Genomic DNA, 233398 nt, shown 5'->3' with positions numbered 1-233398 from the left:
CAACAGCCAGTTAGTAGTATAGCTTTAACCAGACATGTGTAACAAATCGAAAGGCAGCTTCATGATTATTGGTGAAATAGCAAAGCATTCCCATGAAAATTTCAGGAAAAAGAAAATGATGTCCACCGATATTAGTAACATGTGAGATTGTTCTGAAAGTGCTAGAAAATGCTACAAATTACACAATGCAACGAAGAGGCAAAGTTATCATTGTTTGGAAGTGGAAGGACTTAATTCTGGAAGACCCAAGAAAATAAACTGAAAACTCTTAGAAATAATAGAAGAATTCAGTATCTATCTGGTTTAAGAACTAATGTGTGAGAATCAACAGCTTCCCTGAAAACTGTGTCTGCAGACCAAATCCAGCTCACTTCTTGTTTTTGCAAATGAAGTTTTTCTGGAAGACAGCCATGCTTATTTATTTGCATATTGTTTATAGCTGTTTTTATGCTACAATGACAAAGCTGAGTAACTGTGACAGAGATCATATGTGAGATTTGCCAACCTCTGCTTTAGATAAAAAATAGTTAAAAATAAAATGGAAAATGGGGCACCTGGGTGGCCCTGTTGATTAAGCCACTGACTCTTGATGTTGGCTCAGGTCATGATCTAAGGGTTATGAGATCAAGCCAGGCATCAGTTTCTGTGCTCAGCTCGGGGTCTGCTTGTCCCTCTCCCTCTGCTCCTCCCGTTGCTCTCTCTCTCTCATAAATAAATAAAATCTTTTTTTAAAAAGTCTCTTTCTCCCTCTCCCTCTGCCCCTCCCCACTCCTTCGTCTCTAAAAAAAAAAATAATAAAATGGAAAAAATCTAATTTATAACAGAAACAAATAAAAGCTATTTAGGAATAAACTTAAAAAATATGTAATAACTATTATATACCAAGAAAACTTCACAATTGCACAGACATAAAAGAAGATGTGAAGAAATGGTATTATGTATCTTTTTCTTGATAGAAACTAAATAAAGCAAGACTCTTTGATCTATTAATACCCTCCAGCCAAAGACTACCAGGAATACATCTATAGTTGGACAAATGGGTTTATTATTACTCTTACACTGTTGGGCATCTCAGTAAGAGGGTGTTTAGGAAGGGTTTATAGGATTTGGGCTTGTGCTAGGTGATTTGGGGGAGGGTTTAAGAAAGCCATAGTTCTGAGGCGCCTGGGTGGCTCAGTCGTTAAGCGTCTGCCTTCAGCTCAGCTCATGATCCCAGTCCTGGGATAGAGCCCCGCATTGGGCTCCTGCTTGGTGGGAAGCCTGCTTCTCCCTCTCCCATTCCCCCTGCTTATGTTCCCTCTCTCACTGTCTCTCTCTGCCAAATAAATAAATAAAAAGAAAAAGAAAAGAAAAGAAAGCCATAGTTTTTCTCTGGATTGGATACTGTCAGGAAGTGAGAGTATTTCTAGGATGGGATATGTTAACAAATTTTACCTAGACAAAAGCTAAAGCTGTAATTGGTAAATGTCACTTATATTACCCAAGAAGGAGAGATGTTTCATCATTTTTGTGGTTTGGACAATGTTCCTGTCTTTGTTGGTGTTCACATGATTATAGAGTGATCTTGTTTTTGTCTTGATCCTGCACGTCACAGAGTGACTTCCTCTGATGTTGATGTTCTGTGAAATTGTTCGTGTTTAACAGAACACCACGCACGGCATCTGGATGTCTGGAGGTGTGTTTCACTTTCTCAAATCTATAAATTAAGTGCAATTGTAATCTTAATTGCCAGTTTTGTATGTGTTTGTTTTATGAAAGAACTTGAGAAAACATATCTAACTTGGGTATCTGAACAAATAAACATTAGAGAGGACTTAAGAAACCAAAAAAGAAAACGTACTGCGAAAACAAAAAAGACATAAGAAGAAAAGATTGATAAATCTACCACAAAGAAATAAAAGTCACGGTTTGGAAAACAAGACACAAACTCAGATAAAATATCAACTCATTTGAGGAAGGGCTGATGATCCCGTAAAACAAACAAGCAACTCTCCCTACGAATAACATAAAAAGAGTACTTTTCGGGATAGTTTTAATTTTTTACAATAAGAACGTACCACCGAAAAACATTTTCAAGAAAAAAAAGACTGGGACTTGAACAGAGAGGCGGGGCTCACAGAGGCTCAGAGGAGCCTCAGGGAAGGACTACGCCTCCCAGGAGCCTCTGCGCTGATCGCCCCCGGCCTCCCGACAGGCTCCGCGCGTTTTCCGCGCCAGCTTTGGCCTTAGCCAGCAAGCGGCGAAGGATGGAAAGCAGCGACGAGGCGGCGGTCGAGAAGTGCCGCATCCACTTGCGCCCCGGCACGCTGCGCGACGCCGCCCACGCCACGCTGCACCTTCTGCCCTGCGAGGTCCTGGCTAACGGGCCCGCCCCGGTGGAGCGCTTCTTCACCCCTGCCATCCGCCGGGGCCCAGATGGTGAGTGCTCAGCGCCGGACTACGACTCCCGGCAGTCCCCGCGCCCACGCCGCGGTCTCCTCGGCGAGGAGCGGCGCGAGGGCTCCTGGGGATGGTGGTCCACCGGAGGTGGGGGGAGGGCTCCGAGGGGCTTGCCCCGCAAGGCCGGAATCAGGCCCTCACCGAGACACTGCGCCCGCCTCCTACAGGACTCGAAGTGTCGTTTCGGGGCCGCAGACTACGCGGCGAGGAGGTGGTGCTGCCGCCCGGCCTTGAGGGATACGTGATGGTGATGGAGGAGAAGGGAGAGGTGTTGCTGGGGCAGGACTTCTCGGAGGGTTCGTCGAAACTGCGAGAGCAGCAGGAGCTGGCGGTACCCCGCGAGGCGCTGGAGCGGGACTTCGTGAGCACAGGGGGTCGGGGCTGGAGGGGGGTGCGGGCGGCCGCGGTGTCCCGCTGTTGAGCCGGGCCCCTTCCTCAGGACCAATTTATCAGAGCCACCGCCAGTTTCGGCCGCTTCACGCTGTGGGGCCTGGAGGCCATCCCCGGTCCGGATGCCAAAGTGCGCGGGGCGCTCACCTGGCCCCGTCTGGCTGCAGCGGTGAGTAGGCGGATGGGCCTCACCTTTCCAGGCCCCATCCTTGACCCTGTGACTTCACGGTTGTTCCCTGGGTTGTCCAGAATCTTGCCCGAGTGGATTCGGGGCTTCGGGGCTGGGGAGTACACGGGGCAGATGGAGCTTGGGTCTGAATGGAGGACTAGACTGGTCAGGAGCAGTGTGGCTGCCCCACCTCTGACCTGTCTGGAAGGGGCTAACATTCTGAGTAGCTTGGTCCCTCCGAGAGAGTGTGGGCCACCGAGTCACTCTGTGTCAAAACTCCAGTAGTGACTCCTGTTGCAGATTCACGCACAGGTGCCTGAGGACTGAGAACTGGAACTTGACATTGAAAGCCACCGCTCCCTGCACCCCAGTAAACCAGCTCTTCATTTTGGAACCACTGACGGATTCCCTCACCCCCCAATAAACAAGCTCTTCACAGCACCTGCGAGTCTGTGGACACCTTGGGAGTCCCTAAGTTGGCACTGCCCCTTCTCCCACAAGAAACTTCCATGGCTCTGGCCCGTAGAAACAATTTATTGCCAAGGGGCAGTGAGGGCAAGAGAGGCCAGAACTTCGCAGCCAGTACCCACCCCGCCCCCCAACTCCTATTTTACAGAAGAAATTTTTACAGCCACTAGCCCTCTGTCCAGAGCGCACCCCCCCCCCTCGCCTCCCTCGCACTGTACACAGCTGCCTGGCTCCGCAGGGTCCCTGGTTCATAGCAGGGCCAGACGGGCAGCCAGCTGACCTTGGAGCTGACCTGAGCCCGGAGCTCACCTCGGTGCTAGGCACCAGCCAGGCCCTACCAGGCCTGTCCTCTCCTTACAGAGCTGTCCTCAGCCCCACCTCCCTTGGTGTGCCTCTCGGGGGCCCCGGTAGGGCTGGGATGTGCCGTCAGCCCCAGTTCTGCTTTGTTGCCACCGCCGTGGACAGTGTCTGGTCACCACTTCCCCCTCTTGCTCCAGTCCTTGGGAGTGAAGTGCAGACACTTGGAGTCGATCCGAAGGAGCCGCTTGAGCATAGCTCTTTCATGTCCGTCCACGATGTCCTCCGACAGTGTGAGGATATACTGGCCCTGGATGGGAGAGGGGGCCGGGGGGAGTCAGCCCACGCAGGGCCCGCACTCTGCAGCCCTCCACACACCTGTCTCCCCCTGCCTGCCTCCCTACCTTGTAGTAGTTGATGAGGTTGAGGTACTGTAGAGTGGAAATGACATCCTCCTTCTTGATGCTGGTGATCTCACTGATCTCGCTGTGGGAGGGCAAAGATCAGGCCCTCTGGAAGCCTTCATCTCTGCCCCAAGCCCCCAGGAACCCCAGGAGTGAGGAGGGGCCATGCCATGCACCCCCAGGACAGGAGGTAGGGCCAGGCTCACTTGATGGTGATCTGTGGCCTCTCCCCGCTCTCTGACTTCAGCCCCATCAGGATCTCCAGGATGGTCTGGGACCAGTAGCTCCGGTAGGATAGGAGGCCAAGGTCTGAGAGGGGCTTCTCAGGGGTCCCCGTTTTCCCTTCCACTTTGGAGAGTTCATAGCCTACAGCAAGGGAGCAGGAAGGGGTGGGTAAGCGATCACACCTTTGTGCAACCGTTTCAGAACATGAGTTAGAGAAGTAAACTGCCTGGTTCTCATCTCGGCCCCGCCATGTGGGAGTCTGTGACCCGGCACATGGGGCTTGTCTGCTGCGTCTGTTTCCCCAAAAAGAACTACAGAGCATTCATTCTTCATCTCTGTGCTGTGGAGGGTTCTGAGGGAGCAGCTATAATCCACCTGGAGGAGTACTCGGGAGCCAGGGGAGTGCAGAGAAGATGACATGAAAGGCAAGCGCCTCTGATTTTCATCCTTCCAGACTCTGCCTGGGTCTGTGAGAGGGAAGGCAGACCCCCACGTGCGGTCTAGGCCTGAGAATGTTCGGATTTGCTTTGCGGTCGAATCAGTCTCCCCAGCTGTGACCCGAGGAGCATCAGCTGCTCCAGGACCAGGCCGCCCCAACTAGGTGTTGACAGGAAGCAAGAGAGAGGCACCAAGGCACTTCCCAGGGCAGAAGGCGGCCATTCCTCACAGCTAACTGACCTCCAGAGGTTCTCTCACTCTGCTCTCCTCTACCCTGCTGACTTCCGGCCACTGGCAGGCAGTTCCCAGTGAGCCCCTCAGGCCCTGTGAAACCTTATATAGCTTTGTGTCTCTTGGCAGAGTCTTCATTCTCTCCCTCAGGGTCCTGGGGTGTCTCCCATTACCTCTAGAAGCCCTTCTTCACCCTCAGTCGTAACTATCTTGGGTCACGGACCTTTCTGCCCGCCCCTCCCCATCTTTACCAGCCAGCCTGGCCCAATCTCCTGCGACTTCCACCAAGCAGCCTGGCTGGGAGCAGGACAGAGAGGCTGCTGCTTTAGAGAAAAGCAGCACGGAAGGGGAAGGGGGCACGGCTGCGTTCTCACTCAGCTTTGCTGGGCCTGCCAGTGCATGTGGAGTCCAGACAGATCAGCTGGAGGCCACACTCGCCTCAGCAGGGAGCTCCCGGCCCCTCCCTGGCGAGGATCTACCTGCCCTCAAGGACTGCCCGCAATGGGCACTTCTGGGGCACCTGTCCACTCCTGCGGGGCAGGACTGAGCACATCACACTGGTGACCTTGCCCACGTCCTGTCTCCACTGAGGTCTGAGCTTCCAGACTTCAGATTCATTTTCTTTAAGTATCTGCCCGTTCTACCAAGCTGGGGGCTTCCTAAGGGTTCTATTAATAAAGTTCCTCAAATGGACCATGACCTGGATCAAGTCAAGCCTCTATGTCTTCACAGCTCAGGCTCCCTCCTGTCTCTCAGGTCAGAGCTTGATTATCCCAAGGGTTCCGTTAAGTGGGGAGTTGAATGGAGTGGGGTAAGCTGCTGGGAAGCAGAAGGGGGCCTTGCAGTTGGGGGACACAGAAGAGTTCATGTACGCAGGGGCAGAGTCGCTCGTGGGCTTTATGAGACGGACCTGCCCAAATCCAAGGAGCAGAGGCTAAAGTCACATGAGTCAGTGCTTCTTGCTTTTGCTAACAGCATTTTGAACATCCACTGTGTGCAAGGCTCAGGCCACAACTAGGGAAACAAAGCACTGGTCCTCACTCAGGAATTTGTATGATGGCCCAGAACCAGACAGATGAGCAACAGGGGCTCACCTGGCTTCTGCCCAGGGCTCTCGGGGGGAGCATAGGAGTCAGATTGGGGAAAGCTGGGTGGTACTTAGAACTTTAGCCAAGGAAGAGTGAGGGGCTGAAAACCTAGCCCAGACGAGCAGGGCGGTCACCCTGAGCAAGGAGAAAACCTTGGGGGAGTCTCAGCTTTCTTTCTGGCCAGCTCACCTGGTGGCAGGGCTGACAATCACAGCAACCCAGAGGCTATGGGGGAGGCGCGATGGCAGCACCAGCCCCGGGCCTGGGCCTGCAGGTGCCTGGCCCCAGCCCCCAGCCCCCGGCCTAGCGCGCAGATACTCACTGAACTCGATCAGCAGCTTGCCGTAGCCCCGGCGCTGGTAGGGAGGCAGCGTCAGGATGCAGGCCACGTTGTAGTCTTCTGTGGATTCCTTTTCCTGCAAAATGGGAGTGGGTGAGTGAGGAGGGGACACGGCTCGGGGCAGGGCTGAGAGAGGGTCCGGGTGAGTGCTCACCTTGGAGAAGTAGCCCACGATGTGGAAGCCCTTGCAGTCATACTCTGTCATGACATAGAAGAGGAAGGGGTCTGTATCATAGTACAACGTCTTGTGGTCGAGGAAGCACTTGGCCAAGAGACACAGGTTCTGGGAATAACTCTGCAAAGGAAAAGGCCTGTCACCACTCTGGGTACCCTGTTTTGAACGTGGCCGTTATTGTGGTTTCTTTACCCGAGGCTGATACGGGACGAGCCTTCCTCCCTAGGGCCTGCCTCATTCTCTCAGTCAGGCTGTCCCTGCCGCTCAGGCAGCTACTTCTCGGTGTCAAGGAGCCCGGGTACCAGCTCCGGGATAAGTGTCTGCCCAGCTGCCTTGCTGGGGAGCCAGGGCAGCTTTACCCCTGTTCCCCGCACCTGCAGCTAACTCCTGCTGGGGCGGGGGGGCTTCCACTGCCCTCTGCTGTAGCACCAACCATCAACACATTGTGGCGTGTCTCCAGGAAGACAGACTCTGCCAAGGTTTAGGAGAGCAGCTCTACCCTGGTAACAGTCTAACAATGTGCCTGTCAAAAACCACAACACTCTCCCGCCTACAGTCACACCTACTGGAGACTGATTTCCTGTCCTACAAAGGAGATAAGGTATTCTGAAATTGAAAGTAACAGCCTTAGGGGCGCCTGGGTGGCTCAGTTGGTTAAGCATCTGCCTTCGGCTCAGGTCATGATCCTGGGGTCCTGGGATTGGGCCCTGCGTCAGGCTCCTGGCTCAGCAAGGGGCCTGCTTCTCCCTCTCCCTCTGCGTGCTGCTCCCCGTTTGTGCATGCGCGCTCTCTGTCAAATAAATAAAATCTTAAAAAAAAAAAAAAGAAGAAGAAAGAGAAAGTAACAGCCACAGGGGTCGCCCCAGCAAATGATTAATCTTACTGCTCTGCTTTACCTCTATACATATGTTCTCCTGCACATCAGACATGGCTTTCTAACCAGCCTGCGGGGCACTGCATCTGGATGCCTAAGTCCACACTTAATAACAGGACAGCGGTGGGCGCCTGGGTGGCTCAGTTGGTTAAGCGACTGCCTTCGGCTCAGGTCATGATCCTGGAGTCCCAGGATCGAGTCCCACATCGGGCTCCCTGCTTGGCAGGGAGTCTGCTTCTCCCTCTGACCCTGCCCCCTCTCATGTGCTCTCTGTCTCTCATTGTCTCTCTCGCAAATAAATAAATAAAATCTTTAAAATAAATAAATAACAGGACAGCAGTGAAAGCAGTAGTATCTCCCTCAAGCTTCCTCAGCACCCAGCCAGAGCTCTCCCCTCGGTTCAGGATGCCTCCCTCTCCCTCACTGCCCTCCATGCCCCAGGGGTGGTCTCACAGTCTTAGCTGAATGCATCCACATTACTCCCTCCTTCCTCCCTGCAGCCACAGACTAAGGCAGGTTTGAAGCCCAAAACCTGCAGTGACCCCTGCTCTTCCCCTAACTGACCTTCTTCTCACCACCTGAGCTCTTGTCTCTTGGAACCGCCTCACCTCATCCTCTCTGCCTTTAAGCCAGAATAATCTTTACCTTTCACACCATCTGTACATCCATGCCTGCCCTTCAGAACCCCACTGCTTGGGATCCCCTTACCCACCTTATCCTTCATGTCAAGGATCAAAGATCACCTCCTCTGGGAAGCTTTGTGGGCCATCTCCGAGTCCTCATAACCCACCCTTTGTTTCATGACACTTACCCCTGGGATCTGAGTGGATGCTGGCAAATCTGTTTTTTCTGTGGACTGTGAACTCAGGGAGATTTTGTCTAATTATTGATCACCTTTATACCTCCCACTACCTGCCTTACGGCAGGAACTCAACAAAAATGAGATGAACTAATCTGCTGGCCAGACTGCTCAGTGTTTTCCTGAACAGGGAAGAGCTGTTCATTTAATTTCCCCCAGACCACCAGTGCCAATGACTCCCCACTGCCCCTCAGCCACAGACCTTGTTCTTACGGCCGTCAATCTCAAAGAAAGAGATGGTGCCCTTGCGGTAAATCTCGTTGCCCGGAGGATGTCGCAGGTCACACTTGGTCTGAGGAAGAGAGGAGGATCAGAGGCAGGAGCAGGGTAGGGCGGTGGTAGGAAAGCAGCCCCCTGGGGCCCCTCATACCAAGTGACGCTGCAGACACTTGAGGCTCCGGCCGTATTTGAGGCAGAATTCACAGAGGTAGAGGACGGGCAATGTGGTGAGCTCCTGTGGGTACGGAGAGAAGTACCACGGCTTCAGGCGGTGCCGGCCCAGCTCGATGCACTCAATGTTCTTCATCCGGGTGACAATGTCGTCGTGGCTCCGGTCAGACACCAAGCTGCCAGTCATGCGTGGCGCTGACGGTATTCCATCTGAACTGTCCTGGGAGTCCTGTCCGGGGCCAGTGGAAAACACCAGGTTACAGGGGACAGCTCAAGCAGGACACCTGACAGCTCGCATAACCCTTCCGTAGCTTTCCTTGTTCGACCCTAACAACCACCCTATGTTGGGGGTGGGCAGGGGGGGCGGCGCTGGTACTGTATTATATCCCGTTTTCCAAATAAAGAAAAGGAAACTAGGAAAGTTCTCAATTACAGTTTGAAAAAGATTACCCAATGACTGACCTGAACCAGCTCTACCTGACTCCTAATCCTTCCAACAACCATCACTGCCTACCACCACTTAATTTTTTTTTAAATTTATTTATTAAAGATTTAATTTACAAATAAATAAATAAAAATTTAAAAAATTTAAAAAAACAACTGTAACAAAGACTTAATTTACTTATTCATCAGAGAGAAAGAGCAAAGCAGGGAGAGCTGCAGGCAAAGCAGGCAGAGGGAGAAGCAAGCTCCCTGCTGAGCAAGGAGCCCGACACAAGACTTGATCCCAGGACCCTGGGATCATGCCCTGAGACGAAGGCAGATGCTTAACCGACTGAGCCACCCAGGCTTCCCTAGTTTAATTTTTAATCTCTACACCCAACGTGGGGCTTGAACTCATAACCCCAAGATCGAGAGTGGCACGCTCTTCCAATTGAGCCAGCCAGGTGCCCCTTCTTGTTTATTTTTAAACCAATCACTGAACTCTCCATCCTGCCTATGTTCCCCCCCTTTTCACCCAGCTTCCTTCTTCCCCAGACCTACCTCGTCAGTGCCCAAGCAATTTGATTTTCGCTTCCGTCCTGGCTGAGCTGCCACTGCCCTACGGGCTGATCCATTCTGCAAGTAAAGTGGTGAGAACGGAAGGGAGAGTGGTGAGAGGAGCCTGAAAGCGGCTGCCAGAGGGAAAACAAGAGGAAGAAGAAAAGGGTTTGGGGGACTCACCTGGGGAAAAACTGAGGCTGGGGCTGTCTCGCTGGGCACTGGAGTTGCTGGTGAAACCACCTCCACCTTCCGTTTCTGCAGAGAGAAACCAAGAAAGGTGGGTCAGAAGGTAGGGAAGGTGGGACCTCAGAGGAAAGCAAGGTCCCTGGAATTGCTGAGGGTACCGTTGAGCGGTGGTTGGGCTGCAGGCAGGAGCTGGAGGAGAGCGGCTGGTCAGGCTCGCCACCGGGAATGGCCTCCCGCTCCTTGGGCAGGTTGAAGCGGAGTGTGATCTGGACCGGGATTGGCAAGGTCTTCCCGCTGGCCTGGGCGGAGGCCGGCTGTAGAGATAGGTCCAGGGTCTTCCTCTGGGGTGGGGATGGTGGTGGTATGGGAAAGGGGAGTAGGGGCCCCTCAACATGGAGTAATCAAGCCCCACCCTCTGCCCTCTCAAGGACATAGGAATAGCTACTGGACTCTGGAAGCTACAATTTGGCCCCCATCCTTTGCAAGCTGAAGCCAGAGTGGAAGGGTGCAGCCTTCTACCCATCCAAAAACCCCTGAGGCCAAGAGATGAGAAAAGTAGGAGGCAGGAGAGAAAAGGTGAAACAGGGGACCTACTCACCACCTCTCTCTCTGGAGAGCCGGGGCGAGACCCAGGAAGTCCGTTCTTGGTGGGGGTCTTGGCCTCTTTCTTGGGGAACTGAATCTTCTTTAGGTCCAGCCGCTCGTGGGTCACCCATTCATCCAGGCGTTTGTTGACTGCAGCAGTGGGGATGGCTCAGGAAGGAATGCCAGAGGCTGTCTCCCAACCCCACCCTGCAGCCCCACCTCACCCCAGCCCAGGACTCACAGTCAATGTAATGGACGTAGAAAAGCTTGCGGCCACTGATGTCCTTCACGCTCAGGATCTCGGCCAGGGCTGTGGGAACAACACAGGCAGGAGCTTTAGTCGAGCCAGGCGATGAGAATCCACCCTCCTGAGACCTGATCTCCACCCCCAGGCCGGATCCCTAAGCCCCAGCACTTGGAAGCTTTCTCCCAAACCCCCTTTAGTCACCAAGTGCCGCCCCCTCTCCAAGCCCCGCCCTGTTCTTCGGTGCGGCAGAAAGCCACGCCCCTCGGGGGGTATCTGCGCCCCGCCCGCCCCAGGATTATGGAGGTCCCACCCCCTCCCGAGGGTTCGGTTGGCTCCCTCCCGCCCCTCGCCTTCAGGTTCCTTAGCCCCGCCCTCCGACGTCACTCACGCCACTCATCTTCGTTGTCCTGGTTCCGCCGAAGCACGGGCAGGCGGCAGCCCTCGATTATCTCCCCCTGGGGAGACAGCGCGGCGCCAGGGTCGGCTACTGGGGGGCCTCGGGTTCTACCCACCTCCCCTGGCTCCCTCCGCCCCGCCCCGGGCACCGGACTCACCACCTCCGCCATCTTCCCTCCCTCCACTGCCACTTCCGGCCCCTCTGGGAGACGTCACTTCCGGGACAGAACGCGCTGTAGGCCCGCGCCTCCTGAAACCTCTCTAGAAGAAGACTTTTGAGAGACACCGCTGCCCAGCTGGAAGCAGGCAGCCGTGCCTTTTGGCTGGCGGGAGAGTGGGGTGTTTTAAGTTTCGGTCCGAGTCCTGGGCGGAATCCCCGAAAGGCGCACAACGATTGGAGGAAAGCGGAGTCCGTCACGTGACGCCCACCGGGTGCGACGCCGGTCACGTGGCTACGGCGCGGGCCACGTGGGACCAGGTTTGTGCTTTGAGGACGGCCGGGCTCGGGCGTCTCCTAGTGGGAGCAGGAGGTGTCGCCAGGAGGAACTGCGCGTGCTTGGCGCCGGGGGCGCGGTGGTGGGGGGTACTGGCGGGGACTGGGAGGCTGGAGAAGTGGGCGGGACTGCGAACCGAAGTTGTGCCTGTCGGGTTTGTGGACTTCCTTCCTTGGGGTTGGGGATGCAGATGTTTCGGCTTGTTTTGTATATTAGATTTCTCAAAAAATAATATTCATGCATGCGTTCAGCAGACATTTAGTGATCTTCTAGCATGTGCCAGGCATTATTCTAGGAGCCTGTAATGCACTAGTGAATATGGTAAAGGAGCCTGACCTCATGGAGCTTACAGCCTTGTGGGTTGGGAGGAAAGAGAGATATAGATAACAAGTGTATTTAAAATTAAATTATGGGCGCCTGGGTGGCTCAGTTGGTTAAGCGACTGCCTTCGGCTCAGGTCATGATCCTGGAGTCCCTGGATCGAGTCCCGCATCGGGCTCCCTGCTCGGCAGGGAGCCTGCTTCTGCCTCTGACCCTCCCCGCTCTCATGTGCTGTCTCTCTCTCATTCTCTCTGTCTCAAATAAATAAAAAAATCTTTAAAAAAAATAAAATAAAAAATTAAATTAAATTATTTAGTATATAAAAAAGTGATATGTATTATGAGAACACCCCCCCCCCCCAAAAAGTGCAAGCCAAAGGAGATGGGTAGGGAGGTTGCAGTTTTAAATAGAGTACTCAGGGCAAGCCTGGCTGTAAGTCTATTACTTGAGCACAGCTTTAGAGGGGTGAAGGAATGAGCCAAGCACATATCTGGGAGGAAACTGTCCCCCCAAGACAGACCACGATAAAGGGGAGAAAAGTATGATCTCAGATCATCAGAAGAAAATGTCTAGAGTGAACATTTTGGTTGATTGTCTTGTAGAACGGGGGTGGGCAAACTGGCCTGTGGGCCAAATCCAACCCTCTGCTCATTTTCCTACAGCAAATGGGATGGTTTTTATATTTGTTAATGGCTGGGAAAACATCAAAAGAAGAATATTTTGTGATACATGAAAATTATGAGGTTCGACTACTCCTCATTTATGTTTTATCTATGAGGCCTTTACATTAAGACTGAATAATTGTGCTGGGGTATGGTCCACAAAACCTAAAATATTTACTATCTGGCCCCTTACAGAAAATGTTTGCCAACCTCTGCTTTATAGACTATTGTGTTGTCTGTTCAATTCAAAAGTAGGTTCTTGATTGTGTATATTGTGCTGTTCCCAGTTCATTTTCTTAGCAACATAAATTGAACCCTTGTCACTAAATACTCTATAGCACTACTTCAATGGCTACATTGTGATTTGTTGTTTAGATGCATCTTAGCTACCATAACCAATTGTTCTTGAATATTCCAAGTTATTTCTGATTTTCCCCTATTACAAACAGTGCTACAAGCATCCTTCTTTATATGTACAACTTTCTAGATATTCATCCCAGCATGATTTGCACAGAAGATATAAATGGGGTAATGATTTTATCTGCCTTTTGGAAAGATCACCCTGCTGGCACTGTCCTTGGATTGAAGGAGGTAAAACCAGAACAGGACAAATCGGAAGACTGTCAAAATTGGCCGTTCGCTGATAACCATCAATAAATCAATAAATGTTTATCCAGGGCCTGCTGTGTATCACAGTTAGCACTAGTTCAGTCCCTGCTGCCTTGTCAGAGTCACAAGCAACCCATGTTAATCCCATGGCTGCTTCTTAATGCTCTTGGCAGTGGCATTTGGCATGGTTGGTCATTGTCTCATCCTTGAAACACTCTTGTCCTTGTTTCCAGGATACCAGACCCTCCTGGTTCTCATCCAACTTCCGTGGCTGCTCCTTATCTCCTTTGCTGGTTCCTCTTCCTGTCCATGACCGCTAAATGTTCACGGGCGCCAGGTTCAGCCCTGGATTTCATGTCTGTTTCCACACTCTCCCTTCATGATCCCTTGCAGGCTCATGGCTTTAAATACCATTCATGTGCTGAGGTTTCTCAAATTCATATCTTCAGCTTAGATCTCTCCCCGCAACTCAGCCCTCACTGCCCGTTCAGCATCTCTACCTGGTTGTCTAGAGATCATGTCCAAAACCAAACTCCTGGTCTTCCTTCCCAACTGTCTCCTCCCACTATCTTTCTTGTCCCTGTCAGTGATGCTTTATCCATCCAGTTTCTCAGACCAAAAACCTTGAAGTCATCCAATTTTCCTCTCACACTCAGCCAGTCAGCAGACACTCTAGGCTCTATCATTTCTGTCTGCCTTCACCACTACCACTCTGATGCAAACTACCACCATCTTCTCCCAGAACTATTGCAATAGCCTCATCCACAGGAACAAGAGGGATCATTCAAAAATATTAATTCACACCCAGGTGCCTGGCTGGCTCAGTCAGTTAAGCATCTGACTCAGGTCATGATCTCAGGGTCCTGGGATCTAGCCCCTAGTCCGGGAATCTGCTTTTCCCTCTGCCCCTCTTCCCACTTGTGCACATGCACACATGCTCTCTCTCTCTAATAGATAAATAATTTATTTATTTATATAAGTAATATATATATATATAAATTCACACCATGTCACCCTGATGATCAAAATCCACCAGTGGTTTGTCACTCAGAATGAAACTCAAAATCCCTGTATAAATGCAATCCCATTACCACTCTGCTTCTTCTTCTGCTGTCCCCTCACTATGTTCTAGCCACAGTGGCCTCCCCATGTTTCCAGGACATAGCAGGAAGTTCCTTTCTCTGGTCCTTTGCTGTTTCCTACCTGCAACATTTTCTCCCCATTTATCCACCTGGCTCAGTCTCTCACCTCATGCAAGCCTTTGCTCAAAGGTCACCTTCTCAGTGAGGCCACCTCTGACCTCCCCAGTTAAGCCTGCCATCCCCTACCCACCTCATCACCCTCCTCCTTTGCTCATTGTCCTACATAGCCTTGATCACCAGCTGTCGATCGTTTTTCTTACTCACTTGTTAACTATCTTTCCTTCACTAGAATGTAAGATCCATGAACACAGTATTTATATTGTTTTGTCCGGTGCTGTTTTCCCACCTTCTAGAATAGTGCCTGACTCATAGTAGGCATTCAGTTAAAAACTGTCAAATGGATTAAGCACATGGTCTCCCCAGGAGCCAGAGATGTGAACTGATATTTACTGCAGAGAGTGATTAGTCTTTTGAGATGGGAAGGAAAGCTAGGGCCCAAAGGAGGCAGATCCATGGAGGGATCCCAGAGCATCTGATATATGGTCTACAGCTTAGAGGATGAGTAAGTGTTGGCCAGAGAAAGGACTTGGGGATATTCCAGGAACAAAGAGAGTAAAAAAGGAGAAAAGAAACAGCTCGTGAACGGGGCATCAGGCATTCAAAAACATTAATTGAGCACCAACTGTGTGCCTCACTGTCAGAGCAACTTGAGTGAAAACAGAGGCAATCCCTATTCGAGGGGGATGGACAAGAGCAGTTCACAAAACAAAACAAAAATAATCCCTGTGGAGATTGGTAAGTGTCGACGATAAAACAGTGTGATCTGGCCAAGAGTGAGGCCCAGTCAGTGTGGGCCTCTCTAAGGGCTTTCAGTCAGGATTTCTACCACCCACAGTGTCACCGTGCTCTGCTTCCAATTGGTTCAGGGAGGGAATGTCTTGGTCCATGTGGTCCAAAGGCATGCAGGGCTTGAGGATGGCTTCACTGTCAGCGTCCTCAACAACGAAGCTTCTGTCTTTCCACTCCAGCCTCCTCACGGTTGCCTTCCTCCAACATTAAGGTGGGCTCCTCTCATGATCGAAGGACAGCTGCCCCAGCTCTAGGGCCTACCTGTGTCCAAGGCCATGTCCAAGGAGAAAAATGTCTTACCCAGCTATGGAAGGAAAGTCCTAGGCTTCCCTTAACGTGAACCATCTTAGGGCATGTGTCTTTGCCTCAGCCAATGCCTCTGGCCAGGGGGATGGAATTCCACTGGTTGGGCAGCACCTGGGTGGCTCAGGCGTTAAGCGTCTGCCTTCGGCTCAGGTCATGATCCCAGGGTCCTGGGATCGAGCCCCACATTGGGCTCCCTGCTCCGCGGGAGGCCTGCTTCTCCCTCTCCCACTCCCCCTGCTTGTGTTCCTGCTCTCGCTGTGTCTCTCTTTGTCAAATAAATAAATAAAGTCTTTAAAAAAAAAAAAGACAAATATCATATGATCTCACTTATACGTGGAATCTTAAAGAAAAAAATGAGAGGCGTCTGGGTGGTTGTAGGTTAAGGGTCTGCCTTTGGCTCAGGTATGATCCCAGGGTCCTGGGATGGAGCCCTATGTTGGGCTCCCTGCTCAGCGGGAAGCCTGTTTCTCCCTCTCCCACCCCCCCCCCGTTTGTGTTCCTGCTCTCTCTGTCAAATAAATAAATAAAACCTTTAAAATATATATATATATATATATATATTTTTTTTTTTTAAAAAGATGACTGAGGGAACAAAGGTTGTTGGGGACACGACGCATAAGAGTACAACTGCTCGTACTGCCATGGGGCAGGGACTGAAGGTGCCTGCAGACTGAGATGTGGCCAAAAGCGTGGTAGAGAAGGCCGTGGCTGGCAGGGACCCAAAGACAGGGGCCTCAATCCTGTTGGGGGCTTGTGGTTCTCCACCCCGGCCCCAAATCTCTGGGGGTCTCAGATCCTGCAGGAGGAGGATCCTTATGCCAAGAACTCCTCTCTTCAGAGGCAACGAACATGGACTTGTGTTTTCCAAAAGCACGCACTGCAGTTACGCCTCATAAGATCCCAGTCCACTGAAATGCTCGCTGAACTCAAAGTGGCGATAAAGGCTGCTTGGCACGGGATCCTGGGCTGAAGGCTCAGGTCTGGGAATCACCAGTGTAGACAGGAGCAAGGCCAAGAAAATGCCCACTGGACTGAGTAGTTCAGGAGGGGCTCTTTGCTGAGGTGGTGGTAGGTGAAAGCTAGATTGTAAAGGGGTTGAGGAAGAGGAAGCAGCAGACACCCCTTTAGGGTAGGTTGAGTTTGAAATGTTAGAGAGGCTTAAATGAAAAATGGAAGAAAATTATATAAAACAAACAACTATGAGCTGTGGGGCTGAGCCTGGGTGGCTCAATTGGTTAAGCGACTGAGTCTTGATTTCAGCTCAGGTCATGATCTCAGGGTCATGAGATCAAGCCCTGCATAGGGCTCCACGCTGGGCATGGAGCCTGCTTAAGATTCTCTCCCCCACCCCGCCACTGTGTCGTGTGCATGCGCACACTTGCTCTCTCCAAAAAAACAAAAAACAAATACACTATGAGCTTTCATTTATTTTTTTGTAAGGAAGATAGTGGTTGGGGGGGAACCAGAGGGGGCTGTAAGGACAAGGAAGGAAGTTTCTTTAAGACATGCATCAGTTGGACACTCTCGGTTGTAAATAACAGAAAGCCAAGAATAAACTGGTTTAATAAACTGAGCTTCTTACCTCCTTGGAGGTAGAGCAGCCCCAAGACTGCTTAACCCAGTAGCTCAAAGATGGCATCATCACCCCTAGGGTCTCTCCAGACCACCAACTCAGTGGGTTGGCTTTGTTCTCTAGGGGATTCCCTTTAAGGTGGTAGGATGCCTACAGTGGCCAGCGGGCCACATACTTCTGTTTTCACACCAAGCATTTCCATCCAGGAATTCCTTCTCAGCATTTCTCAGGAAATGTGTTTTTCTGAATCTTGAGCAGGGCCAAGAGGGGGTTATATAGGGCCCAGAGTTTAGAAGGGTCCTGCACTTAGTTTAACATTCTGTTGTCATCTTTAAAATTCTTAATAACTTTTAAACAAGGGCACCACAAATTGTGTGCCTGGTCCTGATCCATCAAAAAATCAGGAAAAACGGGACGCCTGGGTGTTTTAGTCGGTTAAGCGTCTAACTCTTGATTTCGGCTCAGGTCATGATCTCAGGGTTGTGAGATCGAGCCCCACATCATGCTGGACATGGAGCCTGCTTGAAGATTCTCTCTTTCTCCCTCTCCCTCTGCCCCTCCCACCCCCCAAAATCAGGAAGAAGTCTTATAATTCTCCTACAGTGGTTAAAGTTTAGCAGTCAACATGGGCACATTAATGCTTAATGGGCAATCATTAACACACTGATGTCAAGTTGACAGCAAATGCAGAAATAGGAGTACATGAGGGAGAAGTCACCATGATGAAATTAGTTTCGCTTATAGTTGCTTCCATGTTGCAAGTATGGGTTCGTGGCCCGGTCTCTGCTAACAGTGAGGCATTCGTTTTTGTTTGTTTTAATTCTGGTAAAATATACATAACATAAAATTTAACATTTTAACCATTTTTAAGTGTACAGTTCAATGGTATTAAGTATATTTACATTTTTGTGCAACCATCACCACCATCCGTCTCCAGAATGTTTTCCTCATCCCCAACAATCCCCTATTACCCAATAACTCCCCATTCCCCCCTCTCCCCAGCCTCTCATAACCACTATTTTACTTTCTCTCTCTAAGAATTTAACTGCTCTCGGTAACTCATGTAAGTGGAATCGTATGATATCTGTCTTTTTGCATCTGGTTTACTTCACTTAGAATAATGTTTTAAAGATTTATCCATGTTGTAGCAGGTGTCAGATTTCATTCCTTTTTAAGGCTGAATAACTTTCCATTACATGGATAGACCACGTCAGTGAATCATTCCTACAACTTACATACTAATAAGTCTATATGCAAAGTATCCTTCATACAAATCCTATGAATGGTGTTCCAAGAGCTAACACCTTTTGGAAGTAAAATAAGTCCTTAAATTGGTCATTTTGACATGGGGTTCCGTATAGTACTGCACATCCTGCTAGGAGATCCAAATGTTACATTATTCAAATACCACACAATAATGTTCACTGGAATATTCCAGCATTTAAGTATCAGCTGTAGGTGGGGCACCCAGCTGGCTCAGTTGGTAGAGCATACAGCTCTTGATCCCTGGGTTGTATTTGAGCCCCATGTTGGGTACGGAACCTGCTCAAAATAAAATTAAAGATTAAAAGATATATATATATTAGCTGTAGGCTACAGTTCCTTGCAAAAACTTCAAGGGGAGAAATGCAAAGAGACGAAAAAGACATGAATGTTGTGAAATACTTCCAACAGGAAACCAGAAACTGATCTGAAATATAAATTAACAATATTGATTTCAACAGCAAAGCCAAAATCAGAACAAGCAGATAAAAGACTCTCCTCATTAAAAAAAGGAAATGGGCTTATATGAAGGATATATGCCCAAGTTGGAGTTGCTTGCGGACACCCTTTCAACAATTTGATCAAGGTCAATGTAAAATGAAAGAGAGGTTTTTACATCTAGAATATTTGTCACAAAATAATTGTCAAGACTATCAAGTAGGCCAATTAATGCTTTGTATGGTTTTTTAAAAAGATTTTATTTATTTATTAGAGAGAGAGAGAGCACAGAGGGAGAGGGAGAAGCAGGCTCCCTGCTGAGCAGAGAGCCCCACACGGGGCTCGATCCCAGGACCCTGAGATCAGGACCCAAGCCGAAGGCAGATGCTCAACTGACTGAGCCACCCAGGTGCCCCAATGCTTTGTATGTTTTACATTTTCACTTTAAGAAGGGGTAACTTCTAAATATTAAATACTTGTCATATTTAATTCTCAGTAATTGGCTTTTAATTGGCATTGAACTTGTTTATTTCCTTTTTCTAAGATTTTATTTATTAGAGAGAGAGCACGTGCGCGCATGCACACAAAGAGGGGAGGGGCAAGGGGAGAGAGAGAGACTCCCCACTGAGCAGGGAGTCTGACATGGGGCTTGATTTCAGGACCCTGAGATCACGATCTGAGGCAAAGGACGCCTAACCGACTGAGCCACCCAGGAGTCCCTAAATAAATATTTTTTTTTTTAAAGGAAGTGAAGAGTGCCTGGGTGGCTCAGTCAGTTAAGTGTCTGCTTTCAGCTCAGGTCATAATCCTGGGGTCCTGGGATCAAGTCCTGCATTGGACTCCTTGCTCATCAGGGAGCCTGTTTCTCCCTCTGCTGCTCCCCCTGCTTGTGTGCACTCTCTTGGACAAATAAATAAAATCTTTTAAAATTATTTATTTTAAAGAAAAAGATTGCATGAGAAAGAGGGGCAGAGGGAGAGGGAGAGAGAATCTCAAGCAGACTCTGTGCTGAGCGTGGAGCCCAACTTGGGGCTCCATCCTATGACCTTGAAATCACAACCTGTGCCAAAACCAAGAGTTGGATGCTTAACTGATGCGCCACCCAGGGGCCCTTCATTTCCCTTCTTTTAATCTTTTCTCTCTTCACGTGTCTGAATCAGATGGAGATTATTTTTAGTTGTCATTGACATATACAGTCTTGTGATATATTGGTTCATAATGATAAATCTTTCAATTATTATATCTTTTTTACAGAAAGCCCTGAATCCTTTAATACAAGTCTATTACAGGAAAATGATTCAGCGTTTATGTTCAATCATTTTTATTTAAAAATATAGAAAATATTGGGACATCTGGGTGGCTCAGTTGGTTAAGTGTCTGCCTTTGGCTTGGGTCATGATCCTGGGGTCCTGGGATCAAGCCCCACATCGGGCTTCCTGCTCAGCAGGGAGCCTGCTTCTCCCTCTCCCACTCCCCCAGCTTGTGGTCCCTCTCTCGCTGTCTCTCTCTCTCTGTCAAATAAATAAATAAAATCTTAAAAAAAATAAAATTATATAAAATATTGTGAAAGATACAGAATGACTTGTGGGTTTGGCAGGATCATACATGGGGAGGGAGGAGTACATAGGTGAGAGAAAGAAAAGAGAGGGGGGTGGGGAGAGAGAGAGGCCCCCTAGAGGCTAGAGAGAGACAAGGGCTGATGCCTCTCACAGGAGGTCCAGGACACTTCCCTTCCCACCTGGAGTCCTTCCTCTGACCTTTCTCTGCTTTTCCTCTTTGCCTTCTCGATAGTGTGATAATGCTTTCTCAGCTCAGATGACTCTTCCTCTGGACCTCACAGCCCAGGTTGCTTGTCATCTGGTGACATGTCTGTTTCCCTCCCCACCTTCCCAAATTCAGGCTCTTTGGGGCCAGGGACATTTCTGCATTGTCTGTCCCTATTTCCCCAGTGCCTGCAAAAAGGAGGCTCTCGGGGCGCCTGGGTGGCTCAGTCGTTAAGCGTCTGCCTTCGGCTCAGGTCATGATCCCAGGGTCCTGGGATCGAGCCCCCCATCAGGCTCCCTGCTCCGCGGGAAGCCTGTTTCTCCCTTTCCCATTCCCCCTGCTTGTATTCCCTCTCTCGCTGTATCTCTCTCTGTCAAATAAATAAATAAAAAATCTTTAAAAAAAAAAAAAAAGGAGGCTTTCAATGAACATTTGCTGGAGAAATGAATCTGACCCCACAATAACCCTCGAATGGGGTCAGGTGCTATACCCCTTTGACAGGTAAACCACGAAGGCTCAGAGTTTGGGGACTTAACCAAGCCATAGAACCAAGGATTAGCTGAGACATCATTTGAACACAGACCCTACCTTCCAATCCTCTGTCCAACCCACTGCCAGCCCTGCTAGGAAACCCAGAGCAAATGGGGCAGGGACCCCAGGAGCACAGACCCCACCTCAGCAGAGAGCCTTGGGCAGTTGTCTGTGTGGCTACAACAGTGACTGCTGGGCAGGAGATCCTTTAAGTACTGTCTGTCATCTTAAAGTTCATGTGAGATTTTCTTACCTGAACTAAACAAGTTGGACTTTCCTTGTTGTTATTAGGTAGCATTTATCTGGTGCTTACTCCATTTGTCCTAATAAACACACTTTTGCGTGTCAGGTGATCTTCTGAGCCAGAAGGTTGACTTGGGCTCTGCCTAGAACCATCCTGAAGATGGAGGGTTCAGGAAGGCTTTTCAAAGTTTTATTTCACCTCATGGGGTGCTTGGGTGGCTTAGTCAGGTAAGTGTCCAACTCTTGGTTTTGGCTCAGGTCATGATTCAGGATCCTGGGATCAAGCCTCGCATCGGGCTCCACACCCAGCATGGAGTCGGCTTGGGGTTCTTTCTCCCCTCTCCCTCTCCCCCTCCCCCCTGCACTCACTCACACGTGTGTCCTCTCTCTCTCTTCCAAATACATAAACTAATTTTTTATGAAGATTTTATTTATTTATTTGACACAGAGAGAGAAAGAGATCACAAGTGGGGGGGGGGGGGGGGGGGGGGAGGGAGAAGCAGGCTCCTGGCTGAGCAGGGAGCCTGATGTGGGGCCGATCCCAGGACCCTGGGATCATGACCTGAGCTGAAGGCAGACGCTTAACGACTGAGCCACCCAGGCGCCCCCATAAACTAATTTTTTAAAAAGTTTTATTTCACCGTAAATATACTTTTTGCTTAAAAATATTTCTATTCTTGGGGCGCCTGGGTGGCTCAGTCGTTAAGTGTCTGCCTTCGGCTCAGGTCGTGATCCCAGGGTTCTGGGATCGAGCCCCGCATCGGGCTCCCTGTTCCACAGGAGTCAGTGCTTCTCCCTCTCCCACTCCCCCTGCTTGTGTTTCCTCTCTCGCTGTGTCTTTTTCTGTCAAATAAATAAATAAAATCTTTTTAAAAAAACAAATCTATCAATTGTCTCTTTACTTTGTGGTTGACATCTTTGGCATGGGTACCTTTAAGGGTTTTTTATTAGATCAAAGACGGCAATCCTTCCCACGATAAGTTCTGGGTTTGCAGCCTTGGTTAAGACGGTCTTCTCATCTTTTCAAGTTTCTTATGAGGTTTTTATTATGTTATTTTTAACATTTAAGTGTTTGATCCTTCTGGAATTTATTTTGGTCCAGATTAGCAGTGAGCTGTGTGCTGGCACCTCTCATTACATAATTCAGCTCTTTCCTGCTGAATCAGAATACCCTATGTGTCATATATTAATCCTAAAAATGGATTGGGACCCAGGTCTATGTCCCTGATTTGGCTCCATAAATTTGTCTACTTCTTTGCAAATACTATATTGATTTGATCATAGTGTCCTTTTCTTCTTCTTCTTTTTTTTTTTTTTAAGATTCTATTTATTTATTTGACAGAGAGAGAAAGAGCACAAGCAGGGGGAGCAGCAGGCTCCCAGTGAGCAGGGAGCCTGATGCGGGGCTCGATCCCAGGACCCTGGGATCATGCCCTGAGCTGAAGGCAGACACTTAACTGACTGAGCCACCCAGGTGCTCCTGATCATAGTGTCCTTATAATGGCTTCTTTCCGGGAAGGCAAGGCCCCCTCACTATTCCTTTTTATATATTTTGACTATTCCCAGGCGTAGTATTCTTCAAAATAAGCATTAGGATCATTTAAACCATTTAAAAGAGAAAACTAGTTAGAATTCTAATTTAAATTATATGAAATGTATCTATTAATTTGGGGATACATGACCATTATATGTTATTTTGTCTAGCCATCCCAAAACCTGAGATAACTATTTGTTCCTTATTTATTTATTTATTTATTTATTTATTTATTTATTTATTTATTTATTCTGAGAGAGAGGGAGGGAGAGAGAGCATTTGAGTGCATGGGGGGCAGGGGCAGAGGGAGGAGGAGAGAGAGAATCTTAATCTTAAGCTGCTCCACGACCAGCACAGGGCCCGACGTGGGACTCTTGTCTCACACCCCTGAGATCATGACTTGAGCTGAAATCATGAGTCAGATGCTCAACCAACTGAGCCACCCAGATTCCCCTGTTCCATTTTTTTTTTAAGATTTTATTTATTTATTTGAGACAGAGAGAATGAGAGACAGAGAGCACATGAGAGGGGGGAGGGTCAGAGGGAGAAGCAGGCTCCCTGCCAAGCAGGGAGCCCGATGCGGGTCTCGATCCCGGGACTCCAGGATCATGACCTGAGCCGAAGGCAGTCGCTTAACCAACTGAGCCACCCAGGCGCCCACCCCTGTTCCATTTTTAAAGCATCTTTCAATGTGATATTATAATTCTGTTCATATTGGTATAGGCTTTCCTTAAAAATTTAGATTTATCTTTGATCCATTTTAATTTTTGTATATAATATAAGTTGAGGGTCTGACTTCATTCTTTTGCATGTGGATATTCAGTTTCCCCAACACCATCTGTTGAAAAGACTGTCCTTTCCCCATTGAACGGTCTTGACACTTGTTGAAAATCCATTGTCCATATGTGTGAGAGTTTTTTCTGGGTTCTCAATTCTTTTTTTTTTTTTTTGAGATTTATTTCTTTATTTGAGAGAGAGAGCACAGGGAGGGGCAGAGGGAGAGGAGACAGAGAATCCCCAGTAGACTCTACACTGAGCTGAGCATGGAGCCCTGCTTGGGGCTCCATCTCATGACCCATAAGATCACAACCTGAGCCGAAACCAAGAGTTGGACACTTAACCTACTAAGCCACTCAGGAGCCCCTCTGGGGTCTCAATTCTATTCCAATCAGTCCATATTTCTGTTTTTATGCCAGTATTACACTATTTTTGGCTGGTTTTTTTTTAACCTAATCTCATAATTTACCTTTTATTGCAAGCACTTCAGTCCCCCACGTTTAGTGTAATGAATGATATACTTGGATTATATCCTGTCAATATTACTTTATGGTTGAAATTTATTTTACACTGTTATTTATTCTTTTACTTTTATTTTTTTATTTAAAGTAAATTTATCTTTTTTTTTAAAGATTTTATTTATTTGAGAAAGAGAAAGAGAGCACGAGCAGGGTTAGGGGCAGAGGGAGAAGCAGACCCCCAGCTGGGCAGGGAGCCCGATGCGAGACTCGATCCCAGGACCCTGAGATCATGACCTGAGCCGAAGGCAGATGCTCAACCGACTGAGCCACCCAGGCCCCCCAAATCTTATCTATCTTAAAAATGTTTTAACGTACTATTGAGTAAAAGTGATGTTTCAGAGAGAATCCCTGCTCTGTCCCTTACTAGCTGTCTGATTGGATAAGTGATTTAACTTCCCTGAGCCTCAATTTCCTAATCTATAAAGTGTGAATAATCACACCTCTTTCAGTCGGTAGTTGTGACAGATAAATAACTATCGAATGTAAAGGTTTCAGTAGAGTAAGTACACAATGATAGTAGCTAAAATAAATTTGGTTGAATCAAGGACTGCATGGTTAGCTTGTGATGTCATGGGGCCTTAGCACTGCTGAGGTCTTGTGAGGTTTGAGAACCTCTTCCTTGGTCTCTTTTTTGGGGGGGAGTGGGAGACCAGGTGCTTTGTTGAAGGTGTGCATGGGTGTAGAGGCCAAAGGAGGTTTGGGTTTGGAGCAGTTGACAATGAGAACTGGAGAGGGAGCTGTCCAAGGGGTGGGCTGAGATCAGGATGCAAAATGACTTCATTGCGGCATTCAGGGAGCTTCTGGGGTCCTCAGAAGATTGATCAGAGGGAGTAGGGACTTTGCTGGGCAGAGCATGGAGGACCTGGCCGGAAGAGGATGTGTGAGAGAATCTGGGAGAGTTGCTGGTTGAGAATGGTTTAGAAGTCAAGAGAGAAGCTGCTGCTGGGGAGGAAGCTGACAAACGGGGAACACAGGAGGAATTGTCTATGACATTAAAGAGCATCCATCCATCTATCCATCAGTCCTTCCATCCATGCAGTAATCCCAACAGTGTTGAGAAAGCAGAACCTTTATTTTCTCCACAATTCAGCTGAATCTTTGTTTTGAGGTCCATCATGCCTGGAAGGTGGGGAAGCTAATCTCAGTAATTTTTGTGATGTGGACTTGAATCTAAGGTAGAGATGGAGGGAAGGGGGGCTTACCTGGAGCTGTGATGTTAGTCATTTGACCTGGCAGTTGAGTGCTATACCTCTCTTTGGAACAAGAAATACTACCAGGGATAAAGAGAGACATTTTATAGTTGTAAAGGGGTTATATCATCAAGAAAACATAGAAGTCCTAATTGTATGCATTCAGTAAGAGTTTCTAAACACATGAAGCAAAGACTGACAGAACCAAAAGGAGAAACAGAAAAATCCACAATTAGGGACTTCAGCACTCATCTCTCAGGAATTGATAAAAACAGGTACAGAAAATAACAGTAGGTATATAGAAGATCTGAATAATACTATTGACCACCTTGACCTAACTGATACTTATGGGCCAAAGATAGTGTTTTTTCCCACGTCAGAATGAAAGACTTCATAATACATGGGGACATTGGGTCCTAGATGGGTCTTGCCTCAGTAGTGAGGAATAATTAGCCCCAAACTAAATGCTGCTCTGGTCACATCTAATAGATCTGTGGTATAATCAAAAATATATATTTAGCCTTTGTCCTGGTTCCTGGCACAGAGCTCATAAAACCCTTGCGATTTACTGAATGATAGGAATGTCTTTTGTTATTCATAATGAGCCCTTAAAGTGATACTCAAATTTGGGCTAATGAGGTGACTATTGGTGGGCCCCTTAATAGCTTCAGGATGGGAGCTGGTAGCCAGAAGAGCCAACCATGTGATTAGAGGATTAAAACTGTTAGCCCCACCCCCAACCCTGAAAAAAAGGAGAAGGACTAGAGGTTGAGTTAATTACCAATGGCCAGTGATTTAATCAGTCGTGCCTACATAATGAGATTTCCGTAAAAACTCCTAAACAACAGGATGCAGAGTTCTTCCAGAGTGGTGAACACCCAGTGCTAGGAAGGTGGTGTGTCCAGAGAGTGCATGGAAGCTCTTTAACCCCCATACCTTCCCCTATGTATCTCCTCTATCTGGCTGTTCCTAAGTTATGTCCTTTATGATACACCAGTAATTCTAAGTAAAGTACTTTCCTGAGCTCTTCTGAGTTCTACTAAATTATTGAACCTGAAGGAGGGGGGCCATGGGAACCCCCCAAATTTGTAGAAGGCCAGGCAGAAATGTGGGTAGCTTGGGCATCCCATCTGCAACTGGCATCTGAAGGGGGAACAGTCTTGTCAGACTAAGCCCTTAACCTGTGAGGTCTGTGCTAACTGCAAATAGTGTCAGAACTGAAATGAATAGTTGGACATTCAGTTGGTGTCAGAGAATTGGTTGGTGTGAGAAAAAAACCTCTCAAAATCTTAAAAGCAAAACTCAAAAGGATCAAACCATTTCAGAGTAATTTAACTGTGTCCCAAAACACAAGTCAAGAATATTTATAGGGATACAAAAATATTCTAGTGCCCCAAAAAGTAAAATTCATATGCCTGGTATCCAACGAAAGATGACAAACATGCAAAAATGTGGGAAAATATGACCCATAGGGAAAAGAAAAATCAGTCAGTTAAAACTGAGCCAGAATGAACAGATGTTAGAATTGGCAGATAAGAACATTTAAAAATATAACTATTCCATATGTTTAAAAAGCTAAGAAGAGACATATAAGATACAAAAATTCCCATATCAAATTTCCTGGGATGAGAACTACAATGTCTGAGATGATAAATATGCTGAATGGAAGAAAAGATTAATGAATTTGAAGATATCAAGTTTTATATCTTTATATCTTTGATAAAAGAAACTATCCAAAATGAAACAGAGAAAAAGAATACAAAAACTGAAAAGTGCATCAATGAGCTGAGACAACCTCAAGTGGCCTGAGACATGTGTGATTGGAGTCCCTGAATGAGGAGAGTGGGACAGATGATATTTGGAGAAATAATAGCTAAAGATTTTCTAAATTAATGACAACTGTAAGCTCATAGATCCAAGAAGTTCAACTTCCCTCAAGCACAAGAAACATGGGGGGAAAAAACTCAAAATGAAGCCACATCATAATCAAATTGTTCAAAACCAGCGATTAAAGGAAAAGCTTGGAAGCAGTCAGGAAAAAAAAGTAGATTCATTATGTATAGAGAAATAAAGATAAGGATGGCAACAGATTTCTCGCTGGTAACAAAGCAAGCAAGAAAACGGTGAAGCAACATCTTTAAAGTGTTGAAACAGAAAAGCTGTCAGCATAGTAGAATTCTGTACCCAGCAAAAGATGTTCAAAGATGTTGACAAAGACTTTTTAAGACATAAAATTCACACCATAAGAAATGTTAGGCAAAAAAATGTTAAGAAGTCCTTCAGGTGGAAGGAAAATGACATCAGATGGAAGTGTGGGTCTACAAAAAGGAATGAAATACACCAGAAATGATAACTATGTGGATAAATATATGATTTTTTATTATTATTTAAATCTTTTTTAAAGATAAAAGAAAGGGGGACGCCTGGGTGGCTCAGTTGGTTGAGCGTCTGCCTTCAGCTCAAGTCATGATCCCAGGGTCCTGGGATCGAGTCCGGCATCAACTCCCTGCTCAGAGGAGAGCCTGCTTCTCCCTCTGCCTGCTGCTCTCCCTGCTTGTGCTCTCTCTCTCTTTCTGACAAATAAGTAAATAGAATCTTAAAAAAAAAAAAAGATTAAAAAGGATAGCAAGTAAATATTTTGAACACTTTATGTAATATATTCAGTGATCTATGTGAAATGGACAAATTAAAAGACACAAATTACCGGAACCGATTCAAGAAGAAATAAAAAATACAGAATAGTCCTATGTCTATTAAAGAAATTGAATCCATAAATTAAAACCTTCCCACAAAGGGAATGCCAGGTCCAGTTGGTGAATTCTATCAAAGCTGAGGAAGAGATAATACCAATTCTACACAAATTCTTTCAGAAGCAGAAGAGTAGACACTTTCCAGCTCATTTTATAAGGCCAGCATTTCCCTGACACCAAAACCATAGCTATCACAAGGAGAGAACACGTGGACCAGTATCCGACATGAACATAGATACAAAATTTCTTAACAAAATATTGTCAAATAATCCCTTTTCTTCATTACACTTATCTCTACTTGATACATTGCCTCTGAACTTGATCTATTACCTGTATCTTCCAAGTAGAATGTAAGCTCCCTGAGTGCAAGGACTTTGTTTTGTTCGTGGCTATTCTTCCCACACCACCATCCCAGCATTTATTTTTTATTTTTATTTTTTAAAGATTTTATTTATTTATTTGAGACAGAGAGAATGAGATACAGAGAGCATGAGAAGGAGGAAGGTCAGAGGGAGAAGCAGACTCCCTGCTGAGCAGGGAGCCCGATGCGGGACTCGATCCAGGGACTCCAGGATCATGACCTGAGCCGAAGGCAGTCGCTTAACCAACTGAGCCACCCAGGCGCCCCATCCCAGCATTTAGAACAGTGCTTGACCAATACTAGATGCTAAATAAATATCTGTTGACTGATTGAGAGATGGACTCACAGGTGATTTCAAGAGACACATTGTTGCCCTGGTGAGCCCCAGTACAAACTAAGATAATGGGGCACATTTTTTAAACTTTTTTTTTTAAGATTTTTATTTATTTATTAATTTATTTGACACACACACACAGCACAAGCAGGGAGAGCGGCAGGCAGAGGAAGAGGGAGAAGCAGGCTCTCCATGGAGTAGGGAGCCCGATGTGGGGCTCAGTCCCAGGACCCTGGGATCATGACCTGAGCCCAAGGCAGACGCTTAACGACTGAGCCACCCAAGTGCCCCGATGGGGCACATTTTAAAAAGATTAAAATCAGGAACCCAGTTCTGGCCCATGCTTACACTATTCCATTTTTAAACGTAACTGAATATATGCCATTAATTTATTAATAAGGGTTTACTTTTTTATTTTGGTAAAATATACATAGCATGATATTTAGCATTGTAACCATTTATAAATGTACAATTGAGTGGCCTTAAATGCATTCACAATGTTGTGTAACCATCACTACTATCCATCTTTTTCATCATCCCCAACATAATCTCTGTACCACAAACAATAATTCTCCATTTCCCTTTCCCACCCCTGGTAACCTCTGTTCTATTCTACTTTCTGTCTCTAAGAATTTCCCTATTCTAGGTACTTCATATAAGTGGAATAATACAATATTCATCCTTTTGTGTCCGGCTTACATCAGGTAGCATCATGTCTTCAAGGTTCATCCATGCCGTAGCATGTGTCAAAACTTCCTTCCTTTTTATGGCTGACTAAAATTCCATTATATGTATAGACCACATTTTGTTTACCCATGCATCTGTTGATGAATATTTGGGTTGTTTCTGCCTTTTGGCTACTGTGAATAATGCTGTTATAAACACTGGTGTACACCTATCTGTTTGGGTCCCTTCTTTCCATTTTTTTGGATATATACCTGGGAGTGGAATTGCTGGATCATATGCTAGTTCTGTATTTAACTTTCTGAGGAATTACCGAACTGTTTTCCATAGTTCCCATACCATTTTTTTTTAAAGATTTTATTTATTTATTTGAGAGAGAGAGAATGAGAGACAGAGAGCATGAGAGGGAGGAGGGTCAGAGGGAGAAGCAGACTCCCTGCCGAGCAGGGAGCCCGATGCGGGACTCGATCCCGGGACTCCAGGACCATGACCTGAGCCAAAGGCAGTCGCTTAACCAACTGAGCCACCCAGGCGCCCTCCCATACCATTTTACATCCCCACCAGCGAAGCAAAAAAGTTCCCATTTCTCCACATCCTCACCAACACTAATTTTTTAATAAGGATTTAAGTTTAATAATTGTTCAGATTACACTGTTTGGTTGCCCCATGGCTACAGTTCATAATTATATATTCCAGAAATTTGATTAAAACGTATATTGTTGGGATGCCTGGGTGGCTCAGTCGGTTAAGCGTCTGCCTTTGGCTCAGGTCATCATCACAGGGTCCTGTGATCGAGCCCTGCTTTGGGCTCAGCAGGGAGCCTGCTTCTCCCTCTCTGCTTCTCCCTCTCTCTCTGCCTGCCACTCCCCCTGCTTGGGCACTCTCTCTCTGTCAAACAAACAAACAAATACATATTTTTAAAAAACGTATGCTGTTTCTAAGCCTTTTCATTTGGAGAATGAGATTCAATTTTATAGATTCACAAAAGAATCTCAATCAATCAAAATCTCAGCAGGCTTTATGGGTAGAAATTGAGAGGCTGATTCTAAAATGAATACAGAAATTCAAAGGACCTAGACTAGCCAATGTAAATTTTGAAAAAGAAGAATGGGATCAGGGGCGCCTGAGCGGCTCAATCGTTAGGCGTCCGCCTTCGGCTCAGGACAAGATCCCAGGGTCCTGGGATCGAGCCCCGCATCGGGCTCCCTGCTCCATGGGAAGCTTGTTTCTCCCTCTCCCGCTCCCCCTGCTTGTGTTCCTGCTCTCGCTATCTCTCTCTGTCAAATAAATAAATAGATCTTAAAAAAAAAAAAGAATGGTATCAGAGGACTTATAACACAGTGTAATATTAGCATAAGAATAGAAACATTCCATATATCAAAACATTTATGGAACAGAAGAGAGTCCAGAAATAGATCCACACATATACAGTCAATTGATTTGAGACAAAGGAGTCCGGATAATTCAATGAGGAAAAGACAGGCTTTTTAACAAATGAAGCTGGACCAGCTGGACATCCGTTTGGCAGGGGGAAGGAGCTTTGATCCTTAATTCTTAACCTATACAAAAACTAATTCAAAATAGATCATATAGGGACGCCTGGGTGGCTCGGTCGGTTGGGTGTCTGCCTTCAGCTTGGGTCCTGATCCTGGGGTCCGGGCATCGAGTCCCGCATGGGACTCCCTGCTCAGTGGGGAGTCTGCTTCTCCCTGTCCCTCTGCCTGCCACTCCCCCTGCTTGTGCTCTCTCTCTGACAAATAAATAAAATCTAAAAAAAAAAAAAAAGATCATATACCTAAATGCAAAACTAAAAATATTAAAGTATAAACTATAACTATAAAACTTCTAGAAGATAATGCAGGAGAAAATTTTTGTGACCTTAGGGGTCTTTGATAGGACATAACAAGCACGAACCATAAAAGAAAAAAAATGATAAATAAATAAAAATCCACTCTTAGACATCATTAGCAAATGAAAAGGCAAACCGCAGCCTGGGAGAAAGTATTTGCAGTACTTGCATTGCAAATTCAAGGCTTGTATCCAAACATATAAAGAACTCTAAAAACTCAAAACAAATAAGGAACAAAAAATTGGATGAAAACTTTACAATAGAGGACACATGAAGCCAAATACAAAAGAGTACTCATCATGTTGTGTGACTCCGTTTTATGAAATTTTAAGAAAGACTAATTGAATTAATAGTATCAGAAAGCAGATCACTTAGGCCTGGGGCATGGGATGGGTGTAGAAATTGGGAAGAGGCATAAGGGAGCATTTTGGAAAAGTGGAAGTGTTCTGTATCTTGATTGTGGTGATGGATACATAGATGTGTATGTTTGTCAAAACTCATGGAACTGCACACTCAAAATACATGTATTTAGTGTATGCAAATATATCTTAATAAAATTGATTTTTCTAAGTGAAAATACCTGCCCTGCCACTTTTGTATTGTGTCGAGTGGGTGTCTTCACCTCTCTGTGCCTCAATTTGCTCATCTGTAAAATGGGAATAATAGTATCTCACAAGGTTGTTTTGAGATGTAAACGAGCTCCATTCACATGACGTGTCATGTTGTGAACACTCCACAGAGGCTAGGTAATATTATTATTGGGGGAGGGCATCCAGCCCCTGCTGGCACCTATGGGAAGCCCACTTGGTCCCTTCCGCATCTTTGCCCTCCCTGCCCTGAGGTCAGGGCCACTCCAAGTCTACCAACTCTTGACGCCAAAACCATACAACTCTTGGTGGCAGGAGTTCTATGCCCCATTCCTCTCAATGCCCAGGGACTCTGTGAGGTAGGTCCCTTGGATCATCTTCCAGGCTCCCACTGACCATCATCCTTGAGGACATCCTTGACCCTGGCTCCAGCCCAGAATCATGACACAGGCATGGGGCTGTCAGCAACCCAATCTCTCTGGGTCCTGTTTTTATTTCTGTACCTCAGCCAGGGTGGGGGCTGGTGGGGGGGGTGGGATACAGAGGGACACCCCAACTTCTTGGATCCTTTCTGAAACCTCTGCTGTTCCTGTCTTCTCTGCTCCTCATCCTCTCATGATTCTCCTCGGTGGGCATTCATTCTCCCACATCTATTGTTAGGACACTGAAACCAGAATCATGACTTCTTTTGTTCCACTGTGTCCTGAGTCAGTGACGAGGGAGAGTCACGGGATAAAAGGAAATGTGTGTGTGTATTTGACCTGGATTCTATCTCAGATGTCCTCCTATTCCAAATATCCGTTGGAGTAGCACGAGGGAGGTGAACAGGAAGGGTATAAGTCTGAAGGAACAGTGCCAACACTTGATGTTGGGCCACGGCTGAACTGGAGAGAGATTTGGGACATGGAAGAGGCCAGAAGACTGGGGGAGGGGAAAGGGGGCTGAGACAGGGAGTGGGAAGCAGTGAAGAACAGGCAAGGAAGCTTTGGGCTGCAGAAGCGCAGAATGTGAGATTAGTTGGGAGTTCCCATGCGCTCTGGCTAGGGGAGGAGCTGGGGACAGGTGCAAGAGCTAATTGGCAGGGGCAGGAGTGGGGACTCTGGAGTTTGGGAGAGGGTAGGGAGGCCAGTGAATTGGGCCTGTCCTGCTGCCTGCTTGTTTGGTGTATGGAGATGGGGAGACAGAATTTTCTTTCCTTTATTGCCAGGATTGGGACAGAATAAAACTTTGGGATTACCCTGGATCTAGGGCCCCTCCAAACCCCGGAAACAAGCCAGAACATCTTGCATGGGGTCATCACAGCCAGCCCCATGACCTTGTTCTTTGTACAGCTACCTCATCTGGGCCACATTTTCAAAGGACCTTGGATCTGGAAAGCTGGAATAATCCAGAGAGACTAGAAGGGGGTGTGTGTGTGTGTGTGTGCGCGCGCACGTGCACGCCACACAACTTTGTCTTGTTCACTGCTCTGTCCCAGGCACACTGTGGGTACACAGTAAATATCTGGTAAATGAATGAGTCAAGATCTGAGGGGATTCCCTAGGGTCAGGACTAGCCTGATGTCTTCTCTAAGGCCTCATAGGGCAAAAGGCTGACCATCTAATGGAAGCCAAAGGGAGGCAAATTCTGACCTTACATCAGAAAGGACCTTGAAAATCCAGAGTTGCTTCGAGCATCCTGTTGCTTGAGGTGACCGCGTTGGAGCCAAAGGTAGACATGGAAGGACACTAGGGAAGAGAACTTGCTTCAAAGCAGACCTGAAGGGCCCCAAGGGTCCTTCCAGCCACCACATCTGGGACTTGGCTCTCTGGTCACATTGTCGTAGGTAATTGCGACAAAATGTCAGCTCTCAGGTCAGACAGAACTGGGTTTAAATCTTGGCTTCTCCAGAAGCTGTCTGACCTTAAGCATGTTACCCAGTGTCTTTGAACCTGCTACTTCACCTGTAATGTGGAGGTGATGGTACAACACCTAGCTCAAAGACTGGCTGTGAGCCTTAGATTCAAATGATCACCCATGTACAGCATTTAGCTCAAAATCTGGCACACAATCAATGTTCAATGTTAGCTATTGTTACAATGCTGGAAATGGGCCAGGGGAGCTGGTTCCCAGGGCCCAGTGAACTAAGACAAGTCACATGTAAAGTAAATCAACTGGCTGGCGGCCAGAAAGATGCAAGGCAGTGATTTCTTTACATATCCAGGTGTACTTTTCTAGTTTGATACAATTTGGATTCATACATTCCCAAATTACCACTGGGAGGACAATACCAAGAGATAGGGAAGATGTCATTTTTAGGAGAGTTACAGAAACAGATATTAAATCCATAACCGGTGCAGATATTTCCATATGTGTCAGAAAAACTGACAGATAACTTGTTTCTAAGTTCCTTATTTAAACTGAGAGGTTTGGGGCCCCTGGCTGGCTCAGTCGGTAGAGCATGTGACTCGATCTTGGGGTTGTGAGTTCAAGTCCCACGTTGGGTGTAGAGATTACTTAAAAATAAAATATTTTTTAAGATGTTATTTATTTATTTGACACACAGAGAGAGAGAGAGCACAAGCAGGGGGAGCGGCAGGCAGAGAGAGAGGGAGAAGCAGGCTCCCCACCGAGGAGGGAGCCTGATGCGGGGCTCGATCCCGGGACCCTGGGATCATGACCTGAGCCGAAGGCAGATGCTTAACGACTGAGCCACTCAGGTGCCCCCAAAATAAAATCTTTTAAAAAGCAAATAAATAGGGGCACCTGGGTGGCTCAGTCGTTAAGCGTCTGCCTTCGGCTCAGGTCATGATCCCAGGGTCCCGGGATCGAGCCCCACATCGGGCTCCTTGCTCAGCGGGAAGTCTGCTTCTCCCTCTCCCACTCCCCCTGCTTGTGTTCCCTCTCTCGCTGTCTCTCTCTCTCTCTGTCAAAAAACAAATAAAATCTTTAAAAAAATAAAATAAAATAAAATAAAAAGCAAATAAATAGGGGCACCTGGGTGGTACAGTCGGTTGAGCATCTGACTCTTGGTTTCAGCTCAGATCATGATCTCAGGGTTGTGAGATGGAACTCCCACCCTCATCGAGCCCCACGTGGGGCTCCTTACTCAGCAAGGAGTCTGCTTAAGATTCTCTCTTCTTCTGCCCCTCCCCCTGCTCTCTCTCAAATAAATAAATAAAACTTAAAAAATAAATAAATAAACTGGGAGGTTTAAGGACTAGTTCTGCTCTTCTTTATTAGAACAACCAGCTCCATGGGTGCCTAGCTGGCTCAGCTGGTAGAGCATACGACTCCTGATCTCAGGGTCATGAGTTCAAGCTCCATGTTGGGTGTAGAGCCTACTTAAAAAACAATGGGGCACCTGGGGAGGCTCCTCGTTTAAGTGTCTGACCCTTAATTTCAGCTCAGGTCTTGACCTCAGGGTTCTGAGTTCAAGCCCTGTGTTGGGCTCCATGCTGGGCATGAAGCCTACTTAAAACACACACACACACACCAACAACAACAACACCAACCAGCTCCAACAAAAAAACTATTTATATGGTTTTATAGACAATATTTACATTGTTTTATTAAACTCTGTGTTCATATTTGTGTTCATCTTTGTATTAAACTTTGTATGTTAGTCATTTGTAGAAACAGTAATTTTATAAGACAATAAAATTGCAGTTTTTAAATACTTCAAATATTTAGCAAACACAATTACCATTAGGCCATAGGATAAAATGCTGCTTTTGACACTCCCCATTAGAGCTAAACCCACAAGAGAGGCTGAATTAGGCCTAAAATGGACTCAACGGTCCTATTGCTCCCCACCTCCACTGAAGCTAATAGCAGAAACAAAAGCAAAAGCAAACCCTCCATGGAGGGAAGCTTTCTCAATCTAAGCCTACAGGACTGTTGTTTGATTTCTCAAACAACCACCACCAAACACATGAAAGTATACTACCAGCAGTAAATATCAACAGAGACAAGAAACCACTTATTGTATATGATGTGAGGTAAGGATTAAGTCTCCTTCCCACCCCACCCCTGCCACATTATGCCAGCACCACTTCTTGAAAAATATAACCTTTCTCCATTGAATTACTTTGGTCTCCCTGTTGAAAATCAATTGATCTTCTATGTGTATGAGTAAGTCCCTTTCTGTTCTCTCTAATTTGTTCCATTTATCGGTAGGTCTGTCTTTACACTAATATCCCACTTTCTTGTTTACTACAGCTTTTTTTTACTTCAATAAACTCTCTTTAATCAAAGCCCAATATACAGTTTTTTTTTTAAAGATTTTATTTATTTATTTGAGACAGAGAGAATGAGATACAGAGAGCATGAGAGGGAGGAGGGTCAGAGGGAGAAGCAGACTCCCCGCCAAGCAGGGAGCCCGATGCGGGACTCGATCCCGGGACTCCAAGATCATGACCTGAGCCGAAGGCAGTCGCTTAACCAACTGAGCCACCCAGGCGCCTCTCCAATATACAGTTTTAAAATAAATTTGAAATCAAGTAATGTAATTCTTCCAACTTTGTTCTTTTTCAAAGATGTCTTAGCTATTATAAGTCCTTTGCATTTCCATATAAATTTTAAAATCAATTTGTCAATTTCTATACTGGATTTTGCCAGTGTTTTGATTGAGATTGCACTGATTCTATAAATAAATTTGGGGAGAATTGATATTGTAGCAATACTGAACCTTCCAACCCATGAAATGGTTGCTAGCTCAGTGGGTTAACCCAAACCTCATCCTTGTCACTCTGTGGTTGCTGCAATTACCCATACATACTTATCAGTAGGCATGGAAACACCAAGAGGCATGTCAGTGAATCTCTTGAGTTTCAGATATGTTTTCACTGCCCCCCCCCTTATAAAGAAGAACGCTACCTCCTCATAATAATCAGATTTAGTTACTTCTGCCAGTATAGGAAATCCTTTCTTTAGCTGCTGGCTTACTGGCACCAGGAGCCCAACATGACTAAGTGGTAGCCATAGCTTTGGGTTTGGTGGAACTTTGTGTCCTTGTTAAAAGCATATCCCCTTTGAAGCTAAGGCCATATGCTAGCCATATACTACATCTTGAAGGCAGTATCATTCCCAAGCTGGTATATTACCTACCTTTTAGAGGTCATTCTAGCAATCTCTCAGGTCAATATCTCCTGGGTGACGCAGTATATGGTAGCATGAGCAGATTCTGTAATATGGTAATGTGACCATTGTTACATCTCATTCTCTATAAAGTGGGTCATGGGTTGGTAGAGCAAATGCTCTTTAAGCCCTCAGTTGGTGGTACTGGCCAAGGCACTGTAGGTACAGAAGACAAATCTATACCCAGAATGCATGCCAATCCCAGTATGAACAAAATCACAGCCACTCCATAGCAGAAGGTCCCAATGTAATTCACTTGCCACCAGCTGTGGTGAAAGGGAGCCTACATCATTGGGCCATAGGTAACCTGCATCCCTGCCACTGTAGTACTTTACTCATGAACCCATTGTACAAACACTAGAGTAGCCTAAAATGAAAACTGGCTTACATCTATGAGACAAATCATCTTGACCACCATATTGTTTAGTTTCTCTCTGTGATGGATGCGTCTGGTGGGCAGACCAGACATGAAGATCCATACACTGTTTCCACCCTAATAGGTCCACTCACATGCCTCTTTCCCTACATCTCCTTTTCTCTGATCTCTCAACCTTGCTATTTCCCTGCCCCATACCAACCAATTAATCACTCTCTTGGAATCCATACATATCCCTATTCCGGGCCATTAATTTCTCACTCTACACCAAGTTGATGACCAAGTCTAATGCTTGAAGCTTTGCCCACTGGGAAGCTTACCCCTAACCACTATTTTTCGCCCTGGGTAGGTCTGTAGAACAGCAGCAGAGCATTTCTGGTTCACTCCAACTTGTCATACTGACCCATCAATGAACCAAGCCTGAGTTTTTACTCTCTGTTAGTTGGTAGTAGAGAATCTACTGAGAGAGAGACAGATTGATATAACAGATACAGATGGAGATCAGGTCTTATGGTCATGAAACTTACATCTGCCCTTTGGATCTGCACAGACTCAATCTTGAATATATCACTTTGAAATTTGGTGGGGCTGACAGTTCATAGATCATGATAGGCAGAGACCCTTGTACCTTAACCTACACAACCATAGAGTTCTCTTGTGCTCTGGGCTCTACTTAAACCTGGCAGCCTTCAAGCCACTCAATGAATGGATCAGAACAGAATTCCCAAGTGTAGTACATGCTGTTGTCTAAATCTAAAAACTGCCTAGCAGATACTGTGCTGCTTTTCCATGGCAGAAGGTGCAAGGTGCGATTGCTGTAGTCCATTGTGCAACTATTCCACAATTTGTTTATCCATTCACAAATGGATTATACTGATGGACATTTGACTAGTTTACAGTTTTTTCATATTATGAAAAAGCTATAAACACCCTTGTGCATTTTGTGAAAGCGCTTTTTAAAATTCTTTTTTGGAAAATACGTAAAAGTGAAATTACTGGTCACCGGGTGAATGTATATTTAACTTTACAAGTGCCAAACAGTTCCCCAAAGTGGTTGTACCACTTTATAGTCTCATCAGCAAGAGTTCAAGTTGCTTCACATCCTCTTCCTCATTTGATGTTTTAGTCTTTTTTATTCTAGTATATGTGAAGTATCTTATTCTAGTTTTAGCTTGCAATTCTTTGATGACTCTTGATGAATATTCTTTTGTGTGTTTGTTGACCATTTTTTGGTGTATCTTCTTTTGTGAAGTTTCTGTTCAACTCTTTTGGCAATTTTTATTGCTTCTCATTTTATCATTGATTTTCCAGAGTTCTTTATGTATTCTGGATATAAGGACCTTCTTGGATATATGTGTTGCAAATATTTTTTCCCTGAGGCCTATATAGTTATTTTACTAATAAGTCCCAGAAAGAACTTATGGAGAGCATAGAGGAAGGGCAATATATTTAGAGACAATGGATACAAAGTTTTCACAACTGATGAAAAACATCAACCCACAGATCTGTAAAACATAATTTATCCCAAGGAAGTTAAGTAGAAAGAAATCTATGCCTAGACAGATTGTACTGGAACTATAAAATATCAAAGACAAAGAGGAGATCTTAAAATCAGCCAAAAAAGAAAGGACAGGTTTCTAATAAAGAAATAAGAGTTAGAATAACAGCAACCTTCTCAACACAACAAAGGAAGTCACAAGACAATCTGTAAAGCATTGAGAGAAAATAACCAAGTTAGAATTGTGTGCTTATCAAAATTATCATTCAAGAATGAGGGTAGAGGGCGCCTGGGTGGCTCAGTTGGTTAAGCGACTGCCTTCGGCTCAGGTCATGATCCTGGAGTCCCTGGATCGAGTCCCACATCGGGCTCCCTGCTCGGCAGGGAGTCTGCTTCTCCCTCTGACCCTCCCCCCTCTCATGTGTTCTCTCTCATTCTCTCTCTCTCAAATAAATAAATAAAATCTTTAAAAAAAAAAAGAATGAGGGTAGAATGAACCCATTGCAGATAATAAAAAATTAAGAGTTTAATAGCAGAAAATATGTTCAAGGACCTTTTAAAGGATGCGTTTCAAGAGGAAAGAAAATTATCCTGGAAGGATGGTTTGAATTGTGAGAAGGAATGATCAACTAGAAAAGTGCCAACATGCAGCTAAATCCATATAAACACAGCTGCTTAGAGCAATAATAATAGTGTCTAACTGATGTAATTAAAACAAAAAGTGAAACTAAGATATTCAGCTACAATTCTATATAGATCATGAGGGGTAAGATAAAAACCAAAGAGGGGCGCCTGGGTGGCTCAGTCAGTTGGGTGTCTGCCTTCGGCTCAGGTCATGATCCCAGGTTCCTGGGATCTAGTCAAGCATCAGGCTCCCTGCTCAGCGGGGAGTCACTTCTCTCTCTGCCTCTGCCCCTCCCCCTGCTTGTGCTCTCTCTGTCTCCCTCTCAAATAAATAAATAAAATCTTAAAAAAAAAAAAAAGATAAAAACCAGAGAGTTTTTTAAGGTCTTTTTACTGTAGGGAAGTGAATGAGGCCGCTAAGATACTGTTTTACATTAACACTTTATGAAGTTAAATATGTATGTTCAATATGATCATCTCAATAGACGTAGAGAAAGTATTTTACAAAATCCAATAATCATGATAAAATCTCTCAGCAAAGTAGTAATAGAAAGGAATTTCCTCAACCTGATTAAAGGCATCTATAAAAAACCTGCAGCAAATATTTTACTTAATGATGAAAGAGAATGCTTTCCCCTTAAGATCTGGGAAAAGGCAAAGATGTCCACTGTCACCACTTTTATTCAGACTTGCACTGGAGGTTCTAGCTAGAACAAGAAAGCAAGCAAGGGAGGAAGGAAGGGAGGGAGGAAGGAAGGAAGGAAAGAAGGAAGGAAGGAAGGGATTTAAAGGCATCTGGATTAGAAAGGAAAAAGCAAAACTGACTTTATTTGCAGACAACATGATCATCTATGTAGAAAATCCTAAGGAATTTACAACAACAACAACAATAAAGCTACAAGAACAAAATGTGAGTTAAGGTTGTGGGACGCAATATTCAAAAATAAATTATATTTTGGGGCACCTGGGTGGTACAGTCAATTGAGCATCTGACTCTTGGTTTCAGGTCAGGTTGGTCTCAGGGTCATGAGATTGAGCCCCATGTCAGGTTCCCTGCTCAGCGTGGAGTCTGCTTAAGACTCTCTCTCTGTCTGCACCGCCCCCCACATACATGCATGTGTGCTCTCGCTCTCTCTCTCAAATAAATAAATAAATTTTAAAATAAATAAATAAATAATATTTCTATATACTGGCAACAATCAAAATTTAAATTTTAAAAACATTAAAATACCATAAAATATTGAATACTTAGAGATAAATTTGACAAAAGATGTGCAAGACTTGTACACTGAGAACTACAAGATATTACATAAAAATTTAAAGAAAACCTAGGGGTGCCTGGGTGGCTCAGTCGGTTAGGCATCTGCCTTCAGCTTAGGTCATGGTCCCAGGGTCTTGGGATCGAGCCCAGCGTTGAGCTCCCTGCTCAGTGAGGAGCCTGCTTCTCCCTCTCCCTCTGTCTGCCACAACCCCTGCTTGTGCTCTTTCTCTCTCTCTGTGTCAAATAAATAAAATCTTAAAAAGAAAAGAAAACCCAAACAAGTGTAGATCAAACCATGCTCATGGACTGAGAGACTTGATATTAAGATGTCAATGCTCCCCAGGGCGCCTGGGTGGCTCAGTTGGTTAAGCGACTGCCTTCGGCTCAGGTCATGATCCTGGAGTCCCGGGATCGAGTCCTGCATCGGGCTCCCTGCTCGGCAGGGAGTCTGCTTCTCCCTCTCACCCTCCCCCCTCTCTTGTGCTTGCTCTCTCTCATTCTCTCTCTCTCAAATAAATAAATAAATAAATCTAAAAAAAAAAAAGATGTCAATGCTCCCCAAATTGATCCATAGATTCAGCGCTGCTTTATGGAAATTAACAAGTTGATTCTAACATTTATAAGGAGATGGAAGTATAGTTGCAAAATCCCTCCCTCCGATATCGGTGAATCAAAGTCAATATTATAACACACCGTAACCAAGTTAGTTTTATCTCAAGAATACAGGATGGTTTACTATTAGGAAATCTACATCATACTCTACATTAACAGATAAAGGACAAAAGTCATATGATCTTCTCTGTAGATGTGGGAAAAGCAGTCAATGCCCATTTACCATACACTTTCTTAGTAAACTAGAACTAGAAATGAGCTACCTTAACCTGATAATGGATATGTACCCCCAGGTATATACACCTAAGCACAAGTACTGCAAAAACATTCTATTTTCAACAACCACATTATTGGTAGCAGTTGGTGTTGTTATTCTGAGAGTGTTTTGTGTATAGTGTGAAACACATCAAATGAGTATTTGGGTGGCGTCTTGAGAACAGAGATTTGTTGTTGTTGTTGTTGTGGTAAAATATGCAGCATATAGGGCGCCTGGGTGGCTCAGTCGTTAAGCATCTGCCTTCAGCTCAGGTCATGATCCGAGGGTCCTGGGATCGAGCCCCGCATCGGGCTCCCTGCTCCGCGGAGAGCCTGCTTCTCCCTTTCCCTCTGCCTGCCTCTCTGCCTGCTTGTACTCTCTCTCTCTGTCAAATAAATAAATAAAATCTTAAAAAAAAATATGCAGCATATAAAATTTACCATTTTAACCATTTTAAGTGTACTGTTCCGTGTACTTAAGTCCACTTACATTGTTGTGCAGCCGTCACTGCTATCCTGAATCTTCTCATCATCCCCAACATAAACTCTCTACCCACTAAACACTAACTCCTCATTCCCCCCGTCCTCCCCAGCCCCGGGTAACCACCATTCTACTTTCAGTCTCTATGAATTTGACAATTCTAGGTACCTCATATAAGTAGAACCATACAGTATTTTTCCTTTCGTGTCTGCCGTGTATCATGTAGTGTAATGTCTTCAAGGTTCATTCATATCGTAGCATGTATCAGAATGTCATTCCTTTGTAAGGCTGAAGAATAGGCCATTGTATGTCTATACGGCATTTTATTTATCCATTCACCTGTCCATGGACATTTAGGTTGTTTCTATGTTTTGGCTATTGTGAGTAATGCTGTTATGAACACTGGTATATAAATACCTGTTTGAGTTCCTGCTTTTAATTGTTTTGTATACATACCCAGCAATGGAATTGTTGGATCATATGGTATTCTGTTTAATTTTTTAATTTTTTTAGGAACCGCCATACTGGTTTCCACAGCAACTGCACCATTTTACATTCTCATCAGAAATGTACAAGAGTTCCAATTTCTCCACATCCTCGACAACGCTTGTTATTTTGTTTTTCTGACAACAGCCATTCTAATGGGTGTGAAATGGTATCTCATTGTGGTTTTTATTTGCATTTCTCTGATGGCTGTTATGCTGAGCATCTTTTCATGTGCTTATTGGCTATTTTATATCTTCTTTAGAGAAATATCTGTTCATTGCCTATTTGTGAATTGAGTTTTTTGGTGGTTGCTGTTGAGTTTTAGGAGTTATTTATATATCCTGGATATGAATGTTTATCTGATCATGCCTTGTAAACATTTCTTCCCCTGCTGTGGGCTGCTTTTTCACTTTGTTGATAGTGTCTTTTGATGCAAAAAAGTTTTCAGTTTTGACGAAGTCGAATTTATCTATTTTTAAAAATCTCTTTTCTTTTGTTGCTTGTGTTGTTGTGTCATATCCAAGAAATCACTGCCAAATCCAATGTCATGAAGATTTTCCCCTCTGCTTTCTTCTAAGAGTTTTATAGTTTGGGGCACCTGGGTGGCTCAATCGATTAAGTGTCCGACTCTTGATTTTGACTCAGGTCATGATCTCAGAGTTGTGAGACTGAGCCTGGCTTTGGGCTCCACGCTGGGCATGGACCCTGCTTAGGATTCTCTCTCTCCCTCTCCCTTTGCCCCTCCCCCCACACCGTGCACTCACTCGCTCACTCTCTCTCTCTCCCCCTCTAAAAAGAAAAAGAAAAAGAGTTTATGGTTTTAGCTCTTTAAGTCTTCAATTTATTTTGAGTTAATTTTTGTATATGATGTAAGGTAAGGGTCCAACTTTATTCTATTGAAGGTGGATATCCAGTTTTCCCAGCACCATTTGTGAAAAGACTGTTCTTTCCTTATTAAATGGTCTTAGCACTCTTATCAAAAATCATTCAAGGGGCACCTGGGTGGCTCAGTTGGTTAAGTGGCTGCCTTTGGCTCAGGTCGTGATCCCAGGGTCTGGGATCGAGCCCCGCATCGGGCTCCCTGCTCGGCGGAGAGCCTGCTTCTCCCTCTCCGTCTGTCTGCCGCTCTGCCTGCTTGTGCGCTCTCTCTCTCTCTGTTAAATAAATAAATAAAAATCTAAAAAAAAAAAAATCATTCAACCATATAGGGACGCCTGGTTGGCTCAGTCAGTTAAGCATCTGCCTTCGGCTCAGGTCATGATCCCAGGGTCCTGGGATGGAGTCCTGCATCGGGTTCCTTGCTCAGTGGGGAGCCTGCTTCTCCCTCTGCCTGCCACTCCCCCTGCTTGTGCACCCACGTGGCATTCTCAGGATGAATAAATAAACAAACCATGGTATATTCACACAACAAAATAGTATATAGTAGTAAAAAGTGGAACAGATCTTAATATGTTGAGTAATAAAAGCAAATAACCAAGGAAAAGTAATATGATACTCTCTTCATAGAAGTTCAGAACTCATCAAAACCAAACAACATATTGTGTAGGCCTGTATATGTGAGGTTCTTTTCTTTTCTTTCTCTTTCTTTCTTTCTTTCTTTCTTTCTTTCTTTCTTTCTTTCTTTCTTTCTTTCTTTCTTTCTTTTTAATATTGTATCTTTTTTTTTAAGATTTTTTTTTTTATTTATTTGAGAGAGAATGAGATAGAGAAAGAGAGCATGAGAGGGGGGAGGGTGAGAGGGAGAAGCAGACTCCCGGCTGAGCAGGGAGCCCGATGCGGGACTTGATCCCGGGACTCCAGGATCATGACCTGAGCCGAAGGCAGTCGCTTAACCAACTGAGCCACCCAGGCGCCCTTTTTTTTTCTTTTAAAACATGCCAAGGCAATAACACAGACTACTGGGTGATAGTGCATGGGACACCAGTGTAAGGAGGGGATGAACAGGTGAGGAGCAGGTGGGGGGACACAGTCCTGGTGGTATTCTACCTAGCCCCTTAGGTTTTGCAATGGGCACAATGCAATTCCACGTGTTAAGTTATAAATATAGGTGAATTTTTAAAAGAGGATCATGCAAGGATCAATAATTGTGTCATTAACCAAAGATTGTAATTAATCCATTCTGTCGACCTAAAGTCGGCCTCCTCAAAAAAAAAAAAAGTGAGCTGACTCTTCAAATCCGGGCCAGCCAAAGGAGAAACTGAAATGAGTGGGAGGGGTGGTTAACTGTTTTCACTTTTCTCTTCCTGTTTTTTCAGGGCCTGGGAAAGCAAGTCAGAATTTCCAATCTTTTCCAATTCCCACATGATTCCCTAATTTAGAACGAAGTCGGTCTTTCTCCATTTGGGGAAGAATCTGCTGCCTGCCGCGGGCCATCTTCCTTCGGGGATGAGCAAAAAGCCTGGAGTGGGGGGTACTCCAGCCTCCTCACTCACCCCGCATACGCATATGGGCTTGGCCTTGGGGACGACACCCCCGCCCCCCGCCGAGAGGTCACTTGATGGGTAATTAGTGGAAATGCTCTGGCCAACGGTTGGACCCTAACAGTAGGCCCTGGGGAGATGGGCGGGGGAGAGGGGGAAATGACCCTGCCGGTTCAAGCGGCCCCAAGGGTCCGGGACCTTCTAAGACACAGACATCTGGCGGCAGAGAGGAGGCTCTGGAGATTTACCCCTGTCCATCCATCGTCCCCCCAGGACCGCAGTACGGATGAACCGTAAACGCATATGCATCTTAAACCTACGAGCCCTCCGGCCCCCTAGCTAGCGGGAGCCGACTCGGCGGGGCGTCGGTCGCCCCTTGCGTGCAGCCCGCTCTGAGAAGCCCATGGTCCAAGCACTGCCAGGTGGAAAAGTCCGGTCGTTCCCTTTTGCCCCGGCTGCGTTAGATTGCGGTGGATGGCAAATTAAAAAGTGCTTCTGCCGCGACAACTACCATGAAGCACCTTCGGCGATTAGGAAACCGTGTTCGGCCACCTGGCCTTTGCGGGCGAAGCAGGCCCGGGCCTTTCCCTGCGCAGGGCAGGCGGCCGCAGCCAGCAGCCCTGGCTGGGCTCCAGACCGGGCCTGGTGACATCACCACACTCCTCCGATCAGCGGGAGGGGGCCCCCGAAATCCCCTAAAAACATTGTGAGTAATCTCCGGGCCCGCCCTCCAGGCGGGGCCCAGACCAAGGGAGGGAGCCCAGCAGCCCCGCCAGCCCCCAGAGCGGCGTCGGGACGAGCAGCTTCTTAGTCCCCCGAGCGGCGCGCACTTGTCCCCAGCCTCCGGCAGCGGCGGCGCGCGCAGCCTCCTGTCCTCGGCGGAGCGCGCACCTGGCCCCGCGCTGCTGACGGCGGCCGCGGCGGCGGCGGCGGTAGCAGCAGCGGCGGCGGCGCAGCGCGCAGGCGCGGCCGGATTCCCGGCAGTGACGCGGCGGCGGGCGCGCGCGGCGCATTTCCGCCTCTGGCGAATGGCTTGGCTGTAGCGCGCGCTGCGGGCCCAGCTGCGACCCCGGCCCCGCCCCCGGGACCCCGGCCATGGACGGTGAGGGCGCCCTCTGACCCCGCGGGGTGGCCGCGTCGGGGCCGCGGGGACGGCGACGGGAGCCCCCGCGCCGTCTTCCGCCCCTTCCTGCGCCGATGGGCGCTGCGCAGGGAGCGGCCGGCCGGATGGTGGCGCGGGGCGGGGCGGGCTTGGAAGGGTCTGACTCAGTTTCCCCTTTGGGTGGCGGGGTCTTGACTCAGTATCCTCCGGGGAGGGGGGCGGTGAGCTTTGACTCCGTTTCAGCCCGGGGCCATGGGGGCAGTTCTGACTTAGTTTCCTTGTTAGGGGAGAATGTATCTGACTGCGTTTTCTCTCAGGGTGAGGTGTGGGGAGTGCCCTCCCTTAGTTTTCCTTATGCAAGTAGAACGGGCCCTGACTGCGTTTCCCTCAGTAGGGAGAGGACGCTGTACCCAGTTTTCCTGCAGGAAACAGGTGTTTCTGCCTGCTTTGCCCCTTCTCCTTAGTTTCACCGCAGGCTTTCCAGGGAGCAGGCCCTGATTCAGTGCCCTTGGGAGGGAGGGAGCCTGGCTCCATCTCCTCTCCGCGGGGCAGCAGGTAAGGATGGGAAGTGGGCTTGTGCTGACCCTTGTCTCCCTCTCCTTTCAGACCTGTTTCCCCTCATCTTCCCGTCTGGTAAGTGGACCACCCTTTCTCAGTGAGCGAGGAGGAGCTCCCCGGGGGCTCGGGGCAAGGAGGGCAGCCGCCTGATTGGGGCTGGTCCGTGTCTCGCCTGCAGAGCCCGCCCAGGCCTCCGGTCCCTATGTGGAGATCATCGAGCAGCCCAAGCAGCGGGGCATGCGCTTCCGCTACAAGTGCGAGGGGCGCTCCGCAGGCAGTATCCCGGGCGAGAGGAGCACCGATACCACCAAGACCCACCCTACCATCAAGGTCAGCATGGCTGTTAGTGGTGGGGGGGGGGGGGGCACAGAGTGGGTTTGCGGGAAGGAACTGTGGAACCCCAGCAGGCTCACCTCCAGGCCCTGGGTGCAGCCAGCGTCTGGGAATTGGGACTGGAATTCCCGAGTCTCTAGATGTTCTCTGTACTTTGAACAGATCAATGGCTACACCGGGCCAGGGACAGTTCGCATCTCCCTGGTCACCAAGGACCCCCCTCACCGGCCTCACCCCCATGAGCTTGTGGGAAAAGACTGCCGGGATGGCTTCTATGAGGCTGAGCTCTGCCCGGACCGCTGCATCCACAGGTGAGCTCCTGACCAGCAGGGTATGGGGCGTGAGGCCGGGGGACAGGAGGCAGGGCAGTTATGTAGCTGGACACCGGGCAGAATTCCTCACTCCTAGCTCTGCAAGCAGATTCTCTTTGCCTTGAACTTATCTGTTTGTGCATCTCCACTGTCAAGCAGATCATGAGCTCCATGGGATAGGGATGGACCCCTGATCACCTCTGAACCCCCAAAGTAACTTCACTGATGAAAATAAAAACAGGGCGCCTGGGTGGCTCAGATGGTTGAGCGTCTGCCTTCGGCTCAGGTCATGATCCCAGGGTCCTGGGATCAAGTCCCGCATCGGGCTCTCTGCTCCTTGGGAGCCTGCTTCTCCCTCTGCCTCTCTCTCTCTCTGTCTCTCATGAATAAATAAATAAAAATCTTTAAAAAAAAAAAAAAAAGAAAAGAAAAACAGTTTTAGGTTGGAAGAATAGCTGACTGGTGGAGGGGAGGCCGGGGAGCCGGGAATGTCAGGAAAGGCCTCCCAGTTAAGGCTTGAAGAGTGAGAAAGAGCGGAGAAGCATGGAAAAAGCATTCTAAGGAGAGTGAACAAATGCAAAGGCCTGGAAGTGGGGGGTGAGTTGAGTGTGTTTGGAGAACAGAAAAGGAGCTCCTGCGGCTGGGGGTAGGGGGCCAGCAGGGACCGTGGCTCGGGCCAGGCCATAGGGCACAGGTGCTTGTCAGCTAAGGTAAGGAGTGGGTTTCTTTGCAGCATCGTAGGAAGCCATTCGAGGGGGTGAAGCACAGTGGTGATCTGGTGAATGCGTAGGGGAAGGAGGGGCAGACTGGGCAGAGACAAGGGGACTCATTCCTGGCGGGGGGTACTCAGCTTCCAGAACCTGGGGATCCAGTGTGTAAAGAAGCGGGACCTGGAGCAGGCCATCAGTCAACGCATCCAGACCAACAACAATCCCTTCCAAGGTGAGGGGTGAGGGAACAAAGGCTGGGACCTGCCTGAAGGACCCCCACCCTCTGTCACCCTTTCGAAGCCACCTTCCTTGCATCTCTCCCTCATTGGCCAAGACTCATAGTACAGATGGAATTTTGCTGCCCATTCAGTACACTCTCCCATTTTACCATTGGGGAAACTGGGAGTCAGTGAGGGGATGTGACATCCAGGGTCACAGGTGGGTCACCCAGGTCAGTGATGGGTTGAGAACCTTCTCTCCCTCCTCCTTTAGGACACACTCAAGCAATCCCCCTGGCCCAGAACGCCCCACCTCCCCCCACTCCCCCGCCACGCCTCCTGATCCCCTGATCATCTGTTTTTGTGACAGTTCCCGTAGAAGAACAGCGTGGGGACTATGACCTGAATGCGGTGCGGCTCTGCTTCCAGGTGACAGTGCGGGACCCAGCAGGCAGGCCCCTCCGCTTGTCACCTGTCCTCTCTCATCCCATCTTTGACAACCGTAAGTGGCCAAGGAGCCATGGGAAGGGGAGAGGGACGAGCCTGGGAGGAGGAAGGGGGTTGGCTGGGAATGGCCTGTGAGAGGAGCTCTGGCTTCATTCAGGTATCTAGTGTATTTGTCATCTCTTCTATGTCCAGCTCTGTGCTGGCTGGGGGGACAAGGCAGAGAAGACCCTGAGCTGCCCTTAAGGCATAGTTTCCAGGCTGGCAGGGAGTCCGATGGAAGACAGGCACTCTGAATATGTGATGAGAGGATGGTGTGCCCAGAACTGTACTAACAACTCCAGGAAATGAACTCCCAGGAACAAGATGATGGTACAGAGTAGTAATTCAATGATGAAAGCTCATGGGAAGTTCACAGATGAATTGGGCCAATGTTGATCAATTGCATTCTTTAATTATGTAACCAGCCAGGATGAATGAAAACAAAAGGGCTCTGGAGCCCTAAGGATAGGAAACCAGGATGAAGTTGAGGTCAGGAGGGAAGGGTTTATTGCCAAGCATACTGGGCCTTGAAGGTTGCTTGGGTGCAGTGGAAAGAGAGGAGGTGTGACCAGATTGGTTCCCCTGGACTGTAACCTCCGTGAGGTCAGAGATGTTTGGGTTTTGTCGTGTTCTCCGTGCCTAGAATGGTGCTGGGTACATAGTCAGTGCTAGTACGTACAGTTGCTAAATAAGTTGCGGGTGAGGAGCCACGGGGTTGGTCGAACCTTGGCTGCAGAGGTGTGGTCAGCAAGCTCTGGACAGTCTTGACTCTGGGATGGACAGGGATGTTGCATCTCCTGCAGGCCAGCACTGGAGACCTCTGATGGTTCTGGGCTTCCTTCCTTATTCCCACACCCTCAGGTGCCCCCAACACCGCCGAGCTCAAGATCTGCCGAGTGAACCGCAACTCTGGGAGCTGCCTCGGGGGAGATGAGATCTTCCTGCTGTGTGACAAGGTGCAGAAAGGTATACACCAGGAAGAGGGCTGGACTCTGGAACAGGAGGTGAGGGGCAAGGCTGAGCAGAGACGGTGAGTGTCAGGAGACTGGCTTTAAACATTCCCCCCAACACCTCGGGGGCAGCAGAGTGATGTATCTCAGGAAACAAGTCTCAGCAATTGTGGGGGGCGGTGAGCTGTGTGAGTTGAACACAGTGACCCACACATCTGCCCCATCTCCTGCAGAGGACATTGAAGTATATTTCACGGGACCAGGCTGGGAGGCCCGAGGCTCCTTTTCTCAAGCTGATGTCCACCGACAAGTGGCCATTGTGTTCCGGACACCTCCCTACGCAGACCCCAGCCTGCAGGCCCCCGTGCGTGTCTCCATGCAGCTGCGGCGGCCTTCAGATCGGGAGCTCAGCGAGCCCATGGAATTCCAGTACTTGCCAGACACAGGTACACAGCTGGGGAGGGAAGCGGCAGGGCTGGCGGACTCCCGCCAGTGAAAGTGAGGCCGGGGCTAGACGCAGCTGTGGGTGAGGGTCACACACTGGAGTCAGGGCAGGGATTTATGCCGTAGTCAGATTCTCTTGCTTGCCTCAGTTCATAGTAAGGGCACCCAAGGCACTGAGCCCTTACTACGTGTTTGGTCCTATTCTGAGCATATCCGTGAATTACCTGATTTTAGAAGATGGTGTCTAACTTGCCCGAGGTCACACTGATAGTCGCAGAGTTAGTATTTAAACCCAGGCCGTGTGGCTCTAGGGTCCTGTTGGCATGCTGTGTGTCTCTTGTCACAACCACATCGTCATGATTTGGTCCAGGCTTTTGGGCACCTGACCACATTAGGAACAGTCAGAATGATCTTCAATCCAAAGCCCATCATCTGGCCTGAGGGTATTTTCGGCCCTCGGAACAGTCTAATAGAGTTTGGAAAGCAACCCCTGAAACAGCCATCGGTTCTTTCCACAAATAATTACCGAGAGCCCACTTGGTGTCTGGGCCTGTGCCGGGGAGTGTGAATACAGAGATGACGGAGCTGTGTTCCCTGCGCTCCAGAAGCTCAGTCACGTGAGAAAGACAAACACGCAGAACAGATTCTTAAGTGACAGAATGACGTGTGAGATGGAGGCAGGCGTGTGCAAAGAGCTGGAGATGGCCACGTGGAGCGGGAGCATTTAAGGTGGAGAAAGACCCAGAAGTGCATTCTGTAGGCAGGCAGACAGGCACCTGAAGGTGCAGGGGTGTTGGAGGGCGCCCACTGTGTTTGGGGGCAACCTCGCGGGAGCTGCCAGCGAGCAGCGAGCCTTGAGTGTCAGACTCAGGCATTCATTCAGGATTTTGTCCTAAAGGCAGTGGGAGCCACCGAAGGTTCAAGCAAGGAAGGGGCACCAGTGGTTCTGGAACCTCACTCTGGCAGGAGTGTGTAGAGGATTGGAGAGGAGAGACTGAAGGCAGGGAGGCCATTGCAGGGAAGATGCTGCAGTGGTCCAGGAGATGTGCTGTGAACCTTGTGGAGCAAATGGCCAAGGTCCCCTCCACCGCTGGCCTCCCTGGGTCCTCCCCAGGACCTGCTCTCCAGCTGTTGCCTCGGCTTGGAATGCTTGGCCCCAGATCCTCACACGATGGGCTCACACCACTGCTTCCATGGCCACCTCAACTCTCCAACCTCACTTCCAGTTCTGTTACATCACCCTGTGTCTCTTCCTCAGAGCTCCTATCACTTGTATGTGGTTGTGTCTCTGCCCCCGGTCACTAGGGTGTCAGCTTTTGGGGGAGCAGGAGTCTTGTCTGCTTACTCACAGCCATATCCCTAGTGGCCAGAATGGAGCCTGCATGTGGTGGGTGCTTGGTAAATGTGTGTCAAGTTAGTGGATGGTGGGGAGTGAGACAAAGGAAGATGCTGAGGATGATTTCAAGCTTTCCTAGTTTTAGTGGCAGGGCAGATGGGTGGTGAGGGGACACTGGAGGAGGAGGAAGCAGATTTTGGAGGTGAGATGAGGTTGGCTTTGGACTGAGGACTTCGGAGTTGTCCACATGCCACAGTACTTAGGCAGTCCTGGAGGCTCCGGGCTGAACTAGCCAACCATCCGAGATAAGAGTCCGGGTCTCTGTTGGTCTTCAGCAAGCCTGTCGTGCCTCAGCTGCCCCAGAGCGCAAAGATCTTGGCCAGGCCTGATTCCGGGCTGGGGGTGAGCTAGGATGTGGGCGATGCAAATAAGCTGGAGACAGGGTCCCACAAGGGCTCCTGTCGCCCCAGAGCTTGGCCTCTTTACTTGGAGGCGTCCATGTGGACTTTGGAGGTTGCATTCAGCTAACAGAGGCCTTCTCAGAAAGCTGTGGGATTCTCAGAATTGTGTCTCACAGTGTTGTGCGGCTCTTCTCATTGGCAGGGAGGGTTTGGAGAAAGGATCTACGGAGAGCTTTTCTCATCATCTTCCTCCTGAGCGTCCTTTGAAAGCTCTGGGGATCCAGCTGAAAAGAGCAAGGCCCACTTCCCCCCATTTCTTTTCTAGATGATCGTCACCGGATTGAGGAGAAACGCAAAAGGACATATGAGACCTTCAAGAGCATCATGAAAAAGAGTCCTTTCAATGGTGAGAGGGGTAGTGGAGAGCATTAGAGAGAAGGTGGTGGATGGGGGAGGGAGCTAGGAACTGGGAGCTAGGGACTGACCCAGCCTTGCCCCACAGGACCCGCCGACCCCCGGCCTCCACCCCGGCGCATTGCCGTGCCTTGCCGAAGCGCAACTTCTGTCCCCAAGCCAGGTAAGGATTTCCTGTTGCCCCACTGGAACTACAGGCTCAAATCTGTTTGGCCTGTGGTTTAGACACCTGGGTTGGGGGGACAAGCAGTCAGCTGAAGCCTGCTCTCTGTTGGGCTCATGTTTCTCAGGGCTGCAGGCCTAGTTACCTACATCCGAGCCATTAGGGAGTGGTGAAGATGTGCACTCCTGGGTCCCGTTACTGACCTGTGCAATCGGAGGCTTCGGAAGTGTGGCCCAGCCAGCTAATGCACTAGCCAATGAGCACTGCGGGCTGAGAACCACTGTGTCAGCTAAATCCCATGTTGGATGCCTTGGGAAACAGTTTAAAAATGCAGTCTTTGCCTTCAGCTTTCAGTTGAATTAGGGAATCAAAATTTCCTCTAATGTAGCAGAACGTATGTGCTGGTCTGTAGCTCAAAAAAGAGTAACGAAGTGCCCTGGTTCAGGCCACGACACTGGATGCTCCTTGATCTCGTGGTCTCTCGGGACTTAGTTTTCAGCTGTAAAGTGAACAGCATCCCTTCCTCTAAGAAGCTGGGAGAGCTTTGGGGGCTGGAGGAGGTGAGGATAGAACTGCGTAGGTCAGGTGGAGTAAAAGGAGGGAGTGAGGGTGCTGGCAGGGACCTCCTAGGGAGGGGCTGATCCTAAGCCCTACCGACAGGGGCTGGGGCACAGACAGGGTGGGTCTCTGAAGCTCTCTCTGACCCCTGACTCTCTGTCTCTCTCTCCCCAGCTCCCCAGTCCTATCCCTTTACGCCATCCCTCAGCACCATCAACTTTGATGAGTTCTCCCCCATGGTCTTTTCTTCGGGGCAGATCCCAAACCAGACCTCTGCCTTGGCCCCAGCCCCTGCCCCAGCCCCTGCCCCAATCTTAGCCCCAGGCCTTGCTCAGGCTGTGGTCCCCCCAGCCCCCAAGACCACCCAGGCCGGGGAAGGGACACTCTCAGAGGCCCTGCTGCAGCTGCAGTTTGATGCCGACGAAGACCTGGGGGCCCTGCTGGGCAACAGCACTGACCCCGCCGTGTTCACAGACCTGGCATCCGTCGACAACTCTGAGTTTCAGCAGCTCCTGAACCAGGGTGTATCTGTGGCCCCCCACACAGCCGAGCCCATGCTCATGGAGTACCCTGAGGCAATAACGCGCCTGGTGACAGGGTCCCAGAGGCCCCCTGACCCAGCTCCTGCTCCCCTAGGGGCCTCTGGGCTCCCCAACGGCCTCCTCTCAGGGGATGAAGACTTCTCCTCCATTGCAGATATGGACTTCTCAGCGCTTCTGAGTCAGATCAGCTCCTAAGTGGGTGACGCTTACCCCGCCCGGAGCACTGGGTTGCAGGGGACTGAAGCCCTCCCGAAGCGGGCACTTCCGGATTCGGGGGGGGCGGGGTGTGCTCCACCTGCCCCCACCTTCTTTGGGTAATGTCTTCCGGGGGGGGGCATTTTATTCTTTTATTGGTAGTGTCTATCTCTCTCTCTTTTTGGAGGTGCTTAAGCAGAAGCATTAACTTCTCTGGAAAGTGGGGAGCAGGGAGGACTCAAACTCTTCCCCTATCCTGATGTTCAGCTCCCTTCTCTTTATAGGGAATTCTGGGGGCTCCCATCCGTACCCTCCAGCTCCTAATACTCTCCCAGAGAGAGGGACAGGCTGGAGCTATGGCCTTTGAGGCCACAAAGCCTTATCACCAAGTGTCTTCCTCAAATCCTGGATTATCCCCACCTTGTGCCAAAATAATACTCCTTACCAGCCCCTCTGTGGCGCTGGCATTGTCCTTGAACCAACACCAGCATTTGAGGGCCTGGCCTGGCCTTGCAGAGGTCTCTGCCGGCTCTTCCCTCGCTCAGCCCTGGCCCTTCCCAGGATCTAGGGCGGTTCGGTCTGAGACACCTCTGTTCCCCCTTTTCTCAAGTGCCTTAATAGTAGGGCTAGTTGTTTGGAGAGTAGGGGGGAGGGCAGGCTGGCAGCTCTCCAATCAAGAGGCGCAGTTTTTACTGAAGAATCGAAGCAGTTGGACTCTTGCTCTTTCTACTCTGAACTAATAAATTCATTGCCAAGCTGGCCGGAGATTTCCCTTCTTTCAGCAAACAGCACACTCTTTGCTGGTCACGTCAGGCTGGACATAAGTGATACAGAGCTGGATGAATATTTGCGTTGCCGTCTAGAAGCTTGCAGTTTGAGGATGCCCTGGGAATGAAATGCGGGGGCATGAAAGCAGGCAGCTAACGTGGGTGGTGTCCCAGCGTCGTGAGAGGCCAGCAGGGCCCATTGGCGGCGGGAATGGAGTAGTTTCAGGAAGGGCGTCACAGAGGCCCCATCAGCTTTAGGTCTTAGGTCAACAGAGCAGGGTGAGTCTTTACAGAGCGGCTACCAGCGTTTGAAAGTGAGGAGGGTAAAAGAGAATGTTGGAAAAGTTTGATGGGGCCAAGCTATAAAAGACCAAGGACACTGGACTAAGAGGTTTGAATTTCATCTCTTGGATTGGCAAGGGAAAGTCTGCATCTGTTGGGGAAGGGGAGATTCCAGGTAAAGGCCAACCTGGGCCATCCTGTTCTGCGGGGGCCGACGAAATAAACCTGCAGCCCAGGGAGGCCTAAACAAAAGCTAGGCCACAGCCCGAAGAGGGGGAGCTGGACGTACTTCCGGCTTGGCCTGACGCAGGCGCAGTAAAGCAGTGTTCGTGAAAGGCCTTGGCCCGCAGGACCCTGCCTTCCCAAGTGCGCATGCGCAGAGATAGCAATCTGTGAGGGGCGGGGCAGGTAATGCGCTGCGGGGAAACCCCCGTCCTGAGACCGACGGCGTCTAAGTTCTGGGCTTCGCACTGCTGCGGGGGGGTAAAGGCAGAGGCCTGTGTGGTTGTCAGTGGGGCTTGTTTGGAGCGCGTCCCCTGGGACCAGCAGGCCCTGGCTGCAGACTCCGATGGACTGTGCCTGCAAGGAGGACGCCAGCGGGCCGCGGAAGGTCGGGGTACCAGAAGGCGTCTGCGGAGCCGAGCTCGCGCTCCAGCCTCTTGCCCAGGGGGCGGAGTCAGGGGTGGGGCCCGAAGCAGGTGGGCCATTCAGGGACCAGGCCAAGCTGCGCTTCCGGCAAGAGGCTGCCCCGGCCCACCCCCGCAAGCGTAGTCGCCAGGTCAGGACCCCTCCGAACCTGCGGGATAGCACCCGGAGAAGCGGGGCTTGATGGAACCCCAGCACCGGGGGCGTGGCTAGGGGGCGCCCCAGGAGGGACCCGGAAGGGTGAGAAGGGGTGAGAGGGCTCCTAACCGGAGGAAGCGGTCGGCTTAGCTGAGCGCAGTGTGCCCAGCTTGAGGACCCAAGGGGAACGAGTGAGCCCTAGTTCTCCCGCCCAGGCCACGCCTCTCCCTTGGCTTTCCCAGTGTCGTACAGTCACCTCTTGGGGTCAAGGGAGCGCCGGCCTACAGAGAGGAGATGCGGCCTGCACTGGCGGGCAGCGCCTGGAAAGTGAGGGCCTTTATATCCGGGCATAGTCAGGCTCTCGTTGATGCCTAAACTCCATCCCTCCCCTGCCCTTCAGGTCCACCTCTGTCCCTCTGCCCCTCATCTCCGTTCCTCAGGTTTGGTTCCGGGGCAAAGCTGGCTCCCATAACAAAGCAGAGTAGGTGCGGGGCGTGACCATCTGCTTCCCAACAGACCAAAAAAATGTGAGAGAGAAACCAAGGGGTGACCCAGCTTCAAAGAACCCCTCAGTGAGCGCCAACCTAACCCTGAGCCAATGTTCCAAAGGCCTGTCCTAAGCGGTCCTGGGAACTTGGCTGGAGCCTCTGGGGGCAAGACCCCTCCCCTGTCGTATCACGAACACCCGCACAGACACAAACAGTAGTGGCTTCTTTACTCCCTGAAGTCCCCTTTTCTCCAGAATATTTACAAACAGGGACGGGGTGAGGGCGACTTCACCACCAAATAATGGGCGGGGGGGGGGGGGGGGGGGGGGGAAAACCCCCCCCCCGGGGGGGGGGGGGGGCGGGGGGGGGGGGCAGTGCTAAGACGCGCCTCGGAGCGCAGGGAGGGTTCCTGAGGTGGGCCCCGGGCCCTGCTGTGACCCAGGCGCCCCGAAGGGCCTGAGCAGGCGCGAGCAGGTCCGCAGCTGAGGCTGGACCAGACGGCTCAGGCCAGCTCGCTGGTGGGGGAGCCCAGCCGCTTGGAGGCCAGGAGCAGGCGGGTGGCTGCGCTCTCCGATTCGGCCTGCAGCCTCCGGTTGTTGTGCCGCAGGCTCCGCACCTCCTCCTCCAGGGCTGCCCTGTCGGCCTTCTCCTGGGGCGGGGGGCGGCAGGTGTCACGGGGCTGGCTCCTTTCCCGGGGCAGCCCTGTAACTCCCTGCCGACCCCCAGCCCACCCCGTCACCTTCTGCAGGTCCTCCTGCAGCTTCCTGAGCATGGACTCCAGGTGAGAGACCTTCTCGGACAGGCTCCTCGGTTCTGGCCTGAGGACAGAGGGGTCAGGTCACGGGACCAGGTAGGCCGCAGCACGGCCGGCTGGCTCCCAGACCCACTTAAATGAGACAGGCCAGCCCCTGTGTTCACAGACTTCCGGGTCGGGGAAAGCAGAGCCCTGCCCGGGACAACGCTCAGCTCTCGGGTACGGACACGGGCGGCGACCACACGCGCGCAGGGAGGAGCTAGATCGGCACAGGGAGGCTTACTCAGCGTCAGCCTTTGGAGTTCCCTTGGCGTCTCCATTCTCCGGGATGGGCTGTCCTGTGGGGACACAAAGATCATTTGGGCAGGGAGGTGAAAGGAGAAAGAGCCCCACCCTATCCTGGGTCCGACGCCCAGCGCCCCAGTGGCCTCACCCTCCCGGGACAGTGACTCCAGGATGGTGTTGCAAGTGGAGGCGATCTCCGAGATAGACTGCCACTCGTCTTCCAGGGTCTCACTGCCTGCCTCAGACATGACTAGGGGCACAAGGACGTGGGCTCAGCCAGGGAAGCCCAAGCCAACCCCTCCGAGCCCCCCACCCCCCCACCCCACACCTCGCTCTAGACTCACTTTTGCTGATGGAGTTCCGCAGAGACAAGGTTCGTGGCAGGAAGGAGGCCCTCAGCTCTGGGGCCGGGTCGTCCCTGTCCTCACAACCACGGGGGCTGCCTGGCCCGTCCTGGGGGGTATTAATGGGTATGGATACAGTGACGTCCACCATCACCACTGTGCCCACCCCTGTTCTTTGGGCTCCAGAGTCTTGTTTCTGCTCACCTGGGTGGGGGGTGTCTCTCTGCCAGTGCTGGGTGCTGCCGGCTTGGCCGTGGCAGCCAGGAGGAGGTCCGGGGTGGTGTTGGGCAGGACTGGAGCCTCGTCTGACAGGGAGCTGGGGAGATCAGGGACAGCTCAGCGAGAGAAGCTGCACCCCATGGCCCCTGCTTTCACGGACCTTGCCCGTCCGGCCTCCCTGTGCTACAGAGGAGGGAAGGCCGAGCGGGGGGCACCTGCGGGGCGACGGTGAGTTCTGGCTGTGCAGGAACTCAGTCCTCTCCTCAGCCAGATCCCCAGGCCCTGTGGGACTGCCACCGTCGTGCAGGCACACTTGCAGCAGCTGCCTCGTGATGGGCAGCAGGGTCAGGACCCCCGGGGCCTCATCCGGCACCGGCTCCGGGGCCCCCCGCCGGCTGGGCTCCTGCAGAGATAGCGTGTACAGCTCCGAAAAGCTCCTGCGGGGAGGAGGGGGCGGTGTCAGGCAGGAACCCCCCGGCCCCCGTGTCCGGCATCTCCGGCCCTCCTCCCAGCCGTGCGCCAGGCTGCCTTCCGGGAGGAGAGCTCTCCAAACTCCCTAACAGTGAGAAATGTTTGCCTGACTACTGGCCATTTTCCCAGCCCCAGCGCTGCCCCTGTGTATCCCGGGCAACTCCCTCGGACACCGATTTCTCCAGCTGTGAAATGGGGATAACGATACCGGTTCCTAGCTTGCTGCGAGGCTTCAAATACTAAGGCAAGTAGATCACTTAGCACCGAGATCTAAAACCTACTGCCCAGGGGGCGCCTGGGTGGCTCAGTCGTTAAGCGTCTGCCTTCGGCTCAGGTCATGGTCCCGGGGTCCCGGGATCGAGCCCCGCATCGGACTCCCTGCTCCACGGGAAGCCTGCTTCTCCCTCTCCCACTCCCCCTGCTTGTGTTCCCTCTCTCACTCTCTCTCTCTGTCAAATAAATAAATTAAAAAAAAAAATCTTTTAAAACCTACTGCCCAAGAACCAAATCCAGCCCGTGCCTTTCTGTTTTAGCAGCTGTGACCACTTATGTACTCCTCTGAGCCAAGAGTGGTTTTTACGTTGTTCAATAGTTGAAGGAAATCAAAAGAATATTTCATGACACGTGAAAATCAAGAAAATTCGAATTTCAGTGTTCACAAATAAAGTTTTAGTGGAATAAAGAAAACTCATGCATTTACCCATCGTCTACGGATGCTTTTGTGCTACAGCCGAGCTGTGTACCTGTGGCAGAGACCAGAGGGCCCAGAAAACCTAAATATTTACTATCTGACCCTTTACAGAAAAAGTTCGCATATCCTGGCTTAACGCGGCAAGTAACCTGTGGATGATCCTTAAAGAAAAAAAAAAAAAAGATGGGGCTATAGGGGCGCCTGGACGGCTGAGTCTGTGGAGCATCTGAATCTTGGTTTCGGCTCAGGCCTCGATCTGGGGCCTGTGAGACCCAGCTGGCGTGGGCTGTGCGCTCAGCGGGGAGTCAGCTTGAGATTCTCTCTCTCCTCTGCCCACCCCCACACCCCCCCAGCTCGTGCTCTCGCACTCTCTCTAAATAAATAATTTTTTTAAAGATTTTATTTATTTATTTGAGAGAGAGAATGAGATAGAAAGCATGAGAGGGGGGAGGGTCAGAGAGAGAGGCAGACTCTCTGCTGAGCAGGAAGCCCGATGCGGGACTCGATCCCGGGACTCCAGGATCATGACCTGAGCCGAAGGCAGTCGCTTAACCAACTGAGCCACCCAGGCGCCCCTAAATAAATAATTTTTAAAACTAAAAACGATGGGGCTGGCTGTTAGATCCTGAGCAGTGAAGCCAGCCTGCCTAATTGGCCTCACTCTGCATACGTGACTCAGAGATTACGAGACATGGCATTCTCTTGAGCAGGAGAGCCTTCCTCACGGTAGGTATTCCCGGGAGAACGCTAATGGTGACCCGGGAGGCACAGGCTCCGCGGTGGCCAGCGGCCAGGTCCTCCCACCTCCCCGCGTCCCGGCCCTGACCTGCGGGGCCGGCCGCTCTCGTCGGGGGGCAGGACGGTGACGCAGACCTTGGGCGCCGAGCGCAGCAGCTGGGCGGCGGCCTCGGAGCCCAGCGTGGGCAGCGTCTGGCCGCACACGCGCAGCAGGCGCGCCCCGGGCCGCAGCCCCGCCGTCTCGGCGAACGTGAAGCGCTCCACGTGCGTGACGAAGCCCTCGGCGTCCACCTCGAAGCCCAGGCGGCCTTGGCCGTCGCGGGGCAGCGCCAGCTCACGCGTCTCGCAGCCGCGGCTCACCAGCTGGGGCGGGGCGGGGAGTGAGCGGGGGCCGCGCCGCGCCACCCCCACCCCCGGCCCGGGTCCCAGGCCGCACGGACCGCCCCACACCCACGCGGCAGACGAGGGCCTGGGGCTCAGAGACCAGAGTCACCTGCCCGAGGACCTCCCCCCCCCCCCCCCCCCCAGTTCCAGCTTTGCCAAGCGCCCCGCTGTCCCCTTTCGCGGGAGAGGCGGCGGGAGCGAGGCGTTGCAGCGCCCGCTCGGCCCCCGAGGCGCCGAGGGACCCGGCGGCGAGTGGCCGCCCTGACTCCCGGGCCTCACCTGCAGGCGCGCCACGACCTCGCCTACGGCTTGGCCGGGGGGCCCGTCGAACCGCAGCGTGATCGCCTCCCCGCGGCCGTGGTACATGTCGAGCCGCTGCTCGGAGAAGGTCCAGGCCAGCACGTCGCGACAGGCGCAGTTGAAGACGACGCGGCCGTCGCGCGGCGCCACCAGCACCAGCGCCTCAGCAGAGACGCCCAGCAGGCAGGGCACCTCGGCGTCGTCGGGACCGCCGGCCTCGGCCCCGGCCCCTGCCGCGCCCCGCGCCCCCGGCGCCGCGCGCACGCCCCACACCAGCGCCCCCGCCGCCTGCAGCTCGGCGCCCGGGCCCCGAGGGGGCGCTCGCCGCCTCCCGCTCAGGGAGGGCAGGCCGAAGCGCGAAGCCGAGTCCAGCGACGTGGTGGTCACCTCGTTGGTGGCCAGGTCCTGCAGGTACTGCTGGCGCGTGCGCGTGGCCATGGCGTGGAACTGGCGTGCGTGGCCCGCTGCCTGCTCGCCGTTGAGCGCCTTGGCCAGCAGGAAGGCGCGGAAGTCGGCGTTGGCCGCGAACGGGCCCCCGCCCTGGGGCAGAGCTGGCCCAAAGGCCGGGGTGTCCTGGGTGCGGCTCACGGCCACCCTGAGGGGAGGGAGGCGGGAGTTAGGGGCAGCCGGGAGGGCCCCTGACAACGGCGGGACTGGAACCGCCCAGGCACCCACCGGTACGAGGTGTGCGGCGTGCAGGGCGCGTGAGCCCGCACCACTAGGAATATGTGCTGGAAGTGCGAGCGGATGGTGGTGGGGCAGAAGGGCTTGCTGCCGGGTTCCTGGAACACGATGCTCACGATGTCGTTGCCGATGTGGCGTTTCCGCAGGAGCTGGGAGTTAGATGGCGGGATGTAAGCTGGATCTGTCTGTCCCCCAAGCCCCTCCTCATTCAGTCAGGGCAGAGCCTGGGCGTCAGTGGCTCCCCCACCTGCCCCTGGTGAAGGTCGGGGTGTTTGTCTTTGGGGAGGGTTGTTAAGGCTCAAGAGAACTCAGGCCAAGGCTCAAATGCCCACCGCCCACACAACAGCCCCGCAGGGTTCCCCAGAAGCCCTTGGCCATCCCCCAGCCCCATCCGAGCCCCCGCCCACCTGCTGCTGGTTATTGGGGGTGTAAGGCAGCATCGTGGACACGTGGAACATGATCTCGTGGTCCTGGTACGTGGTGTAGAGGGAGTGCGTGCCTGTGGAATCCGCTGTGGCCAGGGAGTTGGGGACACAGAAGGAGAAGGGGAATCTGCTGGAATTTGCCGTCCCTACCTGCAGTCTGGAGCTCCCGTGCTCCCAACCAACAGGTGGACAACCCCTTCCCGCCACTGGGCCATGAAGTCTAAGGGCCTCAGCCTTGGCTGCTCCCTTCCCCTCCCCACCACAGGCTCCAGCCTCCAGCCTCAGGTCGGTGTGCGGGTGCCGAGATGGAATGAAGACCAAAATGAGGAATGGCCTGCTATGAGGGAGGCGGGGGTGGAGGTCCCGGGAGAGGACAGATGTTGGCCCCGGCACCAGCATGTGGGGAGCAGCTGAGTGTGGGAGGCAAGATTGGTGCTCCATAAGGGGCCCTGGGGCGCTTCCAACCAGGGAGGCAGGGGTGCTCCCCACAAAGCTGGGCTGGTGGACTACGGGTGTGGTGTGGGGAGTGGTGCCCGCAAACCCCCTGGGCTCCAGCTCAGGCAGTAGGGCATTGGGGCCTTGGGGGACAATCCTAGTCCCTCCTTCCAGCCTACAGCTTGCTTGGCTTCTGCAGCCCCTGACCCGCGTCCTCAGCCTACCCAAAGGACTCTGCAACCCCGAGCCCAGGCCCAGGACAACACAGGGCGGAGAAGTGACACGGCAGCTGGTTCTCACCAAGGCTGTCTGCCCCCACACCCCAGCCCCCGGGCCTCACTTTTGGTGTCCAGCTGGGCCCGGTAGCTCTCAAAGCCTTTGAGCCGCACCACGTCGCCCAGCAGGTTGAGGAACTGCATGAAGGCCGGTCCCGCCTCCTGGTTATTGTACATCTCCTCCTCCGAGCCCTGGCCCGCGCGGCAGTACAGGATGCCCACCTTCCGCTGGAAGCTCAGCTGCAGGGGCAGGCACAGGCAGAGAAGGCCCAGGCCTCAGTCTCTCGGGCCTTGCGCCCACCGGGTCTTGGGGAATGACCTGGGGGCCGGGCTGTCTCTGCATGTGGCCCTTAGCACCACCCTCCCTAAGCCTCCTCCGCGTCTCCACATATAAGAGGGTTCGGTAGGTCCTGCTGCCAGTGCTCGGGAGGGTAGAGAAGTCACAGGTGGGAAGGGACCAGGAGGCGAGTTGGTTCTCATGTGACCAGAGAGGAGGTAATTCGTGGAAAGGACCCCAGGCAGGGTGTGCTTGATCCCAGTAAGTGTTCACACTGTCATCCTCCTTATCTCAAGGCTAGCCTGTCCTCCCCTCCCTCGAATCCTAGCACCCCCAGCCCAGCCCAGCCCAGCCTCTGGAGGCCTTGAGCCCTGCACCACCTTCGCTCACCCTGCTCCTGGCTCCTTTGGCTCCTTTCCGTCGGGGGTTAATCGTGAAGAGCTCAAGGTGCTCTGGCCCTTCCAGCTCGGGCCTCCTTCCTTCTTAGGAAACTTGTCTACACCCACAGGCCCCACTTTAAGTTCGTCCCTCCAAACCCCTGCAGCACCCCCTCCACCCCAGCTCCCCCTTGACAGCCCACGGACATGGCTTCCTCCTGGCACACTCCCACCGTAGTGGGCACTTGGAACAACTGGAACTGACCTTTGCCTGAGACCCTAGCGACCCCACTGTCTCCGGCCTGGACCTCTTCTCCACCATGGTCTTCGCCCTCAGTGACTGCAACAGCCGTCTTCATGGGAACACGCTCCAGTCTCTACCTCCAGCCCAGACCTTTCTTCTGAGTTCCAGACACATTTCTCCAACTGCCCAGATGTCCATCCCTCACCTCATCTCCTCCCTCCATGCTTCCATCCCACCCTCTACCCCTGGACTGTCCCCTCCCCTTCACCTCTGCCATCACTGCCAGTCTGGCCTGGATGACTGCAACAGCCGTTGGCCTGGCCTCCCTGCTCCCATACAGCAACCAGAGGGCTGCTCTACCTCTCATATCTTCCATGGCTCCCCAGTGCCTCCACCACCAAATGCAAGCCTTCCCCACCCCTTCCCCCCCCAAGCACGACTCCAGTCACACAGAACTGCCTACAGGACCCCAATGTGACCTGCTCTCAGTCTCTAAGCTTTCACACAAGTCATTCCTTCTGCCCAGAAAATGCCTGCTCTTTCTGACTCAAATTCTTACATTTCTACCATGATGCTAAGCCCCTAGCCAAGGCAGGACGAACCTTGGTGCCCCATGGAGTCTTTAACATTCCCCTTTTACTGCTCCACGATCACCCACGATTCTCTGTGGGGCTCCCCCCACCCACCCCACCGCCGCGGGCTGTGAGCTCCTCAAGGACAGCACCTGGTCTGGACATGTCCCCAGCATCCAGTCTGTGAGGAAAAGTTTGTTGAATGGCTGACAGACTGAATGACACAGAGGAGGAGAATCAGAGCCAGTAGGCAGCTTTCAGCACAGGCTAGGGAAGGACTTCCACTGTCCCACAGTGGAATAGGCAGCCCCAAGGCGTAAGCACCCCACACTGAGAGGAGACTAAGCAGCACCTTGCAGGGCAAGTGGACAGGGGATGAGAGGGGTGGACAGGGGCAGGGGATGAGAGGGGCGTGCAGGAAGGGGAGCGGGTGGTCAGACCAGTGCTTCTCAGCTGAGATGTACATAGGAATTAACTAGAGATCTTCTTAAAGTACAGCCTCTGATTCAATAGATGGGGGTCAGGGCCCCAAAATCTGCATTTCTAACAAGCTCCCAGATAATGTGGCTGCTGCTGGTCTACAAATTTTACTTGGAGAGGCAAGGTTCTGGATGACCTCTGCTGCCCTCTCTGAAAAGCCAGCTCTCCTGGGTCACCGTCTAGCTCCGGCTCAGGGTCAGGGCTATGCGGCTGCGAGCTGGACAGACTGGGTTCCGATCAGGTGTAGCTATTGGGCTGGGGGCAGGGGGGTGCGGGGGTGGGGCGGGGGCCGCCGGCCACTCACCACTTGTTCGTCCAGCGTGAGCAGCGTGCGTGGCACCTTCGGTGAAGCCGAGCCCAGGCGCAGGCAGGTCGGGCTCAGCCGCGGAGCCACGTATTCCAGAAGCTTCCTAGGGGACAGGCCCCGCGGGGGCCCCGGCGGCAGCGCATCCTCCGAGATGGTGCCGCGGAGGGTCCGAAGCTGAGGAGGGGATGTAGGGACGCTCAGAATCCATACAGGTTTTCGAGGAGGCAATCCGCGGTCTGATCGCATGACCCCGGCCCACCTGTGTGGTCCGCACGATGATGCGGTAGGTGTGCAGAGTGCCCCCTCCGCTGCCTTCCTTCTCTTCCCGCCGCAGGCTCACTGCCACCGGACCCAGCACCTCGTCCAGTCCGAAGAAGTTCTGATGTTCTGGAGGGGAGGGCCCCCCCGCCCCGCCCCCCGGGCCGTGAATGACCGGGTTCCCGCCCCCCTGGGAGTCCCACCCGGGCTCGACCATGCCCATCGCTAAGCCCCGCCCACGCTCCCATCTATCACCTAGTGCATACCCTAGACTAAGGCCCACTCCCTCCGCTGCCCCGCCCACATCCTACCGGGCCAAATCCCTTTCGGTGCGGGCTCCCTGATGCTTGGCCCTGTGCCCCGCCCCCTCGGCGGCCCCGCACACAGCACATCTTGCCCCCGGCGCCGGGGGCCGAGGCCTGCCTGCTTCCAGGCCTAGTTCCTTCAAGGCCCCCCCGCACTCCACGCCCATGTTCTGCGGCAGATCGTATGCGGCCCTCCCTCCCGGCCACTGACGAGAACAAGGTTCCCACAAGGGTGCAGAGGTTTTCAGACCTCAGTTTTCACCTCGCAGAAATGTTGGTAGGAAATCTCTCCCCAGCCCGGAGGGGTAGGAGGATGAATCAGACGGAGGCCGAAGGCCTTGGGAAGGTGGTTAAAGCTAGGCTCCGCAGGGCAGTCTTGGCCCCAGAGGCAGAGCATGATCCTTCATATGGCCAGGAACTTAACAGGGAAAGGACAACTCATGAGCCCTCCTGTGTGCCCCTCAGGTGACAGGGGCTGCCGCCCAGCCAGGCAGCGCCCCCCCCCTTACCTTTGCCATAGAAGTACTTGCGGTAGTAACCAGCGCCCAGGTCTGCATGCTCCAGGCTGTAGGCTGAAGTCCGGTTCTGCGGCTCCTCCAGGACGGACACGGCGGCGTTGGGCAGTGCAGGGGGCACGGGTGGGGACACGGGTCCACCCAGGCCCAGCTCGCCCTCACCCCCGAGCTCACTCACAAAGCCAGGCGCCTCAAGCAGCAGGTCCGAGCTGGCAGATGGGTCCTCAGCAGAGGCCGGAGGCCCAGAGCCGGCCTCTGCGTGGCCCCCTGTCCCCCGAGGCTTGGCAGCCCAGTCAAAGAGCAGACTCTGCACGTCATAGTGGGCAAACCAGTGGGGCTCAGGCACTGGCGGGAAGGCGGGCTCTGGCTCCTCGGCCGGCAGCCCCAGCAGGGCCAGCGGGTCCGTGAAGAGCCGGGTGGGGCCCGCGGCAGGGCGGCTGGCCTCCTCGTGGCTGTGGGCACGGGCACGAGGGCTGGCTGGCGTGGGGGGCCGGGCCTCGCCCGCGTCGCTGCCGCTGCGCAGGAGCGGGCCCCGGGCCGGCCTCGGCTCGAAGGTGTGCGGCGTCAGCGGCGGCCGGGCAGGCTGGCGCAGCTTGCGGGCGAAGAGGTCATCGGTGGGCGCAGGGCCCGCGCCCCGCCGAGGGCTCCCCACGCCGCCGGCCCACATGGGCGTGCTGTGGGCCTGGCTCTCCGGGGGCCGGGTCGCATTGGCGGGCACGGGTGGTTGGTGCCCAGGCGGCAGGCCAGTTCCTGCCCTGAGGGAGGAGGGGGCTGCTCAGAGGGGCCTGGGGAGAAAACAGGAACCCAGGCCCCCAGCCTGGTCCTCCACCACGCCGTTGGCTTCCGGCCCCCTCCGCGACCATCAAAGCCGCTTCCGCTTTCCTGGCCACTTCCTTGTCTGCCTCAGGCTGAGGTTTCCAGCCCCCTCCTCCAGCTAAGCGCTGGGCAGGGCCAGGGCCTGGGCTGTCCCGGCCTTGGCCCCGGGGGTCTTGGAACCTGGGCAGCACCCGGGCTGCCAGGGTCCCTCAGTTCCCACTCACACACCTTGGCTTTGGCCTGGGCCCAGAATGAGGGTCCCCGCCAAGTCCTGGCCCAGTCAGATAGATGATTTGTCCCCGCACGGACGGGAAACCCATGGGGCCACTGGTGTCTGGGTCCGGCCCACTTGACAAAGGGAGGACGTCCTGTCCCCAGAGACCTTCCTCCCTGCCCCTCCCACTTCCTCCAGGGTCCCTGAGGAGCTGAGCACCCAGAAGCCGAGTCTCAATGCCCTGGCCCTCATGGCCTCAATACCTCAAGGACACAGGGGTTCCCAGGGGGCACTGGCAGGGCAATAGAAACGACAAGAGGACTTCCTTTGGTACAGGAAGTGGCCCCAACTCTGAGCCCAGCCCCCTGCTCAGCCCCATATCCTGAGGAAGGTTCTGGGATCACACCAGTGCAGTCATGGGACCCATCACCCTGGCCTGAAGGACAGGCCCAGCCAGGCCCACTCTCTGCAGGTGACTGCGGCCATGCCTGGGGGCAGGGGAAGGAGTCACATGGATGAAGCTCCTTTACAGGAACTGGGACCATGGGACCTCTGCCTACCTGGGCTCACTGATACTGACGGGGAAGTCTGAGGCCCATGTGACAAATGGTTAAATTGAGGTCCAGATAAGAGGAGGCTCTTGCCTGAAGTAATTCCACATTACAGCTAGGATTTGAACCTGGGTCTGTCAATCTCCCAGGCCTAAACAGTGCAGTACCTGCCCACAACTGTCCCTGTGTGGGTAGGTGTGAGGTGAGTGGGGGTTGGGCTGAGGCTCAAAGTCTCACAGGATGTCAGACTGAGACACCCAAGGCGCCCGTGACCTGCTAAATGAGGAAATGCGTCAAGACCAAGGGCAGATGCAAAGGGTGATGTGAGAAAGTGGGGAGGGGAAGCCACCGCAGGTGAACCCAGGTTGGTGTGGGCAGGCAGGGCAGGGATGTGGGACCCTCCACTGGGAACACAGACAATTGCTGGCAGGTCTTCGCGCATCCTCCAGTGACACTGTGTGTGGCTGGGCTAGGACAGGGTGGGGGCAGGGGCTCCGTGCAGCCCTCATCTAAAGCTCCAGGACCACGCAAGGGTAGGCCTCCAAGCTTGGGGTGCCTCCTCCCATAGTTTCTCCTAGGACAATGTCTAGCCTCTGTTCTCTCATCTCTAAAATGGGGTTAAACCTTCTGCCCTTTGCCAACACCACTGGGAGACTGAAAGGAGGTTCAAGAGTGTGAAGCTGGCCATGTGTTAAGTATGTGGTGGTGAGGCAGGCAGGCCCTTGCTCTATGTGCCAAGCTCTTGGGTCTGGGCTGTGATGTGTGTGTTGGGGTGGGAGGGGACATGAGAGAGGGGAGCTGTGGAGGCCCCTGTTCCGTGTGGGCTGAGCTCTGTGTACGTGTGTGTGCACAGCCCGTGGGCTGCCTCTTGTTCTGGCCCAGTGCTGGGCTCTGGCCCTGCCTTGGGGGGTGTTCTTGGGCTCTGCCCCCCACCCGGTGGCTTCACACAGGGTCCATTGAGGCCGGGACATTCCTCGCAGCCTGTGTCACTGGGGGGAGAGGGCCGGCCCCGCCCCCACAGATCCGGAAGGCCTGGCTGCCCCAGGAGGAGCCGCTGGACGCTTCCCAGCACATCTGGAGGTCATGACCCCATTTCTGCTGCCAGGGGGCGCGACAGATGTTTCCTCCCAGGCCAGACCCAAGACTGGGGGGGGGTGAGGGGTGGCGGTGTGCAAAGGCTGGGGAGGAGGCCGCCCTGAGATCAGGGGAGCCCCAGGACAGGGGGAGCCCCGCACACAGCCGGCAGCAGGGGCAGTCGCCAGCGCCGCCCAGAGGAGTCGGGGGCTGCCGCATCCAGTCGCCCTCACACTGGCCGGGCAGGGCCGGGCCGTCACGCAGAGGAGAGTGGGGGCCGCCGGCCGGATGCAGGGGACTGGACGTGCTGACTCGGGACTGGAGCCCGGACGGAGGTTCGGGGGGGTGCAGGCGGCGAACGCGGCAAGGACCCTCCTTCCACATACACACCACCCGGGCCCACGCCAAGCCACCTTTACCCCTGTCGGGCCCGACCGCGGTGCTTCCACTCCCCCGCTCCCGCCGGTACCTCTGGGGCTCCCGCCTGGTGGCCGCCTCCCGCGCTGGGGTCCCGCTGCCTCTCCCGCTACCGCTCGGGCGCTGGCTCCGCCTAGGGGCGGGGCCGGGCCGGGGGGCGGGGCCGTCGCGGAGGGGGCGGGGCCGGCCTGGGAGCAGTCCGCGGCGGGAAGCCCCGAGGGCGGGGACTGGAGGCCAGGCGTTGGTAAGGCTGGCGCGCAGTCCGAGCACCCAAACAGAGCCAGGCCCAGTCCCGCGCGCTGTTGCGCCTCCAGCCTCAGCTGAGAAACGCAGAAAAGTGTACCTGCCTTCCAGACCAACTGGGAGGGTTACAGCAGGACTCCTAGTGTTTAGCAGCCCCTTCCCCTCGGCTCGCACCAGAACACAGCAGGTGCCCAGAAACAGTGACTATGAGCACTTACTAAGCACTAGACCCTGCTCTCCACACGCTCTCATTCTTAAAACACCTTAGGTGTCCTCTCTTCTTTATAAGCTGGAGAACTTGAGGCTCAGAGAAAGGCTTTCGCCAAGGTCAAGGCTGATAATTTTAGGCACTAGCCTCATGAGCTGGAAGTCTTTGAAAATATAGAGGTGAGAAACTGGACAAAATGAACTTCAGATCAAGGTTTAAAAAGGACTTTAAAAAGACCTGTGGGCGCCTGGGTGGCTCAGTTGGTTAAGCGACTGCCTTCGGCTCAGGTCATGATCCTGGAGTCCCGGGATGGAGTCCCGCATGGGGCTCCCTGCTGGGCAGGGAGTCTGCTTCTCCCTCTGACCCTCCCCCCTCTCATGCTCTCTGTATCTCATTCTCTCTCTCTCTCAAATAAATAAAATCTTTAAAAAAAAAAAAAAAGGAATAGACTTGTGAGGGAGGGGACCTAGGCCTACCTGAACCCCACTTGGGTCTTACCGCTATCTCCATCATAACCCAGCCCCACATTCTTTATCCCCCTCTCTGTGCTCATCTACCCTAACCTGGCCACCCTCCTCTACCCTCCACCCAAACATTCCCAGTCAGAAAAAGAAAACACCAACCAAAATCAAAAATAGTGTTATTAATTCTGGTGTCTCCGAAGCACGAAAAAAAAAAAAAAAGAAAGAAAGAAAAAAAGAAACCACCCTTCCCACATTTCAGCCCCAGGTCCAGGCCAGGGGGCTGCCCCTGCAGGCAGTGCAGGCCCAGGGGCCAAGTCAAGTCAGTCCTGGCCTCGGGCTCGAAGCGGGACCAGCCCATGGGTTTGGCTTTTAGGGCCTGGCTGGGAAGCTGCCTGCCTCAGTTTGGGGAGCCCAGGCCCTGGACTAGGGATGAGAGATCAGGGATCAAGGTCAGAGATCTGGCCCACTTAGTTCTGATACTCTAGCTAAGGCAGCCAGAGGTGAGGATTCAGATGTGGAAGCCAAAGCCACTCAGTTCTGTGGTCCAGCAAAGGGGCCAGAGGCCAGGGATCCAAGTTGCTGAATCCTGGGGCTGGGGCTGGGATCCAGAGGGTACCAGGCCGCTCAGTACTGATGCTCCAGCAGGGGCTGGGCGGCCGGGCTCTCGCGCTCCTCAGCAGGGGCAGGCCAGTCACCCAGGGTCCCAGTGGGTGTGCCACTCTCAGGAGCACTGCTGTCCAAGCAAGGAATGTCCTGGGCCGCCGCTCTGAGGGGCGAGGAGGCGTTGGTGCTGATATCCGGGCTGAGGCTGAGGTCTAGGGGCGCCTAGGAGAGGGGAGAGAGGTTGGTGGAAAAGCAGACCTGAGTAGCTCAGGACGCAAGCCTTCCACAGGACCCTTACCTGAGATTTGGGAGTGCCTCCTTTGGGGCTCCCTGAGGCTGGCTCTGCCTCAGAGCCCCCTAGCCCCTTCCGACCCCCCAGGCTCCACTTCCCACTGGGACCCTCAGAACTGAGGAGACCAGGGCCAGGGGGCCTTGAGGGCCGGGGACCCTCAGTGGGGGCGGGGGAAGCAGGGGCTGCTCCAGGGAGCCGAGGGGGCGGCCACTGCAGCAGAGGAGGGGGGCGCCCATCACCAGAGCCGCTCAGGGAAGGCCGAGGGCCCCAGCCTGGGCCAGGAGGGAGGGGTTGGTCGCCACTGCCTGTGGGAGACAGATAAGAGAGTCAAGATCTCCGCGAGGCTGCTCTCGCCCACTGGCTCAGGCCGGCCTTGCCAGCTCACCTGCTGTGTTCTCAGGTGTGGGGTGTGCCAGGGGGGGGTTATTGCTGAGGGAGGTCAAGCCGCCGCCTCCGCCACAGTCCGAGTCGTCCACGTTCCCACCGCTGTTGCAGCCGGCACCACAGCCCTTATGGAGCCTGGGATGGGGGTGGCGGGGGGGGGACAGGTTGGCAGGGGGAGGGCCCGAGACTGCAGAGGCGCAAGTCCCCAGCTCTAGGACAAGCCAGCTAACATCGCTGAGCCCCAGGATCCCATCTCTAAGAGATTTTGCCATCTACTTTGCAGGGTCTTCTAAGAGAGGCATTATCGACGGCTCTGAAGGCGAAAGGCCACCTTCAACTGTGGGAGCGCAGCGTGAAGGCGGGTCAGCTCTGGGATGGTGTCGGCTCTGAGGGCCCAGGCCTGGCTCCAGCACTTCCTCACTCTGAGCCCTAGGAGGAAGTTGCTTCACCTCGCTGAGCCTCTGCTTCCCACTCCAGGACCTCAGCCCCGCGGGCTCAGGGCGGCGTGCAGGGCTCACCTCTCCCAGCTGTGCAGAAGCCAGCGGGCAATGGCACTCAGGCTGACGGGGCCGCCCCACAGTGCCCGCAGCTGGGGGTGGCTGCCGGCCAGCGAGGTGGTAAGGGGCGACACATAGATGGGGTAGCCCAGTGGCTGGTCACAGGAAGAATTGATCATGTTGCGGAGCGCCTGCTTGGCATTCTGGATACTGCCGCGTTCAGGGTTGCGGTTGCGCAGAAACACCAGCTCCTGCTGCTGCCCGGCCCACAGGCCGCGGACGCACTCGCGGTTCACCTGCGGGCGGCCACGCACAAGGGTCAGGGGGCCGGGCCGGGGGGCCGGCGGGGCGGGGAGGCCGGGGGCAGGCGTGGGGGGGGGCCGGGGGGCCGGCGGGGCGGGGAAGGGCCCTCCCTCCGCACCTTGATGACTCGGAAGCTGAGATGGCGCCGGTTGAGCATGATGATCTTGTACTCGTCGGAGGCGTCATCCAGGACGTGGCGCAGAGCCAGCAGTGAGGGTGTGTTGCTGAGGATGGCGCTGCGCCAGGCCGGGTCACCCTCATGCGAGATGACCAGGCGCTCCTCGTTGGCGGCGATGGCATCGTACAGGGCGGCCGGCTCCTCGTACTCATCTGGGGATGTGAAGTGGTCCTGCGGGGCCAACGGGATGGAGGCTGGGTCAGTGGCCCCTGCCCTGTGGAGGGGCTTCATCCCCCACAGGCCCACCCTACCTGGGCACACCTCTCCCCACCTGGTGAAGCTTGAGGGCCATGCGAACCCCGGGCGCCACCACACGATGAAGCAGGTCCATGTCAGCGAAGACCCACTCATCACGCGGGGAGGTGATGCGGAAGTCCCCCTTGAACAGGGCGTGCAGGCCGTAGAGGAAGGGCTCCAGGCTGGGGGAGAGAAGGAACAGGGGAGCGTGAAGGTTTCGGAGCTCTGGCGTTCCACACAGGGGTCTGAGCTGAGACCATTCTTCATGCTGGGCCTCTGCTTCCCCATCCTGACAAGGTTGGTCTCTGTCTAGGTCCCTCACGGGGTGGTGAGGAACGCACAAGGTCTAGAACTGGGAGGCGCCTTGCCCACAGGGAGGAGCCGCCCTTAAGGAAGGGCTGATGCGGTTCCTGGGGGCTGCTGGCCCAGAGCTCTTTGCGGAGAGGATAGAGGAAAACACAGGAGACCCGGCTGGACCTGTGGCGCTCACCTGGCAGACATGCTATGCGAGGCTGTCCCCAGGGCCCGTCGGCCCAGCACACACAGGCCAAAACACAGCGTGACCAGCGGCGAGTTCCAATCTTGGTCCACAGGCTGCAGCACAAGGACCCCGTCCCCAGAGCCCCACTCAGATCCAGGACAGGGAACTTGCGGTGGGGGCAAGGGCCCAGACCAAGGGAGGCTGAGAGCAAGAGGACCCGTACAGGGAAGGGAGAACTTGGGAGTGGGGCAGGGGGGGCAGCCCCAGGGTAGTGGGGACCGGACCTGGCTGCGCCGGGAGGCACAGTACTGGATCCACTCAAGGTGCACCGCACAGAAGGAAGGCAGTGAGAGGCCGGAGAGGCGAAGGTCATAGTCCTCATCCACACTCAGTGAGAAGGTGGGGTCCGAGTCAGCGTAGCCCGGCACCCTCACGGGCCGCAGGGCTGCTGCGATGCCCTCATGATTGAGCCACGCCTCCAGCTTCGGTGAGCGGCTCACGTAGTAGATGATGCTCTGGGAGGAGAGGGCAGGCATCAGAGCTGGGGCCAGTGACTGGGGTCATGCCCTAGCCACGGAAGAGAAAGCACCAGGATGCGACCTAGGACACCCACCTCGTGTCTCCTCTGAGTTCCCTGAAGCTACACAGGCTAGTCTGCTCCCCTCTCTGAGGCCAGGGAGGAGAAGAGAGAAAGCTGCCAGGAAGCAGCCCCCCCTTAGTAAGCATCCCCTGGAAGGTTCTGCACTGTGGCAAGTGCTCGCCTGCTTGCTTCAGAAGATCCCCCATTTGTAAGACACTGAGGTTCAGAAAGACAGCAGACTTGCCTGAGGTTACACAGCAGGGCAGACTGAGCTAGGATTGGAGCCCCCAGGACCTTCCACACCATTCCGCTGTGGGATCCAGATCTCAGAGGCCTTGGAAGGTCAGGCTGAAGTAGTGGGGCTGCCTACAGGCCAGTGGGGCCTAAGTGCCTGTGGGTCCTGGGTCCCTTCAGGCAGCTGAGGTCTGACAGCCACGGGGCATTCCTCTCAGAAAAAAGGCAATGGCACGTAACCTGTGTCCAAAGTCAGAGGCTCCTGTACCCTTTCAGGGGATGCTTGTTGCTGAACAGGGGTTTGAGCCAACGGAAAAGAGCTTCTGGAAGGCAGACGGGCAGGACGAATGGGCAGTGTGAGGCTGGCAGTTGGCAACCAGGAAGGTTACTGGGATTCCATGTGCCACCCTGGGATGGAGCCGATGGGGCTGGCCCCGTACCCGGGGACAGGGTGGGAAGTCCAGGGCTGGGGTGGGTACTGCAGCTGGCCACGAACAGAGGGCCCCCAGGCAGCAGGAGTAGGAACGTCCAGCAGGGTAGCTCTGGTGGGATACGCAGGCCCGAGAGGCTGTCCTCAACAGCTGCCACCCCCCACCAGGCACTGCCCCGGCAGCCCCAACTCACATGGCAGAGCATTCCCCAGGTCCTCCGGACACCCCTACCCTGCTCTGACCGTGCCCAGCCTGTGAGGCAGCTGTGGCCGTGGCCGGTGAGCTCCCCCACGGGGTGGCAAACTGGGCAGGGGCGGGGCTCATCTCGGCCTGCCAGCCCGGACCTGGCTGGGTGCCTGGTGCACAGCCACGAGGCCGCGTTGGCCTTGAGCTGGGCTTGCGGGAAGCAGCAGGGTGACCTGCGTAAGGGCACTTCTCTGACAGTGGGGGAAGAAGGTGGACAGAACTGTGACCCCGGATGACCTGAGACTAGGAATGTCCCTGTCTGGACCACAGCGTCTTTCTTGGTGAAGGTGAGGGGCGTGAGGCTCGCACACCCTTCGCTAGGGGTGGCTGCGTGGACGGGAAAAACAACAGAGGAATTACAGCTTCTCTGGTGTGTGCCACAGATGGGATGTCCACGGAGACAAGAGGACAGCTAGGAGGTGCAGAGGCCTGCCCTAGAGAGAACCTCAGGTGAGCAGGCTTCCCTGGGCCCCAGCACGCCTCCCCCAACCCCGGCCCCGCACAGGGAGCCCCGGGGCAGCTGCTGAGGGCAGAGGGGACGTGGGCAGGAGCCGCCCTCACCTCACTGCCATGGTGCCCTTCCTCTGGGGGCCATCACTCCTGTCCGCTCGCAGAACTACAGTGACCCCTCCTCCTCAAGGGGATAAACTGAGGCACAGCAAAGGAGGTGACATCCCAAAGGAGGCTCCCCAGAACCCAGGCCAGGGCTCCCACTGGACCCCACACTGGGCCTCACAGCCCTCAGCACCGCCCGCGGGGGCTTGCAGCACCAGGCCCGGGCCTGGGTCTGAGCTCGGCTCCGCCACTTTCTCCTGATCCTGGGGCCTCAGGCTAATCACTTCGTTTCGTCAGCCAACTTCCACAGCTGAGACGTCGGGATCTCTCTCGAAGGGTGTGATGGGCTTCACCCAGCTCAGGAGTGGTGCCTGGCACAGAGCCTGCCCCCGGTAGTCACCACTGCTGGGCAGCCACGCCTATGGTTATCACTTACCACTGTTGGCAGCATCGTCCCTCTGTGCTGATGCGAGGGGGCGGGCTCCCGGGGGTCTAGAAGGCTGGCCTCAGCAGCTGCCCTTCCCAGGACCAGCAGCCCAGCGAGGGGATCCCTGCCCGCGCTGTCCACCTGCCCCCCGTACTCACTGTCCAAGGTGCATCTTCCAGAGGAGGGTGACAGCGAGCCCCGCCCCCCCACGCCCCAATGTTGTAGCCACACACAAGCTGCCAGGGCCCCTGAGGCCTGCTGTCCCGTGGTGGGTGGCATCTTGGAGGATGCGTAAACTCTCGAAGGCCTCTGCTTCCCTTGGGCAAACCGGTTCCCAACCAACCAGAAGATGACGCTCAGGATGCTCCCGGTCAGTGAGCGATCGTTAGCAGGGACCCCTGCTGCCCAGCCACCCGCCGGCCGTACCTTGACGTAGTAAGTGATGAGGATCTTGCGGAGATCAAAGACCTGCAGCATGGAGGCCGCGTTATTGTCGCTGATGCTGTAACCCTCCAGCACATACTTGCTGGCCGTCACCTCCCAGGCCAGCCAGCGCTGCCCGAAGGCGGCATTGAAGGACAGGACCCGCGGCAGGTGGCCGGGCTCACAGCAGCAGCAGCCCTCATCCTCCTCCACGCCCTCCGTGATGGCCTCGACCTCGCGCTGCTGGCAGTATGTACCTGCAGGTGCGCGGCGCCCAGTCAGGGGGCCACCGGGACCTCCCTTCCCGCCTTCCCCCTAGCAAGCGCCCAGGTCTTCACCGTTCCCTGCCTGGGGATGCCGGGAGCAACCGTTACTAAATGCACGACCCTTCCTCCTCCAGACTCCCAAAGGCCACGGCAAAGACTGAAACTCAGAAGTGACCTGCTCAGGTTCACAGTACTCGTGAGCTGTGCCTCGAGCCCCTCTGTACCCTCAGAGGCCTCTTCCGAGGCTGACATCCAGCATGTGCGTCTTCCTGAGGGCAAAGAGCTACTAGCTCACCCACCAGGGACTTTACGTGGCACCCAACCTGAGCCAAGCCCAAGACCGAGAGCAGGTCAGGGGCAGCTGATGGGAGAACCCAGAGCTCCAGGCCCACGCTTCTGCCAGAACAGCCTGTTCGGTCCCTGTGGACCCAGAGTCAGGACAGGGACACGGCTTGGCCGAAGGAGACCCTGCCACCTCACCACTCATACCAGGAAACCCAGGCCTAGGGAGGAAGAGTGCCTTGTTCAAGGTCACCGCGCAAACCAGGGCAGGGCTGGACTAGAACCCAGCCCTCACACGCTAGGAAACGTCAGGCCCAGGCCCCGAGGCTCACCCCGGAACTCAAGGCCACGCAGCTGGAAGGTGACGAGGCCATTGCCGACTTCGATGAGGTGCACCAGGGCGTTGAGGTAGTCGGAGGCCAGGACAAAGCAGTCGCCGGGGCCATAGTTGCCCCAGCGGCCCAGCACCAGGTCCCCACACAGCGTGTGCTGCAGCGAGCGTGTCAAGTGCTCGTAGAAAATGGAGTTGAGGTTGTTGTCGTCAGCGCCTGAGACCCAGGACAGACAGACAAAGGGACAAAATGACGAGCAAGGCCCCCTCCCCAGGGAGGCGCTGCCCTAGAGGCCCCCGGGGGGCCGAGTACACACCGGGGTTCCGATCCAGCTGTGTGACCAGGCGGGTGTTGGAATGATCCACACGTTTAGTGCTGTTCAGACAGAATGACAAACACAGTCGGCCAACAGGTTCCAAAGAGGATCCCCGCCAGCCCACCACTGCGGCCTCGGAGCCCACACCCCTGTTCTCTGGGCAGATGCCATGAGAGTCCCATTTCACAGGGGGCCGAGGCTCCGGGACGTGAGGGGACTCCCCCAGGACCACACAGCCAGGAAGAGCAGGGATGAGCCCGAGGCTTGGAGGACGGACTCAGGTTTTGCGCTCATCAGATCAGCCACCTGAAGCCCGCCATGCCCAAGCACTTGCATCCCTGCTGCGGCCTCTCTCTGCGCCCCGCCGGGGCTCCAAGCTCCCCTACCTTCCGAGGACCCTCTGGGTGACCCGCCTGCTCCCTCGAGACTCACTTGTAGTCGCGCTCCCAGAACTTGAGGGGCCGCGCGTAGGACATGATGAAGACGGCGCTGCCCAGCAGGGGGTTGAGTGGCGTGGAGAAAAGTGCCGAGAGCAGAGCTTGAACGAACAGCATGGCCGAGTCTGGGCACGAGTCAAGGAGGTGGCGGGCACACAGGACCCTCCCTAGCCTCCCTCACCACCCTTTAACTCTCATCAACCTGCCCCGCGCGCCCCCATCCAGGCCACTGTCCCCCCCGCCCGCCCCCCCCCCCCCCCCCCGCCCAGGCCGCGGGCAGCAGGCTGGATATGAGGCACAGCAAAGGGCTGGGCAAAAGCGTGGAAAGCAGAGCCCCAGGTGATCTGCCAGGGCGCGATGTAGGTCAGCACAAAACGCAGCTTGTACAGCAGGTCCCACAGCTGGCAGGGTCGGAGAGGGAAAAGGAAAAGATACGCAGGTCACTCAGAGGTGGGGTCAGCCAAGGACCCATGCAGAGCCTCAGGGCTACCCCAGTGGCTGCCCGTGTGGGAGTCAAGCTCAACATCACTCCCAGCCCTTTCTCTCTGGACCTGGCTCAAAGCACCTGTTATTGTTAGCAGACCCTCTAAGGGAGCGTTAGCCGACTATTGGCGGGACCACCCTGGGAGCTTCCTATTCTTGCCCCATTTTGCAGATGGGAAAGTTCGGAAAAAGCAGGGTAGGATGACAACTTGCTCAAGCCATAAGTCAGTGATGAGGCTGGGCCTCGACCATGATATTGAAAGTTGAGACGGGCCCCGCCCTCCGAGGGGGGCACAACTTGGATCCCTACCATCCTGGACCAGACCAGAAGCCAGACTAGAATGCCCATGTAAAAGAGAAAATGGCTCAGGGCCATGCTGGGGTCTCATGGCAGGCACCACCATAGGCCTCCGGTACAGTGTCAGGGAATGGCTCTTTGTTCAGTGATTCCCCCACTGAACCCCACACCAGGGGGTCCCACAGTGTGGCAGGGCAGTCTAGATCTATCCAGGCCCCAGAGGCTTTTGAAACTCAGCTCTTAACTGCTCCCCAGGGCTGTGGCCGGCCAAGGGGCAGAGCTCAGAGGCTGGTTTCCAGAGGACAAGGCCAAGTCTTGACTACCTAGTAACTGCTCACGAGGAAGGTGAAGGGCCATGACTCCGAGAACAGGCAGCGAAGTCAGACAGACCTGGATTCAAGTCCTGGCTGGTCACCAATTCTCTGGGGGACCCGAGGCATGTCACTTTGGTGCTTTGAACCACAGCTTCCTCTGTGCCCCTGGGGCATGCACTGCAAAGGCCCACGGCGGGGCCGATGTGGGGCAGCAACTACAGGGCTGCAGGCCCCTGGGGAAGTTCTCCCCGCTGCCAACGCAGACAGGTTCTGCTCCCGCCGCACAGCCTAGAGTCGGCAACGTGGCCGCCAACTCACCTTGCTGCAGAACAGGGACATGAGGAAGTAGTCGAGCAAAAAGCCCTGGGAGAGGCGTGGGTAGTCGAAGTGGAAGAGCAGGACAGTGAAGGCCAAGGTCAGGTACTGCTGGGGTGGGCAGCAGAAGGCTGAGCGCAACAGCTTCAGCCCAGCCACCGTCATCAGCAGCGCCCGGCAGCTGTGGATGAGGAACAGGCATTAGGTGGCAGGTGGGACTCGCGGGGGTGCGGAGGGGGTCGGGGCCCATCCCTCCCCAGCCCTGGCCTGGGCTCCGCCGAGCTGGGCCCTGCTCTTGTGGGCGAGGGATGCTCAGTCTCTGCTCTCTAAAGGGGTCCCCCTTTAGAGACACATCTGGGAGACACATCTGTTTTCAAAGAGGCAACTGTCTCAACAGAGAGCGTCAGGAGCTCGAGAACTGCTTTTGCTTGCTTGCTGGGGCAACTGAGGCAGGCATCATTCCCTCTGTGGGCTTCGGTGTCCCACGTGTCCCATGGGAATGCAGACGGGGATGGTGGGGGGCGGGGGGGCGGTCCTCACTAGAGGCAGAACTTGTCCGGGTGGCTGACGACAGCATGGGCGTCCACCGTGAGGGCATTGAGCACCACGGCAGGGTAGATGAGGTACTTCTCGATGCACTGAAGGCTGGCATACAGCTTCTCAAACCACATCACCTGCGCAGCGCCTGCAACGGGAGGCAGGACTGCTGACCCTCCGTGCTCCCCTCCCACTGCTGGGCCAGGTCAGGTGCACGCCTGGAGGGGGCCTGGAGGGAAGGCAAACCACGGCTCTGCGGGTCCCCAGAGACTTTGTGGCAGCTCAAATGAGTGCGAGGAGGCCCGAGCAGGACATTCAGGGTCTCAGGGCACACGCCTTGCCCATTCTGCTGTGTGGAAAAACAAACCTAATGAGGACATCCCCAATGCCCGCTGGAGCCAAGGCAGGCTGGGTGAGGCCCACACACACGGTGACCTCGAGCTACAGCCCCTTCATCACGGGTCACTGGCCCCCCGGCTTGAGCTGACTGTAGCCACGTGGGAACGCCGGCCCAGTGGGCAAAATCTTTCATCGCTTACGCAGAACAGGGCATGTGGAACTTCGTGTAACAGATCCAGGTGACAAACCCGAGGCTTAGAGGCGCTTTATCACACAGCCCAAATGAAAATCGGCCTGGCAGACCTAGTCTATGGGCAACCAGTCAATCCTTCCAGACGACAGAACCCTTTAGGGCCTTGGAATTCTATATCCTCCATCTCCCCAGAGAAAGCAAGAGGAGCAGAGAAAGAGCAGGGCGGGTAGCATGAGAGGCAAGCAGGGTCCTGGCCGGGGTGCAGCAGGCAGGACGGGAGGGCAGGCGGGGCTGCTGCGGGGCTGCGCGGGGACCGGGGGCATGGGCAGAGGCTGCCCCCTGCTGGCACTCTGAGCTCTCACCAGGCTGCACGAACCCCGCCCCCCAACAGGGGCAGGAGGGGTGGAGGGACCCCAGCGCCCCGGGGCAGGCACTCACCGCGCACTTCATACTGGCTGTACTCAGACGGCTTCAGCACAGGCTGCGACAGGCAGAACCAGGGCAGCTGTTTGCGGAGCTGCGGCAGCAGGTAGTGCGTGAAGAAGCCCACGGCCCCGGCCAGCGCGTACAGCACGAAGCCCAGCACCGACTGCAAGAGGGGGAGGCCGGAGGCTCAGCCCAGGCGAGTGGGCCACGGAGCCCACGGGGCTGGGGCACGGGCCTGGGCGGAGAAGGACATGAGGCCATGGCGGCCAGGGGCCCTCAAGCTAAGCAGGCTCCTGCAAAGAGCGAGGGGGCAGGGGTGGCCCAGGCCACACGAACCTTCAGGGCGATGAAGACGGTGCTGGCGCTGACGGCGAAGGTGAGCACGGCAATCACCACACACATCACCAGGTCAGAGTGCAGGACCTCACGCTGCAAGGCCGGGACACACGAGTGTGGGTGCCCGCCAGCCCGGGGCCGACTGCACCCTGGCAGCCCTCCGCCCCGAGACTAGAACCCCACGCTCCAGCCTCTCACCACCGACTGGCGCATCTTGTCTGGCAGTGGGTCTGGGGGCTCAGCCCGAGCTGTCTCCAAGCTCCGCTCCTCCAGCTCGGGGAAGAGCTTGCTCCTGATCAGGGACCTGGGGTGGGTGAGAAAAGGCAGGGGCCCGGGTCTGCAGAAGCTGCCCCTCCTCCCGCGGGCTCCAGGGTCAGCTGGTGACAGGCACGTGCACAGATCCCCACCGCCAACTCTTGCCATGCACACTCACACAAACACACACATGCGCACGGACAGGCACATGCGGGCACCCACCAGAGCACAGTGGGGTCACTGCTCTGACGGCTCAGGTGGTAGGACAGTGCCACCAGGAGGCCACAGAAGACCGAGAAGAGGACAGGGACGTGCTGCTCCGGCCAAGGAGTCTGGGGAGAGAACCCATGCTGGTCAAGGGAGGCAAGGGTAAGCGTGGGGGGCGCTGGGGGGGTCCCCCCATGGGAGAAGCCACTGCTGGTCCCAATTCACAGTCCTGTCCCAATGACCCCCCTGGGCCTCAGCATGCCCCCCACCCCACAGGTCATCCCTACCTTGATGGCCCCAAGGCAGAAACCATAGAGCAGGGCAGCAGCGAGCAGGCTGCGGGACAGGCTGAAGACTGCCGTGAGCGGGCTGGTGGCAGCTGTGAGGGGGGAGAAAGAGCAGGTAAAGACCAACTCCTACCTGCTGGCATCCCACCTCACCCCCACCCTGCTGCCCCTCAATTCCCACAGGCTAACCTCCCTGGGACCCATCCCCAGCCCACTGCTGTCTGCTCCCTGAGCCCTGAGAGGTCCTCAGAGCTTCTGGCATTCTTGGGTTTAAACCCCTTGCTTGGGGGGAAGAGGGGGGAAGAGCTGGGCTCTTGAGATCCACAGTATAAACAGAAGAGAAAGATCAGCAAAAGGCTGGAGCCACATAACTAAGCCACAGCCCCTTCTGGGCCCCACGCTGCCTCCCGACCCCCAAGCCACCTATGGGCCCCATACCTGTGCCCCCGAAGCCATGCATATCTATCTGCTCCAGCAGGTACATGAGGCAAGTGTTGACCTGGGGCAGGAGGCCCAGGAGGAAGACGAACGGGAAGCACAAGGTAAACACTGTCAGGGAGGGAAAGCAAAGGTCCGGTCGGTCAGCCTGCAGGCCACCCCTTGGCCCGTCACCCTTGGGCCCTCACTCCCCCGGGCCACCTCAACGCTGCCCGATCTCACCGGTGGCCACGTCACGGGCACAGAAGAAGAAGGAGGCGGAGAAGAGCGTGAGGCCGTACAGGGAGACGGGGGGGAAGGGCTGAGCTGAGCCCAGGGCGTCCAGCAGCCAGATGAGCAGACAGCAAATACAGAAGTAGACAGGCCGGCTATATGCGATCACCCAGTTGTGGCCCTGGGGAGCAGGACGGTGAGGGGCCAGGTCTCCCCAGCTGACCACCCCGCACGCACGTCCACACACACACACACAGGCTCATGCATGCTCCCGTGCCCTGCCCATGGCCCTGGATCCAAGATAGAAAGCCTGGCAGGGTGAGGGCAGCAGGACTGAGGATCTGAGGCCACAGGGGTGGTCAGGGAGCCCTGCCTCTCCCAGACCCCTCCACACCTGTCTCAGCCCCTACCCACGGCCCACGCCCGAGCCTCGTGAGGAAAGGCACTGGTACTCACGTGCATGGGAGATGCCGCATCAGGCTGGACGCTCTGGAAGAGATAGCAGCTACGTTGGCAATGAGAGCCAGAGCCCAAGGGAGGGTCAGAGACCCCAGGACCTGCTCAGTTCCACCACCGGACTGTCAGGGGTGGCCAGGGCAGGACCCTACACCGTTCTGAGCCTCGGTTCTCTCATGGGTAAGATGGGAGGCTGACTACAGGGGATCTTAAGCACCTTCTCTGCTTTCGAGCTCACACCCCTCAAAACAGGTTGCGGGCATGGAGATATCTGGAAAGAGGTGGGCGAGGGAAGGAAACGCAAGGAGCAAGGCCTGACCTTCAGCAGGGAATACTGGCAGGAGGCGATGACCAAGCAGAACTGGAAGACCCAAATATCCGTGAAGAAGCCCTTGAGCAGCAACAGGTAGCCCAGGAAGGCGACGAGGCTGCTCAGGCCGATGCCGAGTATGTTCTCCACCAGCCCCCGAGTCCTGGAGAGACAGCAGGGTCAGGGCACACCCATCTCCTTCCCGGCTAGTGGGGCGAAGGCAGGTGGAGTGCGGAGGAGAGCAAGACCCAGCCACAAAGGCCCACTTCTGAGCCTGTGCCCAGAGCACCCCTCCTCCTCTAGATATGCGAACCTATCCCTTTCAAGGACGGGGCCGGGTGGCCCCTGCTCCCGGAAGCTGCCCCACTGCTGCCCTGCATCCCGATCTTCGCCCCTTCCAGACCCTGAGGCTCCAAGGGCCACCACTGAGGGGCTTGCCTGTCTGCGGCTCGCGCATGCCCAATCAAACAGGCCGTGCTATGCACACAGGCGGGGCCCGACACACGCCCACTGCAGTGCCAGGAGGAAATCCAGAGTGTGGGAAGCCGGGCCACAGGTTCTAGGCCCAAGCCATCCACGTAGATAACAAAAGTCATCTGACTTCCCTCTCTGGCTTCCTGGTCCTCAATTACCCCTAAGAAATGGGAAGACTCAGATAAAGCGTTTATGAGCTTTTTTAGGCGACAGCACTCAATTTCATCAACTCTTAACACTGAAGCAAACAAAAGCAACAGACTGGATGGGAACAGCTGGGAGCAGGGCTTTTGGACAGGGAGTAACTAGAGCACCATCCACTCGGCCACCTCTTTATACCCCAGAAGGACCTAGTCAAACCCCACCACAGACCTCAGCCCCTGAAGCACCTTCAGTGGCCCCCGCCATTAGGTTCTCTGATGCCGTGATGGGCTCCACAGGTTTAGAGGGTCCGGAAGGCCCGGGGCCAGGCACTCACCGGTCCAGCAGGGCCAGGAGGGCCAGCCGCTCATAGCGCACGGATGTCCAGCGGCCAGGAAGCAGCCAGTACTTGTAGCTGTGCTGGGCCCGCGGCGGCGCCTCCTCCATCAGCGTCTGCTCCTGGGATTCGTGCAGGGAGTCCTGGTCCAGCAGGTCAAACTGCGGTCCCCACAGCCGCAGCCATCAGCCCCTCGCCCCCCAACACGGGCCACTGCCACCACTCCCCTTCCCGGTGCACACTGGCTTGTCAGCCATCTCCTCAGCACAGCACAGAAAGAAAGTCCCCGCCACCTAGTGGCCCTGTGGCCGGTCCTGCTGCTCCATCACAAAAGCGCGCTCCTCTCTCCAGGTCCCCGGGACATGGCTCAATGGCTGCTGGGGACTGCTGGGGCTGCCGAGGGCCAGAGTCGCCAGCGCCCACATCTGTCCTCCCCACTCAGGCAGCCTCTCCTGCCTCTTCCTGGGCTCAGTGAAGTCCACCTGTCCTTTGGGACCCAGTACAAATGGTACCGTCCTCCTGGACAGAGCCATCATGGGTCACTCTGACCACCCCACGCTGAACACATAGAGCACCAGCCCTGACGACAGGCCTGGGTGCCAACGGCCGTGTTGTGAGGCCCTAGGCAAGCTACTCAATCTCTTAGACTTTCATGTGCCCTTCATTCAGCAAATACTTAGGGGGCAAGCTATGGGCCTGGCCCTGTGCCAGGTCTTGGGGATACCATGCAGAGCCAAAGATGCACGGCCCCTGCCTCTGGATGTGGCCATCGGCTGTGTCAGGACCATGGTGCCCCTCCTGTGTGACAACTAAGGAGAATAAGTGCATCAGAAAGGGGCACGTGGGGCTTCTGGGCCCTGCATGTGTTCTGTGACCCTGAGCGTTAGGTGTGTGGGTGCCCCTTTTACCATAATTCTTTAAATTCTAGAGTCTGCGTCTTGCACGTCTTTAACGCTTCTGTTGTTCCTAGACTGACCGCGTAAATTATTATCCAAAGCGGGACGCTTTCAGAGTGAAACAGGAGGTTATGGTAACGAGCAGGGACAGAGTGCCCGGAGCCATGCCACGCGCCCAGGCCCAGCACGCGGAGCGCCAGGCCACGGCCGGGTAAGTTGACCTCTTCCGTGGGTTTCACCGCAAAGACCCGCCCTCCCCGCTCCCTGTGGGCCTCTCCAGAATAAAAAAGATACTCCATACACACTTGTTGAATAAATGAACGAACGACTCCCTGAGCCACAGAGACCCAGAGCCTGCACACCCAGGGCCAGCCATCAAAGGTCAGGACACAAACGCGGGCCCCCAGAGCCCTCACTTGAGCGGCCTGTCCCTCTCGGCACCTGGGCTCCGCAACCTGCCCTGCGCCCCCTGCCGCTGCGGCCCCTCCTACAGGTCCTTCCCTGACCACTGGCTCCTCACCTCCGGGATCTCCAGGGGCACACGGCGCACCTGCATGCCCTGCAGAACCACGGGCCTCGGCTGCAGCAGGTTCAGGCCACCCGCTGCCTCAGGGACATCGGCCGAGTGGAAGCTGGAGGAATGCGAGTGGCGGTCCCTGTAGGAACAGCAGCCATGAAGATCGGAGCCACTGGAGAGCCCCAGGACAGTGGTGGGACTAAGGCCAAAGTTAGGCCATAACTGGGGTTCTCAGGGGGCTGCTCAGATACCCAAGAGGATCACAGAGGATCCAGAGGAAGCCAGTGGCAGAAGCGCCTGCCTCCCAGGCCCTGGGCTTCCTGGAAGCCTCCTGCCCAGAAATGTCACGTTCCTACAGTGTCAAAGGATCCCCATACGCCTGCCCTTTGCTGCTTCCCCCTCTCTTCTCCTGAAGGTTCTGAGCCGTCCCTGCCCCAGCACAGCAAAGAAAATGAGAAAATCCCCAGAAACGGCAACCTGCCAGGCTGCTGGCCAGGAGAGCCCCAGCTTGGAGACTCACCAAGCTCCATTGGCTGCCTGCTCCCCCTGCTGCCCCACAGGGTTCTCGTAGCCGCCTCCAGCTAGGCCGAAGGTGTAGGAACGCCGCACACCTGGGCCAGGGGTATGGGACACAAGGCAGCACGTCAGGGACAGGGGCACCGAGGCCTCACCCACATGGACCACCCAGTGAGGAGTTCCCCTGGATGGCAGCCCAGCCCCTAGGAACCCCGAGCTGGGGAGGAGAGGGCCTGCAGGTCAGCCCGCCCTGGGTTCGGGTCCCTGTTCTGCCACTTGCTCAGCTGTGACTTCAGGCCGTGCCTCAGCTTCCTCACAGGCAGAGCAGAGATAATGAGGCCACCCACGTCCCAGAGAGACTGCAGGTTTGATGGCGGGCAGCACAGGGAAAGCAGTCACCACGGGCTGAGCGGGTGGTCCGTGGCCAACAGCGCGAGCACTGCCACTGGGACGACGAAGACCCTCGGCAGGAGGGAGAGGGGGTGTCGGGCCCCCGGAACTCGGGGAGGGGCTCACCGCTCTCGTCGTAGAAGTAGTGCACGGCACCCTCGGACGTGTCATCAAAGGTGCAGGCCTCGTGCACGGTGGCGCCGGCCCGCGTGAGCAGCAGGGAGGAAGCGAAGTGCAGGGCGGAGGGCAGCGTCAGCGCCCGGGAGTGAGAGGCGGCCCGGCTGCGCTGAGCCTCCTGCAGGCTGCTGAGGAGGGGCCAGCCCGCGGGTCAGCGCCACTCAGAGCCGCCGGCCCCCGCCACCCCTCCGACCGACCGGCAGGGGCTCACCTGGGGGGCGAGCCCATGACAGAGGCTGGAGGGGTGGGGTTGCTGCCCGCATTGTGGCGCCTGCGGATGGCCTGAGTCCGCCGCACACTGCTCGTGCGGTCCCGCTTGCCAGTCTCGTCAGCTGCTGCCCAGGGAGAGGCCCCGTGCATAAGCCACAGAGGCTCGGACACAGCCTCAGACACGGGGGTGGGGGGGTGGGGGGGGCGCTGGCAGCTGCTCCTGATCAGGTCGGGCCTAATCCAACCGTGTCCTGCCTCCGGGGCCTAGCCAGGTCACCTAACCGCTTGTGCCTCAGTTTCCACATCTGGAAATAAGGACACGCTCTTGCCCTGCCCCGCTGGTGGCCCAGGAGAATGAATGTGGACGCTCGGAGTCCCCGATGCACGGGGCTCTGTGCTAACTGCAGGAGCTAGAGCCAGGTGTCTGAGATCTCCCAGCCCTGCTCATCTGAGGGGTTCAGCAGACATCACTCAACCACTCAGTCCACATCCACCTGCTGCCTGAGACAGAGGCCGAGCCAACTCTGACCAGCTCCACTCCAGCCTGGCCTTTGTCCAAACCCAAGCCTCTACCTAGCTCACCGCCCCCACGCCCCCAGCAGAGCGGGCACTCACCTCCCCCCACAGCACCTTCCTCTTGCAGCTCCCCCCGCCAGCCGGGCTGGTTGGCAGCGGGTCCCCTGTGGGCCTCAGCGGGCAGCAGAGCAGGCTCACCAGAAGCCAGCTCCACCCCCGCCTGGGCCTCCAGCTCAGCCTTGGAGCCGGCCAGGGGGGCCCTCAGGACATCGCCCCCGGCCCCATCCATGCTCAGCACGCGGGCATGCGTTTTGGCGCTGGCAGTACTAGGCGTCCGCTGGGTCCCGTAGGGCCGCTTGGGGGGCACGGCAGCCCCCTCCTCAGCCCCATGGGGGGCCCGTCGCTTCCGGGGTCCCCCTGCTGCACCGCGGGGGCTCTCGGGGGAATAGCAGGAAGTGGAAGAAGAGCTGTCAGTACTGTAGCGGCGCTGAGAGCGGAGGCTGGAGGCTGGGCTCAGCTCGCTGCCCTCGCTGGTGTCTTCGTCCTCAAAGAAGCCCCCACCTTCAAGCAGGGGCCGCCGAGGGGCACGGCCAGGCGGGGAGTGTCTTCGCATGGGGGGCCGCCGCTTGGTGGGCCGTAGCAAGGCCAAGTCCTTGGGCCGCACAACCAGGAGTGGCTCAGCTGGGCCCGGTGGCGTCCCTGCTCCTATGACTGTGTCAAAGGAACGCAGCGTGTCATCAGAGGGGACTCCGGCATCTGGTGATGCGGGCAGCTCAGCCTCAGACGGGGGGTCTGTGTCGCTGCCCTCGGGGGCTTGCCCACCGGGGGGGCTGTCCAGATGGGTTGAGTTGGTCTTCTCGCTCTTGAAGCTGCTCAACGTCTCCCTGTCAGTGCCACTGAAGCAGGAATCCGAGGAGCCCGCTTTCTGGGGCGTGGGCTCACCGGAGCCCCGCCGGTCCAGGGGCTGGTAGCCGCCTGCTCCCCGGCGTTGTTCCCGTCGACTGCTGGTCCTCACAAGGGCCCGCTCAGGCCGGGTCAGGGTCAGGAAGCTCTTGCTCAGCTCCTGGCTGAGGCTCCCCTTCAGAAGAGGGCTCATGGGAGTGTCGGCCACACTGCTCCCACTCCAGGGGGCTCCATCCCCAGCCAAGGGAGAACGTTCTGAAGAGTCTGTGCTGGGGAGAGAGGGGTCTGGGGCAGCCCCCGGGGGTGTCTGGGGAAGGTCTCCAACTATCAGAAAAAAGGAAGACAAGATGAGGAAAAGGCATGCTGCAAAAGGAACCAGCCACTAAGGGGATCCTGTGGCCACCACTTCCCCAGAGCCCAGCTGGGGCAGGACAACGAGAAGGCCCCATCCTGAAGGACAAAGAGAGCTCTGGGGAAGCAAAAGTTGGGGTGACTCGAAGACAAGATAGCCAGTCCTCCCCACAAGCCCCTGCCAGATCATGCCCACTCACTCAGTTTCTCCTGTGAGCTTAGCTTCAGCATCTCTCGATCCGCTGAGGTCACAATCACATTGTTGCTGCCCTGCTCACGCACCAGTTCCTTGATGTCTGCAACCATGGCCCCACAGGTGTCAGCAGGATTTCAAGACATCGGGGTGCCCTCTCATTCCACACAGCCAGCAGCCACCTACCTCTGAGGGGCCCAGAGTCCTCCATCCGGGGCAGCAGCTCCTGAGCAGACAAAGAGAGAAATGAAGGAACAGAGTAAGAAGTAGGCTCGGGACATACCCCAGTGGGGACAGGCTCCCAGGAGAGGAGTGGGACAGGCCGAGGGTAGGGACCACTCACCGAGACCTGGTTGAAGCCAAACACAGAATGCTGGGAGCTACAGCGTACCGGAGGTGTGGAACTCACTTTCCGAAACACTGTCATCTCCACACCAGGGTCCCTAGCAGTGAAGAAAAGCATCAACTTTCAGCTAACCTCCCCCTCCCTTGAGATTATATTTCCTTCGCTATCCCCAGCACTCCTCTCTTCTCAAGGGTCCTCTCACAAGTCTGGGGCTGACCACAGAACAGGTGCTCACCTGCTCCTGAAGTCAGTGTCCCTAAGGCTCCGAGGCTTAAGCCCAGGCACTAAGACCCCTTAATTCCCAACACAGCCCCTCCCCCACTCACCTGGGCAGACTGCTGTCCCCCTGCGCAGGCTCCTCCTCTGGCTCCCCCATGGTCGAGTTGCGCTTCTCCACAATCTCGCCCTGATCGAACATAGCATGTAGCCGATAGTTCACGGTCTTGATGGTAGTGAAGATGACAGCCACCACGAAGCAGTACACACCGGCCACCATCACGCTGGGGGGCAGGACCTGGAGGCAGCAGCAAGTCAGGTTCCTCCTCACGCAGCCCTGTCCCCTCTCCCCACGGGGTAGACCTACCACCACAGTCACAGCCAGCTTTCACAAATTCACAAGACCTCCTCACCCATCCCTTACAACTGGTACAAGGACCCTGTCAAGGGGTTCTATCCTCTCACTGGAGAGAAATCAATTGAGAGCCTCAAGGTCACCCAACCCAATTAAGGAATAATTTGGCCACTCCTCCATATACCCCACACTCTGCAGTGAGTCCTCTCTCCACCCCCACAGCGCCGAATCCCTGCCAGGTTGGCACCCCTCCGTGACATCTGCCCTCCCTTTCCCCGGCGGGAGTTACAGGTGGCGGCAGCATCTCACCATGTACAGCAAAAAAGGAAAGGTGAGCAGGAAGATCCAGACGTAAAGGTGGAAGCAGTTGGAGAAGGTGCTCTGGTGCGGGTCGAAGAACCAACCGCCAGTGAGCGAAGCCCACACCCCTTGGCGCAGGATCTGCAACACCTGCGACCCCATGGCCCCGCCGCTGCTGCGCGCGCCCCCCTCCCGGGACCCTCATGGGGGCGGCCGCTGGTCCATGCCCCGCCTGGTGCCCGAGGGCCCCGGGGCCCGGCCTCGCGCTCACGCCATGGCCTCCCCCAGCCGGGGAAAGGGGTCTGCCGGGCGAGGGGGCGGGCAGGGGGCGGGGCCGACCCGGGCAGTCAGCGGTGCGAGGCCTGGACGCGGGGGTGGAGCCTCATCAGGGGCGGGGTCCAGGCCCCCACCCCCGGCCCAGAACTGCTCCGAGGGGCCGAGCCGGTAGGCAAGCGCGGGGCACGGGCCGGACACCCGTCGGCGGCATCCAGAGATGGGCGTGGGGTGGGTGTTCCGAGGGTGCAGGCGACGGCTCCCTCGGCTCCGGCCCGGGGAGAGCCCCGGGACCCTGAGGTCCACTTCCGGGGTTACAGGTCACTCGCTTCGGTCTCAGCGCTCGCCCGACTACTGCGGGACCCGGCCCAAGGGGGAGGCCGGAAGGAGCAGCGAGCCGCCAGCCAGCAGTGGCGCATGCGCCCGACAGGCCTAGTTGGGACCCGGAAAAGGAAAAGTTGAAGGCAGAAAACCCGACGCACGCGCAGGAAGGTGGTAGAGCGCTAAGACGCGGGGGAGCCCTTAGGGCGTGCGCAGAGTCCCGGTCTAAAAGAAGAGAGGTCCAAAAGCGGTAGCGCTGGAACGCATGCGCACACTTAGGCGTTGTCAACCCAGTTGACACCACTGGGCGGAACCGAAAGGATAGTTGAGTGGCCACTGGGTAATGGCGGAATTAATTGGCACAAAACTCTCCCAGTGAGTTACAGGAGGCGGGGAAAAGGGTGGAGGCGTGGACTTCCCAGGGCTACAGCGACAGTTTGCCACCAAAGCACGCCCCTTTCGGTCCGCCCCTTTTTAGTCCCGGACCTCAAACCCGCACTCTCGCCCCAAGCTGCCTCTACTTCCGGGTCACAGCTCAGACTTAGCGTGTAGAGAGCAACCCTCCAGAACAGGCATGAGTAACAGAAATAGGATAACGTCGTTTTTCTTAAAGTGACAGATTCAAGGCAATTGGGGGGGTCAATCCAGCGGTTGTGAGGGCGATTTGGCTATTCTGAATCCAACCGCTGGACGAAGTTCAGGACGACAGACCCACTTGGTAAGGGGCATGAAGTGGGTTGTTTCCCAGGTGAGGGGAAGAGGACAGGCTTAGACAACCCATTCCAATAGCTTGAGATGCAGCCAGTTCCGTCTTCCAATCTTGACCACTCCCAACCCAAACTCAGCAAAGTCGAGCTTCTGGGCCCTTTGTCAGGTATGAAGGGAAGGAAGCGAAGAGGAGTCACACTGTCCTGCAACTTCGGAGCCAAGACTAGACTCAGGTTTGCCCCACTCCCAAGCCGGGTTCTTTACCCTGTTTGGCTGATGCAGATGCGGAGGGGATGGCCTGTCCTTAGCAAAGACCAACCTCGACCCTGAACCTTCTGTGATGGGCGTTCGGGGCTACCCATCCCCTCCTGCCCTTCATTGCCCGCCTACCCGGGAACTCCCGGGACCAGGGCCGGCAGCCTCTGGGAGGGGAGCAGCACTACCCGACCGCGTCATCTGATGCTGTTTCCTGCAGGAGGGAGAAGAGCGGAAAAAAGTGAAACTCCACCCTCCACCTCTGCCTCCCGCCCCCGGGGCCAAAGTACAAAGGGAGGAGGAAGAAGGGAACGGGGCTGGAGCCGTCGGGCAGAGGGAGCCGGGCTGGGAAGCGGCAGCTCGGCCCAACTAGGGACACTCCAGCCACCCCCTGCGCAAAAAGACCCAACGGAGTCCAGGCGCTGCCCATTTTGGCCCCACCTTGCACTTGGCGAGTGCCGGAGCCAACCTCCCAGGACTGCTCCGGGACTGAGGGACGTTCGGGCCCCTCCAAGCTGGCCATGGTGAGACGCCGGAGGCCCCGGGGTCCCACCCCCAGAGCCTGACCACACTGCCCTGGGTGGCCCTCTAGAAGCCCGAGATGCGGGGGGCCGGGAGTCAATACTCCTGGCTCCCCAGAGAGGTTTGGGTCTGGGGCTGAGGGCCAGGGCCCGGATGCCCAGGTTCCGGGACTAGGGCCTCGGCAGCCAGCAGGGGTGGGGACCAGGGGCACCCAGGGAAGGTACCCCGCTTGCCCCAATATCGGCTCCCAGCCATGGAGCCCTTGAAGAACCTCTTTCTCAAGAGCCCGCTGGGGTCATGGAATGGCAGTGGCGGTGGGGGCGGTGGGGCCGGCGGCGGAGGCTGGCCAGAGGGGTCCCCGAAGACAGCGGCTTATGCCAACCCGGTGTGGACAGCCCTGTTTGACTACGAGCCCAATGGGCAGGACGAACTGGCCCTGAGGAAGGGCGACCGTGTGGAGGTGCTGTCCCGGGATGCAGCTATCTCAGGCGATGAGGGCTGGTGGGCGGGCCAGGTGGGCGGCCAGGTGGGCATCTTTCCATCCAACTATGTGTCTCGGGGCGGTGGCCCGCCCCCCTGCGAGGTGGCTAGCTTCCAAGAGCTGCGGCTGGAGGAGGTGATCGGCATCGGTGGCTTCGGCAAGGTCTATCGCGGCAGCTGGCGAGGTGAGCTGGTGGCTGTGAAGGCAGCTCGCCAGGACCCTGATGAGGACATCAGTGTGACAGCTGAGAGCGTGCGCCAGGAGGCCCGGCTTTTCGCCATGCTGGCACACCCCAACATCATTGCCCTCAAAGCCGTGTGCCTGGAGGAGCCCAACCTGTGCTTGGTGATGGAGTACGCGGCCGGTGGGCCCCTCAGCCGTGCCCTGGCTGGGCGGCGTGTGCCCCCCCACGTGCTGGTCAACTGGGCTGTGCAAATTGCCCGCGGGATGCATTACCTGCACTGTGAGGCCCTGGTGCCCGTCATCCACCGAGACCTCAAGTCCAACAACAGTGAGTTTTGGGGAGCATGGTTGGAGGGCGGCATGGCCCAAGCACACACCTGCCAACTCTCAGCTGAGCCACCTGGGGATCTACTAGAGGCAGGAGCTCCTGCCCTAGGGGAGTCCCAGTTGACTTGGGGTGCTATGGGCCCATACTGGCCCCAGAGCAGGAGACCCAGGCACCAAACAGTCCTTCACGCCCCAGCCTCGGAGGGAGTCCTTGACCCCAGCTCCCAGCCACCAGGTTAGAAAATTGGGATCTCCCAGTTGAGCCATAAGCATCCTGCCTAACCGTGGGCACTACTTCAAGGAAGTAGAGCTCTGGATGCTGGCACTCATCTTCCTCTCCCCTAAAGTTCACCCTCGTGCTGTTGATGCTCTGCTCTTGGGGTAGGAAGCTCCTCCAGAACAGAGATCTGAGAGAGAAAAGCCCCCCCACCCTCTCCCCTACCCCTGGTGGTCCAGGCTGGGGACAGGGCTGGAATTCTGGCCCCGCCCATACCCCTGACTGCAGGACCTTTAGCTGGTTATTTCAACTCAGAGCCTCAATTCTGGACTCTGTAAAAAGGGAGTGACCAGGAAGGTGAAATGGCGTAAGGGGCTGGGCGAGCCTGGCGTCTGCTGCCTGGCACACAGTGGGTCTGCAGCTGTGCGGGTGAACATTTGAGGGCTGGATCACCGATAGGGCCTTGCCTGGAATTAGCGCGTGGGGTGGGCGTGGTGGGGCTAAGGGAGACTTAAGCAGTAAGGTAATCCATCTCCAGCCATTTTAGGCCCAACACACTGCCCAGCAGGGACCCAAGACAAGCAAGTGATAGGTTCAGAGGGCTTCCTGGAGCAGACAAGCTTCACACCAGGCCAAAAGCAGACGGGTTCAGAGAGGCACCCAGTTGGATGTTCGGTCAGGGCCTGGCCAGAGCAAAGGCAAAGATGCAGGACCCAGCACCACATACCCTGCCCCCCAGTAGTGGGGACACAGGGTCGGGGCTGATGGGTTATTGGAGAGACATGGGCAGCTCTTGTGGGGGAGTGAGCATGGATATTTTGGGTCTCCTGGCCTGGGCTGACCATATACAAGTGGCTTGTGGGGAGCAGAACGCCAGGACCCAGTAATATCCGAGTCCTTGCCAGGCCTGGAGGGGTCAGGGGAAGCCTGCCACCACCCCACCTACTCCTCTCATCTAGTGGGGCACTTCCCACTGCTCAGCCTCCCTCCTTGGCCCTAGCCCTCCAGGGACCCCCACTCCCTGCTCCAACCCAAGGGAGATTCCCCGAAGGCCTTGGGGGAGGGGACTCCCTTCTGTTTTTCCTCCAGTTTTCTTTCCAGAGTAAATGGAACAATAGCCCAGGCCCCTGCTCCCCACCCTCCCCACTGCTTCCTGCGTTTCCTGCTGCCCCTGAGCCGGCTTCCTGCCCCTGCTCCAGCCTCGGCTCCCTCCCCAGCCCAGCTGCCTGCAGGGGAGGAAAGAGCAGGGGGGGGGGTCTGTGGGAGAGGAAGGAGCCAGGGATTGCACCCCCCCCCCCTCCGCTTCCCCTGTTTCTCTCCCAGAGTCTGGGTGGTGGTGAAGGGCAGGCAAGGTGCCCTCAGCCTCTCTGAGCCTGGCCTCCCACCTCGAAGACCCCAGTCCTAGGCCTGGGGTGCTGTCTGCGGGATGGTGGGGGGAGTCCCTGGGTTGGGGGGGCACAGGCAGGAAACAATGGCGTGATTTTCCTGGACAATGGGGGCCTTGTGAGGAAGCCTGGCGGGGAGCGGAGGGGGAATTCTCTGGGCCCACGAGTCACAGGACTGACCAGCCAGCCCAGCCTGGGTCTGACCTCCCCCAATTCTCCCCCAAAGGACTGCCTTTTGGAGACCTGGCCCAGGCCTCCCAGAAAGGAGAAGTAGGGACCATGGGAGGGAAGCGGAAGAGGTGTGAGCTGCCTAGGCCACTCCCTAGCCCCACAGAGGCCAGCCTGGGGAGGGGGCTGGGGGCCAGGGCCCTTTCAGAGGCCAGGAAGCCCGCAGTGGGGACTGAGAGCATGGGATCTCCAGTCCCCTCTCCTCCAGGTGGCTCCTGACCACCTCTTCCCCAAGGTCTATATCAGATGCCAGAGGAGCAACTTGGGTTGGGACAAATGTAAGGCACTTGGAAAAAAGCAGGGGATGTGGAGGTGAGGGTGAGGCTTCAAAGGTGTCAAGCCAAGTTGGGGGTGGGAGGTGACAGGCCACCAGGACAAAGAAGTCCCAAGACTTTGGATGAGAGGCTGCCTGTCTCTGAGCCTCAGATTACCTGCCGGAAAAGGGAAGGCTGGCCTCCCAGCCAGAGACGCTGGTGCAGAAAGTGCTTCACTGGTCTGTGAGGTACAAGTGGCCAGTTGGTCTTTAAGAGAATGGGTGGCTCCTGTCACCAGAGGAGACTGGAGTCCCTCTCCAGCCTCAACACACAGACCCCTTTGCCTGGTCCCACCCCAGCCACCTGCCCCCACCCTGTTGTGGTTCTGCTTTGAAATGAGCCTGTGTAGCGTTTACTGAATGGTCCAGTTCTGAGCCTCCAGCAGCCAGGCCAGAGGCTATTGCAAAGCAGGGAATATCTTGTGACAGGACAGCTTGGAGTGTCAACACGAGATGGTAGAGGACTAATCTTTAGGACAGCTGACACAGTGTCCTAAAGATGTCCCACCCTGTGTGAAGGATTTAAAAAGTGTGATCTTGTTGGGGGCGTCTGGGTGGCTCAGTCAGTTGAGCATCTGACTCTTGATCTCAGCGCAGGTCTTGATCTCAGGGTTGTGAGTTCAAGGCCCAGGTTGGGCTCCACACTGGGCATGGAGCCTACTTAAAAAAAAAAAAAAAAGGTTTAAAAAAAAGTGTGATCTTGTTAAATACTTATGACAATCATCTGAGGTGGGTTTTGTTGTCATCCTTAGTTTTATTAACTGTTCAGGATTCAGCCCCAATCTGGCTCCAGAAGACAAGAAGGTGGATGGCAGGACCATTCTCTGAATTAGGAGAAGTGGCAGGCAGATTTGCCGGGCACGGTGGGATGATGAAGGTGGTTGTTGAGGGCATTTGGACGTCAGATAGGGCACTGATGGGCAGCTGAACTGGCTTCTGGCCTAAAGCTCCAAATGTGGGAGAGGCCAATGGGGAGGGGGCAGCGGGCACTTAGGAGAGGCCAAGACAGCCTGGGGGCAGTGGGCAGAGGTTGAGGAGAGGCCAGGCTCTGAGGACCACTGACACTGAAAAGGCTGAGGATGGGGAGGCCCTAAGGAAACAGCACACACAGGCAGAGGCCCCAGAATCAAAATAAGAAGGGAGAGGGTGGACAGCAGTGCCAGATGCCCCCACAAGGCCGAGAGAGCTTGGCCAGCAGTGGGATCAGGGGGGTTATGGCTTTATGCCTGGAAAAGTGAATACCCTGGTTCTGCCACCTCCTCTGAGAACTCCTCCCTTTCGCCAGGCGGGGTTAGGCGCCCATCCCCTCTGCCCCACCCGCAGGACCCTAAGCTGCCCCAGAATGGTGCCGTCACCCTGGACAGGAGAGCTGACAGGTGTGTGTGCCCTGAAATGACATATGTTCAGAAAGGTAGTTGGCTTGGATGTCGCTTCTCTACAATTACTAGGAAAGGGAGAGGCCCTTTCAAACCCTTGATGATTCTATGACATTATCATCTTTCTGTTGCTCAAAACCTTCTTTCATTTGAGCCATGTTTGTCCTGATGAGATTTGTTAAGTTGCTGCTTCTCCTCTCTGTACAGAGTATGGTGGCCCCACCGGGGTCAACACCACAAGCCCCTGCCAGATCTGACCATCCACTCCCACATTTGTCCCAAGCTCCTCCTTTCTGGCCAAGAACCTTCACTTCTTGGACCCCTTTGTTCTTCACATCCAGCTGCAGCAGTAGACATCTTTGGTCGGAGTCTCTCCCCTGGGAGTGGCCGTATAGCCAAGAGGGGGTATGGGCACCAGGGCCTGCTGGGTTTCCTTTCTCACCAAGGGGTTCCCTCCTGCTCCGCATCCCAAGGGAGGTCCTAATTCTCACACTCCTGCCTCAGCAACAGGACAAGACATGGGGTTTCTATTCAATGTGGCATTAGGGGAAAGTTAGAACACTGGCTTTAGAACCACACAGACCAGGTTGAAACTGTTCTTTATTTGCATATGATCTCGGCAAGTCATTTCTCTGCCCAGTTTCCTTTTCTGTAAAATTGGGATGATGATGTGTACCTCAGAGATTGTTTTGGGAGTGCTAGACCTGAGCATAAATGCCCGGCCTCAAGGAGCCCCTCCATAAACATTTCCCAGCATTGCTATTTTTGTCTGAATCTACCCCAACTCTCCAGAGCAAGGCCACCTCTGTGCTCCCAGGACCTAGCCAGCATGTCTGTCAGATGACGGTTTGCTCCTAGAGCCTCCTTTGTCCCCACGACCTGAGCGTGGAGCACCCACAATCCTGCCCCCCCTCCTTCCCAGTTCTGCTGCTGCAGCCCATTGAAGGCGATGACATGGACCACAAGACCTTGAAGATCACTGACTTCGGCCTGGCCCGCGAGTGGCACAAAACCACACAAATGAGTGCTGCAGGCACCTACGCCTGGATGGCTCCTGAGGTTATCAAGGCCTCCACCTTCTCTAAGGGCAGCGATGTCTGGAGGTGAGGCCTGGGTGGAGACTGGACAAGGCCATCTGTGGGCTGAAGAGGGCAGCGGTGGCTACCCAAATCTAGGGCTGGGCAGAGAGGCAGAGCCCAGAGGGAAGGACCCAAATCATTTGGTTCCTAGTTGCTCTGGGGTAAAATGATGACAACGAGTAAGTAGAGGAGGGGACACAGACCCTTTGTCTTGCCTACAGTTTTGGGGTGCTGCTGTGGGAGTTGCTGACTGGGGAGGTGCCCTACCGTGGTATCGACTGCCTTGCTGTAGCCTATGGAGTAGCTGTCAACAAGCTCACGCTGCCCATCCCATCCACCTGCCCTGAGCCCTTCGCACAGCTCATGGCAGGTAAGGGAAAGGGGCTGGAGGGTGAGGGACAGGGCTCCTTGGCACAAGACACATCCACCCACAGACCCCTTCTCATTCTGTTCCCCCTCCACTCCGTGTCCCCAGACTGCTGGGCGCAGGACCCCCACCGCAGGCCCGACTTTGCCTCCATCCTGCAGCAGCTGGAGGCGCTAGAGGCGCAAGTCCTGCGGGAAATGCCGCGGGACTCCTTCCATTCCATGCAGGAAGGCTGGAAGCGCGAGATCCAAGGCCTCTTCGACGAGCTGCGGGCCAAGGAAAAGGTGGGGGTCACGGGATTGGAAAGAGCCACCGGGAAGTGCCTCCCCATCTCCTTGGGGCAGAGAGCGGGGGCCGACGCTAGGGTCCGTACCGGCCTGATCCCACTGCCTTCACTGTCCCGGGCACAGGAACTTCTGAGCCGCGAGGAGGAGCTGACCCGCGCGGCGCGTGAGCAGCGGTCACAGGCGGAGCAGCTGCGGCGGCGCGAGCACCTGCTGGCTCAGTGGGAGCTGGAGGTGTTCGAGCGCGAGCTAACGCTGCTACTGCAGCAGGTGGACCGCGAGCGGCCGCACGTCCGCCGCCGCCGCGGCACGTTCAAGCGCAGCAAGCTCCGCGCGCGGGACGGCGGCGAGCGCATCAGCATGCCCCTCGGTAAGGGGCGGGGCCCGGCGCGCCGCCCAGCCGTTGGCTGCGTGAGCGGAGGGGTGGGGTCAGGCCTGTGCCGGCCACACTGGGATTGGTCGCGGATGTTGGTGGGTGGGCCTGTGAGCTGAAGGCTGGAAGGGGTGGGGCCCGGAGCGCTGTTTTCGTGTGTGGGCGGGTTCTGGCGGAAATATTTGCATGGCGCCCGGGGAGGGGCGGGGCTCATGAAAGTTCTGGTAAGACCTTGGGGACCCGGCGGGTCTCCTCGCGGGAATCCCCGTCTCCGCACAGCTTCTTCAGAAGGTGGCGTCCAGGCCCTCCTCTTTCCTTACCGAGAGCCTGATGGGGCCCAGGAAGGCAGTGATGCCAGGCCCGGTCCCTGCACTGCCTTCGTGGCCTGGGAGCCGGCTCACGGCCCTGAGGGTTAGACGTGGCTCTTCTTCACCACAAACCTACACCCTGCTTTCCCCCCACCCCAGACTTCAAACACCGCATCACTGTGCAGGCCTCACCTGGCCTGGACCGGAGGAGAAACGTCTTCGAGGTCGGAGCTGGGGATTCGCCCACCTTCCCCCGGTTCCGGGCGATCCAGTGTAAGAAACCTCCTCATGCAACCCCCCCCCCCACACACACACACCCGTTATCCAACTTCGGTCAAACTTTACCTTAGGGGGTGGATGCCACCCACTGTCTCCTGCTTTAACTCCCAGCACCCGGGCTCCCTCCCATGTCTGTGGTACCTCTGAGTTCTCTTGGCAGCATTCATTTTATCTAAGTTTTATAGATGAGAAAAGTGAAAAAAGTAACTTGCCAAATGTCACACAGCTGACGAGGGGCGGGGCCAGAATTCAGACACAGGCAAGCTTGCCACTGGGTGCTACTGAGCACAATGGCAGCTGAAAGACTGGGTGAGATGCCCCGCCCCACTGCTAGCCCCAGGACCCAAACCCACCTTCCCCATCTCCATTCTGTTAAGATTCTCTGTGCCCCAAAGCCCACCCTCGGAACAGTATGGGTTCCAGCCTGATCCCCCATCCCCTAAGAAGTTGTCCCTGGTGCCTGACTCTCATGATGGGGCTCTTGACCTCAGCTCAGAGTCCCCGGTTTTCCTCCTACAGTGGAGCCTGCAGAACCAGGCCAGACATGGGGCCGCCAGTCACCCCGACGTCTGGAGGACTCAAGCAATGGAGAGCGGCGAGCATGCTGGGCCTGGGGTCCCAGTTCCCCCAAGCCTGGGGAAGCCCAGAATGGGAGGTGAGTGCCTGAGTGCCCCCACCCCGCCATCATCTGCCTCCCAGTGGTCCCGAGATTCATGAAGCCCAACTCCCCTCCCCTCCCCAGGAGAAGGTCCCGCTTGGACGAAGCCACGTGGTACCTGGATTCAGATGACTCATCCTCCTTGGGATCTCCTTCCACACCCCCAATGCTCAATGGTGAGTGGCCTTGTCTACCCCCTGCAGACTCTTGCTGCACTCCTGTGGGTACTATGGGGAGAGCTACAAGAAGTTAACTGTGGGGTAGGCCGTTCCTAGGACCCACATCTGACCTGTAGGTCCACAGCTGAGCCCAGGCTTCGGGAGGCCCAGAGTGCGGTCCTCTTGTCCAGGCGTGGCCTGCAAGAGGGCTCTGTCCTGGCCCTGTGGCAGCTGTTTTGCCTCGGCAGGCTGTAGGGAGGGAAGGAAGACAGGGAATGGTACTCCCCATCTGGGACCCAAGGGAAGCTGAGTCCAGAGAGGGGAGGGAAACTGCCCACACGTAGTGGAGCCAGGCAGGTGGCTGCCACACTGTGCTTCTCAGAGTCCCTTCTGGGGATCCTCTAGGTGGAGAAGAGGATAAGAAAGCTGAGCAGAAGGGGATCCAGGGCCTGCTTTCACTGCATCCAGAGCAGTTCTGAGCTTTTCTGTCCTCCAGGAGGATAGCTGTAGTTACTAGGCTCCAGGCATGCCATCTGAACGACAACCCAGTGAGGGACATGCTATTATTATTGCCATTTCAGAGATGAGAAAATTGAGGCTCTGAGAGGGAAAGTAACCTACCTAGAGCCTTCACCTGAGGATTTGAACTCAGAGAGGCTTAGAAGCTTTCACTTGAAGCAAGGGTTGGGCACATAGACACTGCTTGGGAAGCTAAGGGGTTGAGCAGAGAGCAGGGCTCCTGTGTCAGAGGGATAAGAGCTCAGCTCAGGATTGGCAAGGGGTAGAAAGCTGCATCCTTCCTTGCCTCTGGGTCCCATCAGCGCCCCTGTCACCCCACCCAGCATATCACCTCCATCATTATCGAATTACATTTTCATAGCAGTAACAATGGGTAACATTTACTAGGTCTCTCCTATGTGCCAAGCAATGCTGTGAAGTGGGTATTAGCACCATCTTGTAGAGGCGCAGAGGGGTTATGTGGTTTGATGTAGGGCACACAGCAGAACAAGAGATTTGAACCCAGGTCTGACTCCAGAGGCGGGACCGCTGACCCTCATCTGCCACACCATTCGCCACTCCAGAAATCACACTGCCCCAAGCTGGCTGGGCCGCAGGGACTGAATTGAGAATTGGAAGGCCAAGGGGGAATCTTGGATTCACCTGCTCTAGAATGTACCAAGCTAGAAGGGCCAATAGAGAACTTAAAGTCCTGTCAACCCAGGTGTGTAGTTGAGGCAGCCCCTACCATGTTCCGCAGAGCCCTCTGGCCCTGACCTTCCCCAGCAAGCAGGAGTGGGACACAGGGGCCTGTACGCAATCCTTCTCAAGCTTGCCCCTTATCTGGAAGGATCTCACCTACCCCAGCCCAGTTGCTGGCCGAGCACCTGGTTCGCGGAGCAGAAGCCCACACTCCAGTGGCCATTTTGGGCCCAGGAGAGTACATGACCTTGACCTCTCAGCCACCCACAGAGTCAAAAGGCTGGCTGAGAATCAAAGAAGACCCTATGAGATTGCCCTAGGCATACGCCATACTACTGGGGAATGGGTTGCAGTGAGTTGCCTGCTGGTGGACGCAGTCAGCCTACTCTGAAGGAATAGCCCTTCTGATCCTCATGCCCCAGAGGTTCTGGTTCAGGTTCAACATGAAGCATGTTGCCCTGTAGCTACTAACGACCACATGGCACGTCCTTGCTGTGAGGCCCCACGGAAGCAATTTCACCTTCGTCTGTGGGTCCAGGATGGCTGTACTGCTTTATCCTAAAGCACAGGCGTGGGGCTTCAGTGTCCTCTGGGGCACCACTCTCCTAGCACCTCCACATGCTGACCCTCCTGGATGCTCTCTGAACCCTTTGGCTAAGGTTTTGATAGAACCTTCATTATGTGGATGGGATCAGTTGATTAAACCATTGGCTGTTGGTGATAGACCTCAATCTCCAGCTTTCTAGTCACATGGTTCATGCCCCCAGCAACCGGACCCCGATCCTTATGGGCTTTCCAAAAGTGACCTCGTTAATCTGAACTTAAAAGTGATTAAAAGGGGCTGGTTAGGAAGAGCAGAAGAGGCCCCTTTTACTTATGTCAATCAATCACTTAGGAAGATCTTAGAGTTTGAAGAGTTCTGTGTCAAGAATGAGATGAAGACTTGATGGATATTTTTTATTGTAATTAACAGTATCACAGCTTCACAGAAGAGGTGCCCCTTCACATAGGTTTTTTTTTTTTAAGATTTTAATTTATTTATTTGACAGAGAGAGACACAGCGAGAGAGGGAACACAAGCAGGGGGAGTGGGAGAGGGAGAAGCAGGCTTCCCGCTGAGCAGGGAGCCCGATACAGGGCTCGATCCCAGGACCCTGAAATCATGACCTGAGCTGAAGGCAGACGCTTAATGTCTGAGCCACCCAGACGCCCCCTTCACATAGGTCTTAAATGGTGAATAAGGGATCACAGAAAGCCAAGGTGGGAAAGGTGTGCTGGGCGGAGGGAATAGTGTGTGTGCAGGCACTGGGCTTCCCACACCCAAGGGAGAGGAAGCCTGGCTGGAACTCGGAGGGGAGTTGAGAGCCAGGGAGTTGTAGGCCCCAGGCAGCAGGTGGGGGCCAGGCCTTCGTCCCCTGGGTCTGTGAGGCCCAGCCCAGTTCCAGCAGATGTCGGTTGAGTGAATGAGTGGGTGAAGCTGGAAAAGCAGGCAGGAGCCAGTTCAGGAAGGGCCTGGAAATGAGGGGGAATTTAGCCTATTTGCATTTTAGAAGGCAGGGGCCTGGGTAGGGGGGGATAGGTCAGAGAGACTGGGTAAGGGTTGTAGCTGAGAAAAGGGACCCTGAACTGAGTCCTGGTAGTAAAAGCTCAATTTCCCCAGCATCGAATTTCTTCCTCTGGACACCCAGCCCCATGTCCCACTCCAGGCCTGGCCTAAGGTGGGTGGAGTGAGGGAAGGCTTTGAAAGCCCAGCCAGGAGCTTGGACTTTATGTTAGTGGTAATGGAGAGCCATGGCAAGTTCTAGAGCCAAAGAGGACTTGACAAAATTGGGCTTTGAGGAGGCCATCACGGGACCATAGGACCCTACCACCACCACCTTCTCAATGTCCGGTTCCCCAGACTCACCACTGGTGGTCTAGAATGGAGTCAGGCCAAGCTTAGGCCCATAGGCAGGACACTGATGTCCTGAAGTCCAGAGCAGGATCTGGTTGGGAAGTGGCAGAGAGCAAAGGCTTCACTGCCTCCACCTGGAGTGAGGCCATCTCCAGCCCTCACTGGCTGTGCAGCCTTAGACACACGTTAACCTCTCTGAGCCTGGAACCCCTGGGGCATGAGGATCGGATAACATAATGCCCCTAAATCACCGAGCTCAGGCCTGGCACAAACAGCTGACCGCTCTGAGTTTCTGTTCCCTCATTTCTAGAATAGGGACAGTGACCCGTGCCTCTCGGGGCTGTCGTATACCTTGGAATTGACCTGTGTGCCCTGTACAAGCTACTGATGGAGTTGGGGCAGAAGGCCCCGGGCTGGCCCGCCAGGAAGGAGGTGGGCACAGGGCACAAGTCCCAGCCCTGTCCTTGGAGCTCTGCAGATGCCCCTGGCTGGCCATTAAGGCCGCTGAAGTCAGCTGGGATCTGGCCTCAGCTTGCCTCCTGGCGGGCTCACCCCCGCCCCCATCTCCCGGCTCCCAGGCTTTGCTCCTGCTGACTCCTCAGCCTCTGCTGACCCCCCGCATACCCGCGCCTTCTGAAAGGCCAGAGAGAGAGAGAGAGAGAGTGTGTGTGTGTGTGAGAGAGAGATGGGGGGAGGCCCGGTGCCTAGGGAGGGACTGGGTGGGGGAGTAATGGAGTCAGGGAAGACGTTGGTGGGGAGCAGACCTCCGTCCTTGTTCCAGGGCCACTGAGGGGTCCCCGTGGCCCCCGCCCGAAGACGGCCTAACGTGTGCCCGCCCCCCGCTGCCAGGTAACCCCCCGCGGCCGAGCCCGGAGCCCGAGGAGCCTCGGCGCCCAGGCCCGGCGGAGCGCGGCAGCGGCTCCGGGACGCCCAAGCTGATCCAGCGCGCGCTGCTGCGCGGCACCGCCCTGCTCGCCTCCCTGGGCCTGGGCCGCGACCTGCAGCCGCCGCCGGGGGGCCCGGGCCGCGAGCGCGGGGAGACCCCGCCGCCAACGCCCCGCGCGCTGCCCGCCACGTCCCCCGCCGAGCCGCCCCCCTCCCAGCTCATCCGCTTCTCCCCCAAGACGCCCGACGGTCGCGCCTCCCCGCTGAGCCCGGACGCCCCCGGCCCGCCCACCCCTGCGCCCCTGCTGCTGGAGCTGGGGGTCCCCGTGGGCCAGCTGTCCGCCAAGAGCCCCCGGCGCAAGGAGGAGAGGCGTGGTGAGTGGCCCGAAGCCGGCCTGCTGCGGGGGGGTGGGGTGGCGGGGGGACAGAGGGGAGGAGGGGCTGCTGGGGGCCTGCAGGGCAGTAGGCGGGGGAACGCCTGTAAGGACCTGAGTTCTAAGTTCAGCCACCCAGTGGTGGGGGATGGGGTGGGGCTCGGCCAGGCGGGTTGTGAAATAATAAGAATAATCATCGGGAGGTGAGGTGACGATAGCTAGCTAACGCCTACTGGTTGCTAACTTGCGCCAGATACTGTTTCTCTGCCATAGAGAGAGATTTGTCTCATTTAACCACCCTGGCGACCCTGTGAGCAAGGTACTCCTGTTACACCCAGGTTCTAGATGAGGAAGCTTAAGGCACAGAGAGATCAAGGGGCTCAAGGCTCCCACCAGTAAATGGCAGAGCTGGGATCCAGGCCCAGGCTTGCTCTTAGCACTGCGTAAACAGATGCTCCACAGAGCAGAAAGGGCCATGGACGTTCTGAGTCGAGCAGCTCCCTGTGCAGGTGGGAAAACCAAGGCACAGAGCCGGGCAATGCCTCCTGCGGACACCCAGGACTTGGTGGCTGCCTGACCCCCGTGCCCCCTCCCCCCACTTCCTAGGAAGCACTGTCTCACCCCCACCCGGGATATCACGCTCCGCTCCTGGCACCCCAGGCACCCCACGCTCACCGCCCCTAGGCCTCATCAGCCGACCCCGGCCCTCACCCCTTCGCAGCCGCATCGACCCGTGGAGCTTCGTATCAGCTGGGCCACGGCCTTCGCCTTTGTCCTCGCCACAGCCTGCGCCCCGCCGGGCACCCTGGACCTTGTTCCCAGACTCGGACCCCTTCTGGGACTCTCCACCCACCAACCCCTTCCGGGGGGGCCCTCAGGACTGCAGGGCACAGACCAAAGACATAGGTGCCCAGGCCCCGTGGGCGCCAGAGGCAGGGCCCTGAGTGGGCCGGGCCGCTCCCCCGCGCTCCAGCTGCCCCAGAGGACCCACAGTATACACTGGAACAGGAGCCGGGCAAGCCTGGAGCTGCCTGGTTTCCCCCAGGGACCCCACCCCCTTTGGGGGTCAGGAACACTACACTGCACAGGAAGCCTTCACACTGGATGGGGGGCCTACAGCCCCCACACACCTGCAACCTGTGGGTCCCCCGACTTACCTGCCCCATTGGGGCCCAACACTGTACCCAGCTGGTTGGGAGGACCAGAGCCTGTCTCAGGGAATTGCCCCCAGGGGTGGTGCAGGAAGGAGGGGAAGTGCAGGGGAGAGGGGCCAGCCTCAGCTGTCACCAGCACTTTGGACCAAGCCCTGCTACTGTGGCCCCTGCCCCAGGGCTTAGTGCCTGGACCCCCCCACCCCCACCCTGGGGGTCATCTGGGGCCAGGACTCTCTGGTGCCTTCCTGCTGCCCCGGCCAGGGTTGGGGCCTCGGCCTCGGGATCCAATGAAGCCAAATAAACTCCCCAAGCTGTCTCCCCAAGCATAGCTTGTCACCTTTTTGGAGGTAACCGGGGGATCCAACCCGTCTCGCAAACCTGGTGACTTCAAGCCCCCAGTACAATGGGCAGGCGGCCTGGGCCTCGGCTGGGGTCCAGTCCATTGGCATCAGTCAGGCGGTCCAGGCCCTCGACGTCCTCGGCACCCACCCTTTCCCCACCCTTGCCAGGCCTTTCCTGCCATTTCAAGGGACTTTTTGCCCTGATTCTTCCTGCTGCTGGGCAGTCCCCACTTATCCTCAGGGCCCAGCTGCAACATCACCTCCTCTGGGACACCTTCCCTGGCCATGCGACCCCCACCACAGGCAGCTCGCTGAGCTCGGGAGGCTAGAGTCCTCTGGGCAGCATCTTGGGGGTTTGTCCTGGGTTTGTCTCTAGTCCGTGGTCTGGCGCCAGGAGGAGTGACCCGCCCTGACACAGGGCCCTGCCCACCTCTTAACTGCCACGGGGTTCTGTGGGCAGCCACCCCCACACCATGCCCCAGGGCAGGGCCCCTCCGCAGGTGCGGGGAGCAGTAGCCTAGGCTCTCCCACCCCTGTGCACTCCCCAGCAGCCAGGCCCACCTGGTCCCCAGTGTTAGGAGGGCCCAGCACAGAGAGTTCTCGGGGAGGACTCAGAACGGAGGTGTGAGAAGACCATCTGCCCAGGGTCCGCTGGGCATCCTTGGCTCCTCTCCACTCCACCCTCCCTGCCCCTAACTGACCCATCCCAAATCCTGTCACTCCTCTCCCCTCCTCCTTCTAGGAGGCCTGCAGTAGCCCCCCACAAGTCCTTGGACGACTCTTGTCCTCAGGGCCCTGTGTCTTTACCCCCATTGTCCCCCCACGGCCAGCCCCCCATTCCTCTCACACCCCGAGCTCTCTCGCCCCTCGCCTGGCCTCTCCTGTTCCCCAGCTGTAATGTCACCCTTCACTCCTCCAGGAGCCTCCCGGAGAAACTCCCCCCCCCCCAAAACTTCAGGACACATGTTACCATGTGAACTTGGCATGTTTCCTTGCTAACGGGTATCTTTTTTTTTTTTTAAGATTTTATTTATTTATTTGAGAGAGAGAGAATGAGAGAGAACACATGAGGGGGGGAGGGTCAGAGGGAGAAGCAGACTCCCTGCCGAGCAGGGAGCCCGATGCGGGACTCGATCCCGGGACTCCAGGATCATGACCTGAGCCGAAGGCAGTCGCCTAACCAACTGAGCCACCCAGGCGCCCGCTAACGGGTATCTTATGGTGACACCAGGAGGGAAGGGACCTGTGTCCTCTTCTCTAGTGTTCTCAGGATCAAAGCACTTGCTGAGCGGGTGAATGGAGTGTGCGTGACCGAGCGCCTCCTTGAATAAGCCACCGCAGCGTGATTTTGAGCCAGTCGCTACCTCCTCGGGCCTCACCCTGCGGCACCCCACCCGCATCCCCCCAGCTGCAGGGAATTGGCCCCAGAAGCTGGGAGGAGGGACCCCAGGCCCCTCCAAGCTCATTCACACTCTGCCTCGATGTGTCCCAGCTGCCCACGCAGCACCTCCTCCCAGCCGCACCCTGCCCAGCCCCTCCCCAGAGCAGTCGGCACTCGGCTCCCACAGCACCTCCAACCCCAGGCGGCTCGCCATGGGGGCTCTGAGGCCCTGCGCCCCGCTCCCACTACTGGTTGTGGCCCACCTGCTGGCCCTGGGCATGGGGGCTATTGTGCTTCAGGCCCTGGAGGGGCCTCCAGCACTCGAGCTCCAGGCCAAGCTCAGGGCCAAGCTGGCCACTTTCCAGGCGGAGTAGGGGCTTGCCTGCCCCCCGGGGCCCTGGAGGAGCAGCTGGGCAGCGCCCTGGCAGCCCAGGTACACGGGGTCTCCAGCCTGGGCAATGGCTCAGAGGCCAGGAACTGGGATCTGCCCTCGGCCCTGCTCTTCACTGCCAGCATCCTCACCACCACGGGTAAGGCCGCCAGGTGGCCAGGCAGGAGGGGACTCCTAGGGGCCCTGGGGGTGTAGCCCTTCTCCCAGCCCCCACATGCCAGACAGAGCCCAGGCCTGATGAGGCCTGACGTCACAGCTGGGGCTTCCCACACCAACACCCCAACTGGTGCCTCAACTTCAGCTGCCAGGTGGGGTGTGTCCTCAGCCACACCCCCTGACACCCCCTAAGACCCAGGAGAGATGCCTAGACCCCAGGGCCTGAGGCAAGGTCAGGGGACAGGTGTTGTGGGGTGAATTCTTGGATGGAGGAAAATGGAGTGAATGGGGTGAATTCTTGGATGGAGGAAAATGGAGTGAACCCAGGAGTACAGATTAAGACCACCAACTCAGGAGACAGTGTCCAGGGGGAGGAAGTCCTGATGAGATGCTAACCATGGCGAGAGGGCACGGAGATGAGGGATGAAGGAATTCCTGGCAGGGGGAAGAACATGTGTAAAGGCCCAGAGAGATAAAGGAATGGGACCCACAGCTCTGGAGGCTTTGCATCCTGCAAAGTGTCTAAATGTTTTTTGAATTAAAGTCTATATTGCCCACTTCTGTTGAACAATCAGGAAACCTATTTGCTTTGGGCTAGAAGCTGGCAAGGGATTCTGTATTGTCTGGAATAGGCCTGTTCTTCGGGGCAGAGCACGTCCTCTCCAGGCCAGCCCAGTCCCCACCACTCCCTCTTGTCTCCCATCTGGCTTCTCTAGGCATTTGAGTATACAACCTCCGGACTAGCCAGTCCTGTTCTCCCAGCACACCCTGCTCTCCCACCTCTCCCTAAATTTTCCTGCCTGTCTCCGCCACCCCATGGCAGGGGCTGGGCAGACCCAGATGCCAGTGAGGGCTTAGCACACGGGATGTCTCAGTACACCTTCGGGAAGTGAAAGAGCGGGTATCTGTCTTCCTAGAGGATTCGGAAGTATTGTATTGGTCAAGGGCAGAGCTGAAGAATCTGAGAAAACCAACCTTCCCCTGGGGCAGGACAGTAGTTCTCAGAACTATCCCAGCTACAAGAGGCCTAAGGTGACTACCTCTTCTAATCCTTACATTTTCCAGAAAAGAGTGGCCAGAGAGGTTTGTTTGTTTGTTTATTTGCGACTGGGGGAAGTGGGGGGGGAGGCGGTGCCCAGAGGGAGAGGGAGAGAGAATTTTAAGCAGGCTCCAGGCTCCGCACAGAGCCCCACGTGGGGCTCGATCTCATGACCCTGAGATCATGACCTGAGCTGAAATCAAGAGTCGGGACACTGTAACCAACTGAGAGGAGTGACCAGAGAGGTTCGCCCGCCCAGCGAATGAGGAGCAAAGCCAGCCAGCCGGAGCCTGGGCCTGAACAGTTCCCACCATCTCGGCCACCAGAGGGCAGCCTTCTGCCAGAGGCCTTGTTCGGGGAAGGGGGCCCCACCTGGCATCCCACTCAAGGGTTCACTGCCCAGCGCCTCTCTCCTTTCCAGGTTACGGCTACATGGCCCCACTATCGGCATCCGGAAAGGCTTTCTGCGTGCTCTACGCAGCCCTGCGGCTGCCGGCCCCCCTTGCGCTCCTGGCCGCACGGCGCCGCCGCCTGCTGCCCCTGCTCAGCCGCCCAGGTGCCTGGGTCCCCAGCCAGTGGCGGCTGGATGGGGCCTGCTAGCGGCTGCGACCCTCGTGCAGCTGCCCGCACTGGTGCTGCGGGGTCTGCGGGGTGACTGCAGCCTGCTGGAGACCGTCTACTTCTGCTTCAACTCGCTCAGCACCCTGGGCCTGGGGCACCTGCTGCCGGGCGGCGGCCGTGGCCTGCACCCCGTGCTCTACCAGCTTGGCTAGCTGGCGCTTCTCGGTGAGTCCAGCTGCCACGGAGTGGGAGGGAGAGGAGACCGGGGAAGGGGGGCGGGGACCAGGACTCCCATCGACGGCTGGGGAGGCTGAGCACACAGGTGCAGGGCCACGGCCCTAGGGTGTGGTGTGCGGGTTGTGGTTGGAAGAACCCTGATGGCAGTGTTAAGAGGATTGAGTGGCACCCGGTGCCGGGGATGGCGGGTCACCTGCCTGGGAGGGGGGCAGGGAGCATCCCTGGCCCCCCAAGAGCTGCCCTAGCAATCTCTCCTCACCAGGTTACTTGCTCCTCGGGCTCCTGGCCACGCTGCTGGCTGTGGAGACCTTCTCAGAGCTGCCACAGGTCCGTGCCCTGGTGACATTCTTTGGGTCCAGTGGCCCGTTGACCGCTGAAGGCCAAGGTGGCATCCTGGGCCAGGATGAACTGGCTCTGAGCACCCTGCCACCCTCGGCTGCAGCCCCAGAACAGGCCCCGACTTGCTGACAGGGGCCAGGTGAGGGAGTTGAGCTCCTTTCAGGTGGACAAGACTGACGACGACGAGGAAGCCTCCAGAGAGGGGAGGGGAGGGGGTGACTGTAAGGACCTCAGGCTATAGTGTATTTTAAAAGAGGGGGAGCAATAACCCCGACTGTTTTCGTCTCTTCTTTCAACATGGGACCTCTAAAGCGATCAACGACCTAAACCCCATCATCCTTAAACCCCACCATCCTTTGAAGGTGAAGGCCGAGCAGGGCCCCCGCTGCCTCTGGGAACCTCAAAGCCCGCCCGGGCCCCACTTGGGCTCGCAGACAACCTTATCGGCCTCAGCCCCACCCCCTTCCGTCTATTGAAAACCCCAGTCCTGAGAACGGCCGGCGCTGCTGTAGCCTTGTCCAACTTTATTGCTCGCGAAGATCAGGAAAGGGGGGAGGGCGGGGGCGCAGCGGTTCAGCGGCCATCCCTGCTCTCCCAGGCGGCCGGCCCGGGCCCTGCCGTCGGGGAGGGGTTGTTCTGCGGGGCGCTCCTGGGACCCCCCCCCTCCCCCGGCCCCGCGAACACACGCCCACGCACTCACAAGGACAAATAAATACGGTCCGGACGGCACGGCCGTCCAGCCGCTCCCGTCGGTCGGGCCCCAGGGGCCGCCCTCCTCCGCCCGCTGCGGGGACGGCGGCGGCCCCCACAAGCGGCGCGCTGCGGCCGTGCGGCCCGGGTCCTCCGGAGCGCCAGCCCCGGGCGGCGACCCCGCGCGGCGGCGACAAAGCCTGCGCGGCGAGCGGGCGGGGCCTCAGCTCAGCGAACAGCGCTCGCGCCGGCTCAGCTGCCGGCTCAGCTTGCGGCGCCGCTGTTCCAGGCCGCGTTCCAGGCGCTCGTCCTCCTCCAGGGCGCTGCGAGGACACGGCTTCAAGTCAGAGTCGGGGCCCCTGGCCTGGCCTGCCTCCCCCCCGCGCCCCGCCCCAGCATGGACCCTACTCCACTCACATCCGCTCCTTGTGGTCCAGATCCCGGACCAGCTCGTCGCGCTGGTTCACCAGCGACACCAGCTCCTCGAGCAGAAGCTGCTCTCGGTGCTGCTGCGCGGCCGTTTTCAGCCAGTCTGAGGGCGGAGGAGGCTGAGGGTCAGGAGGCGCCGGCCCCTGCTCTGTCCTGGCTCTCAGCCCCTCCCGCCCCATCTCCCAGGTCCCATCTCCCACCTTCGATAGCTAGCATGGCCCGTAGCTCCCGGCTCAGCAGCTCGAACCGCCGCTCCAGGTCCTGCTCCTCGATGCTGGGGTGGGGGAGGGGGTGGAGGTGGGTCAGGGACAGGGGAACGGGAGGGGGAGGGGTCCCAGGGCTCTGACCGCTCTCTGCACCCCCCCATCCCACCTCATTACCCGTTGGCAGGGAGGGCTGGGCTGAGGGCAGCGCTATACCCCTGTCCCTGCGCCAAATCATCTTCCTTCCAACTGTTCTCCAAATGCTGGATGTTTATATTGTCTCCTCCCATCCCCACTGCTTTTTTTTTTTTCCAGTTAAGAAACAACCTTGCAGGATTATTTGGATGAACATTATTCATAAACAGCAAGTATTAGACTAGAATTATTCTGAAAAATGATCCAAAATGCAAAAGGGAAGCAAAACTGCCTTCACCGTGCAGGACTAGAAAAACAATCACGGCCCAGAGTCGCGTTTGACCCCACTTGGGAAACCAGCTCAGATCTCCCTGGGCCTCGGTTTTCCTTATTGTAAATAAACAGGTCAAACTGGGGCACTCAGCCCTGACCTGCCTGTACCACGTTTTTCTCTGGGACTTGGTTTTCTGATTCATAAAAATAGTACCAATTTAAAAGGTGTACAACTTATACAGGACTTTTGAGGGGAAAAAATAAGATGACTGAACAATTTTTCAAAAAGATCTTTGCAGAAAGAAGAAAGCGGTGTAACGGTAAATCGGTAATCGAAGCAGCCAAGATTCCCTGTCCTGCGGGCCCTGGATTGGCTGGGGTTGGCGCCGGCACTGGGCGGGGCCTGCCGGCACTGGGCGGGGCCTGCCGACACTGGGCGGGGGCGGCCGGCACTGGGCGTGGGCGGCCTGCACTCACAGGAGCTGCAGTTGGTCCTGCCTTCGGATGAGAGCATTCTTCTTGTTGACCAATGTGAACCATTCCTGGATCAGCACCTCCTCCTGCAGCCTGTCGGCACCTTGAACCAGGCCAGGACAGTCACCAGGCCTGCCCCCAAACCAGGTGGCAGGAGTAGGGTGGCTGGGGAGTGGGGAAGGGGCTTGCTTCCTTGTGGCATCCCAGAAGCCAGAGCCGTGTGCCTGCAGCAAGCTGCTTCCCTTGCCCAGCTGCAAATGGGGACAGTGACCCCAGCCTTGCCTCCTCCCACCTCCTCCCCAGATCAGGAAGGGCTGCAGGGCTAGGCAGATCTGGTAGCATGTGTTGGGGAGTGGACTCCAGATGCCTGCCCCACCTGACTCCATAAGGCTCCTCAGCTGTGTCTCCACCTCGGCTGCCCGCCCATCTATCTGTCTCTGCTCCTGTTCCAGGGCCTGCAGCTCTGCACACACATACTGACTTGTGTCCTGGAATCTTTGCTGCAAAAAAGGGGGGCAAAGGACAGGGTGGGCTCAGCCCAGGCTCTGCCTAGGAAGTGCCACCCACCAGCTCCACCCACCGCAGACCTCCTTACCAGCCCAGCCTCTTCCCCTGGACTTGGGGGGGGCTCCTCTGATGGGGGACTCCCACCTGCAGACAGAGACCAAGCTAAACCACCTCCAACTGACACCAGCCCCCCAGGGGTTCCCCAGCTCAGGATCTGTGAACAGCCTGAGCTGAGCTGGGTCGCTAGTCCTGCAAAACTACTCACCAGGGGGCTGCTGTGGGGCTGTGGTTGTGGGTGGACCAGGGGCAGGGCCGGGGTCAGGGCTCAGGCCTTCCTGTGGAGAAAGAGGCCAGTGAGGTCTTGTAGGGGTTTCCCAACAGCCCCGCCCTGGGGCCAGCCAGAGCCTCTTGCACACACAGGGCAGGACGGGCCCTCAACCTCAGGCCGTGCCACCCAGCTGCTTCTCCAGTCCGGCTACACAGAATTCCACCCCCACCCCCTCTAGGGAAAGTGCCTCCTCAAGCAAAGGTCACGGCCTTCACCCTCCCTGGCCCTGTGGTCCTGGGCCAGTCCACTGCCACGCTTGGAGCTTCACAGTCCTCGTGCCCTGGGCTGGGCTGATGACCCTGGCTTCAGGGGCTTGTGTGAGAGTCAGGGCTGAAAGGCTGAGAAGGGCCTGGCTGGGGCCTCTCCTTCCCCCCCCCCCTCCTCCATGGAGCTCCCTCAGGCCACCTCTGACTCCCATCACCTAGTGCTTGCGTCTCCATCATGGCCAGGGGCCACACAGTGACACCGAGCTGACCTGATGCACCTCATCTCCAGACCTAGGCCATCATGAGCTGGCACCTCCATATCGTGGCCAAAAGGGGGCACCCTCCCACCTTATCAGTGCCCATGCCTGGAGCCTGCTGTGTTCTCCACAGAACACTCAGAAAAGGTCAGCTTGGCTGGACCTACCCATTTTAGCCTGGAAAGGCAGGGCTGCTCCTTCTCTCTCTCGCTGTCAAATAAATAAATAAAATCTGCTAATAAAAACCACCTGCTGGGAGAGGCAGCTCTGGGGGCTCAGGTCCGCAGACAGCCCAGCCCCTTTGATGGGGCTCCTGCTCTGGCCAACCCTTCTGGGTCACAGGGTGGGGAGAAGGGGTTGAACCACCCCACTGTCCACTCCACCCTGCATGTCTCTGAGAGGCATCGCTGGACATACCCCACTCAGGTGCCATCCTCTGTGGCCCGGGTCGATGGCAGCCTCCTCACCGGCCACTACCCACGCCCTGCCTGTTGACTCTACCCTCAAGTCACAACTGAGGGGTCTTCCTAAAACCTTCACCTGCTGGTGTCACTCTCCCCCGGCCCCTGTCAGCCCCCAGCCTTGTTGTCAAGGCCTGGTGGCACCTCCAACCTCAACTCCTGCTACCCCAAACTGCCCCGGACACCACCCCCCAGCCATAGGCACGGACTTTTCGCTTCCCCAAATAGCTTCCTCAGCCTGGGCTGGCCTCTATCTGGGGCTGCCTACCATCAGCAACCTTCAGGACCCAGCTCAGCTCCACCTCCTCGAGGCCCCTTCGGGCTCCCACACGGCTTTCTGTCCCCCTTCCTGACCGTCACACCTCCTGAAGCCTCACTGATCCCCAGGCTGGACAGCGCTCCCCCATGGCTTCCCAGGCCTTCCCCATCACAGCGCCCACCCCCTCATGGCTGCTGGTTACCCATGTCTCCCCTGCCCAGAGGTAGCCCCTGCAGACAGAGTGGGGCCCAGAGGAGGCACTCAGGGCCCACCTACGAAAGGTCACTGACTAAATATTTATGCGTTGGATGCTGCGCATGCATTGACTCCTTTAGTTCCCCCAACAACCTTGTGAGTCAAGGGTGATTACCACCCCATTTCACAGATGAGGAAACTGGAAGTCAGAGATGAGGCTCATACAGAGCCGGGCTTAGGACCCAGGGCTATCCAATCCGAAGATTGGTTCCCAAGCTTGGCCACCAATTTGCTCTTTGCCTCTGGGCCAGTCATACCCTCTGGGACTCTGGTTGTGTCTTTGTATGTGGGAGAAAGTCCAGCCCTGTGTAACCTGGGGGTTGCAGAGCTCCAGAAAGGCATCTGGGGGAGAAAACAGTTCCCCTTCTTTGACAGCACCCTGAAGTGGTGTCTCAAGGCCACTCTGTGAGGAACTTTCATGCATTTGTTTCTCATCCTCAGGGAAAGAGCACAGAGAGGTTAAATGGCTTCCCTGGGGTCACACAGCCAGTCAATACTGCAGGGCCTAGTAGAAAGTGCCATTTAAGAATTCTGGATTCACGGGGCGCCTGGGTGGCTCAGTCGTTAAGCGTCTGCCTTCAGCTCAGGTCATGATCCTGGGGTCCTGGGATCGAGCCCCGCATCAGGCTCCCTGCTCCGCAGGAAGCCTGCTTCTCCCTCTCCCATTCCCCCTGCTTGTATTCCCTCTCTCGCTGTCAAATAAATAAGTAAAATCTTTAAAAAAAAAAAAAAAAAGAATTCTGGATTCACAGGTGAACCTCAACTTCCTCTGCCTCTTTCTTCATCTCCCTGAGCCTCAATGTTCCCACCTGCAAAATGGGGTAATCGTTCCTCCCTGGAAGGGGCATTGTGCAGAGTCAGGAGCTGATGAGGGGTCATGGGGGCAGGCCAGGCACAGAGAAGTGGGCACACCACCCACAGAGCAGGCAGAGGTAGGAGAGTGAAGGAGAAACCCCAACCTCAGCAACAACTGAGCTTACTCATACCAGCCCTGATGGGAATTCCAATACTTCCTCAAGTCTGACCCCAATTCCCCTTTCTACACCCTCATGTATGGCCCCTCCGCCAGGAAGTCTTACTGGGCAGAGGCGCCCTGCTCTCCTCATTCTGCTGCTTCAGCCCCACCCCAGCTTCAAGGTGCCTTACTTCATCCCATCCAGGACTTTGGGAGCTCCCAAGGGCAGGGACCGGCCTGACCTCCTCCCACCTCATGCATGGGGCATGGAGGATGGGAATGGCCAATAAGGAGGAGTCCTGGGGCGCCTGGGTGGCTCAGTCGGTCGAGCGTCTGACTCTTGGTTTCCGCTCAGGTCATGATCTCAGGGTCGTGGGATCGAGCCCTGCATCGGGCTTGGCGCTCAGCACAGAATCTGCATGAGATTCTCTCTCTCTCTCCCTTTGCCCCCCCCCCCCCACTTCTCTCACTCTCTCTCTAATAAATAAATAAATCTTTAGGGGGGAGAAAAAGGAGGACTCCCTTCCAGGCCTATGGGTCAAATATCTCCTGTGGGACAAGGGCTGGAGAGGGGCCTGGCTTGGAAGGACCAGATGCTGGGACTCGGGCAGAGAAAGGTATAGGATGGAGCCTCCCCTTTAAGATTTAAAGAGCCACTGACACACATCAAGGAGGCTGTGGCCAGAGGCCAACAGACCGGCCATGGTGGCTGTGTCTGACCCCTGCCAAACGTCTGCTATGGGTGCCTCCGGTGCTCTCCCTGTCTCTCATACACAATGCCGTGCCTCTGACTCTGTATTCAAGGCTCCTGCTCTGCAAGCCAGCCTCATCACCACCTGTGGGCCTTCTGGGAGATGAGTGGCAGGCAGATCCCTAAATGAAACCTGAGCTTTCCTGCTAACACACTTTTTCTGCAGCAGGTCCCCCCACTTGAGAACCACCCCCTCTCAGTTTTCATCTGGGAGAGCCTGCCCACCTTAGCAGCCCCGCTCACATGGCTGCTTCTTCCAGAAAGACTGTCCCAGTTTGTGCCCTCCTTTCTTTAGAACTCAGGGGTCATCCCCGGACAGCTGAAGGCTTGGGTGGCCTGACAGAGCTGTCCCTGCTGTCGCAGGCAGGACCGGTGCAGTGGGCAGAAGGAACCCCAGCTAGGAAAGCCACTTCAACGGCTCTGAGTCCTTGAGCAGATCCCTGCCTTCTTCGGGACCATCTCTCCTTCAGTGCAGTGACCATGTGACACCCTGAGAGCCCCTAACCTGAGACCTGCAGGGGCTGGGGTGGGGGACATCGGCACCCGGCAGGGTCTACGGTCTCCATCCTCCCGTTATCAGAGAAAAATGGGTCTCCAGGACCTGGAGTTAAAGATTCAAGTCAGAGATACTTGGGGTTGGGAGGCCCTGGATGGTCCCATCGAGCACAGAAGCTCTGTCCCCGCTTACAGGGCAATGGTGGCTCCTGGGTCCACCCCTGAAGGGAAAGAAACGCTCCAACCCACTTTACAGTCCATAAAGAGCGGTGCGCTGAGTGCTGAAAACATGGAGCCTTCTAGGAACTTCCTACTCCAGCCCATGATTCTACTACTTGGGTGTCAAGCATTAAAAACCATTAGCATATATCCCAAGGCTGGCAACAGAGGTGGAGGAGACCCTGCCCCGGCCGCCGCTCCGAGCCTGGGGGGCCTCGGCTTCCACGAGTCCCCAGAGCAGGAGCTCACGACCTCGCCAGCGGGCTCTTCCGCGGCACTGCGGTCCCTCCGCTGAGAAAGCGCCTCGCCGGGTCCAGCTGAGTCCCGCTGCCCTGAAGCGGCCGCCCTGGGCCAGCTCTGCCCTTGCCCCCCCCGCCCCGCCACTCCCGGGCCCGTGCTTCTCTGCCCCGCTCCCCCGGATCCCCGCGCCAGAGGAGGGCACTCACTGCAGCCGCGGCTCCGGAAGCTCTGGCCGCTCCGGCCGCTCCGGCCGCTCCCGCCGCTCCCGAGTCCGCGTCGTCCACCGAGAAGGAGTTGCTGTTCCGCAGCCGCGAGCGCCTCTTCTTTAGCAGGTCGGCGTCGCGCACGTGGGAGAAGGAGCCGTGCGCGCGGGGCGGGGGCACCGGCCCGGCCTCCCCGTTGACCGACGGCCGCCGCAGCCTCACGCCGCCCCCCGCGCCCGGCGCCCCAGCCCCGTTCACCAGCCCTTCGGCCGGGGGCACGGACGCCCGGGCCCCGGGGCCGTCGGCAGGGGCCTCCGCCGCGCGCGCCTCCGGGGCGGCCTCGGCACCGTGGTCCTTGGAGGCCGCCTCGGGAGCCGCCCCGTCCGCGCGGCTCTCGGGCTCCTTGGGCCCCTTGGGCTCCTCCGGCGCCTCGGCCCGGTGCTCGCGCAGCCGCTGCGCCAGGCCCCCCGCGTCCAGGCCGTCGGGCGCGCTCGGCCGGGCGCTGGCCACACAGTACGTGCCAGCGCCGCCGCCGCCCTCCAGCTGCACCAGCTGCAACTCCTGCCCCGTGCAGAAGGCGCGGATCTGGCACAGGTACGTCATGACGATGAGCTTGTCGGGCACCGACAGCAGCACCATGTCCGCCGGCTCCAGCAGCCGCGACACGCCCAGGGCCGCGAAGCCATCGAAGGCCTAGGAACGGTGGCCTGGGGATCAGCGGCGGCGGCGGGCGTTACCCAGCGACGCGGCGGCCCCTCCCTGGGCCGCCGAGGAGTCCCGGCGAGCCGCACGCCGGGGTTGGCCTAGCAACGCCTTCCCCCTTCTATTGGGGGAGATCTAGCAGCAGGGCCCGCCCCCGCGTCACCCAGCAACTGCACACCCAAGAGTGGTTTCGGAAAAACCATCTGGTGGAAATATGCTTTAAAACAAAACTAAGCTAAACTACGGGAAACGAACAATTTAAAGCCCAAGAGAGTAAAAAATGGCAGAACTTCCAAAGTCCAGGGCTGGGGCCCTGCAGCCCATAGATTCCTCTCCTAAAGACGGACCGGCCCTAAATCTTGGTCCTACCGCCTGGCTCTAGAACCTTTCCCTCCAGGCATTGCTCCCTCCCCATCTCACCTGCTTGTTGTTCTGTTTGATGTTGAGTGGATCCAGGGAGGCATAGTCACTGCCGAGCGAGAGAGGGGATTGGTCAAGGCTGGCCTCACACTGCCCCCCCGGGAGGCTCCCTCATTCATCCCCCCCACCCCTGACAGCTCACATCTTGTCTGGGTAGAATCGGTGCAGGATGGCACAGAAGGCCAAGCCGTTGCGCCACGATGTAGTGAAGTTGGTGACTCGGACGCCACGGTAGCCAGCGGTGACTTCCTGGCACCACTCCAGCAGGGATTGACTGGAGCTGACGGGGGCAGGCGGTGCCTAGGGACACGAGGATGGGCTCAGGGAATGTGAACATAGGACAGTACCCTCTGCCCCTCGGGCAGAAAATAGCCCCAGCTCTGGGTTTGCAGGGGTCACCAGACACCATTGGCCAGAGCCTTGGGACCAGGCAAAAGGGTTTCCTGCCCTGTGGTTATCTACCAAGGTCACCTAAAAGGTCAGTGGCCCCCAGGCAAGATCAGAGGTCACCAGCAGCCACACCTCAAGGTCAGCCCAGAAAATCAGCTTAGGGGTGTCCGGCTCCATGCAGCCCAGGGAAGACAAGATGGGGGAGCCAGGGCATCCTGAGAGAGGAGAGGGTGAGGGGGGCTCCTTGAAGCTGAGCCCGTCCCACCACACCCCAGTTGACCAGGTGGGTCCATGCAGAGCCGCCGTTAGCTCAGCCCCAGGTTAGTGGGAAGCAGCAGACTGGGCCCTCGGCGGCCCCCATCCCTACCTGGCTGCCTGGCAGCCTCCCGTCCTCTTCAGGCTCCTCTGGGGAAGAGGCCCCCGAGGGCTTGAGCACCCCGGCCCCTGCCCCGCTGGCTACCTGCGCCTCAGTCAGGCTGGCCTCTGGGAGGTTTCCCTCAGCTTCTTTTCCCTTCTCAGTCCCTGAGACCCCAGCTTCTGCTTCCTGGGCCTCCAAAACACTGGATTTGTTCTCTGGAGGCCCTAAACCCTCCATCTCTGCTTCTGGGGCCCCCCAAGCCCCAGTCTTGGCCTCTGAAACCCCCAAAACCCCAGCTTCCTCCTCCTGGACCCTCAAAACTGTAGTCTCTGCCTCTGCCTCTACTCCCTGGGGCCCTAAAACTCCATGCTTAGTGACGGAGTCCTGTAAAACCTCGTATTTGAGGGTCCCCCCGAGCCCAGTCTCTGCCTCCTGGATGCCCAAAGTCTTAGCCTTCACCTTCTCAGCCTCTAACACTGTAGTTTCTGTCTGTTCAGTCCCCAGGCCTTCAGCCTCTGCCATTCCAACCTCTGGCCCTAAAACCGCCACCTCTGTCTCCTGGGCTCCTGCTATGTCATTCTCTATCCTTGGGACCCCTGAATCCCCAGCTGCTAGCTCCTGGGTCCCCAGTATCTCAGCTGCTGCTGTCTCAGTCTTGAATCCTGGGACCCCTGAACTGCCTACCTCTGTTTCCTGGGTCCCTGCTATCTCAGATTTTATCCCTGAACCCCCCACTTTTATCTCTTGGATCCCCAATATCTCAGCCTCTGCCCTCCCAGCCTCTATCTCTGGCATCCTGGAACCTCCCATCTCTGTCTCCTGGGCCCCCCATATTTCAGATTCTGCTGTCTCAGGCTCTATCCTCAGTATCCCTGAACCACCAGCTATCTCCTGGGTCCCTAATATCTCAGTCTCTGTCATCCTAGTCTTTGTCCCCAGAAATCCTGAATCCCCAGCCTCTGTTTTCTGGGTCCCCAGTTCCTCAGACTCTGCCATTCCAGCAGCCTCTGAGTCCAGGACCCCTGATCCCATGGTCTCTGTCTCCTGGGCCCCCAATACCTCAGCTTCTGTTGTCCCTGTCTTTATCTCTGGGAACCCTGATCCCCCCATTTCTGTCTCCTGAATCCCCAGTACCTCTGACTCTGTTCCCAGGACCCTCAGATCCCCAGCCTCTGCCTCCCAGAACCCCAGACCCCTAGACATTACCCCCTGGTCAGCTGCTGGTGGGGCCCCCTGGTGCCTGCTCACCTGGGGCCTGACGCTTGCTGTTCCAACAGAGGGACCCAGCTCCGGGCCTGTCCCCCCAACACCAGGGGCTCTGTCTCTCAGCGCTGCACCCTCTCTCTCCTGGCCTGCGGCAGCCCTGGCCCCCTTAAGGTCACCAAGATGCCTGGTGTGCCCTGCAGGCTCTGCTGGGGGTGTGCTCAGGATCGCGGGAGGCTCATCCCTGGTCCTGACCCCTGTCCTCCCCTGAGAGCCCCTTGGAGGAGCCTCGGGAGTCTCCTTGAATCTTGCCTCAGCCATCACCCCTATAGGCTCTGGTCCCTTAGTGTCCACATGTCCCACCTTTGACCTCTGCTCAGCATCCACTTGACTCACTTCTGAACTCTCTTCAGCCTTCCCCACTCTGATGTCTGACCTCCTAGTGTTCACCTCTCTGACTCCTGACTCATGCTCAGTGTCCACCCCTCTAGCCCCTGGCCTGTCCCCAGGGCTCCCCTCCTCCACCTTGGGTTTCTGCCCTACCAAAGAGTCTCTGGAGTCTCCATCCTCAGTGCCTCGGCCCAGCCTGGCTCCCTGAGCCTCTGTCCCTTCCTGAGGGCTTTCCTGGGCCTTGGTCTCCCCAGAAGAACCCACTCCTGCTAGGGGAGCCCCTGAGGCTTTGGGAGCCTCATCTTCCCCTTGGGTGCCTGGGGGCCAAGGGGCATCAGAGCCTTTCCGGAGCCGAGGCGCTGGGGTGGGGGCCACATCCTGGCCTGGCTGCCTTGAGGACCTGAGGAGAGAGCAAGAGAAAGCATTGGGGAACCCTGTGGCTCCCCACTGTCAGGCCCATCCCCACCCTTCAGATTGCTAGGGCACTGGAAAGGCAGGTTGGCAGGGGAATGCAGCTTTCTAACAGTGGGGCAGGGGATGGAGGTGGGGCTCATTCCAAAGCTCACCTCTTCTCTGGTGGGGTTCCCGGGGGCCTGGGGGACTTGAGCCCCACCTGGCCCCCTGCTACAGTAGCTGGTTCTGACCCCTGGCCCCGGGAGGCCCTGGCTGGGGGCGCAGGGGCACTCACAGGGGCTGGGCTGGTATCCTCCGCACTAGAAGGGCTGGCAGCTGGGGAGGAAGGAAGGGTGGGGCGCTGAGGCCTGGGCCCTGAAACTGGAGGTCCATTCCCTCCCCAGCCCCAAACCCAGCCTGGGCCTCACCTGCCTGCCGGGGTTGTACCCGGCCCTCCTCCTCCTCCTCACGAAGTGTCTTCAGCTCCCGAGATGGGTCTGGGGTGGGCATGGGGGGCAGGTCAGCCCAGGGGAGGGCCCTGCAGGTCTGACCCCTTCCCCCCAACCAGAGTCTTAGGCCTACCTGGGAAACGCCCCAGCCTCAGGGCACCGCCCCGGCCTGCGAGAAGAGACAGGCCCTCCGATACAGAGAAAGAGAGAGAGAGAACCACAAGGACAGACAGAAACAAAGCCTTAACAAGCCAAAGGGAGGGATGAGGAAGCTAGTGGCTGAGCACCAGGGCGGGTGGTGAGGACTGGTGAGACTGGACTGCATCTCCCCGCTGTGCTTTTGGCCCAGCCAGCTCAGGGCAGGTACCGACCTGGGCAGGCACCCACTTGAGGCTGAGGAGAGGGCCTGAGGGACTCAGCTAAGGACCCAGGCCACCATGGGACCAGGAGCCAAGTTTGGACAGTCAGAGCTGCTGGGCAGGTTGGAACTGCCTGGGCCGGAGCGAGCCCCCAAATTGGGCATGCGCACGCAGGCCTACCCACTCCCCCCTCCTCCCTGCAGGGCAAGCGGCTCCCGCCCAGCTTATCCCCCACCCTCCCTAGGTCTTGGTGATCTCATCCCTGGCAGGCTGTGAGCCCACCTGGCTGGGGGACATGAGCCCGTGCCTCCGGGGTCCCCGGGCCATTAGCCTCCTCCTCGTCACTCTCAGCAAAGTCGTCCAGGTTGCCCACATCACTCGGCTTCACGCTCATGAGGCTCGCGAGACTCTGCATGTCATCGTCCCTGGGGAGGTCAGAAGTCAGGGGTGAGGGCCTCCTCCCTGGGGAGGTCAGAGGTTGCAGACCAAGGCCAAGGAAGGAGGGTGGGCACTCACGTGGCGCGGCCCTCCCGCAGCAGAACCCCGGAGAGCGTTAGGCTCAGCTCGGCTTGCACCACCTTCACCGACTTGGGCTTCAGCCGCAGCCGCAGGGCAACTGGGGCTGGCACGGGCCCCGCGTGGTGGGCCAGGTCCACCTCGGCGGTGGCCAGCACCTTCCGCTGCCCCTTGGACTCCTGTGGGCCAGGGAGAGGGGCCGGGGGCAGGGGCATCAGTGCTGCCCCAGAGTCCCCAGGAGCCCAGCCCCAGCCTGCCAGGCCACTCACATTCTCAATAACAAATGTCCATTCTTTGGCCTCGTACTGGTCCACGTGAGGGTCCTGGGAAAAGGACACTGGTGAGTACTGGGGCTCTGGGGTGAGGGCCGTGCTGTCTCTCCTACTGCACGTGGAAGGTATGTATGCATGCTGCCCCCTCCAAGGAGACCTCCTGGCCTACCCCCACCCCCGTCTTGGTTCTTGGTCTCACCCCTCTGTTCTCTCCTATTTGGATGGGCAACCCACTGGGGATCCCCCATGGCTGCCTGGGCTGTCATTGCCCCCCCCCCCTTCCCACCTATGCAGAAGGGCTAGGGACTCACCCTGTAGAGGGTCACAGAGATGTCCACGTTCTCCGGCACCATCCACACCACGGTGCCCCGGTAAGGGTTCTGGATGCCTGGCTGCCAGCTGTGGGCCTGCAGTGAGCAGTCTGAGGCCTCCCCTGACTCACAACTCTCCCCCCGCCCCACCCTTGGCTCTACACTCAACCTCATCTTTCTCTCCTTCTGTGGATTCCGATCCAAACCTGAACCTGACTCCACTCCCCCATCAGTCCTCACTCACCCACTTTCCCTGCACCCTCTGCTGGCCTCACCCCCAACCTGGACCCCCCCAGTTGACAACCTCCCCCACCTTGGAGCAGATGCGTCGGTTCCGCCGGGTCCATACCACCACCAGCTTGTCCGGTTGCCTGGGGGTGGGGAGAGGGGGTCTACTCAGTCAGGCCCACCCACCCAGCCTCTCCATCTCCTCCAGGGTCTTCCTTCTGCCCACATCCCCCTCCCCCAGGAGAGGGCCTGGACAGCTCCTTATCTGGAGTCACCCAGAGCAGGGTGAGGCTGCTCAGGCAGGGTGGGGCCCCGGGCAGAAGGGCAAAGGCCCCATGTGGGGCAGGGATTATGAAGACAGACAGTGAGAGAGACAGAGGCATACAGACAGACAGGCACACACAGAGACGGAAAGATACACATAAACCCAGCAAGGACCCTGCAAGAGACACACAGACTCAGAGACACCGAGAGAGACAGACTCGAAGTAAAACAAAGTCGTTCACTCACAAATATTTGGGGAGTGCGTACTGTAAACCCAGACCAGTTTAGAAGGCAGAGCAGAGCAAAGGAGAAGCGAGACCCTTCAGGGGCTGAGGACAACAGAGGTTGGGGAAGAGTGCCAGTCAAGAAGGAAAATAAATTAACAAGCTGACTTCAGGGAGATGGGAGAGAGCCACTGGGGTCTCCTTGAGGTTGGGGTGTCTGAGTAGAGGCTGTGCGAGGGTCTGGAGAAGGAGGGCTCAAGGAAGAAGGAATGGCAAGTGCAAAGAGGTTGGGGGGAGGCTCGGGGTCAGAGTAAGGGGCAGAGGGCGGGAGGTGGTCAGAGAGGCAGAGGGTCAGCTTGTCATTAGACACCCACCCAGGGCCCAGGGGCCCTGAGAATCAGCCATGCTCCCCACCTCTCAAACCCCGAGCCCTGGACTCTAGCTTTGCAGGGCCCCTGACTCCCACAAGGGGCATCAAGGAAGACTTCCAGAGGGTGACCTCCAGGCTGAACTGCATATGCCAGGGCAGACTCAGAGGAGAGGCAGACTTGTGAAGAGACAGATAACACAAGAGCGAAGAGTTGCCTGGGCAGGGCCTAGCCCCACAGAACTGACACGTGGCTGGGCCTGGGAGGGAGAAGGCCCTCTTGGATTAGAGGGTCCAACTGCTGTCCAGGAGGGTAGGGATGGTTGAGGGGACCATGAGGCCGAGGACAGTACAAGAGGCTTTCTTGCCTGTACCTAGCCCCATGCCAGGACACTTAGGTCCACCCACCTCACTGCCCCCCTGCAGGCTGAGCCAGGATAAATGGCTCTCCAGGAAACCCCTGAGGAGGCTGAGGCCCAGTGAGGTTGGGAGCCAGGCAAGGTCACAAAGGTCAGCCCAGAGCCGTCTGGCCTGCAGCCAAGCTCCCCTTCCCAACCCCAGACTGCCTGCGATGGCTGAGCCAGGGTAGCCATGGGGCCTTCCCAGAAAGGGGAAGCAGACAAGGGGTGCCTAGAGAGGGCGGGGCCTGGCTAGGCAGCCTGACTCAGGCTGGGCACTCCCTCCTGGGGAGCCAAGACCTGGGCAGGGGCAGCTTCCTAGCCTGGGCTCCCGGCTAAGAAGCCCAGGAGGCCCTGCCCACCCCCGTGACTCAGAAGCACTGACACTGCCCGCACCCCAGGCCTGCTCTCTGGGACCGTGCCCAGTGTCCCCCTGGCCTCACCCAGGATGCTGGGGCAGAAGGCCGAAGCCAGAGGCCAGAGTTCAAGTCCTAGCCCTGTGCTGTGTTACCTTAGCCAGCCCCTGGTCTTCCCTGGGCCTCACCAGATGCAGTGAACGGCCCTCTGGCTGGCGCAGTCAAAACCGGGGATATGGCTGCTGCCCAGGGGACCCTAGCCTCCTGCTCACTCCCCTCCCTTTGGACCCCATGATCCCTTCCTGCCCCCACAGCTCTTCCTCTTGGGAGCCTAAATTTAGCCCCGCCTGGAGGGTGAGGCCCCCACAGCTGTGCCCTAATCCAGCCAAGGGAAGCTGACACCAGCGAACACGTATATTTAGGGTGTGACGCAGGGGTCCCGGCAGCTGCGGGTGGGAGCATGTGAACAAGATGCCCCCGGGGCCCTGAGGCAGTCGGGGCCAGGTCCTGCACTCTCTCTCACGTATCTCCCCTCCCCGACCGGGCCACCTCGCCCTCCCCAAGCCCTCTCCTCCCAGATTCACAGCCTTCTAGGCCCTCAGGCCCCTTTAAGCCCAATCCCTGCCTCCCTCCTCATCCCTCCCGGTGCTCAGTTTCCCCTTTTAAGGACATTGTAGAGACATCCAGCCTCCCAGCACCCACTGTGGCTGAAGTGTGTGTGTGGGTTCCTCTGGCCCAACAAGTGGGCAGGGGAGGAGGGGGCAACATCCTTGTTCTGAGCAGTCCATGGGGGTTTCTGCCACAACCAGGCCACCCGCAGACCTCAGAATTTGCTCCCTTTTCTGATGTTACCCTGAACCATCCCTCTGGTCACAAAAACAGGAGGCCTCCCTTCCCCCAGGGCTGAGCCCCATGAGGAAGGTGTGGGCACGGACAGATGCTCAGGCCTGCAAGTTCTGACCTCCACTCCCCAAAAGCGACCCACACCCCCAACTCCAGGGGTCCCACAAGCTGCAAAGGCATTTTTCAGTCTCTGTGTCTGGGACACCAGGGCCCAAAGTGGGGGCAAGGGGCCATCGGGCTGGGGGCAGGGCTCTCTCGGGCTCCAGCGGCCTCATGGGGTCCCGGCGAGTCTGCGGAGCCCCCCGGGCCTCCCTGCCACTCACCATTTCTTGGTGCACTCCACCACCAGCTCGTGGTAACAGGCCACAAACTGGAACTTGGCGGCCCGCTTGCCCACGCGCTGCAGGCGCTTCCACACCGAGGTCATGGCCCCCGCCGCCCCCGCCGCCGGCTTTTCAGACTTGGGATTCGCGCTGGCCCGCGACCGCTGGCCGGGCCTGGGTCCCCATGGCCTCCCGGGCTGCTCTCCGCGCTGCCCGCCCCGTCCGTCGGAGATGTCCGAGGCTCGGACCCGGGGCCGATCACCCCGCTGCCCCCGCTGGGGCCCGCCGGGTGGTCCCGCTGAGTCCGCCGGCTCGTCCGGGGCGCGTCGGGTCGCGGGAGCGCTGAGCCGCGAGCGCGCCGTTTCCTGGAGCCGCACCCCCGTCGGAAGGCGGGCGGGGCTCCGGCGGGGGGCGGAGGCCGGGGCCGGGGCGGGAGCGGGGGGCGGGGCGGCCCGGCTTCCGGGGCCTCGCACCGCCACCGCGGTCGGGGGGGTCGGGGGGGGGAGCGTACCAAGGGGAAGGCCTGGACCGCAGCGCCTGCTCGTAGCGCGCGGAGGCGGTGTGGACGCGCGGGCCGGGGAGAGAACTACCAGCAACTTGGTGCGGCCCCGGCGAGCACTGCCCGGGCCGCCACCCTTCCTGCCCGCAGCCGTGGGAAGTACGTACTGATGGCCCCATTTCACAGATGAGGGAAACAGAGCCCCAGAAAGAACAGACTTGCTCAGGGCCACACTGCGAATCTGGGCCAGAGCCAACTGCCAACACTGGGGTGGCAGACTCCTGCTGTCACCCAGGTCTCAACCTAAGTAGGAAGGAGCAGTTAGGGGTCAACCTGGGTGGCCCTACCTGTGGGCAGCACGGCACCTGACTCCTTAGCTGTCAAGTGGGAAGATAGTCCCAACATCCCACAAGCAGCTGATTTCCAACAAGTGTGTGACCTTGGGCAAAGTAGCCTCAGTTTCTACCTCTGTTAAATAGGGATAATTATAGTTCTCACTCTTACACAGTCACTAAGAGTATGAAATCTTGGGAAGCATTCAGTACGGAGACTGGCTGATTTCCTGAGGTCTCATTGAACGGAATCCGTTATCGCAGGCTGGAAAGTGTGCGTGTGTGTGCGCGCGTGCGCGCCCACGTTCATCACACACGTGTTTACTCTCCCTCCCCTAAGAAGCCTGCCCCAGGCGTTAGCCGCCTTGTTCACACCTAGATTAGAGCTCTTATCGCCTACCCGCGGGCCCGGCATGGTAATGAGCACCTGCAGGTATCAGGCCCAGAGTTAGAGAACTGCCCCGGGGCAGCATATCAGCTTCTTTCCCTCCCTGCCAGCACTCAGCAAGATTTGTGAATGGACTGCAACCTGGTGCTTAATAGATTCTCGGTTTGAACAGGGTATCTGATCTGCCAAGAGTGCCCGCTGTTGTTTCCAGAGGCAAGTGACTGTGCACAGGGCGTGGGGGTGAGCAGCCTGTACACCTAAGTGTGTAACTTCGAGGTCCTCTCCTCTTTGTCTCAGGGAGTTGTGGGGGTTTTATGTGTGTGCCTGGAGGTCTGAACACCCAGCATCCCCAAATGTGCAGGCTTCTTCCGGCGAGCCTGACACGCGGGTTTGGCTCCCAGGCCCAGGGGTGTGGTCCTCGGTTTCCCTGTAAGAGAAAGTCCCTTACATACAGGCCTAAAGGCTCCAAGTGCTGTGGGGGAGCCAGGCGGCCTGTATGAGAGTAAGTGCAAAATGGGAGTGCCTGGCACCCAATCATTCCTCACCGAAGCTGGATCTCATGCCCTGGAGCGCAGGGCCCTGCCCCTTCCCCCCCCCCTCTCTCGCCCAGGGCTTATGTGGCCTCTAGGGAGGTGTGGGCCAACGGAACTTCACCCCCTTCTGCCTCTGCAGCTGTTTCCTCCCACCCAAAGAGCACTCACTAGCTCCCGGGCCCTTCCTGGAGGCGCCTTCCCCTCTCCCGCCGAGGGGCCCCTAGGCCCGCTGGCTCAGGCCCACCCATTTCCTGTGCCGCCCCAACTCCGCCCCCACTTGGGGTGGAAAGTTTTTCTCAAGATAGGCGGCTCCTTCTCCTTCCTTCCCGGAGGACCAAAGCGAGTTGGGGATGGGGGGGCGGGGTGGGTTGGGCTCCCAGATCTCCGGCCAGAGGGGAAGTTACTCGCCCGCCGTCGCAGACCGCGGGACTAGCTCGGCCAGCTCCGCATGTTCCCCAGCCCGGTCGGTGGAGGGAGGATTCGCACTCCGTCGCCGGCAAGCCTTTCTTCCACTCCGGGGTCTTGGGCGCCACCTGCCGGCGGAGCGCGGGACCGCACTTTCCAGAATCACCACTATCTCCCCGCCCCAGAGCCAGGCATTCAAAACACAAGAACGCAGAGAGAGTATTTATTTACCTTTGTGCCCAAGAGTCTGGCCCCTAAACTTAAATATCCAGCACGGAGCCTTGGCCCTCCCGGCCGTGGGCGGGTGCAAGAATGGGGATGCCCTGGTCTAGAGCAGTGGAACCCAGAGAGCAGAGGTGGGATGCCCCTGAGCCAGCAGCTGCCAATAGCAGCACAAGGTGAAAAGGAGATGGGAACCAGGCACTCATCCCAATCCCAGAGACGTCGAGGGGAGTGCCAGATGCTTTGGGCCCCACCACCAGACTGAAGGTTGGCCAAGCTGGGGTGCACACATGTGGGAGTAGAGGAGGTCCAGTGCCAGGGGCAAAGGCTGTAGCCCAGATGTCTGCCCCAGTGCTAGCTAACCAGTCAGGAGAGAGGGGGTTGGCAACTTTGCCTCTGAGGGGCCCAAGGCTTGCCTTCTTGTGAAGTGAGGTGGGACAGGGGGAAGCAGGCACTATAAGTCTGAGTACCTAGTAAGGGGTGAGTTTCTGAGCCTTTTGCATGGGTGCATGTTCCCCCCACCCCCAGCTCTTCAGAGGCTGATGTGAAAGGCGTCCTGTAGCCACTGGTCCCGGGCATTGTGTGTCTGGGGCACAGTGAGGGGTGGCGGGTCCGGGGGCAGGCTGGCATCAGGAGGCTCATCGTCATCAGACAGGCCAGCATCAGGTGGATAAGAGCTGTCTGAGTGCAGGGAGGATGACAGGTCCTGGCACAGGCTCAAGTCTTGGCACAGGTGCTTATAGTCTTGGATTGACTCGTACAGGCCCCACAGCTGGCACAGCAGGGACATGTCCAGCTGCCGCAGCCCCACCTGCAAAAGACTGAGGGTGGGCTGGGGTTGGGGTCCAGGCCACCCTCAGCCCTAGCCAATCTTCCTGCACCTTTCTAAGCACAAAGTTTTGTGGACAGCAGATGCCACCTGCAAGCTGTGACTCTTTAGGCAAGTCACTGACCCTCACCTGTAAAATGGGGATAACATTTACCTAGGAGGATGGAATGAAATAACACGAAAAGAGCATTGAAAATACACGGTAACTATTGCCATAAACGGTAATTATAATCATTGTTACTCTATCCCCTCTGACCCAACCGGCTTCTGCAGTTCTTCTGAGACTCAAGCCATGAGTTCCCGATTCTGTGCCTCTGGCTGTGCTCCGCCCCGGGACCCTCACGCTCGGCGGCAGCCCCCCGCCCAGCTGGCCCCGGGCCCAGCCACTCACCATCTCCTTGCGCAGGGCTGCTAGTGCTGAGTCGAGATTGACAGGGCGACGCGGGCCGAGGGGACCGGCGGCGGGTCCCGCGTTGGTGGCGCCCGCAGCGTAGCGGGGCCCATCTGGGATGCGGGCCGCGCGGCTCAGCTCGTCGTGGATGCGGCTGCGCTGGCTGTAAACGCGCTCCAGCTCCCGCCACGAACCCCCGCTTGCGTTGAGGAGACCGCTGAGGCCGCGCGGTAACGGAGGGAGCCCGGCTAGGGCGCAGCCAGCGCCGCCCGGCGCCTCGGCCGAGGGCAGCCCATTCATGGCCCGGCCGGCGCGGACGGCGATGCTCCCTCCTTCCCTTCAACGCTCTGCCCGGGCCGCAGCCCGCAGGCCCCGCACCGCGCGGCCCCGCCGGCCGAGCCCAGCTGCCGCCCGCAGGCCGCGCTTTGTTCCTTCCCCGACTCCTCCGACTCCGCCCCTGCCCCACCCCCTTCGCATGGGTGGGGCCTCTCTTAAAAGGGCTACGGTGGTGGGGCCACATCGTGAAAAGCAGAGAAAAGGAATGGGGCATCCACAGGAAGGGAGCCAGGAAAGGGGGCGGGCGAAGAGACCAAAAGCGGCGAACGGGGTTCCTTTAAGGTTCTTTTTTGCTCCCCCCCACAACAATGTGTTTAATTAATCTGCTCAATTTTAACTCCCGAAGGAAAGGATCTAAACCTGGGGGTGGGGGGATCGGGAGACTTGGATAAGTCCATACTTGGTCCCTAACGGGCAACCTGACGCCCTGTCAGTGTCTCAGTGTCTGAGTACCTGGGCTGGGCATGAGGTGGGTCAGGATGATGGTTAACAGAATGCTCAGGGGAAGGAGAAAGTAACCAAAGGGGACTAGAACCCAAAATCACACTCAAGGGTGGGAACTGAGCACTGGATGGCTGAGGAGGCTGCAGGGATGCCGCAGAGGTCCACCCCTCTTGTTCCTGCTTTTGAGGGAGGCTATGACCTCCTCCTCAGAAAAAAAAGTGTCTCATAGTCCTCTCCCTCCTTCCTCATTCGGAGTGGGGGAAACCAAGCACAAACAAGCCCAACTAATCTCTCAGGGCATCAAGGAGAGCAGACTGGTAGGGTAAGAGGCAAAGGCAGGAAAAAGGCGAGTGGAGCTGGAGCTGGCATGCACACTCAAAACCAAGAAAAGAACAAACCACACAAGAGGATAGCTGTTTTTCTGGACAGGGTTTTTCTCAGGAGGGGCCTCTCAGTGTTGCAGCTGCCGAAGGCTGCGCAGAGCCTCGGCACAAGCCCGGATTAGGCTACACAGCTGGATGCTAGTCTCCAAGGAGGCGCTAGAGCCCAGCTCAGCTGAGGCCCAGGTCAGCTTCTGCAGGAGGGCCTCCTGTGTGCAGGCCAGGACATCTGCATTTGGAGGCACAGCAGGAGGGGGTGGCCCCTGGGCTGCCTTGAGCCCTGCTGCAGCTCCCTCACAGTGCTCTGGACGGGGTACTGGGGGCTGAGGGGCTGGCCGAGAGCCCAAGGGGAGCTCCGAGGCAGAGGCAAGCTGGTGTTCCCGAGCTTGGGAGAGGGCAGCCTGGGCATTCAGAGCTAAAAGAGGAGAAAGTGGGTGGAATGGTCAGGAAGCCTGTCCCCCATCAGCCCTGGGCCACCTCCTTATTCTTTACTGTTCTGCTCTTTCTATGCTTGAGATGTTTTTCCTGCCCCTCTATAAGGTAACTCATCCATTTTCTTCTTTGTGCCAGAGTTATTTATGCCCTTGCTTCATCTCTCCCATCAGGACTATGCCCAATTGAGCTCAGACTCTTTATAGTGCCTGGCACACAAGTATTTAGTGCTCCTACTGAGTGAATGGTCCTCTCTAGAGCCGAAAAGGGAAAGTATCTTACCTCCACCTCACCCAGAGACTCCACTGTCACCTCCCAAACCTACTGTTCCCGGGCCTCTCTCACCACGCAGCTTCTCCACCAAGCACACTCGGCCTCTCACCCGGATTATCTTTATCCACGTCTGAGTCGAGCTCCTGACAAGCCACGCAGTAGATTTTCCGCTGTTTGTCTTGGAGGAGGATCGTCTAGAAGCAGAGTGCACGGGGGCACGGATGAGACGCAGGGCGATGGGGTCCAGAGGGGAGAGTTGCGAAAGGGCCGTGCGGCCTGGTCCGCGGCCCCATTCCGGATCCCACGTCCCGAGTCTCTCCTCACCCCGCAGTCCGCGCACGTCTCGCCCAGCATGCGGTAACCACGCAGCAGGTAGTCACCCATGAGCCGGGAGATGCGATCCTGTCTCTCCCTTCGCGCTTGCAGAACCTTCGTTTCCGCTTCCGTTGGGGGCTCCCAGGAGAAATCGTCGGCTTCTGGGGAAAGAGAGGCACAAGAGACAGAGGGGTCTTGCCCGAGCGGGATACCTCTTGCACCCCGCAACCACAGGCCCCCAACAGCCCAAAGCCTCACCAGCACCGTTCAGAGCCATGTTGCCGTTGTCGCCACTAGGCTCACCGGACGTGACGTACAAGCAGAGCGCTTTCCGCTCGGCCCCGCCCCCTCTATTTAGGCCTCGGATGAGGGCGGAAATGGCGCCTCTCAGACGTCAAGTTGCCCATAGTGGGGCGTGTCTGCTGCAGGAGACCCTGGCCTGTGGGCGAGCCCCTCAGCCCGAACCCGGTAGACCATCTTTGGGCTGGCCGGCCGCAGGAGGGGAGTCTCCGGGGTAACGCCGCTCGGGTCGCAAGACCTGAAAGTGGCTACGCGGGGTCGCCCTTCCCGCCAGCCGCAGATGGAGAAGATCGCTTGGCATGAGAAATCCCAGCTGGCCTCCGTCTCCCCTTGGATTTCTCTTTCCGCACAGGTCGGACCCGGGGCAGGCGGGGCAGTGGCGTAATCAACAACACCCTTGATAACAAGTGGTCCCTTGAGCGCTCGTACAGCCTCTTCAGTCCTCAGTGCTTCTCACTTCCGCCGGCAAGGCAGGCCAGGCGGGGGTCGTTCTCCCTTTCTATACCTTTCAGCCTATTTCAAGACACCCTCACCCCCTTCTGCATGTTCGGAGGCCCAGTCTGCCGATCCCCTTAACCCCAAGGACTGGGACTGATGCGAAGTACGCCCCTCACTTTTTCTTTTTTTTTTTTTTTTTTTTGAAGGTCCAGCAGTTGCGGAGGGGTTCCTGCTGGATGGTGAGGCTGAAGGACCTCATAGATACGCTTATGACCGTTATGCTTTTTTTAGGTGGGTCTCTGTTAAAATTACTAGTGCTCCCTGAACACTGGCCTTGATTCTTCCCCCTCTTCTGTGTTCTTTTTCTTTCCCTTACTAGATTTGGAGAAGCCAGATGGGGCAGACAGTGGTACCCAGATGTGCAGCCTGAAGTGCCTTAAGGCGGTACACCAGGGCAGGGGAGAAGGAGCTAGGAGTTAGACCCTCGTAATCTCATTGGCAACCTCCTTCTTTAGACAGCACGTGCTTCTGTATTCTTACCTGAAGATTGAATGCCCTCCTCCTGGCCCCATCTTCCTTCTTCATAGACTCCCTGGAACAGCCGTTTTCTGACCCTTACTGATGCCGGCTTACTTGGAGAGTCCTGTGCCCCTCTTCACTCTCTCCATCTACCGGCAGGCTCTTGGGCAGCAGTGTTCCTGACTCAGGGCCTGACCCCACGTTAGTTCGGCCAAGCTAAGTAGAGGAACTCTTGGACTCTAGCCAGCATGTACACCTCTAGGTCCATACTGTCTTCAGCTCCCAGCCCCATCCTAAATTCCTCAGTGCACCCTTCTGTGTCATCATCATGGCCAGTATCCACTCAGCCAACAGCTTATTCTTCCTGGCACCAACTAAGACCCTGGCACTCGCCCTCCTGTTTAATCCCTGTCATTTACTCCTCATGACAGCCTTATCGGGAAGGTACTATTGTTATCCCCATTTCACAGAACAGGAAACAATAATTCTTTTAAAACATAAATCAGGAGACACCTGGGTGGCTGTTGGTTAAGTGTCTGCCTTCGGCTCATGTCATGATCCTAGGGTCCTGGGATCGAGTCCCACATCAGGCTCCTTGCTTGGTGGGTAGCCTGCTTCTCCCTCTGCCTGCTGCTCCCCCTGCTTGTGCTCTCTCTCTCTGACAAAATAAATAAAATATTTTTTTTAGATTTTATTTATTTATTTGAGAGAGAGAATGAGACAGAGAGCATGAGAGAGGGGAGGGTCAGAGGGAGAAGCAGACTCCCTGCCGAGCAGGGAGCCCGATGCAGGACTCGATCCCGGGACTCCAGGATCATGACCTGAGCCAAAGGCAGCCGCTTAACCGACTGAGCCACCCAGGCGCCCCAAATAAAATATTTTTTAAATCAATCAGTCAATCAATCAGAGGGTGCCTGGGTGGCGCAGTTGTTTGAGCATTGGACTCTTGGTTTTGGCTCAGGTCATGATCTTGGAGTGGTGGGATTGAGCCTCACGTGGGGCTCTGCGCTCAGCTCCCTCTCCCTCTGCCCCTCCCTGCTGTGCTCTCTCTCTCTCTCTCAAATAAATAATAAATAAATCTTTAAAACATAAATCAGGTCATATCTCTCTTTTGCTCGAAAGTCTCTGGCATCTCCCCATCACACTTAGACAAAAATCCAAAGTCCTTACTATGGTCTCCAAGGTCCTACAAATCTGGCTCCTGGCCCCCCTCCACCCTTCCCACCCTCCCTACAATCCCCTCCCACTACTCAAGGGAATTCCCATCACCTTTCTCCCCTCCGAGCCCCTCCCTTGGACAAGGCACAGGCCTGGAATCAGGTTGGCCTGGGTTTGATCCCGGATCTGCTGCTTACTGGCTATGTCACCAGGAGTAATTCACTTCACTTCTCTGGACTTCGATTCCTTATCTGCGAAACCAGGTCAGTTATACCTACTTGGCGGGGTTGCCGTGGGGATTTAGTGAGATGTGAGGAAAGGGGTGGTAGGAGGCCGTTGACTCCTAGTCTCTCACATGAATGCAGTTGCAGCAAGCAGGGAGACTGCCTTGGTTCTGGACTGTCTTGTTCCAGGATGTTTGTATAGTGAACAGCCTTGGACAGTCCAAGCTCAGAGTTCCTCTCACTATGACACAACTCAGCCTGTGTGTAGGCATCCATATGAGTCCACCTGCCTTGCTTTGGCGAGACTTGAGGGTAAGGGGAAGTGACAAATATGCTCATGTTCATAACACTTGGGTGCTGTGAATAATAAAGTCCTTAATCTCTGCCTCAGAAGTCTCACGTCTTCTGCCAGTATCCATGAAATTGTGTCACCATAACTTGTTTATTTGAAAATAGGCTGAAATGAGTGATTTGAAATAGGGTGTTTATTTGAAAATAGGGAGAAACTCTTTCACAGTTCTTGATTGTTTGGGCACTGAGGATGAGATACTGACAGAAACACGGTTTTTGTGTTGTTTTTTTTTTTAAGATTTTATTTTATTTATTTGAGAGAGAGAGAATGAGAGAGAGAGAGAGCATGAGCGGGGGGGAGGGTCAGAGGGAGAAGCAGACTCCTTGCTGAGCAAGGAGCCCGATGCGGGACTCGATCCCGGGACTCCAGGATCATGACCTGAGCCGAAGGCAGTCGCTTAACCAACTGAGCCACCCAGGCGCCCTGGAAACACGGTTTTTGGTATGAGGAAGTATAAGGCCCTCATGCGTTTACGAACAGGTTTGGAGGGAAGGCCAAGGGAATCAGCAGTACACACGTGGACCAGATTGTATAATCAACCAAGCAATAAATGGGCTTCAACTTTATTTCCTGTTCATGAGAACGAATTGGGGAGGGAGTTGCCGGCGGAGAACCCGGACGTAGATTCAAAGTCAGCTGCCAAACATCGTCCAGGTTGTTGCTAACTCTCCTCTGGGTGGGACAGGGGAGGGGAGGGGCCAGCCTCAGGTCTGCCCCATTGTAACAATCAGTACTAAGACTCATCCGGGGCGTACAGAAGTTTCTATCCCCTTTCAGATAGCGCACACACACACACACACACACACTAAACATGAATGGAGGGAAATTTACTACCACTACGGACAAAAACCAGATGAATCATTAGAATTTTGCTGGCTCACTTGGGAGGTGAGGGGAAAGACATGTGCTGCTTGTTAAGGGAGAATAACAACAGCTGAGCCATCTTACAGCTCAGTCCTTCCTACTGTCTGTCACACCAATCTTACACCCACTCCAAGATGACAGTAAAAGGTCTCAGTTTTGTTTTTTTGTTTTTTTCCTTCCAGTGAGTCCTGGCTGCTATAAGGGAGCTTTATCCCACTCAGGGAGACTCTCTTGAGACAGACCAACTCCCATAGAAAACCACGATGAGTCATCGATTACTCTTAGGGTCCTTATTGTCTTAGTTTGGGTTTACAACGCTGCTAAAGGTGACACAAAGAGATCTAGTTAAATTCTTGTGATCAGCTCCACTGTCATAGAAAACGCTCCTAGCCCTTACATTAAAACTAGGCAAAAACAAGATGTTATTATCACAGTGAGATAGAAATAGCCTCTACCAAGGTAGACTCCTTTATTGTGCTTTTTTTTTTTTTTAAGTAGGCTTCAGGCCCAGTTCAAGCCCCAATGCAGGGCTTGAACTCATGACCCTGAGATCCAGACCTGAGCTGAGATCTAGAGTTGTACGCTTAACTGACTGAGCCACCCAGGCGCCCGTCAAGGTAGTCTCCTTTAAAAGAAAAGTCACAGCTGCACAACTCCAGCCCAAGTCCTGACAGACATCTATAGAACACTCCACCCAACAATAGCAGAATGCATATTCTTCTCAAGTATACATGGAACATTCTCCAGAATAGACCATATGTTAAACCATAAAACAAGTCTCAGTAAACTTAAAAGGGTTGAAATCGTACAGAGTATGTTCTCAGGCGCCCCATAAATAAAATCTTTAAAAAAAAAAAATTCCTGGGGCACCTGGGTGGCTCAGTCATTAAGCATCTGCCTTCAGCTCAGGTCATGGTCCCAGAGTCCTGGGATCGAGCCCCGCATCGGGCTCCCTGCTCCGCGGGAAGCCTGCTTCTCCCTCTACCACTCCCCCCACTTGTGTTCCTGCTCTCACTGTGTCTCTCTCTGTCCAATAAATAAATAAAATCTTTTAATAAAAAAAAAAATTCCCGGGGCACCTGGGTGGCTCAGTCGTTAAGCGTCTGCCTTCGGCTCAGGTCATGATCCCAGGGTCCTGGGATCGAGCCCCGCATCGGGCTCCCTGCTGGGCGGGAAGCCTGCTTCTCCCTCTGACCCTCCCCCCTCTCATGCTCTCTCTCTCTCTTTCAAATAAATAAATTTTAAAAAGGGGGGGCCTACAATTGTGGCTCAACCACCTAGGTGCTCTTGTTGGACTGACATGGTCCAGGATCCTGAGAATAACCAGAGGGCTCAGTGTGTACACCTCTCTGAGTCCCTATCGGTGACCCACACGTAGACTGGGGGGCATAATGAGTCCCTGTAAGTTTTATAAAAATGTCCTTGTCCTTCTTGCACCAGACCCTTCCAGATGAAAGGTATAAGAAGGGAATGACTGGGAAAAGGTGATGTTCTAGTTACTGGAAGAGAACAGATTGATTTTGTAATAATGGAAGAAAAACAACCACCTGGCAGCTGGGAAAGGAGGACCTCAGATACAGGAGACATGGAGGAAGGAGAGACATTAATGATCTTTGCCTTTCCAAGCCACCTGGAACCTCCCTTACTAATGTAAACATCGTGGTCCAGCTCACCCAAACTGTCACAAGTGCCTTAAATTTAGCTGACTGCTGGGCCTGCTGTCCTCGACGAGACAGCTCTGACCTTGATTTGATTGCCGCTCTGCTTAACTTTACTGAAAGCCTGGAAGCAGCAGAGGGCGGCTTCAGCTCCAGTATTTCCCACACAAAACACCCGCCAACACCAGCACCCCCAGGCGTCTTCCTCATCCCCAGTCCTGTAGCCATCATCACTCACAATTCCCTGGGACAGATGAATGCCATCTGGCTGGTGGCATGGACAAACAGGACAGGGTGGGCCCTTGGTCAGTCCCTCCAAACACAAGAACTAGACTCAATTATTTGGCTTAGACTGGGAACTCGAAGGCTACTAGCGTGTGGAGAGGCCACACTGGAGGCATTATCAACCTGTGCTCCCCAACTGATAGAGGTCTGTTCCACTGGGTGGGTGGGGGGGCGCCGGGCTTCTTCCCAGAAGCACCATGTGCACCCTTGAGACTATCCAACTTGTGCAGAAGTCAAACAGTAACTTGCCTCTTTCTTGAAAACAGGATGACTTGAAATGTATCCCCGACTTTAGTTGAAGTAATCAATAGCACCACTTTGGCCTGGAAGGTTTTTAGGAGAGCTTTCGTTCACTAATAATGTTGCTATGGATGATAGAATTTCCCTGGACTTCTTCCTTGAAGGCCAGGGCAGAGTCTGCGCAATTGTTAATATATGCTGCTCTACCAGGATTAACACTTCCGGCCAAGTGAGGGAATGGGTCCAACTGCCCATATCAACTGGGTTGATACAAAGAGCTAAGGAGCAAGCAACCTTGCTTTTTTCAGGGAGATCTGATGCTTTATGAATTTGGTCAGCTAGGACCTCCTGAGGGGCCTACTTGAGGTAAGTACTATAAATTGGCATCATTCTGGGCTTGAAGTCCTATTAAGAGCAGCCTTAAGTAATGCTGTGTGTGACAAATTGAACAGATTTGGTCCCAGACTCTGTTGATCAGGTTTGCCAATAGAGTGGTGCAGTCATGGGAAAATCTGCCAAAATCAAAGACAGTTCCGAAATGAGGGCTAGTTATTCTTGCAAAACAATTCTCCAGGAGGCTCTTAAGTTTTTGCACATTTTGCAAGAGAGGCACCGCCTCCCTTGGCCTGGACTCTTCTCAGGGATGTTGGTATAGTGAGCAGCCATGGGAGATGGAGACAATGTCTCCTCCAGAGCAAAGGGCAGACGTGCTCGCTGGCTACTAGAAAAGATTTGGGTTCTCTAAGTTTAGAGTCCTCTCCATACTGTGATGTGTTGTGTGCAGACATCTGTCTGGCCCATTGATGCCACCTCCATGGGACTTAGGGACAAGGGGACTGACGTCAATAGGCTGATGAGCACACTGTTTACTATGCCATGAGTAATGAAGTCCTTTGTCTCTGACCCAAGAATCTCTTCTGCCAGCATGCACAAAACAATGGTGGGCTCACTTGTTAGTTTGCAAGTAGGGGACAATCTCAGCCCCTTCCCAGTCCTTGACAGGGGTACATAGAAAATCCTAGAAAAACTGGTGGTAAAGCCAATTCACAGCAGTCATGGTGGGCAGACCAGTTATCTGGGAAACAGTGGGCTTGGGCTCTTTCAGATTATTCCCTCACCAAAGAATCTATCATACCTTTATGTGAGCCAGCCCACCATCTGTCCCTACCTGTCGCCCTGGTGGTGGGGTGGCAGTTGGGCCCATTCCTCAGGGGTAGCAAACACCCTGGTGGCATATACACTCACACAACTCAATTATAGCCACCTCTTGACCGCCTGCTTTGGAGGTCAGGTTCACATGGTACCAAGTGGCCTATGCTGAACAGCTGTGACCCTGAAAACCGTAACTTATGTTATTGTATTTTCACACTAACAGGCACCCGAAAGGGGTCAGCTTTTCTTCTTGTTTTTCACTGCAATGTGAATTGGCTTGACATTTCTATGAAACAAGAACGATCTAGATGATACAGTGACAAAAATGATACTATTCAACTTTTCGCATCTGTTTTCTTTGGGGCGGGCCCTGTGCTAAGGGCTTTGCATGAATTACCTCACTTAATGCTCAGGACAACGCTGGGAATTAGGTCTTCTCATCATCCCCAATTTACAGATGAGGAAGCCGAGGCTTGGGCAGGATCAGAGATTTCTCCACGATCACTCAGCTGGGATGTGGCAGGGCTGGGACTCCATCCAAGCAGCCACCTCTAGAGCCTGATTCTCAAGAGTCTGAAAGGTGGAGAAGGGTAGCAGGGCCGAAGATGCTGTCTGATTGATCAAGCATGAAGAAAGGCTCATTTCATTTTCCAATCCCATCTCTCAGTGCCCTTCATCTCTCAGTGGCACAGTGGAGGGACTCAGGGAGAGCCACTCGCAGTAGAGTGTCTTCGGAGCGAGGTGCTTCAGGGCAGAACTGTCCCCTCCAGGCCTCTGAAAGTTCCCACCCTCATCTTCAGAACTGATTAGTTGCCCCACCCCCCTACCCCACAGAGCCAGGTCTTTCTTCAGAGCTCAGAAGCTTCGCAAAAACATTCAGAACTGTGAAGGTGGCACAGAGCCCCTCTTTCAGTGGTTGTGGCCCACCTCCCCCCCAGGCAGCCTAGCTCCCACCAGCCAGCGCATCATGGTTCCCAGACCCAGATCACAGGATAGGAGCTAACACGTACTGCGTCCTTATTCTGTGGCCAGCATCCACTAAGGAGTGCCTAAAATGCAGCTCATTTGATTCCCTGTTTAACAAGGAGGAAATCGAGACACAGAGAAGTTGAAGAATTTTCCCAGTTCCCATAGTAAGTACAGGATGCAGCCAGGAAAATCTAAGACCGCTGTGCTATGCCACCTCCTGAACTAGAACTTCCTTATGCAGTCTGCTGCTGCCCTGTCCAGCCAGTTCCCCTAAGGAGGCATCAGGAGCCCTGGGTTTGAGTCCTGGCTCTGCCGTTGACCGTAGTGTAACCTCGGCCAAGTCCCTTGCCTTCTCTGGGCCTCAAGAACCCCCTCCGCACAAATTAGCCTTCCCTAACATTTAAGCAATCGGAACATTTTTTGGGTCTGGCTCCCCTGCTTCCTCTTTGTCCTACTCCAGTGGAGCTCCTCGTTGCCCGCAGGGCCCCACCCATTTATCTTTAGGACATTTGTGGGACCCTTCCCTTTCCTCCCTTCCAGGAGCACTGTGTCGGTTCTGGATCAGGTCACCTGATGACCTGAGTCTAATTGTTTCATCTTTCAAAGCCTCAGTCCCCCTGCTTTGCAGGGTCCCTGGAAGGATGATATACCGTAACAGTGCAAAGTGCACGGTGCACAGTAAATGGTGTGCACTCCCGTGGTCTCACTCCATTAGGCAATCAACAAACTTCAGCACCCTCTGTGTGCCAGGCCCTGTGTTGGGATCTGGAAACAAAGGTGTGCCTTCCTGGGAGGGTGGGGAGACAGACAATAAGTAAGTAAACATACCTATTAAGAGGCATGTTTCAGGCTGTGATGAATACCAGTAGGAAACAAACAGGTGATGGGACCCAGAGGGCCAGGGGTGGCCGTTTTAGAGAAAGACATAGAGGCAGGAACCCTAGACAAGAAGGATCACACACCCCCCACACCCCACCTCCCAACCCCTCAGAGGCAAGAGGGGAGCAAAGAGAAGCCACTGGAGGGTTTGTGGGTTTTTTAAGATTTTTATTTATTTATTTGAGAGAGAGTTGGAGCACAAGCAGGGTGAGAGGCAGAGGGAGAAGCAGACTCCCCGCTGAGGGGGGGGGAGCAGGGGGAGCGGGGAACGACTCCATCCCAGGACTTTGAGATCATGTCCTGAGCCGAAGACAGACATTTAACCGACTAAGCCACCCAGGCGCCCCCCACTGGAGGTTTTTTAAGCAGGGGAGTAGCATGGTTGGAATTAGGAATTTTTGGTGTGGTTTTTTTTTTTAAGATTTTATTTATTTATTTATTCATGAAAGGCAGAGGGAGAAGCAGACTCCCCGTTAAGTAGGGAGCCCGATACGGGACTCAATCCCAGGACCCCGGGATCATGACCTGAGCCGAAGGCAGCCACTTCACCATCTGAGCCACCTAGGCGCCCTGGAATCAGGTTTTTTGGGGGTTTTTTAAGATTTTATTTTTTTATTTGACAGAGAGAGAGAGTTAGTGAGAGCAGGAACACAAGCAGGGGGAGCGGGAGAGGGAGAAGTAGGCTTCCTGCCGAGCAGGGAGCCCGATGCAGGGCTCGATCAGCCCGATGCAGGACCCTGGGATCCTGACCCGAGCCAAAGGCAGACGCCCATCGACTAAGCCACCCAGGCACCCCTGGAATCAGGTTTTAAAAGGTGACTCTAGCACCAAGTAGAGGAGGGACCAGGGCAGGCACAGTGGCTGTGAGGAGATCTCTTAGGCGGTGGAAATGATCTAGAATGATGGAAAAGGGCATAGTCTCCTTGGACTTGCAGAAGAACTCCATCTAGGAGGCATGGAAGCATGCTGGTAGATTCTAGGGGGTGGGATGGCTGGGTGTGGTGACACAGGAGATGAGGATAGACAGTGGGCAGGCCAAGGATACCCTGGGAGTTGGACTGTCACAGTCTGCCCCGCTAGTCCACTCTGCCTCCTTGTCCTCCCTGCTCCATTGCTAACCTCGTGGGCTAAAGCCCCCCAGGGGCCCCTGTCTGCAGGCTTCCTTTGGGGTTCAGCCCCTGGGAGGCCTGCCTGGACAAGAGGAGACTAGGGTAAGATTTATTTCCCCAGCCCCTACCCTGCAGGCCGCAGGTGGACTGGTGCCGAGGGTCTCTGCTACAGGCCACGGCTCCAGCTACTGTGGTCTGGGCTGAGCTTAGTGGGTCAATGGATCCCCCCTCCCAGTCCCTTCAGTGGCCAGGTCTGTTGGCCCTGGTGGTCTCCTGGCCCGCTGTAAATAGCCCCTCCTGTCTAGCCCCCTCAATCACCCACGTGAGGGTGCCCTCTGTTCCCTGCTGGCTCCCTGCTGGGCTTAAGGAGTTTGGTAATGACAACAGATAACATTTACTGAGCACTTAGCATGTGCAGGGCCCCGGGCTGGGTGCTTGCATTCACTGCCCCAAATCACCACCCCATCCTGCTTTCAGCCGCGGGAATCACTGTCGTCCCGCTCTCCTCCCAAAACACTCCTCTCACTCTTCCCCATCATGTCCCTGGTTTTCCTCTGTGCTCTCTCCAGCTGCTCCTTCTGAGCCGCTTCTGACTCTGCCTTCTCTCCCTGATCTGGGAGTGGGGACCTCCCTGGTTCACCCAGGGCCCCCTTCTCTCCCAGGCTAAGCCTATCCTTTCCCATGGCCACGGATGCCTCTGTACGCTGGGGACCCCAAGTCTTTGTCTGCAGGCCAGACATGCTGTCTGAGCTCTAGCCCTCCGGGTTGAGATGTCTCTATTTGGAGGATACAAGCATCTCAAACTCAGCAAGCCCCAAACAGAACTCCAGACTCTTCCCCGTGTCTCCCTCTCCTCTGCCACCTTCCTCACCCACCCACAGGCTTGAGCCAGACCCCTGGAGCCATTCAAGCCACCCGCCTCTCCGGTCACTGCCACTCACCCAACGTCTAGATTCCACCTCCCAAATACATCATCTCTTCCGGGACGCTGGCCACAGCACCCCCTCTTGCCCTGATACAGTCCCATTGCAATGAAAAGAAAACCCAGGGCGCCTGGGTGGCTCAGTCGTTAAGCGTCTGCGTTCGGCTCAGGTCATGATCCCAGGGTCCTGGGATCGAGTCCCACATCGGGCTCTCTGCTCGGCAGGAAGCCTGCTTCTCCCTCTCCCACTCCCCCTGCTTGTGTTCCTGCTCTCGTTATCTCTCTCTCTGTCAAATAAATAAATAAAATCTAAAAAAAAAAAAGAAAAGAAAACCCAAATTCCTCACGGTGGCCTCCCACCTCCATACTCTCTCTCCCCCTTCGCGCCCTGTTGCTTTGCTTGCCTTCTTTTAGTTCCTAGAAGAACTGAATCTCTCTCCCCTCCCCTCCCTCAGCCTGCATCCCCTCTGTAAACTGTCTCTTGACCCCTGGGCCCCAGTCCCTCAGGCCCCCTGCAGGCTTCCCCCCTGCAGGAACTCCTGTTCCTCTCCCAGCCTCCCGCTTACAAGTCCCTTTGCCAGAGGGCTTTCCTGGACCCGAAGGTGCCTGCAGGCTCTTGCTCCCAGTTCTTGTTCTTCTCTGTCACAGCACCCGCCTCTATTGTAGCCACCGTCATGTGTGAATTGATTTGTGTCACATGTCCGGGCTCTGCCCGTACAGAGGTTCCAGCAAGGCAGGGACTGGTCCCGTCTCTTAGCAAGAGCTTGGTAGGTGGTAGGTGCTCAGGCTGTTGAATGACTAGATCCCCATTTCACAGGTGAGAAAACAGGCTTGGAGAGATTAAGACTCGATCCCTGGTCCGTTTGTGCTGTGTTCCCAGGCGAACCACAGCCTGCTCTGGGGTCAGAGGAGGGTCAGGGTCAAATGAGTGTGAGGAAAAAATGACTCTAAAATGCTCAGCCCTGCACCTGGTGGGTGGTAAGCACTCAGTATTATTTCCTACCTCAGTGTACGACCTGCGACCTGCACCCAGAGGGAGGGCGGGGCTGCCCCTCACACCCACTTGGGGATTCCAGCAGTAGGGATCCCCTGAGGACGTGGCCTCACCCCATCCCTGCAACACCAGGCTGTATGAACAATTCAGGCAGGGCCTCCACTTACGGGTCTCCCTCAGCCCCTCCAAAGCTACCCGAATAAATCCATCCTCAAAGTAAAAACCATGAGTTCCCTGGACAGGTGTTCCTAAAGGCAACGCCCCGAACCCCCTCCCCTCGGTCAGACTGCCACCCCTAGTGCCCAGCGGGAGAGGGTCTGGTGCCACCCTGACTTGGCAGTGTTCTGCTCTGGATACCCTGGTCACACCCACCCCCTGCTGAGTTCTCTGAGTCAGACACTGAGTCCTGGGGTCTCCTGGCCATGCCCTGTTGCTAGGGCTGGGGCCCCAGGACACTGCAGCCCTCCAGGGCCTCCCTTCCAGACCAGTGGACAGGCCTGGCCCCTCTCCAGCCTTACCAAGCTCAAGGCCCCTCCCCAGCCCCTGCCAACCCCTGCCCTGGGGCCCTGCTGTGCCCCTCCCCAGCCCCCTGGGCCCTCAAGCAGCACCCCCCTCCTCCCGGCTGTTAGCCTGGGAAGGGGGCCAGGCCCTGAGCTCAGACCTTGGCGATTCCAGAGTGTCTGAGGCCCAGAGCCAGCCCCGCCAGCCCGGCCAGACAAGGCGAAGGGGGTGGGGGCAGGGTGGGCACCAGGAAGCCATTTAGAGTCGGGGGTGGGGGTGGGGGTGGGGGTGGGTGGAGGGGGTGGCGGTTGGCAGGGAAGCTGGGTCTCCAGCTTTGTTCTTTCTGCTCTCTTCTGGACCCCTCACGGAGCCCCTGGCCAAAGGGTGCCCTCTCCCCGAGCCTCTCCTCAGAGGGGAGTGGACCGGCACTAATGCGAAGTGACTCTGGGCTGGTGAGCCCCCCGCCTGCGCAAGGGAGGCTGGGAAAGGGCTGAGAGGCCGGGGTTCCAGCCCCACCTGGCCGCCCGGCGGCCGCGTGACCCGGCCAGGGCCCGGTTCCTCCCCCAGCCTCGGTTTCCCGCTCCCACGCGGCCTCGCCGCCCCGCCCGGAGGAATCCGGCGGGCCGGCCCGCGTCCCAGGTGAGGGCCCTCTGGAAAGCGCCCAGCGCGGCGGCGGCGGCGGGTTCCGGCGGGGCGGGCATCTGGGGCGGGGACCGCCCCCCGGCCTCCGCCCGCCCGCACGCCCTCGCTACTCCGGGCGGCCGCGGCGACGCTTGAAACAGAAAAAAAACTGTCTCCCTGGCCCGGGGCCAGCGTCCCAGCCCCCTCGCCGCCGCCGCCGCGCCGCAGCCAGGGAAAACAACTGCTCACTTCTCCCTGCGTCCGCCCCGCGCGCTCCCTGCTTCCCGGCGGCCGCGGGAGCCCAGCCCGGCCGGGGGAGGCGCGGAGCGGGCCGGCCGCCCGGCCTTCCTCTCCCCTCGCTCCTCCTCTCCGCCTCAACTCGCTCGGCCTCCGCGCGGCCGCCTCAGTTTGGGGCCTTCGCAGCCCCCCCCCCTCCCACCTCCCCGGCCCAGGCTCGTGGCGGGGCTCCTTCCCGGGGCTGTGGAAGTTTCTGGGCTCCTCGCGGTCCAGCCTCCATCTCTTTGCCTCGCACCGGGGCCCCCGCCCGCGCCTGCCGTCCCCTCCCTGCGCGCTTCCTCTGTTCCTCTCCCTCGCTGCCCTCTCTGCCCTCTCCCGGGGCTCCCGGCTTGCTACCCCACCCCCCGGGCGCCGCGACCATAGCCCCGGCCCGGGCGCGCCCCCCCGGGTCCTGCGGCCCCGGATGCCCGGGCCCCGCGGGGCTGCCGGCGGCCTGGCCCCTGAGATGCGCGGGGCGGGGGCGGCGGGGCTGCTGGCGCTGCTGCTGCTGCTGGGCCCGGGCGGCGGGGCCGAGGGGGGGCCGGCGGGCGAGCGGGGCGCCGGCGGGGGCGGGGCGCTGGCCCGCGAGCGCTTCAAGGTGGTCTTTGCGCCGGTGATCTGCAAGCGGACCTGTCTCAAGGGCCAGTGTCGGGACAGTTGTCAGCAGGGCTCCAACATGACGCTCATCGGAGAGAATGGCCACAGCACCGACACGCTCACGGGCTCCGGCTTCCGCGTGGGTGAGGGCCAGGGGGCACGGGCCGGGGGAGCGGGAAGGCCGGCGCCCCCACAAATGCGGGAGCCGGGGCGGAGCAGGGTATATGACACTGGGGGGCCGGGGGTGCAGAAAGCGGAGCTCTGGCGGCCTGGGGCCCCGGGGACAACGAGGGGCTTGGGAGGCTGGAGTCCTGGGGCCAGAGTCCGAGGGGCTGCATGGACCAGGACTTCACCGCTCGGGGTTAGCGTTGAGGCCTGAGGTGTGGGGTCATGCTGGGCTCCCGGATGACACAGGCCTCTGGGAAGGCGCTGGGTTCTGAGAGGGAGTCAGGGTCAGCGCACAGGGGCTTTTGAGGGATGTGAGCTGGGGCCAGGAGGTCGCAGAGAAGGGGTAAATATTCCCCTAAGAAACGGATTTGCTGGAAGAAACAGGAAAAGTCCTTTCAAAATGTCTACAGCAGGGCCTGCCAGGGGTAGACACCTGCATGCTCTGGGAGGAACCAAGGCCAGGGCTGGGGGTCAAGAGGTTAGATATTGGCAAGGTCTCGGAGGGAAGAGGTGCTGAGGCCTAAAGAGTGGAGTGCAGGCCTGGAGGTGGGGGCTGGTTTGGGTCCTCAGTCCCTCTTTTTCCTGCTGTCCCATCTGTGCCTTCCCCATAAGCTCTCAAGAGCTCTGCCTCAGAGTCTCCCCTCCCCAACAAGCCCTCATGACTCCCCAGCTCCACTTGGAGTCTACGCCTTCCCCAGCATCTCTCTTCAAAGGGCCAGGCCTGGGGCTCAGCTCACCTCCCACCAGGGCCCTGTGGGCCAGGCTGGGGGAGGTGTCCCAGCAGTAATTACCCTCCTGGAGAGGGTAATTAGGCTGGGCCCAGGATGGCACCAGCAAAATGGCCCCTCTTACACATTCCTATACTCACATACCGACTCACAGACCCAAGGAACCCCACTAATATGGTTCACAGTTCTCCTGAGGGTGTGTGTGTGTGTGTGTGTGTGTGTGCGCGCGCGCGCGCGCTTGTGTGCATGCATAGGCTTTAGAGTGACACTCTATGATTAATTACATGTTTCTTTGTGTTGTCTTGGGTGCATGTCTCCAGTCACTATGGGAGTGTTTCTGTGAGCTTGTGTTGGTGCCAGAATGAATGTGTGTTTGTGTGTGTGCGTGTGTGTGTGAGAGAGCGAGCGAGAGAGAAAGAGAGAGAGACAAGATGACCGTGCATGTGAGTGTATGTGGGCCCAGCCTCCCAGACCCCCGGCCATCCTGCCCAGGCTGCTGTCTCCATCCGTGCTGCCCACATCCCCCAGGCTTGGTGCCCAGGCCACAGTGGGCGGGTGTCATTGAGAGGTCACCCTCACCACTATGGGTGACTCACTGGGAGGCAGGAAGGAGAGGATCCTGCCTCCCCCAGCCCAGGACACACCCCTCCTGCCCTGAGAGTCCTGGCAGGATGAACTGGGCTGGGATGCTATTAGCCAGGCCCTGATGGCCATGGATGTGGGTTGTCCCTCTGAGGCCCTGCAGGTGTCCAGAAGAGCATCACCCCCACCTTTCCATTCTGGGAAGTGAGGGCAGCCATGGGGCAGGCAGGAGAGGGGCTGGGTCTGGTGTGGGAGCTCAGGGCCCCAAGGCTGGATGTGGGATGTGACTGCATGTCACAGAAAGACATAGGTCCCAGCCTCTCAGTCACTCCTTCATTTATCCCCCCTGAACCTCCTCTGGGACCCAGAGCTGAGGCAGACCCAGCCCCTCCACAGCACCCTGTTACAGTGTGGGAGACAGACATAAATATAACCAAGTCAAGTGCCAGGCAGAGCTGGGCAGAGGGTGATAACTCGGGAGAGGGAACAGAGGTGGGGTGGTGGTGGTGAGGAAAGGCTCCCTTCCTGGAGGAGAAGCTGAGGCTGGAAGGATAATATTTGAATATGTAGAGGTGGGGGCAGAGGGCCCTGAAGGGAAGGAAATGGCATGAATAAAACCATGGAGGCAGGAGATGTGATACATTTGTAGGAGGAGGGAGAGGAGTCCTAGGGTGTGGCATGCGTGTGGAAAGAGCAGAGGGGGATCGGCTTATAGAAGGTTCATTCTGGGCCATGGAGAGCCTTAAATATTTGGGCAAGGAAGCAAGCAGTGAGCAGGGGTGTGACAGGCCAGGGATTTGCCTGAGGCGGATTTCTCTGGGGGTACTGGGCTGTGGACAGGCAGGAGAGAGGCAGGAAGCCAGCAAGGAGCATGGGTGGCAAGGCTCAAGGCACAGGAGGAGCAGAGGGCATGGGGAGGAGGGGACATGGATTCATGAGACTGTACAGAGGCCGGAACTGGGTAGAGTGGGAGCAGGAGAGATGGAGTCTCTGAGGCTCAGTAGAATGACCTAGGCAGTCAGGGATTTCCCAGTGGTAGTCCACAGTGGGAGGGGGAGTGGGGGAAGCAGGATGCGGATCTCCCCAGGGTCGATGTGCCCAAGAGAGGTCCCAGAGAGGTAGAAGCTAGAGATGTGGGCATCGCTGATAGTGTGAGGTGTGGGCCCTGGGATGTCAAGACAAAGGGGGGCGCGGGAGCTCAGAGAGGGCTGAGGTTTGAATGGGGGAGAATTTAGAAGAGAGGAAGTGCCAGATAGAGATCACATTCCCAGGAAAGTTTGGAGGGGAAAGCCAGAGGAGAAAACGGTTGTTCGGCCACCACCACCACCACCATCATCATCATCATCATCATCATCATCTGATACTACTTATTAAACACCCTCCTGGGCCAGGCACTGTGCTAACTATCTGAACAGGCATTACCTCATTTAATAGACACAACAAACATCCCTACAGATGAGAACACTGAGGCACAGGGAGGGCGAGAAGGTGCTCAGGGCCACACAGCTGGCAAATGGCCTCCTAGCTAGGATTTAACCAGGACATAAGACCCCAGAAGCCAACATGGGTAGAAGGATGTTGGGGGACCTAGAGAGCAGTTTCTAGGGGTTCCAAAACCCAGCTTCCCAAGGAGGACAGAGTCCGTGGGTAGCAAGGAAGTAAGGAGGAGGGGAAAGAGACAGGATGTGGGTGAGGGACTGGGCCTGGTCCCTGATCCACCTCCCCTCCTCAGTGGTGTGCCCTCTGCCCTGCATGAACGGTGGCCAGTGCTCCTCCCGAAACCAGTGCCTGTGTCCCCCGGACTTCACCGGTCGCTTCTGCCAGGTGCCCGCTGGAGGAGCTGGTGGGGGCACCGGCGGCTCAGGCCCTGGGCTGGGCCGGGCCGGGGCCCTGTCCACAGGTGCGCTGCCGCCCCTGGCTCCGGAGAGCGAGTCTGTGGCCAGCAAGCACGCCATCTACGCGGTCCAGGTGATCGCGGATCCGCCCGGGCCTGGGGAGGGGCCCCCTGCCCAGCATGCAGCCTTCCTGGTGCCCCTCGGGCCGGGACAGATCTCAGCGGAAGGTACCGGACCACCGGGCGGGACTCGGGGAGGCCGAAGTGGGCGGACACCAGGGTCGCGGGACCTCGAGGAGCCCCGCCCACCCCGCACGACAACCTCTGGTCCGGGGCAGCCCTGAAGCCACCGTGCCCCGCCCCCCAGTGCAGGCCCCGCCCCCCGTGGTGAACGTGCGCGTCCACCATCCGCCCGAGGCCTCGGTCCAAGTGCACCGCATCGAGGGGCCGAATGCCGAGGGCCCCGCCCCCTCGCAGCACCTGCTGCCGCACCCCAAGCCCCAGCACCCCCGGCCACCCACCCAGAAGCCCCTGGGCCGCTGCTTCCAGGACACACTGCCCAAGCAGCCCGTGAGTGAATCCACAGTCCAGCTGGACCGGCCCTTGGGTCTCAGGGCTGCCCTGTTCCCACTCAACGCGGATTGCCCAAAACGGGGGTCCCTGGGCTGACAGGGGGAGGTGAAGGCCCCGAGGAGGGAGGCCGGGCGGGGCTGGGCGCCCTGTGACCCCTGTCCCAACTTTGCCTAGTGCGGCAGCAATCCCCTCCCGGGCCTCACCAAGCAGGAGGACTGCTGCGGGAGCATCGGCACCGCCTGGGGCCAGAGCAAGTGCCATAAGTGCCCCCAGCTGCAGTGTGAGTGCCGGGGCTCAGGGAGGCCCGCCACCGCACGGTGGACCCACGCCCACCTCTTCCTCCCCTGCAGGGGGAGGGCGCAATCGGTGCAGCCTGAGCCTCTCCCTGCCCACCAAATTCCCCTCAGCCTCCCGCTCTGCTCCTCCGCAGCGCCCTCCTTTCCCTCTCTGCAGGACCCCCCAGTGTCCTCCCCTGCCACGCTCTCCTCTCTCTGCAGACACAGGGGTGCAGAAACCAGGACCTGTCCGTGGGGAGGTGGGCGCTGACTGCCCCCAGGGCTACAAGAGACTCAACAGCACCCACTGCCAGGGTATGGCCAGCCAGGAGATTCTGTGGGCTGGAGGGACAAGCCCGTTGCCACTGGGGGAGGCCCCAAGGTGGGTGAGGGAGGAGGCGGGGCTGGGGCAGGACCCTGAGGTTCTTGGAGTAGCTGGCTGTCACCCTGTGGCCGCACACTACAGGGATCACACTCCCACTTACCGCAGACATCAACGAGTGCGCGATGCCGGGCGTGTGTCGCCATGGGGACTGCCTCAACAACCCGGGCTCCTATCGCTGCGTCTGCCCACCTGGCCATAGCTTGGGCCCCTCCCGAACGCAGTGCATTGGTGAGAATGGGGGGCTCAGGTCCCTGGGAGGTCACAAGGCATGGACAGGAGAGGTAAGGCTCCAAGGAGCAAGGATCAGAGGTCACAGAAGTCAGAGTGGGGTCAAGGATTGACTGCAGGAGGAGTAAGGCCCAGAGCGGATAGGATCAGGGATCAGGGGGGTCAGGAGTCACACGGGATCTGGTTGGAGGTCACACGGGGTCAGGGACTATATAGAGTGAGGGTCGTATGAGATCATGGGCTTGATGGGTAGGAGGAATGAAGTCTAGAACATCCAGAATCAGGGGTCAGCGGGGCCAGTGGTCACAGAGATTTCAGGGGTCACATGAGGCCAGAGAAACACAGGTTCAGGAATCACATGAACTGAGGGTTGGGTGAGGTCAGAGGCCACATGAGGATCAAGAGTTGTCTGAGCCAGAGAGGCGAGGCCTGGAGCAGCTGGGAAGACGGACATGGGCAGTGTTCAAGCCCAGATGTCCATGCCCGGCCCCGGCCCCCCGCAGCGGACAAGCCAGAGGAGAAGAGCCTGTGTTTCCGCCTGGTGAGCCCCGAACACCAGTGCCAGCACCCACTGACCACGCGCCTCAGCCGCCAGCTCTGCTGCTGCAGTGTGGGCAAGGCCTGGGGCGCCAGGTGCCAGCGCTGTCCCGCCGATGGCACTGGTGAGCCTGGGGCGCGTGGGGCTGAGCGGCCGTCTATGTGCCCGTCCCGGAAACACTCACTTCTCTGCCCCTTGCTCTGGCCGCAGCTGCCTTCAAGGAGATCTGTCCAGCTGGGAAGGGGTACCACATCCTCACTTCCCACCAGACGCTCACCATTCAGGGCGAAAGTGACTTTTCCCTTTTCCTGCACCCGGACGGGCCACCCAAGCCCCAGCAGCCCCCGGAGAGCCCCAGCCGGGCACCGCCCCCTGAGGACACCGAGGAAGAGCGAGGTCTGGCCTGACCCTTTCCATTCCCTGACAAATGCGGAACGCCTAGACCTGGCCCCTTGACTCCTGATCCACAGATATGACCTCAGAGTCTAATCCCTAACTCCCAATCCTTGACCTAACCACGGACCCCCAGAGCTGGCCCTCTCATCCCTAACCAAGGTTGTAACCCCAGGATTTGTCCCCTGATCAACAGGATCTGACCATCCGTTGCCCTCCAGATCTTTTCCTCTGACCCTGGAACCCCTTTGATTTCCAGACTAGGGCATTGATCCAGCCCAAATGCTGTCCTTAGATCTGACCTTCTGACTCCTGATCCAAGGATTTTGACCCTAGCTATAACCTCCTAAGCCTTGCTCTATAACCCAAGGACCTTGACCAACCATTGTGCCCTATACCTGTTCCCCTGACCCCAGGATCTAATTCTTAACCCTTGACCCAAGACATGATTGTTGAACTCTCAGAGACCCTGACCACAAATACCCACTGCCCATCCCAGTCTTAACTCCCTTCTCCCAGCCCTGCACTAATGCCCCATCTTCTTCCCTTTTAGGGGTGAGCACGGACTCAGTGAGTATGAGAGCCCAGGTGGGAGGAGCAGGGAAGCGAAGGCGACAGTGGGCTCATGCTGCTGTCACTCACAGCCAGTGATCGAGGAGCAGTCAGCTCAGCAGAGCCACCCGATCGCCACCACGTCTCCCGCCAGGCCCTACCCGGGTGAGCTGGGCACTGCAGGGACCAGTCCTCAAGGGCTGTCACTGGGGGTGGTGGACAGCCACACCATCAGGGGATAGTGAAGCTGGGCCTGCCTGGAGAGGGGTGGCTCTCCCATCCCCCACACCCCCTGACGGGCATCTGCCTACAGAGTTGATCTCCCGGCCCTCGCCACCTACTGTGCGCTGGTTCCTGCCGGACCTGCCCCCATCCCGCAGTGCGGTGGAGATCGCTCCTACTCAGGTCACAGGTAAGACCTGCCCGCCTAGGCCACGACCCAGAGAAGCCACGTCCCTGGCTTAATTTTACTCCTCCCTTACCCACCCCCCTGCAATCATTCCTGAGCACTAGCACTCATCCGGGGCTTACTGGGTGCCAGGTCCTGGGCTGGGCTCTGGGGAAGCCATCATGTGCAGCAGAGACCCCATTCTGCCCTCAAGTGATCTGGGTATTGTGGTGCCCCACCCAGTCTGAAGGCACTTATTCATTCATTCATTCATTCAACAAATATTTATTAAGCACCTACTATGTGCCAGGCACCGTTTAGGTGCTGGGGATAAGTGGTAAACAAAAGCCAGAACTCTGTTCTTGCAGAGTAAACAGACAACAGATGGATCAGTGACTAAAAACCTAGTATGTCTCATAAATGCCATGCAAAAATAAATCCGAGAAGGAAAGAAGTCTGGGGGGTTGTGATAATATGTAGGGGGGCAACGAGAGAAGGCTTTCTGGGCCGGGCTTTAGAGAGTCTTAGAAATGAACAAGAAGTGTGGGAGGAAGGGGAGTGCAGGTTGGGAAAAGGGACATTCCAAGTGAAGCTCAGGCAAAGGGCACATGAAACACTGGTGGAGGAGGGAAAACCACACACAGACCAGTGTTTTTGAACCCAGGGAGGGCCGATGCACAGAGCCTTGTTAAGAGGCTTGGGTTTGATCCCAAAGGCTGTGGGAAGTGTCTGCAGGGTTTGGGCCATCATGATAATTGCTAGCTACGGCTGAGCAACTGCCTTGTGCCAGGCACTGACTGAAGGGTTTTATGTACTAAGTATCATTTAACCTTTTCATACTGTGAAAGTGGGTACACTTAGCTTCATCGTTCAGTAGCTTGCCCCCCCCCCCACCGCCGTCACACATCGGAGCCAGATTCTAGTCCGTGTCTGTGTGGACTCCAAAGCTACAAGGGAGCCACCAGCCTGATTGAAATCTAGGAGGCTAGATGTGCTCTGGGGGTGAGGGCCCAGGGGGAAGGTGGCTATCCTGGAGGCCTGTCCAGGCTAGAACAACGGTGACAGCCCTGGGGGCTGTGGGAATGTGGGGGAAGAGGCACCTGGGGAGGCTTCTCAGAGGAGGGGTTGTTAGTTAAGGAGGTCTAGGGAGAGATACTCTAGGTGAAAAGAGCAGCCTGTCCTGTGTGTTTAGGGTGGGGCAGAGCTCGGGATCAATCCTGGGCTGCAGGTGGGGGAAGGGGGGGGGCCTGAAGGAGGGAGCGGTGGGAGGTGGGAGTTCAGGACTGGTGACAAAGAGAGTAAAGGGGGTTTCTGGATCTGACCACTTATACACAACCGGGGGCAGGCAGATGCCCAGGAAATAAATGAGCTCCTGCCTGCCTTGGGAGGGGGAGGAAATCAGCCTTCTGGAATGGAGGACCTGGGTCCCTGAGGCGAGGATGTTGGGGTCACTGGGCTAGAGGATAGGGGAGGGGAGTGACTAAGGCTGCAGGGTTTTAAATACTGAGGTGATTGGAGGGGGGTGTCTCAGAGCCCATTGCGTAGGGGGTATTGGGATGACTGAGGGGCCCTGAGGGGAGGTGATGGAGTTTGGGGTGACGAGACAGAGCATAGTGAGTAGGAATAGAATTATCAGGGATTGAGTTGAGCATAAGGATGGGACCTAGGGTGGAGCATAGGGATGGGACCTGGGGTCGCTATCTGGGGTCGCGACGTTGGGGTTATCTGGGATTGAGGTGTAGGACATCCTAGGATCGGAGTATGAGTGTACAGGGACCCCATGGTGTGACCAGGCTCAGGTATCTGGGTCATTAAAAATGGGGCATCGAGGCCCGCCCGGGGAACGTGGCAGAAAGTGAGTGCTCCCTGCTGAGGCCCCTGCTCGACCACCTCCCCACCCCCCAGAGACAGACGAGTGTCGTCTGAACCAGAACATCTGTGGCCACGGAGAGTGCGTCCCGGGCCCCTCGGACTACTCCTGCCATTGCAATCCGGGCTACCGGTCGCACCCGCAGCACCGCTACTGCGTGGGTGAGCGCGGGCGGCCGGGTGGGTGGCCCGGGGCGGCCTTGGGTCCCAACGCCCCTTGACGTCTCCCCCCCTCCCGCCCCCGCGCGCCCTTCTCAGACGTGAACGAGTGCGAGGCGGAGCCCTGCGGCGCCGGGAGGGGCGTCTGCATGAACACGGGCGGCTCGTACAACTGCCACTGCCACCGCGGCTACCGCCTGCACGTCGGCGCCGGGGGGCGCTCGTGCGTGGGTGAGCGCGGCCCGCGCGGCGCGGGGGGCTGGGCTGGGGGTCTCCCCTCGGGATCGCCGCGTAACCGCCTCCGCCGCCCCCGGCGCCCCCCTCGCGCTCCCTTCCTCCCGCTCAGACCTGAACGAGTGCGCCAAGCCCCACCTGTGCGGCGACGGCGGCTTCTGCCTCAACTTCCCGGGCCACTACAAGTGCAACTGCTACCCCGGCTACCGGCTCAAAGCCTCACGACCGCCCGTGTGCGAAGGTGGGGGAGACCCCATCCAGGCCGACAGGGGGTCCTCAGCCGTTCTCGACCTGGGCTGGGGGCAGGGGCCCCGGACTCTGGGCCTCTCAGAGGTTGGGCTGCGGGAGCCCAGGGGGCCGGGTTCGCCTTGTCGATCTGCAAGGGAAGGAGGCCCTGCGGAGGACACTGAGCGCCTGGCCCGCCACCTTGTCCCCAAATGGATCTCCCTCCCTCTCCCCCCACCCGCGCAGACATCGACGAGTGCCGAGACCCTAGCTCCTGCCCGGATGGCAAATGCGAGAACAAACCCGGGAGCTTCAAGTGCATTGCCTGTCAGCCCGGCTACCGCAGCCAGGGGGGCGGGGCCTGCCGCGGTGAGAGCGGGGCCCTGAGTCCCGGATTGGTGGTGGGGGTGCGGGGGGGTGTTCGACGGCAAATGGGCGGGGCCCGTGCGGGAGTTCTCCCCGCGACCCGGCAGTTTCGGGGTCCGCTTAGGGCAGGGGCGGGGCTGATGGCGGTGAGAGGCGCCTGGCAGGTGGGGCCTCCCCCATCCTGGGCGGAGAAGACCCCCACCTCGGCACAGTGCCGCGTCCAGTGGGGCGGCTACCGAGGCGAGTCTTCGCCGCCGCAGACGTGAACGAGTGTGCCGAGGGCAGCCCCTGCTCGCCGGGCTGGTGCGAGAACCTCCCAGGCTCCTTCCGCTGCACGTGCGCCCAGGGCTACGCGCCTGCGCCGGATGGCCGCAGCTGCCAGGGTGAGCCCCAGCCCTCCCCCCAACGCTCCCGCACCCACTCACGCGTGGGAGCTGGGGACCGAGTCACGCCGTCTGTCCCACGGTGGGCAGGAGATAGCTACTTCACCCTCTAGGTCACTGGCCCACTCACTCATTTTCTCAGCGAACCTGGCCGATGAAAGGGCCACCAGGACTTCTATGTAGGAAGGGTCTTAGGGAGGCAAGGCTTGAAACTGCTTTTGCAAAGCACGTTACTTAAATTTAAAGGGGAAACAAAGACATAGAAGAACGGGCAGGGGCGCTGGTAGTCCTACTGTTCTGCTTATGCACCAAGAGGCGGGCTGGGGCTGGGATTCAGAGAAACTGAGGAACTTTACACACAGACTGGAGAGCGCAGGGCTGTGGGCCTGGCTGGAATGTGGGTGCAGGGCTGGGAGGAGGGGAGGCCTGAATTGTCTTAAAGGACCAGCAGGAATTAGCCAAGCAAAGAAAGCATCAGCGGACTCAGAGGTGAAAACAGCTCAGACTGTGCTGAAAACTGTAAGATGTAAGCAGAGGGTGGGGGCTGAGGCTGGCTGGTGAGGGGCAGGGCTCCAGGAGGTCGAGCTTCATCCTGACGGTGTTATGAGGCACCTAAAGCATTTTAAGGGGAAAGGTGACAAGATTCACCATTTGCTTTGGAAAGTTTCCCGCTGCTGAGTGTGGAGAGTAGCCGGAGGTGTGCTGGAGACTCAGGGCACAGATGGTGGCCATGATGGGAGTAGTAGCCTCAGGATGGCCATGGGATGATGTGATATTAGAGAAATGTTAAAGCACATTACCTGGGCTTATTAACTGGATGTCCAGGTGAGAGAGCGGGGAGCGAGGGACCCTCCAGGTTTCTGGCTTGGGTGACTCTGTGGGTGGTGCTGTTCCCTGAGATAGGGTCTCCGGGGGGGAGGTGCAGATTGGAGAAGGAAGACACCAAGTTTCATGCTGGACAAGTTGAGTGGGTGTCCCTATGGGCCTGGGCCTCTGGGCTGAAGATGCCAGCAGAGGGTGGGCCATACAGATTGGAAGTCTTGGGCCAGACACCCCCCCCCCGGAACTGTAGACTGCGGGGGGCTGTAGAGCCTTGGGGTGCGCCTGCTCAGCCAAGGAGGGGGGGTCCAGTGAGGGGAGCCTCAGCAGAGCCTTGTGGGCAATGCCACATCAGCGGAACATAGGGGAATAGGAGAGGGAGATGGGGGAGGAGGGATGGAAGGAGGCCCAGGGAGTCCCAGCTGAGAAACCAGGGAGAGGCTTCCAGGGCAGAAGAGGATGAGCCAAATGTAACCGAGAGGTTCTTGAAAAGAAAGAACTGAGTGGTGAGATGAGAAAGCCCCTGGTGACCTTGGTAGGGTGGCTTCTGTGGCATGAGGGGCCAGGAGATGCGGGCAGCAGGTGAGGAAGAGTGAGACACGGGGCTACCAGAATGGGGTTTAGGGTTGTAGGCTGAAGAGGTGCCAGGAAAGTGGGCGAGGGGATGACAAGGGCAGCTGGGGAAGGAGCCATGGACAGAAGGGACATCTCTCGCCCTAACGGATGTAATGATTTTCAGGAGGTTAAAGATTACCCTTAATTTTCTCAATGAGCAGTGAAGGGCCTGAGTCCAGTAGGAGACTTGCAATGACCAGTAGAGGGTTGGGACTGCCCAAGGGCATGGGAGCTGCCCAGGGGCTTTCCAGAAGTCCAGCCTGGGGAGGAGGGGCAGGGTGGCGCCAGCCACGCTGAGGATCGCATGGGGCCTGAGGCCAGAGGGAGTGGCTGTGGCCCAGGGTGCTCAGGCTGGCGGGTGCCAGCATCCCATTCAGCATCCAGGATCTGGAGGCCCAGAGGCAGGCATGGCCTCCCAGACCAGTGCGGAGGAGGGAGAGGTGTTCGGGAGCCCCTGGAGAGAAGATGGGATAGAGGACTTGAGAGCAGAGGCAGTGGGAAGGAAGCAGCATCTGAGATGCCCAAAGTGGGGCAGATCCCAGCCCCTCGTCCTGACAGTGAGTGGCTGCCACTGAAGTGAAGGTCACAGAAACTGATCAAGGGTGTAAGGTCAGAGGCTGCGCCTAGCTGACCAAATGGATGCTGAAAAGTCCTAGTGCGGGGAGCAAGGCAGAGGAAGGGAGACTAGGGAGGTGAGTGCTGACAGCAGGGGAGAAGGTGGAGGCTGGCATGTGGGCTGGCGCACCTCAGAGGCACAGCGTGGCCTGGAAGGGTCTGACGCGTGGCCAAGAACCAGCTTCTGCCAGAAGGGACTGCGGAGAAGCACGCTCTCAGGGGAAGGCCGAGTTCCTTTACTGCACAAGCAGAAGACATTATTCTGCGAGCGGGACAAAGACAGAGAGGAGCTTATTTACGTGGGAAGAAAGGGAGCCATGGCAGGTGGGGGAGGGATGAGGGCAGCTGGGACAAGGGAGACCAGGGCGGGATGCGAAGAGGGGATGGGGAGGGTGCCCTTGTTTGGTGAGGAGGGATGAGGCTGGGGGGGCTTGAGCTCTTTGGAATCGGATGTGGCCCAGGGTCCCTGGCAGCGCCTGGCCTGCTCCCCAGGGCACGGTGTGCCCCGCGGGGGAGGGGGAGGGGCCCGTGCTTCCCTTAAGCTCCACTGGTCTCGGCTCTGGTGCTCCAAGCCGTAGGCGCGAGTGGGGAAAGGGTGGCCGAGGCCTGAGGCCATCCCACGCCGGCCCTCTGACGCCCCTCGTGCCCCTCAGATGTGGATGAGTGTGAGGCTGGCGATGTGTGTGACAATGGCATTTGCACCAACACGCCGGGCTCCTTCCAGTGTCAGTGCCTCTCTGGCCACCATCTGTCAAGAGACCGGAGCCGATGCGAGGGTAAGCGGGGCGGAGAGCTGGGAGGTCGCCTGTTCCTCCCTACCCCAGGACTTCCACCGCCCCAGCTCCACGCCAGGCCAGAGGGAGTGGCTGTGGCCCAGGGTGCTCAGGCTGGCGGGTGCCAGCATCCCATTGAGCATCCAGGATCTGGAGGGCTTTCAGATCTACAGGGGGCTACCCCCTGTCCAGCCCCCTTCCAGATCCCAGATTGGGCCTGCGGTACTGGGCCCGAGCCAGGGCTCTGGGGGAAGCCAGTTCAGCCCCTGAGAGTCCCCACCTCTTTGCTCCCCTGCAGACATTGATGAGTGTGACTTCCCCGCAGCCTGCATTGGGGGTGACTGCATCAACACCAATGGCTCCTACCGATGTCTCTGTCCCCAGGGGCATCGGCTGGTAGGCGGCAGGAAGTGCCAAGGTATGGGGGCATTGGCTGAGAGGTCCTGAGGAGGGCTGGCAGGGAATGGCAGTAATGCAGACACGCTGTAGATCTGTCTTTGCATCCATCTGTCCATCCACACATTCACTCCCCCTTCAACTCCTTCACCTAGAATAGCAACAGTAATAATGCAAGTATGTGCCAGCTCACGCTTACGCGCGGTAGCCAGCAGGAGTTTACTGAGAACCTCCTATTTACCAGCTTCTATACTATGTGCCAGGTACGGAGCAACGACCCAGGGCCCCCACTAGGGGAGGCTGACGTGAATTGATTCTTACCGTTCACGGTGCCAAAAGAGGTCTGGATGAGTGACTAATTGGCAATGGAGAGGCGACAACTGAATTGGAACTTGGAGCATAAAGATGGTCCCCTAACACATAAATAAGGTCCCCGTGCAGAGAGAAGCACGCGTGGTATTCCAGGCCCAAAGAACAGGGTGTACAAAGCACAGAGATCTGGGAGGAGTTAGTTGTGTTTTTAGGGGAGAGGGCCCTGAACATAGAGTTGGGGGTGCCGGTGTTTAGAGTAAAGGATGAAACTGAAAGATGTCAGGAGGCCAAACCGAAAGTCCTCAGATGCGGGGCCGAGAGTCGGGACTCCCTGTGTCGCCAGCTGTGGCGGGGCTTAGGAAGAGAGTGAATGTGCACACCTCTACCCACGTGCACGGACAGACCCGAGTGGACTTCCTGTTGCGTGTACTTTGAGATCAAAATGGATGTTTGGGTTCTGAACTTGTGTGAGTCCCTGGAGACACACCTGCAGGGAAGGAGGGGCTGGTTTCCTTGGAGCAACTCTTCTGCTTCCCTCGCTGGCCACAGACATAGACGAATGCAGCCAGGACCCCGGCCTGTGCCTTCCCCACGGGGCCTGTGAGAACCTGCAGGGCTCCTACGCTTGCGTCTGCGATGAGGGCTTCACGCCCACCCAGGACCAGCACGGCTGTGAGGGTGAGTGCCCCCTAGCTCCTCCTCGGACAAGAGGACTTCCCTGAGCTGCAGCGGGGGTTCAGAGACGGACGCGGGTCCCACCCTCTGGAATCTGGGGAACGGGAAGAGAGATCCCTTTTGCCTGAGAGTCCGGCGGGGCTGGACCTTGCAGGAGGGCCCTGAAGGCCACGTTGAGGGTGGAGCTTGGCTCTGCCCGGCAGGCTGAGGGGAGCCAGGCTGGTGGGGAGCGTGCAGGACCCTGAGCTGCCCTCCACTCCCCTCAGAGGTGGAGCAGCCCCACCACAAGAAGGAGTGCTACCTTAACTTCGACGACACGGTGTTCTGCGACAGTGTACTGGCCACCAACGTCACCCAGCAGGAGTGTTGCTGCTCGCTGGGGGCTGGCTGGGGAGACCACTGCGAGATCTATCCCTGCCCAGTCTACAGCTCAGGTCAGGACGCTGTTTCTTCATTTTGCCTTTTAATTTTTTTTTTTTTTAAGATTTTATTTATTTATTTGACAGAGAGAGACACAGCGAGAGAGGGATCACAAGCAGGGGGAGTGGGAGAGGGAGAAGCAGGCTTCCCGCCGAGCAGGGAGCCCGATGTGAGGCTCGATCCCAGGATCTTGGGATCATGACCTGAGCTGAAGGCAGATGCTTAAGGACTGAGCCACCCAGGCGCCCCTCAGTTTCTTCATTTTGGAAACGTACTGGGGGAAAGGGCCCCTCCCGGGTCGGTGGGAAATGAGGCGGAGAGCTCCCGACCTGAGCCCAACGGCTAGTGCGCACGCGCTCAGTCCTGCCTCCTTTCTTCCCCACGGCCGCTCTCTCCCCGCAGCTGAGTTCCACAGCCTCTGCCCAGACGGAAAGGGCTACACCCAAGACAACAACATTGTCAACTACGGCATCCCAGCCCACCGTGGTAAGCCCCAACACGGCTCCGCCCACCGGGCACGCCCCGCTCCGCCCACCGAGGTTTGGACCGCCCCGATCCCGCCCGTGCTCGCTAGGTCGGTAGCGAGCCCTGGGGTAAGCCCCGCCCACACCTTCAGCGTCTGCCCCGCCCCTATCACGCTTACGTCAGCGCCCGGAAAAGCCTTCTCCCACTGAGTTTGCTCTGCTCCCGCGGTAAGCCCCGCCCACACTTCCCTGGCTGCGCGCCTGAGCGCCCTGCAGGTAAAGGCCACCGGGCGCCCACGGCTTGTCACTCCGCAGACATCGACGAGTGCATCTTGTTCGGGGCGGAGATCTGCAAGGAGGGCAAGTGCGTGAATACGCAGCCGGGCTACGAGTGCTACTGCAAGCAAGGCTTCTACTACGACGGGAACCTACTGGAGTGCGTGGGTGAGCGCAGAAGGTCCCAGTGGCCGTGGGACAGCGGCCGGGAGACACGCACAACCACCCGCCTTCGGGCCGGTTCCCTCCACAAGTGCTTTTCCTCCCCGCAGACGTGGACGAGTGCCTGGACGAGTCCAACTGCCGGAACGGAGTGTGCGAGAACACGCGCGGCGGCTACCGCTGCGCCTGCACGCCCCCGGCCGAGTACAGCCCGGCGCAGCGCCAGTGTCTGAGCCCGGAGGAGATGGGTGAGGCCCGGGCCTGCTGGCTGGGGAAACGGGGGGGGGGGGGGGGGCGGAGCGGGGACCGGGCCGAGCTGTGACCGCCACCCCTACACATGCCCTCGCTACCCGTAGACGTAGACGAGTGCCAGGACCCGGCAGCCTGCCGCCCTGGTCGCTGCGTCAACCTGCCGGGCTCCTACCGCTGCGAGTGCCGCCCGCCCTGGGTGCCCGGGCCCTCCGGCCGCGATTGCCAGCTCCCGGAGAGCCCAGCCGGTGAGGACGAGAGTTGTCCTGGGCCGATTCCAGGGCGCGGTCCGCTGTGTGGAGCCCCGGGGTCGCGGCCCCTCCCCCCCGCGAGGGTGGGTGGGAACCGGGGGCCGACTGTTCCCCCCCCGCGCCCCGTTTCGGGCCGCTCGCTGATGCCTGGTCTCGCTCCGCAGAGCGTGCCCCGGAGCGGCGGGACGTGTGCTGGGCCCAGCGTGGAGAAGATGGCATGTGCGCGGGCCCCCTGACCGGGCCAACCCTCACCTTCGACGACTGCTGCTGTCGCCAGGGCCGCGGTTGGGGAGCCCAGTGCCGCCCCTGCCCGCCGCGCAGCGCCGGTGAGCCAAGCCGCCGGGGGCCCACGGGCGGTTGGGGCGGGAGCCTGGGTGCATCCACGTCGCTCACCGCCCCGTCCCTCCCAGGGTCCCAGTGCCCGACGTCGCAGAGTGAAAGCAATTCCTTCTGGGACGCGAGCCCCCTGCTGCTGGGGAAGCCCCCTCGAGGTGAGTGTAGCGGGAGGACACGGCGGCGGGCGTCCCTGGCCATCCGCCGGCCGGCCGCAGGGGGTGGAGGTGGCGGCTGAGGTCCGCATTCTCCCCGCCCGCGCAGAGGAGGACAGCTCAGAGGAGGATTCGGACGAGTGCCGCTGCGTGAGCGGCCGCTGCGTGCCCCGGCCCGGCGGCGCCGTGTGCGAGTGTCCGGGCGGCTTCCAGCTCGACGCGTCTCGGGCGCGCTGCGTGGGTGAGCCGGGGGCGGGGGGGGGCCGCACGGGCCGCGGGGGCGGGGGGTGCACACGCTACGGGGGCTGCGTGCTGTGGCGCCCTGGCGAAGCCCGCACCTGTGGCCCCCACCTCCAGACATCGACGAGTGCCGAGAGCTGAACCAGCGCGGGCTGCTGTGCAAGAGCGAGCGCTGCGTGAACACGAGCGGCTCCTTCCGCTGCGTCTGCAAAGCTGGCTTCGCGCGCAGCCGCCCGCACGGGGCCTGCGTGCCCCAGCGCCGCCGCTGACGCGGGGGCCGGACCTCGGCCATCCACCAGGGCTTTCCGCCTGACCCTCCGGGCGAGCTCAGCCCCCATCACCTGCCCCGACTCGGGGCTGGGACCCGGGGACTCGCCAGGGCCCTCAGACAGTTTCGAGTTTCGAGGGCGGCCGTAGCAGCGCTGCCCAGCTCACAGGCGGAGATAGGGTCTCGGCCACTGGTGGCCTTCCTCCCAGAGGGCATTTCCTGGAAACTGATAAATCAGATCGTGCCTCTTTACTCTCGGCTTTCGAAGCAAGTTGATGTTCATGTCTGTGGCGGGCGTGGACTCCACAGGGCAGCGCCAGACCCAAGCCTCCTGGGAGGGGCTGCACTGAGCCCAGCACAGGGGTGTGAAATAAAATTTATTGTGGCTCTGATTATGTACACGTGAGATGTGCCTGGCCGGACTGGCCGGGCTGGCATGGTTTGTACAATAAATACATCCGCGGGGCCCGCTCTCCGCGGCTACGAGCGCCCAGTCCGCCAGTTCAGTCCAGCTTGCGGGTTCCCAGCTTCATGGGGCCCTTGGCCGCCTTCTTCTCGGCGCGTTTGGCCTCCATCTCCCGCCGACGCTCCTCGCGCTTCTTCCGGGCCAGCTCAGCCTTCCCTTGCCCTGGGAGCAGGAGGAGGAGGAGGTGGGCTGAGGGCTTCAGAAGCACAGGGGGCTCGGCTGCCCGGCCCGCACCTGCCCCAGGGTCAACAGCCCTAGCCGGTGGGCCCTCCGAGGGGAAGCACTTACGGCTCTCCGTCTCCAGACCCTCCCAGTTGTCATCGCCCCATGAATCCGGTCTCAGCTGAAAGGGAAGTGTGGCTGGAGTGGGGACGGACTCCCAGCTGAGGTCCAGCCCAGTCTGTACCCTTGCCCGGACAGGTGCCACGTACCTGGGCGCCAGCCTCCCGTCGTGCAGACAGGGCAGCAAAGGGATCACCTTTGTCACCAGGCTCCGGGCCACCCCAGTTATACTCGCTGGCCAGCCGTGTGCCCTCAGGGGGCGGCTCTGGGGGACTTGGCTCCTGCCAGCCCTGCTCCCATGAGCCCTCAGCTTCCCAGCTGCTCCAGTCTGACTCCGGGGATTTGGCGGCCAGGTTGCTGGTCTGCAGAAGGTGGGGAGGCAGTGCCAGATGGAGTAAGGGTGGGGAACTGGCCCCACCCCCCATAGAAACACCCGTGTCCCACCCTGCTTACCTGCCCAGCACGGCTAGCCTGGCCCCCAGGACTCCAGTCTTCCTGCTGCGCCAACACAGATTCGGCCTCCTGCTGCAGGGTGCGAAGGAGAGGGCGGCCACAGACACTCCAGCCCCCACCCAAAGGGCAAGCAAGCCTGCCCGCCCCTTCCCAGCCACAGGCTCCACCCTTTCTCCTTTTGCATTCCATCTCCTTTGCTCCTCAAGCCTTGTTTCCCATCTCTGGAGTGGACCTGCCATCACTCCTCTGAGGCTGGGGAATAAGATCTAGCTCGTCCACACCCCTCCCCACAGCCCCAGGCCAGAGACTGCTGTCAGCAGGTGGGGATACTGGGCCCGAGGTCTGCCCCCATTCCCTTCAGGGTGGCCCCACTCCATCCTCAGCTCCCCCCCACCCCCGGTAGGCCTGGAAATGGCCTCTCCTTGCTGACCACTGGAGCTAGTGGGGGAAGGATGGGGAGCAGAGGAGACTGAGGAAGACCAACGGGCTGTCCCCAAAAGGGCCCACCTGGACTTCCACTTCCAGCCCTGCTCCCCAGGAGCCCCAGGAGTTTAGTGGGTGTCAGCGGGCAGCTCTTCCCCACAAGGGCCCCTCCATGACACCTGCTCACCAGGGGTGCTGTGCAGATGAGGACAGATGTGACTCCAGCCAGGGCTACCTGAGCTCCTTGAAGGCAGCCTATGACCTTTGAGCTGGAGTTGCCTACGGAGACCCCCTGAGCCCCACTCACCTCCAGGCTGCCCCAGTCTTCATCGTCCCATCTGTCGGCGGCACTGCTGTCCTCCGCTGTGTCTGTGCCCTCCTCCTGCGTCTCCCAGTGGCCTGGGCTTGCGGGTGTGGCAGGGACAGGGGTGGGGGCCGGGGCAGGGAGTCCTGAGGAGCAGAGGCTTACTGAGCCCCCATACACTGGGACCCAGGAAGGTCTCCAAACAGGGAGAGGTCGCTGGGGGAGGGGGGAAGGTGTAGGGAGAAACCTGTGAGGGGACTAGACCCTGCCCTGCCCCCCCCCCACATCCCCTACAGCCACCCCAGGGGAAGCCAGATAGGAACAGCTCCTGGGTGCCACCACCCCCAAGCCCTCTCGGTCACCAATGCGGCCACTCTGGGACACTCACCCTCGGGCGTGGGTCTCTGGGGGACGTTGGTCTCAGCCGGCGCGGCTGCTGGGTGTGCACGGATCAGCTTGGAGGTGAGCGAGGAGACTCCTGTCACAGCCCAGCCTGCCCAGCTGGCTGCACCTCCTCCCATCCCAGGGCTGGAGGCTGCGTGGACATCCTTCTCTGGGCAGTGACAGAAGACAGCAACAGGGACAGAGTCACCCCAGGCTCTCATGGGGAAGGCGACAGGAAGGCAGGAACTACCACAGAGCAACTTGTAGTGGCCCCCCTTCTCCAGGCCCTTGCTCCCCCGCCGGCGAGCTGGGGGCGATGGGGAGCAATGGTGTCAGGTCTGCTCCCTGCGGTTCTTCTAGCTTTCAGATCCTCCAGGGAGGGGGGAGGGGTGCCGTGACAGGTGACAGTCAAAGATGTGGTGGGAGGGAGAGGGACCATGAGTGTGAGCCACTCACCCACTTCAGCCAGCTGGGTGGGGTCCTCTGACACAGACTCCAGTTTGGACAGGAAGCTTCGAATGGCCTTGAAGGCCTGTGGGGTAGTAAAGAGGCAGAGCTGGGCCAGGGTCCCCGTGAGCCCGCCGGGCCAGCCAGGGCCCAGCCACCACCCCGAGCCCCAGCTCCAGAGCCCGGGCCCGGCTGTGCCTCACCTGGTCTCGCACAGACTTCTCGGGGTCCACGGTGAGGCCACAGAGCACAGGCAGGATCTTGTGGGCACAGTCATTCATCGAGTAGAGGTTGTGGGTGGCAGCGAAGCCCAGGACACCCGCCACCCGGGACGGTGCAAATGGGTCCTTAGTGGCCCGGCTGAAGGCGGAGGTGAGGACCCTGTGCCTGGTCTGGGGAGGGGCGGGGGAGAGGGCTCCTGAGTGCAAGGTCAGTCCTGGGACCCAGAACGCCAGACCTGCTTCCCAGAGCGGAGCTGTCCATGGGCCCCCCCACCCCACGTCGGAAAAATGTGAGCTAATCACTAACAAACAGGGAGACTTTTTGCTTAAAACTCGAGCTTGGCTTCTCCTCCCAGAGCAGTGGGTTCCTGCTGCCTCAGGACAGCAGGGGCTGGGGTCTGTGCCTCTCTCCCCACCCGTGCCGCTGACACCTTTCTTTCTTTCATTCATTCATTCATTCACTCATTCATTCATTCATTCCTGCTAACCATCTGGGCACTGCAGGCATCTGCATTTACAAACCCTGGCTGAGGGAACGCACACGGGCCCCGGGGCCAAGCAGGCCTGGGTTTGGTTCCCAGATCCACCACCATCGGCCCATCAGACGTTGGGGCTGGGAGGCTGACTGCACAAGGAGGCTGGCCCTGGAGGACGCTGCAGTCCGGAGGCAGGACAGAGGGCCCAGCAGTGGGCCGGGCACTCACGCTGGCACTGAGGTAGGAGCCGATCTTGCCCAGGCAGACTGTAGTGTTGCAGCGAATGGGGCCCTGCTCATCCTTGGCCTGCAGCCGCGCGAAGTGCTTCATCAGCTCCACGTTGAGGTTGGCCTCGTTCAGCTTCGGGGCCAGGAGCAGCATGGACTACGGGGTGGGGGAGGGTAGAAACTGGGGGCCACGGCCAGCAAAGGGCCACATGGAGGAGTGGCCTCCTGGGAGGGTGTGGAGGCCAAGTGACACTGGGCTCTGACGGGACCCGCCAAGGCTCTCCCAGACCGACCTCCCAACCTGATCCTGACCCATACCCAGAATGCTGAGGAAGGGGACACTTCTCTGTCCCCTTGACCCCAAAACCTCCGAAGTTTCTTCACACTCCTGTCTCCCGTCTTTCTCCTTCTGCTCTCTCTTGCGTGCACCCGACTCAGACTTCCACAGAAACACCCCCCACCACACTCTACCAACTGGCTCGAGTGGAGGTCACCAGGGACCTCCGTGTTGCTAAATCCATTGGCCAATTCTCCATCCAAACCAAATTTGATCCCTCAGCAGCTGTGACACCCCCAAGTTCTCCTTCCTCTTCGAGACTTCCATCTCTGGTCCTCCAGGACCCCGCCCTCTCCTGGTTCTCCTCTGACCTCGAAGGCTGCTCCTCCTCAGTCTCCTGTGGCCGAGATCTTACTGTTCGGACCCCCAGAGCTGCTCCCCGGGCCCCTTCTCTTGTACACCTCACCCCCTTTGTGGCTTTGAATGCCCTTATTAGCGGACAATGCCCAGGTGAGCACCTCCGGCCCAGGCTTCCTCCTTAAACTACACACACATATAACCAGTGGCCGAACAGACACCTGCACCTGCCTAACAGACGTGGTCAAGAGCAGACCAACCTCTTCCTGCAAAACGGCTTCTCCCAGTCTTCTCGGTAAATGGCAACTTAATTTTCCAGTTGCCCAGGCCAGAAACCTCAGACCCATACTTGGCTTCACAACCACCCATCGGCACATACCCTCTGCCCCACCTTTGGAACCTGGCCCCATCTATCTACCTGCCCCTACCATTCAGATCTGGGCCCCCATGACCTCTCAGACTCCACCTCTCTGCACCATGTCCCTTCAGCCACGCTAAACTTCTTGCAGCTACTTCTCCACTCCAGGTACGTGCTGGCCTCAAGATCACTGCAAATATTCCTTCTGCAGGGAACAATTTCCTCCCCATCTCCCCATAGCCCAATCCCTTGCCTCCTTTCCTTAAGTGACACCTCCTTTAGCAAAGTCTTCCCTGATTGCTGTTTTTAAAACGGCAAACCCTTCTCTTCACACTCTGTGACTTTTTTTTTTTAAGGGAAGAGCTTTCTTTTTTTAAAAAAGATTTTATTTATTTGACAGAAAGAGAGAGACAGCCAGAGAGGGAACACAAGCAGGGGGGAGTGGGAGAGGAAGAAGCAGGCTTCCCGCTGAGCAGGGAGCCCGACGCGGGGCTCAATCCCAGGACCCTGAGATCATGACCTGAGGGGAAGGCAGACGCTTAACGACCGAGCCACCCAGGCGCCCCCCACTCTGTGACTTTGTGACTTTCTAACATATCTTTTTTTTTTTTAAGATTTCATTTATTTTAGAAAGAGAGCGGTCACACGTGCATGTGAGCAGGGGGAGGAGCAGAGGGAGGAGCAGAGGGAGAGGGAGAAGCAGACTCCACGCTGAGTGCAGAGCCCCACGCGGGGCTCAATCTCAGGACTCTGAGATCATGACCTGAGCCGAGATAAGGAGTCAGACAGTCATCCTACTGAGCCACACAGGCGCCCCCTAACATATCTTTTCTAATTCTGTTTCCTGTCTGGCAAGCCCACTCTCCGTCACCTCAGAAAGCAGCTCCATGAGACACCCTGCATCCCAGCACGGGCCACAGGGCTGGGCACTGAGAGATCCTCAGCCAGTGTCTGCTGCGTGGAGGATACAGGCCATGCCCATCCTGCTCCCCCACCAGCTGCTGAGCTGCACCCGGAGCCTGGACCTACATGCAGGATGGTGCCTGCCCCTCCCTTAACCTGCTCAGACACACAGACCCAAACCAAGGCCTCTGTGTCCTCGTGTGAGCCCCCCACCAAGCCTTGGAAAACCAGAGCACACCTACCTTGACTGTCTGCTCTCGGATGGCAGGGTTGGTGTCCAGGAAGCCATGTACAACGTGGGGAAAGATCTGCGTGTTGACTGTTGGCTCATCCAGGTACTGGATAAACTGTTCCATCTGTGGCCCAGTAGGTGTGAGAACATAGTCAGCCCCTCCTTGCCTGACCACGGCCACCAGCCCATTTCGTGGCTTGGTTATTCCCCCTACACAGGCACTGGACAGCCAAGTGAGTCTCCTGAGCCCTCCACCTCGCATCTGGCCTTTCTCTAGTCTTAGGACGTTGCGGAGTGATGAGGAGAGGCCAGGAGGGTGCTGGAAAGAACCAAGGACTGGGAGCTGGAGGGTCTGGCCTCTGGTCCTGCACCACACCCCTTCTTAGAGCCTCCACTGCCTCTTCTGTAAAAGGGGTTATCACCCCCACCCAGAAAGTGGCGTGGAGAGGGCTCGCATGTTTGGCAGTGGAGAGGGAATGATACCTGGGAGTCTCTAGGACTTCCTGGCTCATAAGAGGCCCCCACCCTCAACCCTATAGATCATGTCTGATGCTCCCAACTGCCCTGCATTGGCAGGAGAGACACTATCCCCACTCTAAATGACTCAAGTGACCAAGCCAAGAGATTGGGTTGCAGGGGGAAGGCCTGCTGCAGTCTGGGCAGGCGGTGCCTTCCCAAAGCTACCAATGAGCCCTGTGATGGTCTCGATTTCCTAAGAGCCTAGCCTTACCAGTCCCTCACCTGTGTGTGTTTGGGGAAAAATTCCGGGGTGCCAGGGCAGGGGCTCCGGCCACCTGCCTGGGGCTGGAGGTGAGGCAGGGGTCTCCCCAGCAGCCAAGGCGGGGTCTGGGTGGGGTAGAGGGCACAGGGTCTAACCACAGCCCCTACCTGCTGCAGGAGGCGGATGCGCATGGCCCGGTCAGTGGATGAGAACATCTTGACCACAACAGGGATGATCTTCTGCTGATATTCCTCAGCATTGAGAAACTTACCCACCTTCAGGAAAGAGCAGGAAGAGGGGGTTCAGCTACCTCCACAGAAGTGGGGTGACTTTACTGGGCTCATTTACTTTCCTTGGGCTCCCTGCTGATTTCCCAGGGTGGGGATAGGGTGATGGTGGAGGGAGTCAGGCACTTCTCCAGCAGCCCCTCTGCCCGTACTCCATCTCAGGCAGCCCTGCCCTTAACCTTTCTGGGTCAAGGCAGCCTCTTAGGATGCTGATGAAAGGTCTACACCCCTCCGTCTAATCAGGCACCAATACATTACACGGACAGACATGCACACAGAATTCTAACTATAATTCTGTAATTTCTGGAGCTTCCCAGCCATACAGGATTTGCTTGCTGTCTTCCCCCTTCAGGGAAAAGTGTTCTCCCAGGGTGGACAGAGTGGGGAATGGCAGGTGCCCAAGTAAGGGTGGGCTGGGGTCTGAGGAAGCTGGAGAGGATCCAGCCCCTAGAAGTCAAAAGAATAGAGTGCCAAGTGGTCAGGATGGGGGATGAAAAGTGGGGTGGTGAGCAGGTGATCTCCTGGGCCTTGGAAACCGGGGTGCACAAGTCAGACCAAGGTTGTTATTTTGGGGAAACGGAAGAAGGTCTATAGGCTCTGAAGTAAGGGGTCGTTGGAAAAAGAATTTTAGAGGCACAGGGTTTCCTCTCCCCAAAGACAAGAAGTCCCCACAGCCTCCCTGACAGCTGATCAGGTGGCCTGGAGAGCTGAACCAGCGGGATATCAGCAGCAAGCTCAAGCGTGCGTGCGCGTGCGCGCGTGGGTCTGCCTAACCAGGCTGTCCCTCCCCCAGAGCCTTCTCCTTTGCCAGTGAGACCCACCCAGCTGGTGTCCGGGTCCCACATCCCTCACCCACCTTGAAGAGGGGGGTGAGGACGACAGCTCCCGCACTGCCAAACTCAAAGGCGGTCAGCAGCTGGGGCAGCACCTTGTGCCGGCAGAAATCCTCCGGGAAAGAGTCTAGGCTCTTGCTCAGCTCTTGGAAGAACTTTTGCTTCTCAGCCGGCTCTTTGATCTGGGGGAACAAGAACAGGACATAGGTAGGAGATCAGCCTAGTCACGCCATTCCTCAGCTATGGGCAAGGATAGGGGCTCACCCCTGCCCCACCGCCTGAAAGAGAACTGAAGCTTATGGGCTCTGGAGCCCGATGGGGCTGGGTTCAAATCCCGACTCCCCCTTTTAGTAGCCATGTGGCCTTGGGCAAGTTCCTCCGTTTGTGAAACGGGACAATAACTATACCACCTCACAGAGCTGTTGTGCCCAGGAAGGCTGCCAGCTCGGGGCCTGACCCTCGGTGGGCGCCGCGTCAGTCAGTGATCGTCATTCCCGGGACGGCACCGACCTGAGGCTGGGAAAGCGGCCGCTTGGGGCACCAGGCCCTTTGTCAGCCTTGCCTCTACTCCCCACAATCACCCAAGGTGTGTGGACCATTAACCCCGGCACACAGATGAGCAACTAAGGCTCAGAGAGTGGAGGGGGCTCAGTCCACTCCCCGGGGCCCTGGCTGGGTTGGCGTTCGTGGCAAGCTGTGGGCAAGGCAGGGATCAGGTCGGCTGATCCCAGACAGGCCAGGCTGTCAGCTCAATGATCCCCCCAACCTCCCTCGGAGGCCGTCACCCTCACAGCTCACATTTCCTGAGGACAGACTACAGGCCAGCCAGAGTTCTATACTAAAACCTTTATGCAGGTTAAATAATCCCCCCACAACTTTATGAGATAGGTGCTAACATAATCCACATTTAGTCCACTAAGGAAGCTGAGGCACAGAGAGGGCAAGGAATCGGTCCAAAGTCACACAGCTAAAAAGCAGTCAGGGGAAAGTGTAACTCAGTGGTCTGGTACCTCCACAGTACCGCGGAGAGGTGCTCAGCCCCTCATGTACAGGCAAGGAGGCTGAGGCTCAAGGTCACCAGCCAGGAGTCACTGGGCAGGGATTATGACCTAGTCCTGTATGCTTCCAAAGTTCCTGTGCTCACTACGGTACCCTCGTTCCCCAAGCTGCTGCCTGGCCCAGAAGAGCTGACCTCTGGCTGGGGATGAGGAGGACCTGGCTGGCACCTGAGCAGCTCAGTCGAGCGTGGGAGGCGGGCTTCGTGCTCTGACGGCAGGGCTCATGGGGCACCGAGGCCCCAAGGAAGACCCAACCACACCGCAGGTTGCCTAGCTGGGCTCTCTCCACTGGTCTGCCCAATGATGGGAAGAAGGGTCCCGAGGCGCTGCCCTCCCACATTCTCCTTGGGAGACAGCCATCTCTTATGGAACACATTTTAAGCAAGGCAGCCTGGCAGAGTCAGCCACGTGAGACCTCCATGTCACAAAGCTCCTGCTGACCCCCACACTGCCCAGGAGGCACGGGGCGCAGAGTTTCCAGCACTTCTGCCTCGAGATGCAGAGTCCACAGACCCTGCTCCATCAGTGTCTGTCACTCCTCCCCAACTCCAGACTCTCAGTCACCTTTCTTTGTGCCCCACACACGGCCAGGTCAGAGCAGGTATCCAGGGCTGAGTCTTCCTCCTTCATTCCCTACAACAACCTACGGGCCAGCAGAGACTATTATTATCCCCATCATACAGATACGGAAACTGAAGTTGAGGGAGACTGAGCCAAGGATCCCTTCCTCACATCTTTCCATTTGCTCTTCCCCCTTCCTGGAACATTCTTCCCCAATTACCATCCCCATGGCTCCCACCTTCCCACTCTTCAGCTCAAATGTCAGCTCTGAGAGAGCCCTTCTCTGAGCACCCTTGACCCACTATTTTCCTTCCTGGTGCTTATCGCTGCCCCGGGGACTACAAATTTTCCTTTATGTATTTTCTGTCCCTCTCTGCAGCGAGAGTCCCCGAGGGACCAGTCCCCTGGTCCATTTACTCCCTGCTCGATCCTCGAGGGCAGGGACCTGGGTCTGACTCTCCGTCCCCACCCTGCGGCCCACAGCACATCGCGACACCGCGCATGGCGGACATCAGGGTCAGGGCCAGTATGTACGGTGCAATCAGTGAAGTGCCAGGAGCAGTCACTAAGTACCTACTACGTGCTAGATGCTATGCTGTGCACTTCAAACTCACTCACTCCTCACCGGGCTCCTCTGAAGTAGGTACTAGTATTAGTAACGAGTGTCAGACAAGTCACACGGTAAGAGCTGGAGCCAGGGTTCAGGCCCAGAGAGCCTGGCTCCATAGTCCGTGCTTGTCTCCCAGGGTCTAATTATGAGCGAGGCCACAAAGTGGGGAGGGAGGGCCAGGGTGAAGAACACAGAATCAGAGCCCAGGGTGGGCCGGCAGACTCACCTGAATCTCTTCCAAAAAGAGGTTGGTCTCCACAAAGCGGTTGTTCATGAAGCCACCGGGCGCCCGGCAGTTCTGTAGGAAGCGGGCTGGATTGGGACGCACCTTGGGGTTGGCTCCGACTAGCTCGCAGTAATGGGGCACCAGCGATTTGGGGATCTATGGGAAAAGGGTGAGGGTCAGGGCAGGGCTGGCTGGCTGGCAGAGAGGAGCTGGGGTTGGGTCAGACACTCACCTTCCCAGGGTTGCGCAGGGCAGCCGCCCGAGGTAGGGGCCCATTGAAGACTTCCCAGATGAGGCAGCCCAAGCGCCACATGTCAGCTGACCTGAGGTAGGGCAGTGACCAGAGCTGCTCCAGGTCTTGCCACCTGCTAACATAGGCCTCCAACCTGCCTTGGTCACCAGACACTAACTACACGGCAGACGCTGAGCTGTGTCCCTCAGCTGATCCTCCCATCAGCCCTGAGACACAGGGTTCATTAGTCCCATTGGACAGATAAAGAAAGTGAGGCTCAGGGAAGCAAGAACATCCACCCCAGGTCACACACCTTTCAAACTCAGAACCACCAAAACACACTCGAAGCCTGTGTTTATCCTGCCCTACCTCCCGGAGGACCCTGGTTCCCTCCCCAGCTGGGCAGCAGGGGACAGGGGGAGTGCCAGCTAGCTGAGGGGTCCCGAGGCCGCAGGAGCTTCCAGAATAGGGCAGGGTGGGGCATGCCACCCCCAGTCACCCACCATTTCTCCCTGACGGCTCTGCCACTGCCATCAGCCAACTCCGGGGGGTCGTACTGCTCAAGTTCGGGGACCCCCTTCCGGGGGGGGCCCCCGCCATTGCCCTGAGACGAATACATGTAGTCCAGGCCGCCCAGCTTCCACTCGCCAGCACGGTCCACGAACACGGCGGCCATGCAGACGTTGTTGTGGATGAGGCTGCAGTCATTGACCAGGAAGCTGAGGGCTTTCTGGGGGCAGAAGGAGCCGTCACACTCCAGCAACTCAAGTCCCCCACCCTGCGCTCATCACCAGTGCCCCCCACCTCACCACAATCTGGTGTAGCCCCCAGGAGAGCTCCAGCTCCTTCAGGCCACCGGCCTCGGCTCGCTCCTTGAGGTACATTTTCAGTGGGGTCACTGCCTCTGTCACTACATGGAGGCATTTGTCTGTCTGAAGAAGGGGACATGGCGGGAGAGGAAGGGGCGATGAGAGGCACAGGGAGACAGGTGGAGGAGGGAGAATCCAATCTGGGGGTGCTGAGGCAGAAGGGGTGGGAGCTGAGGGGCAGGAAGACAGAAGACACGACTGGGAGACTGGGAGAAAGCGAGGGGCAGAGATGGGGCAGCCGGGGCAGCAGGTACCTCCAGCCCGTCGATGTAGGCCAGAATGTTGGGGTGCCGGAGGGTTTTGAGGCGCTTGAAGGCAGCTTTGGCCACCTGGGTCTGCTCGTCGGCACCGGGCTTCACATCATACACGAAGATGGACACCGGGCTGCCTGTGGCCTGCGGGGAGGGCAGAGGGACCTGAGGGATCTGTGCCGGGCCCCAGGCGACCACTCCAGCTCCGAGACGGTCCGCAGAGCTGGTAAGTGCGGGGAGGAAAGGGCCGCCGCCGGTCTCTCCCCAGGTCGGCCCTCGGACGCTGAGCCGGGCCCACGTGATCCCTGTTCCGTCCGCCTGTCGTCCCTCGGTCCTTCCGCCCGCCACGTGGACCCTGCCCGGCCCCCACCCCCGGCCCGTTGCCCCGGAGGCTCCGCAGCCACGTCAGGCGGGGCGCGACGCGGCGGGGCCGGCGGCGCTGACTAGGCGAGGCCGAGGTCGGCCGCGGCCTGCGGAGCCGGGCCGCGCTCACCTTCTTGCGGCCGCGGTGCAGGACCCAGGGCCCGGGCGGGCCGCCCTCGGGGGGGTCCGGGCTGAGCTCGAACGGGAAGTCCCGGACCGGGTCCCGGGCAAAGAACCACATCGTTTCCGCCGCCGCCGCAGGCTAGGGCGCCTCGGCTCCGGGTCCTCGGGCCTCCGAGCCGGGCGGGGCGGGGCGAGGGCGGGGCCTGGTTCGGTGGGCGGGGCAGGCGAGGGGCGGGGCATGGGCGGGATCGGTGGGCGGGGCCGGCGGCGCGGAGACCGCCTCCAGGCAGCGGGGCCCAGCACTTGCTGGCCGGGCGCCACGAGTTACCGGGGGTGTGGCCCTGGTCGGTCACGCAAACTCTCTGAGCCTCTGTGTCCTTATATCTAAAATGTGGGTGATAGTAAAGTCCACCTTCCAGCTTTATTACGGGGATGAGAACTTGAGAAGGGACAGGGGATGGAGAAACCGAGGCTTGGAGGAAGAGAGCCAGGGAGACGGAAGAGGAAGTCATAGACAGACGTGAAGGGGTGAAGTAAGAAGTGGGGTACACAGAGGCTTAGGGAGGACGATTGTCCCCAAGCCATATGTTCTCTTCCAGCAGCCAGTGGGCGGCTCCAGGATCCAGTGAGGCGTCAGTGTTGGTGGAATGACTGAGTGACCAGGGAAGAAGCTCAAGGAGACAGAGGGCCTGAGAAGCAAGGTGGGGGAGCAAAGGTCCAGGGGGCGTCCAGGAACCCTGTGGCAGGGAGGGAAGAAGCAGTAACTCCAGGAAAAGAGAAGAGTGGAGGAGGAAGGAGGAAGAGCACAGAACGTCCAGAAGAGGCCAGAGGGCCAGGACGGGCCCCTGCTCACCTGGGCCCGCAGACCTGGCTGTGTGGTCTACAAGGCCAGCATTTTTTCCAGGCTCCCCATTTCCCGTGCAGGTAGGGGTTTTCTGTGGCAAAGTGGTGTCAGCAGCTCAATTGCCAGTCACACTAGAGGGAACCCAGTCCCTTAGCTGGACAGAGCCCAGTGTCCAGGAGAGACTCGGCTGGCAATGACCCCCCTTCAGGTAGGGTCTCAGGGGACCCAGGGTTGGGGACAGTCGTGCAGCCACACCTATGGAGTGTGGGTGAGATCTTAGAACTGATTATGAAATGTTAGTTGGGAGGCCTTTGGGAGCAGATTCGAGAGCGGGGATGCTAACGTCAGCAGAGCTGGGTTCAGATTCCTGCTCACACCCTCTCCCTGGCTGTGGGAACTTACCTTATCCTCTGGAAGCCTTGCTTCCCTCATCTGTAAATTGGAACGAACAGTACCCTGCACCTCACCTGACGGAGAACAGCCCCTCAGCACAGACTCATTGTCTCCATCTCCTTGTCCAAGTACCTGTGAGGGACGGTCACACGGAGGGTTGCACAGGGTGTTGACTGCTCAGAGCAGAATAGAAGTAACCGCTAGAGATTTTCCTGTGTAGCTTCTATACGAAGACAGTGACAACACCGCGAATATGGAATTTGCAATATTGTGGGGCGGGAAGCTTACAGTCACGGTGGGGGTGCGGGGAGCAAGTATTGGTCTTGAATGCCAGAATACAGAGCCTAGAATTTTATCATACCAGGGAGGTAAGCCAGAGCCTGAGCTGTGTGTTTGTGAGTTTGAAAGGATGGCGATGACACTTTGGAGTCACGGTGGAAGGGGACGGTTTAAGAACATAGGGTTCATGTGGTGGCATTTAGTTGGTGGCATGTTCTCTTAGCACCTACCAAGTGTTTGGTCTGTGCAGTGCATGGGGGCCTTGCCTGGAGAGGAAACAGGTGCAGAAAGGAAAGGCCCCTGGGCTGAGGGGGAGGGAGATCTGGGAGTCCCCAGCGCACAGAGGGACAGCAGGGAGGTAGGGGCCAAGTCCAGCACAGGCCACACTGGAAAGCAGAGCTACAAATGAAGAGCCAGGAAAGGGAGCTTTCCCTACAGATTCTCTGTTAACTAACCCTGCTTCTACAGTGGGACTCAACACAGAGAGGCTACCGTCTTAGGAAGGGGACAGCGTCCCTTTCCCCAGTTCTCTCCTTGTGCCCACCTTGCCCTCACATCGTGAGCCTCCGTGTCATCAACTGCAAAATGGGGGTAATACCATTTCCCCATCGCTGCTCTAAGAGGGAGGACTGGTGTTCTTCCCATCTTACAGATGAGGAACCCAAAGCTCTGAATGCTCACACATAGGAAGAGGCAGCCTGGGCCCTGTGCTGCTGGCTGCCTGCCTCCCCAGCCGGGACAAATCCAAGCAGCCCCCCAAGCCCCGCCATGACGTGGAGACGTGGTGTGGCCGGCACACATGCGTTCTGTGGGGCACCAGGGGCCCAGCTGCTCCCGAGGAGGTACAGTGAGATGTCAAGCGGGCAGAACCTGGAGGCAGATGCCTCGGGTTGAATCCCACGTCTATGGGATCTTGGGAAGTCACTTCACACGTGTTCCTCGCCTGTAAACGGACGACTCTCAGAGTAACGAAGCATTAGCCCCTGTGGTTAACAGAAGTACTTGGCCCCAAGTAAGTAGCACCCTGCCAAGGGAAATGGAAGGCGTCGAAAAGGAAGTTGTAGACAAGCCTTGTGGTGTGGATACAAAATAAAGAGGGGGAAATTGGAAAGTGATGGAAGTGATTTATGAACCAGGGATCTTCAGAAGATGTCACTGGAGACGAAGCAACCCACCAAGGCGGGAAAACCAAACCCTCAAACATGGTGCCTCTGACAAGGCAGAGTAGAAGGAGATAAAGCTGGGGTCACAGTCAAGGTTAGGACAGTGTTTTCAGTCCTGCAATACATTAAGGTAACCAAATATTTTTATTTTTTTCACAGGAAACTGAGGGTTCTTTATTCTCACTGTACTTTTTTTTTTCTTTTTTTTAATGAATGGGAGAGTATTGTTCCTCTCCTTTCGTGAAAGAGAAACACTTCTCAGTTAACAAGTTGATAAGGAGCTGTAGAAATCCTTTGGTTTTATGTATTCAAGTAATATTCTGCCCTCAAAGCATCTGGAGTTGGGGTGAAGAGAACTTCTGGATTTTAGGTGCTGCTGGTGGGAATTAACCGACACAGCTGTAGTGAAGGACAACTTGGCAACACCTGGTAAACTTCACCCCAGTAATTCTGCTTTTAGAAATGTATGCTACACAAACCCTCATTCTAGTATGCAATGATTTATACAAAGTTGTGTAGTTGAGAGAATGTGGCTTTTGGAACCAGACTGCCTGTAGCCCAGCTCTGCTCCTTACGAGTTGTGTGACCGTGGGCAAGTTACTTACTCTCCTCGTGCCTCGTTTTCTTCATCTGCAAAACGGGTAAAATAATAGTATTTATTCCACGGGTGAGGCTGAATAAAGTCTGTTCACATGTCCACCTCTTAATCCTGGGACCCTGTGGAATATGTTACCTTACATGGTAAAAGGGACTTCACTGTTGTGATCAAGTCAAGGATCTTGGGCGCCTGGGTGGCCCAGATGGTTGAGCGTCTGCCTTCGGCTCAGGTCGTGGTCCTGGGGTCCTGGGATCGAGCCCCGCATCGGGCTCCTGCTTGGCAGGGAGTCTGCGTCTCTCTCTCTCTCTGTCTCTCTCTCTCTCTGTCTCTCATGAATAAATAAATAAAATCTTAAAAAAAAAAAGTCAAGGATCTTGAGATGGGGAGGTTATCCTGGATTATCCACGTGGGCCTGATGCTATAGGCGGATCTCAGTGAATAGTACATGTGCCAGTGGGAGCAAGAGGACGGAGCGATGTGAGGGAGGGGTCGTGAGCAAAGGAATGCGGGCAGCCTTCTAGAAGCTGGAAAAGTCAGCCTCTCCCCTGCACTCCTTAGAAGGGAAATGGCCCTTGGGGTGCCTGGGTGGCTCAGTTGGTTAAGCATCTGCCTTCGGCTCAGGTCATGATGCTGGAGTCCCGGGATCAAGTCCCGCATCGGGCTCCCTGCTCAGCCTGCTTCTCCCTCTCCCACTCCCCCTGTTTGTGTTCCCTCTCTCGCTGTGTCTCTCTCTGTCAAATAAATAAACAAAATCAAAAAAAAAAAAAGAAGGGACATGGCTTTGCCAACACCTTCATCTTAGATTTCTGACATCCGGAAGTGTACAATAATAAAGGAGTGTAATTTTAAGCCACTGAATTTGTGGAAACTAATACAATAGGCACGTTGTGAGGATTTGTGAGTTACTATAGGTAACTGCTTCAGTGCAGAGCGTGTAGCTGGTGTTCAGTAGATGTGGCTCAAGGGCTGCTTGTGATCTCCGAAATGAGTTGTAATCCACATGGCCCGCAGGAGTGGAGGGATTCAAAACTCCATGCAAAGCACAAAACCACGGCAACGGGGCGCCTGGGTGGCTCAATTGGTTGAGCAACTGCCTTCAGCTCAGGTCATGATCCTGGAGTCCCGGGATCGAGTCCCACATCGGGCTCCCTGCTCAGCGGGGAGTCTGCTTCTCCTTCTGACCCTCCTCCCTCTCATTCTCTGTCTCAAATAAATAAATAAAATCTTAAAAAAAAAACAACAACAACACAGCAACGGCTAATAAGGAAGAGGCTGTTCTATAGGTATTGGCGTGGAGACAGGATGGTGACAAGGACAGGGATGGTGACAATGACGTCACTGCTGTTTTCTGAGTCCTCCCTGCCTGTCAGGCACTGAGCTAAGCGCTCCCCCTCCTTCCCAGCCTCATAAGGATATGTGGGATCTGTTTCAGTCTGAGAGAAACCACAGAGTAATTTGAACGGGAAAAGTCTAACATAAAGAATTATTAACCGTAACAGGGGACTGGAGTAACAAGGCATTAGCTAGTAAGAAGTAAAGAGGACTTTTTTTTTTAAGATTTTTATTTATTTGACAGAGAGAGAGCACAAGCAGGGGAGCGGCAGGCAGAGGGAGAAGCAGGCTCCCCGCTGAGCAGGGAGCCCGATGCGGGGCTCGATCCCAGGACCCTGAGATCATGACCTGAGCCGAAGGCAGACACTTAACCGACTTAGCCACTGGAGCACCCCAGAAGTAAAGATGACTCTAAAGAATATCGGGAAAGTAGATATAAGGAGCAGCCCTCATCCCCAGGGCTGAGATAGATCACTTCCTCCCCCAGCGAGAAGGGCCCCCATCCAGCCCCAGGTGTGAGCTCCAGACCTGGTTGGAGACGGAACAGCTGTAGCTCCTTGGATGGTAGAGGCGTTGCTGAAGTCCCGCGCAGGCCCCATGGAACTTGCTGGAAAGCCATGCTTTAGGGGGCTGGGGAAGAGGCACTCCACTGCTCCCAGGGTGGGCGTGGGGTGCTAAGGGGAAGCAGCTGATGGTGGGTGCTGCTGGCTACCTGTGAAGGAGCCTGTACCTGGGGCGCGAGCTGAGCCGGAGAAGCTGGGCCTGCGGCAGAAGCCAGATGAGAGAAGAAGCGCATCACAGCCGGGAAGCAAAACTTCGGCCTCAAGAAATGGCTGTCAGCGCCCTCTACTGGCAAAGTTTCGCATTGTTCCACTTGGCAAAGGAAAATATTTAAAGGGCCCAGATGCATCGTTCACAGAGCAGACAAATATAATGAATTCGGAGCTGAGAGGCAATAAATAACTGGCACAGACCATTAGTTCCATGCCCACAAATAAGGAAATGGAGGCCCCAGAGAGGGGAAGCAGCACAAGCAGTCCGAGGATTTGCTTTGCTCTACAAAGTGTTTAGAAAGCGGGTTGCAAAATCCGTGCTACATCATTGTGGTAATAACTCCACTGACCACGAACATGCACAGACATACTCTCCAGCCTGGAGAAATACACACACCAAATGCCACTGGTTCCCTTCAGGGCATGCAGATTACAGGGAATTCTCCTTGCTATATTATTAGGTTGAACAGTATGAAATTGCTGTGTTTGTAGGTCAAAAAACAGTGAAGTACTGGAAATTTCATGCAACTCAACATAGTATTTTTAAAAGATTTTTATTTATTTATTTGACAGAGAGAGAGAGAGCACAAGCCGGGGGAACAGCAGAGGGAGAGGGAGAAGCAGGCTCCCCACTGAGCAGAGAGCCAGTCGTGGGGCTCGATCCCAGGACCCTGAGATCATGACCTGAGCTGAAGTTAGACGCTTAACCGACTGAGCCACCCAGGCGCCCCTCAACATAGTATTTCTGTGGTTGAAGTTTTTATCAGTGTGAATTACTTTTATAAATAGGAAATTATATATGTATGTATGCATACACATATACTTCACACACACATATATATATGATAAATGTATGAATTATGTACGTGCTTTGGAAAGTCCTTCCTCTGTCTTTTGCCTGCAGGTGGTATCTTTCCCTTCAATAAAATAGAAAATTTAAGCTTAGCTAAGAGGGACCCAAAGACTTCAGGAGAAAATATTTGTTGTTCAACCCACTGGGAGGTTTCAAGAGCTACTTGCTAATGGTCCAAGCTTTCTTTCTTTCTTTTTTTTTTTTAATTTGAGAGAGAGAGAGAGAGAAACAGCATGAGAGGGGAGAGGGTCAGAGGGAGAAGCAGACTCCCCGCCGAGCAGGGAGCCCAATGTGGGACTCGATCCAGGGACTCCGGGATCATGACCTGAGCCGAAGGCAGTCGCTTAACCAACTGAGCCACCCAGGCGCCCTCTCATGCTTTATTTCTTGACAGCTTACCATATGGAGAACCTGTCATTTGTGATCTTTCTACTTATTTTATGATATTTAAGTCATGAAACAGAAAAGCTGTTGTTAAACAATGGTGGGTCTTATGTGACAGTTAACCACATTTCATTTTAGAAAGTATTTGAATTGAGCTTTGTCCTAAGTCTAAAATATTGAGAATTGGGGCACCTGGGTGCAAATTCTAAGGGTGCATTTAGGACTTCTCTTCTTGGGTCACTGAAGCTACGGAAGGCAGGTCTCTGCTTTGATCACAGTCGGATTGCTTTATTCCAATGTCTCAACGCCCTCTAAAATGGTCTCCAAGCCATTCCCTCTTTTCACACATTTGAAACCTAAAAACACACAGTGCTCCATGCTCGTGCTCACTCTCTCTCTCTCTCAAATAAATAAGTAAAATCTACAATTAAAATAATTCAAATATTGAGAATTAAAGAAGACACTTCAATGTCTGCAAAACCATGAGAATAATTTTAAGGCAAAAGTTACTTTGCCTCGGGGCGCCTGGGTGGTTTAGTCAGTTGAGCGTCTGCCTTCGGCTCAGGTCATGATCCTGGGGTCCTGGGATCGAGCCCTGTATCTGTTCCCTTGCTCAGCGGGGAGCCTGCTTCTCCCTCTCCCTCTGCCGCTCCGCCTGCTTGTGCTCTCTCTGTCAAATAAATAAATAAAATCTTTTTTTTTTAAAGTTACTTTGAGGGGCGCCTGGGTGGCTCAGTTGGTTAAGCGACTGCCTTCGGCTCAGGTCATGATCCTGGAGTCCCGGGATCGAGTCCCGCATCGGGCTCCCTGCTCGGCGGGGAGTCTGCTTCTCCCTCTGACCCTCCTCCCTCTCATGCTCTCTGTCTCTCATTCTCTCTGTCTCAAATAAATAAATAAAATCTTTAAAAAAAAAAAAAGTTACTTTGCCTCCACATTACTTTGCCTGTAAAAAAAAGTTACATAGCCTTCCCCCAAAATGGTTATGTGGGGAGGGAGGTGTTTTTCTTTTGGCAAACATGATACCCAAAAAAGAAGCTTCTAATGGTTCTTCCCTGTTGTCGTAAGCAGAATAATGACCTCACCCCACCCCCAAATGTCCATATCCTAATCCACAAAACCTGTGAATATTACATGAAAAAGGGGGAACTAAGGTTAGAGATAGAATTAAGTTTACTAATCAGCTAAGCTTAAAATAGATTATCCTAGATTATCCAGGTGGGCCCAGTATAATTACAAGAGTCCTCGAAAGGGAAAGAGACCAAAGAGCAGAATATAATTCTTCTCAAATACACATGGAATGGTGTTCAGGATGAACCACATGCCAAGCCAAAAAATAAGCCTCAATAAATTTAAAAGTATAGAAATAATAGAAAGTGTGTTCTCTGAACACAGTTGAATGAAATTAGAAATCAATTATAGTGAGAAACTTGGGAAATGGAAATTAAATTTGTGGAATTTGTGGAAATTAAAAACAACACACTCTTAAATAACCATATTTCAAAGTCAAGGAAAAAATAAAAAAGGAAATCAGAAAATATTTTGAGATGAATGAAAATGAAGACATAGCATACCAAAGCTTATGGGATGCAACCAAAGCAGTGCCTAGAAGGAAATTTGTTGCTGTAAATGCCTATATTAAAAAGAAGAAGGAGCTCAAATCAATAACCTAAACTTTCACTTTAAAATACTGGAAAAAAGAAGAGAAAACTAAACCTGAAGTATGTGGAATGAAGGAAATGATAAAGATGAGAGTAGAAATAAATGAAACAGAGACTAAGAGGGGCGCCTGGGTGGCTCAGTCGTTAATCATCTGCCTTTGGCTCAGGTCATGATCCCAGGGTCCTGGGATTGAGCCCCACGTCGGGCTCCCTGCTCCGCGAGAAGCCTGCTTCTCCCTCTCCCACTCCCCTGCTTGTGTTCCCTCTATCGCTGTGTCTCTCCGTCAAATAAATAAATAAAATCTTGGGGCACCTGGGTGGCTCAGTTGGTTAAGCGACTGCCTTCGGCTCAGGTCATGATCCTGGAGTCCCGGGATCGAGTCCCGCATCGGGCTCCCTGCTCAGCAGGGAGTCTGCTTCTCCCTCTGACCCTCTTCCCTCTCGTGTTCTCTATCCCTCATTCTCTCTCTCTCAAATAAATAAATAAAATCTTAAATAAATAAAATCTTAAAAAAACTATAAACTTTCACAAGAAAACTATAAACTAAAACCTCTTATGAATATGGATGCAAAAATCCCCAAATCAGTAAGCCAAATCTAGCAACATATAAAAAGAATTATATATATAGAACATATAAAAAGGATTTATCTTAAGAATGCAAAGTTGGTTTAACATCTGATAATTAATGTAATATATAATATCAATACATTGTATTAATGTAATACATTATATTAATAAAATAAACACATGATTATCTCAATAAATGCAAAAAAAGCATTTGACAAAATCCAATACACTTTTATAATAAAAACTCTCAAAATACAGGAATAGAATGCAATTTCCCCTGATGAGGGCATCTATGAAAAACCCACAGCTAATATTACACTTAATGGTGAAAGATTGAATACTTTCTTTGTAAGGTCAGGAACAAGACAAGGATGTCCACTTCACTACCTTCATTCAACATTGTACTGGAGGTTCAGATCAGGGAAATTAGCAAGAAGAAATAAAAAGCATCTATATTGGAAAGGAAGAAGTAAAACTCTATTTGCAGAAGACGTGATCTTGTATATAGAAAACCTAAGGAATTCACACAAAAGCTATTAGAATTAATAAAGGCATCTACCAAGCTTGCAAGATACAAGATAAATATTTTAAAAATCGTATTTCTATAAACTAACAATAAACAATCTGAAAAGGAAATCAAGAAAACAATTCCATTTACAATAGCATCAAAAGAATAAAATATTTGAGGGGCTCCTGGGTGGCTCAGTCGGTTAAGCGTCTGCCTTCGGCTCAGGTCATGATCCCAGGGTCCGGGAATCGAGCCCCACGTCTAGCTCCCTGCTCAGCGGAGGGCCTGCTTCTCCCTCTCCCTCTGCTGCGCCCCCTGCTTATGCTCTCCTGTTCTCTCTCTGTCAAATAAATAAATAATATTTGAGGATAGATTTGAGAAAAGAAGCACAAAATTTATACTCTGAAAACTACCAAAACATTGTTGAGTGACACTGAAGAATATCTGAGTCAATGGGAACGTCCCACACTGATGGATCGAAAACCTAATATTATTAAGATGGCAATACTCCCCCAAATGTATTTACAGATCAACACAATCCTTATCAGAATTCCAGCCAGGAAAAAAAAAAAAAATTCCAGCCAGCTTCTTTGTATAAATTGACAAGCTGGTTTTTAAATTCACATGGAAGAGGACACCTGGGTGGCTCAGTCAGTTAAGCATCTGCCTTTGGCTCAGGTCATGATCCCGGGGTCCTGGGATAGAGTCCCGCATGGGCTCCCTGCTCAGGGGAGAGTCTGCTTCTCCCTCTGTCCCTTCCCCTCTTCATGCTTTCTCAAATAAATAAATAAAATCTTTTTAAAAAATAAATTCAGGGGCACGTGGGTGGCTCAGTTGTTAAGCCTCTGCCTTCGGCGCAAGTCATGGTCCCAGGGTCCTGGGATGGAGCCCCACATCGGGCTCCCTGCTCCGTGAGAAGCCTGCTTCTCCCTCTCCCTCTCCCTCTGCTTGTGTTCCTTCTCTCACTGTCTCTCTGTCAAATAAATAAAAATTTAAAAAAGAAAAAAGAAACATCCATCAGGCTGCAGCCCGGGAAAAGACTAGAAGGAATAACAGAATCTTCTAGAGCACAGTCAGGAAGGATTGTGGAGGTCCGGTGCGGGGAGCGTGGGCAGTGCAGAAGCTGTGTGGGGGGTGGAGAGACGGGAATGAAAACAGAGGGCAAAATAGGTGTTTCTCACATAGGCTCCGAGTATCGACCCCTCAGAAACTCTTGCTGGAAGAATTTTCAGATGTGCCTTACCAGGAAGGGCCTTGAGCCCAGAAGGAAGGAACAGGATTCAAGAAAGCCATGGTGAGCAGAGAAAGGGACCAGAGTGGGTCAGGCAGAAAGGACAGTGATTAGCACTCACATCGGGACATGGGAAAACAAGGTGGCCCTGGGTCTTCAGCAGTAGCAGACAGGGATGTGCTGAGGTTCTTGTGCTCGGGCCGAGGGTACAGAGCCCTCAGGTAGCTGTGTTTTTCAGTGCCCTGCTTCCACATGCAAGGGGATATCAAAGATTAGAAACAGTGCGAGTTTCAAAGCAGTGGAAAGAGAGACAAAGGAATCAAGAGAAGGTGAAGGTAGGGGAGGCTGGGGAAAGGAGGCAGGGCGGGGAGCTGGAGGGATCTACACCTCAGTGGGGGCGTGGAGCAGCTCGGGACAGAGGACCATCTGGAGTTGAGGGTGTGACCCCACAGACGATCGCCTTCTGGGCTCATGCTGTGCCCCTCCCTTGGGGTGATCTGTCCCTGCGTGTGTGAGCCCCAACATTTCACGAAGACCTAACTCAGATGCTTTCTCCTCCAGCAAGCCTACCCTCCTTCCAGCCCACGAGGCCCTTGTCCTGACTCCTGGGCACCCAGCATTCCTAAGTGCAAGTCAGGGCAGATGGCATGGGCCCATGTCTGCTCTGTCACCGGCCTGGGCCCCAGAGAGTGTGTATGTGTGTATGCCGGGGTACCTGGCTGCAGATCTCAGCTACTGACTAGTAGTAATCTGTGTGTTACTGTTACGAGCGAAGGAGCCGGCTAGTGCGGGATGTGACCGTCTGGTGGGGTGACCGGTGCTAAGGCAGGGCTTGGATGGGAAACCGGAACACAGGCCTCCGGGAGGCTCAGGGAACACGCAGGAGGATGAGAGACGAGGGCAGCTTTAGCGAGGGCAGAGGGCAGTCCGGTAAGGCTTCATCACTGCGGGAGCTCTGAGCTAGACCTGGAAGGAGTGGGATTTATACACGGAGATGAGCAGGGCAGAGAATATTCCAGAAAGGGGGGAAGGCATGAGGGAAGGCCAGAGATGGGGCAGTGAGGGGCTGTGTGTGGGGAGAAAGCGGTTCTTTTAGGGGGAAGGAAGGAGCTGCGGGTCAAGCAGGGATGTGGGTGTCAGAGGCTGGATGGAGGCAGGTGAGGAGGGCACAGAAGAATCTGGATGGGAACCCTGCCGGGGTCAGTGACAGTGGACGAGCAGGGAGCAGAGGAGGGTCTCGGTAGTCCGGTGGATCTGGAAGACACCCTGGCAGCCATAGCCTAGGGAAGATGACAGGGAGGGCAGCCTGGTGGCAGCACCCACGGTGAGCAGGGCAGGAGACCGACGGGGGAGGCGAGTGAGAGAGAGGAGGCGGGATGGGCCCGCGGGAGCCGTGATGAGATGCCAGGGGGAGAAATGGAGCAGGCGGAGGGCACCTGGCGCGGGGAGGAGAGCACCCACGAGGAGGTGTCCAGCCCCGAGCTGAAATGCGGGTTTGAGACTCTCCAAGGGGGACACATCACCTGTCAAAGCTTCCGGCGGTGGGAGAGAGTGAGGTCCGACGGTCCTGCCTGTGCCCACCTCCCAAGGCTCCATTCCGAGCCCGGGGGCCGGTGACCATGGAACAGTCTCTGTCATCTGGTCGTCCCTCAGGGTGCCACCTCCTCGAGGGCGCAGACCTTGACGGCTGGTTCATCTCAGGATCTCCAGGCCCAGGACGGTGCCTCGCTCGCGCTCGGTCAGTATTGGCTGAATGAGTGAATAAATAAATAAATGCACGAAGCTACCTTCAAGAGGCAGGAGGAAGAGGACGCAGCGCCTACTGAACTGCACGGAGAAGCCAAAAAGCTCTGCCGGGCCCTCGGCCCGCGGTCCTCAAGTGTCCCACCCCCTCTGACGTCACCGTCGGGAGGGTCCCTGGTAGCTGGCCCATCCCCCCAAGGCCTATTTCTGAGCTCCCGCCCCTCCCCTCTCATCCCTCGGACACCCCCTGGGCCTCTCAGACGCAACCGTCCAGCAACACTCGCCTCCTTGTCTTCACCTGCCCCAGAACCTCCCCGCCTGCCTGGCTCTGTCCCTCTCACGGCCGGCACCTCTGTGCCCTACACGCCTGAAGCCAGAAACCAGGGGCCTTCCTCAAAGCCACGGTCTCCCTCAGTCCCAGACTAAGTGTCTCACTCCCTCAACGCCCTGGTCCCCAGACCTCCAGTCTTTCCTCACTGACATCGCGGCCAGAGTCGTGTTCCATCATCTGCTCTCCAGGGCAAAACCCGAACTTCTCTGGGGTTCCAGGGCCTTAACCGCCAGCCACTCCAGCTTCTCCTTCTCCCCTGCTTCCAGCCTCCCCCCCGCCCCCGGCCCCAGCCACCCTGGGTTCCAGCGCCCTGCATTTTCCTACCTTTGAGCTGCCCACGCTCTTCTCTCCAGATGAAGGTCACTCTTCTCTTGTCCATCCTACAAACTCCTATTCATTCTCTGCGGCTCCGGCCACGTGCCCCTGCCTCTCTCCAGCCCTCCCTGAACCCTTGGGGATGAGGGCACTGCGTCTGTGTCCCCCCCCCCCCCGGTGTGCACTGGATATGGGATATACCTAGCCTGATCGTTGTGACCGCATCCTGGCTAAGATATTATTATAGCCATTTGACAGGAGAATAAAACAAGGCTTAAAGGGGGTAAATAACTTTCCCAGGTGCACGCAGCCAGTGGGTGCAGGAATTGGGACTGGAGCTGGAGTTCCACACTGCTGTATGGAGGCGTACGATCATCGTTTCGTTAAATCGCTCTGCGTCAAGACTTGGAGCTGCTGGAGAGGGTCCATTATTTTCCTGTGCATCTTCACCATCTTCCTAGTGTTTGGGCAGAACACAGCAAGGTGTTCAAAAGGTGTTTTTCCTTGTATGTGCATATCCTTTCTTTGACAGCTTTACTGGTGTACAACAAAGTATCTGAAGTGTCTAATTCGATGAGTTTTGACATCAGTGCCCATCTATGAAACCAACACCGAAATCAAGCCAACGTCACCCAAAAGCTTTCCTTGTGGGGCGCCTGGGTGGCTCAGTCGTTAAGCGTCTGCCTTCGGCTCAGATCATGATCCCAGGGTCCTGGAATCGAGTCCCAGTGGGGAGTCTGCTTCTCCCTCTCCCACTCCCCCTACTTGTGTTCCTGCTCTCGCTCTGTCTCTCTCTGTCAAATAAATAAATAAAATCTTTTTAAAAAGTTTTCCTTGTGCCCCTTGGCGACTTCTAATCTGCTGTTATTTCAGGTTAGTTTTCATTTTTTTGAGAATTTTAAATAAATGGAGCCAGACTGCATGTACTTTTTATTTTTTAGATTTTATTTATTTGTTTGTTTGTTTAGAGAGCACAAGTGTGGGGAGGAGCAGAGGGAGAGGGAGAGAATCCCAAGCAGACTTCATCCTGAGTGTGCGGACCCTGACGCCGGGCTCGATCCCACCACCTCAAGACCCGAGACAAAATCAAGAGTCGGACACCCAACCGACTGAGCCATCCAGGTGCCCCCAGACTGTATGTACTTTTTAAAAACTGGCTTTTCGGGGTGCCTGGGTGGGTCAGTCAGTTGAGCATCTGCCTTCAGCTCAGGTCGTGATCCCACAATTCCGGGCTCCAGCCCCACATCAGGCTCCCTGCTCTGTGGAGAGCCTGCTTTTCCCTCTGCCCCTCACCCAGCTCATGCTTGCTCACTCTCTCAAATAAATAAATAAAATCTTTAAAAAAAAAAAAAAAAAAACCTGGCTTTTCTCTCTCAACAGAGTTATTTTGAAATTCTTTCATGTTACTGTGTATATAAATGGTTTAAGTAAGATTTAAGACTTCTACTCTTTGAAGACTGTTAGAAAAAATGAAAAGGCAAAGCACATAGTGGGAAAAATATATTCAAAACATACATAGACAAAGGACTTGTATCTAGTATATGTAAAAGCTCTTACAACTCAACAATAAAAAAGATAAACATCGCAGTAACTACATTGGCAAAAAAAAAAAAACGGAATAAACACAACCAAAAAAGATATATAAATGGCAAGTAAGCACATGAAAAGATGTCATTAGAAAAATGCAATTTAGGCCGCCTGGGTGGCTCAGTCATTAAGCGTCTGCCTTCGGCTCAGGTCATGATCCCAGGGTCCTGGGATCGAGCCCCGCATTGGGCTCCCTGCTCAGCGGGGAGCCTGCTTCTCCCTCTCCCACTCCCCCTGCTTGTGTTCCTGCTCTCGCTATCTCTCTCTCTGTCAAATAAATAAATAAAATCTTTTAAAAAAATGCAATTTAGGGGCACTCAGTCGGTTGGGCATCTGCCTTCGGCTCAGGTCATGATCCCAGGGTTCTGGGATCGAGCCCCAAGTTGGGCTCTCTTTGCAGCAGGGGTCTGCTTTTCCCTCTCCCTCTGCCTCTCTCCCTGGCTTGTACTCAATCTCTCTCAAATGAATAAAATCTTTAAAAAAAGGAAAAAAGAAAAATGCAATTTTGAGAGAGAGAGAGAGCTAGTGCCCGTGAGCACAAGGCAGGGGGACAGGCAGAGGGAGAGGGAGAGAGAGAATCTTAAGCAGACTCCACATCCAGCATGGAGCACAACCTGGGGCTCCATCGCACAACCCTGAGATCATGAGCTGAGCCGAAATCAAGAGTCGGTCACTTAACCGACTGCGCCACCCAGGCACCCCATAGAAAAATGCAATTTAAAAGTACAATTGAGGGGCGCCTGGGTGGCTCAGTCAGTTAAGCGTCTGCCTTCAGCTCAGGTCATGATCTCAGGGTCCTGGGATCGAGCCCTGTGTGGGGCTCCCTGCTGAGCAGGGAGTCTGCTTCTCCCTCTCCCTCTGCCCCTCCCCGCACTCCTTCTCTCTCTCCCTCTCTCTCTCAAATAAATAAATAAAATCTTAAAAAAAAAAAAATGTATACACCTATCATACAACATACCAAGAAAAAGGAAAGCATATGTCCACACAGACTTGTACACAAATGCTTATAGCTTTATTCCTACTTTCAAGAAAGTGGTAATAACTCAAAGACCCATACAATGGAATACTACTCAGCAATAAAAATGTTTGTTGAACAAATACTCAAGGGCGTCACAAACTATTCCAAGGACAGTGCCTGCAATGCTGCATTCATTCACTAGATGGCAGCAAAAGCCCACTCATTTCCAGTTCCATTACTGTGTCTTCCTTATCACAGCAGGCAAGCAGATGGCATTAACCCCATTTAACTGGTGGGAAAACAAAGGCCTGGGGAGGGCAGGTGACACCCCAAGTTTGCCAACCTGCCAGAGCCAGGAGTCAGGATTTGACCCACATCTCCTAGACTTTCTGGGCTTCTGAATCGACAACCCAGAGAGACAGACACTCCCACACCTTGGTCGGCACACCCTGTCCCCGCCCCCCACCTCGGGCCTACCCCCTCAAGTGCTCTGGCTGTCCTGTCACCGCTATACTGAAGTCAGAAATCTGCTGCCTGGGTCCTACCAACTAGCACAGGGCCTGGGAGGCCTGAGGGGAAGCTTGTGAGGCTGAGAAATGGGGGCTACCACTTGAATTCAGGTGTGTTTTAGCCACTACTAGGATTATCAGGATGAAATCCAAAACCACTGGTATGGGAGCCCTTTGTACAGCTGGAGGGGTATATAAATATTGCCTGTGGTTTGTCTGTTATCATGACCCAGCCCCTCAACTTGGACATAATCTTTGTGGGAACTTCATGTTGGCCTCCTCTGTATTCCCTTTTTGTGCTCAGAGGGTAAGAAGTGGCTTCCAGGCTGCTTTTCTACCTTCCTGTCGCTGACTGTGTCTGGTCTTTGCATTTCCAATCCTGCTAATTTAAAACCTGCTCGGGGCACCTGGGTGGCTCAGTCCTTGGGCGTCTGCCTTGGGCTTAAGTCATGATCCCAGGGTCCTGTCCCACTTCGGGCTCCCTGCTCGGCGGGAAGCCTGCTTCTCCCTCTCCCGCTCCCCCTGCTTGTGTCCCCTCTCTTGCTCTCTCTCAAATATATAAATAAAATATTTTAAATAAAAATAAAACCTGCTCAGCACCAGGAACGCTGTAACCCCTAGCAGATACATGCGAGGCCTTCCTCTCTTTACTACTTTGCTCTCCAATGAAGTCTTGTGCTTCCAGGGAGACTTTCAACTCTGGAAAAACACCAGACCTTTGTCCAAAAGACATTAAGACAGCAATTCAGAATAGGCAATCAGGCTCAGGGGACCATGGCTCAGCCTCTCCCTATGCCCTGCCTATATTAGATCACAAGGAAGAAAGTCACTCTGCCTGCACAATGCTGCGTAGGTTGGGGGCTGCCTGCCGCTGACCTATCTGGACTATGGTTTCATGTCAGATGTTCACGCGCTGAAGAAACAGCAACAGAGTTGAAGTGTTGGGAGACTGACCAGGGATCAAATCCCAGCCCTGCTGCCTTGGCAAAGTGACCGAAAGCCTGCTTCTCCAGTAACACATTCCTCGGAGTTTTGAGTACAGTAATGGAGTTCTGTTCACTGAGGCCCCTGCACTGGGCGAAGTGTGGTCATCGGGTGACCCAGGGTGAGAGGCCTCTGCTGGGTGCATCTTCTTTAGAACCTGGGCCCCCACCCCTCCTAGATCTAACTGGGTGGAATGAGCCTCTCCCACCCCTTCAGGCAATAGCGTCAGTTGGGAGTAGAAACAGGGACGCCTCAGGGACTTAGCAGCCAGGGTAGGACCGGAGAGTATTTCATCGGGGGCCAGTGTGTGCGCGCTGTGTGCGTACAAATGCAGATTTCAACATTTTAGTTGCAAATGAGGGAGGATCACGTGCTATCCAGACCATTCCACAGAACAGGGGACCACAGGACCAGCTTGTTTTGGGAACTGGGAATGGATTAAAGAGGTGATCATCAGGAGTAACCTAAGACTTCACAGAGACCACCACACAGCTTGCTTTATTAGCACAAAGTGCCCCTAGGCCTGCAAGAGCTTTTTCACAGAAGCAATGGTCTTCTCCTCTGTCCCCCAGCTGTTTATACCCAGGTTAGGGCAAGTTACTGGGTCCTTTAGGTTGCTGATCCTGCACCACCTTCCAAGTCCCTCCCACTAACTGAAGATCTTGCTGTTATCATGGTAACCAGCATCAAGGTAACCAGCATCAAGGTGGAGAAACCCCCCAACAAAACACCCCATCATCTTCCATTAACTGCTCATGGACAGAAGTTTGGTTTATACACAAAAGAATCACACCAATGAAGAGCTTTTCAATTTTATTTTTATTAATATGAAATTTTAAGTTTTCTACAGAAAGGCTTCTCTAAACATTATAGATGCATAGGGACTACCTGAAAATTAGAGATTAGGTTCCCACATAAATATGGATTTAGGTTGCTGACAAATTCAACAAAGTTCTTTTCCACCTCCCCCAAACCCCAAAGCCTAGCTCCTGAAGAGAAGAAAATGGAAAGAGGCTGAAGACAGTTTACAGTCAAGCAAAGACGCCGCAGGGATTTGAACCCTGTCCTGGAAACCAGGAGTGCCAACCACCAGCATCTTTTGCTTTTTTTTTTTAAGCTAGCAAAAGGCCAAAAAGCAAAACCTGAGAAAACAAAACTTTTGTTTTCTCAGGAAAAGAAAAACCTTTACAACCCTACTGAAGAACACTGGAGAATCTGCTTCAGCTAAGATGCTAGCTTGGCCAAGTCTGTTATGTTCACCTGAAAAAGTCTTAGCAGAGAATTTTTGCAATCCCACCCCAACAGTCCTCGAGACTAAAATTTCCTATCTTCTTCAGTTTGTAAGGTGTATTTTCCCACCCAACATTACAGCCTCAAACGTTATTTCTCCATTCACTGGCTTAAGTGTGTTTTAATCATGGGATAAGGGTGTTACATATTTAAACATCATAGAGCTTTTAGTTGTGGTTTTATATTAACCATTTGCAGGCAAATTAATGGCCTTTTCTAGTACTGCAACCCACCAGAAAGAAGACCTCAGCACCAGTTACCTTGAAACCGATTACGGATCATGCCCTCAAGGATCCAAGCTACTGGCAGCATCGAGGTGAGGGGTGAAGGGTCTGCGCTAGGCCAAAGGCAGGCAGTGGCGATGTGGCAGAGAAGTCACTTGTGGGGAGACCTTGCTTTTTAACAGGTTTCTGGAAAAGCTAGGGAAAAGTGGTTGCCCGCTTTCCCCATTTCCCTCCCCTTCAACCATCACTGGAGGTTTGGGCTTTTTGAAGAGCTGCTATAAAAGCAGCGTAATTAAATGCCAGGACAGGACAAGCCCAGGGATATAGAAGGTACTCAAAAACACTCCTTTAGATGCTCCATTCCCCGAAGAGAGCCTCAGTGCCAAGGGTGTTGAGGCAAGTCCTCATTTCTAGCAGAAGATGGGGTTATGAGGCCGACACCATTTTTATTGACCTTAGTATAATAGCGCTTTGTTGTCTCTCTTGCCACAGGAAGGCTCCGTGGTTGTCCTACTTTAAGCCTTCGGTGCCTTTAGGGAGGGGTACCTGAAAAATCTTAAAAAAAGGCTTAGCGCCCACCTCACCCCTCCACCCCCAGGCCAACAAACAGCTTGCTCACATGCTATTTATTCCAGCATAAAGCTGAAAAGTCTATTTATAAACACTAGATTATTCATAATGGATCTGACTTGGTATGTAAATATATAAAAAAGCTTGTTCACCTGTTGTCCTCATTTTGTCCACTGGTGAATTCAACTGGAAGCTCCTTCTATAGTCTGAAGAATACCATCTGAAAGAACTAGTGGTTCCCAATCCCCACATTTAAAATGGACTGTATTTAAAGTAAACAAGCTATTTTTTTCCTTACTGGTCTGGCTTCTCTGGCCCTTCGCATACGTCTGCTGTTTTGAATGTTCCTGCATATAAGAATTAAGACCAAGGGAGGGGAGAGAGAAACCCACACAAAGACAATGCACTAAGACCACTGAACTGGTAAACATTTCCACTTGCCAATTTCTTGAAGACTGTTGCTTGTTTGGAATTTATTTCTTGTCACTGATTTTAAGGTTGCATCTGGAAAAGACTAAAGGCTTCAGTGCCCCCCCCACCCCCCTACGAGAAGTGAACAAAAAGCATTTTACCTAAAGAAGCACAGCAAAAGGTACTTGGCTTCAATCACAAACACGAATGCTTAAAGCTGCAGAAATTTCCTCAACACTCAGCCTTTATCACTCAGCTGGATTTTCCTTCAACAATCACTACTCCAAGCATTGGGGGAACACAACTTTTAATCATACTCCAGTCGTTTCACAATGCATTCTAATAGCAGCAGATCAGAACAGTACTGCATTACTTGCCAACAGAACAGACAGACCTGAGGTCAAGACAACTGCATTCTCTGTGTGGTCTGTAAAAAAAAAGCTAAAACAAGTAAGCCCCACCCCCTCCTCCCTTCCCTCCAAAATCAGGGGGAAAACTTTACTTGAGTATTTATGCTGATACACTGCAAGGTCTCACACACTCACTAGAACAGAAGGCAGAGCCACGCGCTTATATGCAAGTCAAAATCCTGAACAGCTTCATGAAGGATGTGAAATGAAGCCTCTGCAAAGGAAAATTCTTTAAAAACCCACATGCCCCCCACACCAAGTACCTATAGGAAAGGCCAGTTGTGTAAACACTGGCTAACACCAGAGGAGATGACTGTTAGCATTTAAAGTTAACATGCAAACTCTGGAAATGTGGACAGTATTTTATTACTCTACCACTGTCAATTTATAGACCCCTAACTTTCTGGGAATAGTGTAGGTGCAGTTACCTGTTATTCTGATCATAATCTCCCACCTGTCTAAGAGGTATTTATTCCTTATTTAGAGGGCCTCTATTGCCATGTGCCTGGAATTATTAAATGCTCATCACTTTACGAAGGATAAAGTATTTTTCCTGCCTTAAAGTTAAATTCGTTCTTCCGCTCAATTCCTGATCTTGTCCGTTAAAGTGTTCGCAGACAAAGTTTCTGAAAGATTAGAGAAGAATCCCCCCAAGATTGCCCAACACTAACTACAAACAAACAATACTTTATTTAAATGAGGAGACCGCTTTCTAAATGCATACATTCTCTATATTAAAATGTTTTATTTTGCATGATTTAATGTTTTCTGCACAACGTATACATCACAACACATTTAAGTTTTATCAAGATTAACATCAGATTTTTGTTAACAGCACAATAGGCTATCCTTTTGGAGGATTTAAGAGAGTCAATGCTCAACCAATTCTTAGTTTTATAAATACTGTCTTACGATTAAGGTACCTTTCAAGGCTTTTAAAGATTACTTGGCCTGAGTGAGGTATGCTATCCCATCATGCAAGCCACAGGTACGAGTCCTGTGTACTTTTAAAGGCTAGATAGGAAAATCCCTCACAATCCTAGAATCCCTTAGGAAAGGGATCAGGACAAACAGCCATGTTCAATACTTAAGACCTCCACAGCTTTTATTAAAAATAAGCACTTAGCCCTAACATGCAATACTGCATATTCAAGTTCAACTTATCTGTTAACAGCTGCCTGCTGTTTTCTGCTCCCAGATGAAATGAAGCAACTCTTCTGATAATGAAGAGAAACCTGTCTGAGGCAAACGAAAGATTGGCAAACAGCACAGCCTCCTCTTAATCCACTTGATCCCACTCTGAATTATTTCAGCTTCTTTTATTCCAGGATTAATGTTGGTATTATCATTTTCATTTCATTTTTTATTCTGCTTTTGTAAAAGCAGTATTTTGAGATGGACATTTGATCTTCGTCGTATTGCTCATCAATTCATTATATTATTTCTCATCAATTCTTTTTTTGGTGGGTATAGCTTGATAGGCCATAACTTTTAAAATGGTAGATTCCATTATCTTTATTTTTCTTTTTTTTCCATTAACTTTAAATTGGTAGTTTCATTTGCTTAATTTTTTTTTTTTTTTTTGCATATGCAGACAACGCGTTCATCAGTAGTAAGGATCTCAGGGTTATGCTTTTTCCCCCATGGAGATATGAAATATAATCTTTTCTGCCTTTACTTATCATTCACCAAGGAGCTGTTCCCTCTCCATCTAGGCCATCATATTGCCAGGCTGGTTATGACTCAGAAGTTGTTATCTGAAAAAAGGCTACAGAAAAAAAAAGGTTTCCCCTCCCTCATCCACAAAACCCCACCCTCTTTATCAGAAATGATTAAAATACACAATTTACAGTAATTTTGAAGCATACCTTAACATCTTGTTTGCAGTCATACAAAGGCAAAATACTTTTCCTACACTAAAAAAAAACTTGCTTATACACAACTGAAAATAGAATCTTACTTGATAATATAAAAGCTACCATCAGAAGAAATCCCTTCAGGGTCATTAAGCCACTTCCTTTGCTCTGAAGCTCCTACAGTAGTATTAAGTTATATTAAATCACCTGAAAAAAATTCCAAAAGAGAACCACACACTACCATATCCAAACAACTTTAGCCATTAAAAAAAAAAATTCCCAAGGTATTATTATCTAAGTCAGCCAACGGGCTAGACCAACCCCCAGTCCTATACTTTCCTTCCCCAGGCCCTACACGCTGAATCCAGTGGATCTTCATGAACTTCCCCAGCTGCCCAATTCAAAAATTGGGGGAAAACAAAAACTAGAGGATTGGGAGTTACTTGCCAACTTGGAAGTTGAGATTTCTTTAGTTTTTCCATCCTAAGTATTTAAGTTCTCTGGCATGAGTTATCTGAAATCATAAACTAAACAATTACCTAACCCAGCCCTCCCAAATCCCAACCATTAACACGCTAAGGCCAACTGCCAAACTTTGCCCCTCCCCTTTAATAAAAGTTAAAGGTCACATTACTTGAAAACGTAAACGTAACTTCAACATTTGGCCTAGTCAAGCTCTTCTGAGTGCTCCTGAGAAGATTGAACATGAACCAAAGCTGCACTGTGCTGTACCATTTCAGCTTCAACTGGGAATACGCTTCCAAGGAAAAAAGCAGCTCCAATCCCTGAAGGTGTTCGTGCCAACAGCGTAGCAGTACAATCCTTCTCTAACCCAGTTTGTCAATAGTACTATAGCATCTGTGGAAAATCTTAGAAAGAAAATTTTCTCCCCCACCCTCTTCCCTGGTAAGGCCACCCCAAAACAGTAAGTAAATATAATGAATTTAAAGGATTATGTATTAAGAATTTGATAAAGGGGTGGAAAAAAGAGAACTACCAGCCATTCTCCAATGGACAGCTCCGCCACAGAACTGAAAAGTGAGGGCTGCTCGTGCTCTATTTCTAGAAACTGTAAACCTGTGGTGCTCTGATTATCCTGATACTGGATTTTCTTTTTTTCTGTTACCTTCCTTGAGTCATTTGCCTTTGGGACTCTAGACAGACCTAAGGGGAAAAAAACTTAAAACATATTTTGCCCCCCATCCCCAACCCCCCCCCCCGCTACACACCCAACTCCACATTCAGTATAAACTTTAATAGGGGGTAAGGGAAGAAAAATAGGTCATCTATTCACAAAACTGAAAGGCTTCATTATCCCCAACTAAAAATAAGAACTTATAAAACTGGTCTCAAGGCTGTTCTAACAAATTCATTTGGTTTCCCTCCAATTGGTTAAAAACAAAAAAACTTGCCATCTACCATTCCTCCGGGCCTTGGAAGTCTGCCCTCAAAAGCTTCAGACAAGAGGAGAAAACAAGCCTGAAAGAGAGAAACCTGCAACACCCGGAAATCGGCCTACACCCCGTAAATCCCTCAGCGCTTAAGTACTCAACGCCCCCGATACCAGGAGAAAGGCAAGTAAAACGTTACCATACTGCAGTTACAAAAGCACGTTAGCCGACCTCGCCGACCTCGCGGGGTTTCCCCGCACACTCGCTCTCCCTGCGGCCTCGCACCGGGACGCTGCTCTAGGATCCTCTATCTATCCTCCTCACCGCCTGCTCGCCGCCTCGCGTGGTCGCCAAGCCCAGCCGCTCGCTGGCTTCATCACCACATCGCACGGGCTCCTGCTTCCTGGAATCCTCTCCTAGCTTCACCTCCAAACCGTTAGGGCTCCTTCCTTCTTCCTAGCTTCCTTCCTTCACCAAACCGCACTGGCTCCCGGACTTCGCTCTCCTTCCTATCTTCACCACGAACTGCTGCAGCTCGCTCCTCAGTCCTAGCTTCACGACACTGGCTCCTGGAATCCTGTCTGCGGCTCCTGTCTTCCTAGATCCACTGAATCCACTTCTGCGTAGTACCTGGGTCAGCTGCCAATTAACGCTAGTCCTCAGGATTTAAAAAAGCTTAGCTCAGAGTCCAAAGTGAAAACGTTAAGGTGGTAGTTAATTCTTGATCTTGAATTACTTGTTATGAGTTCTTTAAATTCTCCAAGACACTAAAAGCTACTGTATTTAAACTCACATTTTTAACTCTCCAGAAATATTCTACCTGGGTTCTTAAATAACTTCAGTCCTTTTAGCAGCAAAAGTTGTACCACGGATTTTCAACTTTCCCTTCTAGCTCCGGGTTAATTCTTCTAAGTTGGTCCCGGGCTACAGTAGTTTTAACACCCTCATCTTCTCAACTCTAGCTTCTGTACCACCAGAATTTAAATTCATGGGCTTTCAGGAGAAATTCCACTAAGAATTTAAAAATTAGTTTCCTCCTTAGCTTTTCTTTTCTTGTACTTTATCCAATTTTTTGGCTTAGACTTTCCTATCTTCTTTTTTGAGGTCTATCTTGTGCGCTTGTATTCAATAGTTGTCCTAGCTTGTTTTCCATTTTCTACCTGAAATACTTGCCCTGCCCGCATTTTCCACCTCGTTTCCAACTTCTGGCTTTCTCCTCAACTTGTATATGAGACCTTAGTTGCCTTGTTTTTCTAGTTTCTCTATCTTTTCTTCTGCTTCCTGCCTTCAAGGGTTTATAGTATTTTTCTGTCTTCTAAAAGGCGTGTAATTTTTCTTCCAATTTTCCTATCTTCTCTAAATCTTTTCTTCACCTTCCTGTACTTGTCTTTAAGTCTTCACCTTCCTGTACTTCTGTCTTCTGAGTTCTCCACTTCAACTTTTCTAATCTCTCCAAATTTTCATCCTACCACTCCTAGTTATTTGTCAGCTTTTAGGAAGTCCTACTTTAAGATCTAGGTTGCAAATGATGCAATCATCACTGCGCCATTAATTTGAAGGGCTCTTAAATCACCTTAAAGTTGATCTTTTTAAAAGACAAAAGTCACCTACAACTTGCTTTTTAAAAAAACGACACTTAAGCTCTATTTAAGTCATTTACAGTTTAACGTCAACCTAAATGGCTGCCCTTCGATTTACGGATTTTTTGAATCCCGGACTTTGCCGTCCTTTTAAGCAATTTCTTTAAAAACTAGGTTTTCTCTACTCCATTAAGAAGTTTCACCTCCTAGCCTCCGTCTGGTTCTAGAAAGAGCTTTTTCTTTCTTAAGCTACTCTTTAAGGTCTTCATTATTTTCCCTTTAAGTTCTTTTTAAGATTACTATAAGAATTTAATGCTATGCAATTCATTAAGTTTTAGCACTATTTACACTTCCTAAAGAACTGTATTCATTCCTAGGTTTCTTTTTAAAGAGAAAAACTTATCTGCGTCTCCTCAAGCAGGGCCTCCTGCCTCCCCAGCCGTCTCTGCGCTCGCTGCCTGAAAGCCTGCCGCAGAGCCCCCGGAGAGGCGTATTTATAGCCGAAAGCCGAAGCACACCGCGGACTCAATAACCCTCCGCCGCCTTTGTGAGGGAAGCAAAAATAGTCCCTCGGACGGGTTAAAAATAGAACCAAACTTGCCGAGACTTTCTAGATTTTTCGTGACAGTGCAGGCAACTTAATTATCGACTGTGTACCCAGAAATATCCAAAACTTACTAGCAAGTAGACTTGAGCTGAAGATTTAGGCAAAAACAAAATCACATTTAAGTGGAGCAAACTACTCCCCTGAACTCAGAGCCTTTACTTGGGAATTTTTTAGTACCTTTTTAAATACCTTTCATGTCTTCTCGGGAGTACAGTAGGTACTATTTAGTGCTTTTTGAAGGAAGGTTAAAATGGGTTTGCTGACGGCCTTCATTTCTGTTACATAACCGAGCATCAGCCTGGTAAATAGGCCGCAGCCATCTTAGGCAAAGTTGTCAGTTTGTCCCCCCAAACCGCCTCAGGTCGTGCGAGTTGGTTCTCCGGTTATACTGGACATGTTTTCCGGTTATCCTGAGATTGGAGAAGCACGAACGTTCGGGTTATCTGCTTAAGAATCTACTAAATGTGGAAATCCACTTCTAGAAAATGTCTCAAGGAGCCACACTGTACAGCGGTCTCCTGCATCAGAGCTGGCGAGCCAACTGGGGGGGGGGGGGGGGCTTGCTAAGATCTGACGACGCAGCCGGGGGCATTTGTGTTAGTTACTTGACATGCTTAACGTTCCCGTCTTTGCAATTACGAAATACTAGCTAGACCCCCACGTTTTGGGTTGCTTTTTTCATATCATGCCTACTTCTTGTTCCTTCCAAACGTGAGCCGTTTCTAACCTTCCAAGCTTCCCGTTAAAGCTCTCAAAATCCAAATCTGCTGTGAAAACCAAGTTTAAGTGTCCTCTTCGATCCCCAAACGCCAAAGGTTTTGCCTCTAAAGACACAACGACCTTGGGCAGCCAGTCTGGGGACGTTTTTTTCAAATATTCGTGAAAACTCTGCTTATGGCTTTGCTTTTCTAAGTTCGTGCTTACAGGCTGGCTTGGCTCCACTCCCCAAGTTTTTAAAACTAGAGTTGCAAGGGAAACAAAAGCTCTTCTCCAAATCCAAAGCCTTTCCTTTCTGTAGTTTGAGCAGTTTTGCTTCCAAAGCACCCCCTGGAGTTTCCCAACTAAAGGGAAAGCTGACTAAGCACCGCGTGACAAGAATTCTGAGAAAAACCTCCTTTCCCGGGGCGGCAAAGGGGGAATCTGACTCCCGGGCGAAGCAGGAGAATTTGGGAACAATGGCGCCGGGGGCTTCCCGAACAGGGGTTTCCACGCGCCTAAGGCGACTGCGCGGAGAACCGGGCGAGGTGGGATGGGGGAGGGGACGCGTCCATGCCGGCTCCACCCGGCCAAGCTCCGCTCCGCGTCCAGAACCCTCGGGCTGCCGGGGCCGAGAAGACTGCGGGGAGCGGCTTGTCCGGAGGCCCGAAAAGCCCGTAGGCGCAGGACGGGGACAAAGGCTGGGGGAAGGGTGCGGCACCAGAGCGTATCCCACACCCGCCCGGCGTAGGGATACGCGGGCCGTGAGCCGCCGCCTCCCTTTGTGAGGCGCCGGCTCGCGGCCGGGCACCGCTGGCTCTAACCGGATCCAGCCGGTCCTAGCCGCCTCCGGGAGCGGAGGCGGTTGGCGCAACGCGCCAGTGCGCATGCGCGCCCCGCCCCCAGACCCTGGGCCTGCGCCAGAGAATGGCGTCGCGGGGGATGGGGCAGCTGGGTTTGGGCCCCGGGGCTACGCGGCCGCCCCTCCGCCCTTTCACCGCACTCGGGCTGCTGCCCTCACCCCCGCCCTCTCTCCCATTTACAGCCCAGGTCTGCCTTCTCTTCCCCTTTCCTGTGCTTTGTCATTCCTCCATGTTGTATCAAAGTCGTCCGTGAATTGAAAGTTCGCACAGGATACCCTTGTAATTGTCAAATGCTGTTTCTTTATTGCAACGCATTTCGGGTGTTGGCATGCCACCAGGTCTTACTAGTCTAGGATGCGCGAGGTGGAAGAGGGTCTCCGAGACTGGCCTAGCAGCTGCCTCACTTTTTGGAAAAGAAACTAAAGCAGAGACAGGAGCTGCGGGACACCGTGGTTTAAAGCCTGGAACCCACGACTGGGTGCTGACACCCGTCCTCTCTCACTCCAGGGGCTTCATTGTGGAATCTACAAAGTGGCAGGTCTCTAGGCAGTGAATTCGGAGAGGGAAAGACGGTGTTCAATGACACGACAGTGTGGCATCTGACCAGTGACATGGGAATTGTAGAAACTTGACATTCTCTGTTTTCAAAACCCCTTTGGCGTCCGGGAGCAGGTACTGACCTCCCCACCTTCGCTCGCCCGCACGACTCTGCCAAAGCTGGTGGAGTTTCATGTTCTTCCCCCACTTTGCCTTTAAGGGCGGAATATTACCGAGATGCAGATGGTTCCCTTCAGACACAGGCTTGATGTTTGCTCTGGATTGGAAATTTTTTGGTGGGATTTTAGCGCTGCAAGGAGGAAAACTGAGTTGGGTCACCTCATTTTACAAACGGGGAGCTGGGAGCCTGGGGAGTTTATGATCTGCCTAAAATCAGACACAGCTAATTAGTACCAGAATCTATTCTTGAATCCCAGAGGTTGACCTCGAGCTGCTTCCCTTCCCCCTCCCCTCCTCCTCCCCTCCGCCGCGCCCCGCCATGCCCTCGCCGGGGCGTCTGTCAGCCTCAGCCTCTACTGCGGTTTTCTCCGGGGCTGGGGAGGGACTCAGGACGTCCTGTGCCATCGTGCTCTCTCTCCCACTCTGGAGCTCCTGAGATGAAGAGCTTCGAAGTGCTTTATGCAACTCAGTGTTGCAAATCTAGTCGTTTCCGTTCTCTTTACAGATTATAGCAGTTTCCTCATACTATTAAAATGGCTGTGTGTTATTTGGTTAATTCTCCATGGGTTTGGGGAAAGAAAGAGAGATTTGAGTGAAGGTCAGCACTCAGGAATCTGTTGTGCAGAAAGAGAGGACTTGCCAAGCAAGGCCAGAGAGGAAGTTTCTTTTACCGGTTAGTAAGTGAATGAGATTATGGATGCTAACCCCTGTTTTTACTGTGTAGGCCCAAACATTTACTGACTTCGCCTCTCCTAGCTTTTATTTGACAAAGAGAGCTTTGCTGTCTCCAAAACATCCTCATTCCTTCCTCCTTTTTATATAGTGAGTCCCTTCTTCTCTGGAAACGTTTACTTAAACAAGTTGGCCCCAAATCACCATGTTCCTTGGTGAAGATATTAATAATACATTTGATTATGTGCCCTTTTCTCAACTCCCTGAGGATCCCTTTAACATAAAACTGTGTTTTTTCAAGGCACCTCTTCTCTGGCTGCATCCCTGTTCCTTGTAATCAGAATGTCTGATGGCCACGGCTCTCCCCACTGATGCTGCCACATCCTGCATCACCTCCATCTGAAGCCTAGCCTTCATCTGGACCCAATGACTCAAATATAAGAGAGCAACTCCATTTTAGCGAGTGGTTTCATGCCCCTTCCCCCCCAATAAAAGCCTTGGCTAAAAATAGGTGGCCTTTGGTCTGTTTGCGGCAGTCGCTCCACGGACAAACACCCGTGTGACCTCGGGCACTGACCCAAATCACTTCTCACTGGCAGTGTCCTTCTGTGTAAAACGAGGAGATTAGATGAAAGGAGTGATGATGCTAATTCCATAAAAGGCAGTAAACAAAGGTGGGAAGGGAGCCGGAAAAACTGGAGGCCTCCTGGCGGGGCAATAAAAGGACAAAAGCAGCAACAATTTAGGGTCAGGCCTCTGGGCCTGTTGCTCCAGGCAAACGTCAGGCCGCAAACCTCCAGAGAATGCCAGAAGCCACTCCGCTTCCTCCCCTTTTAAGCAAGGCCAGTCAGGTTTACTCAAGAGGAGCCATTGGTGGGGGCGCCTGGGTGGCTCAGTTGGTTAAGCGACTGCCTTCGGCTCAGGTCATGATCCTGGAGTCCCGGGATCGAGTCCCGCATCGGGCTCCCTGCTCAGCGGGGGGTCTGCTTCTCCCTCTGACCCTCCTCCCTCTCATGCTCTCTGTCTCTCATTCTCTCTCTCTCAAATAAATAAATAAAATCTTTAAAAAAAAAAAAAAAAGAGGAGCCATCGGTGGCCTTCATTTCTGGGTCTGGAGTCCAGAGTTCAGTCTGGGTGAGACTCCAGCTACACCTCTTTTGTTTGATTTTATCTAATTCTGTGATTTTTATCCAATACTGCATTACCCAAGACTGTTCTGGAAATGCAAATCAAAAAGAAAAGGCAAGGGAGTCCAAAAAAAACAGCTTTTTCTTTTCTAAGGACTCTAGGAATTTGCAGTTCCCAGCCCCCTCCGGTTGCCTGCCCACCTCCCCAGAGCTGATCCCTGGAACAGTAATGGTGCAAACGTTTGGCTCCCTGTCTCGGAGGGGCCAGCTCCAGCAGCTGGGAAATCCCACAGAGGTGACACAGCTCAGAGCTCCATCACAGGGAAGAGAGATCATTGTTTTCTAGGGGATTTTGAACAGCTAAAAACGTATGGTGGAGAAGGTCTGACATCAACCCCTGACACCCACCAGACACACTATTATAACCTTGCAGAGAGCTGAGGGCAATTCCAGCAAAAACAAGTAAGCAAAACTACAGGCAGCCGTATCATTGGCCTTCCCCAGAAGGCTGTCAGAAGAGGAAGCCTAGGGCTTCTCCCTCTCAGGCCCTGAACATGCCGAGGCAGAAAAGTAAGGGAAACGTTCTCCTGCTGTCTTCCTGAGAGAAGCATCCATCTTCCCACTGTACCCTCCTCGAAGATGTAGAAGATTCTGTGTGAGATAGAATGCTCTTTCTGGGGGGAACAAAGGAGAAGGTATCCTGGAAGAACCGTTCCCCGACCCCCAGCCCGTGAGCTCCCTGCTGCTAGTTCCCTTCTTTAGTTTAGTCACCACATAATGTCCTTGGCACTGGGCCCTGCAGTCTGTTTGTGGATCTTTCTGGAAGGCCTGGCAATGGAGGCCCAGCTGTAGCACCACGGGCTGTTGGAGGACAGTATGAAAAGAAAGGGCAGAACATGGCTTTCTAGGGGAGCTGCTTCGGCTTCATCCCCCCAGCTTAAGAGCTCTGCGAGGCCCCTCACAGGCTTCACCCCAGCTTTTCTAGACCTTCTTTCCCCACACTGTCCTCCTCCCTCTGGCCACTCCTTTTGGCCCAGTTAGTCTTTTTTTTTTTTTTTTTTTGTCCCAGTTAGTCTTGAGTGGAGACTTTCTACGGACCTCCTCTCCCCAGCCAAGAACAGTCTGCTGTGCTTTCCTGGGCCCCTCTGTTGTCCCCGATGTGTCTGCAGGATGGTAAATACAGCACACAGCTTGATGTTCTGTGACTTTTCTTGAGCACAGTGCTGCGCACTTTCCGTGCATGATCTCCTTTCAGTTCTCACCCCGGTTCCCTGTGAGGGAGATGTTGCTGTTATCCCTGAGACCGATGAGCAAACTGAGGCCTAGGATGTCTCTCTCGCCATCACTAGGGCCTGGCACACAATAGAAGTTCTGTGTGTGTCTGTTGAGTAACAACTAAATGATTACATTGCAAAAGCACCTCTTTGGGAGTTAAAACCCCAAGCAGAATAGGGAAGGAGCATGTGTGGCCCAGGCTCAGCAAGGGCAGTGTGACTGACTGACTCATCACTGAGCACGGGAGGGGCTGTGAAAGACAAAGGCGTCCCCGACCTGGAACGTCCTGACCAGAGTCACTTGTGAAGAATAAGCTCCGTCATCCTGTGAGGTTTTCAGTAGTTTGTTGTGCTGCTTGAGTCCCGAAGGGAAGGGTGTTAGGAAGGAAGCAGGAAGTGATTAGACAACTTGACGTGCTGTGATAGGGACAAAAGGCATCTGCTTTTGACAGAGATGAGACTGCCCATTGGGATGCAGTGCAATTGTGGGGAGCAGTAAGAAACCGGGTCCCACTTCCCTCTCCGGAGAACTTCCAGACAGACTGAGCCATGAAGAAACCCGAAGGCCACCTTCAGTGTCTCTCTCCCCGGAGCTCCAGCTGAACACTCAGCCTCCAGAGCGAGGGGAGCAGCGGCTGAAGGCTCGGGCCTCATTGTCATTCCCCTGTGTGACCCGCCACGGGAGGCCCCAGTCAAGCCTCACCTGTGCGGGGGGCCTCTGCTTACTCCGCCTCCAGGGCCTGCCCAGTGGACCTTCAGAAATAGCCTTCTCGGGCGCCTGGGTGGCTCAGTTGGTTAAGCGACTGCCTTTGGCTCAGGTCATGATCCTGGAGTCACAGGATGGAGTCCCGCATCGGGCTCCCTGCTCGGCAGGGAGTCTGCTTCTCCCTCTGACCCTCCCCCCTCTCATGCTCTCTCTCTCTCATTCTCTCTCTCAAATAAATAAATAAAATCTTAAAAAAAAAAAAAAAAAAAAGAAATAGCCTTCTCCCGAGGTGTATTTTTCAACACAGGCAGGTAAAAACAGAAGCCCCGGGCCTTACAGGTCCTTCTCCAGGGCTAATGCAACAGGAGAGCCATCCAGTGATGGAGGTGGAGTAGACCCTAAAGCTCATTAGGTGGCGGGAACTCACTAGAAAGCAGGGGAGGCACGAAGAGGAGACTGGGGTAAGCACTGGCACGGCTTCAGTTACCTGGAGGAGGAGTTTGGACTCTGCTCTTTGGGCCTCTCTGAACTGGGAGAGGCGAGGCCCCGGCCATGGGAAGTATTGTGGGGCTGCTGTTTACAAGGTGACTGAGCTGGGAGAGATGGCAGACTCGGGAGGGCCCAGGAGTCCATTGTCAGAGCCCAAGTCAGAGGCCATGGAGGCCTGGATGGGGGTGGGTGGTGGCCATGGGACAAGACAAAGAAGACAGGGAAGTCTGCCGCAGGCTCTCTGGGCTCCCCACACTGGTATCCTCCTCTCTGCGCCCTCAGCTCCCCTGGCCCTTTCCAGACTCATGTTCTTTAACTCTTGATGACACATCCGTTTGGAAGGTACCTCCCCGACTCTTCAGATAACACTCATTCTCATCACCCTGCCTAGACATCACTCCTCAGGAAGGGCCTCTCTGACCCACATATCCAAATCATCTCATATCACCACCCCATAGTGACTCTGTCACAACACGGCCTGTATTTTCCTGGATACTGATGGGTGTTAACATGTTCCCCTTGTTCCTCTGAAGGTCAGGGGTACTCCGGGGTTCACAGCCGGGCTGGCAGGGAGGATGAGGGGCCACTTCTAGAGCCTGAGAGTGGGGCCCGAGGAGCCTCAGGCTCACTCACACACAAACATGGGAGAGGCAGGTCTGGGCCAACCTCCCTGAGAGAGAGTCCCTCCCCAGCTGTGGAGAAGGGTGCGGACACCACGGATACATCATTTGGCTCCATTCTGTCTGGCCCCTGCACCCAGCTGTTGCTATTCAGGAAGAACCTCACTGTAGTGGGGAGCTGGGGTGGAGCTGGGAGCCCAGTGTGGGGAAAGTGGGGGGAGGTGAGGGGGAAGAGAGAACTTCCAGTGTCTTCCCAGCCCCACCCTCTCCACAGAAGTCACTCTTCCACTTAGGAGCTTCTAGAAATAAATATACAAAATGCTATCCCCCCCCAAGAAAATAGAGCATCCAGATAATTTCTCGGGAGCAGAAGTGGGGTACCCCCAATACTCAGGGCTTATGCCAGCCCTGCTACCATGTGTTCTGGGGGAGAGACACCCACGTGGAGCTGCCCTGGCTCAAGAATACTGCAGTAATGGTGGACGCTGTCACTCCCCTCCTTTGCCTTCCCAGGAACAGGAATCCTGGGGCCATCCGCAGTGACTCCGGGCCCATCAGTGTGGGGACAGCCTGGTGATCCGTAGCAGCGTGATGCCCTGTGCCTGAAGCTCAGACAAGTTCACGGCACATGGGTCTTCTCTGACTGTCACCAAGTCTCTAGGGCTGCCCCAGGCCTCTGTAGCCACAGCCTACGCAAGCAGAAGAACTGTGGACACAGCAGGGCCTGGGAAGAAGGTGGAGCTAACAGCTTTGGGAATAGAACCTAGGTGGAAATTTCCATGACTGTTCTGCTCAAGCAAAGACCAGCTGAGGCCCAAGGTGTAGACAGAGGGTACAGAGAGGTTACCAAGGGTCACCCTTCCTCATTCTCCCAGATCTTTATCACCTACTGCCCTACCCTGAACCTGGGCCATAAAGCTCAATCAGTCGTGTCCCTTCTGTGTCCCCTCTCCCAGCCCTATTTACTGCCAGCTCCCTAGTTCATGGACATCTGCTACCTCTCCCCCAAGGACATGCCCATTCTCCCTGCCAGTCGGAGCCCCCCACCCCACCCCTGCTTTAGGAGCCAGGCGGAGCCCCTTTCCTCCCACAGGACGCCTTCCCTGCTGAATGGTCAGTCTGTCCTGCAGCCATCGTGGTCCAGTGACCTCAGCACTCCTGTGATCACACCCTTCCCCCAGTGACTCATCTGTTGTTATGGTAAGCTACGGTGTACTGTTTATCATTGTCACTTTATGTCCTTGAAAACAGAGTCCCAGGCTACCTATAGCCCTGTCTCAGCCGAAAGCAGCTCCGCATGCAGGTTTTGCAGCATCCACGCAGCTGATCCTGTGTGGCCTCTGGCCTGGGCTGGTCCAGGGGACTCCATTTTCCAGCGGCTGGGTCCCCAGATCCGCCCCCGGCCCAAGCCAGCACTGCCCCAGCAGGAGTCAGGCCTGAATGTGTGTAGGCTGGACTCCCTCCCCGCCCCCAGCCAGAATGCCAGCATAGCCACTTTCTAGAGGCTGAGGGGCCTGGGCCCAGGGCCCAAAGCCTTCCCTGGGGCCTGTCTGGTGTCAACCACCAGCCCTCAGCTCCAGCCTGGCAACTGGAGTGTCCTAGAACCAGCTGGTGTTTCCTCCCTGTTCTTTCACACAACCTAAATGTCACCCTCCTTGTTGAAGCTCCCCTGAAGACCATGGATATCTCCCTCCCGTCCTGCACCCCATCGGGTCCTGCCCCACTGCAAGCACTATACAGAGGAGTCACGAAGAGAGTGGCCCCAAGAGTCCCACACACTTGGTCCGAGTCTCGTTCCTCCATGCGCTACCTGCGCTCTGTGACATTGGCAAGTTACTTAACCTCTCGGAATCAAGTTTTCCCTCAGTGAAACAGGAATGATCTGTGTAGTACCCCGTTGTCACAGTTGTGAGGCTGTCAGCAGCTTAGTACAGTGCCTGGCTCAAATGATGTGCCCTACGAATGGTGGCTGTCACTAGCGACCAGCAACTTCCCTTCTCTGCAGCACTAAGCACAGTGCAGGGCATGCAGTCCACCTCCCAGGCCCTCAGGTCTGGCTGGAGCCAGGCACATCTCAGGAAAGAGTTAAACATCCGCAGTGACTTCATCCCTGCCTTGGAACAGGAAGGAGGCAGAGAAGGTAACAAAATCAGGCCTTAGCCCGATGGAATTTTCCAGTGCTCATAAACAGGACCAGTCAGTTTGCCAAGGGAGGTCACCATGGAAACGGTCCTGTGCGCCTGCTTCTGGTTATTCCAACCTGGCTCCAGGAGGATGACACAAGCTCCAGGCCTCTTCATTGGCTGCCACCCTCCTCTTGCCACCGAATCTGGCAGGAGATTGGCCAAGGGCAGTTGCTGGGCTGGAGTTAGACCCCACCCCCACCCCTCCTACACCCGGAACCTGCTGGAAGCTGTTATTTTGAACCTGAGGAAGAGGAAAATAGGCTGCCAACGATGTTGCCATAGCAACCGATTTCCTTTCTACCCTCCTTGGAGTTAGTAGTTGACTTCTTTGTAGCTGAAGTACTTTTCCAAGGGCAGAGGGGATGTCAGCCATTTTACACTGACTTAACCTTCTTTATTTATTTGGCAGAGAGAGACATGGTGAGAGAGGGAACACAAGCAGGGGGAGTGGGAGAGGGAGAAGCAGGCTGAGCAGAGAGCACGATGCAGAGGGAACAGAAGAATATGTTCCCTCTGCATATGTCGCCTGACCTTCCTTTGAACAGGAACTCCCTCATCTTCCAGAGTAAGGGAATTTCTGAACCTCTACTTGTGGCCTTGGTTACTAATCCCCCTCTGGGGGCCTTGGTTTCTCCTCACAAAAAGGGGTATTCATTCCAGGACTCACTACTTCTAGGGCTGGAGTAAGGCTCCCACTGGACCAAGTTTGCAAATGCTCACTGTAAACTGTAAAGTTCGATACAGTTGCCTTGTGTCTTTAATCGACCGGTATTGACATCAGCTGAGTACGGAATGACCCTATGAGGTAGAGTCGGGGGCCCCACAGACAGGGGCCCCTCAGGAGTCTACTTCTGTCGCCAACTGCCTTCTGGAACCATCAGCAGTTCACATAGCAACCCCAGGGACTCATTTTCTCTTTGTGTAAAAGGATTCTTCTGTAGATGATCTCGAGAGGCCTTTCCCAGCTCTGACATTCCATGATCCTAAGTTAAAGGCCTGTCTGCTTCCCACAATAAATCTGTGGAACTCATCATCCTCGTAGGAGGTAAAAACACAGGCAACTGCCCCACACCCAGCACTTTCTATGTGGCAGGCACCGCACATGCATTAGGTCAACCTTCACAACAACCTTAGAAGGTGGGTATCATTATTATAGCACCTACCCATTTTACAGATAAGGAAACTGAGGCCCCAAGGTCACACAGCCAGCAAGCGGCAAGGTCGAGATTTAAAGCCTGGTGGTCTGGCAGCAAGTCCATGCAGCTATCTTTCCAGGTACCAACTGAAACGAAGGTATAAAAGGTATAAAACGGGCCGATTAAGAGTAGGTAGAACACTGGGTAGAGCGAGCAAACCCTGGACTAGGAATCACAAGTCTGTGTTCTACTCTAGGTCCTGCTGTTGAGTCCCACTGTGTTACCTCCAGAAAGTCACTTCCTATCTATAAAAATAAAAGGTTACACCAGATCTTTGAGGGCCTTTCGAGGTTAAACACTGAGTTTCTGAGAGAAAAATTGGCCTAGAGGAGACAAGTGACAGCCTTCCTGAGTCACAGAGCAAAGTAGGTACAGCCTCAAATGGCCTGTCCACTAGCTTTGATCCCAACTTCCAAAAAACATGAGGTTTGGGAAGGACTGTTTGAAGCTGGGGCCCACAGACCAGTACCAGTCTTTGGTAGTGTCTACTATGATTTTTCCAGAAAGTAAAATACAATCTGTCTTAAGACTGGCCTTTTTTTCAGAGATTAAGCCCTCCCTGCTTTTTCGGTGTTATAAAATCCTTTTTCTAATGAAATGATGGTGACAGTGGACGGTAGCTATTTTATTGTAATGTTCTTACTTGGGAAATGTTGGCTAATTGGGGAAAGTTGACTAACCTTATGTCAACATATTATGGAAAATTTCAAGATTTTATTTTTTAATTTTTTAAGTAAACTCTCTGCTCAACATGGGGCTTGAACTTGCGACCCCAAGATTAAGAGTCATATGCTCTACCAACTGAGCTAGCCAGGCTCTCCAATTGTGGAAAATTTCAAACATAAAACAAGTAATAAGAATCGTTTAATGAATCCTCACATTACCCTTGTTACTCTTCAACAATTACTAGCCACTGACCAGTTTTGTTTCCCAATCCCCCAATACCTCCATGCCGAGTTATTCTAAAGCAAATCACAGACATCATATAAATCCATCTGTAAAAAAAAAAAATTAAATTAATTTAACATAACCACATCAGCATTTTCACACTAAAAAAATTAACAATACTTCTTTAATCTTCAAATATACAGTTTGTGTCAAATTTTTTGCAGTTGGATTGTTTAGTCGAGATTTATACAGTCCACGTTTGCTTTGATTATATGTCTTTTTTTTTAAGATTTTATTTATTTATTTGACAGAGAGAGACACAGCGAGAGAGGGAACACAAGCAGGGGGAGTGGGAGAGGGAGAAGCAGGCTGAGCAGGGAGCCCGATGCGGGGCTCGATGCGGGGCTCGATGCGGGGCTCGATGCGGGGCTTGATCCCAGGACCCTGAGATCATGACCTGAGCCAAAGGCAGACGCTCAACGACTGAGCCACCCAGGCACCCCTGATTATCTGTCTCTTAAGACTCTCTTGAACTCTGTAGGTTTCACTCTCCACCTTTTTCCCCCTATAAGTTATCTGCTGAAGAATCTGGGTATGCCCTTGGAATTTTCCACACTGTGGATTTTGCTGATCATATCCCTGTGGTATAACATATTCTTCTGTTCCCTCTGCATTGCTTGTAAACAGGTGATTAGATCTAAAGGCTGGAATACAATTTGGGTTCCTTTTTCTTTTTTTTTTACAAAAATATTTTATAGATGGTATTGAAAATATCCAATTAAAAATAAAATTGTTGGGGGCGCCTGGGTGGCTCAGTCGTTAAGCGTCTGCCTTCGGCTCAGGTCATGATCCCAGGGTCCTGGGATCGAGTCCCACATCGGGCTCCCTGCTCGGCAGGAAGCCTGCTTCTCGCTCTCCCACTCCCCCTGCTTGTGTTCCTGCTCTAGCTATCTCTCTCTGTGTCAAATAAATAAATAAAATCTTTAAAAATAAATAAATAAATAAATAAAATAAAATTGTTGGGGCGCCTGGGTGGCTCAGTTGGTTAAGCGACTGCCTTCAGCTCAGGTCATGATCCCGGAGTCCCGGGATCAAGTCCCGCATTGGGCTCCCTGCTCAGCGGGGAGTCCGTTTCTCCCTCTGACCCTCCCCCCTCTTGTGCTCTCTCACTCTCTCTCAAATAAATAAATAAAATCTTTAAAATAAATAAAAATAAAATTGTTAGTAAAAAAATGAAATAGGTAAATAATAAAACTGTGAGTCATGTAAACCAAAAAGCTGGAAGCCACACTGCTCTGAAGGCAAGTCTTTACTTCCAGGCCGCAGCCCTGGGTCTAGTCAGAGCCCTGAACTCCTTCCTGAGCCCTACAGAGCAGCTCGTGCTGAGCTCCTACTACCCTGCTCCCTGTGGATGCTGCAAGGCTCTGTGAACACCACCTTCGGTTGGGAAAGTGGCTATCCACAACTACACGTCCCTATATGAAGACCTATGTGAGAAAGTTCTTATATATTAAGTGCCAACAAAAAGTTTACTTTCCCTGAGGAACTGGGACACTTTTTCCTTTTTTTTTTAAATTTATTATTTTATTTTTATTTATTTGAGAGAGAGAGAGAGAGGGCACAAGTCAGGGGGAGGGGCAGAGGGAGAAGCAGGCTCCCCGCTGAGCAGGGAACCCGATGCGCAGGGCTGGATCCCAGGACCCCGGGATTATGACCTGAGCCAAAGGCAGACACTTAACCAACTGAGCCACCCAGGCGCCCCAGGAGATTTTTTTTTTTTTTTAATTAGTAGCAGAGCAGGACCTAGTTGTCTTGACTTCTAGCTTTTTTTTTTTTTTAAGATTTTATTTATTTATTTGAGAGAGAATGAGAGAGAGCACCTGAGAGAGAGAAGGGTCAGAGGGAGAAGCAGACTCCCTGCCGAGCAGGGAGCCCGATGCGGGACTCGATCCAGGGACTCCAGGATCATGACCTGAGCCGAAGGCAGTCGCTTAACCAACTGAGCCACCCAGGCGGCCGACTTCTAGCTTTCAATTCTTTAATCCTGGGAGAGAACTTCATTTATTCAACAAAAGCCCTCTATGCAAGTCATAGCTAATGAAAATAAGGCAAGAGAAAAGGCAAGGCCAAGCTTTCTTGGAACTTATGTTCCTTCTAGTGGGGGGAGTCAGGAGATGACCCCAGTGAATAGCAGCAGTATAAGTGTTCTGAAGAGAGTAAGGTGGAGGGGTAAAGGGAACCAGAGGAGGGGGCCACTTTTAGACAGGGTGGACAAGGAAGGTGACATCTGAGCAAAGATTCGGAGGATGAGAATGAACCAGCTTTGAGAAGAGAGGGGAGAATTCTAGCTGGAAGGAAGGACAAGGGTGAACATAGGAGGTTAGGGCCACAGATATTTCCCTCTGTGGGTGGGCTGCTCCCCAGGCCAGGAGAGGAAGTTTCCTTCCCCCACCCCTGCAGGAAGTCTGGCAGTAACAGGCCATCTGCCCTTGGCTTAAGGCTGGAATATGCAGCTGTTCCTCCCCACAGATTCCAATCACCACCTGTGCTGAAGCATATGCCCATGTCCTTCTTTGTGGGTGGGGACCCCAGACCTTTTGACCCTGGGGCTTAATCTTAGAGAGAGGCAGCTTCTGAAGCCCTGGCTTCTTGTACCACATGTGTTCTGTCCCTGACGCCTGCTCTAGGGGCTGTGCCAGGGCAGGAGCCAGATTTCACCTGGACCACCCAGCCTCGGGGGAGCCAGCCCCCCTTCCCTACTTGCCTCCAGAGAATAGAGGTGGTAGCTGGGGAGGTTTTCAAAGTCCTGAAGTCAGCTTTCACTAGGCGTTGGTGTATTAGTCACCTCCAAATACTTCGGTCAAGTTCAAACCAGAAGAGGCTCCACCCTCTCTGATCTAGGGCTTAACTCAGCAGGCAGAGGTAGGCAGGCTTCCAGAGAAAAGTGATGCATACGCTCAAAAAACAACAACAACAACAACAAAATCCTAGAACATTAACCAAGAGGCTTGGGACTTGGTTTCGTCATGGCAAACCCGTCATTATCTAAAGCAGTGCCCAGTCTCTGCCACATAGTAGATGCTCGGTAAACATTTGTTTAGTGAATAAATAAGGGAGTGTTAAGAACTTCCAGGGTAGTAATGGGTAGTGAGCTCCCTATTAGTGGGGAAGAACCAAGGAGCTGCTGAATGGCCATTTGCATGGGGTCCCCTCTCAGGGAGTGGTGAGGGCCTAGGGGAGCCTTCCATCGCAGGCCGCTGTCTCCGCACTCCGGCCCTTGCGGCTGCCCACCGCCCCCGGGCCCGCAAGACCCGGCCCGCGTCTCCCTCTGGCGCGGCTCGGGCTGGGGGCGGCCGGAGCTGACGCGGCCCCGAGAGTCCCTGCGTAACTGGAGCTCGCGCTTCACCGCCCAGGGAGCTCCGCCCGCGGCAGCCCGCGCCCCTGCAGCTGGGGGAGGGGGGAAGAAGGAAGCGGAGGGGGGAGAGCAGGAGCGGGCACCGGCCAGGTTCGCAGTTCCGGACCTCACCCTAGCCCCAGCGTGGGCCGGAGCGGAGTCCTCGGGCACCACACCCCTCCTTCCCTCCGACGCTGTCCCCTACCCCCCCCCCCCCCCCACCGAGCGTCCCTTGACACCCGATTCCCACAGTGGCCGAGTGAGCTGCCCCACTCAGCTCCCGGCCTCGTGCGGTTCCCAGCCCCAAAGCCCTTTCAACGCAAGTGCCAGGCCCCGTGCCAAGGGTGTTCGCACACGCTTTGGTTTCGGGTCTCGGGGAGGCCGGAAAGGAAGTGGGGCCCAGAGCGGAGCTGGTAGACGTTCCCAGAGAAGGCTTTCCCAAAGGCACTGCTCGGGGTACGGAGTTGGGGTGGGGCTCCGGAAGTCGGAGTCTGGGTGCAGGGAACAGCAGGTGCAAAGGCAGGCAGGAGTGAGAGCGCCCGGGTCGGAACCGGCAGGGAACGTGCGCAGAAATGAGAAAGGGGCCGGAGAGGGCACTGGCTGGGCTGAGAAAGGGCTTGATGGCAGGCGGTATGGAGCTGGGCGCAGGGAAGGCCGCTGGCCCCGTGTGAGTATGGGAAGGGGGCAGAGTGGGGCGCGGGACCATGCGAGAGATGCCAGCTCCAGCTAAGGCAGAGCAAGGGCCTGAAAGCTGTTTTGCAGTGGGTGGGAGGACAAGAAAGTATAGACTACCTTCCGAAGACCCACGTTCCCCCATCTCCCCTCTTGGGCACAGAATCGTGGGTCTTTCCTCCAGTGCTCCTCCCAGGACACTGGCTGCCCCCATCCTCTCTCCCAACCTGGGACACTCTTCTCCCTCTATCACTCCTGACGACCCAGCCCCCATCCGTCCAGAAGCCCAGCTATGAGAGGCTTGGTCTGATGACCCCCGGTAGCTCCTTCCAGAGCTGCTTTCTGCCCTATACTCCCCGTTCCCTGACTGGAACTCCCTGCGTATCCCAATCCGTAAGGCCAGGGCAGAGACCCTGGGAAGGGGAGAAGCCGGCCTGGGAGCCCTGCCCCGCACCCCGACTTAGGGCGGCTGGGCCCCGGAGAGACCGTCCCCAGGTTGACCCCGCTCTGATCCCGGCGCCCCGCCAGGCGCCCCACCAGATCTTCCTGCGTGACTCAGTGGGCTTGGCGCCTCACATGCCTGTTCTAGTAAACAAACGCTCAGGGCTTCTGGGAGTCACTGGCCCGGGCCCGGACAGGCTGAGGGCAGGGGAGCTGCCCCTCGTCAGTGAGGTCCCCTCATCTACGTGTGTCACTTGGGGATGGGTGGTCCGGGGGCCCAGGTGGCGTTGGGAGGGCTGGGAGAGGGGAGCCGCGCGAGAGGGAACTCGCGGTGTGTGTGGGCCTCTGCCTTGGAGAACAGCTTTTCCTGCTGATTGGCTTAGCTTGCTCCTTTAATAGTGCCTGGCCTGGTATCGTGGCCCCGGATCCAAAAAAGGCGCAGAAACAGGATCCGGACTGGGGTGCAGGGCTGACAGGTGCTGGAAAGGACCCCCAGGGAAGAGTCCCCAGGGAAGGAGACAGTGAGGCAGTGTCTCTGTGTCTGCTTCCTCAGCCGGATGTTCCCTTCCCACCCCGCCTCCCCTCCTCCCTCACCAGGGCCTCAGCCTTCCGAGGCTGTCTTCTCTCCTTCCCCTGCTGCAAATCCGCAGCACCCACAAGGCCGCCTGCCCGGCACTGGGGCTCTCCCGGTTCTTTCCTTGGGGTATCCCCTACCTCTTCCGCTGAGTCCCATATCATCTGCCTTTAGGAAGCTTTTGAAAACCAGTCTTTGGTCCTGTCCCACCCTTGGCCTTCCTGAATAAACTCAGCCTTCTCTGCGGTTACAGCAGGCCCTTTAGGACTTGGCTGCCTGCCTCCTGCTCCAGCTGCTCCCGGCTCACCTCAGTCACCCCCCTCCCAGATCACCGCGAACTCCTTTGTCCTTAGATCTCAGCTCAGCCCTGCAGCCTCCCTGCAGACAAATAGTGTAAGGCTCCTGCCCCAGGACTCCCTGACCTGAGGAAGAGAGCCGACTCGTTCCTGCTTCCTGGGGCCCAGCTCAGGCCTCAAGACAAGGGTGCTGATGGCACCAGGCCCCGGAACTGTGTCCTCAGAGCTCAGAGTGCTGCCACCAAGTATGGTCAGTCCACTTTCCACCCAGCTCAGAGTGGTAACTGGAAAAGGTCGGATCAGCAGAGAAAATTCAGAGAAGGAGTTAAGTAACACACTCCTCTGTTAAGAAATATCTATTCAGGGCGCCTGGGTGGCTCAGTTGGTTAAGCGACTGCCTTTGGCTCAGGTCATGATCCTGGAGTCCTGGGATCGAGTCCCGCATTGGGCTCCCTCTGCTTCTCCCTCTGACCCTCCTCCCTCTCATGCTCTCTGTCTCTCATTCTCTCTGTCTCAAATAAATAAATAAAAAATCTTTAAAAAAAAAAAAAAAGAAAAAGAAATATCTATTCAAAAATTGGAAATAAGGCAAAAGGATGACTGCCAGTCCCAATTCAATGACGAGTAGATTGATAAGATGTAAATAATTTCTGCCAGGTAGAAAAGCTGGCTCTGGAGGTGGTGGTTTTATTACCCTGTAGGTCATTAACCAGTTGGGTATGTAGCTCAGCAGTCTCACTGCGACACTTTTTTTAATGCCTCTAAATACTTAGGTGTCTCCAATTCTCTTTGAACTCGCTCTTCCTCCTTGCTCTACCCTCCTTAAGGCATTAAGTCATCTCTGACACTTGGAGACTGTCCCATCAAGATGTCCAACTGGACTCAGTGGTCAGAGCCAATTAAACTTTGTTGCAGGAAAAATGTGTCACCTGAAACACCGCCTTTCCTACCTCAGGCTTCCTGGCTCCACCCTATGATTTATTATTGTTGTTATCTATTTAGAAATATTAGGTACACGGATATTTTCTTGTAAAATTTGAACAGTACTGTCAAAGTCCCTTCAAGCATCACCTCCCATCCTAGGCCTGCCCTAAAGTTGACTACTGTTATTCTGCCATATATATATATTGATATATATATATATATATATCAATATATGTATCAGTTGCAGAACATATATACTCTAATTTATGTCTACATACATACATACATGTTAAACAATGTGCATGTATACATACCACACACATATATACATAGACAATATATGTGTATATATGCACATGTTCTATTTAATATACGTGTATATGTAGTATATACATATATAGAAATGTACTATCATTTTAGTAGCTATGGGATTTTTTTTCCCCGTAAAAGGTATTATACTGGAGCTATTGTTTTGCAGCTTGCTTTTTCTAATTCAAAAATAGGATTGGAGATCTATTTTGGTACATGAGACCTACCTTATTCTTTTTCATTGCTCCCATGGCAACACAAACTATAAAATACCTAGGAATAAATTTAAGAAACGTGTGAGAATTTACATAGAAAGTTATTAAAGATTTCATTATAAAAAATTAAAACAAAAGGTTGTAATATTTACAGCCCTATATTTTATTTTATTTTATTTTTTAAAGATTTTATTTATTTGACAGAGAGAGACACAGCGAGAGAGGGAACACAAGCAGGGCGAGTGGGAGAGGGAGAAGCAGGCTTCCCGCGGAGCAGGGAGCCCAATGTGGGGCTTGATCCCAGGACTCTGGGATCATGACCTGAGCCGAAGGCAGACGCTTAACGTCTGAGCCACCCAGGCGCCCCAGCCCTATAATATTTTATACATTCTATAAACAATGAAATGTATGAAGCAAGAAGTGAAAATACACACACATGCACACCCCCAAGGCAGCAGCATTGTTTTTCCAGGTGGCTTCTCTACCTTTCTAAGCATATTTCTGTAACTTGCTTTCGGGGGTTGGGTTAAGATGCCTCCTTTGGGAGAGTCGAACACATCCATAAATAGCTGTGATGCAGCTTGGGCCGCGCAAAATGCAGCAGCTGAGCCGCCCAGCGCTCTGGGAACTTGCGTCAGGGACACAGTCATGAGCACAGGGGTGGGGCTTTATTTAGGGCCGGAAGGATGAGGTGGCGGCTGAGTTGGACAGGGCATTCCAGGCAGAGGATTCGGTCTGGAGGTGGGGTGACATTTCTGCATGCAGAACCCTGACCAGGGTGGGACTGTAGGCCCAGGAGAGGAGTGTGGGGCTAAGCCAGGCAGAGGCTGCATGGCTGGTGTCCTGGCTTGAGCCTGTGGAGAGCCAGCTGGTGGGGGGGGCGGGGGGGGGCGGTCCACGGCCAGACCTGGGGCCCAAGTTCCAGCCCCAACAAACAGGAAGGGTCCAGGCTGTGAACCGTGAGCCCCCTGTGCCCCACAGGGTGGGGGCCATGGAGGAGCATCTCTTCGCTGCAAAGAGGGGAAGTCTGTACCCAGAGGGTCTTTCCAGAATGCTGGAGCTGAGGATATGCTTGAGGACTTGGGAAGTCCCCGTACCACAAACCCTGACCACAGCAGGGTACTGCCCAGAGATGGTGCCAGGAACCCTGGAGGCAGCCACTAGAACTCAGTGGAAGCTTGGGGAGGTAGATCTGCCTCCTCAGTCTGTCTCATCTCATCAGCTGGCAAATGGATGTGTTCGTCTGGCGTCATGGGTCCCAGTTCTGGGACTCCCTGGGAGTCCCTTTGAGAAGCACACATTCCCGAGGGAGCTGGTGCCTCTGGTGCAGGCCAGCATTGTGGGGAGGGTGACACCTGCTCCCTGGAGTGAGGCAGGCCCTTCACCCCCTCAGCCCCTCCCCTGCCAGGCGGGCAGCAGAGTGCTTGGCAAGGGAGATGGCAATCCAAGCCCCTCAGAGAAAGTCAAAGTAGCAGGTCTAGAATTCAGATTTCCTGCCCCTCAGCGTCAGGTCAGGTCTATGGCTGGTCTTTCAGTCCCCCTCGAGAATCTTACCCCGATCCCTTTATTGCTTTGCCCAAAGTCGCCCAGCTAAGGAGCGTCAGCCCTAGTGCGCTAGGCCCACGTCTAGCTCTAGCCGACCTCCTTCAGTTTCACCTGAAACTCCCACCCCACCTCAAAAAAACCGAAGTAAAAATAGGTATTTACCGTATCAAGTAACAAAAGAACCCAGAGGTGGTCTCTGCTCTGGCATGGCTGGAGCCGGTGCTCTCCAGGGCTCTCTGCCTTGAGGCTCTGCTACCCTCTGGCGCGCCTTCCCTCCCAGACAGGCCTTCTCACACCACTTTGATAAAGTGGTTTATATTGTGCATGATAAACAGGAAATTCTTGGGTTTTTCTTCTATGATTTTATTTATTTATTTGACAGAGAGAGACACAGCGAGAGAGGGAACACAAGCAGGGGGAGTGAGAGAGGGAGAAGCAGACTCCCCGCTGAGCCGGGAGCCCGATGTGGGACTCGATCCCAGGACCCTGGGATCATGACCTGAGCCGAAGGCAGACGCTTAACGACTGAGCCACCCAGGTGCCACTGAATTGACCCCTTTATCCCTGGCAATATTCTTTGCTTTGAAATCTAACTTGTCTGGTCTTGATAGAGCCACTGCTGCATCTTTCTTTTCTTTATTATTATTGTTAGCACAGTCTATCTTTTCCCACTCCTTTACCGTTAACCTATTTGCTTCTTGAAAGTATGTTTCTTGGGCGCCTGGGTGGCTCAGTCGTTAAGCATCTGCCTTCAGCTCAGGTCATGATCCCAGGGTCCTGCGATTGAGTCCCGCATTGGGCCCCTGCTCAGCATGGAGTCTGCTTCTCCCTCTACCTGCCGCTCCCCCTGCTTGTGCTCGCTCTCTGATAAATAAAATCTTTAAAAAAATAGGGGCACCTCGGTGGCTCAGTCGTTAAGCGTCTGGCTTCGGCTCGGGTCATGATCCCCTGGTCCTGGGATCAAGCCCCGCATCGGACTCCTGGCTCCGCGGGAAGCCTGCTTCTCCCTCTCCCACTCCCCCTGCTTGCCTTCCCTCTCTGTCTCTGTCGAGGAAAAAAAAAAAAAAAGTATGTTTCTTATAGGCAGCATATGGTTGGGTACTGATTTTTTTATCCGCCTGACAAGCTCTGACTCAATTGGAGTGTTTAGACCATTTCATTTCATGTGATTATCAACCTGGTTGATAGTATGTTCCTGCTTGTTTTCTATTTGTCCCCTCTGTTCTTTGTTTCCTTTTTCCTCTTTATCATATTCTTTTAGATGGTTTTTATGATTCCGTTTTGTCTCCTTTCTTGGCTTGTTAGCTAAAGCCTTTGTCGTGTCATTTTGGTGGTTGCTTTAAGGTTTATAGTGTACATCTTTATTTATTTATTTATTTATTTATTTATTTATTTATTTATTTATTTATTTTTAAAAGATTTTATTTATTTATTTGACAGAGAGAGAGACAGCGAGAGCAGGAACACAAGTAGGGGGAGTGGGAGAGGGAGAAGCAGGCTTCCCCGTGGAGCAGGGAGCCCGATGTGGGGCTCGATCCCAGGACCCTGGGATCACGACCTGAGCTGAAGGCAGATGCTAACGACTGAGCCACCCAGGCACCCCTATAATGTACATCTTTAACTCCTCACAGACATTCTATCACACATGTGTAATATAAGAACCTTTCAATAGTATGCTTCCATTTTGCCCTGCTCTACCTTCTCTTGTTTTCATATACTTTACTTATAAATTTGTCATAAACCCCACAATACACAATGTTTTGCCTTAAACAGCCAATTACCTTGTAAAGAGATTTAAATAATAAGAAAAAAAAGTTTTTTGTATTTATCCATGTGGTTGTCATTTCTGGTATTCTTTATTCCTGTTGTCTATCCACATTTCCAGTTTGTATCATTCCCTTTCTATCTGAAGGACTTCCTTTCACATTCACTGTAGCGTAGGCCTGCTGGTGACAAATTCTTTCAGGATTTGTATGTCTGAAAAGGTATTTGGCCTTTGTTTTTGAAATACATTTTTGCTGTATATAACGTTCTAGGTTGACTGCTTTTTTTCCTACCAGTACTATACAGATGTTTCTTCACTGTCTTTTGCATTGCTTCAGCGAGAAATCTGCTGTCATCCTGATCTTTATTCCTCTTTATGAAATATGTCTTTTTTCTCTTTGGCTGCTAAGATTTTCTCATCATCACCACTTTTAAGCATGTCGATTTATGTCCCCTTTCTTAATGTTTCTTGTGCTTAGGGTTCACTGAGCTTCTTCAATCTGAGGATTTATAGTTTTCATCAAATTTGGAAAAATTTTGGCCACTATTTCTTCAAATATTTTTTCCTGTCTCCTCCCCCATTTAGGTTGTATATTTGGCTTCTTGAAGTTGTCCCACAGCTTACAGCTCACTGATAGTCTGTTCATGGTCTTTTCTATCTTTTTGTCTCTTAAGTTTTATTCGGAATAGTTTTTATAGCTATGCCTTCAAGTATATTAATCTTTCTTTTGCAATGCCTCATATGCAATTAATCTAATATAGGTTTCGTTTCAGGCACTGAAGTTTTCAACTTTCGAGGTTTGGTTTGGGTCTTATTTTTCCTCACATGTCTCTACTTAACATGTTCAATCTTTCTTGTGACTTGTAAACATATGGAACACAGCTATGATGACTGTTGAATGCCCTTGTCTACTAATTCGGTCATCTATATCATTTCTGGGTCAGTTCTGGTTGGTTTTTCTCTTTGTAATGGGTCCTATTTTCCTGCTTCTTTGGATTCACATTCTTTTTTCTTTTGAAGTTAAACTGGTTTCAAGGTAAAGTAATAACATTTATTCCTTATTCCTCTATTTTCCAAAATACATTTTTTCTTTCATTTTTTTAAAGATTTTATTTATTTATTTGACAGAGCGAGCACAAACAGGGGGAGCGGCAGGCAGAGGGAGAAGCAGGCTTCACCTCCTAAAAGAAGGTGATTAGAGTGGAATATATTCTTCTTGAATCTTTTTTTTTTTTGAGAGAGAGAGAGCTTGAGGAGGGGGAGGGGCAGGGGGAGAAGGAGATGCAGAAGCAGACTCCCCACTGAGCAGGAAACCTGATGTGGGGCTTGATCCCAGGACCCTGGGATCACGACCTGAGCTGAGGGCAGACGCTTAATGGACTGAGTCACCCAGGCGCCCCATACAACAATTTGTTTATCCATTCCTCTGTGATGGAGATTTAGGGTGTTTCCAGTTTGGGCCTATTCTTCTACAAGTCTTTGTATGGATATGTTCTCATTTCTCTTGGGTGAATACCTAGAAGTACAAATGCAAAGTCATGTGGTAAGTATATGTTTACAAGAAACTGCGAACTTGTTCTCCATTGTGTCATTTTACAGTCACACAACCAGTGCATGAGAGTTCCTGTTTCTCCACATCCTTGCCTATACTTGGTATCATTCGGACTTTTTTTTTTTTAAGTAAACTCTACACCCAACGTGGGGACTTGAACTCACGACCAAGATCAAGAGTCCCATGCTCTACAGACTGAGCCAGCCAGGCGCCCGGTATTGTTCAGACTTTTTAACTTAACACGTCAACTGTTCAGGTTTTTTTAATTTTTAATTTTTTTTATTTTTTAAGTAAACTCTATGCCATGCATGAGGCTCAAAGTTACAACTCCAAGATCAAGAGTCACATGCCCTGGGCGCCTGGGTGGCTCAGATGGTTGGGCGTCTGCCTTCGGCTCAGGTCATGATCCCAGGGTCCTGGGATCGAGTCCCGCATCGGGCTTCCCGCTCCTTGGGAGCCTGCTTCTCCCTCTGTTTCTCTCTGTCTCTCATGAATAAATAAATTAAAAAAAAAAATCTTTAAAAAAAAAAAAAAAGAGTCACATGCCCTAATGACTGAGCCAGCAGGGCACCCCAACTGTACAGGTTTTATTTATTATTATTATTTTTTAAGATTTTATTTTTGGGGCGCCTGGGTGGCTCAGTTGTTAAGCATCTGCCTTCGGCTCAGGTCATGATCCCAGGGTCCTGGGATCGAGCCGCGCATTGGGCTCCCTGCTCCGCGGGAGGCCTGCTTCTCCCTCTCCCACTCCCTCTGCTTGTGTCCCCTCTCTTGCTGTGTCTCTCTCTGTCAAATAAATAAAATCTTTAAAAAATAAATAAATAAAATAAAGTAAATGGGTACCCTCAAGATCCCTCCCCACCATTCCAGAAATCACTTGGGCATCCACAGGGGAGAGACACATTTGGTTTCAAAACTAAACAAACTTGAAAAGGCTGAAAATACACAATTAGAAAGGTAATTCAAAAGTGTGTTTTGAAAACAAAGAATCAGAATAAATAAGGTAAAATGAAATTGAAGGGAGAATTAGACATACATTTGAAAAGGAAAGGAAGGTACTGTCTGTTCAAAAGAACAAGAACTATGACATAAATCTGTAAGGAATTCATGGTTTAAGGGGCACCTGGGTGGCTCAGTCGGTTAAGTGTCTGCCTTTGGCTCAGGTCATGATCCCAGCATGCTGGGATCAAGCCCCACTTCAGGCTCCTTGCTCAGCAGGGAGCCTGCTTCTCCCTCTCCCCCTGCTTGTGCTCTCTCTGTCAAATAAATAAATAAAATCTTAAAAAAAAAAAAATTCATGGTTTAAGGGAATAAAATATCTAGGATGCTTTCTGTTAGTTGGGCACTGTTTACAGGGTGAATTGCCCCCCCATATGTTGAAGTCTCAATCCTCAATACCTAAGAATGTCACTGTATTTGAAGATAAGGTCTTTAAAGGGGTGATTAAGTTAAAATGAAGTCATTAGGATGAGGCCCTAATCTAACATGAGTAGTGTCCTTACAGAAAGGGGAAGAGATGCCAGGAATGGTCATATATAGAGGCAGCCAGAGGGCAGCCACCTGCAAGCCAAGGAGAGAGGCCTCAGACGAGTATATACCAGCCAAAACTTTGATCTTGGACTTCCAGTCTCTAGAACTGTGAGAAAATAAATTTCTATTATTTAAGTCACTGAGTCTCTGGTGTTTTGTTATGATAGCCCTGGCAAACTAATATAAGAATATAAAGTTCTGGGCGCCTGGGTGGCTCAGTTGGTTAGGCGACTGCCTTCGGCTCAGGTCATGATCCTGGAGTCCCTGGATCGAGTCCTGCATTGGGCTCCCTGCTCGGCAATGAGTCTGTTTCTCCCTCTGACCCTCCTCCCTCTCATGTGCCCTTTCTCATTCTCTCTCTCTCAAATAAATAAATAAGTAAAATCTTAAAAAAAAAAAAAAAGAATATAAAGTTCTATTGATTTTATCATTTTTTGCTGGATCCACCTGAGTCTGAAGATGGAGGCTACTTTGGGTCTTTTGAGAAAACCTAGTATTGCCATTTCCTAACAGTGGAAAGCTAGTTAATTTCTCTGTACTTTGTGTTTTATCATCACTAAAACTGCCATCTAATAATAACTATACTAAGGGGTTTCTTTTGGGGGGTGGGGGGATGAAAGCACTTAAGTACAGCATCCAGCACCTGGCACACAGAAAGTGATCAATAGGGGTGCCTGGGTGGCTCAGTCGGTTAAGCAGCAGACTCTAGGTTTCAGCTCCAGTTATGATCTCAGGGTCCTGGGATCGAGCCCCACATCCGGCTCCCTGCTCAGCGGGTTGTCTGCTTGAGATTTTTCTCTCTCTCCCTCTCCCTCTGCTTGCATGCTAAAATAAATAAATCTTTTTTAAAAAGGTGATCAATAAACATTAGGCTATTTCCATTTTCTCAGACTATATCTTGTTCAGTATCTTATAATAACCTCTGTATTTATGCTGCAATAAATCTATATGAAAATCTATTTTTCATATTTTTTCCCAATTAAAAGGCAGGGCAGAGGTTAGTATTTCCAATTTGCAGACTAAAAGAATAAGGACAAGTCCAGTGAGTCGCTGGAGGTCACACAGTGAAGCTGTGACAAAGGCAAGAGACAGGCCAGATCTTCCCTAGGGTGTTTGTGGCCTCTTTGCATTGGACCTCATTACCAACTGGTGAAATGTACCAGGTGGCCTGTCCTATACTAAGGCTGACTGCAGCTGTGCCTTTTGAACTCTGGTTTTGTTTTTGTTTTGAGAGTGAGCGTGCATGCATGTGAGCAGGGGTGTGTAGCAGAGGGAGGGGGAAAGAGAGAATCTTAAGCAGGCTCCATACCCAGCGGGGTGCCAGACACGGGGCTTGATCTCATGACCCTGAGATCATGACCTGAGCCGGAATCAAGAGTTGGATGCTTAATTGACTGAGTCACCTAGGTGCCCCTTAAACTCTGTTTTTAAATAATTTTCCTTTTTCCCTCTTTTGGGTCAGGCAGCCAACTGCCCACCTGCAGCAGTCCTGCTACACCATGGTAACTTCTTGTTTTAGTGGCTTTGATCCTAGAAATCAGACTCCCCGTGATACCAATGTATATAAAACAGAAATCAGTGAGCTCTGAGGTGGGGATTGCAGGAGCTATGTTCTTCCATCTCAGGCTATTGATTTTAACTGCGCAGAGGCCTTCAGGGCTCTTTGTGGGGTGTGGGAGGCTAACTGCTGGTTAGGGAGTACCCTGCCCACCTGTCCAATCCCAGCAACACACTCTCACCAACAGCTGTGGCACACTCAGTGCCTCTTGGATAAATGGTCTAATGGTTTTGGGGATTGTCATATTTGATGTGCCCCCAATCATGTCATCAAAGGTCTCTCCCCAGTGTCACCAGGGATTCCAGTCTCTAAACCCAGTGGGCAATTTTCAACGGCTATTGGCTATGGGGAAGAAAAAGCCAAGGAAAGCTCCAAGGTTTCCAGCCCGAGCAGCAGAATGACAGAGTTGCCCCCAACTGCGGTAGGAGTAGATTTTGAGGAAAGACCAGCACCTCCATTTTGGAGTTAGGAAAGAGGGGTCTGGCTGGAGGTAGAAATTTGGGAGTTAGCAGCATATTAATACTAATTTAAAGCCAGAAGACCAAGGGATTGTGCGCCAACGGAAGAAATATAAACGGAGAAGTGCAGAACCCTGAGGAGCTTCAACGTTTAGAATTTGGGAGGTGAACAAGAACCATAAAGGAGGCTAAGAGAGACGCCAGTGTGATGAGAGAAAAGCAAAGGAAATGTCAGGGGAGGGAAACATGGACAGTGTCAGATTCTGTTATTAACTGGCTGCCCTGTGAAAGGGCCATCATGAACATGCAGCCCAGGTGAGGCTTCAGGTTGACTTCAGCCTCAGCAGACACGGGCTGCAACCACATGGGCCTCTCCATGGGCCTTCTGACAACATGGTAGCTGGCGTTCCTGGAGAAGTCATGAGAGATGGGGATCCGCTAGACCCACAAAAGCCTTCAGATGCCTGCAGGTACACCTGGCAATTTGACTGCAACCTCGTAAGAGACACCGAGCTGAAACCACCCAATAAGCCTCTCTCAGATTCCTGACCTAGAGAAACCAGTGAAATAATAAATATTTGTTATTTTAAGCCACTACACTTTGAGGTGACTTTAATGCCATAACAGATAACTAATACATGTGGTAATAGCCTCATTTCATGGGTGAAGAAGGTGAAGCTCAGAGGGACAAGGTGACCAGCTCAAGGTCACGGAATGAACAAATGACAGAACCGGCCTGCTCTCAGAGCAGGACCTCGCACCCGATGTGTTGTTGACAAATATTTGTTGAATTGGCCCAGTCATTTTTTCTGTTATCAAGTTAGGTTATAGTTGAAGTACAACAGCGATGAGTTACAACCCATTATTATACACATAATATCAGTCTATATGACTAATTAAGCGCTATGGGTCCCAGATACCTCTCTTTTCCATTAAGTGACTTGCTAACCCAGGGAAAGGCAAAGGCCTGTGTATCTGGATATTTGTCCTCTTTGTTGCCCAGAATCCAAATATGCTTATTTTGGGGGAAGAAAGAAATAGGGCCTGGGGAAATAAGAAATAGGGCCTGTATCAGTCAGGGTCCAATCAGAAGAAACCACGCAAGAATTTAAACAGTGATTTAATATAAAAGTTATTAACTGTCTAGCAAGAATTCTAAAGAAGTACCATGTATAAGAAGCAGCCACTAGCTCAGGAGCTGAGGTAGATGCCCAAGGAAGAGGCTCCCAACAGAAGGGCTGAAAACCAGTCCATGTTGGATAGGGCATGGTTCAGATTTACAGAGTAAATACAGAGAAACTGTTGCAGTGATACGCTGGCAGAATTTGCTGGAAATCTCCCCTTTCAGGTACTGGGGAAAACTGTTCATGGGGAAGTGTCTCAGCAGAAAGATTTCATTATAAGACGGCCTGTCGGGGTAAGCCAGGGAGAGCTGCTGGCTCAGGGTGCTGCTGCCTGCTGGGCACTGCAGGGGCAGGCCACGTGACCAACCCAGGAAGGAAAACTCCTTCCTTCTGCGATGTGTCTCCAGTGCCCTCCACTGACAAAAGCTTCAGCGGAGCCTACTGTCAAAGGCAAGATATTTAAAGGGCCCAGATCCATTTTTAGAGAGCAGACAAGGAAGAATGAATTTGGAGCTGAGAAGCAATAAATTGATAACTAGCACAACCTCGCTCAGATATTATCCACAGAAATTCTACAGCTCAGGCATTTTGCTCAAGACAGCAAGGGACAGTTCTTTGAGGCACGTAGGAAAACAAAAACTAATTATGGTAACCAGCTCCATTAGGCAGAAGTCTCAAACTATAAAGTTGGGTAGCCAAGTTTACTCACAGAAGCAAGTACAATAGGCTAGTATATGAAAAATCAAATGCCAAGGGAGAAAAAAAAACCCTGAAACTTTTTTTTTTAATTGAACCACAGTGCATGCACGTAACATATAAAATTTTTTTTTTTTTTTAAGATTTTATTTATTTGAGAGAGAGAGAGACAGTGAGAGAGGGAACACAAGCAGTGGGGAGTGAGAGAGGGAGAAGCAGGCTTCCCGCTGAGCAGGGAGCCCGATACGGGGCTCGATCCCAGGACCCCGGGATCATGACCTGAGCCGAAGGCAGCCGCTTAACCAACTGAGCCACCCAGGCGCCCACATATAAAATTTATGATACTGGATATTTGAAAGAAAAATTTAAAAATACACATTGAAAAATAGAAATCTTTAATTATTAAAATTTTTGTTCATAATCTGTTATTCCTTTGACTTGGAACCAGAAACCTGACACCTTTTTTTCTGCAGCAACATGTCAACGTCTGGTCTCATATTTCGAGTTGCAATGTGTAGAACTGAATGTAATCTTGTATCCTTTAATTGGGAGCGAAATTTAGTTTTACTCCATTTCGTAACAGAAAACAGCTGTTCACAGACATAAGTGCTTCCAAACATGGACAGAATCTTTGCACAATGGTTTCTATATCTGGGGTAACTCTTGCTGAGGTATTTGTAGAATTCTGGTATTCTAATGGCATCGTATTTAGTTTTTAATACCATATTACACTGCAGTTCAGTGACTTCCATTTGTAATTCTTCATTAACACTGTCAATGTTAACTGAGAAAGGTGAGCTAAACAATATGAGCTCGTTTTCATAATGTTTGAAATCAAAGAACCTTTTCTGAAATTCAATCTTCAACTCCACAATTTTGGGGACTGTAGATTAAGCCATCACTTTCATTTCTTGACACTGATTTCAGTGTAGAAAAGTGTGCCAGATTATTTACAGACAAATGAGTTTCCCAAAGACTCAATTTTGCTAGGAAAGAGCAAACTGCATCATACATTTGTGTCACCACTTGTGAATGTCTTTGCAGAGAAATATTCAAAGTGTTTAGATGGTTTGTAATGTCAACCAAAAAGGCCAGGTGTCTGATCCAAACTTCACTGGTGAGCTGGGGAAGGGGTTTGCCCTTGGAAGACATGAACAAATCTATTTCTTTTATTAATTCAAAAAGTCTCTTCAGTACCATGCCACGACTAAGCCACCTTACCTTTTATGGTAAAGATTACCATATTGTGCATCCAGTTCCTCCAGAAAAGCACTGAACGGCCTGTTAGACATACAATTCACTGTTCACTGTGTTAATCACTACATCCATGACATGTTCTAGTTTTAACTTTTTAGTACAGAACAATTCCTGGTGAATAATGCAGTGAATAGATTTAAGTTCTGCATCCTTGAAAAGCATTTTGACTTTGGATCTAAGTTTTGCAACAAGCCCAGTGTTATCACAGACCATCGCAGGAGCAGCACTAGTTTGGACCAGTCAACATTAAACTTTTTTTTTTTTATTATTTGACAGAGAGAGAGACAGCAAGAGAGGGAACACAAGCAGGGGGAATGGGAGAGGGAGAAGCAGGCTTCCCGCCAAGCAGGGAGCCCGATGCAGGGTTCGATCCCAGGACCTGAGCCGAAGGCAGACACCTAACGACTGAGCCACCCAGGTGCCCCAACGTTAAACTTTTCAAGACTTTTCTCAACATACCCATATAAGTCATTTTCAGATGCTGGGTCTGTCATGGGAACCATGTCCAAAAGTTCTTCAGTGATGTAAAAATTCTCATCAACACCCCGGATAAATATAATTAACTGGCTTGAATATTTATGTATGTGCTCTCATCCACTGCAATAGAAAATGTCACAAATGATTTTACTTTTTCTCGCAACTTGTACTGTAGGTTCTTAGCCATATCTTTTACTCGCTGAGCAACAGTGTTTCCAGTTAGACTTATGTTTGCAAATGCTGGTTTCTGCTCTGGACACACGATTTCTGCACACTCAATAGACAGTCTTTTATAAACTCACCATCTGTGAAAGGTTTTGATGCCCGGGCAATTTTTCCACTTATGACATAACTGCATTTCACAGCAGCATCGGTTATTTTATTTGCATTTATGATAAATGCGGAAGAAAGTTTAGTCCTTTTTTTAGTTCATTAAGTTTTTCATCACGCATATTTTCTGTATACCAGTCAAAATTCTCACTATGGTTTGTTTCATAATGGCATCTTAAGTTGTATTCCTTTGATACAGACAAAGTCTGGTTACATATAAAACACTTAGGGCTATTCTTAACTTTCACAAAGAAAGATGCTCATTCCCACTATTCTTTTTTTTTTTTTTTTTAAAGATTTTATTTGAGAGAGAGAGCACATGAGAGGGGGGAGGGTCAGAGGGAGAAGCAGACCCCCGCTGAGCAGGGAGCCCGATGCGGGACTCGATCCCAAGACTCCAGGATCATGACCTGAGCCGAAGGCAGTCGCTTAACCAACTGAGCCACCCAGGCGCCCTCATTCCCACTATTCTTGAAACATGCAACGCTCTGGATCCATCTTTCGTTTTCCCATTTTTGATAGAGACATAGGTACAAAAAGAGAGTTCACTTTTCTTTACTACAAGAGAAACAACAGCACAAGCCTGATGATAATGGTAACTGACACTGGTTTTGAGGAGGGAGGAGTGGAAACTGTAGCAAACTATAAAGCCTTCTAAAGGGAGCAGACACTACTCAGCTGGGGCGGACTGTTGGTATGTGGGAACACAGGCCCGATCTTCCCAATTTTTGAAGCAAAGCCAGATATCGTATTTTCACACAAAATCAACTGACTTTTAGATATTGTAAATTAAAGCAAAAAACGTTAGACACTGTGAAAGGCAAACAAAGTAAGTCTAAGGATCATAAATAGCCCCATGGCACCAGTTTGGCCTCCGCAGCCCCACTCACCTCCTAGCAGGCGGCCAACCACTTCCAGGGTCGCCAGGGCTTCTACCCCACACTGACCCAGGGTGGCTTCATCCTGCAGGGGAGAAGCTGCCAGAAGCACTACTTTATCTTCGGTGGTGTGGCCCTCCAAGGAGGCGGCATGGGCCTGGGGAAGAAAGGGAGAGTCAAGAGTGTTCTCTAAGGAAGTCACAGAAAGCCAGGCAAAGGACACATGGGTTGGGGAAGCTCAGGGATACACTATTACTTTTGCCTTGATCTGAGCAACTGTCTCCAGGCCGGTCACTTCAAGTGTGTGCAGCTCCCGGGCACGCACAAACAGCCGCAAGTCAGTGACTTAAGGGCAGAGAAGAGTGAAGTCAGCAGCTGGGAGACGCAGGGAGGGGCGGGGGGGTGTCCAGGGCAGTTCTTGGGGCCGGAGAACACCTGTGGGCGGGACAGCATCCTAGGCGAATGGTGGGGCAGAGCTAACCAGAGCCCACTGTGGGTACACGCGGAGGGCGGGGGGGGGTGAGACCTCCCACGAGCCCGGGCCCAGGCCCTGCTTTCCCGTTCCCCTGAGCCCTGCTGCCCTCCGTCCCTCAGTTACCATGTTTCCGCTCTACCCGGATCTTGCCTGGGACACACAGCCTCGCGCCGCCGTAACCGTGGAAACGGAAGCTACAGAGCGGAGGCGCAAATACACCCGCCACTAGGGGCGCATTGCGTCACTGCCCCGCGCCTCCTCCCGCCCTCCGCGGAGGCCTCGCCCCCGCGCTCTTCGCCACGCCCCTCCGCTCTTCGCCACGCCCCTCCGCGGTCCGCGCAGGCGCGGGCACCCTCCTGGGTGAGCCCAGGCTGTCGGGGGCGGTAGGCAAGATGGCGGCGTCTGAGGTGAGAGCGCTTTTCGTGGAGCTGGAAAGCGGGCTCCCTGCACCCTGTGGGATGCAGCAGAAGATGCGAGCCGCTTAGCCTGACACTCAGACGGAAGCCCAGCTATTTGTTGGGAACTCGGAGCAACGAGGCCCCCGCTAGAACTTTGGTTTTTTCATTCGAGGTGGACATCTGTTTTAGCACAGACAGGGTTAGGGTACAGAGGAGGTGGTAAAGAGTGCGCAAGATAGGGGCCCCTGGCTGGCTCAGCCAGAGGAGCCTGCGACTCTAAAATCTTTTTAAAAAGGTGCGAGAGAGGGACCGTAGCACCATGGGGCTTCAGGTTTGTCCAGGATGTAGAGGTCCCAACCAGAGAGGAGGAGGCTGCGAGGACCCACGTGGCCTCAGTTATAAGGAGCTGCATGTTCAGTTGCGCTCCTTCTTTTCACTTAGACGGGGGTAGGGGGTAGACTGAATGGGACTGCTCAGGAACTGTGGGTCCCAAAGCCTCGGACCTCCAGGCCGCTCTGCCTTGGCAGCGCCTCTTCTGTTGTGGTTACAGGCCTCATCCAGCCCTGGGGTGTTGTGTTGGAAAGAAATACTCAAAGAGGATCCTAAGGCAGGATAGTTATGTTCTAGATTGTAAGAGGACTCTTTTTCTTTTTCTTTTTCTTTTTTTTTTTAAAGATTTTATTTATTTGAGAGAGAGAATGAGAGAGAGCACATGAGAAGGGGGAGGGTCAGAGGGAGAAGCAGACTCCCTGCCGAGCAGGGAGTCCGATGCGGGACTCGATCCTGGGACTCCGGGATCATGACCTGAGCCGAAGGCAGTCGCCTAACCAACTGAGCCACCCAGGCGCCCTGTAAGAGGACTCTTAAGGCAAAATAGTCATGTCTTAGATCTCCTAGATCGTAGGAAAAAAACCTAGGTCTGAATCCCAAATCAGAATTTACCCTTGGGGCTTGGCTCTTATGTGGAGCTGGGTAATAATAATTACTGTCTTGCAGGATTTCAGGAAATGTGTAGGACTCTCACTTGGCATGGTGTTGGGTGTGTCTGCATAAAGCCAAAACCAGGGGCGCCTGGATGGCTCAGTTGGTTAAGCGACTGCCTTCGGCTCAGGTCATGATCCTGGAGTCCCTGGATCGAGTCCCGCATCGGGCTCCCTGCTCGGCAGGGAGTCTGCTTCTCCCTCTGACCCTCCCCTCTCTCATGTGCTCTCTCTCAAATAAATAAATAAAATCTTAAAAAAAAAAAAAATAAAGCCAAAACCAGGAAAAGCCTGTATGAGAAAGATAGACTTAAATAATTGAAAACTTTTGATCTTGGCCGGGTATAATGGTTCAGACTTTGGAACCAGACTGAATTCAGATCCCAGCTCCACGGTTTACAATATCTGTTACCATGGGTAAGTCACATAATCTTTACCTCTAGGAATAGGAATAATAGAACCTATTCATATGAGAATTGAGTAAGTCAATATATTTATAAAGCATTTAGAACAGTGTCTGGCACAGAATAAGTGAAAACAAATTATTAATAAATCATATACCATGTTGAGTTAGACTTGTGATCCAAACGTTTTTTCATAATTCTTTAAACAACTCACTTGAGCCTCACAGACAGAAGCAGACACATCAGAGGCCAGCCCTTGTCCAGCCTTATAACCCACTAGTCTAGACTCCTGGCCTTTCCTTCTGCCCTTC

The 233398-nt window shown here is 54.5% G+C and overlaps 12 protein-coding genes and 2 long non-coding RNA genes across 40 annotated transcripts; 6 read left to right on the top strand and 8 right to left on the bottom strand.

Moving 5' to 3' along the window:
* Positions 1-2173: 2173 nt before the first annotated feature.
* RNASEH2C (ribonuclease H2 subunit C) lies at positions 2174-3437 on the top strand. The gene is made up of 4 exons (XM_035013257.1): positions 2174-2418; positions 2607-2800; positions 2879-2998; positions 3299-3437. The coding sequence occupies exons 1-4, from the start codon at positions 2247-2249 to the stop codon at positions 3323-3325; spliced, it is 513 nt and encodes a 170-aa protein (XP_034869148.1). The 5' UTR covers positions 2174-2246; the 3' UTR covers positions 3326-3437.
* Positions 3438-3516: 79 nt separating this feature from the next.
* KAT5 (lysine acetyltransferase 5) lies at positions 3517-11502 on the bottom strand. Of its 6 annotated transcripts, none has more exons than XM_035013253.1 (14): positions 11344-11502; positions 11178-11244; positions 10784-10852; positions 10556-10692; positions 10116-10298; positions 9952-10026; positions 9772-9846; positions 8768-9016; positions 8600-8689; positions 6644-6784; positions 6472-6565; positions 4374-4533; positions 4168-4249; positions 3517-4073 (listed from the first exon to the last, which is right to left on the bottom strand). In XM_035013253.1, the coding sequence occupies exons 1-14, from the start codon at positions 11353-11355 to the stop codon at positions 3939-3941; spliced, it is 1569 nt and encodes a 522-aa protein (XP_034869144.1). In that variant the 5' UTR covers positions 11356-11502; the 3' UTR covers positions 3517-3938. The 6 variants fall into 6 exon arrangements, with proteins under 6 accessions (XP_034869144.1, XP_034869145.1, XP_034869142.1 ...); XM_035013254.1 differs by having other exon boundaries at positions 10116-10271; XM_035013251.1 differs by having other exon boundaries at positions 11178-11502.
* A 34560-nt stretch (positions 11503-46062) lies between these two features.
* RELA (RELA proto-oncogene, NF-kB subunit) lies at positions 46063-54581 on the top strand. Its single transcript, XM_035013250.1, has 11 exons — positions 46063-46200; positions 46807-46833; positions 46937-47088; positions 47254-47402; positions 48253-48344; positions 48701-48832; positions 49678-49782; positions 50000-50212; positions 52273-52353; positions 52450-52524; positions 53257-54581. Exons 1-11 carry the CDS (start codon positions 46194-46196, stop codon positions 53817-53819), a joined length of 1596 nt encoding a protein of 531 aa, XP_034869141.1. The 5' UTR covers positions 46063-46193; the 3' UTR covers positions 53820-54581.
* A 1926-nt stretch (positions 54582-56507) lies between these two features.
* Positions 56508-68671, bottom strand: SIPA1 (signal-induced proliferation-associated 1). The gene is made up of 16 exons (XM_035013248.1): positions 68604-68671; positions 65474-66234; positions 64661-64788; positions 64399-64575; positions 62210-62384; positions 61417-61520; positions 61001-61158; positions 60305-60920; positions 59730-60004; positions 57957-58178; positions 57727-57838; positions 57523-57631; positions 57327-57428; positions 57177-57231; positions 56879-56957; positions 56508-56788 (listed from the first exon to the last, which is right to left on the bottom strand). The coding sequence occupies exons 2-16, from the start codon at positions 66144-66146 to the stop codon at positions 56642-56644; spliced, it is 3132 nt and encodes a 1043-aa protein (XP_034869139.1). The 5' UTR covers positions 66147-66234; positions 68604-68671; the 3' UTR covers positions 56508-56641.
* A 954-nt stretch (positions 68672-69625) lies between these two features.
* Positions 69626-90271, bottom strand: PCNX3 (pecanex 3). Of its 8 annotated transcripts, XR_004680748.1 has the most exons (36): positions 89225-90257; positions 88671-88858; positions 88342-88441; positions 88185-88224; positions 88006-88101; positions 86651-87778; positions 86037-86160; positions 85775-85953; positions 85263-85353; positions 84746-84881; positions 83330-83490; positions 82387-82540; positions 82068-82100; positions 81621-81792; positions 81399-81509; positions 80961-81052; positions 80689-80798; positions 80410-80515; positions 80212-80304; positions 79888-80038; positions 78921-79065; positions 78384-78561; positions 77263-77371; positions 76966-77095; positions 76534-76592; positions 76218-76433; positions 75341-75594; positions 72726-72956; positions 72451-72554; positions 71995-72142; positions 71664-71894; positions 71264-71538; positions 70747-70880; positions 70644-70666; positions 70368-70513; positions 70065-70291 (listed from the first exon to the last, which is right to left on the bottom strand). XR_004680748.1 is itself a non-coding variant. In XM_035013241.1 (35 exons), exons 1-35 carry the CDS (start codon positions 89375-89377, stop codon positions 70091-70093), a joined length of 6132 nt encoding a protein of 2043 aa, XP_034869132.1. In that variant the 5' UTR covers positions 89378-90259; the 3' UTR covers positions 69626-70090. The 8 variants fall into 8 exon arrangements, 6 of the variants coding, with proteins under 6 accessions (XP_034869132.1, XP_034869135.1, XP_034869133.1 ...); XM_035013241.1 differs by having other exon boundaries at positions 69626-70291; positions 70368-70666; positions 89225-90259; XM_035013244.1 differs by having other exon boundaries at positions 69626-70291; positions 70368-70666; positions 83330-83451; positions 89225-90259.
* Positions 90272-90954: 683 nt separating this feature from the next.
* MAP3K11 (mitogen-activated protein kinase kinase kinase 11) lies at positions 90955-104874 on the top strand. The gene is made up of 10 exons (XM_035013247.1): positions 90955-92286; positions 96727-96907; positions 97105-97253; positions 97359-97534; positions 97661-97904; positions 98375-98488; positions 99014-99149; positions 99237-99328; positions 103253-103663; positions 104269-104874. Exons 1-10 carry the CDS (start codon positions 91548-91550, stop codon positions 104604-104606), a joined length of 2580 nt encoding a protein of 859 aa, XP_034869138.1. The 5' UTR covers positions 90955-91547; the 3' UTR covers positions 104607-104874.
* Positions 104875-106750: 1876 nt separating this feature from the next.
* Positions 106751-109710, top strand: KCNK7 (potassium two pore domain channel subfamily K member 7). The gene is given in 5 exon segments (XM_035013238.1): positions 106751-106907; positions 106910-107068; positions 108546-108710; positions 108713-108910; positions 109185-109710. Coding segments are annotated over 5 exon segments (885 nt in total). The 3' UTR covers positions 109391-109710.
* Positions 109711-109749: 39 nt separating this feature from the next.
* On the bottom strand, positions 109750-125757 carry EHBP1L1 (EH domain binding protein 1 like 1). Of its 10 annotated transcripts, none has more exons than XM_035013227.1 (20): positions 125368-125757; positions 122678-122735; positions 122365-122460; positions 122051-122104; positions 121782-121960; positions 121548-121690; positions 121040-121075; positions 120886-120954; positions 120631-120793; positions 118481-120464; positions 117866-118023; positions 117724-117772; positions 116605-117294; positions 112238-112307; positions 112061-112134; positions 111842-111965; positions 111469-111568; positions 110581-110654; positions 110369-110483; positions 109750-110274 (listed from the first exon to the last, which is right to left on the bottom strand). In XM_035013227.1, the coding sequence occupies exons 1-20, from the start codon at positions 125469-125471 to the stop codon at positions 110175-110177; spliced, it is 4440 nt and encodes a 1479-aa protein (XP_034869118.1). In that variant the 5' UTR covers positions 125472-125757; the 3' UTR covers positions 109750-110174. The 10 variants fall into 10 exon arrangements, with proteins under 10 accessions (XP_034869118.1, XP_034869119.1, XP_034869122.1 ...); XM_035013228.1 differs by having other exon boundaries at positions 112061-112116; XM_035013231.1 differs by having other exon boundaries at positions 119720-120464.
* A 1974-nt stretch (positions 125758-127731) lies between these two features.
* FAM89B (family with sequence similarity 89 member B) lies at positions 127732-130152 on the bottom strand. Its single transcript, XM_035013226.1, has 2 exons — positions 128967-130152; positions 127732-128557 (listed from the first exon to the last, which is right to left on the bottom strand). The coding sequence occupies exons 1-2, from the start codon at positions 129264-129266 to the stop codon at positions 128279-128281; spliced, it is 579 nt and encodes a 192-aa protein (XP_034869117.1). The 5' UTR covers positions 129267-130152; the 3' UTR covers positions 127732-128278.
* Positions 130153-130160: 8 nt separating this feature from the next.
* On the bottom strand, positions 130161-131504 carry ZNRD2 (zinc ribbon domain containing 2). The gene is made up of 4 exons (XM_035013225.1): positions 131405-131504; positions 131156-131307; positions 130941-131025; positions 130161-130541 (listed from the first exon to the last, which is right to left on the bottom strand). Exons 1-4 carry the CDS (start codon positions 131421-131423, stop codon positions 130198-130200), a joined length of 600 nt encoding a protein of 199 aa, XP_034869116.1. The 5' UTR covers positions 131424-131504; the 3' UTR covers positions 130161-130197.
* A 13007-nt stretch (positions 131505-144511) lies between these two features.
* LTBP3 (latent transforming growth factor beta binding protein 3) lies at positions 144512-162499 on the top strand. Of its 3 annotated transcripts, XM_035013218.1 has the most exons (28): positions 144512-145347; positions 148415-148744; positions 148884-149086; positions 149264-149369; positions 149587-149679; positions 149855-149977; positions 150481-150639; positions 150726-150911; positions 151462-151478; positions 151553-151625; positions 151774-151872; positions 153754-153879; positions 153976-154107; positions 154223-154351; positions 154582-154704; positions 154962-155084; positions 157787-157909; positions 158205-158324; positions 159164-159292; positions 159556-159723; positions 160112-160195; positions 160489-160617; positions 160722-160859; positions 160968-161108; positions 161276-161437; positions 161522-161602; positions 161709-161840; positions 161957-162499. In XM_035013218.1, the coding sequence occupies exons 1-28, from the start codon at positions 145032-145034 to the stop codon at positions 162106-162108; spliced, it is 3897 nt and encodes a 1298-aa protein (XP_034869109.1). In that variant the 5' UTR covers positions 144512-145031; the 3' UTR covers positions 162109-162499. The 3 variants fall into 3 exon arrangements, with proteins under 3 accessions (XP_034869109.1, XP_034869112.1, XP_034869110.1); XM_035013221.1 differs by lacking the exon at positions 154223-154351 and having other exon boundaries at positions 145187-145347; XM_035013219.1 differs by lacking the exon at positions 151462-151478 and having other exon boundaries at positions 145187-145347; positions 150726-150912; positions 151552-151625.
* SCYL1 (SCY1 like pseudokinase 1) lies at positions 162472-174241 on the bottom strand. 3 transcript variants are annotated; one of them, XM_035013222.1, is made up of 18 exons: positions 174059-174241; positions 173569-173709; positions 173255-173377; positions 172949-173175; positions 172446-172536; positions 172214-172369; positions 169782-169940; positions 168806-168913; positions 167928-168041; positions 165792-165947; positions 165070-165258; positions 164876-164951; positions 164424-164588; positions 164039-164181; positions 163309-163380; positions 163005-163217; positions 162862-162916; positions 162472-162735 (listed from the first exon to the last, which is right to left on the bottom strand). In XM_035013222.1, the coding sequence occupies exons 1-18, from the start codon at positions 174167-174169 to the stop codon at positions 162611-162613; spliced, it is 2424 nt and encodes an 807-aa protein (XP_034869113.1). In that variant the 5' UTR covers positions 174170-174241; the 3' UTR covers positions 162472-162610. The 3 variants fall into 3 exon arrangements, with proteins under 3 accessions (XP_034869113.1, XP_034869114.1, XP_034869115.1); XM_035013223.1 differs by having other exon boundaries at positions 163309-163377; XM_035013224.1 differs by lacking the exon at positions 162862-162916.
* Positions 174242-200695: 26454 nt separating this feature from the next.
* Positions 200696-202857, top strand: LOC118016049. The gene is made up of 2 exons (XR_004680747.1): positions 200696-200774; positions 202651-202857. It is a non-coding gene; the product is annotated as an uncharacterized LOC118016049 (long non-coding RNA).
* A 26664-nt stretch (positions 202858-229521) lies between these two features.
* LOC118016048 lies at positions 229522-231545 on the bottom strand. Of its 2 annotated transcripts, none has more exons than XR_004680745.1 (4): positions 231429-231545; positions 231087-231265; positions 230843-230987; positions 229522-229742 (listed from the first exon to the last, which is right to left on the bottom strand). It is a non-coding gene; the product is annotated as an uncharacterized LOC118016048 (long non-coding RNA). The 2 variants fall into 2 exon arrangements; XR_004680746.1 differs by having other exon boundaries at positions 231087-231175; positions 231429-231540.
* Between the last annotated feature and the right edge of the window lie 1853 nt (positions 231546-233398).

Source organism: Mirounga leonina, unplaced genomic scaffold, assembly GCF_011800145.1.
Source record: "Mirounga leonina isolate KUSES-001 unplaced genomic scaffold, KU_Mleo_1.0 Mir_166, whole genome shotgun sequence".
Lineage (NCBI taxonomy): Eukaryota > Metazoa > Chordata > Mammalia > Carnivora > Phocidae > Mirounga > Mirounga leonina.
This window is presented reverse-complemented; position numbering and strand designations above follow the sequence as displayed.

Bases quoted from the DNA above. Each gene is read 5' to 3' on its own strand.
- RNASEH2C (XM_035013257.1), top strand. From the start codon at position 2,247: ATGGAAAGCAGCGACGAGGCGGCGGTCGAGAAGTGCCGCATCCACTTG. The intron at 2,419-2,606 runs GTGAGTGCTCAG...CGCCTCCTACAG, and splicing joins CATCCGCCGGGGCCCAGATG to GACTCGAAGTGTCGTTTCGG. The intron at 2,801-2,878 runs GTGAGCACAGGG...CCCCTTCCTCAG, and splicing joins AGGCGCTGGAGCGGGACTTC to GACCAATTTATCAGAGCCAC.
- KAT5 (XM_035013251.1), bottom strand. From the start codon at position 11,355: ATGGCGGAGGTGGTGAGTCCGGTGCCCGGGGCGGGGCGGAGGGAGCCA. The intron at 10,299-10,555 runs GTGAGTAGGTCC...TCCCCACCCCAG, and splicing joins GCTCTCCAGAGAGAGAGGTG to AGGAAGACCCTGGACCTATC. The intron at 9,017-9,771 runs GTAGGTCTGGGG...GGCCCCGGACAG, and splicing joins ATTGCTTGGGCACTGACGAG to GACTCCCAGGACAGTTCAGA.
- RELA (XM_035013250.1), top strand. The intron at 48,833-49,677 runs GTAAGTGGCCAA...CCACACCCTCAG, and splicing joins TCATCCCATCTTTGACAACC to GTGCCCCCAACACCGCCGAG. The intron at 49,783-49,999 runs GTATACACCAGG...CATCTCCTGCAG, and splicing joins GTGTGACAAGGTGCAGAAAG to AGGACATTGAAGTATATTTC.
- SIPA1 (XM_035013248.1), bottom strand. From the start codon at position 66,146: ATGTGGGCCGGCGGCGTGGGGAGCCCTCGGCGGGGCGCGGGCCCTGCG. The intron at 62,385-64,398 runs GTGAGTGGCCGG...CTGCCCCTGCAG, and splicing joins TCACGCTGGACGAACAAGTG to CTGAGCTTCCAGCGGAAGGT. The intron at 61,159-61,416 runs GTGGGCGGGGGC...TCTAACTCCCAG, and splicing joins CCCCCAATAACCAGCAGCAG to CTCCTGCGGAAACGCCACAT.
- PCNX3 (XM_035013241.1), bottom strand. From the start codon at position 89,377: ATGGGGTCGCAGGTGTTGCAGATCCTGCGCCAAGGGGTGTGGGCTTCG. The intron at 88,102-88,184 runs GTAGGTGGCTGC...CCATGGTTGCAG, and splicing joins GGACTCTGGGCCCCTCAGAG to ACATCAAGGAACTGGTGCGT. The intron at 70,292-70,367 runs GTAAGGGTCCTG...CCCCTCTCCTAG, and splicing joins GAGGCACTCCCAAATCTCAG to GCGCCCCTAGACCTCAGCCT.
- MAP3K11 (XM_035013247.1), top strand. From the start codon at position 91,548: ATGGAGCCCTTGAAGAACCTCTTTCTCAAGAGCCCGCTGGGGTCATGG. The intron at 97,254-97,358 runs GTAAGGGAAAGG...CCGTGTCCCCAG, and splicing joins CTTCGCACAGCTCATGGCAG to ACTGCTGGGCGCAGGACCCC. The intron at 103,664-104,268 runs GTGAGTGGCCCG...CCCACTTCCTAG, and splicing joins GCGCAAGGAGGAGAGGCGTG to GAAGCACTGTCTCACCCCCA.
- EHBP1L1 (XM_035013227.1), bottom strand. From the start codon at position 125,471: ATGACCTCGGTGTGGAAGCGCCTGCAGCGCGTGGGCAAGCGGGCCGCC. The intron at 117,773-117,865 runs GTGAGCTGTCAG...CTCGCTCGGCAG, and splicing joins CGATTCTACCCAGACAAGAT to TGACTATGCCTCCCTGGATC. The intron at 111,569-111,841 runs GTGGGGCAGGCA...GCCTGGTTCAAG, and splicing joins GAGGAGCCTTATGGAGTCAG to GTGCCGACAGGCTGCAGGAG.
- FAM89B (XM_035013226.1), bottom strand. From the start codon at position 129,266: ATGAATGGGCTGCCCTCGGCCGAGGCGCCGGGCGGCGCTGGCTGCGCC. The intron at 128,558-128,966 runs GTGAGTGGCTGG...AGTCTTTTGCAG, and splicing joins CAGCCCTGCGCAAGGAGATG to GTGGGGCTGCGGCAGCTGGA.
- ZNRD2 (XM_035013225.1), bottom strand. The intron at 131,026-131,155 runs GTGAGGAGAGAC...CTCTGCTTCTAG, and splicing joins AGACGTGCGCGGACTGCGGG to ACGATCCTCCTCCAAGACAA. The intron at 130,542-130,940 runs GTGAGAGGCCGA...CTCCTCTTTTAG, and splicing joins CGTGGATAAAGATAATCCGG to CTCTGAATGCCCAGGCTGCC.
- LTBP3 (XM_035013218.1), top strand. From the start codon at position 145,032: ATGCCCGGGCCCCGCGGGGCTGCCGGCGGCCTGGCCCCTGAGATGCGC. The intron at 154,108-154,222 runs GTGAGCGCGGCC...CCTCCCGCTCAG, and splicing joins CGGGGGGCGCTCGTGCGTGG to ACCTGAACGAGTGCGCCAAG. The intron at 159,724-160,111 runs GTCAGGACGCTG...CTCTCCCCGCAG, and splicing joins CTGCCCAGTCTACAGCTCAG to CTGAGTTCCACAGCCTCTGC.
- SCYL1 (XM_035013222.1), bottom strand. From the start codon at position 174,169: ATGTGGTTCTTTGCCCGGGACCCGGTCCGGGACTTCCCGTTCGAGCTC. The intron at 168,914-169,781 runs GTGGGTGAGGGA...TCTTTCCTGAAG, and splicing joins TCCTCACCCCCCTCTTCAAG to GTGGGTAAGTTTCTCAATGC. The intron at 164,182-164,423 runs GTGAGTGTCCCA...TCTGCTCCTCAG, and splicing joins CCAGAGACCCACGCCCGAGG to GACTCCCTGCCCCGGCCCCC.